The sequence below is a fragment of the Capricornis sumatraensis genome, chromosome 8 (genome assembly GCF_032405125.1).
Source record: "Capricornis sumatraensis isolate serow.1 chromosome 8, serow.2, whole genome shotgun sequence".
Classification (NCBI taxonomy): Eukaryota; Metazoa; Chordata; class Mammalia; order Artiodactyla; family Bovidae; genus Capricornis; species Capricornis sumatraensis.
The window spans coordinates 59,715,655-59,919,653 of NC_091076.1; the positions used below are offsets into that span (position 1 = coordinate 59,715,655).

Here is a 203,999-nt window from a genome sequence, read left to right on the forward strand (position 1 = left end):
ACACCGCGGTTATCCATCCGTGCAAACTCTGGAGGACAGGTCTTGATGAGTGATGCTACCTCCCTGGACCAGGCAGAGGGGCCAAATCCCTTCTCCCTACCCTCTTCCTGGAAGGAGGGGGACCCAGGTGCCGCCCAGGACAGAGGATGGAGAGGAGCCAGACCTCTAAGTTACGGAGGTCCGGAGCGGGGTCCCCAGCTTTTGGGCCAGGGGACGCCTAAGCCCGACGCCCGGTGAGGGTCGCCCGTACCTGGAGCCGGGGAGGACACCTCGCCGCCCCCGGGGAGCCGGGCCGGGTCTGACGGACCGGGCAGGCGCTGAAGGGGGCGTCCCCGCGCTGCGGCTGCGGCGGGAGGCAGCGGCGCGGGCTGGGCCCCGGGCGGCTGCCAGGGCAACCGGGGATTTGCGGCCGGGCCGTACCACTGGCGGACGCGGCAGGGGCGGAAGGGCGGGCCGCCGGCCTCAGGCCTGCGGAGGTGGGGCGCCGAGCCCCCGGGGACGCGCGCGGCGCAGGTACGAGCCCTGAGAGGCTGGGCCGAGGACCGGGCCCGGGCCATGCGCGCGCCGCCACGCCTCGTCGGGGCTCCGAGCGCGGTGCACGGGGATGGGGGCGATCCCGGAGCCGCTCCCACCCCATTCTCCGCACACCTACACACCTGCCCTGGCGTCGGCGCTCACCTCTCCCGGGGCCCCCGGGGCGGGCGCCCCTGCTCTGGCCGGGACAGAGGGGCCCGGGGGCCGGGGCGGCGAGGGCGGCTCCCGCTGGTTGCGCAGGGCGATCTGCCTCTGCAGCCGCAGCACCTCCCGCTGGGACTCGCGCAGCAGCCGGTCGAAGTCCCGCACGTGGAGCCACTGAGGGCCCTCCTGGAGTCGGGGGACCGGGAGCCGAGTCGAGCCTAACCCCGACCCGACCTGCGCCGTCCCCAGCTGAGCCCGCCCTCCGCCGGACTGCAGGGCCCTCGGGCGCGGGCAGGTGCGCACCTTTCCCATGCATCTATGCCCGGTCGCAAATGCATGCCTACACAGCCCCATGCTTCCGCTCGCCCGTATGCAAACACTCCCGGGAGCTCGTTTACTGGACACTCGCGGTGTCCTCGGCACTGTGCTCAATCCCTTGCGAACATCTCTGCACCCCAGTGTGAGGTTATGCGTGAGTTCATACAGCCAAGCCCACTGGCTTGCAGCCCGAAACCTAGAGCCCAGAAACTCCCAGGTCTGGGACTCATGGCTCCACCCCCTTCGGTTCAGGCGCCCGGTCCCCGCTCCCACCTGGGCCGTTGCCAGGGGAACCTACTCCCAGCAGCCTCCACCTGCTCGCTTCATTTGCATCTCATTACCATCTCAGTCTGCATCCCACACTGCCAGGCCGGCAGCCCTAGGTAGGGCTGAGCCCGAAGGGGTGACCAGGGCCTCCTCGCACCTTGCCCGCCAGGGTGAGCCTGGCCTGCAGCTCCCTGCACTCCCGCTGCAAGGCAGCAATCTGCTTGTCCTTGGCCAACAGGGCGCTGGCTGTCTCACTGAGGTCCCGGGCTCGTTGGCGCGCCAGGGCCTTCCGGCACAACTCCAAGCTGGCCCCTGGACTGGGCATGGGAGCACTCACCTGGCCAGGGGAGGGGTAAGGCCAATGGTCATCTGAGGGCTGGGGCATTTCTCCCACTTCTCAGCTCCTCCCAAAGGAGGGGTTAGGATGAACACCTTTGAAATGTGGCCTTCACCTGCTTCCACCCTGAGTCCGGATCTACCCTGGGCCGACCCTCAGCCTCGCTTGACCCCTTCCCTGCAATCCTCAAGCGGGGGTGAAAGGGTTAACTCCACCTTCTAGCTTAGGCCCAAAGGATGCTGCTAATTGAGGGCTGCCAGTGTGATGGGTCTTGTCCCTGCCCCCACCAGCTCTGCACCCAGAGATGAGCGCAGCAGGAGGCGGCCGCTAGCGCCAGCACTGGCAATCCAGAATTCTGCTCTCCCTGCCCGGGACCCCCCCCACCCCCACCCCCCGCCCAGCCCTTCGCTCCCTCCTGTGGTTCCAGAAGCCCCTAGCCCCATAGCCTCGCTGGCATTGGCCCTTCCTACACCTCAGCCGCTGGATTCCTGCGTCCCTGGGTAATGAGTCCACGATGCCCAAGCCCCACTGCCCTGGCACCCCTCTGCCCTGGTCGCCCAGCCTCCATCCAGTGGCCTCCCATCCTCACCACCCTCAGGTTAGTCTCCTGCAGCTTTCGGGCCCTCTCCTCCAGGCGCTTGGCAATGACCGCCAGCTCGGCATTCTTCCGCTTCAGCCTCCGCACCTTCTCCTCCGTCTCTGGGAAGCTGCTCTTCCTCTGACAAGGGGTCAGCCAGAATTGGGGCATGTGGGGAGAAGCCCGGACCCCGCCCCAGACCCAATCATAACAGCCTGGGCCTTGGGCTAGACTCTTGGGCTCACAGGGGGGCTCCTTGGCAACTCTAGGTAGGGGTTCACCCTCTCTGGGTCTTGGGGTCATGTCAGCTCCATGTAGCTCCTGCTTGGAGGGATGTTCATGGGATGAGAAGGATGCTGAAGCAAAGAGCTGGGGTGTCTGAGTCTGCCTCCCCACCAGGACCCAGGACTTGCTTTCCAAGCCTCACCAGCATCTGGTTCTCCTCCTTAAGGATGGCACAGCGCTGCTGCAGCTCCCCCACGGCCCTCAGCAGCTCCAGATTGGGCCTGTCCCCGAAGCCCATTTTCAGCTTGCCCTGGCATGGGAAAGGATGGGGTGCAGCCCCTCAGGAATCACCCTACCTAAGGAAATCAGAGCCCTCTGTATGGACGCATTCCCCCTCCACAGTCCAAGGAGATATGGAGACAAGAAGGTTCTCCCCCATGCCCCAGGCCTTCAGAGTGGAGTACAGAAGGGGCTGCTTAGTAAACTAGCATCCCCCAACCCTGGGACCCTCTCTGCTAGTCCCCAGTTCTCCCCACCTCTGCCCAGAGTCCCCTTTCAGGAAAGGCCAGCCTCAACTCCCACCCCCACTCCTCCAGGCTCCCCCAGGTCCTGAGTCCCCCAAAGTCCAGGTCCCTCCATCGTCTACAGGAGACGGCTCACACCCACCCCAAGACTTATCCTCCCTGGCTTGGCCCAGCACTGAGCCCCCCTCCACTGAGTCGCTTCCTCCAGACTCTGATTCCATCACACACACCCCCACACACTCCCCCAGTATCCCCCAGCCCCCAAAGACAGAGAGGTGCAGAGAAGAGAGACAGACACAGACAGACTGTCAGAGAGAGACTCACAGAGGGAGGGGGAAGGGGTGGGTTCAAGGCAGACAGACAGGCCAAGTCAGAAGGACAGACAGATGGTGAAAAACGGAACCACTGAGATTTCTGCCCAAAGAAGGAGGACAGATGGTCACTGAGATGGACCCCCAGACAGAGATAGGCCCGGAGAAGACAGAGGGCAGTGAAGTCCCTGACCATGCTCAGGCCAGCAGGCAGGGAGAGAGCCCCAGCCTCACAGACCCCGGCCAACCTCAGCTCCCTTACCTTAGAGAAAGCCTCTGCCTCCGGGTCCTCCAGCCTCTGACAGCCGGGTCCGGAGCTCAAGGCTCCCCGCGCAGGGCTGGGCAGCCCAGTTCCTGTTCTTCCAGGCTCCATGCCCCCCACAGGCCCCGGGCTTCGGGCTCCCTCAGGCTCGGAACTCTCCTCAGGCCTCAGTTCTCCAACACGCAGATCTGTGGGGGTACCAGCCATGCTTGGTGATGCGCCTCCAGCATCACCCCCCCGGTCTGGAGTCCAGCTCTGCCAGGCGGGCAGTGCCCACGGCTCCATGTTTCCGGGGTCCCCCAGCGATGGAAGAGATGTCAGTTGCTCCATGGTTCTGCCAAGGGTCCCTAGGACCCAGGCCGGGGGACATCACCCAGCCAGCTGGAGGGGCTGATGAGGGTCATGCCAGGCCAGACCCTCTCCTCTCTGAGCTCTTGGCTTCACTGAAATTCCATCCAAGGTTAGCCGAGTGCTTCCTGCCCCACAAAGGAGGCTGTGGGAGCCAGGGCTGCCGGAGGAGCTGGAGCCAGGGGTGTGCGAGCTCTGTTTGCTCGTGGCTGTGTGCACGAGCCTGTGGAGCAGCAAGGGTGTCCCCGCAGGGGTGGGGAGAGTGTGCTGAGGCCACCAACAGCAGCTCCGGCTGAGGGTGTGCGCGTGTCTGCAGGTCGGCCTGTGCCGGTCAGCACGGCTCTGTGTGTGTGTGCGCGTGTGCGTGTGTGTGCAGGGGGGGGGGAATGGGTGCTCCTACTTGTGTGTGCTGGGGGCTGTGGTTTTGTGTGCCACTGCCTGAGCCTGTCTCAGAGTTGCCAGTTGTTTCTGCGTGTGGGTGTCTACTGCAGGGCTGTGGCGGTGTGTGATGCTGCCACTGGTTGTATCTGAGCGTCTCAGTGCTGTGCTGCTGCGTGCATAGCTGTCATTGTGTGTCCGTTTCGGCATCTGTGAGTCTGACCATCCATCACGATCCCTTAGCCCGGCTAGGGTCCACAGGAGCTGCTGGGGGTGATCCCCAAAGGGCCGCTGGAGTCCTTTATCTCCCGCTCCTCTCTCCGCCGCTGCTGGCCAGCTTGCTGGGCGGTTGGGCTGGTCCTAAGGAGGCCTGGGTCTGTGGGCTGCTTGCCTCATAGTCTCTCTCCCTGCTGGCCTCAGCTCTGGGGACTGAAGGGGTTCCCTGTAGTCCCAGAACCCTGAGATGGTGGGCGCGGAGGAGGGCCGAGCCTCAGAACCAGGGGGGTGAGCGAGGGAGAGCCAGCCCTTCCCTCCCCCTCCCCCTCCCCCTCCCCCTCCCTTCCCGCCCACCAATAGGAAGTCGGCTGCTGGTTTCCATGGGGATGGCGCTGGACTGGTGGGCTGGACCAGCAGGCAGGGTTGGGACAGCGGGAAGAACAGGTTCCTTAGGATGTCGACCCAGTGCCCCCCGTGTGAGCGCCCACCCTTCCCACACACACACCCACGTCTTCCGGGGTACGGAGACAGGGGGGCTGCAGACAGGGGTGCTGTCTCCATAGCTGTCCCAGTCCAAGCCGGTTAGAGACAGAGACAGGGGGTTGGCACGACAGAGATCCAGCCACCGAGAATGGCAGGAACAGAAAAGATGGAATTTAAGATGAAACAAAGAGAGACAGGGAAATCAAGATAATGAAAACAAGAAGAGAGAAACAAGGAGACAGAGGTGGAAATAGGCTGAGATAATTGCTTTTGCTTCCTCCTGGCTGCTGCATTTTGGGGGCAACCTGGCCATCTCGGGCCAGCAGGGAAGGCCACGTGGCTTGTTAGGCTGGCTTAGCCCCAAACTGTCAGGAAGCTCACCTTCTGTCTCGTCCTAAGCCTTTTTGTTATGGTAAAATGGCATTTTGGGGACAAGGATGTGGAACTCCTCCACCCTTAAACCAGCCTCTATGTGGCGGCAGAGACCTAGATGGAGTCCCCAGGGACATGGATGTTGGGAAGGACCTCAGAGAGGCCTCTGGACCGGAGACTCAGTCCCTCCAAACTGAGGCTCAAGTCAGTCTCTTCTAAGGGAGGGGGCCCCCGTGTGGCAGCCCCAGGGGATAGCACCAGCAGTGCTAAGCCACAGAGTCCCTGAGAGTGGGCTCTACCTAGGCCAAGAGCTGAGGGAACTGTTGGTGGCGGGGGAGCATGAAGAAGACACGTCATCCTCACTCCCCTAAATCAGTACACAGATCCATACGTGCAGGGTGTATGCACATGCCATTATGTGCGTGCGTATGTGCAGTGCACATATGTAGGACATAAGTTTGTCTCTGTGTATGTGGGCAGGCATTGTGTCGCTTTATATACATATGCACATGCATGTATGTATGCATGCGTGTACGCTAGTATGTGTCTATGGGCCTCCCTGGGTATACAAGTATGCATGCTTCTGCGTAGGTGCCATCGCATATATGCTTGTCTCATCATCCACATGCTGTGATGTATATGTGAGGCTATGTTGTGTGAGTGTATAAATTATAACATGTAAGTCATCTTAAATGTATATGGATGACTACACCTTATAGCACACTCTCATACAGTCATGGATCTGTAATGACATACGATAACACGGTTTTATTTATATCTATATATGTAGTTATATACATCACCATGTCTCTCCTGTATATTCATTGTATATGAACGTGTCACTATATGTGTATGCATACAGAAGCAATGTGTTTATGTGAATGTCATCATATGTGTATTTGTATGCTCTTCTGTGACACATATTATATGTATTTATATCATTGTGTGTGTGTATACTATTGAATATATTTGTGTCCTGAGTGTGGGTATATCCCTGTGTGTCATTGTGTGACATGCTGCCATGTATATGTACCATTTCAATTGTTTTTTCTTTTGGCTGCACCATACAACTTGTAGAATCTTGGTTTCCCAACCAGGGATCAAACCCTGCCCCACCCCCACAGTGGAAGCTCAGAGTCCTAACCACCAGGGAAATCCCTATACAGTTTGTACTGATAGTTTATGTATGTGGGGCCCTGTGTGTGATTGCACTCATGTGCTGGTGTGTGCTTTGTATATTAGCATCTGTGCCCTTCTCTTATGTATAAGATGCTTTTTGTGTGTGAGCCACAGTGAGTTTGTTCCCAATTCTTAGACTACCAAGGAGCCCCTAGACTTTCTGAGATTACAGCTTAAAGTAGGCAGCCTTCGTCTGCGGGTGTGAAAAGCAGGTGGAGGGCAACAAAAGGCAGGAGCTTGGGTGAAGGGGAGGAGGTCCTCAGAGCCCTGCCCTTGATGTCCTGCCCACTTTCCTCCTTTGCAGGGAGGTCTTCCCCCGGGGATGGCCCTCCGCAGGCCACCAGCCGACCAGGCCCAGAGCTCCCTTCTGGTCTCTTAGGCAGAGCCAAACCCATTTCTCTCAGGAGAGAGTGACTTTCCCTCCGGCCATTCTGCGCATCCATGTGCCTGCTAAGCCCATTCGCCCCACCGCACCCAGCAAGAGAGTCTCAGACAAGAGAGAAGAGGAGTCCACTCTTTATTAGTGTCGGGGTCCCGGGCACCGCTCCCGCCTCCATGGCGTCTCCTCCCCTTTCCCGCCTCTTGCTCATCCGGCATCCGTCCGCCGACGGGCCGGGCCGCTGCGGGGGCGCCTCTCCGGCTGCATTGGGTCCAGACGTCCACCTGCCGGCCCTCGGGGCAGCCGAGGAGCCCAGGCCGCGTTTCGGCGCGGGCCACGGCGGGCAGGGGCGGCCGTTCGGGGGTGCGGGCGGAGTGCGGGGGGTGCCCGCGGGGCTCACCTGTCGCACGCGGTCCTGATGGCGGGGGATGCGGCGGCGGCGGCGGCGGCGTGGTCTCCGAAGCCCACAGTACACTCATCCATAAAGTAGGAAACACTACACCCTCCAGTGCTGTTAGTAGTGCTTTCTACTTTATGGGTGACTGCACTGTCTGTCTGTCCGTCTGCAGAGCTCTTCAGGCCGCCGGCTCTTCCTCCAGGCTCCGGCCCGACGGCCGCCGGCCCTCCCCCTGCGCCCCAGGCCCCGACCCCCTGCCCTCCGGCCTCCGGCACCCTGCGCGCCGGGCCTGTGGGCGGTGACTCAGCATGGCGCCAGACCCGGCCTCCCTCCCCCACTTCCTCTTTGGTTCCCTCTTCCCTTCCCCCCCACCCGGCTCCACCCCGTCGCCCCCACGTTTGGGGGCACTCAGGTGGAGACCGTGGCCACTCAGGAGGCCTCACCCTAGTCCCCCGTTCTGACCCCTGGCCTGATGCCCTCCAGAGCCAGAGCAGAGGCCTGGGACCCCAGCCTCCTCTCCAGCCCAAGGCCGGAATCCCTCACCACCGCCGCTGTGGCTCCCATGTAGGAGCCCAAGGCCGTCTTGACAGGGATGGTGGCCATGTTGGGTGGAGAGAGAGACCCTGAGCACCTCTCCGCCACACCGAGTCCCCCTTTCCAGCCTCCCCTCACCCTCTGCCATCCCCACCCTGTTCTCCCAGCCTCGTCCCTTGAAGCCTTGGACCCCTCTTTCTTCACTGAGGGCCAGGAGCCATTTTCACCCCCTTGTCTAGAGAGAAGTCAAGGATTCTGAGGTGCTGGCCTAACACAGAAGCTGTAGACCTGAGGGGTCTTGCTTCTCTTCGCCCAGCGCTTGGCTTGGAAGCCTTGGCACCAGAGCCTCCCAAGCCCCTCCCCAGCACCTCCACCCAAGGCCTGCGGCCCAAGCCCCTCATCGCCCCTTGAGGCCCAAAGTCCAGGAGCCCCAGTCGGGGCTGAAGTGAAGGTTCAGATCCTTACCTAATGCTGCAGGGCTGAAGGGCGCAAGCCCTGTGCTCCAGACTCCCAAGTGGGGTTCCCTTCAGGGCGGGCAGGGCTTATAACCCCGAGGCCACGTGGGTCAGATCTCAGGGCGCCCAACGGTCTTCGAGCCCGCCCCCACACTGTGGTGCCGATTAGCTGCCCCTCCCCTCCCTGGGGAGGACAGACTGACAGGAAACCAGAGACAAGCCTGGGTATTGGTGGGAGGGGGCTGAAGAGACCATGGCACACACCCTGGCAGGTGGCTTCCGGGACCCCAGGCCTGCCCTTCCCCCCGACACCAGCCGCGGGGGCTAGTTCAGAAGTCCAGGGGCTGCAATGGGAGTGACCCCAGGACGTAAGGGCTGCCTCTCAGGGCCTAAATTCTAGCACAAGAGAAGAACCTTTTCTCTGAGCTCCACCCCCACCGACCCCAGCCCAGAAAACTCCCCTCCCTTTGGGACGGCAGTGGCTCTCAGACCGGGCCATGGCTCCCGTACTTGCTGCCCAAGGAGGCCACTGAGGAACAGGTGTCTGACCGGGGGTCTAGGGCAGCACGTCACGATACCCTCCAGGTTGCCCCCAGCACCCCACAAAGCGCCCCTCCCCCTGCACTGCCTGCGGGAGACCAGACCCCCTCAGCATGCTGTGGGGGTTGCACTGGGCCTGTTGGCCCTAGACTTGGTATCCCCATGCCCCTCAGGGCCTGTCAGGATAAGAGGGCAGGGCAGGGCGGTGATGAGGTCTGGGGTCTCAGGCAGGTCCTGGGCATCACTGGGTTTGGAGGGCTGGAGGGAGAGAGGCTTGTAGAGCAGAGGTTCTAAGCTGCTACCGGATGTGGGCACGGGGCCCGCCCACCTGCATGCCACCCCCGCTTTCCCCATGGGGAAGGCAGGAAGCTGCCCATCCCAGGGCCCCTGGCTGGGGGTTGGGGGAGCGGGAAACGGGGTGTGGGGCTGGGTGGGGGGCTAGGGTGAGTGATTCTTCAAGCCTTTCAGTGGGCTTGGCTCTGGCATCAAGAGGGGTGGATTGGGCCAGGGCCAAGGAGGTGAGGGAGCAGGTAGGATGGACGACAATCACCCAGGGACTCCTTCCCATGGGCATCTTCTCTGGGTCCCCCACTCCAGGCCAGGCACGCACAGACTGCGGGAACTCTCGGGTTCAAAGGCCCAGAAGAGGACTGGCCCGCCAGGGAGGCAGCAGGGGAGAAAACTGTCTTGCATCTTTTCCTTCAGGCTTGGCAACCCTCAACCTGGAAAATCGTTACCCATCTCCAGGCCCATAAATAGGACAGAGAAGGGCAAACTCGGTCCTTCACCTGCAGGCCTGAAGGGACAGTGGTGAGGAGGATGAGCTGGCCAGAAATGGGACAGTGCTCCTTTAACAGACCACCGCAGCAGACCCTGGGTGGAGGGGAAGTGGCTGCCCCAGGCGATAAGAGGATAAGAATATCAGAGTCGTGCAGTAACCTGGGTTCCTGGACTCCCACCCTTCAGGGTTCCTCCTCCATGAGCATCTTGCCGCCCCCCTTCTAGAGTCATCGCCTTGGAGGTGTTTCGTCCTAGCGAGCGAGTCACAGGCTGGAGGCCAGGGGGCCTGGCTTCGGGGCCGAGCTCTGCCGCAGGCTCCCTCAGCATGTGACCTGCGGCAAGTCAGACCTGAGCTTCCTTCTGAGGGACACGCTTGTCCCTCAACAGTCCCCAGCCCCAGCCTAGCCTCTCTCCTGACCAGAGCTGGGTGGGGGGCACCCCTGATGCCTGCCCCTCTGTGACAACAGAGGCCGTTTTCCCTGTCTGTCCTCAAGGCTCTAGGCCAAGGACCACTGATTTTTTTTTTAAGGAGAGAGCTGGAGGCTCAGCCTCTCCAATCACAGAGCTTCTAGGGCTCGGGCGGTTTCTGGACAGGTTGGGCCTTTCCCTAATTCCATCCCAAGGCTGGGGTTGAGGACGAATGGAACTGGTGCAGGGGTGGTCAGGACCTCCATACCGTGGACTTCTCCCCCAGCCCTGCTGGGCCTCAAAGGAAGAGAAGGTGGACACCAGAGACAAAGTCAAAGACAAGGAAGGGTCAGGGTCTGAGATAAGGACACTGAGACAGTAAGAACCGCCCAGGTGAGTCAAACAAGAGTGCTGGGCTGGGAGCCCTGCTCCGTGCTGCACAGCCCGTAGGTGTGGCCTGAGTGAATGACTGAGCAACAAGAGCCTCAGCGCAGGCCTGCACACACGCACGTACACACATGCACATGTACACGCACGGATAGACACATACGTACACACATACATATACAAACACACATGCGTGCGTGCGCACACACACATACACATACATATACAAACACATGCGTGCGTGCACACACATATACACATACATATACAAACACACACACGCATGCACATATACACATACATATACAAATATACACACATGCGTGCACATATACACACAGGGCCTGGAGAGTCCAGCAGGCTCACAGTCCCCAGTCTAGAGAGGCACAGCAAGCCCAGACCCATACAGACACCTTGCAAGTGACACCCCAGCTCAGGCCTACACTCTGAGGAAGGCCCCCTCCACACTCCTGGACATAACCTGCTCCTCCCTAGAAAAACCTGGGGAGGCTCACTCGGGAATCTGAGGCCTGTGCTTGGGAGGGTGACTGGGCGGAGGTGGGGGAGCTTCAGGACACCGGCGGCCTTAAGAGAGGAGCAACTCCCACTCCTGCCTCCAGAGCTCCCCGGGATGAGAGAAAACAGCCTTGCTGATGGCCAGTGGGCTGACTGAGGATGTGGCTGAAACAGAAGGCCTCTCTTTGTGAAGGAGAGAGGAGTTTGAGTCGATTCTTCCAACTCCATCCAGTGGTGGCTGGCAGATCTGGGCTCAGCCAGGCACTCAGTGGGCAGCCTGGGCTCACTGAGACTCTGCTAGAGAGTGTCCTCCATGGTCCTTCCCAGTTCTGACACTCCTGGAACTCGCTCAGAGGCAGCAAGAGGGGAAAAGGAGTCGGGACCAAGCTAAGAAGAAGTAGGGATGGGGCTGCTGACATCAGAAACAAAGTGGGACCAACCTTTCCACCAGGGCAGGGCCCTGAGGCTGTTGGGTCTGGGACTGGCTTCCTGGAAGGCACCAGGCTCACAATCTCCAGCCCCACCTGACCTCGCTGACCTTGGGGACAGCCTGTATTGTGTGCCAGGCTGAGGCTGCGGGCAGGTAAAGGTGACCCCAAGGCGAAAAGGACACAGCCCTGTCTTCAGGACTCCCCAGTCTGAGAGCCAGGACGCATCCACATGCAGGGTGTGGGAGCTTCACATGTCAGTGTGAGCGAGCGGCTTATGCCTGAAGCAGGCGTAAGGCTTCAGGCCTAATGGGGACACAGGACTCTTGCTTGAGCAGGCGCTGAATCTGTGGAGTGAGGGGGGACACACCACCTGCCTTCACACACGCCGACATCTTATAAAACGGTAGCAACAAGGCCATGTCAGTTCTGAATGGGGCTGAGGGGCCCATGGGGCTGGACTGACAGATGCTTAAGTGGCCGGGGCCCGTCAGAGAAGGCTTCCTGGAGGAAGCGAGCACGGATGAAAGAGGATTGGAAGGGGAGGAGACAGAGAAGGGAGCAGTTGACTGGGCAAGGAGAAACAGGGAGCAAACGGCCTTTTGAAGGCGTAACACCTGCAAGGGAAAATGGACCCCCAAGGGTGGGAGAAATTCAAGGGTCTTGTCTGCACAGGAAGGTAGAGAAGAAAACCAAGCCTCCCCTCCAGCTGCACGGGCCCAGGGCCCTCACTCAGCAGGCAGGCAAAGATGGCAGCCCAGATAACCTGCCTGGTGCGGAGACAACGAGAGAGAAGCCACGGGCCCGATGCACAAACAGGAAGTCAGGGGAGAGCGGCCCATCCTCCCTCGGGCGAGGCTGGGGGACGGGCCTGGCCACAAAGGAGGGAGATTGAGCCCCTGGCGCTGCACAGTGGGGCTAAGGGCTATTGGAGTCGGTAGCCCCAAATGTTAGGATGTCACGCTCCCTGAGGCAGGGGGGCTGCCAAGGGAAGCAGGGGCTGAAAGAAGAAAGCCCTTCGACAGGCCAGGTCCCCGTGGATGCTGCAGCACCTCAGAAGGCTGGTGTCTCAGCCCAGAGCCTGGGGGGTCAGGGGAAGGGGCATCAGGAGTGCTGAGTGGCCTCCAGACAAGGAGGGTGGGCACCCTCTGCCCTTGGCCTGGCCTGCACAGCCCAGACATCCTCCAAGTTAAACCTCATGCTCTCCTGTGCTGTTCTGTGAGAGGCAGCTGCGGGAACCCTGGGAAGCCAGCTCCGCTCCTGGAGGAGGTCAGGATCAGGCAGCAAACTGACCTGAGTGAGGAAATGGAGCTGCAAGACCAGAGACAGGCCAAAGGCGGCCTGAGGTCACAAGGCAACATAGGGCCAGGTTCAGGGTTTTGTCCGCATCATCCAGGAAGAGGCAGAGTGGGCTGGGTAGGAAAGGGGTGTGGGTGTGAGAAAGAAGACCACCCTGACCACTGCCGTGGCAGTGCCCATGGAACCAGACACATCCTCCACCGGGATCCCCTAGGGACCCAGGAAGGACAGGGGAGAAAACACCTTCCCGGCTCCCTCTACCCAAAGGTACGAAGGTGCCTGCTTTCACTGCAGATCTGCACCTGCTCCAGTTTTAACTGCTACAAATAAACTCTGTGTGTGTGTGTGTGTGTGTGTGTGTGTGTGTCCCCCAAGAGTGGAGCTGGGCAGCTCATCCCTGCCTGGAGCTCACTATGGTCTCTCATCAGGCCAACTACCTACCCCCAGCATCAGGACCACGAAAGTGAGGGTAACCCTAGGAAGTGGGGGACCAGGAGTCCGGTCCCCACCCCGGGGCTGTTCACAGAGCAACTTTGGACCCATCCCTGAATCTGGCCCCCAACCCCCAGCCTTTGTTTCTTCATCTATAAAATTGAAGAAGAGGTTGACCCAAGGACCTGTGTGTACTCTAGGAAGTCCCCAGGAGCAAGGGGCCCCAAAGCCCTTGGAGGAAGAAACAGCGGGCCTGTGTTCCAGGACCTGCCCGTGGATTTCCCCACTGAGTTCACAGGCAGACCTCCCATAGCTCAGAGACAGCCATGGCTGGGAAGGGAGCTCAAGCTGAATCCACCCCTCCTAGTGGCTGAGAACAGGGGCAGGGGGCTGAGGGTCTCCTCCGCCTATTTGTTCCCTCCTGTGCGCATCCTGCCCTCTGCAGCCGACCTCACATCCCAGGGGCAGCTGGAGAAGCAAAAGGTGAGGGGGTGGAAAGAGCAGAGAGCTTTGTGAGGACTGCTCTGTGAACTGCTCTGGGCTGTTTCTTCGTTCACCTCCACGGTATGCACACTGAGCTGCGGGCAGGGGGCGGAGGGAGGGGGGGAAGGACAGCAGCCAAGAACTTTATAAAACCTCATTTGATCATCATGCTGACCCAGTGATGTAAATGATAGTATCCTCATCTCAAAGATGAGGAACCGGAAACTTAGCGAGGTTAAGTTTCACCTTCCTGAAAACCAGCCAACAGCCGGCAACCCATTTCTGTTTCCCTAAGGAACTCCGTTCAAGTGTCGCCCGGGGGGACCAGGAGGACTTCAGTGTGGACACTCAACAGGACAGTGAGAGGCAGCCTGCCTCCCTCCTCACCAGCCCAGTCGGAGAAGAGGGTTGGAAAAAAAGCAGGGAGAGGAACCCAGGGCAGACTTCCCGGGCCCCAGGCTCGGGAGTGGGAGGAACAGAGGGGTCTAAGTGGGTCCCCAAGTGGTCAACAGTGAGGGCCCACCCCGGCTTCTTCCCTCGGAACCCGTTAAAGTAGTCGGGTGGGGGGCAGTGGCCACCAGGGCTGGGAGCTGCTTCTGCAGCCACCGCCGCGGCAGCTCATGGCCCTGGAGCCGTTAAAAAAGTGACTCAACCAGAAAGTGCGTTTGAAGCGACGCCCGCCAGGGCCCCAGAGCCAAACCTCAAAAAGACGAAGTGAGAGAGACGGCCGGCGGGGGCTGGGCTGGGGGTGGAGGCCGCCTGGAGCAGCCTGGCCAAATAAGGGCAAATGCTCCCAGGCCGGCCAATGGGGCGCAGGCCGCTGTGTCCTGGGGTTGCGGCTGCAGGGAGGGGGAAGGGGTGCTGCAGAGAGTCCTGGGGCCAAACAGGGAGTGGGGACAGGGCTGGGGGCCCAGGCCCTCCAGGAGGGGTCCACGGGCCAGTGAGCCCGGGAGTGAAGAGGACACCTCGTCCCCAAAGACCTTGGTGCTGCAGTTGGCAGACCCGCACCTGCAGATTGGGGCTCAAGGGGGCAAAAGGAAGAACTAGCCCTCACCCCTACCCCAGTTTTGTGCCCAGGTCCCCATCTGCCACGGAGGAACTGAAGAGACGCCATAAAGACAGCTGGGCTGAAAACCACCCCCCCGTACAGCCTTGCCTGGCCACGGACCTTGGGCAAGCCATATTCCCTGAAACTCAGTTTTCTCATTTGTGAAAGGGAGATAATGCCCCACGGGATGGTACTGAGGAGCAAATGCGATCATGCAGGTGGCCAAGTTTTTGAACCAAGTAATTGTCATCCTGACAGAACAAATTATGACTGTGGAAGCTGTAGCCTGAGGGCCGCTTCTCCCTTCTACTCTGCCTCCCAGTGGCTGTGAAGATCCCTGGGCTAGAACACCACGTGGTCCCCAGTTCCGGCCTCTGGTAGGGGGAGGAGAGGTGCGGAGGCTGGGCGGCAGGGTGGGGGTTCTTCCAGTCTGAGCTTAGGTCCCCCCTGCTGCAGGGTGGGGGGGTCTTCCAGTCTGAGCTTAGGTCCTCCTGCTGCAGGGTGGGGGGGTCTTCCAGTCTGAGCTTAGGCCCTCCTGCTGCAGGGTGGGAGGTCTTCCAGTCTGAGCTTAGGCCCTCCTGCTGCAGGGTGGGGGGTCTTCCAGTCTGAGCATAGGCCCCCCCTGCTGCAGGGTGGGGGTCTTCCAGTCTGAGCTTAGGTCCCCCCTGCTGCAGGGTGGGGGGGTCTTCCAGTCTGAGCTTAGGCCCCCTGCTGCAGATGCAGTAGGCGCTCTCCCAGGTTGTCAGCAGGCATGTCAGTGCCCACCTGGACCCCCTCCAGCTCCTCACCGCCTGCCTGGCTCTAGGAGCTCCAGACCCCAACCCTCTCCCCCTGCTCCCCCGGGGTGCAGGGCTGAGGAAGTGAGTCTACTCAGATGCCCAGAGAAAGTGCCTGTCCAGGGTGGGCGGAGGCAGCTGCTGGCTTCTCCAGGGCCTGTGATCAGGGCCCAGGCCCTGCAGGGGGACCACACGCCCAGGAGGAAGGCTGGGCCTCGGCAGCCAGCCTCAACCTCCCTGTGGACTTCTCTCTCCCAAGCATAGATTTGCATTTTCCCCTCTGCCCTCGGCCACTCAAGCCCCCCGGGGACCAGGTGACAGTTAAACCCCTCTTCCGGCTAGTGGCCCAGAGCACCCACTTCCTTTCAGGTATTTTCTGGGCTCGGGGGAGGGGTTGAAAGGGCAGCAGCAGCTGGGTTTGGGGAAGAAGGGATGGGGACTCCATTTTGGAGAGGAGCTGGGGTCTCTCCACCCCGGTGTCAAAAGCTGTTCCTTATCTGCCCCCACCCAGTTCTCTCTGCAGCACTAGACTCAGTGCAGAGGAGGGAGAGGAAGCAAGTCAGGAAGCCGCACAAGGGCTCCAAGCGGCCTTCTAGCTCCCTGACTTCTAACAGGCCTCCCTCTGCTATGGGACGACCCCTCAAGGAAAGCCTGGGCTTCAAGTCCTGTGTCCACGCCCCTGTGAGGCCCGCCCTCCACTCCGGGGTGAGCAGTGCTGAGACTAGGAACGCCCAGGTCTGCAGGGGAGATGGTTTCTATCGTATGCTCAGAGGTTTTGGCATCGAGGTGCCAGCAGCCCGGGGCAGCGTTTTCTCTGCACTCACTTCCTGCTTCCTGAAATCTTAAAGCAAACAAAAACACCAGTATCTATAGGTGAAAGGTGCTGAATCGGGCAGTGGAGGACACATAAAGTTTCATGACCCCTCTTGAGGGCAGGCTGAGCCCTGACTCTGGGGCTCAGTCTCTATGCCCATACAGTGAGGCCTGGCATGACTCTCCCAGCCTGCGCATTCTCTGCATGGCCTGCCTTCACTCTTTCCCCTGCCCCAACGCCCTGGACCTCCACCTCCCAGTGGTGAACGCCTCTGAGCCCCAAGGGCCATGTACTTTCTTCCTCAGTCCAAGTCTTACTGGCTCACACAGCAGCAATTTTTATCAGCGAGGCTATCTGTTCTCCTAGTTCAAACAAGACTGTGGCCTTCCCAAGTGATCCGGTGGTTAAGAATCCACCTCCAATGCAGGAGACATGGGTTCAATCCCTGGTCCAGGAGGATCCTACGTGGTCTGGAGCAACTAAGCCCAAGCACCACAAGTATTGAGCCCACGCTGTAGAGCCCTTGCTCCAGAAAAGATGCCACCATAATGAGAAGCCTGCACCCTTCAGCCAAGAGGAGCCTCTGCTCGCTGCAACTAGACAAAGCCCGCACACAGCAGTGAAGTTCCAGAGCAGCCAATAAATAAATAATAATTTTAAAAAAACTGAAGGGGCCAGCCACTCATGAGCAGCAAAAGTTACATCTGACAGGCTGACATGAATCCAAGAGGTAGAAAACTAATTAGTGCCAGAATCATTTCACCACATGATACAAAAATGGAGGTCTTATAACAAATGATCAAAGCCAAGTAGAGGTTAAATGACATTCACAATCTCAGAGCCAAATAGAAAGGAAGCACATATTTTAAAAAAATACAAAGTAGGTCATAAAAATTGAAAGAACAAAGAGATTAAGATAAAAAGCCATGGTGCTTGAAGGAAAATGTTGCAGTTTTGATATATTTGTGAATGATAGATACACTTGAAGATCTATTGCCCCAGAAGGTTAGAGTGATGACTTTCTTACTTAGAGCTTATCTAGAGGGGGACGACTTTACATGGAAGTCCCATGTATAGGCTTAGTAGTTCACAGATCTCAAATTGCTCTTACTTGAATGCTTATATTTGATTTTCAAAACTATCCTAAGTATTGCCGATTCATCTTTCAGTATTTCGATTATAACTTACAAACAGAAAAGTGAACAAATGCTGAGTGCATAACTTGGGAAATTTCCAGAAAGCGAATCGACCTATGTAACTAGCATCTAGATCAGAACACAGACCACAACCAGCACCTCAGGGGCCCCTGTGCCCTCCCCCAACCCCGCCTTTCACAAGGAACCACTGTCCTGTCACCTAACACCAGGGTTTTGTCAACTGTGTTTTATAAAGAGGAAACTTACTTTTGGAGAAGTCAAGTGACTTAGAAAGGTCAAGGCTAGTGGGCGGTGGAGGCAGCAGGGCTGGGAGGCAGCGACATCGCCCCTGGTTCCAGTGGAGGGTGAAGCTGCCATAACCCAGCGCAGATGCAGGGTGGCAGCTAGCAGAAAAAAGGCAGGGGAGGCTGGAGAGAGTCTGGCAGAGGGCAGCAGATACCTGAGAGCTGATGGACAGAACAGAGGATGCGGCCAGGCGGGAGCTGAAGGCCTGGACCAGTTTCCCAATGCTCTACACGGGGATCCTTCTGTAAACCCCAGGCATCTCCTCCCCCAGCCATTCTCCCCATACTTCCTCCCCCTCCCTGGCCAATTTTAGACTTGAAGACTAGAGATGTAGGTAGTGAGAGTAGGGTGGTTGCGGCGGCTCCACGTGCGGGGACATGTAACTTGCTGGTTCTGTGGAAAAATCACAAAGGGAGCAAAGCTGCTGTGTTTCAGGAGAACCGTGTCAGAACGCAGCCCTAAACTGGGTGTAGGCAGTGCATTTCCTGAGCTAAGGCTCCACTGCTTAATCGTGGCCCAGTCAGTTTACTTCTTAGAGCCTCAGTCTCTTCATCATTCCCTCAGGATGTTAACCATGACACGGGGCTTTGTCAGGGATTAAATAAGATAATGGACGTGAAAGCCCTTTAGTCAACTTGGAAAATGCCCTTTTTTTGTTTTGGGGGGTATTTTGGGAGGACTGGGTACTTTTTTTTTTTTTTGGCTGTTCTTGGTCTTCGTTGCCGTGTGCAAGCTTTCTCTAGTGGTGGTGAGCGGGGGCTACTCTTCGTTGAGGCGCTCAGGCTTCTCACTGTGGTGGCTTCTCTCGTTGCTCCAAGTGCACGGCCTCAGCGGTCCTGGTACACGTGCTTAGTTGCCCCGAGGCCGGTGGGATTTTCTTGGACCAGGGATCAAACCCATGTGCCCTGCATTGGCAGGTGAATTCTTAAGCACTGCCCCAGCAGGGAAGTCCCTAAAAGGCTGTTTAAATGAAAGACTTTACTGATCCTAAATATGAACCTGAGTGCCAGACAGTGTGAGATGTTAAGCTGTTCTTAAACATTTTCTACCTGGCTCTTTTACACACACACACACACACACACACACACACACACACACACACACACAAACCGGATGTCATGGAAGGGACTTGAGGACCGAATGGCAGGTCACGGACAGGCTGGGAATATGAAGGTAATGACCAGGCCAGAGGAGTGAGGTCTCGGTGCCCAAACCTGAAGAGAACGGTTTGAATTTAGGCCCTCACCAGTCCACCCCACTACTCTTAGCGTAACTGCTCCCTCCAAGACCAGAGTCTTCTGACCCTTGTTCTCTCAACTACTTGCCCCTGCTTTGGGCTGGAAGCTGCATGCACTGTCAGTCAACCCCTCCATTTTGGGGAGACCCACTCTTTGCTACCCCATGAACTGTAGCCCGCCAGGCCCCTCTGTCCATGGAATTCTCCAAACAAGAATACTGGAGTGGGTAGCCGTTCCCTTCTCCAGGGGATCTTCCCAATCCAGAGATCAAACCCGGGTCTCCTGCACTGCAGGCAGAGTCTTTACCGTCTGAGCCCGCAGGGAAGCCTAAATCGCCCGCAGTGCAGGAGACCCAGGTTCCATCCCTGGGTCAAGATTCCAGCTTTGTTAGGTTCCTGACAAGGGATGGGCCTCCAGCACCTTCTAGCCTGTCTGGGCTGCTGAGTGGGTTCCAGGACCAGAGAAATCCAGAAGGTGAATTCAGAGGCAGGTCCCAGGAAGAGGCTGCCGGCACCCCAGTCTGTGAAATCCGGTCACGGTGACGGGCCGGCCCTCCCCCACAACCGCCAGCGCCTGTGTCTCTGGCTTCCTGACAGTTAGGGCCCCTCTGGTGTGGGGCTGAGGCAGCGTGAGTGCGGTTATTTGTGCACAGCTCGCCTCGCCGCCCCCCCCAACAACTGTTTCCATTCTCACAGAGCAGCTACGTCCGGGTCAGACACACAGGACGGTGGCCGGGGGATTTCCAAGGGACTTTCTGAGAACGCCAGTGAAAGTGGGGCGTTGGCTGCACGGCCGGGCACTCTTGGTAAAACCCACTTCTTCCCTGCAGGACGCGTCAGCTCCGGCCTGGTGGGGCTGCTTCCCAAGGCTCCTTTCAGACTGAAACTGAAGAACAGAAACCACTACCCCGGAGCTCGGTCAGCTTGCTGGGCTGGGGAAGTCCATGAAAAACTCAGTTGGGATTGGAGTTAAACGGAACATTCCCTGAGCTTGAAGGCATGAGAAAATGGTTCCAGTTTGAAGAGGACCTGGGAGGGATGACGTGAGCAGCTGGGAGGCGGCCAGCTTCCTTCCCTGGGCCTGTGAGAGCGCAAGGGATGCGGAGGGTCACTGGTGAGGCAGCATCTCCCCGCCTTCCCACACATTCCAGGTCACAGGTAAGACACTGACTCACTAGCAACACCAGGTGGCTGAGAGACACACAGCCCCAGTGCAGGCCCCTCAGCTCCTGAGTCAGAGCTCCGCCTGCGTGCCAGTCCTCCCGTAGCACTTCCCCACTATTTGGGTTGACTGTATACAGCTCAGATGGTCAAGGATCCGCCTGCAATGCAGACCTGGGTTCGATCCCTGGGTTGGGAAGATCCGCTGGAGAAGGGAAAGGCTACCCATTCCAGTAATCTTGCCCGGAGAATTCCGTGGACATAGGATCCTGGCAGGCTACAGTCCATGGGGTTGCAGAGTTGACACAACTGAGTGACTTTCACACATGTGGTATATATATTTAAGAGTGGCTAATAAAAGAGTGAATGTTTTACCTTTTATAAAACTGAAGTTACAGAATTTTCACACCACTTTATTTTCAGAATCACAAAAATCCTGAAGTAAATGAAATGTAATCACTTTCGTTCTGAACAGATGGGGAGCAAGAAACTTAGGGAAATAAAAATGAGGACCCTGGGACTCCCCTGGTGGTCCTGTGGCTACGACTTCATGCTCTCAATGCAGTGGGCCTGGGTTCAAACCCAGGTCAGGTAACTAGATCCCACACGTCACAACTAAGACCTGGAGAAGCCAAATAAATGACAACAGTAACAACAAAAATGGGGACACTAACAGGCTTTATTACAGAAATTTAAATAGAAGAGAATTTATGATAAATATTTAATTCTAAAACAAATAATTCACCTTGGCCAGTAGCATGAAGTGACTCAAGAACCCCTACTAGGCCAGAGACAAAGGAGAGGCCCACCTCCCGGGGAGGCCCGAACTAACCAGAGCAGGACCCAACAGTAATCTGAGGGTCTCCAGTTAGAGGGACGTAGGGAAAGTGGGCAGGGTGAGGTCAAGGGTGCCACTGGTAGGCCTGAAGTATAGGAAGAACTGAACAAAGAAGAGAAAAAAGGTATTAAACATGGTCAAGGGCAAATACTACTTGCACAAGTAGTATTTGCCCTCAGAATTTTAAGGGATACCTGCTGTGCCAGGTCTAAAGGGCAGAAGGCGGCAACCACAGACACCAGGACTACGAGGCTGAGATGGTTGCCTAGACTCAGGACGGCAGACCTTCCGAGACCCAAGGAAGCACATTCGAAAGGCTACAACCCTGGAGGCTGAGATGGATCATGAAGAGCAGAAGGGCTCTGCTGCTCTGGGAAGATGCCTACTGGGCAGTGTGTTCTTATTGCACCCAGCTAAGGGAAAGAGGGAAGGAAGGCTTCTGCTGTGGGCTTAAGAACATTTCTAGGGGTTCATGTTTATTGCCATCTGACCCAGAGTCCTGCCTATGAGCAAGGGCGCAGCCCTGGGCTGTAGGTAGGAAAACTAGCATCCTACTCCCCACTGAATTCAGTCTCTACCCACCCCCCACAGTAGTCCAAAGAGGGTAAAAATGGCCCAAGGACACATTGGGCTGATCAGTTGACAGTCGGCTGAGTCTCAGCATCGGAGGGCGGGATGTGTTTGAAGTCCTGCCCATTTAGCTCCACGACAGAAAACAAGCAGTGGCAGAGACGAGGAGGCAAGATGCTGGCAGCCGTGCGCCTTCCTAGGTCTTTATGGCTGTGTCTCTGGACTTGTAGGCCACGCCTCGACTCTTCAGCTCCCGTACGATTCCTGCAGTGGGAAGAGAAACAGCTCTGTGAGGGGAGAAGAGTCAGAAGACAAGAAGGATCCCCTGGCTCCCATGTGGTGAGGGGAGGGGGTGGTACGCTCTAGGCAAACTGGAATTTCTGGACTGCTCATCAGAACTGCGTGGCTGGAGTGTCACCCCCTTGAGGACCCAGGCATGTGCTTGTCAATGACTTAGTAAGAACAGGAAGACAACGGTGGGAGACACACTGTAGCTGTCAAAAGCAAGGGTTCTGGAGCCAGGATGCCTGGGTGGAAATTCTGGCTCCTTACTAACTGCGTGACCTTGGACAAGTTATTTAACCTCTCTGAGGCTCTGGTTCCCTCACAGAGTCGTCCTGAGCACCGGCATTAATTCACAAGAGAAACTTCCATAGAGCCTGGCACAATAAATGAACAAGGGCTATTACTATAATTATTATTACCTTGGGGCAGGCGACCAGTGACGGACACTGCATACACGCCTGGCTTAAAGTTACCTAAAAGAGAAGAAGAGAGACTGCAGTTAAGAGTGAGTTACGACAAAAGACCACACACAACCTTAAGCTAAAAATGAAAGACATGCTGCAACTCTAAGAGAAGAGCAATTGCTTCTTTTGGCTACAAGTTTTAAGTGACAGGGCACAGGACACTTTTCATGGCTTCCCTCTGACCTCATCTTTCTCACTCTGGGGCCACTGACCAGCTGACTGAAGACTCCACCCACCCAGCCCAGACAACACATCTAGGCCAGGATAAAGACGAAGGGAGACACTTACTGACTCGCTGCCACTTGGAGACCCAGCTGTCCTCTGGACTCATCATCGCGATGATTCTAGGAAAGGGAAAGAAACAGTCAGCCGGAGCCGCCTCCACTGGAGAAAGCGAGATTGAGGGCACTGCCCAGCCCACCCCGGGCCCCACGCCCACCTTTACCCCATTCCCAGCTAGCACAGCAGTTCCGGGAGAGGAAACCTCAGGAAAAGACAAGAACTGAGCTTCTACTAGGAAGCAAGGAAAGCTCTGCACAGAGTTCTAGTGCTGGGAAGGGACTGACTCAGCTAGTACTGAGAGTCCTTGGGCTTAAGTCCCTGGCCCCCAGTCACAGGTCAGTCATGACTCGCCCCCCAAAAAGACTGATGCCCCAGGGAGTGGGACAGCTTTCAAGGTAGATGGCTGATTACAACCAGCACGACCACTGAAGGCTGGGGCCCAGGGCAAAGGGGAGGCTGAGTCTAAACAGTGGTCCCCTTAGTAGAAACAAGTTAGATTTAATCAAGCTCTGCCTCTAATGAGCTGTCCAGCTTGACTCGCATATGAAGAGCTCCCTCAGAACTTAAGATGAAATTAAAAGGGTGAGCTAATACATGAAAAAGCCCTAGCACAGAGTAGACGCTAAATAAACATTAGCTCTCCTTACTATCCTAATCATTCCTCCCAGGGTAGCTGTAAACCCAGAGCACAGGCCACAGAAAGGGACAGAAGCCTACTACTGAGCATGACAGGTAAGCTTCAGGTGCTTTCAGAAGCTACAGAGGTCATTTCTGTCACCACCCCCCATTCAATCAGGTATTTACTGACTGCCTCCTGTGATAGACCTGCACTGATGTTTGTTGACTGCCTCCTCAGTATCCACTCCTCCTTCTCTTGCTAACAATCTTGGATTCTTACTTAGGAAGCCTCCCTCCCCATCCAAATCCTATATTCGCAGTCATATGCTTCAAGTGGAACTGACCTCACCTCTAGAGGTGCCGAGTAGGGTAAGGCCCACTCTGGCCTGGCAGACCAATCTGGGGTAGGCATGTACACAGGCTGTTCTCATGACCAAATGTGTATTTTCCTCTGTCCTTCTGTCCTTCAAAATCTATCCTTCCAGCCTCACAGTGCCTGTTCATCCAATCAGATGATTTAATCTAATCAGAATCCCCACCACTCTCCAAACATACCCTGCTTTACCCACTCCATTCTTTTGTTCAAATCAATCCCTTTGTTTACAATGCTTTTTCTTCCTTTTTCTCATCTTGGCCTCCTCAAAAATCCTATACTTCTTTCCTTTATTAAGAGCCTGATTCATATGCTATCGCCTCCACTTCTGGCTGACTTCATCAAGCCCTCCTCTAATCTTCTTTAGCCTTGGATATACTTACTCTTCAAATCTTAATATGCACCAAAATACATAAATAACTCCTATAACTCAATAACAAAAGACCAAAACCCATTTTATCAAAGAAGATATACAAATGGCCAATAAAGATATGAAAAGATGCTCAACCTCACCAATCATTAAGGAAATGCAAATCAAACCCACAATAAGATAACCACATCACACCCAATAGGATACCTATTACCAAAAACAAAACAAAAAACAAAGCAACAAGTGCTGACAAAGATGTGGAGAAACTGGAACCCTTGTACTCTGCTGGTGGCAATGTAAAACTGTGCTGCTACAGAAAACAGCATGGCAGCTTCTCAAAATGTTAAACATAGAATAATCCAGCAATTCTACTTCTGGATATAGATCCCCAAAGAAGTGGAAGGAAGCAGGGACTCAAACAGGTATTTGTAAACCCATATTCATGGCAGCATTAAACAGCCAAAAGGTAGAAGCAATCTAGGTGTCCATCAATAGATGGACAGATAATTAAAATTTGGTATATACATAAAAAGGGATAGCATTACACTTAAAAAGGAAATTCTGACACATGCTACAGCATGGATAAACCTTGAAGACATCATGCTATGTAAAACAAGCGAATCACAAAAGGACAAATGTTGTATGATTCCACTTATATGAGGTATCTAGAGTAATCAAATTCACAGGAAAGGTAAATGGTGGTTGCCAGGGGCTGGGAGGAGGGGAATGAGATGTGCTAACAAGCGAATGAAAGAACTGGAGTATCTGAGCGTGTACATGCATGTCTACACATGTACAAAGTAAAGGTTCCATGAAACATCTTTTCTGCCCAATCCTTTACTCTCCCTTAAAGGAAAACAAAAAAGAATGAAGTGGGCCCACCCTGAAGTAGTTTTAGCAAGCACTGGTTTGGGCCCAGTTCATGTATAAACCCTTCACTGGCCTAGAGCCCAAAAGAAACTTAACAGTACCTCCTTAACCCCCAAACAATACTGCCTCTTGGCTCCTCCCTTGGGGAAAGAAAACTAAGACCCATCCAACTTTAAGTTTTTCTCATTCCCCTGCCCTCACTGGATAATCTCACTAAGTGAAAACTTTTCTCATAGGTCCTCTTAGACATATCTAAAAGTATCAGCTTTGGGGCCAAAATTTACCCTTCAAAAAAGATCCTCCTGCATTTAATAAACATGTATTAAGGCCCTATGCCAGGTTAACGGTGCATGAGACAAATACAATCCCTACCAGAAATTCCCTAATAGTCTAGTGAAGAACTGTCTAGTGGAAATATAATGAAAACCACACAATTCGTTTTTAAAGTTTCTATAGCCATGTTAAAGGAGTAACAACAAAAAGTAAATTAACTTCAGTAATGCTGCTGCTGCTGCTAAGTCACTTCAGTAGTGTCCGATTTTGTGCGACCCCATAGACAGCAGCCCACTAGGCTCCCCCGTCCCTGGGATTCTCCATGCATTTCCTTCTCCAATGCATGAAAGTGAAAAGTGAAAGTGAAGCCACTCAATAGTGTCCGACCCTCAGCGACCCCATGGACTGCAGCCTTCCAGGCTCCTCCGTCCATGGGATTTTCCAGGCAAGAGTACTGGAGTGGGGTGCCATTGACTTCAGTAATATAGTTCCTTTAACCCAGTATGTTCAAAATGTACTGGACAGCACAGCACTAGTGTGTCTCAAAATAACTGAGACCAACTCATATTAAGAGTCTCAACAGTCTGCCCAAATTTACTTTGTGGGGTGGGGGTAATATAAAGAATGAATGTAGCAATCCAAACGGCTTACCCATCAAAAGAAGAGCTGGTGCAGTCATATACCATCTCTCGGTTACCCTTCATCTGAAGGTACGCATCACAATTGTCACAGCCATCATATTCAAACTGGTCTATAGTCTTGGGAGAGGAAAAAAAAAAAAGGAGAAAGCTGAGCCAAAAGAAAAAACACTTTTCCATACTTCTGCCTGCTGAAGCACAAAGCTCCCTATGTCGGCCGTCTCATCACGCCCCCCCACCCACCCACCATTCTTACAGCCCCGTGCCTAAGTTCCACTCTCACACCCCTTTTCTTGTTATAGTTATGCCTCTGCTGAAAGCTGAAGTTGCAAAGGCATGTGAGAGGCCCCTGCCCACAGCTGCACAACCTAGCAGTGTCCCTGCTGAAGTAAACGATGGCCTCCTGCTCCTTCCCACACTCTGCCACCCACCCAGATCCTGGATCTGACTTTCTTTTTCACTGTTCCCCCACATCTATTCCGGCCTCTTTCCCCCAGCTTGGTCTCCCGTCAGCCTGTACAACCAGGTCCCCAACAGACACCTTGACCAGCGAACACAGCAGACACGCCCGCAGATGCCGCAGATCCTTCGGCACCGTCTCCAAAGCCATCCTCTCGCAACGAAGATCAGCGAAGGAATGAGCCACAATAGCCTCTCTGCGGATAAATAGTAAAAATTACCCAGAATGCCTGCACTTCCTCTGCCTCAGACTTCCCCTTCCGGCGCGGCGGCCCCGCCCCGCCCCCCGCCTTTGATATGGTTTCTCCCGCCAGGAGGCGGGGCCGGCCGAGAGGCACCTGGGCCGGCGCGGGGGCGAGACTGCGCAGCCGTCGAGCGTGTGGGCGGGGCCCGAGGGGCGGGGCCCGAGGGGCGGGGCGGCACGGTTGGCGCCTGAGCGGGAGCAAGCCGCGGGCCGGAAGGTCTGACCTGGACCGCTGGTCCCCTGGAGCGTCCCGGCTGACAGCAGAGGGTTTTTTTTTGGTCTTCCTGTCTGAAGAGTGGAGGGCCAGAGAGTCCACTGTCTCCCTCTGGATTATCTCAGCGGAGATGAGAAGTCCAGGGACCGCCCCCCACCTTCCTACCAGCGAGAGCGTGATTGGGTTTCCTAAAGGCCAGAGCGTGATTGGGTTTCCTACCTGCGAGTGATCGAGTTTCCTAACAGCAAGTGATCAGGTTTCCTGCCAGCGAGTGATTGGGTTTCCCTTTGCGTCCACAGGAATGCTGGTTTGTGAGCCGACTTCCGAAAAAAAAATGCGTATTGTTATTTCTAAGAACTCTTTATGTAAGTTTCCTCGTTCCAATTGATAATTTACGCCTCCAGTTCCTCTACTTCAGGTCGTGTCCTTTTTATTTTGCACCCTATAGGAAGATTTACAAATGCCTTGCTGTCTGGTTCAAAACTGGCACCAGACAATCCCCACCTCTACCAAACCTTTCCCGAAGAAGCACGCTTTTTGTGAGAAGAGGATAAGCCCCTGCAGGCTCTATGGAATTCTCCATACCCACGTAGCACCAGCTCCCTTGAGCTTCGCGGTAGTCCCACGAGTAGGCAGAGGACGTTCGTCTGTGTTTATCTAGACTGGAACTGTGGGATATAGATGGTTTCAGGCCCCGCTGTTGTATCTTCGCAACCAGGCCTCCTGAATTGAAACGGAGCTTCTTCAAGGCTGGTCTGTGCTTGGAGCCCGTCCCATGTTGTGTTCAGATGGGCGCTGGGACTGGGGTTAGGATGTTCTTTATCACTGCATACTCTCTAGTTTGAAACACACTTCACCCTGTTTGTCCCAGGGGAGCTCTCCAACAACTCTGAAGTGGGCCCATTTCATGGGTGGAAAAATGAGGCAACAGTGTTTTGCAGGGTCACAGAGAAAGTCCGTGAAGCATTATAGAGTGTGAACTAAACATACAGTAATAGTACAAATGACACACTGAACCACAAGGAGAATCCAGCCACACTTTCTCTCTCCCTGATCTCCCTAAATAATGCTTTTAGGGGCTTACCAGCCAGTTCTTGTTGCCGAGCCCACCACGCTACTCTGTCCTTTCATAAATTAGAGCCTAGCCTCTGATATTAGGAATATTTTTGCCCATGTAGAAGATGAAGTTGTTACCCTGAGTGACAGTGATGACAGAAGAAAACCATGAGACCAGATCAAGTTTATGGATAAATATATTAGCAAATAAATACATTTCTCATCATGGTGCCTGATTCAAGCGTCTTTCTGCCTGTTCAGATATAAATACCCACGTGGGTGCCTAGGTGCTAGTTCCCCACTGACTCTGAGGGAAAAGGATCCCCAGGTGGGTGCTGTGCCCACTCTGTTCCCGCATTCACATTCCAAATGGGATAACGCCTGAGGGGGCCAGCGATGGTCCAGCTGCCCTAGGGCGAATGTCACCCCGAGGAGGCCCCTCAGCTCTTGCCCACTTGGGACCAGCTGCCCCAGGCCAGACTTCCTTCTCTGACCCGACTCCGCACTGTGTGTATCTGACCTGCGTGGCTTATACTGGGAAGCTGGGCCTCTGGGCCATCTAATCTCAAGGGCCCCAAACTGCTTCTCCTTTGTTCTCCCCTGTTCCCTCTCCCTGCTCTGAGAGGAAGCGCCCAGAGAAAAATTCCTTGTTCAGCTGTAATTCAGCCTTTTCTACCTTCATCCCTTCCTCCCTCTTCCTAAATAAAGTCCAGCAGAAATCCTCTTCTTCCACCTCCTTTGGGATTTTCAGCTAAGCGATCTCCAAGGAAGAGTGAGCCCCTTCCCATTACCCCCACTACTCTCCCCCAGAGGGACTGGGGCTGCTGGAATGACAAGGGAGCCTGAAGAACAGAGGCTTCAACCCAGGTTCTTCAGGGTGCTGCACCACCTCAGGGACTGCATACCCTGGCTTCTCCTCTGAATATAGAGGAGCTGACAGTATGGACAAGGAGGGAAAACTCCTTGTGCACCAGGGCAGGCCCTGCCTGGTGAAGCTGCGAAGCCCATCATCTTTTTGCAAAGAAGGAAAACGGTAAGAACCAGGGTTGCTGTTGCAGCAGCCTTACTGAGGGGAAGCCAAAGCTGGTGTGCAAGACTGTCTTCAGGAAGGAGGTGAGCAGGGTTCATTCATTTGGCTGAACCCATCTGCTGGTATGAACATGAGGCCTGGGATGAAGAAGTGCTCAGCCTGGGGAAGGAGCACCACCTTTATCACACCTGTCTACCCATGCCTAGCTTCCTGCTCTCAGAAAAGCACAGCCTGCAAGGGAGCCCACCCACACCAGTGGTAGCTGGTTGCCTGGCTGGACACAGATGGTTCTGCCAAGAAGGTCTGGAGCTGGGAGCAGGAGAGGACACCTGCCACCCACCATCACCACCCTCTGCCAGTGGCTCCAGGAATATGGCCCAAAAAGGGGGGGGTGGCTGTTTTCTGAAGTCCTTTCTTTTCTGAGGAGCAGGACTCTGTGCCAGGTAGGGCCCCAAGTCATCCAGCAAGCTCTCTTGGTTGGAGCCAGGACTGAATATCTCACACGGCCTGTTCACACAGCTCCTCCAGCTCCTCTTCTGTGCCTGCATTTAGAGAGGGGAGGAGAGAGGTCACTGAGGGTCAGGCCAGCCTCTTGCTTGTTCTACCTGTAAGAGAGAGGCAAGAGCAGGGAATGGGTCCAGAAGGAGTGATTAGATTGAAAGCTGAGAGGGACTCCCGTTGGGACAGAGGGGAGAGAAAAACAAATCCAGAGTAAGATACATATATAGCAACCAGTGTGTTACCAACACTTACTATTCATTCATTCATCTAATGAATATGTATTAATCACTAGTGGATCTGGCCTGCAACCTTGTGCCAAATAGAAGACAAAAAGACTAAGCAGGGCCCTGGCAACCTTGTAGGAGAGGTGTGCATTTAGTAAGCTGCAATTATGCCAGTGGGGCCAGACTGGGCTTATAAGAGATGAATCAAGGGAGGAGAGAGACCATGTCTTAAGTGGAGCATCAGGAAGGGCTTCCTGAAAGTGGAGATACATGAGCTGGTCCTGCAGGAATAGAGAAGAATTCCATCTATGGGAATAGGAAGGCAGCAGAATATTCTGGGCTGCAGAAACTGCAGGAAGTGTTTACCTAGTTTGGCTAAAGCTTGGAGCAGGGGAAGGAAAGGTGAAGAGTGGAAAATAAGGTTGGGAAGGCAGATGGGGGCTAGGTGGTACTAGAGCCTTGAAGGTCAAACCAGGTTGGATTTTTCTTTACCCTGAGCAAAACAGAGCACTTGAAGATTTCTGGACAGTTTATTTGAGGAGGACGCTGGCCGCAGAAGGGAGGGGAGATGAGCAGGGTCACTGTACTGCACGGCTCGACAGGACAGGACACTGATGCTCCGTGGCTGTTCTCCATGGCCCTGTGAGAGGGAAGGAAGGACCCAGGAGGTTCCCACCTCGATCTTTAGCCTGCACCTAAGACATGGGCAGGGACCAGCAGTACTGGAAAAGAATATGGTAATGCTGGCAGAGACACAGTTAACAGACCCTGGGGGTGGATTGGATCTGAAGGGCAGGGGAAAGAGAGGCACTGAAACCAGTTTTGAGTTTGGGAGAGAGAGGAGGTGGTGGGTCTGGCAGTGGCAGCAGGGAAAGTATACGTGTGACAGGATCCACATTGGAGCCATCAAACACATGGTCAAAGTCTACGTCACATGGCCCTATGGGAACAATTCTTTTCTATATGATAACAGCTTGCACGCCCATCTCTCCACAGACCTGGGTCTCCTGGTTGACAAGTTCCATGTCCTGAGAGTCTGGGACCTAGCACACAGCATGCGTATAATGCAGAAAGAAAAATGGGGGGAAGAAATGAAAGAATGGATGACAGCAGCTCCCAGGTCCTGCCTGTGGAATTCCTAGACCCTGAAGTCTTACAGTTCAGGACTTTCGGGGCCCCTTTAGGGGCGGAGGCCTCCTCCTAGCAATGGCAAAGAATACTGTCATCCACACAATAGGAAACGATGGAGAAGAACTGGAGTCGGGGACCAGGAAGAGGGAGGGGAGGACTTGAGCAGATAGACACCAAGTTAAAGTTGAGGATCTACAGTCTCACCATTGGCTACAATACAGTAACAGGGATGCATGGAGTCCCCGAGAGAATAATGTTGGTCTTATCAACGAAGGTACACAGAAGGGAAGCCCCAGTTCCTTTAGTTCCTTTAACTCAGGGGAAAGGGAAAAATCACAGGACTGCTGGGAACCACCTGTGATCTCTCTCCACTTTTCCTCCCATCATTCACATAACTCTTCTCATATAGCCCAGAGATATGGCAGGGGTGGGTGTGTGTTAGTCACTCAGTCGTGTCTGACTCTTTGCAACCCCATGGACTAGCCCACCAGCCTCCTCTGTCTATGGAATTCTCCAGGCAAGGGTACTGGAGTGGGTTGTCCTTCCCTTCTCCGGGGGATCTTCCCAACCCAGGGATCGTATCCAGGCCTCCCATAATGCAGGCAGATTCTTTACCATCTGAGCCACCAGGGAAGCCCAGAAATATGGTTATCTCTAGTTATGTCTCCTATAAGATCTCATCTGGCCTGGAATTATGTTTTTCAGTAACTATTTGTCCAGACTCTTGTTGGCTTCCTTGGTATTTACAACTAATATTGAGCTGTATGCATTGTTATAGCTGTACCAATTTTTAAAATATTGAAACACTTGTGTTTGGATTTCCCTCGTGGACTAGCGGTTTAGAACATGGGTTCGGTCCCTGGTCTGGGAATATCCCACATGCCACGGGGCAGCTAAACCGGTGCTCCACAATGAGAGCGGCCTGCACGGCAATGAAGAGCAGCCCCTGCTTGCAGCAAGTCGAGAGAGCCCACATGCAGCAACGGAGTCCCAGGGCAGCCAAAACAGATAAATTATTAAAACAAATGAGCAAAAAGAAACACTTGTGATTGAGTTGCTGCCACAAACCACCCCAAGGGCTTTCTGGTGTCTCAGCCACACTCGGACCTCACCTAGACCTCCCTACAATCTGGCAACTGAAGGATTAACACCTGGCAGAGCTAGACCATTCAAGCCAGCATCCCACCCTATGCCAGTATTTGTCCAATATTTGAAATGTCACCCCGTGGGGCCCTTCTCAGCTTCCATCAGCCCCTTGGATAACTCCATATCCAACTCTAGTCTCCTCTCCCCACCAGACCCACTTCCCCTGAGAACTCACCAGGCTGGGCTGGTAGCACCTGGCAGTGTGGATAAGGGCATGGCCTGCCCTCCAGGGTGCCAGAACTCCATGCGGAAGGCCCCTCCCCAGATGGGTGCGGTCCAAGGGGCTGGCGTGGAGTCAGACACAACCACACTGGCTGGGAACTTGGGTATGTAGGGCCTGGGGCTTCTGGTAGCAGCCTCCTCTCCAGGCCTGGATGTCCGAAGATCAGTGGGTGGGCTTCTGGGGACCAAGGGTGTGCCAGGCTTGGGCCATAATGGGGGAAAATCTGGCAAGCTGGGTGGGCAGTCAAGTCCTGGGATCGAGGGGCTGGGGTGGGCTCCAGGGGTCCCCCTCGCCGTCTCCTCTGTGGGTGTCGGACAGAGAGGCTGGATTTCTGCAAGTGGAAGAGGCTGCTGGCTGCCGGGCTGGGGCTGGCGGCGTCGGGTGGCCCGGGGGCTGGCTCCGTGAGGGCCCGGGGCCGCTGTGGGGCGGGGGGCTGCCCTGAAAGGGCTGTTGGGCTGCATCTGGTCGCGTGCAGATTGGCCGAAGCCAGCTCTGGCTGGAGCTGAGTCCGAGGAGCGGCAGGCCTGGATGGGGGGACTCCAGTTTCGGGGTCAGCCTTCCTGCCGTGCCACTGGAAGCGTCTTCTGTAGTGGTGGTGCCGGTGGCGGTGGTAGTGGATGTGGCTGGAAACCTGCGTTTCCCCCGCGGGCACCACTGAGTCCAGAGACCGCGGCCGGGAGGCCATGCCAGGCTGAGCCGCCTTCCCCGGGGGCTCCCCTTCGGGGCTGCAGTAGACCAGGGGATCGAAGTCACTGCTCAGGGAGCTGCGAAAGGTGGAGCTGCTGCCGTGGATGCCCTGCAGGCTGACGTCCGTGCAGTTGACCACCGAGTCGCTCGAAGAGCCGTGACAGGGCCCCGAACTGGAGTCGCTGGCTGGCCCATCCGCCAGGTAGCCGCTGCGTTCTGTGCGGTAGCTCTCTCCAGATCCGCTGCTGTCGTGGGGCCTGGTCCGGCGAGGGGGCGCGGGGCAGGTGGCAGGGTGCTGGGAGGAGCAGCGGAGGTGGCTCAGCCCCCAGCCCGGCGCGTAGGGGCGGGGGGCCACTGCCAAGCGCTGGGGCTCGCCCGGAGCCCGGGGATGTGTGGTTCTGGGTTGGCGGTGGTACCGCGCGCCCACGACTGGCTCCTGGGAGGGGAGGAAGGGGCCGGGCCGGCTGGGCCGAGCCACCATGCTCCGGGAAGGGCCCAACAGGTAGGCAGCGGGCAAGTGGTAGTGCGCGTGGCCAGGGTGCTGGCGAATGAGGTGGAGCCTCCGGCCCGGTTCCTGGTAGGCTCGAGAGGGTCCCAGGGACTGTGAAAGCGAATCTCCCTCTGGAAGAAAGAACCAAGAGCATAGGTGTTTGACTCCACCGGCTGAAGGAGGGTGCGTTCAGGAAAGTGGGGCTATTGCACACCTTCAGTCTGCAGTCGCCCACAAGCTCCGTCGAGTCTGCAGCACCCAGGATGCTCCTAACCTGCCTGCGCCCCGGGATGCCCTTGCCCCTTCCCATCAGCTGTGCCCTGGGGGATTCTGCTTAGCATGGCTCCTCCCATCAATGGTCCTTTCGGGACTTTCACCCAGGGCTACCACGAGCCCACATTGCACTTTTGGGTGAATTAGAAAAAGGCTCTCTTTCCTCCAGATACTTCCATCTTTTAGAATGTGGTCATAATATCCTGGTTTTGTTAGAATAGGATACTTTATTGCCCGAGAAGTGGAGTAGTAAATATACCCACCGGCCTGATTTAGAATCAACAAAGCTGTCATGAAAATACACAGAAAAGCCCGGCTCAGGGGAGGTACCCTCAACCAGTGCACAACTTCTTTTTTTTTTTTTAATTTTATTAAATGCTGTTGTTCGTTTGGCTGCACTGGATCTTCATTGCAGTGCTTGGGTTTATGTTTCTTAGTTGCCCTGAACTGTGTAGGATCTTAGTTCCCTGACCAGGGATCAAACCCACATCCTCTGCATTACAAGGTAGATTTTTAACTACTGGACCACGATGGAAGTCCCAAGGGCACAGCTTAGAGAACGACTGAGGCAGTCCTGCCTTCTGCTCCACTTCAAGGCAAAACATTTGCCCAGAGGGAAGCCCCTTCTCTACCCATCTGCCTGCACACAGGGAAGCCCTTGGCCCACCTCCTACCTACGATGTTGAACATGCAGAGGGGGCAAGTGCGATGCTGATGCAGCCAGGGGTCCACACAGGTACGATGGAACTCATGGAGGCAGGAAATGACCCGGAGCTCCTGGAGAAAACAAAGGGTCAGAGCCAAAGTGGACGGCAGCTACAGCGGTGGCTAGGAAGCAGGGCCATCCCTGACTCCCTCGGCCCTCCCCTTTTCAAAATTCATTTGTTTATTTTGGGCTGCACTAGGTCTTCGCTGCTGCTTTCGGGCTTTCTCTAGTCGTGGTGAGCAGGGGCTACTCCTGTTGCAGTGCACGGGCTTCTTGCAGTGGCTTCTCTTGTTGCACAGCACGGGCCCTTAGGGCACACAAGCTTTAGAAGCTGTGGAGTGGGATTAGTTGAACCCGTGGCATGTGGAATCTTCCCAGACTAGGGATTGAACCCATGTCCCCTGCATTGGCAGGAGGTTTCTTAGCCACTGGACCACCAGAAAAGTTCTTGGCCTCTCCTTTATTGCCAACACCTGCTTTCAAAGACCTCCTAGCACAACAGAAAACGTATGGGCTTTGGTATCAAGAGAATCTAGACGTTTGCCACTGCATATGACCTTGGGCAAGTTTCTGAACAGTTTTCTGCTGTAAAATGAGGCTAAAAAACTAATCCACCCCCACCCCTCACTGTCAAGAGGGTGACAGATGCCTCTAGAGCGCCCACTGCAGAGCTTGGCATGTGGTACACACTCAACAAACAGAAATTCTCTTTCCCTGGAAAACCAGGAAAATGACCAAACCTCAGGGTTGTCCATGCAGGATACACAGGACCCAGATGCAGACCGGACGCCCACACCAACTTCACCCACCTCCCTCTCCAGCCTGGCCTCACCTGGCCCTCGGAGAACTCCTCCAGGCAGATGGCGCACACCGGGGCGGAGCTGCAGCTGCTCCCGGAGTCTGGCCACTCATTCCGGGCGCCCCGGCAGCCAGCCCGGTAACTCCTGGTGGCCAGCTGGCTGATGGCCCAGGCTGTTCGCTGCTGAAGGGGGTCCTGGGGAGAACGGTGGGCCAGGATGGGGCCAAGGCTCCTCCCCCCACACCCCTGGACCCTGGCCTGTGCTCAGGTCCCCGTCACGCAGTTAGATCACACGACCATCAGACCACCTGGGGAGTCTGTACCCTCGGAGTCCTTCCACAGCCCTGTAAGCATTTCATCCCGTTCCCCCATGCATACTATTACCTTTCCTTCCCTTGACGACCCAGGAGAGGAGCTTTTCTCCCAACTGCCCCACCTTGACATGGCATCTTGAATATCTAATAGGCATATCCAACTTCACAAACCCCACACCCCTAATTCCATGAATCACCTCAACCACACACTTGTCCTTCCCCAGTCCTCCTCCCCTCAGTAAATGGCAATTCTGTTCTTTTAACCGCTCAGGCCAAAAATATCAGTGTCATTCTTAACTAGAATTAACTGATCACTCCATGATCAATCCATTAGAAGACCTGTTGGCCCTGAGGTTCTATAGAAGTGATGGTTCCAGGAGTTAACCTTTTCTCCTAATAATATTTTGCCCATTTAGAACTTTACTGTTAGAGTGGAAGAAAATCCCTATGGAGGAAGATCCATTCATACCATGGAGTAAGGATGCTTTGGGCATGGGTAATAGCTGGTGGTAAGGCTGTGATGGTTTTGATCACTTGTTAAGGAATCCTAACGGGGATCTGGATTAATTGGAATGCTGCCATCTGATGGGCACTTGGGATCTTGTGTTTTTGAAGAGAGTAACTGTGGGTGTGGTCGACCCGTTTTATGGAAATCTATAGAAGGGAAGCCTATGTTGTACACTGTTATGATCCATTAGGGTGGGTGGAGTCTTCCTAATACTGGCACCAAATACACTGAGTTAATCTTTTTATCAAATAGATTCATTAACTACAGTAAGAGTCTCCAATTCTTGAATGGGTTATCAGTTCAGTTCAGTTGCTCAGTCGTGTCTGACTCTTTGCAGCCCCATGAATAGCAGCATGCTAGGCCTCCCTGTCCATCACCAACTCCCAGAGTTTACCCAAACTCATGTCCATTGAGTCGGTGATACCATCCAGCCATCTCATCCTCTGTCGTCCCCTTCTGCTCCTGCCCTCAACCCCTCCCAGCATCAGGGTCTTTTCCAATGAGTCAACTCTTTGCATGAGGTGGCCAAAGTATTGCTGCTTCAGCTTCAGTACCAGTCCTTCCAGTGAACACCCAGGACTGATCTCCTTTAGGATGGACTGGTTGGATCTCCTTCCAGGCCCAGGGACTCTCAAGAGTCTTCTCCAACACCACAGTTCAAAAGCATCAATTCTTTGGGGCTCAGCTTTCTTCACAGTCCAACTCTCACATCCATACATGCCCACTGGAAAAACCATAGCCTTGACTAGATGGACCTTTGTTGGCAAAGTAATGCCTCTGCTTTTTAATATGCTGTCTAGGTTGGTCATAACTTTCCTTCCAAGGTTATAGGTTTTGCATTTTCCCTTTTAGTTTACTAAAGTAGTACTACTAATTCTCTTATTTCAAAAAAAGAAAGAAAAAGAAAACCTGTTGGCTTTGCCTTCGAAGTATAGGGAAAATCTGATTCTCACCGCTTTGACTCCTCCTGAGCCAAGCTACGATTACTGCCTTCTGGAATCCGGTAACAGCCTCTGTGCTGGTCGCTCTGTCTCCAGCCTTGCTGCCCTGTAATCTGGTCTCACCTCAGTGGCATCAGTGATCGTGTTAAAAGTTAAGTCAGATCATGGCTCTAGTTCTGCTCAAAACCATCCCATGGTTCCCATTTCATCCAGAGTGAGAAAAAAGAAAACCTCCTGACAACAGCCTAGACAGTCCAACACCACTGGGCCCCCATGAACTCTCCTCCTGCTCCGCCCTCTTACCCACTGGATTCCACTGCCTGCCTTCGTGCTGATCCTCAGACATACCAGGCACACTTCTGCCTCAAGGGCTTGCAGTGTCCTGATTTCTCACCTCAATCACTTTCTCTCCAGGCATCTGCACGCATCACCCCCTCACCCACTGAGGGTCTTTCCTGTAATGTCATCCTCTCAATGAAGCCTTTCTTGGCCTTGCTTTTAAAAATTAACCCTGCTCCCTTTGCATTCCTTCCCCTTTTTTATTTTTCTCCCTGGACTTACCACCATCTGAAGTATTCTATATTTTACTTATTTTGTTGTCTATTTCCACTAGAATGAAAGTTCCCCGAATGGAGAGAGCTTTTGTCTTTTGCTCACTGCACGAGCTCCAACACCTGGAATGCGCCTGACACATAACAGGAGCTATTTGTTGAATGTTTTGTTGAGTGAATGAACAACCGAGGACACCTGCGCAGAGAGGCTGCTGGAAATTAACGAAGTCATTTGCAAACGGGGAGCGGGGGAGGGGACAGAAGGGGGGTTGGTGTAAACTGTTTCATGGGCATAAGGGCACCTTCTATCCTTACTTTTCCCTTCCTGCTCCCTACCCTCCCCCAACACATGCGCTCGCCCACCTCCACCAGGAAGCCCACCCTGCTCACCGGCCTGCTGTGGCGGGGGCGGCACCGGATACGCAGCACCAAGGCCAGGATGACCACAAAGATGATGCCCACCACCGTCAGGAGGATCCATACATCGTAATCTGGCTGGGGGAGTGAGTAGAGAGAGAAAGGGTCACACCTGCGGAAGGAGCGAGGCCAACTTGGGAGAAACACAGGAGACACATGGAGAACAGGGGGGCCCTTGAGTCTCCAAGAGGGGGTGAGGTTGCAGGTGGGCTTAGGTGGTCCCTTTCTGCCCACAGACACTCACTGGGGAGGCTTCTCCAGACACCAGTTTTGAGAGGTACAATCTCAAGGTCTGTGTGCTTGGAGAAAAGGGGACAGTGACCCCTCTGCAAGGTAGGAGCTTCCCAGTGGGTGGAGAAATACCAGCCAGGTGTCACGGGGCCCAGGGCCCAGGGGTTCATTCTGGCTCTGCTACTGTGTTCCATGAAACCAAGATGCTGAAAAACCACTTCAGAACTCAGCTGGCCCAATCTGTTCATCCTGCAGATGCGGCCCAGAGTGGGGAAGAGACTTGTCCAGAGGAGCGCAGCTGGGGGACAGAGTTGGCCTGGGGGCTTCTAAGGTCTCTTGCACTCCAGGAGCCTGAGGGCTTTCGGTGACAGTCGCACAGGGAAAGGTGGGGGTGACTGCAGGTGCTGGGGCCGGGGCTGGAGACTTGGCCCGCTTACCCACGTCGGGGGCTCCTTCAGCTCAATCCTCACGTGGGCCTTTCGGTTCTTGTACACAAACTCCATCAGCTTCTCGGCATCGTGACCCCAGATCAACACCACGGGCCACGTCAGCCCCAAGGGCTGCTGCAGCTGGAGAGGAAGTGCCCATGAGGGCGGCTGTGTCCTGACTTCTGCTCCCGAAGCACCTCTCTCTTCCTCCCTCCAGCCCCCTCCTCAAGCACCCCTCATCCAGGGTACCTGCTCAGCAGCAGCGCGGTCCTCCGTGATGTCAAAGAGGACGGCGCTGGCGCCTCGCTCCCCCGCCATCCGGGCCTGCAGAGACCAAAAGCAGAGGTCTGGCGGGGGTCAGACACAGCCCGTCCACACCCCAGCCTCACCCCCTCACACATCCACCCCTGCCTAAGGCGCACCCCACACCTCTGCATGTTCACACCTCTAACACATGCAAGGGGTCAGTGGGGTTAGGGTCACCCTGCCCCGCCCTGAGCTCACCCAGGGCCACTGCCTTCAAGGACCACATTCAGTCCTTCCTTTTGTAACGGAGCAAACCCTTAACAGGGATCAGTAGGTGCCAGCGGGTGAACTAGGCTCCAGGCCTGGGGACAAGTAAGATGGCCCTGCCATGGAGGTACCTCTAGTCCGCCTTCACTAGGAAGGGTGAGAACCGAAAGCAGGGAGTGACCACAGTCCCCCAACCTGGGGCGTTGGAGAGTGAACTGTCCCCTGTTCAGAAAGGCGGAGAGCTCCTTCAGAACAGAACTGGGCTTTCCAGGGTCCAGCCTTGCCCGAGAAGAGGAGGGTGCAGGGCATCCCCTCGCCTCCGCCTCCTCTGCAGGCCGATCCAGGAGCCCGGGACGCTGCTCTCCCCCGGCGTCAAGGACAGCCCCAGGCTCAACCCATCTCTGTCCCCCCGCCCCTGTCCAGTTGGCCAACTCCTCCTCGGCTCCAGTTCAGGGCCTTACTGCGGGCCCCCGGCCGGTGCTTTCTGCCCTTCACGCCTCCCTGAGGGGGGCGACAGAGCCTGGGCTGGGGAGGCACCCAAGGGGCTGTTCCCACAAGGACGCCCCACGCGCGCTCGCCAAGCTCCCAGAGTCGAGCCAAGCGGGCGAGCAGACGGCAGAGCCAGAGAGAGAACCAGAAGCGGGGGTCGAAGGGCTCTGGGCGTGCGGGAAGACGCGGGAGCCGAGCGCTGAGGGTGCGGTGGGGGCGCGCGGGCAGACAACGGGCAGACGGAGCGCTGCGCGGCCTCTCTCGGGCGCACACGCCCTCCAGGCCGCCGGCCTGGGGCCTCGGGGGCCCGGGGCCTGCTGGGGGCCTGGGGCCTTCCTGCAGGCGCTGAAGGAGTTAACCGCTCCGCACGCGGTGAGGCAGGAAGCGGAGCCCGCGCCGGGCTTACTCACTCGCTCACACCCCCAGCGCTTTGATCTCGGCTTCCCTTCCCAGGAGAGCCTGTCGGGGCAGGTCTCCGAGCAGCTCTCCCGCCGGGCCGGCCGCAGGGCGCGGCTGCTGCTCCCGCCTCCCTGCTCCCCACTCCCCGGGCAGCCGCAGGGGCCCCTCCGAACAGGCAGGGGCGCCCCGGGAGGCTGGTGGAGACACTCAAGCGGGGCTTTTTGGTCAGGAGGGCAGCTTCCCCTTCCCTTCCTCCGGCCCTGTGGAGCTGAGCCGGGCCCTCCACCAGCGCCCAGGCCCAGGCTCGCCAGGCTGTCCCTGTGTGACTGCTGAAGAGGCAGAGAGCTCACAGCTTTCATCCTTCTCTAGCCTGCTTCTGCGCTGCAAGTGTCCCCTAGGAGACCCCCTAGGCCATCTAAGTGACCCCAGGGGAAAAAAAAAAAAAGTGGTCCAGGGACTTCCCTTGTGGTCCAGTGGTTAAGACTCTGCTCTTTTAATGCAAGGGGCGTGGATTCCATCCCTGGTCAAGGGACTAAGATCCCACATGATGTGAAGGTGGCCAACCAAATTGAAAAAAAAAAGTTGTCCAATCTTCAGAGGCCTCCAAACCAGAGCATGGGAGCTACCCCCAGGGGAATAGAAGGACTCCTTCCTGCTAATCTCCTAGTCCATAAACTGGCCAAGAGGTGGGGCTGGGGGCACCTTAGTAGTCACAGAACTGAGACTCCTGGATCCTCAGTGCCACCAAGGCCTTCTGCTTCTCATCCCCAGGGTGAGGCCTTGAACCCAGCCCGGCCAGGAAGAGCAGGAGGGAAGGGCACAGACTTCCTCCTCTGGAGATGTTCTGACTTCTCCACCCCTCTCTCTTTGAAGGGTTGGGGTAGGAACAGTGGAAAGTAATTACCCTGACGTTCAAACACCCTAGCCGAATACAGCCCATAATTACAAAGTTGTAAAAGTGATCAAAGAGAGAGGGTTGGCCAACAGGGAAAACAAACAGGACTTTCAGGCAGTGGGTGTCCATGTCCAGAGTTCTAGGAATCAAAAAGCAAGATTTAGGGCCAGATGGCTGCCCCCTCGGGGGACTACCCATGCTGCCCTCCTGCACCCAAGCAAGAGGGAGGGAGGAAGAGAAGCATTTCTTCAGAGACGAGAACTTGGGAGAGAGAGGATGGGCAGGCCCTCAAGATAGAAAGATAAACTTTAGAAAGACATCCCAGAGGCCTCTCTGGAGCTGCAGAGGCAGCCGGCCTTCTAAGAGCCGCAAGCAGGCTGCCCACTGCCTAGAGCAGGGAGGCCAGTGTGTCCCAGGACTCGGGCGCCTCTACGCTCCGCACTGCCCCACGCCTTAGATCTTCCTCTTCAGACATGTCACTGTGGATCTCCCCCTCATTGCTGGCTAACTGAGCACCCACTGTGCCCAGGACACCAAGCCGGGGAAGGCCAAGCCCTCCAGAACAACTCATAATCTAGCTGCGGAGACAAGGCATATGTGTAAAATTATAATGCTGATAGCAACACTAGAGTACAAATAAATGAAACAGACCAGTCATTTCCAAACCTTTTTTCACTGCAGAAAACCCTTTCCTCCATCTTCCCCCTCATCTCACACACACACACATGCACACACGCACGCAAGCACACACGCACGCACACGCATGCACACACGCACACACTGACAAATCTTCAACACAAAAGAGATAGAAGCGAGTTGAGGTTGAGGGCGGGACTGGGGGTAAGAAGGACGCTTGGCTTCCCCGCTCCCACCCCAGCCCCTGACAAGGCCCTTCATGAAGCCTGGTTGTGTAAAGCATGCCCAGAGACCCTGCAGCACGCCTGGAGGGAAGGGCTCCTGCCCTCAGTGGCCCAGCTGGGCTGGGTCAGCCAGGACAGATTCAGCAGAAGAGGTGGGCTTCATCTCGGCTTGAAAGTGAGGGTAGGAGGAGGTAGAAGGGATAACACCTTTATTGAGACCCACTCTGCCCAGACTGAATCTGCTATCAGTTATTAGCTGTGAAACTTTGGGCAAGTCATTTAACTGCTCTGTGCCACAGTTTTCCTTTCTATAAACTAGGGGTAATAATTGAACCTACTTCATAGGGTTGTTTTGAGGGCTATATAATTTAATCCATGTAAAGCCTTATAATAAGTGCCTGGCACAGAGTAAGTGTTCCGTAAGTGTTAGTTATTATCATATTAGCTATTATCATGTGCTTTGCGTGAGTGATTTCATTTGCTCCTCACAACAACTCTATAAGACAGTCATCAGCCCCACTTCTGAATTGAGGAAACTGAGGCGCGGAGAGACAGAACAACTTGTCCAGGGCCACACAGCTGATAAGCAGTGGAAGCAGAATTCCCACCCAGGATTTCAGCCTTCTGAGTACCTGGTTACCAGGGGGTGGTCTCTATGGTAATAGAAGCAGGGCTTATATCCATCTTTTTGCCTCCAGAGCCAGCTCCTTCCACCAGGCAAAAGGCCACTGTTCCAGTCCAGGCACAGGGTGGTAAGGGCCTGAGGAATCACAAGGGTGCTAACAGAGAAACAGAGACGGGGACTTCCCTCGTGGTCAGGTAGTTAAGACCCCACACTTCCAGTGCAGGGGGCTCCGAACTGATCCCTGGCTGGGGAACTAAGATCACACATGCTGTGAGTCATGGCCAAAAAAATATTAAATAATAATAAAAAAGAAACCAATCTGGGTGACTGGGCGGGAGGAGGAAGGTGGCGGTGCTGACAAGAATGAAAGAGTCCAGAAGAACTAGTGAGGGTTTCAGAGATGGGGAGAGGACAGTGAGAGAGAGAGAGAGCACCCTTGTTAACTATGGAAGCACAGGATAGAGATGCCGATGACCAGGGCCATGGTGACCGCTGCAATCATTTGTTGGGTGATCGCTGTGTGCTAGGCACAGGGCAAGAGCTTCCATCTGCACTGTCTCTTCCACCCCTCCTAACTACTACATGATGTCAGCCCCATCATTATTTCCCTTTTACAGACGGGGAAACGGAGGCTGAAAAGTTCAAGTCACACTGAGGGCAGTGGAGATGCTGGGCTCTGGGCATGGGGCTGCCTGGCTCCCGAGCCCCAGTTCTGGGGATCGTGACGGCACCTCTGACACTAACTGATACGTCAGCGCAGAGCGGATGGAGGTCAGTGGTTTTCAAATTTCCTCACCAAAGAGCCACCTTTCCTCTATTTCTCCCATGACCCTATTTTTAAATATGTTTACCCAAGCTGCGAAGAAGGCAGTGGCAACCCTCTCCAGTACGCTTGCCTGGAAAATTCTGTGCATGGGGGAGCCTGGTGGGCTGCAGTCCATGGGGTCGCTAAGAGTCAGACATGACTGAGAGACTTCACTTTCACTTTTCACTTTCGTGCGCTGGAGAAGAAAATGGCAACCCACTCCAGTGTTCTTGCCTGGAGAATCCCAGGGACAGGGGAGCCTGGTGGGCTGCCGTCTATGGGGTCGCACACTGCATTTCTTAAGCACAATTCATTTTCCTATGAGAAAACTTGTATTAACACATGGAACTGATAGAATTCCAACCAAAAGCAAAAACAAAAAAAAACAAAAAAAACAACCCACACTGAAGAGTTTAGTTAAGCCTGTGGGATGTCTAAAATATTGGGAGGTCAAGGTGCTTCTCCTGTTGGTTTTGCGTTTGATTTAGCGTAGGCGCTACTTGGCACTTGACAGACATTATTTTCAACCTCACCTTGGTCACCGGGGTAGGAAATCAAAGTCCCATTTTATGGGAGTGGAAACAAAGGCCCAACCAGGTTACTTAAGTACCTCAGAGAGCACTAACCGATGTCCCTGGTGACCCAGCGTCTCTGCACGTGGCTCACGTCTCCTACAGAAACCTATTCCTCTAGGGGCGACAAGAAGTCTCCTGTCTTACGTGGGCGCATCCTGACGGGTTGCTGAGCGTCCACGTGCATGTGAAGTCACTCTCTGCTTCAGAGGGACAGCAGGGCTTCTCAGAACCTGTCCTCCCCATCCGTCCATTCCCCCCCCCAACAACCCACTCACACTCCCCTACCCGACAGCAGGCAGTCATTTATCAAATGAACAATGCGTGACGTTTGCCATACTTTGTCAAGCAATGGAAATGAAATAGCCAGAAGCAGGGCAGCTTCAGCCTAACAAAACGCTGCTGCCAGCAAGGCCCCGCACCAACCTGCACCATCCTGCAGACACACCACACTCTCCAGCGCCTCCTGGCCCCCATTTCCCCCTCCCTGGGAGCCCCTTCGGCATCAGCATAACCAAAGAATATCCTCACCCATCCATGGGCACCACACTTTGCCCACTGATTCCCTTGGGGAATCAGTGAAGAACCCAGGCTCTTCCCTTGAGACTCCTGGCCCAAGAAACAGCCCTCAGGAGGACCACGAAACCCCCGGGAGGGCTTGGGCCTGAGCACAAGGAGCAGGCCCACAGGGTGGGGTTGTCACCCCCCTCTCAGCCCTCCTCGGGAGCAGGACCCCCGCCCCAAAGTCTGCCTGACCCAGCCCCCCACAACCTAGCTACACTCTGGCTTGTGTCAGCATGAGGATCACACCACAGAGGTTCCGTTTTCCCACCCAGAACAGGAGGCAACAGGGCACAGGGATTAAAAGCTCGGGGCTGAGAACTGGACAAGGCTCGGTTCAAATCTCCGCTCCGCCCCTTGCTCCTCTGGCAAGTTACTCAAGTTTTCTGACCCTCACTTGTCTTCTACGTCAAATAGAGGATAACAATGTCTAGTTTTCCTGGTCATTGTGGAACATAAATGAGAATTAATATGCAAGAAGTATCTACGCTGGGTCCCACCCTCATATCAGCACAAAGAAAACAGTAACTGATGTGAAAGCAGGGGTCGTGACTGCAGATGTGTGCGGGTCCGTGAGGTGGCAGGCCGGTGGGCAGCGTGCCAGCCCGAGAGCCCGTGACAGTGGACAGGTGGCAGTGGCTGCCAGCTCCAGCCAGGGGCGCCCCGTGGAAGTGCGGCCCGCCACTCTGCAGTCTCAGAGGAACAGTATTCTAAGGGGTACTGGCTTCTGTTTCTGCTCTCTTTGCATGGTGCTCAGTGAGTATATCTGAAAGATGGAAAAGCCCTCTGGCTGACCCCTTCTTTGCGCTGATGCTGGGCAGGGGGCGGGGTGTTGGAATGTCCACGTGCCAGGGAGAAGGCAGGATGGGGTCCAAACCCTAGGTGACATCAGGAGGTTCTGCTGCTACATGGTTGGTGGGGAAAGGATGGGGGCCTGCATTTCCATGTCTCTCAGACCCGTCATGGGCTATAAAAACCTCAACTGAGCACATCACTCTCGAGAAACAAGTAGACAATGAGCACAGGACCTCTCACAGCCCAGAGCTGGGTGAAGAGTGTGTTGGAGTCAAGGGTGACTCTACCTTGCTGGCCAGTGACAGGCAGGGGCGGGGGGCCCGTTGGGGACTCTCCAGCTTGACGATGCTGATGAACCCAGGCTCCAGATTGTCATCATCGCTGGCGTTGCACAGGTATAGGGGGTGAGACTGCAGAGAGAAGGCGAGAGACAGGTTAGGAGGCTCTAGGGAGCAGAAGGCGCAGCTGGGAGAGCCGGGCACTTCCTCACTGTTCTCACAGGGGCCTGGCAGGCCTCCTGGTGCCACAATAGAAGAGGCTTCCCATCAGATGGTCTCATAGCAAGCTAGGAGCCCCCGGACCAAGGATGCATGGAGGTGGGGGCACACAGGAGTGAGGGCTGTCCAAAACGGGCACCTAAGTGAAGAGCCAGTTGCAAAGCCACTCCAGCAACCCTCAAGTCCTGCTTTTCCAAACTGGTCAGCTGCAAAGGGCTCTCCTGGCCCAGCCTCTCCCACCTCCTAATTCTGCTCCAAGACCCCAGGTGCAGAGCCTCTCTCAGTGCACTCAGAATCTTGCCTTCCTCCCTTGCTCTCCAAGGGCAGTGCTGGGCACTGCTGGTGCCTCCTGTCCCCATGGCAGCTGTTGCCATGGAGATGCCCATCATTCCTGCGGCTTGGGTTTTCTCACTGGATGCTATCTTGTTCCCTTCAACATCCCCCTTTGCCTATCCTGGGAGTAAGCAGGTTACTGATAGGGAGGAGAACTGTTTGGGGATAAGGTTTGGCTAAGAGTTAAGTCTCTTAGCCAAATTCCTAGGAGCACAGTTCCTAGGAGCTCATCCTGTGCCCTGGAAGGGTGGATAGGAGGATGCAGCCTGCTCTGCCCACCTGTTCTGAGGGTATGGCAGGTCCAGCCAAGACCTGGGGCCTCCAGCCTGCCTGGTACGGAGCAGTGACTCAGGGGAAGCAGGCCAACAGGCTGAACAGAGACTGCAGGTCCCTGCGCCAAAGGGATGAGACTGCCCTTCTGCACACTCTCTTCTTCTTCAGGGTGACTTTTTTTTTTTGGCCACACCTCAAGGCATGCAGGGCTTTTGCGGTGGCTCAGCCGCCTGCAATGCAGGAGACGCAGGAGACACAGGTTCAATCCCTGGGTTGGGAAGTTTCCCTGGAGGAGGGCAGGGCAACCCACTCCAGTAGTCTTGCCTGGAGAATCTCACGGACAGAGGAAGCTGACGGGCTACAGTCCATGGGGTCGCAAAGAGTCGGACACGACTGAAGCACTTGAGCACACACATGGCATGCTCGTTGGACCTTAGTTCCTCAGCCAGTGATTGAACCTGCTACCTCTGCCTTGGAAGCGTGAGTCTTAACCAAACCTCCCTGGACTGCCAGGGAAGTCCCTCCTTCAGGGTGATTCTAATACCCACTCAAACCTAATTTTCCCAGAGTACTGTGAGAGCAAAGCATAATTCTCTGGGCCAGGGATTCCCACATGGTAGAAACCCACCGTATGCTGTCAAGAATGGGACTTCCTACTAGGGAGTTGCCCACGATTCCCTGGCTCCTGCTGCTGAAGTCTAAAGGACTTCCAGGAAGAACCAGAGAGAATTTGGTCACAGGAACCAGAGACAATTTTGAATTTATGAAGATGTTTATGAGCATGATAATGCCAATGCTGGATTTAAAAGCACAGTCACTTTTTGAAAGCACTTTTGGGCTATTTCCTCATACCGTGTCACTGCGGCCTCTTGAACATAGCAGGTTCTCAGTTAAGTATGCACTAGCTCCCTTTGAATTATATTCCTGTGAATAAAAATCTCTGAGCAGGGGGTGTTGAGAGAGGAGTGCGTTCCATTCTTGCTGCTAGAAATTAAGGACTATCAGGCCGGTGGTGATCAAGATTTAGTGTGAGAGAAAGTTTCTATATCCCCCAGCCCCCAGAAATGGTGTGGGGCATAAAGTTGGGGGCTGTGGTGAAGTTTTAGCCCCATCTCAACAAGCTCTACTAATCTGTCCATCTGCTCATTCATCTCTTCATTTTACCAACACCAAAGGCCCTCCTGGTGCCAGGCACTTGTTCAGTGATGCAGGAGGAGTCAACAATGAATACGGTAGGCTCTTTGCCTCAGAGAAGCTCAGAATACAAGAGTACTGTGCTCTAGTGACGCAGGTTCCTTCAAGGGCCCCCTGGAGGGCCTGGGGATGGGGACCTACAATCCCACGGGGGAGGGCAGAGTGACTTGTGCTCCTCTGGGGACTTAAATGATGTGTGCTCACCCAGTGGAACCACAACAAGGGGGAGGGTGGCTTCGTGGCGGAGGAAGTAGCCTGTGCTGAGGGTTGGGAGGGACTGCAAACAAGAAACCATGGGCGGAGGAGCCTGGCAGGCTGCAGTCCATGGGGTCGCGAAGGGTTGGACACAACTGAAGCGACTGAGCAAGCACGCAGGGCATGCACGTAGGATCTTACCTACTACGTAGGTGGCACGTATAGTCCAACTTTCTCAAGATAACTCCAAGATGCTTCTCCCTGACCAGAGGGTCAAGGGGGGCAGGAGAAAGTCACTTTGGGGAGGAGCAGTCTTGGAGAAGGATTTGCGAAAATGTAACCACCACACTGCCCCCAGGTCTTCTTGCAGGGGTGGGAACCAACATGCCCTCGCCTACAGTGCTCAACAGAAGGTGCTGAGATGGAGCCGAAATGTGGTGCAATGTCACCAGACCTCCCTGGTCCTGAACTAACAGCTACAGAAGGAGGAGATGGAGGGAATTAACCGTTAGTAAACGCTGTTGGCTTGCCAGAGCCTGCAGATGTTATCTCACTACCAGGTGTGCTCACCCCCACTTAGAGGAAGAAGCTTGAGGTGCAGAGAAATCAAGGTCACACAAGATTAGAACCCAGCTCTGCCTGACTCCACCCTCTGGAGTCATGTAACTCCAAATGAGACACATAATTGGACTTCTGGCTGGTCCAGGCATTAAGAATCCAGGGGACACGGCTTCTATCCCTAGTCCTGGAAGATTCCACATGCTACAGGGCAACTCAGCCTGTGTGCCACAACTCCTGAGTCTGTGCTCTACAACAAGAGAAGCCACAGCAATGAGAAGCCGGCGCACCAGAAGGCTACTACAGAGTAGGCCTGCTTGCCGCAACTAGAGAACGCCGGCCCGCAGCAATGAAGACCCAGCAGAGCCGTAAACAAAGTTAAAAAAAAAAAAAAAGAAAGGAAATACATAGTGACTCTGCCATTGTCCATCCAATGATGAGGATGACGATGAGAGTTCACATGTATTGAGTAAGCACGGGGGACCAGTGTCCTAACCACTTGTGTGTATTCTTTTTATCCTGCTGCTGCTGCTGCTGCTGCTGCTGATGCTGCTGCTAAGTCGCTTCAGTTGTGTCCGATTCTCCGCGACCCCATGGACTACAGCCTACCAGGCTCCTCCGCCCATGGGATTTTCCAGGCAAGAGTACTGGAGTGGGGTGCCATTGCCTTCTCCGTTTTATCCTCCTAACCCTAAAATCATCTCCATTTTAAAAATGAGGAAACGGAAGCACAGAACAGTTAAGGAACATGCCAAGGATTATACAGCTGAGAGCAGACCATTAGAGAGATAGAAAGAAGTAAGATGAAGTTAAAAGCAAAAAGAAGAATCTTCATTTGACTTTGAAAACATGGTACCTTCCCCTAATTCACAACCAAGAAAATCTGCCTTCCTAATTATACATTCCTAAAGCATACGACCCAAACACAAGTCCTTGAAATACTGGTGGTGACTTCCAGGAATATTCCAGGCTCTCTTTTAGTGAAGAGTGCTCCATGGTGTCCCAGGGTGACCCCAGCCAAACCCTTGACTTTGATTTCCACATGAGGTGGTTAATTACATAAGAGTGCAGCCCAGACCTCTCTTTAATTTCCAGACCCTCATGAGGGGCCTGGACATTTCTGCCTGAAGAACCTTAAATGAGACACCTCAAACTCAGCGTTTCACCATTAAACTAATAATTTTATGCCTCAAAACTACCCTTCCAGTGTTCCCTATTTGAGGGACTGGAACCACTATCCACCTATTACTCAAGTTAGATGACTTCCTAGTCTCCTCTGAGCTCCTTCATCTCCCACCACCTCCAACAACCGATCAGCAAATTCTTTTCTTAATACTGACTTATTTGGCTGTGTCTGGACTTAGCTGCAGTGCATTGTCTCTTCACTGGGGCACATGGGCTCCAGAGCTGCTCTGAGGCATGAGGATCTTAGTTCCCGGACCAGGGGCTGAAGCTGTGCCCTGCATTGCAAGGCAGATTCTTAACCTCTGGACCACCAAGGAAGTCCCCAATCATCAAATTCCAGCAATTCTATCTCCTAAACATTTCTATTCTTTGCCCTCTTTCTGCCATTCCCATACTAACTCTAACACAAGCCACCATCCAATTCACTGAAATAACCACTTAACTGCGGTCAACGCACCCCGCTCAGTTCCCTATACTGAAGACAAAGTGGTCTAATGTGGGCATCTCTCTTCCTCTCTGGGCTTCCCTGACACCTCAGTTGGTAAAGAACCCACCTGCAATGCAGAAGACCCTGGTTTGATTCCTGGATCAGGAAGATTCGCTGGAGAAGGGATGGGCTACCCACTCCGGTATTCTTGTGCTTCCTTTGTGGCTGGTAAAGAATCTGCCTGCAATGCGGGAGACCTAGGTTCAGTCCCTGGGTTGGGAAGATCCCCTGGAGAAGGGAAAGGCTATCCACTCCAGTATTCTTGCCTGGAGAATACCAGGGACTGTAGAGGCCATGGGGTTGCAAAGAGTCAGACATGACTGAGCAACTTTCACTTTCACTCACTCTTTCTCTCTAGGAGCTAAAAAGGCTCCTCACAGCTCTTAGAATAAAGTCTGCACTTCTAAGCACAGCTTAAAAGGCTCTGCCCACTCCAGCTAGCCTTCATGCCTCCTCATAGCTTACCACCCCTCCAACACCTCTCCCTATTGGCAGCCCATGCTCCAGAAAGAACTTGTTTCATGTCTCCAAAACCTTTGGTGTTGCTGCTTTGTCAAGGTAGGTTGGAGACCCTTCTCGGGGCCCTTGTGTGTGTGCTAAGTCACTTCAGTGGTGTCCAACTCTTTGCGATCCTACAGACTGCAGCCTGCTAGGCTCCTCTGTCCATAGGCCCTTAAGAGTACTGTAATTCCCCAGGCCTAGACTTACCCTGGCCTGCCAATGCAGGAGATGTGGGTTCTATCCCAGGGTGGGGATGATCCCTTGCAGGAGAGCATGGCAACCCACTCCAGTATTCTTGTCTGGAGAATCCCATGGACAGAGGAGCCTGGCGGGCTACAGTCCATGGGGTCACAGAGAGTCAGACACGACTGAGTAACTAAGCACACACACAGACTTACCCCAGGGTATTTTAGTTACCTACTTACTTCCCTCCCTCCCTCCTGCAGCCTGTGACAGACCTCCACTGCCCCTCCAGTGCCTGCTACATAGGTTTTATTTCTTTTCAAAAAGTATTTATTTGGCTGCGCCGGGTCTTAGTTTCGGCATTCAGGATCTTTTGATTATGGCATGTGGGATCTTGTTCCCTGACCAGGGATCAAACCCAGGTCCCCTGTATTGGGAGTTCAGAGTCTTAGCCACTGGACCAGCAGGGAAGTCCCTGCTACATAGGTTTTAAAATTAAATATTGAATGCCTACAACCAGATAACTGACAGTTACTTATGAAGACAGCACGACGTACCAAAATCCTGATAATCATGGCTTTGGGAGAGGAATTAGAGAGGAGATGGAGAAGAGATTTTGGTGTTTTGCTCTGAGTACTTCAATCATAGGACTATGTGCAAAAGATATTAATTTGAGTTTTATTTTGTGTTGTTGTGGAAGAATAAAAAAGAATGAGAGCTATTTATATACTGTTCCCGTCCTTCCCCTCCTCTCATTCCAAGAAGAGAGCCTTGTGTTCTATTTCCTTGCCTTGGGGGACATTTACCAAAAGCAAAAGTTGCTAAAGGTCTCTCGTCCTGACTTTGGAGAAAGACTGAAGTCACTGAGAACAAGGGAGTGTCCTGAGGGCAGAAAGGAGTCTGTCTGCGGAGCTGGGTGGGGGTAGCAGGTGGTCAGAGTCCCCAGAATCTGGAGGATGGGGAGGGGCCTGGAGAGTGCCACCTGGTGGGAATCTACAGCCTATGCCCCAGAAGGAGGGACCCCCGAGGCTGGACCCTGGCAGAGATGCTGTGCCCACCTGGACTCCAAGGGAACACTGTGCTCGGACAGTGGTCACATTGGTGGCGACCAGTGTGGACAGGTAAAAAGTATTAGTTATCTCAGTTCTGGCTGCTCTGTGAGGGGGATGCTCAGTCGCTTCAGTCGTGTCCGACTCTTTGCGACTCCAAGGACTGAGCCCCCCAAGCTCCTCTGTCCATGGGATTTTCCAGGCAAGGATGCTGGGGAGGGTTGACATACCCATCTCCAGGGGATCTTCCCAACCCAGGGATTGAACCTGGGTCTCCTGCAAAGTGGGATAGGACCTTTAGGTCAGGAATTCCATTTGAGAAAAATAAAGGACCATGGTATTTCTTGCAGAGTCATATCTGCAGCATGAAAATCATGCTGACTGTGCTTATGTATGGAGTCTTTTACAATGAGAGTTTCTCAAGTACACATTCTCAGTTTAAAAACAAAAGCCAAGAAAAGGTCATTCAACTCCCTAGCAAGGCAGGGTTGGTCTTACACCCCGGAGTGTAACACCAGGGCTGTTTTTACCCCCTCCTCCAGGGAATTTTCAGCTGGGAAGAGGGCGCCTGAGAAGAAAGCAGATCTAACTGCATCCACCTCCTTAATGTCTCCTAAAAATGCAGATGTAAACACGATTTCCACATCCCCCCCCCCCCCCCGCCCCGTCTTGTCAGTGATATCAGGAGAGGACCAAGAGAAACGGGCTTGCAGGACCTGGGGACGGTGTGGCTGGGGAGGGCTCCTAGAAACCAAGCCAGCTTAAAGTCTACTTGCATCTTGCTGAAAGGCCAGGAGACCCAATGCCCAATTCTAGACACTGCTACGAGGAGCGGAGCAAATTACAAGAACTTCTTCCATAGGGTCCAGGCCACTCCGGCTGAGGACTCAACTCTGCACACACACTTTAAGCACTGAGGTAAGGGTGTAGGTCTTTGCTGGTGTGCGCTGTATTTCCTGCTCTGGTCTGTATGTTTCTGACCTCCTCCTTCACCTTATTTGGTCTGGTTTTTCCATTCTCTTCCCAGCCTTTAGGTTCATTTTCTGACTCCATCATTTAGCTGTGTGACCTGGGACAGGCTGTCTCTTAGCTTTCTTGAACTTCCCATTCTTCACGTTCAGAATGGAATAAAAACTGCCTCCTGATTATCATGAAGTCTGGAGACAATGGCTCTAAGTGCCTAGCATGGAGCCTCCGGACACTCACTAAGTGCTCATTACTATTTTTTTTTTAATATTTATTTATTTGTATGTATTTATTTATTTGGCTGCACCACATCTTATTTGCAGCCTCTGAGATCTATAGTTGAAGTATACGAACTCTTAGTTGTGGCATGCGGGGTTTAGTTCCCCTGCATTGCAACTACCAAGTCTTAGCCCCTGGATCATCAGGCTTGTCCCAATAAGTGCTCATTAAATGGTTGTTATTTTTATTGACACCGTTGCATCCGTACTAGTAAAATGCCTTCTTATTCTCGGAAGGGACAAAGCCTGTCCTGACAGCTTCTCCCTTGCCGGTCGTCACAGCAGCTCTGAATGCCAGTGTTCCCCTCTGCCCGGTCTGGGACAGCTCGTTATCCACGGTCACTTCCCTCCTGGGCTCAGCCCTCCAACCCCACTGAACAAGCTCTTCCAGTTCTCACCCCGCCTCCTTCCCATGTGATCTCATTACCTCCTCACAAAGGGCATTCCAGGGCTCAAGTGAGCCCCGAACTTGACGCGGGTCTTATTTAATCCACGGCATCTCCTCCTCTCGGGGTGTGTGCTCTTGCAAGCAATTCTCTGCTGTCTCCTGTTCCCCAGCCGCCCTTGTCCCCGCCCAGCTCAGCCGCAATCATCTCTTATTCTCTGAGTCCACTCACAGACCTTCACCCAGGCCTTGGACGGGTAACTTTACTGCCTGCTACAATTTTGCCTTTGTAATCAGGAACATTGGCCGGGCATCAAAGGCACCTTCTCCGCATTTCCTCTTTTCAGATTTTATAATCATCCTCTCCCGTGCAACCTCCATTACCTGAACTTGGAACTACCTGACTTTTATCTCTGGCGACAGGACCAAGGAGCATCGTAAAGTCACGCCCCTGGAGCTGGGCGTTGGGACAAGCAGACTGGCCTGGAGTTGCTGCTGCTGCTGCTGTAGTCTCTGAGGGCCAGTGTGGGCATCTTGCCCGTTATTTAAAGAGGCCGATGCTCGCCGCTACAGGGTAGATCCTAATGGCAACTGTTTAGGATTTGGAAACTTCTAGACTGCATTTCCATCCATCCTTAGACTGCATCTCTGCCTCTTTGGGGTGTCTGAGTTTCCTAATCAGTTAACTCGGGAGGCTGGAGGATTGTCAAGAGGAGTTTCCTTTTATCTATTTGTTAAAATGCTTTTACAAGGAAAATGTATTCCTGCTTGATTGTGATTTTTTTTTTTTAAGGTACGAAAGAAAATAATGTTGGTGGCAGGAGAGAAACAGAAGCATACCCTTGATGGAAAGGGACTAGCAGAGACAGGGGGGATGATAGAGGTCTCCAGTATCTCTTGCTGATCCAGAGAAAACTTCCTGGGGGCAGGGGTGCTGGTGAGTAAGAGGGCTGATAAGAGAAGAAACGAAAGGACCTGCCAGCTTCCAGCAGAAGGCAGGGGCAGTCTGAGGTGAGGAGCTGAGCTCACCGAGGGCCCAGTCTGGGGCTATGCATCTGGTAGCTCTTGGTGGGCTTCCCTGGGGGCTCAGATGGTAAAGAATTCACCTGCAATGCAGGAGACCCGGGTTTGATCCCTGGGTCAGGAAGATCCGCTGAAGAAGAGAATGGTTACCCACTCCAGTATTCTTGCCTGGAGAACTCCATGGACAGAGGAGCCTGGAGGGCACCGAATGAATGGCCATGAGTTTGAACAAACTCCAGGAGATAGTGAAGGACACGGGGGCCTGCAGTCCATGCAAGAGTCGGACATGACTTAGCAACTGAACAGCAAGAAAAACAGGTCCTTCATATTTGGCAAAAGAATGAATAAAACTCAACTGGAATCCAGTTGCCATACAGTTTATAAAAGAGATGTGAATTGCTAACAGTTGAGCCTGATTCAGACCTGTACGGTGCCTTTAAAACTTGCTTTACACAAACAAGGAATGTGAGCCTTATGCTCCAGACGGCCCATGGTTACATAAGGGAGTTAAAGGAGGCTGAAGTCTCCTAAATTCAGCCCCACTTCCCTGAATATTACACCATTCCGCCTCCAGGTCTATGTGTTGGGAAGTATTCTGTGTGGTATAATAAACATCAACTGAGTACTAGAATGCCTGGATGGAAGGCTTCAGGATCTACATTTCTAGAATTTTCCAACTTGAATGATTCTTCACAAGACAGGAGCTGTCTGCTCCTTTTCCCTCTGGGCTCTCTCTGCCCAGCAGTCTCAGCTTTTCTTCTTCCCCTCTAGGGCTTATCTCATCTCTCCTAGCCACAACAAGGCAGTCAGACCCAGACGCTGCTCAGAGATACTTTCCCAATGAATCGTCCATGTTTGTCTAGGATGAGAAAGGTGTGTCCTGAAATTAGAGGTCACACAAGCTCAGACCCAGATAATGGACATTCAGGCAGACTGCCACCTCTCTCACTGTCTCCTCCCACATTACAGTCTTCATTCAAGTAAAAAAAAATTACCTCCCCTTGTCTCAGATCGTGTCCACGCTCCATGATGTGACTGGACTCTTTTACCCTACAACGGTCCTATGGTGGGCCTCTCTCGACCCCACTCTGCCTGGCATCCTCGTGGTGCACAGGGTCACGCATGCTCATGCTCACTCGCTCAGTCGTGTCCCACTTTTGCAGCCCCATGGACTGCAGCCCACCAGGCTCCTCTGTCCATGGAATTTTCCAGTCAAGAACACTGGAGTGGATAGCCATTCCCTTCTCCACATGATCTCCCCAACCCAGGGCTCAAACCTGCATCTCTTGCATGAGCAGGCAGATTCTTTACCACAGCATCACCTGAAAAGCCAAGGTCATCACCATCTATCTGTAATTTCTTTTAATAAAATACATACAAGGAGGAAGTATAATATTAAATATTACTTTATCTTTCTGGTTTGCCTTGGAAACGAACAGAGATCATTCTGTCGTTTTTGAGAGTGCATCCAAGTACTGCATTTCAGACTCTTTTGTTGACCATGATGGCTACTCCATTTCTTCTGAGGGATTCCTGCCCACAGTAGTAGATATAATGGTCATCTGAGTTAAATTCACCCATTCCAGTCCATTTTAGTTCGCTGATTCCTAGAATGTTGACATTCACTCTTGCCATCTCTTGTTTGACCACTTCCAATTTGCCTTGATTCACGGACCTGACATTCCAGGTTCCTATGCAATATTGCTCTTTACAGCATCGGACCTTGCTTCTATCACCAGTCACATCCACAGCTGGGTATTGTTTTTGCTTGGCTCCATCCCTTCATTCTTTTTGGAGTTATTTCTCCACTGACCTCCAGTAGCGTGTTGGGCACCTACTGACGTGGGGAGTTCCTCTTTCACTGTCCTATCATTTTGCCTTTTCATACTGTTCATGGGGTTCTCAATCTCAAAAATGAGAAAATGATCTCTGTTTGTTTCCAAGGCAAACCATTCAATATCACAGTAATCCAAGTCTATGCCCCAACCAGTAATGCTGAAGAAGCTGAAGTTGAACGGTTCTATGAAGACCTACAAGACCTTTTAGAACTAACACCCCCCAAAGATGTCCTTTTCATTATAGGGGACTGGAATGGAAAAGTAGGAAGAAACACCTGGAGTAACAGGCAAATTTGGCCTTGGAATGTGGAATGAAGCAGAGCAAAGACTAATAGAGTTTTGCCAAGAAAATGCACTGGTCATAGCAAACACCTTCTTCCAACAACACAAGAGAAGACTCTACACATGGACATCACCAGATGGTCAACACCGAAATCAGATTGATTATATTCTTTGCAGCCAAAGATGGAGAAGCTCTATGCAGTCAACAAAAACAAGACCAGGAGCTGACTGTGGCTCAGATCATGAACTCCTTATTACCAAATTCAGACTTAAATTGAAAAAAGTATGGAAAACCACTAGACCATTCAGGTATGACCTAAATCAAATCCCTTATGATTATACAGTGGAAGTGAGAAATAGATTTAAGGGCCTAGATCTGATAGATAGAGTGCCTGATGAACTATGGAATGAGGTTCGTGACATTGTACAGGAGACAGGGATCAAGACCATCCCCATGGAAAGGAAATGCAAAAAACCAAAATGGCTGTCTTGGGAGGCCTTACAAATAGCTGTGAAAAGAAGAGAGGTGAAAACCAAAGGAGAAAAGGAAATATATAAGCATCTGAATGCACAGTTCCAAAGAATAGCAAGAAGAGATAAGAAAGCCTTCTTCAGCAATCAATGCAAAGAAATAGAGGAAAAGAACAGGATGGGAAAGACTAGAGATCTCTTCAAGAAAATTAGAGATACCGAGGGAACATTTCATGCAAAGATGGGCTCGATTAAAAAAAAAAAAAAGATGGGCTCGATAAAGGACAGAAATGGTCTGGACCTAACAGAAGCAGAAGATATTAAGAAGAGGTGGTAAGAATACACAGAAGAACTGTACAAAAAAGATCTTCACGACCCAGATAATCACAATGGTGTGATCACTCATCTAGAGCCAGACATCTTGGAATGTGAAGTCAAGTGGGCCTTAGAAAGCATCACTACGAATAAAGCTAGTGGAGGTGATGGAATTCCAGTTGAGCTATTTCAAATCCTGAAAGATGATGCTGTGAAAGTGCTGCACTCAATATGCCAGCAAATTTGGAAAACTCAGCAGTGGCCACAGGACTGGAAAAGGTCAGTTTTCATTCCAATCCTTAAGAAAGGCAATGCCAAAGAATGCTCAAACTACCACACAATTGCACTTATCTCACATGCTAGTAAAGTAATGCTCAAAATTCTCCAAGCCAGGCTTCAGCAATATGTGAACTGTGAACTTCCAGATGTTCAAGCTGGTTTTAGAAAAGGCAGAGGAACCACAGATCAAATTGCCAACATCCGCTGGATCATGGAAAAAGAAAGAAAGTTCCAGAAAAAACATCTATTTCTGCTTTATTGACTATGCCAAAGCTTTTGACTGTGTGGATCACAATAAACTGGAAAATTCTGAAAGAGATGGGAATACCAGACCACCTGACCTGCCTCTTGAGAAATCTGTATGCAGGTCAGGAAGCAACAGTTAGAACTGGACATGGAACAACAGACTGGTTCCAAATAGGAAAAAGAGTACGTCAAGGCTGTATATTGTCACCCTGCTTATTTAACTTCTATGCAGAGTACATCATAAGAAATGCTGGGCTGGATGAAGCACAAGCTGGAATCAAGATTGCCAGGAGAAATATCAATCACCTCAGATATGCAGATGACACCACCCTTATGGCAGAAAGTGAAGAGGAGCTAAAAAGCCTCTTGATGAAAGTGAAAGAGGAGAGTGAAAAAGTTGGCTTAAAGCTCAACATTCAGAAAACGAAGACCACGGCATCTGGTCCCATCACTTCATAGGAAATAGATGGGGAAACAGTGGAAACAGTGTCAGACTTTTTTTTTGGGGGGCTCCAAAATCACTGCAGATGGTGACTGCAGCCATGAAATTAAAAGACGCTTACTCCTTGGGAGAAAAGTTATAACAAACCTAGATAGTATATTCAAAAGCAGAGACATTACTTTGCCGACTAAGGTCCGTCTAGTCAAGGCTATGGTTTTTCCTGTGGTCATGTACGGATGTGAGAGTTGGACTGTGAAGAAAGATGAGCACTGAAGAATGGATGCTTTTGAACTGTGGTGTTGGAGAAGACTCTTGAGAGTCCCTTGGACTGCAAGGAGATCCAACCAGTCCATTCTGAAGGAGATCAGCCCTGGGATTTCTTTAAAAGGAATGATGCTAAAGCTGAAACTCCAGTATTTTGGCCACCTCATGCGAAGAGTTGACTCATTGGAAAAGACTCTGATGCTGGGAGGGATTGGGGGCAGGAGGAGAAGGGGATGACAGAGGACGAGATGGCTGGATGGCATCACCGACTCGATGGACGTGAGTCTGAGTGAACTCCGGGAGTTGGTGATTGACAGGGAGGCCTGGTGTGCTGCGATTCATGGGGTCACAAAGAGTTGGACACGACTGAGCGACTGAACTGAACTATCTTTCTGGAATTTTAAAATGACACGTGCACACATTTTAAAAAGTTACACATATTAAATAGATACAAACTGTAATTTCTTTTTTTTTAATCTATTTATTTATTTTGACTGCACCAAGTCTTAGTTGTGGCATGTGGGACCTAGTTTCCTGATCAGGGATCGAACCCAGGTCCCCTAAATTGGGAGTGCACAGTCTTAGCCACTGGACCACCAGAGAACTCCCCAAACTGTAATTTCTAAAATATATCTTACAAATTAAGAAGGAAGGAAGGGAGAAGAAAGGGTGGAGAAAGGAGAAAGAATTGACTGTCTGAGTTGATTTTGAAATCAGCTGATATCAGAGAAGAAATCTTATTTGGTGGAAATCAGAAAGGAGAAAAATCGCAACCACCATAAGGTAGAGGTTTTTTTAAATTTTTGGCTGCACCCCATGACGTGTGGGGCTTATTTCCCTGACCAGGGATCAAACCCATGCCCCCTGCACCGGAAGGTGGAGTCCTAAGCCCTGGACCAGCAGGGAAGGCCCTCAAGAGGCAGAGTGTTTGTCCATTATATTCCCATAGAGAAACAGGGTTTGTCCTGACTCAGTCCAGAAGGACCTCTAGTTACAGGGGCACCAAAAAGCTATGCATGATGTTAGGAGCAAAGGAGAGGGAGGAGGCCATCAAATATCATTTTAGTTACATCGGTGTGTTTTGGAAGGAAGGCTCGGAAATAGAATACTAAGGCTCTGAGGCCCACAAATGTCAAGACCTTAGAAGACACCTCAGTCATGTGGTTTGGAGTCTCTCCCTCCACCAGGGGACGAATTTACCTGGCCTCAAATGCTAACAATCCTACCAAGAGATCTCACATGTCAGCTGCATTTTGCTGCTCAGCTAGTGACCACTGTCATGGGAGATTTTGATGGCCACACTGACCTCCATCCTGTAGGAGGCACCGAGACCCCTCATTTAGCCAGGTCTTGTTCAGAGTCCCCTGAAAGAAGGCTGAGGTCTGGACACGGATGGCAGCATCACAAGGGTTTAATACCTGCTCCGCATACTTCCAGGATAAGGGTCTAAAGAGGCTTTGGACAGGGCCCTTTCCAGGCCCGGCCTTCACTCTTCCCACACGTGAAAGTTCACTGAACTCTCACACTTAACCCAATGTGCTGTCTGCAAACAGCCTTGACACAGTCTGCTTTATTATTTTGCTTTTCTGTTCTAGCCAAATGCATGCCAGAGATGGTAGGAATTTAGAAACCTGCTGGAAGCAGGCAGTGTTTGTTTTTAAGTAATTATTTAGATTCAGATTTTAACGCTGCAAAGGCCAAAGACTAAAAGCAAACAGTCCCTGGGAGACAGGGGGGAGACCAAAGACATGAAACTTGAGGAAGTCAGGTTATTCACTTAAATATGCCATCGGCGTATCAGCAGGGCTACTCCAGCAGTGCTAAGTTCAGTGACTTCAGTGCAAGTGTGTGAAATGGCTACATAAATCTGGCTGTGCTTTTCTGCTCAGAGGTTGTAGGGATTTCCAGCTGCCCTGCAAACTCTGCTTCACACTGCTGTCTTCCATGACTGGCTTGGAGGCCCTCTGAGGGTGGATATTGTATTCAGTACTATATTGTTCCAATACTTTGGCTACCTGATATAAAGAGCTGACTCGTTGGAAAATGTCCTGATGCTGGGAAAGATTGAGGGCAGGAGGAGAAGGGGACAACAGAGGATGAAATGGTTGGACGACATCATCACCTCAACAGACACGAGTTTGAGCAAACCCCGGGAGATAGTGAAGGACAGGGAGGCCTGGTGTGCTACAGTCCATGGGGTGGCAAATAGTCAGACACAACTGACTGACTCAACAATAAATTGTATTCAAATGGGCCAGGTCAACCAAATCTATGCCCAGGTTGTTTTGTTGTTGTTTTTTTAAGTATTTATTGAATCTGTCACAATACTGCTTCTGTTTTATGTTTCGGTTTTTTGGCCAAGAGGCAGGGGGGAATCCTAGCCCTCAGACCAGGGACTGAACAACCCCTTGCGTTGGAAGGCAATGGGCCACCAGGGAAGTCCCTCTGCCCAGGTTTTAATGGTCATACTGTGAGTGGGGATGAGGTGAAGATAGGGAGTATGCTTTGCTGATCCCAATCCCCAGATCCTGGGCAGTCACAGCCTGTTCCATTTACACTGCGAAGTGGAAAAAAATATGGATCATGGGCCCTGTGCTTCAATAAAGAAACAGCAGAGGAAATACAGGGGTAGCTGCCTTGAGAAATTACATCAGGAGGAGGAGGAGGAGGACACAATGGTTCAGGCCACAGCCAACACAGATGCCCAGAGTCTCTCCTCGAAAGCCACTGGGGTTTGAGATCAGGCCAAAGCAGCTTCTGTTCAGAAGAGGCAGCAGCCAGGGGAGGCTTGTGTTGGAGACAGCCCGAGTGCTCCAGCCTGCCTGCTGACCGTCCTTTGGCCACAGCTCTGAACCCCCATCCACGGGGTGGCCCTGGGGAAGAGGCCTGCTCTGGGGGCACTGTTTAATGATTTGCCAGCAAAGAACAAGGCAAACAGACTGCTGGCAGCTGCCTGGATGCAATGGGAGAGTTCATTTTTATTCCCACCCACAGTGCAGCCTTCTAGGCAGGGGATAAAAGAAAAAGTGAGAGAGGGTATCATGAGAGCCTAGGAGAGACTACCATTTGGGGCTCGTCATTTCACTGGGTCTCTATGGACGGAGCCTGAACATCTTGGCATTGGTGCCAGTTGGTATTTCCATCCTCTGAATACTTAATTCCTAATAGCATCTCTTAAGCTCCTAGGAACTATAAAGATAGCGAAATGACTTCTTGTGGCAGAGTTCTAGACATGAAAGATAATGAGACCAGAAAAACACTGTCTTTGCTTTAAGAAATCTTTTACAGGAAGAGTATAATATGGGAAAGTAGTTTGGGTCGCTAATAAATTCCTTTTACTTTCTCTTCCCGTGAACATTTCGCCTATCTCCTTGGCTCTACAGAAAAACCAAGTGGCGCCTCCTATTCTCCTGTGAGCCAGAGGCTCCGAGATCTAAGTCCTACAGCTCCCCACCCTTTTTATCCTTGACCTTGAAGCCCAGCCCAACTGGACCCTTCTCTAATGCTCACACCAGCCTTCAGTCCCCCCAGTTACTTTCTCCTGTAGAGTCTCCTGGGCTTCCCTGGAGGCTCAGATAGTAAAGAATCTGCCTGCAATGAGGGAGGCCTCGGTTGGGAAGATGCCCTGGAGAAGGGCCTTGCTACCCACTCCAGTGTTCTTCCCTGGAGAGTTCCATGGACAGAGGAGCCTGGTGGGCCATTCAGGGGGTCACAAAGAGCGGGACGTGACTGAGCGACTAACACATATGTGGAGTGTCCTGAAGTGATATATTCAAAATTCTTAAATGGCACTTACCCCTTACAATTAGTTGTATCAGTGTTCCCCTGTGACCCACCCTCTCTCCCATTTCCTCCAGAACACCTGGTCCTTAAGAGATGTTTGACAAAACTACTTCACTTCCTGTAAAGTCGACCCTGAGCTCCTTCAAGTAAGAAGGACTTGTACATGCTAGATGTTAAGAAAAATGCATGTTGAATTATGTTCTAATTACCATATTTGAGATAAATAAGTTTGGTGGTTGCCTTGTCATTTGATCAGGATATGATTATTTTCATATTTCTGCTTTCTGTTTAGAAACCTTCTGTATATTCCCTGTAAGTTTACATTTTAAAGCCAGTTTTATTGTATTTTGACCTCTAAGCAGGGGAGAGTTCTCTTCTTTCCCTTTTATATGATGCTTAAATCTCTATAACCCTGAACAAAATCACTTATTTTAGGAAGAACTTTCTGCTAATAACCCATCCCCAGGTACTCTTATTTATTGTCTTTCTTCAGTATCAATGTGCAGAAATGAGCATAGCCCTTAATGCATTGCCTCACCCCAAAAAAGGGACTAGATCCTGCTCTCAAAAGACTAAAATCCGACAGTAAATCTGTAGCCATGTATACATCCACTTACGTATAAGAATCCCAAGGCCATCTGTGACACTACACAGGGAAAGTAAATTCACAGAGCACAGCACATGCATGCAGCGAGGCCGTGAAATGAGCGCGGAGACTCACTCACTTTCACTATGTCACTTTCGGTGGCCCCCTGTCACTCTGGGTCCTTTGGTCTGTGCCCTAGATCTAATCGGAAGCTCTTCCAGGGCAGGAGCCGTTTAGAGACTATGAAAAACAATTCTATTATTTATCACCCCTACAGAAATGACTCAAAGTTTTGCCTCCCATTGGCTTTAGCCCACGGTGTTGGCTGAGTATCTCTGGTGGCTTTAGTCTCTGCTAAGATTTTATAAGAACTTGGACCAGTGATCTGCATAGAAAATTCAGAGTTGACTTACTCTCAACAGTATTCCATGTTTTTTCTGAGTGGTTTCTTTTATCTTACCTTTAGTGGAATGAGGGATGAATTATATTTCTCTTCTCTATTTTCTTAAAGATTTTTTTTAATGCGGACCATTTTTAAAGTGTTTATTGAATTTGTTACAATACTGCTACTGTTCTATGTTTTTAGTTTTTTGGTCACAAGGCGTGTGGGATCTGAGCTCCCAGACCAGGGACTGAACCTGTGCCGTCTGCTTTGGAAGGTGAAGTCGTAACCACTGGACCACCAGGGAAGTCCCTCTTTTCTTTATACCCTAAAAAGCTGATGTATCTGAAGCCCAAAACGTAAAGACTTTAGTTGAGGGGCCATTTGCTTTGACCCCGCCCTTGCCTTTGTTTCAGGTTCCCGGCCCTGAAGACACGGCATGACGCTGCCTCATGCAAACGTGACTGTGTTCAAATATTCCAACATCCCCTGACTTGCTCTTTGCGAACTCTAAGTTCTTTGTTACCTCATAATTGCCCAAACCTCTGTATTTTTCTTGCTAAGTGCAAATGGTAAGAGATACCAAAAGATAATCACAGTGCTGCTAAACGGAAGAGGAACCCTCTCAGTTATCAAGTTAGCTCTGCTGAACACAAGTTCCTGTTTGCATTTGTCAGGAGACGCGGGGAGGTACCATCATCAGACTGAGAGGGTGAGGGAAGTACTTAGTTAGGGAGGTGAGCCAAATTCCTGGGTTGAGAGTTCATAGGGCAGTAAGGATCAATAGGAGCACTTCTGATCTGTACACTGATTATCAAGGTACAAAGCAACACTACCCTTTGTCCTTTTTATTTTTACTCTGCTAATTGAACCCTTCAACCTAAATTAAGACTATTATTCAGCTTTGATGTTGCATTTTATATTAGCAAAGTGTTTTATAATCCTTCATTAGCTATTTTATTCTCCTTTATTACTACCACCCATTTCAATAAATTAGGTTGAAGACACAACGCAATGCATGTTGGCCTTGCAACCAGGAATCCTGAATTTCAGGCGTGAATTTCATAGATAATGAAAGGAGACTGGATTGACCACAGGAAGAATCACAGAGTAAAAGAACAGAAGCACCAAAATTATAAGAACTTTCTTGGAAACTAAACCTCCAATGATTTAGGGCAAGAGTTGAATTTTTTTACTTTATTTTGGTAGCACGAAAACTGAGAGCTTTCACTAGTGTCAATCAAAACTGTAACTAGCAAACACGTCTTTAACAGACAATTCTCTTGACTGAATGTGGGGTGGCGGGCGCGGACGTGTCTGAGCCAGTGGCGCCAGTTGGTTCCTAAGGAAAGGGACTGAGGCTAGAGGGAGACAGATATCTCTAAATTTCTTCTCATTTGTTGGATACCCATTCTTGGCACCCTCTTCGCTTGCTGTTCGTGACATAACGCTACTCCTGAGGCCCCTCATTTGTTGCCTCTTTTTCTTCTCTTCTTCTGCTTGTTTAAATATAAGGATATATTCTCTGACTTCTATTACAGCTCTATAGCGTTCTTATCATTCCAATATCTTCAGTGATAATTCCCAAATTTGCTTCCAAAGTCAAATTCTCATGCACTTCCAAAGGCCTGTTTGACATTATTTCTTAATCATCTTACTGGTACCTCTACTCCACCCTAAACCAGTAAGCTTAACTTATCCATTTTTGTTAATGGCACCATTATTTTCCTAGAGATCCAGCCTGAGCACCTCAGAGTCCAATCACTCAAACTCATAGTTGGAAACCTACCTTCTCTATGTCTCTGGGGTCTAAACAATTACAATAAACTTCTCACTAGTCTCCAATGTCTCCCTATTCTAAAGCACTATACAATCTCCTAAAGATAGCCCTGATCATATCACTGTCCTGTTGAAATACTATAATGATTCTTCTCTGCCTTCTGAATTAAACTCAAACTCAGCCTACTAAATCAGGGCTCTACATTGGCTTTGGAATCAGACAACTTGGTTTTAGATCTCAACTCTGTCACACACAAGATGTGTGTGACTTTGAAGGGTGGCCTAATCTCTTGAGTCTTGGTTTCCTTGTGGGTGAAAAAAATGTGGGTACCACCACCTACCCAAGATCATTGCAGATTAAATGAAATGAATGTAATTGAAGTACCAACCATTTCTGCACACAGTAGGTACTCAAAAAGTACTAATTCCTTCCTCTTCGCCTCTTCCTTTTCAGCTTTATCTCCACTCCCCTTCTAAACATACTATGCCACTTGTCCAAACCAAATCGTGTTACTCACTCATCTCTTATATCCTCCTGGAATGCTTCTTACTTCTATCCTGTCACTTTCAGACATCCTACTTATCCTTCAAGGACAAGTTTACATGCCACTCTTTCATGAAGACTCTCTTCTTCATCTGAAATGTCCCAATCGACTTGTTTGTATTTATTGAGGCACTTTACATCTTCAGCATAAATTTATTTTCTCATCTACCACATTGAGGTCAGGGGTTTCTTTATATCCCCATATATAACACAGTGCCCTAAGAGGCAATCAATAAATGTGTGCTGAATTAAAACTGAAAGCTTGAGCTTTTGGTCTCCCGAGACTCCATTCATTTGTGATTCATACTTCACACTGAGAACTCTTTAGAAACAATCTCTGGCGGGATATCAGAATTTCAAACAACTATAACAGAGAAGCTGAGTCAGTCTAGGATTAAGTTCAGTCCTAGTTCAGCCAACAGGAATTGTCTGGACCCTGTTCCTGCTTGAGATATCATAATTTGGCAACTTGTGTGAGCCATGGGGGCTCATTTGAATGCATTTATTTATTTTTACTTTTTTGGCCATGCGGCACGTGGGCTCTTAGTTCCCCAACCACGGATTGAATCTGCACCTCCTGCATTGGAAGCACAGAATCTTAACCACTGAATCACCACGGAAATCCCTCATTTGAATATATTTACATGAGAACATGTGTGTACTTAGTAGCTCAGTCATGTCCAACTCTTTGTGACTCCATGAACTGTGTAGCCCACCAGGCTCCTCTGTCCATGGGATTCTCCAGGCAAGAATGCTGGAGTGGGTTGCCATGCCCTCCTCCAGGGGATCTTCCCAACCCAGGACTCCTCCATTGTAGGTGGATTGTTTACCATCTGAGCCACCAGGGAAGCCCATGAACATTGGAGTGGGTAGCCTATCCCTTCTCCAGAGGATTGTCCCAACCCTGGAATCGAACCAGGGTCTCTTACATTGCAGGCAGATTATTCACCAGCTGAGCTACCAGGGAAGCCCCAAATGCGAACATATATTTATCTTCAGAGGCAAGCAAAAATGCACAATACCTCTAAAAATCAGCCATTATTAGGTTGACAGTGACAATCGCTTCACTGGTACAGAAAGGAGTCCTGAAAAGCCATCCAGTTTCATAGGTTCCGAGTGTGGCTCAGCTAAGAGGTAACTATGCCTCACTCTGGCTTTCATCCAGTCCATTTCCTCTTGGCTTGGTTACAAATGGGTAATTATACGACATCAGCCACCATGGGGTGGCGGGAACATAAGGTGGCTTCATGGTGCCATATAATGTGGCACCAAGTTTCTGAATCACCAACCACAGGTGCATCGGCGGCTCTTCCCCGCCACCACACCTCCCCCCATAAAAAAAGCACCTTATCTGATATCGCTGTTGACTCAGTGACTATACTGAGATCTTAAGCACTTTCCTTAGCTTCTTCTTAGTGTTTGTTCGGGTGGGTACCTCTGTGCGGATGCCTATAAATGAGTTCTTACGGTGCAGGAGTCATCAGGCACCCAGGCACCAGCCATGCTTTTGCCTTTAGGTAGGCGTATCTCAGAAAGTGGTAGCATATCTCATTGCTAAGCCCACACCTACCCCAGATGCTTCAGAGGCTGAACTTCCTTCCTACCAAATTCTTAACTCGCAGAGTTGCTGTCACTAAATTTATCCTTAGCCTGGACTTTACCTAGCCTGTTTCTGGAGCCATCTTTCTCCCTAAAATAGCAACTGCTACAATTTCCCCCCAACCCATTTATAACAGGGAAGATAAACAGCTCCCCAGTGTTCCTTGTCAAGATACAGAGTCCCATGATGTTACTATTGAGTAGGATGCTAAATCGGGATGTGTGGAGATTCTCCTCATGGATACTTCAGAAAGGGGCTATAATATGGCCTCTTAGTTGGCAAGTATCTCCCTCTTAAAATTGTGTGAGGTCCTTCCCAGGAGTTACAGTTATATCGGGAGATAACACACAAACTAAATGGTGGTACAAATGATTTATTATCAAGTGACACATGGTATGGTAAGTAAGTTAAGTGTTAGTCGCCCAATCATGCCTGACTCTGCGACCCCATGGATTGTAGCCTGCCAGGCTCCTCTGCCCATGGAATTCTCTGGGCAAGAACATTGGAATGGGTTGCCATTTCCTTCTCCAGGGGATCTTCCCAACCCAGGGACTGAACTCAGGTCTCCTGCCTTGCAGACACGGCACAGGACAGCCAGTAAGTCCTATGAGCTTTATGGAGGAGACAGATCTTAAGCTAACTCTTAAGGTTGACAGGATTTAAACAGGAGAGGAATAGCCGTGTGAGTAATACAAGTGGCACCTGGCCCACAGGCCTCTGTCAGGGACCTCCCTGCAGTCCAGTGGTGAAGACTCTGTTTTCACTGCAGGGAGCATGGGTTCAGTCCCTGGTTGGGAAACTAAGACCCTGCAAGCTGCATGGACGAAAGCAAAGATACACCGACAACAAGAAGGACACTCCCATAGGCCTCTGTCAAATGGATTTGGGAGATTTCCCATTTATGACCTTGAGAGGAAACCACGGCCCAAGTGAGAGGAAAAGTAGGGTTCTTTACCAGTTTTTCTCAGGTCTTCAAGGTACATGATGTGATGACTTGAAACAAAAAGAGGTCTGCAGACACAGTTTGGATAGCTCGCAAAGGCCACGACTGACAAGGCAAGAATTAGACCCTGCTGGCCATCTGTGAAAAAGGAATCATGCTCAGTCCTAAAGCAAGGGGAGCTCACGATCAAAAGAATACCCTATGCGGAACAATTTAGTATCAGAGTGAAAACGGCAGTGGAATGAAAAGAAAACCAGTGGTGGGAAAACCACTAAGACCTGTTCCAGTAACCTATTATTGGCATGGTGAGAGCCTGAACTCTGGTGATAATGGTTAAAAGGCAAAGGGATGAATCACAGAAATTATGACCGAAGTGTTGAAAGCACTTGCTGACAGATTGAACTATAGAGGCGAAGGAGCCTAGAGAACTGGGGCAAAATGTTGCATCAACCAAAAGAGGCATGTTGGGGAAATAAGTTAATTTTGAGCAGGGAAAATTTAATTTGGTCTTGTGAATGACAAATTTGAGATGAACAATCAAACCCTATAGCAATTTGAAATAAAAACTGGAGTCTGAGTGAAAAAGACAGGCCTGGAGCTATTAATACAAACTTGCCAAACACTGTTTGTACCTTCAGATATAGTAGTATTGATGTAACATATTAAATGTTAAATTTAATGCATGAAAACACTTAAGGTTAAAATGACTGCATAAATGAATCCTATTAAAAGTAGAGCTTGTGGCTGTTGGTTCCCTTGAGCAGGTCTACCTACAAAAAATCCAGAAGGGCAGATGCTGTGTAGGCTGCTATGCTACAGTGAAACTTAAATGACTTTTAGCTTCTAAAATGATTGAATGTAAAATCTGCGAGGTTCTGTAGATCAGGGAAGTGGAAAGAAGAAAAACGAGAGTTCCAAAAGGCAAGGCAACCTTGGAATCTTTTCATTGAGGATGACAAAGAAACTAATCAAAAGCATTGGTTTTAACCTACTGTATTAGCACATGAAACTCTGCTCAATGTTATGTGCCAGCCTGGATGGGAGGGGAGCTGGGGGAGAATGGATACATGTATACATATGGCTGAGTCCCTTCACTGTTCATCTGAAACTATCATGACACTGTTCATCAGCTATACCCCAATACAAAATTAAAAGTTATAAAAAATTAAAAAGTGTTATAAAATCCATGGACCTAAAAAAAAGCATAGGTTTTATTCCCCTTATGTCATATTATTAGCTCTGTAGTTCAGCTAGTAGATTTTCCAAAAGCACACTCCTCCCCCCCTGGTATCAGCAACCTGCTGCTTAGAAGAGTTGGTAAGCCATCTGCCTGGTGGTGCCTGCAGGTAAGTGACCCAGCCTTCAGGCCACTCTTAATCTCCGCAAGTAGGACAAAATCTCTCATAACTAAGTGTTCACTTTCAGAGGGTAAAGCCTCAGTCATTTCAACACAAGTTGGATGTTCTGGCCCTGTGAAGATGGTCAATCTCTGTTAAAGTCATCATGGTTATAATAGGCAGTAAACCTGCTCCAGTGTTCTTGCCTGGAGAATCCCAGGGGCAGCAGACTCTGGTGGGCTGCCATCTCTGGGGTCGCACAGAGTCGGACACGACTGAAGCAACTGAGCAGCAGCAGCAGCAGCAACCTCAGCACACTAGATCTCAAAATGCGGTCCCTAAGACCTAGCAACATCAATATCAGCTGGGAATTTGTTCAAAGAGTGCAAATTTTCAGGGCTCACCTCTGACATACTGTATGAGAAACTCAGGGATAGGGCCCGGCCATCTGAGTTTTAGGAAGCTCTCTAAAACTGATTCTGCTACGTATTAAATTTTGTGAATCACTGACCTCAAGGGGCCAAATAACTTGAAGAAGTTTCTTTACTAACAGGTCCAAAGAAAGGAAGGAGGCTGGGGAGTCAGAAATTAAGATCATTTCCCAAAAAACAGGCTCTAGTCAGGTGGAAAGAGCAGGGGCTTCCTATTATTCTCCATCATATTAAACCTGTAAATGACCTCAGAATTCACCAAGGCATGGAACTGAGTGGATCAGATAGTGTGCCTTAACGCTTCCTCATAGAAGTACCTTATAAGTTTTGTATTTCTACAATTCTACTGTACAATGTGATTTAACACACCCTTTCAAATAACCACTGTTTACCATGAACAAATAACAATGCCGAACAAATGGTAAAGAAACTTGATTTTGTTTGCTCTAGTGCCTTTTTTCTTCTAAAGGATTTAATTTCTTTAAGACTGAGCTTCTTTGAAAATACTGTCGACCTAGGTAAAAGAAAGGATTTACTGGAATTCGTCCTCAGCAGGCTGGTGAATCAGAAGCTGAGCCCAGGATGCAGTACAAGCGTGCACATCCTCAAGGCATGCCTTCTCTTTCCTTTCATCCATGCTCTTCTAAAGCTGCATTCAGAATCAAATACTTGGGTGGTAGGACAGAGGCAAACCCCAAGTCCAAAACATGAAAAGGGGATAAGAAGGTGACCCAGAAAGCTGAGCAAAATGGAAAACGAAACAAAGAAAGTAAGAGGCGTGAGATCAGAACTTTCTAACTAACAAATCATGGGGACCCCAGTCAAGTTAATTATATAAGGCCACCCCCTCCACCCCTGAATACCCCTTTTTCTCTGGAAGAATATCTTGGGCTCTATCACTTTCCTTTAGCTGAAGTTAAGCAGGGCAAGTGTTAAGACATTGCTTTGTAGAGGAGAAGAATACAGCTGCTTTATAGTTGGGATTCTGGTGTGAGGGGCATAACCTGGGGCCTTGATGCTCACCCGTGATTATGAGGAGTATAGGGTTTGTTTCACATGTTTACTTAACATCTGTGGCCTAGTCTAAGTTTTGCTCCTATGCTTTGTGGAACATGGGCTTCCCAGGTGGCATTAGTGGTAAAGAACCTGCATGCCAGTGCTGGAGACATAAGAGACTCGGGCTCCATCTCTGGGTCGGGAAGATCCCCGGGAGGGGGGCATGGCAACCCACTCCAGTACTCTTGCCTGGAGAACCCTATGGACAGAGGAGCCCGCCCGCCTATAGGCCACGGGGTCGCAAAGAGTCGGACAGGACTGGAGCAATTGAGCGTGCACATTCTTGATTCATATCTAGAAAGAGAACTGCTAGGCTGGAGAGGATGCACACATGTGGAACAAACTGCTTCAGCAACAGCAACCTCACAACTAATCTGAAAAACTTAAAATACACTCGTCAAGAAAGGTGCCTCTGTAATTAAGATGCTTAGAATACGCTGTGCTTGGTTTTCGGTTTTCCTGCACTGTCTTCTAGTACCAGAATGCTCAGTAGGAAGACAAGTCCGTATTTTCACCTCTGTAAAACTCTACTTATCAGAATAATTCTAAAAGAGGCTTGGTGATTTCATTCACTAAACACCTAGACCACTCAGTGTGTGCCTAGCATAAATCTGGAATGTAATGAAAACGGCAAAAAAGTCAATGGATGAGAAGATGAAGGAAAAGAGGCCAGTTTTTTTTTTAAGCACTGAAAACAGTTTTCTCCCAGAATTGGAAAGGAGTTTTGCGGATCGGCCTTGTACGCACTGCTATGAACACCAGTAGAGACTCGGTGTACACCACACTCAGCACTGATAAATACTCACGGTGGTATTTACCTCTAGTATATGTCTGTTATCATCTTAAAGTCTCAGTCAGTAAGCACCTTGAGGGCAGGAATGCTTATAATTTTCACGCTCCTTCGGGCTCAGCACTGTGGCTTGCACTTGGGATCTAGTAACACCGAATAACTTTAAAACTTCACTGGAGGCATGAGGTACACTGAGGACCAAACTGAAAGTCTGTCTGGAGGGACTTCCTTGGCGGTCCAGTGGCTAAGACTCCACACTCCCAGTGCAGGGGCCCCAGGTTCAATCCCTGGTCAGGGAGATCCTGCAAGCTTCAACTAAGACCCAGTGCAGCCAAATATGTAAATATATATATATTTTTTAAATCAGTTTGGACTAAAGGGGTAATGAAAAGGTCAATGGTTAGTTATAAAGCTTTCAAAACATGAATTGTGGGTAAAAAAATTGAGCTGAAAAATAAATTTCCGATCCCAGATAATATAATTCCTTCCTCACTGTTTTATTCCTGGTGAAGGGTTTTCTGGGGGGTTTTACGCCTCTTTTCTTCTTTTGTCCTTTCAGCATCATTCAGGTACAGTTTCGTTGCTGCTCTAGTGCTAAAAGCTTGAAAGGCGGTCCCTGGAGCAGCCTCCAGTGTCCATCCCCGGGGGCTTCGGCCTCGGTGGCTGTGCAGAGAGTTCAGGGCTCCGGTGCCACCGTAGGGCCAACGCTGGACGCCTGGCTTCTAAGCAAGAGAAATGAAAGGCTTCTTCTAATATAATAACTGACGGCCTCTCGGTGCCGTTTGAACTGTTTACAGACTGAGTTAACGATTACAGGCAATGTGTATCTTGGCCAGGCGCCCGAATTTGTTACCCACCCATCAGATAGTATCAAAAGAGCCCTTGCATGCCTGACTGGAGTCCTTCCAAATCACCTCACAGGGATGCCGGCACAAAAGGAGGAGTGTTCAGAATGTGCTCTCTCTCTCTCTCTCTCTCTCTCTCTCTCTCTCTCTCTCTCGGGGCCAGAGTAAGAAAATCAGAGTACCGAGCATGAAGCAGGCACTGAGGGGCCGAGCTTCAGGATGGTGCGGGGCTGGGGAAGGGTCAAGGTCAGCTCTGGGGTCAGAAGAACCAGATTCTTTTCGAAGCGGTTCAGGAGGTGTAGGCAGGAGTCTTCACGGCTGACAGCTAGAGGATGATGGGGCTGGGCCAACTAGACCTTGAGCTGAAGCAGAAATCTGCACTGCCACATGTACAGAAACCTGGAGGCCGGCAGACCTGCAAGGCTGGGTTTATTATTGTAGGGTAGCAGACGCAGGAGGAGGGACAGTATATTGTTTTTTGTTTTTGTTTTTCTTTTTCCTGAGAGCAATGTACAAGTTGAAAAAGAATATCACCTTGAGAATAAGATAGGATGAGAGACTTCAAAAATGATAGTAAATAAACTTAGGGGAAGTTAAGGGTGACCCTCTTCATTAGGGTAACTCCTAAGAGACTGCCATCTATTTGAACACTGTCAAAATGTTTTTTACACAAACACATTTGAGTTTCAGTATGAGTATTAATCATGACTTGCAATGGGAAACCAGCTAGCTTATGATGGGGAAACAGACCTAGCACCAATAACGCCAGAAACGCTTTCTGGGGTCAGCAAATAGTAAAAGAGTACTCAAGCCAGGGAACATTGAGTCTAATTGCCCTGATTGTACGCTGAATGACAGACTTCAAAGGACGATAGTAGAAACTTTGACTACTTCTTTATTAGGTACCTACTGGCCTCTGAATACATTTGAAAGCAGAGGAAATGGAGACTAAGACCTATAAGTTTGAATATAAGCCAATATGTAAGACAGTTGCATATTTACTCCAAAATTATTATTACTGCAACTCTCTCAAAGGGGAATATCTATATTCAAACTCTAAGGGGTGGTTAGATTTACGGCTTTTTAATTTCCATACATGGTCTGATGTCGAGGGAACAGAGATTGTTTAATATCACAAAATGCTCTCACAAGAAAATCTGGGGACAGTGGATGCAATTTATGCTCTTCTATCCATGTGCGTACGATAATAATGTGTGAGATCATTATTACATGGTGCTTCCTTGAATTCCTTTGCTCCTTCCACTGGCCGTGGTTGTTTTCTTCTCCTGTCCTAACTTGCTGGTGATGCTGCTATTACGGAACAGTGAGTGACCCACACTGTGTAGTGGGAGATGGCCCTTCGTGTTCAAAGACAATTCTTCAGCCTATCTACTTTGAGGTGGAGATGAACTTGACATTCCTATTTTGCTTACAGTGTAAGTCAGGAAACTGACTGATTTTTGAGATTCAGTCTAATGTTTTATATTTTCTGCAACAGAAACGAGCATTTACTCACACCGTGCCTTGAGCAGAAACGCAAGTGGGTGTTGTTGGAGTGTTTCCAGCATTCTCTGGGCTCCTACCTAGTGAGGGCACCCTTTGCTCCTAGGGAAAGATTAGAGTTCATGTTAAGTTTTAAAGCACAAATTTTAATCTTGGTTGCACTGAAACTGTAGGGAGAAAATGAGTCAGAAGGTAAGTTTGAGAAGTAAAACTACAAAAATAAAACCTCCCCATTGATGGTGAATTTTATGAAGAAATTCCAGACAATCCCAAAGAATCTAGCCTCAAACCCTTTGAGAAAAACAGCCTCAAAGAGGAACAGAACGCGTCTCTGATCTTTCCCTATACTGGTGGTGAAAAATAACTTGACATCAGTTAGAATGAAAAAGAGTAATGCACTGGATATTATACAAATGGAGAGAAATCATTCAAAAATTATTAGGGAAACAGAAGAAATCAAGTGAGAAAGAACTTTCCTTCGCAGTTTTTAAATGCAGAAAATGACAGTTGGACAATCCTCCTCACACAGCGTGGCTGAGAGTCTACCTAGAGTGCTTACTATCCCCAGCTTAGGGCACTTACTTTGTAAGGGAGATTAATGCACAAGAAGTTCAAAGCAGGGCTGCAGAAGGATGGAAGAACTTGAGGAAGTGACTCACGGGGAAGGGCAAGGGCCACCGAGATGAACACCTTCGAGGATAACAGCGGAAGACCACGGTGCGACAGGTGCCGTTCCAGTGACTGGGCCGCTGCTGACACACTGGCTCCACAATGCCAGCTGCGTCTTTGAACTTCAGGGCTCTTTATGGAAATGGCACCCGTTCATCTTCCAAATCCTCCCACCTCCAGGGTTTCGAACAATCTGTGGAGGCTCAATGGTTCAGCTCTTTTACAGATATTCTGCCTTATCTAGAGAGCTGAAACTCTGCCATAGGGTTCTCCAAAGTGGGACATGGTGCTGAGTAGGCAAGTATATCAAGAGGAAAACAATGTTCCTTATCAGGTTTCCATATAGTAGGTTTGTTTGGACAGATTGACAATATATGGAAAATAGATAAGAAATACTGATTTCCTTCTTCATGAGAATATTACTACAAGCTCTTTGCCTTGGTACCTAGTAAAACTGGCAAACATTAAACAGGATGTTATGGTAAGTTCCCTAACTTTAAATATACACATGAGTCAATTATTCCAGAGATCTGGACCCATGGCAAGATGCATCCAAACCTACTATCTTAGCAATAGCTATGAAATTATTCCTTATTTTGAGGGACAGTTTACTGCCGTGTACCCTTGAACTCCTATAGTCACAGCTCCCTGATAAGCAAATCAACCATGGCAATGAAATTAGAAAGCCATAAAACACAAAAATCTGAGAAACATTCTTTTGCAAGGAAGATCATGTAACTTAAGTCTTTCACCATAAAGATCAAGTGTTAAACCAAAAAAAAAAAAAAAAAGACTGGTTTTGCAGCTTGAGAAAGAAAAGAAATGTGGTTTCTCTAGCTAAAAGTTTTCTAGATGATGTTGGAACTTCTGCTTAGAAATTACTTTCTAAACAACTGCAAAGGGATGACTGTAAACATTTCCTCAACCCATTATAATAAAACCCTCCAGGAAGCTGCCTTACCAGTAAGGATAGAGAAAACCGCAGATGCTGTGATTTCAGTTATTTTCTCTCATTTTCTGTATTTTGTAATTTTCTCTAAAATCTAAGCTTTCATTCGATAGGGAGGGGAAAAGGGTCCTTTTCTGATGGGAAGGCACAGCTGTCAGCATGCAATCTGGCATGCAGTCGCCTGTTGATGCAGCCTACAGAAAGCAGTCTCCAGGTGAACCACGGCAGCAGCACACCGACGTGTTCAACAAAGTGGTGGGTGTTTGATGACATCCACCAAATACACACAGTGAACCTGCAACACACGACATGGAAGGGAGTGGACCGGCTCATCGGAACACCAACTGAGTAAGACCAACGTAATACGGAGGATACAGAAGTGACAACTTTCCATAGTGAGAAGAGACATTGGATCTGACACTGGGCACAGATCTTCTTTTAGTGGCTATGAGATGCAAATGAGAGAAAGGAAACAGAAGGACCATCATGTGGGTTAAAATTCTTAAGGGGCGAGACAGCCAATGCAACCTGGGTGAGATGAGGGAGCAAGACTTAAGAAACTTAGCTCCCACACACTGAATCTGAGACAAGGCTGAAACAGACAGAAAGACATCAGTTTGTGGAGAGATTAGACCTGATTGTTTGCTGCTAAGTGATATTAACTAAAATCATAAGTGGAAGAAGGGATTTCAGGAAAGAGAACCGGGGTGGGGTGGGGAGAGCGTACTAAATTTATCCATTCAGATGTGACCAACTTCTCAATAGGCAAAATTTCTCAAAGGCCAGGTGATTAATTTGGCTGCAGGGTCTCCAAAGGCTGCTGTTTTCAGACACTGGTCCTAGGTTTGCTTAAAGGAAGGAGTTTTCCCTGTATTTTCCCCGTATTTTCAGTCCTTTGCATGTGTATCATACAAACACGTATATTAGCATAGTAGATTTAGGGTGGTTGTTTTTACATAAAGCTAAAGATGATGTTAATTTCAAATAATGTTCTATTAGTGGTTAACAAACACCGTTCTCATCTTCAATTTCTGTTGCGTTCCTTTGGCTCTGATGGAAATCTCAATTCTTTTTCCGTCTTTACATTTATTTGGTGACACCTAAGCTTAGAAATAAAAAATAACAAAACTGTCTATGCAGAGATGCTGAAATTAGGGTCGGGACTAAAAAAGAAAAAAAACAACTCAACTGCAAAACTAGAGGGGGGAAAACATATGCGTGTATAAGCAAACTTAACTGTAGAATAAGTATTTTAAAAATTATTCATTAACTAATTAACTAGAGTTATGAAGATTGTGTCCACTTTTTTACAAAACATACAAACCCCACAAACCCCCCAAAATAAAAAAGGACTAGCAGCATTTAAAATAAAGAGATAATAATTGATAATTCTACAGTTCTCAAAAAGAACTGTCAGTCAGGGAACAGGATATTCTGACTAGCACAAGTTCTTTTTTTTTTTTTTTTTTTAGCACAAAGTTCTTGAAGATAGAACGCACAAAATAAAAGTTTGTGATTTATTCAACCCTCCAAAGACCTGAAGGAAGTCCTTTTAAATTCAATTCATACTAATGAATCCCTTTCATGTTTTTTTTTTTTAATTTAAATTTTTACAAAATGTATTTCTTTGGGTCTGTGCTGGGTCCTGGTCGCTGCACAGGTTTTTCCAGCTGTGGTGTGGGCTTCGCCCGCAGCGGAGCTCAGCTTCTAGAGCGCGGGGCTCCGTGCTGCAGTTCCCCGGCCCTAGGTGTGAGCGCAGGAGTTGTGGTGCACAGGCTTCCCTGCTCCACGGCATGTGGGTATCTTCCCAGACCAGGGATCGAACCTGTCTCCTGCACTGGCAGGTGGATTCGTTACCGCTTGAGCCACCAGAGAAATCGTGAAACCTTTTCTAAAATGTGTGGGTACTGGGACTTCCCTGGCAGGGCCCAGGTTCAATCCCTGGTTGGGGAACTAAGATCCTTAAGCCATGGTGCAGCCTAAACAAATAAATGAAATGAAATGTACTTTCCCATTTAAGTACATTATACTGAGCATAATTTAGCCTTTATTTAGTATCTTTGATATCTTGTAACACTAGAGAGATATCATTATAGTCATTTTTAGCATGAAATAATTTATATTCTGATGTACAGGAAATTGGAATGTACAGGATCCCTAGAAAGTATTTATATTATTTCCAGAAGTTCTTATAGTATTTGTTTTTTAGATCTTTTATATCTGCTTCATTCTTTTATCTCTAATTCATAAGCAAAGAATAGAAAAAAAAAACCTGGTTAATTTGGTATTTATTCTATTTAATGAAAAATTTCCTTTAAAACTCTGGTTCCAAGGTAAAGAATAGAATTGGAAATTTAAAAAAAAAGACAATCAAAGTATGAGGTATTAAGTTTGCTACCAAGATTGGCAAACTTGAATAACAGGTGTCCAAAATAGAGATCTCTATTGTTCATTTTAAACACATTTTAAAAAATGGAGGCTAGCAGTTCATTCATTCTTAACACACCATATTGCTTAGGATCTCAAGACTTTGTCCAACAGCCTCAATAAATGTATAAAGATATCAAGAGGTAAAGGTCAAGAAAGGAACTAAGAACATCAAACAAGACCGCTGGAACTGACCCAAATCATCACATGCTGGGCTCCCCTTTTTAATGATAATAACAGTGATACTGAGTGTTTATCCATGACTTTATTTCAAAGAGCTTCAAACACTTTGCAGACATCTCTCACTAATCTTTACTAGGCCTTGAGAAGAAAAGTTTTCCCCAAGAAGTACCTTCAGAAAAGGATGCTTCCCAAAACCAATAGAAGAGAAAACATTTGCCTCTTTCCATCATCCCCCAAACACACTAGCCTCCGGACTCCCACTAGGCCACAGTGCCATTGAAAGGGACTATAATACCGTGCAAGTGTTGAAAGGCTAATAATGGTAAGTGAGTTTGTTTCTAAAAGAGTTAGAAGCTACGTGTGTTTAATCACAACAGCGAACAGGCGAGTAGAAAAGATGAGAAAACCCATAATTACGTTTATCCCATTATTTACCTATTTGTGGGGGAGGTTTCAAATTGGTAAAGTTACAGGATAGAATACAGATTTTCCATACTGCATAATATTAGTCCCTGAGATGGCTCAATGATTATCTTTACCTGAAAACAATTTCCAGACCACAAATACTTGATAGGTGCTATGTCTGAAACTGCTTACTCTCATTTTGATCTAATACTTCTCAGATGGGGGGCTGGGAGTCACAGGGACTTGTGGGATAATTTCCAAGCTGGCTATAGAACCTCATCTGCTGAGCTTCAAAGACCTACATGTTGGGACCAGCACAGTGCACGTATAAAGAACTGGGTGAATTGGTTCCCTTGATAATCCTGAACTCTTTTTTTTTCCAGCCCTTGGAAAATTGCTGCAAAGCTGGACAGCTGAACCTTCAGCAATCTGAGCAGCTGTTCCAGGGTAGCAGTCATTAAAACAATACTCTAAAAACTTCAACAATGAAAATGTAAAAGTGATGTATAATACAGTTCTAGGATCCTCTGAGAAGTGAAAACTTAGACAGTAGCTGTTTTACGCTGTGTCAGTGACTATTACCTCACTGACCACGGAAGGAAGGTAATGAATGGGCTTACCAGTGTGCAAAGGTCCAGGAAGGGCACGTGATTCACCACGGCACAAGGAAGGCAGTTACAGAACTTAGGTTCCCACCCTAGAACCTCCACACTATTAGTCACTCTAAGTCACCATGGCTATCTGTTACTATATTATGGTTAATTTAATCAGCTCTTTGGCCCACAAAATTTTTAATCGAAAGCTTAGTCTTCTTCGCTGCATAAAAAACACAAATGGTCGTCCTTAGTTATTTCGGGATAATGCCAATTGAATTCAAACAGGTCAACTGAGCCCAAATCAATAACCCTCAAACTTAATATTTCTTACAGTAATTAGGTGAATAAGACACAGTTCACGTCAAATTACTATTAATAATAGTACCTTACAGTTGCAATTTTCAAAGACAATTCTCATATATTATTTGACTTCAAGTAGGCAGGCTATTTATTACTATTATCCCCACTTTACTCATGAGGACACAGACTCAAAGAGGTTAAGCAAGCTTCCTTAAGGTCACAAAGCTAAGAAGGACCAGAGCTGAGACTGAACACAGGATTACTGAGAGCTCTTCTCACTGTAGGATGCTGCCACTCGTTTTAGAATGGACTTTATGCCTTATTATCACATTATATCATCATATGTGGATACTGTGGCAAAGAGCACTATTTGGTGGGCATAATTATCTTCAATTACCTGATTGGTGATAGAAATTACGCACTTGAGGCCAGAAGGTCTCCAGTTATACATAAAGTTAGAAGATAATGAAGTAACTCTACCCTAAGGGAACCCAAGAAATGCTCTGATAATTCAAAAGGAGAAAAGTCCTCATCAAGGGAGTTCGATTGCTTCCACAACAACTGCCTAATCAGAGAGCATTCAACAGGTGGCCCACAGGGTAATTTACATTTCTGGGAAAAGGAAAAAGCAGCAGGGCCAATGGCAACTCCTCACTCCTGGAAATAGTGCCTGGCGTTCTGACTTCAGAGACACGTTCCTGATGTCTTTCGGCTAGATCATACCTTCCTTCATGCTTACTAGGTGTATAACTGCACAAGGAAACTTACAAATAATAAATTACCAAGTGATTCATCATCATTAATCAACCCTCGCAAAAATCTTGAAAACCAAGTGGACCAGTGGACCTCCCCCATTTGATAAACAGTAATCACTGAATGCTGTGCAAAGACTACCTTAGAAGTCAATGGGAGAACTAGCATTAGTCTTCCTGAACTGGAACATCCAAGTTCCAACTTGGGGTGTATGCACCCGCTGTCCGGGTGTCAGCTACTGTAGTTTCTGGGTAGAGGTTGGCAACAGGAGAAAATCAGAACTTCTGGCAGCATTTACAAGGCAGGTGCAGTCATAAAGAACTTGACTTTTGATTCCATTGTCTCTGCCAGGACAGGTGGTTTGGTAGAAGTATGGAATCCTGCCAGACAGGCTCCAATTCAAACATCCCTTTAGAAAACAAAACAATAAAAATGGACACAAAACGCCAAATCCTGTTCCATACCTTGAAGACTGATACTGCCTGAAAAACGGCATTTTCTATAATAACATTAATTTGGTTCAATCATACAGCAACTCAGGAAGAAATGACATGACGAAAATGAAAGGTCTACTGCAGGTTGGGTGCTTCCCTTATATTTCAAGTTATTCCTGTATATAAGCTAAAGGGACACACATTTCAGTGAATTTTCTCCATATATTCTTAGTGTTTAAAAAACCTCAAACCAAGTGTGAACCCTATATAAACTATGGACTGCAGGTGACACTGATGTGTGGGTTCATCGACTGTGAGAAACGTGCCGCTCTCATGGAGGATACTGATGATGGAGGAGGCACTGGTGCATGGAAAGGGGGGGTATATGGTTGATTGCTATACCTTCCTCTCAGTTTTGCTGTGAACCTAAAACTCCTGGGCTGTGCCATGCCATGCTTAGTTGCTCAGTCATGTCTGACTCTTTGCAACCCCATGGACTGTAGCCCACCAGGCTCTTCTGGAATCATGGAGTGGGTTGTCATGCCCTCCTCCAGGGGATCTTCCCAACCCAGTGACTGAACCCAGGTCTCCTGCATTGTAGATGGATTCTTTACTGTCTGAGCCACCAGAGAAGACCAAACCTAAAACTCCTAATAAAATAAATAAAGTCTTGGGACCTCCCGGGTAGTCCAGTAGCTGGGACCCCACGCTCCCCGTGTGGCAGGTGCCAGAGTTCAATCCCTGGTCGTTCACATACTGCAACTCAAGATCCCATGTGCCGCAGCCAAATACATAAGCATTTAAAAAATAAAGTCATAAAACAATCAAAAATAAGTAAATGAAATAAAACCCCTCAAAATTACAATCTAATATCTCCATAGGAGTAACACAGGCAAGTTAGCACCACTGAGTAGAATAAAAACCTTTGCTAAATCCTGCTTACCCCACCCATTCTGACTGAGTTTCCTAGTACTATAAACTAGTGTACTTAAAATTTTGTGAGAATGGTCAGTTAATGAGTCCATCAAAGAGGCTGTATTTCTCTCTTTAAAAAAAAAAAGAAACTATAGCATGTTAGTTCAGAACAGAGTAAAATATAAAGAATTGTTTCTGATGGCAAGGACAGATAACTGACATTTTTAGCAGGTCTGTCTTCAGGGCAAGCCTTTGTGATTGATGATGTAGGCTCCTAACCACAAGGAGGCCACAAGAAGGCCCCGAGGAGGAATGCCCAGAGAACCCTGTGGGGGCACTGTAGCTGCCACTGCTGAAATTGTGAGCATTTTTGGTGTTCCTGGAATTCTATTTCCAACCACTGCTTTGTGGTTGCAATGAAGGGATAGAAAGAGATTGGAAATCTTCTAGAGCAATACTCTTTTCTGTTCATATTCACAGAGCCAAGAGTAAAATAACAAGAATGTACTTTACCCAGGGCATAATTCTGCCTAAATCTGCTTGATCCATCGCTTTATTTTTCCTAATTCTTGTTTTTGTTGTTGTTAGAAGTTAGATAATCTGCAAATGGGTTCCAGAAAAACTGGAAGAAATTTGTGGATTCGAGAGAAGGATATTTAAGGAGCCATAATCTGAGAACAATGCCCTGTAAATGTCCCTAAGCGCAAGAACCAAAATATCAAGTGAATCATTATCCTTACCCAGAAAATAATTTCTTAAAGTTACAGGCTTAATTTTCCCTAAATGATAAATTCTCCCTAGTCAGGCCCCAGAGATGAGACTGTGAAGCTGGTGCTTAACATGGTCGTGCCTTTTTACGCCTGACTCAACCCAACAGTTTAAGTTCCTCCTTCATTTACCTGCCAAGACCTGAGTTCAGGCCCTGGGGTGCTGAGGGTTTCCTTTGTGGGAGAAAATGACATCATCAACACCTCGGAGGCAGTGGGGGAATGCAGGGAATGCGGCTCCCTAGACTGGTGATATCATCAACCGTCCTGGGAGAAGTTAAGAGTTGAAGTACTGAAGGTTAAAAAAGAGGGGGTTTTGTTTCGAGTTTATCAATAGATTTTGATGTTCCCTAATATTAGATTTTAAAAGGGTAGGTGGAATTTCCCTTTGCTAAGAACGTCAAGAACTAAACATATAGGAGTTAAGTCCTGACAGAGCTGCTCAGCTCATTTGTGTCTTACTGGGGTACCTTACATCCAACCAAGGAAAAACAGAGCCTTGGTTATATTAGGCGCTCTCCCAGTCCTTAAATGAGTATATTCTTTGGGAGACTTGCTAATGTTGCAAGTTTGCATTCAAAATAAACTCTAGGCACTCACATAATCCCCCAGTCTCCTCCAAACTTTCTTTGATGTCCAACAACTAAGGACAAGAATCTTTGATTAGAAAACAATTTCTTTGGTTGGAAGAAAATTCTTTGCAGGGCGTGAACAGCAGGAGAAAGAAAAGATTTTTCTGAAGTGCAAACTAGTTGGAAACCCCCTGGGGAAAGAATCTGATTCCCAGTCTTTGAGAGGAACGGGCCTGCCTGTACAAGCCGCCTCCGCTGCAGGCCTCTGAGAAGGCGCTTTTGTGTCTACTGTAGGGCCCTCAGCAACAGCACGGCAGCCCTTCTCTTTATTTTTGCCAGCGGAAGTTTTCCAACTCTGGGGACACACAATGCAGAAAGTCACGGTTTAATAACAAGGCACAGTTACTAATCAGATGGCCCCACTTCCACTCCTTCCAAATGCCTCCATATGCTCACATACTAAAGCTCTAACCCCCAACTCCACACAGGAACACTCATCAGCTATTCTGAAATTTCATTTCTAGTCTAATATTCAGCTTACTTATAATAATTCAACTTTACAAATTATTTTAGGAACAGGTTCATAATCTTCCTTTTACTACAATGGTTCTGGGCTATCTCTGGCTTTTACAAGCCTTTCCAAAGGTTTGGTCAGATTCACTTAGACATAAGCTCGTCATTGATGTCAGTGTGGTTTGATCACTGGGACAGCCTTGATGAAGGATTTAGAATAAGGGTCCTCAATCTACTACACGTATTTTAAAATATAAAACTCCTCCAAAAAAGTCTTTTCTATGTGTGTTAACTGAATGTAAACACAGTAGAGGACCAAAGGACTAAAGTGCAACTGAGCCTAGAGCTTAGTTTGGCTACTAATTTGTTGTGTGACTTTAAGGAATTTGATCAGAATTTTTTGTGACCAAAAAAATCTGTGACCACCTACCAAATAAATTTTATCTCGAGGGGAAAAAAATAAGCAAATTACATGTCCTTTTGTTTAATAAGTCTATTTCTGAAATAAATATAACCTCTAAATGTCTAGAGCTGGAAAGAAACTTAAAGGGTATTTTACTTATCCCACCAACCCTAACCCAACAGATGAAAGGTTAAATGACTTGCCTTTATCTTTTAAATGCTCACAAGGTACCTGTGAACTTTTCGTATGTCCAAAGGGAAACAACTAAATTTCAAATAATCTCTGACAACAATAAAAATATATGATGTATACAATACAGTTTACTAAGGTCACAGTAGGTAATAACCTAGTGTTTTTGTCATAGCGGACAGGTAAATTATACTAAAACCAAGAGAATGAGAATAACAGTTAATATTGACTAAAGTCAATGATAATAATAAAAGCCTTGGTATTGAAGGCTTTTTCTAAATTTTCTCAATATAGATGATATTCAAATATTTTTCCTCCAATTAAATAAATTAATTTTTAAAATACTTTTCACCTTCTATATAGTCCTAGTGTTTATTTTTTCTTGTATGCAGTTTATGAAGATTTAAAGTGAGCCAATGAGATTATCAATTCAAACAGAACTCCCAATGTGTTGAACTCTGTTTAAAGGTAAAATTTTTTAATTTTACTACAATTTAACAGGAACTTCTCATTTTAGAAAGCCAGTTTGCAATTTGAAAAGAAAGCCATTGTGTTTAGTTATTTGGACCTCTAAAGAAAATGCTACTGATGAGTATTATACATACAGGAATATTTATACAGGCAATATTATAACCTATACTTAACTGATAAAAGTGAAAATTAGAAGGTATGACTGTTTGGGCTGTAACTGTCCTCTAGATTTCAACTACTTGAAGTTGCCTGGGTTAAAATTTTACATTTTTTGTTTATTTTTTCTTCAATCATAGAGGACCTCGAGACAGAATCACCACAGTCATTTGAATGACTCCTGAGAACGTGGAAACTGGCACTGTAATGCACTTACGCCTGCACTTCTTGTTTGGCGTTCATCACGTACTGCTTTCCACTGGTAAAGCTGTATCTCCTCAGTCGGTCTAGGCAAGGGGGCTGTCCTTTGTATTCCCATAGGACCTGCCACAGAGTTTGGAAGGGAAGACCCCACAGTAGAAGACCCCAAGTGTAAGACATGGAGAGACTCCAGAGCAGCCCCCACTCTCAGTTAGGATCTTGGCCTAGAGTTCATAAAGAGCCTCTGTTGCTTTGAAAACGCAATCCAGGACAAAGGCCACCTGGTGCAGTGACTCCACGGCATGGCTTACTGTATGCACAGGCACCGGGTAAAGTAATGCTAAGTTGCAGCAAGGTATTTTTCTGTCTGTTCACTTGCTTTTAAGCATGCCTTCTAGTTGACTAGGGATCAAAGACAAAAGAGACCCTACGGCACTCCATAATATCTTCTTAATGGAATGTTCAGGGAGAAAATCTCTGCCAACATCTGCTTTTTAATCTTCCCACAATGACCCAAAGAAGTTTAAAATACAGAAATAAGGTTTGCTAAAAATGCTGGCCAGTAAGACATGGCAGTAGATTGGCAGTTCTTGTGACTGGCAAAGCACTAATGTGAGTTTATTTCTTCCTCTGTAAAATGAAATGATTGGATTAGGTTTTTTTCTAACTTGAAATCTGATGATTATATTTTACAAATGGGGGCTATTCCTCTGCCCTCCCACCCAAAACTCCCACCCATTACCCCAGGTAATGAATAGGACCTAATTCCAGTAAAAGGCCAATAAAGTCCTTCACAAAATTTAAAAATAAATTTGGCCACAAGAGTTTTAAACTTAGATTAGCCAATATGATTCTAAGTAGAAGATATGACAGTGAAAGAACACAAAACTGGAAGCATGTGAAAGATTTTTCCTTTAAGAATGGATAATTTGTAATACTGTAGAAAGCAGGAGAAAAAAGAATGGAAATCTATGATCACTTTTTCGGAAACAGCAAGATTAGTAGGCATAAAACATAAGGTCTTCAGTCTTATCCAAATTATTCTACAGAAATAACAGCAACAGTGTTTCTCAATTATCATAGTTAGTTATGCACAATAGTACCCTTTTGATATATTAGCATGCACAAAATTGATAGGTAATGATAACTGACTATGCTATTTAAAATTACAGTAATATATGGTTGATTTCCATCTTAATAGAAGTGCTCTAAATTTTTAAAAACAAACAGGGGTCTTAAAGATAGTTATATTGCCATCCTGAAGAAAGATCATTGCTTCAGATTCAGGATTGAAATATCTAAATAATATAATTTCCTAAAAAATGTGAGACTTTGTGTTTACAATTTTAAAAACCCTAATTTAAATCACTTCGATTATTTTGGTGTTTCTGAATTTGAAATTAAATACAAACTCTAATATATTAAAAAATATCAAAAGAAAATGAACTGTAATGTTTAGAACCCAGATAAAAAGAAGAGTATGTAAAGTAGCTTATCTGTTATTTAAAAACAAACACGCAAGAAATAATGAATGTTTTTTAAAGAGATTCAAAGTTTTCTGTTATAGCAAACAGAAACTGAAGGGTCCAAGGCCTCCTACCTTAGGAAAAGCAATGGGGCTTAAAGGACAGAAGATAAACAGATGTGGAAAAGTCTAGCCTCTGTTCTCTGACTTCAGGGACCAAACAGGCACACAGGGCCACAATTGTTCTGCTTCTATCAAAACAAATTAGTAAAATATGTTTTATTCTTACTTGTCTTTGAGTGAAACCACCATGATGAAGGACTGTAAGGAAATGGCACCCCACTCCAGTATTCCTGCCTGGAAAATCCCACGGACCGGGGTGGGGTGGGGAGCCTGGCGGGCTACAGTCCATGGGGTCGCAAAGAGTTGGACATGAATGAAGGGACTTAGTGCACCTGCACACACAGGCGCTTCTTGATGCAGTTTCACTTAATATTGGGAGAGCACAATTCCTTAACTACACATAAGCAGTCTTTGTCAGATACCAATTTTTGTATCTAAGGTCATCTTAGGTCAGGCCAACCTTCTTATAACTGCACTGTTAATACCGTTGTCTGTCTGACTTCTACTAATGTATACAAAGACTTTTCAAATTAAGTAAACTCAAGGTAAGTTAGTCTTGAGACTTTGGTTTCATTTCTGAAATAACTGGGATTATTCTAGGATAACAGCTCTTAATCTAGAATCTTTGCATTCTTACATGTGTCTCAGAGATTCTCTCTACTGGGATTTTATGCAAAATTGTACATTAAGTACATACAGTCAATAACTTCCATCACATTTTCAAAGGGGCCAGTGACCCCCTCTCCAGAAAAAAAGATTGAAAGCCACTGTGTTAGGGTATCTCAGGATCAGAATTGGGATTCACAAGCCCCAAGGACTAAGAAGGTAAGTTCCTTTGGATGCATGCTAATATCTTATAACCGGGTTTCCCAGGTGGTTCAGTGGTAAAGAATCTGCCTGCTAATGCAGAAGACATGGATTCAAGATCCCTGGGTTGGGAAGATGCCCTGGAGGAGGAAATGACAGCCCACTCCAGTATTCTTCTTGCCTGGAAAATTCCATGGACAGAGGAGCCTGGTTGGCTACACCCCAGGGGGGTCGCAAAGAATCAGACATGACTGAGCACAGCACACGTGCACATACCATCTAATCATCACAGATTTTACACCAGTACCCCAAGACATTTTTCTTGGAAAATGAGAATTTCCTAAAAAGCAGGGATTGGGCTAGTTATTAAAACTAAGTAAGTGCTGTGTAAAGGATATTGATTACACCAAACAAATCATTTATAGCCATGTTCACAGTTTGAAAATGACCATCAAGGAGACAGTATAGTGTCAGTGATAGGTCAGAGAGAGAACAGAGTGCAGCATGCTCTATCAAGCCCAAAGCATTCACAATAATTGACTTCAAAAAATGTACTTAAAACATGTGATGAGATAAATAAGTCTGTTTCATCCTAGAGTGATCTCTGACCAATCACAGCCACTCAGCACCACCATAATGCTCCTTATATTCATTCAATAAATATTTATTGAGTACCGCCTATGGGAAGAGCACCAAGTACACTAACACCCTGTTCCCCAAAACACAGCTCTGAACTGGAGAGATGAAAGCCCTGCTTTCACAGAGCTCACAGCCTCCTGAGGGGAGACAGCATAAGTGTGTCACACCGCAGGAAGTTTCTAAAGCAAAGCCAAGCCGGGCGGAGAACAGGAGCCCTGGGGGAACAGGAAGAGCCCCTCAGAAGAGGGCCAGGAAGGCCTCACTGAGAAGGCATATTTCACACTTGGGGCTGACATCTGAGGGACTAAGAGAAGAAAGTGCTTGGGATATAAGTGGGACAAGAAGTGGAAAGGCGCTGAGGTGGGAGCAGGCCTGGCTTAGCTGAAGGACAACAAGGTCACAGCGACTGGAGCAGAGTGAGGGGTGAGGAGGCAAGGGGTGCAGGTGCCAGGCCAGATCCTGCAGGCCCTCAACAGCTCATTGTGAAAACTCTGGCTCCAACTCCAACAATTCTCAACAAAACAATGAATGCAGGTCACAGAGTCAGCTCAGAGGGCTTTTGAGACATAAAGTTGGCACCCTGCTTCATCAATAGCTGAATTACCAAATTGAGCAACATAGGTCCCAATAGAGGATATTGGGACCACATCCCATGTCTCAGCCATTGACAATATTTTAGCTTTCGAGGATTTCCCTGAGAAAAGCACATCCTTGGATATCTTAAAAAGTGGACTATTCATCTATCTCCTGCAAAGTACACAGGGTCCATTTATTTCTGAGTGACTTTGTTCTAAGATAATTAACTTGCTTTCTCTCTCATTAAGTTTCCTTTTCTATAAAATGGAGTATCACCCGTATTTGGTTTGCAAGTATTTGTGAATCATTTTAAGCTCCTTGGAAGAAAATCACTACAGAAATTTGATGGCACATCATCACACACTTCTCTAACAACAATACCCTGCTATCAATTCTGGTTCCTGACAGAATATTTATAGTAGTACATTGCTCATTTATAACATCTTTTCCTCTAGTGTACTTAGTAATTTGAAAGGAGTAAGGGAAGGGGGGAAGCACATAAAATTAAAGACTTCTCAGTGGATAGAATGTAAAGGCTTTTTTAAAAATTGAAAACAAAAACAAAACCTTGAGCCTCAGGGATATCTTTAAAACTGTATAAAAAGTTAACTATGACTAATTTGTAGATAAAGAAAATTACAACACACACACACACAGTTTACCACAAAAACCAAGGAAATGCCTACCCCTGGAATCAGCTCAAAGGACACTAAATAGCCTGATAGGGGCAATAACCAAGGGCACAGCTCATTCATTACTTCCTACAACCAGAGAGATTTATGAATTTGAACTTACAGCAATTCTGCTGGATTTCCACATGAAGTACAGAATGATTATATATACAAATCTGTCTGATGGGTACTTTTACATAAGTGAGATACCTCCTTAACCTGAAAAATTATCAATAAAAATATCTGCAGCTTCCATCTCTCTTCTGGGTGCCACGCTTCGAACAACAAAGCCAAGTCAAGCTGGGATCCCAGGAGGCAAGCACCTCAGCCTGCTTGTGTGCACAGAGGATTTACATCCGATAGTATACTTCTGACTACATTCCAAAGTCAATCATAAATTAACTGAATTTTCTGCACCCCCACGAACATAAATAACTGAGAGTTGACTATACTTCAAATAGGTATACTTCTTTTAAAGGCTGGCCTCAAAGCAAAATTACAAAATCTTTGAAATCTCTGCTTCCAAGAAGCTCTGACTTGAGCAATGACAGTTAGATGCATGCGACTTCAAAGTTTATTATTTCATGTTCCTATGTTAAACAACTTACTGTTATAAAATGAAGAGAAAGGTAATGATAATTGTTACACTAAAACAGATATGCCAAGTAAATAACATTCTGATTTACAAATATCTTTGTGAATGAAGCACAAATGAAGAGAAATGGAAGAAATATATATAGTTTGGATTAACTGCAGAGAACAATACTCATCATTTGCATTCTCTTCTCTTCTGGAAATAAGCTCATCATTTATATAAGGCCTACCCTGGTGTTCATCTGCAGCATTTTTGGTGCACAAAATTCTAGAGGGAGAACAGCATGAGCTCTGGGGTTCAAGCTCCAGCCGTGCCACTTACTTTTAGACTTTGGCAAATAGCTTTGAGACTCACTTTGAGCCTCCATTTCTTTACCTATAATAAGTGAAAATAAAAGTACTGTATGTCTACTGTATGATATCACTTATATGTGGAATCTAAAAAATACAACAACTAGTGAATATAACAGCAACAAAAAAACAAGCAGACTCACAGAGAACGAACTAGTGGCTCTCCCAGTGGGGGGCAGGGAGGAGGAGCGGCAATACAGGGCTGGAAGGGTAGGAGGTACCAATATTACGTATAAAATAAGCTACAAGTATATATTGTACAACACAGGGAATATAGGCAATACTTCATAACTATAAATGGAGTTATACCTTCAATAACTGTGAATCACTATAGTGTCTATTTGTAACATAGGCTGTCCTGTGTGTATTTAGTCATGTCTGACTCTTGCGACCCCATAGACTGTAGCCTGCCAGGCTCCTCTGTTCATCGGATTCTCCAGGCCAGAATGTTGGGGTGGGTTGCCATTTCCTTCTCTAGGGCATCTTCCCGACCCAGGAATCGAACCCGGGTCTCCTGCATTGCAGGTAGACTCTTTACCGACTGAGCTATGAGGGAAGCCCTGTGACTTATATAATATTGTACATTAACTCTACTTCAGTTAAAAACACAATTAAAAAACATCTGCCCTAATCTTAAAAAAAAAAAAAAAAAGGGACTGTCTTTCTCTCTTGAAGGTATAATGGAGATTCAGTGAGCTAATGCATGTAAAGTGCATGGCACAAGTTCAGTTATACAGATGCAAATCTAAAGCCTAGAAAGGTAGAAACTATCTTGTCACCCAACTACTCAGTGGCAGGGTTGGAGCTAAAAGTCAGGTCCCTTAAGTTATAGTTTAATCACTTTGTCAACTGCAGGTTTGCCATACAGCACTGTCTCTCTGGCTTTGGCCAAAACTGAAACTATGAAGCTTTCTCTTCCTCCCCAAAAGGTTCACTTCAGGCCCTGACTACAAATAAAGTGAGAATGCAAAGATAGGATAACTATGTGTTGACTAATAGGTAAATGAAGGGGCAAGCAGAGACACCGAGCAAGGGGGAATTTGTCCAGGAGGTGTTCACTGCTGCTGGCCAAATGCTGCACTACCACAGCTTCCACTGTAGGTCTGAAGCCTCAGGGCAGCACATTCTAATCTTGATCATAACTTTAACCTGGAGTCTAAGAAAATCCAGGACAACCAGCTAAGCAGGAAGAATGTGATGGTTAAAGAATCAGTGACCTCTCTTGCGCTACACTAAGATCCTCTTGGGCTTCTGCTTTGAGGAGAAGGAAAATGAATTTTGGGCTGTCCCTCTAAGTCATGTTTATTAATAAAGAGCAAGAATTGAGAAAGAAAACAGGACTGTAATCATTTTTAGAAGTGGTAGCAACAATATCACTAAGAAATAATATAAACAAACATTGATAAGAGGTTAACAAACCAGAAAGCTGGACAGTGAGACAGCGCATAAGCTCCAGCTCATTTTCCTTCTACAGTTGTATAAACCAGGAGAAAAAAAAAAAAAGTATATTCGAAAGAATGGTCAAAACAATAAGAATAATAGTGTAATCGCTACCAGTGTCTTTATCACACTGCCAAGTAATTAGTTTCCTTGGCATGAATTTGTGTGTGTGTGTCCCCCCCACATTCTGCTTTTTCTTTGAGATATAATTGATATATAACACTGTATTATTTTTAGGTGTATAATATGATTTGACATACATATATATTGTGAAATGATCACCACATTAAGTTTAGTTTACATCCATCATTACTCATAATTATAAAAATTTTGGGGGGATCTGGATTTTTGATGGCTAGTTAGGGAAATACTGAGATAGAAGACTGGTAGAAGGTTATCCTAAATATAAACATTAAATGGGAAACAGATTTAAAAAGGAGCAGGAAATCAGAAAAGAGGGAGAGACAGGATTCTGGCAAATGTAGAGGAAACCTTAGAAGTAGACACTTTAAAGACAATGGCAAACCCGCACAGGGATTTGAAATAATACCGTTGTGCAGAGAAGCGGCTCTTGGGCCAAATAGGAAGGAAAACAATATAATTTGGTCAAGACTAAGATGGGGAGTTTTGAAACGGAAAAGAGACGATTTGAGAAATGAAAGAAATATAACCAAGGCAACACTTCCTCTTTTATTTTGACTTTCTTATAGTACTTAAAAGAGAATATTATAATTTAAGACTCTGAACATATACTGTACAATAGATATAACTCTTGGTAAAGAGAAAACTGAGGAATAAGAATCAGGACAAAAATTCACCAAGACCTGGTCTTGTACATATAGTCATCAGATGAAGCTGAGACAAACAAAATTATTTTAGGAGAAAGTTCTATGGTCTATTTTATTATTAAACAGAATAACAATACTTGGGGCACACTGTCACAGGATGTTTCTCTTTGTTTAAGGAAAATCCAAATTGCAATACAAATGAAAATCCAGTTAATTTGGTCCTTATGAAATAGTACATACGCTGAAATAACTGAACAAAATGTAAAGACATGTCAGATTTTATGAAACTTCTGGAAATTACAGAAACCACAATAACGCAGTCATCATTATTTTTTTTAAATCATTGTCCTCATAACTTCACATTTCCCAATGCATTGCATGCCCAATTTTACAAAGACTTAACTGCATCTTTGAAGATAATCAAGCTTAACAGGCAGCTAGAATAATTCATAGGTAGAAGGATATATAGAATTATCCAAAATTCTGCAACGCCAACAGAGAAAACTGTCTTTGGATTTGTAACACCAGGGGACAGACATCCACCAAGAAAGCTAAAGTGCAGCAAAGCACAGCTCTAGGACATTCAAACAGAACTTGAGCTGAGTGGAAGGCTTGGTTAACCACAGTTGAGTAAACCTGTGTTGCAGTGTAATCTGATAAGGAACAAACAGCATGGATTCTAGAAGTGAACACCATGTGTCCCTAACACGCTAGACTTCTTTGAAAGAGTTAATCAAATAGTGGATAAAAAAGAACTGATGCATCTCATTCAAAAGTTTTTTTTTTTTAAGTCTCTCATAAGAGATTAAGAAAATTTAGTAATTATTGTGGATTAAAACTTGATTAATAGACAATAAACCAGGACCAATACTGAAAATCTCCAGAGATTAATACTAAGCTAGTATACAAATTTAGTACTGACCCTGACATAGAAGAAGCTTGCACGGAGAGAAAAGGTGAAGAAAAGACTGGAAATTGCCAATGACGCAAACTAGCTACTGGAAAGCCTGGAAAGGTCCCGCTGAATAACAGTGAGATGCGCTCTTCACAAAGTGAAGAAGCAATACTTAAAGGACAGTGATAGACTCAAAGTTAATAGGTGGGAAAAAAAGGATTAAGCAACACTTACCAGCATGAGAAAAAGGGCAAAATAGGAGAAGACATGATAAAGATTGACTAAGTAACAAATCGCAAAGAGAATGCCAGCTAATATCTCTTACATACCTTTTCCTTTATGAATATACAGAAACTGTACGTAGAGATGTATTATAATAGAAGACAAAAAAATTAAAATAAAAGAGGACACTATTTAATGCAGCATATAATTAACCCATTGAACATGCTGCCACAGGATATTAATAAGGCACAGAGCTTAGTACAGCTTCCAAGGCCTCAGAGCTACCAGAATACGAATCCATCCTGAAATTACTTAGGGCAAGAAATGAAAATGGAGTACATACCTCACTCATGCTTCAGGGTATTAACCAGGCAAAGTCAGAAAGGAAGTTTCCTTCCTAACTGTTGTATTCAAAATGATTTATGGTTTCAACTTTTAGATATTCCTAAGTCTGTCCTAAAGTTCAAATTAAATAGACCCTTTTCCAAAAATTCTTACACTGTTTTTTCCAGATATATTCTTTTTGCCTGTCTATTTTTCTAAATAGCAGAGTCTTCCTTTTCACCCAATTCTTCTTCCACTTCACTTATCCCAGCTTCAAAATATTGCCTACGAAGTGATTGTGAACAGCCACTAAGATATACATAAAACTGTGTTGGGCAAAAAGAGTTCTATAATTTGTTAAATTTTCTCAGCTTTTTCCTTTGAGTGGACCAAAATTTAAATTAATACAATATTTTGGTTCTGTTCATATCACGCAATAAAAATCTGAGCTTGGATGCTAAGATGAATCATATTTAACAACATTTTCACCTGTGACTGAGAGCTACAGCAAGAAATGTTCTTTGATAAAATGAATTTTAATCAATAAGTAATATAATTTTATAGAGTAAGATACTAGAATGCCACATTAAAAAGAGGGCTCTACCTTTGCAGGCTGGGGGTGGGGGGGGTATGAGCAATTCATCTATGAAATGCTATGGCCTCAGTCAGTTCATAAATTAAACACATATAGAGTAGGCTATGAATGAGTTATAGGCAAATTTCACAACTGCAAAGCCTAAGAAACTGTCTGAAAAACTCTGTGGGTCAATAAAACACAGATGTTACATTTAAAAGTTTTGAAAATAATAAAATTAAGTGTAGACAAGACCAAAGTGATCAGGAGGCAGGTTTACACCTTGTGTCCATTTTGTAATCCAATCCTCTCCATTTTGGGCTTAGCAATAAGGTGCCCCACATGGTATAAAGCCAACCGTAGCATTCAAGCTTGACTGAATTTTAAAAGTGACACAGTGATCAAATATGCTCCAAAGGCATTCTAGAATGTCAGGGTGCTGCTGACCATCAAAATCAACCTTAGTGCTCACCTCAAATCTAAAACAGGATATATGTACACTCTTTGAGTTAATTAAATACAAGCCCATATATTTCATCTATTTAAAAAAAAAAAGTGTCCAGAATATATCACTTGCAAAGAAAGGTCTTATTATGTAATGTAGTGTAATACCAGAGTTAAAAATAGCAGATGATCTTATAAAATACAGCATTTATGTTTCTTCTCGAGTATAAACTCAGAATTTGCTTTAGAATGTCAATAAGTAACATGTTTAACAAGATGGAACAAATAGAAAGCCAGGCAGCAGAGCCCTTCTGTGGAATTCGATCTGGGAGACAAAAGAAGGAAGGTATATTTCAAACAGATGGAAAGTGAAAAATAATAAAGTCATCCTTACCTGCATTAATTTTCCTTCTGCTGGAGTTATTTCAGCAACACCAGCAAACACGCCTTCCAAAGTGAGATTCAGTTTTCCTGTGGGGTCCATTTTCAAGGGGATCACTCTGATAATAGCCTTCTGCTCAGCTGATCTTTCAGACTCCACCGCTGCTGCCAGTACCAGTCCCGTGCGTCCAAAGCCTGCCTGCAGGGTAGCCATCAGCAGCCAGGGCCAGAGGGCAGCCAGCTGTAGCTGGTGGCCACCACTCATGCTACCAGCTGCAGCGATGCACTTCGGCCATACATACCGCTTCCAGTAGCTAAGACCAAACGCAGGTTCTCAAATCCAGACAAATGGCGGAAAAGAAATTTCTGCGTCAGTTTCAGAAAGCCGAGTTGTAGTTTTGGCCCTTCCTTTCTCTAAAGTATATTCCCAAGGACAGGTGGTATTCCTGCTCAAGCAGGGAAGAAGGTTATTGTCAGCCTACTTCTGCTTCAGGTATGTCATTTTCTCCCATCTTCACTATGATTAGTAAAGATATCGCACTTCTCTTGGGAATTCTCAGTGTTGCTTGAGGTTGAATGTCACATCCTGAATTTTTATTATGTCAGATCACCTGGTGCTGGTCTTCCATATGCAACAAGTTCTCGAGCCACTAAACCCAATGTTAATGAACAAAACAAGGCAAAGTAAACGACTAAGGCCATGCATCAAAGGTGAGAGTGAAAAACTCCAGCTCAGAAAATGAAGAGGTGGCCCTTTTAAGTTACAAAACTTGTCAATGGTAAAAAACTAAAGATCACAGAGCTTCTTTTTTAAGGGGAAGGAGAGGGAACAATATTTCAGACCACACCTGAGAGATAGCCAAAGATGCTACATGTATTCATAAAAGTTTCAACATTAAACTGTACTTCAGCGTAGCCAAAGTTCCAGGCCCATTGAACCTATAACACTTTTCATGAACTTAAATATACTGAGTTTTAAATTTTCCACCTAGATTTGCTAGTAAGTTAGGTGCTGATTTATATGTCTTCACATATTCACAGGATAAATCTGAGCATCACAATCTTTTCCAATTTTCATAATTAGAAGAATATTTGAAAAGGTTGGCTTTCCAATTATCTTTTCCAGTTGAAATTCCTATTTCTATCTTTATCTTCCTTTCTATCTTAGGGATTCCTCCTTTTATTCTCCTACTTGAGAATGCCAAGCACTGTGATTTCCCATGAGATGCTTTTGGAAACTACTTTATTATCCAGATCTTATAATCTGTAATTTTCCGGGTTCATATTAAAACAAAGGACTATTCCTAACACGTTTTCAAATTCCTTGAGGAGGTGGGGAATAAAAGACAGGGGGAGTAAGGAGGTGATTAGTCTACAAGCTCTAAGTAGAATGCCCTGAAAAAGTAAAAATAATCCTGAGTAGAGTAGATCTGTGCTATTTCTAGGCACACTTGAGAATCTGGGTCTTTGTACAAACAAAATCTTATTCTAAGATTTCAAAATGTGCACCCTTAAGTAAATATAAATGCACTTCAACCACAAAGCCCACTGTGTTCAGAGGTCAAGTTAAAAAATCTTATTAAGTCTTCAGAATAAGTGCTGAAAAGCCAAGCAATTGAATATGAACCTGTTACATAGATTCTTTTCTTTCGCTGAGGCAGAAGGAGAAAAAAAAAGAATTTCAAAAGAAATCTGCAAACCTGTTGTGCTGTCGGGCCCACTGGAATCCACGGGGGTGAAACAAATTCAATTATGCTTTTATAGATCCTGCTCAAGAAAAGGTTTCAACTGCTTAACCAAGTACAGTTCATTCTTCCACCTTCTTACTCTGCAACCAAACCAAGTGCCCCACACTGCAGGTAGGAGCCGAGAAATTCCGCAGCCTGAAAAAATAATCCATGCAGGTCAAAGGCAGAAACTTACTCCAAGGTTAGAGCTACTGTCCCCAAGAACTCTAAAACCACTGAGAGAGGATCCAAAACCATTTCTGAAATCTCCTTTCTAACAAAAGTCCTTTTTCTCCCCAAACAGCATATAAAAATGATGAGATCTTGAAAGAGCAAAGAAGCAAATACATCAGCAACAATTCACTACCAGGAACACAGACAATCCCAAAGGGAGAAGGCAAGGTCTCTGAATCATGGATAGACTTGGAAAGTTCGGAAGGATTCAAGTGCTTTCCTTCCAGAAAGACAATTCTGGATCAACTCCCTAGAGGAGGAAGCCTGTGGTTTGTAATTGGTGTTCTAGCTCGGACTCCCTCCCCTGGGACTGCAATCACGCTCTCTACCTGCTGACACAGTGAGGGTGGAGCAGCCAGAGGCAGCCGCCCCGTCCCGCCCCCTCCTCCTGGCTGCCTGGGGCACGGTGCGCGCACACTTCACCAGACACGTTCCTGAGCTTGCTCTTCTCTCGGCTCCCCGACTCCCTCTATTGAGCCACGGCCAAACTGCACCCAGTTCAGTCCTCAGTACCTTTCTCTGAGTAAGCAAGCTTCCGCACGTAAATCAAGGCCACGTGAACAGATAGGTAAGCAGATTCTGCAACCCAAGAGACAGATGGCAGGATGAGGAAATAAAGACCAAAAAGAAACCCATAAGATAAAATAATGGACACAACGTTTTGCAAATGTAAGTTCAAAGGGATATCTGCTCTTCTGGGTTTTAGTGTCTATAAAGGCCACAAAGCCAGAATAATGTGATCCTGTGCAGTAGTTCTCACTCACTGATTTATCGTTGTCTTAAGTCAGCTACCCTGGCAAGAATTCTGTCCATGTTATGCAGTTTTTCTTCAGCTTCTGCAAATTTAAATTCAGTAGCTCTTTTCTAAACTGCCTGTACCAAGCTTTTACATTAGGTGATCTCAGAGGGCTGGAATCTGTTATTTTTCTTCCTACATCCCTGGGATGTGAAATAATACTATGGATCAGACCTGGGCCTTCAATGTGAAACTGAAAGTAAGTCTATATCATAAATACAAGTAAAGGGGTAAATATATATATGCTTAATAAGAAGAGTGTAGGCAAAAAGAAAACTGATTTTTGGTTAATTACATTTGTGAAAAATAACCCTTCTAGTAACATTTTCTTTAGAAAGAATGCAAACGTTTCTGATGTATGTCTCTAAAATTTGAATTTTCAAAATGACCAGACTGTATTTGACTGTGACCAGACATTTTATTTTTAACCTGATGCCAATAATCTTTCCAAACTGTACAAATGAACAATGATGTGAATATGATTAACATTATACTTAAAAAAGGTTAAGATTTATGCTACATGCTTATTGTGGTAAAAAGCACATTTTAAGTTGTGGCAAGAAGCACATAAAATTTCAAACAATTTCTAACGTGTACAAAAGAATTGTGAAAACTGACTACTTGTAAAATGTGGAGAATAATAACTGCATTGTAGGTTTGTTGTAAAGATTAAATGAAAAAAAAAAGAAAAAAAAAAAGATTAAATGACATAATGCCTCTGAAGGCAAAAGGTATGAGTGACCTGGTTGCCTTGAGAATTTTATCCCTAAAGAGGGTTTACAGTCTAATTTGAAAAGATACATTTACCCCAATGTTCACAGCAGCACCACTTACAATAGCCAGGACATGGAAGCAGCCTAAATGTCCACCAACAGATACATGGATAAAGAAGATGTGGTGCATTCATACAATGGAACGCTACTCAGCCAATAAAAAAGAGTGAAATAACGCCATCTGCAGCAGCATGGATGGACCCGGAGACGATCATCCCGAGTGAAGCAGGCCGAAGACAGACGTCATATGCGATCCCTTACGTGTGCAATCTACAATATGACACAGTTAACTTATTCGAAAAGCAGGAAGAGACTCACAGACATGGAAAACAAACTTATGGTTACCAAAGGGGAAAGTTGTGGAGGGGAGTAAATTAGGAGTTTGGGCTTAGCAGATACAAACTACTATATATAAAGTAAACAACAGAGACCTATTGTATAGTACAGGGAACGATATTCAGTATCTTGGAATAAACTATAATAGAAAAGAATCTGAAAAAAAAGTGTGTGTGTGTATATATGTATCTGAGTCACTTTGTTGCACACTGAAACTAACACATTGTAATTCAATTATATTTCAATTAAAAATTTAGTAAGTTTTTAAAGAGAGTTTATGGGGACAGTTTTGGCATTTTAGGCCTAATAACACCTAGAGCGGAGAGATAAAGTCTAAAGTAAGTTCTTAATTTAGCACTTTTTATTTATTGGTTGACCGTAAGAACATAATACAAATATAGACCTTTTATAGCTCCTTTCCTAAAGAATAGAAATAGATCTAATTCTTCTGGAGAGAATTTTTTAAAAGTGTGCTATGGTTTTATGTTTTTATGTATTCTATATAAAAGTATAACAAAAAGATTTAAATATACATTATTACATATCTGATATATGCAAAAACATCTTTAAACTTTAAACAAACAGTAACCTACTAAAATGGCAACCCACTCCAGTACCCTTGCCTGGAAAATCCCATGGACGGAGGAGCCTGGTAGGTTGCAGTCCATGGGATCACGAAGAGTCAGACATGACTGAGCGACTTCACTTTCACTTTTCACTTTCATGCATTGGAGAAGGTAATAACAACCCACTCCAGATCTCTTGCCTGGAGAGTCCCAGGGATGGGAGCCTGGTGGGCTGCCGTCTACGGGGTCGCACAGAGTCATACACGACTGAAGTGACTTAGTAGCAGCAGCAGCAACCTACTGATTGATTTTGCCTCGCCTATTCCTGCTTGAAACTTGCAAAGGAATTAAGATACCCAACCTAAGAGGCTTTAAACGGATACTTAGTTGAAAGGAAAAAAAATACAGATGTGGTTGCTCTCTCTCGAGGAAACCCTGAATGACAATAATACGTATCATGAGGCTGGGTACCTCAGGTTACTCACGATCAAACCAAACAGCTCTATAGGGCTTAGTTCACTGATATATTGTGCTTATTTACACAGTATTGACACAAAAAGCCAGCAGAATCGATAAGGAAGAGAAATTATTCTCTGGCTTCAAAGTTTTGGAGTCATCCCTAAGCAATTTTAACTTCCATAAAGATGGCATCACTGCGGTAATGAAGTGCCCACATTGACACCTACTACCAACCTCCCACAGAAAACAGATCACCCTTCAGGATCTATCTTCACATCTGCACTGACTAAAGTTACCAGACTTCGGTTCTTTCCCCAAACCTAGGTTTCTAAAAGCATGTCTAAGAACTGTCCTTACCCTCAATGGCATTTTAACTATTCAATCTCTATTCAAGTGTAAATGAAGAAAACTCAGGACTTTTTAAGTCAGATTCTTTGAAAAACAGAGCACACTTCCTTTTGAACTTTACTAATGTGATTGCTAGTCATAATGAATGAGGTTTCTATTGATCACCAATTCAACAGTAAAAACCAAGCAAGACAACAAGTCTAGTTGAAACGCTCACTTTATTGTTGACTGATTGAAATTTTTTGTTTAAGGTGCTGAAATACTGAGGTGCTAGTCAGGAACCTTGTAAGCATGTTTCAGACCCTACTGACTAATTTACACAAAGATTTTATGTTACCTTTTGCCACTTTTCCAAGACAGTAATGATAGCTTTAGGTGATGGGTAGCAGGCATGTGAGTATAGCAGGAGATCCAGCTCCCCGATCTGTTGTATCAGTATATAAAAAAAGTTTGGAAAGCTGATAAAGGCATTTCATTAATTAAGCCTTAAAACAACTGAAACCAAATCCATGTCAAGGTTCCTGCTTGACACATGTTCCTCAAAAGATATTATCTCTTTCAACTTATATGAAGCCAAGAAAGGCACAGTTAAGGGAAAGAATATCACTTACTTAGTGATATTTTATTTATCAGCTTTTTCAACATGACAGAGAAAAGGCAAAGTTCCTTCATTTAGAAACTGGGTCTCCTCTTCACATCCTCTACCAAAATACAGAATCTGACCAAAAGATGTAGGAGTCTCGATAATCCATTCATCTTTTAAACCTTGCTGATAAAGATGAATAAATGTTCATCACATAGACATGGACTAGTCTAATCAGACAGACCAAAGAGGTCACTTTTCAGGACCTATTTTCATATCTAAACTGAGTCACTGCAGACCAAAACAGAGCTCATCCTTTTCTAAAATACTACTATCTCTGTAATACTTCCAGGGTTTCACATCACTGGGAAGGCACAACGCAATTTAAAAAATGTATTGTTACACCCACCATGGCTGAAAGAGTATTTATGTCACATATCACTATGTGCCTTTCCTTTCTCATTCGTTTCATATTCCTAGGCTTCCCTTTTGTTTCTGCAGTGCTTATAAGGAAAACTGAGGCAGAATCCAATAAGAAAGTTCTAGTCAACTGAAAACTTTAAAATCAGAAAGCTTCTTGCTGTCATTGGATGAGCAAGTGAGGGATCAACTACAGAAACTGGATATCCAAGATACCTCTCCTAAAAACCAGTTCGACAATTCTACTATTCAAATTTAGGATCCTAAACAGGGGATGAGATAAAAATGTTAAGTCTATCCCACTATCCAAACTTCTCTCAGAAGCTTAAACCATACATAAACTGTTAAAGGTATAGCTTCTGTTAGGTAACTACTAATCAGTTAGTCCCAGAATTTGCACACAGTATCTTTTACAGCTGAGAATTTATATTTACTGAATGTAAGTATAAACACTGTGTTAAATCTCTTAATGGTTTTGCTCACACATTGTACATTTCCCTTTAAAAATAAAAATATTACACAGGCATCCTTTATCCTTCTACCCACAATATTAATAAAAATAAAAAGCTTTAAAACTTTAAATCTACCAGCATTTATAAATACAATTAAACAAGTTAAAATACTTTTCTTTAGAAGATATATTAAACAAGTGATACATTAACAAAACCTTACCATTTATGATACTGTATTATTAAAATTAAAGAAAGATATGAAAATAGAAGAATGTTCCCATTAATAGAAAAGAATAAGGGGCTGTTAAGTGTGATGGATGGTCCAAGCCCAGATGCCTTGCTCTTGAAACAGAATGCTGGGTGAGGAAGTCAGAGCATTTCCTGGTTAATCATTTAGAAAATTAACTCTTCCCCAGAGTTTTTCTTCCCTGGAATTCCTGACCCATTTAGACCTGTGATCTTGGTGACCTCACATGCCTCTGCTTCTCACAATCTTCTCTAAAAGGATCACACTGCGATTTGAAACAGATAGACTGAACTCCCCAGTGGAGCTGCACTGACTACTGTTTGAAAGTGGCAAGACGACAGATCAGCACACCCACACACATAGTATTCTCCGGGACCATACACGCAGCTGTTTTTAGCTGCTTCTTGACTGTAACAGAAGGCCAGGACTTTTCATGTGAAAGGGATCTGGGCAGCAAACAAACAAACAAAAGACTGCTAGATGTTTTGTAGTTTGTCAAGGTAAACAATCTGAACTGAACAGCTGTAGGAAATATCAAATTCCAATTCTCAATTAACAAAATTCTCAATTAACAAAACAAAAATATTATTTTTTTTCTCCTTAACAGAACTGAAAAAATCCCAACAGTGTGTCACGTGCAAGGCTAGTCTGCCTCCAGCTACAGCTAGTGCACAATGTCACATTTGTCATCCAATCCTCACTCTTTTAATTCTTCCTCCTTTGGAAAGTGTTCCTGCTTGCAGGCAACATCCACCAGCAGATGAAGATCTAGAAAGAAAAATAAGGCTTGTTTACGCTGTTTCTCAAACTGTAGAGTTCGATAGACAAGTCTTTCAACAAGAAGAACAAGCTGCTATGTTTCACCTGTAGAATAGGCTCTAAAATTACATTATCTCATCAGGTTCTCAATTTTTAGGGCATTTTTGTACCTCTAAAGCACAGATGCAGCTCAGGCATTAACCCAAAGAGACTAACAAAGTTTAAAATGTCTCTCCTTTTAGTGATGTCACTAAGCCTTTTTTCATTTCAACTGACTTTTATTGTTAAGTATAAAATTAAGAAAAAGTGTCAAAAAGATCAAAGTACAATAAACACACATATGAAAATTCATTTCTTCAATGTTATAAAAATAGGTTCCAGGATTATGAAGTAATGCCTTACAAAAAACAATGTTAAATTAAGTAAACACTACCTTTCCAAAGTTGATTGCCTCCATAAAATTTCCACCTATTGACTAATGTAGCTGATTCGCTTATAAAAGTGTCTATCTGAACTGTCTATAAAAAAAAATAAAGTATACCCTTCGAGGAGGTTGAGAGACAAAAAGTAGGTTCATTAAGAATGGGAAGAAGTTAAATAGTGAGCTCTCAGCTCAGGTACTAGGTTCTATAACAAAAAAAAGCTAAGGCCATGTATAGCAACAGAGTTAACTAATGTGGCTTCCGGGCTTCCCAGGCGGCTCAGTGGTAGAAAAGCCGCCTGCCAATGCAGGAGCAGCAGGAGACATAGGTTCCATCCCTGGGTCAGGAAGATCCCTTGAAAAAACGAATAGCGACCCACTCCAGTATTCGTGCCTGGAGAATCCCATGGACAGAGGAGAAACAGTTAGACACAACTAAGCAACTGAACAAACGTGGGTTCTAGATTCAATCTAATTAGTTTACAACTTCTAGAATAGCATGGCTTCCCTTGTGGCTCAGCTGGTAAAGAATCCGCCTGCAATGCGGGAAACCTGGGTTCGATCCCTGGGTTGGGAAGATCCCCAGGAAAAAGGAAAGGCTACCCACTCCAGTTTTCTGACGTGGAGAATTTCATAGACTGTAGTCCATGGAGTTGCAAAGAGTCGGACACAACTGAGTGACTTTCACTCACTGATTCACTCAGAATAACATGACCTGGGAGCCTTTTTAAGGTTGATTTTTAAGCTTACAATCTTGTCCTAGTAGCATTTTGCAGTTAAACTAAACTACACAGAATGAATCCTTAATTTCCTACTAGACATACAGAGACTTCTGTTATGATATTTGTAAAACACAACTTCTATGGGACTGATCAACAGCCTGAGCAGGAGAGATAAGAGACAATAATTCTACCACCACCTTTGAGAAAATCCAGAGGGCATTTGGAACAGTACTTAATTTTTGCCCTCTTCTGTAAAAGGAAGATCAATTACTAAAGAAAAGTACTAGCTCATCTGGTGAACAGGAGTACAACCTATCCATGAAGAACAAGCAATTTCAAAATTCACTGGCAATCTGGTGGTTAAGAGCTCCATGCTTCCACTGCAGGGGGCAGCGGTTCCATCCCTGGTTGGGGAACTAAGATCCTGCATGCTGTGCCTTGAAGCCAAAAAAAAAAAATTAGTAAAAAAAAGAAAGTGTAAGTACAAGTCGTTTGGTTGTGTCCGACTCTTTGCGACCCCATGGACTTTACATTCCATGGAATTCTCCAGGCCAGGATACTGGAGTGGGTAGCCTTTCCTTTCTCCAGGGGATTTTTCCAACCCAGGGATCGAACCCAGGTCTCCTGCATTAAGAACAAGCAATTTATCCAGATAAGCATCTTGCAGAAGAACAGACATCAATTTATCACTTAAAACAGGCTTCTTGTATATCTCTGACCATGGCAGCATTGTTTACAATAGCCAAAAGGTGAAAGTAATCCAGGAGTCCATCCATGGATGAATGGGGAAACAAGTGTGGTAGATATATACTGGAGTATTATTTAGCCTTAAAAAGGAAGCAAATTATGACACACGCTACATGAATGAGTCTTCAACATGAATGATCTACAACATGAAATAGTCACAAAAGGACAAATAGTGTACAGTTCTACTCATATGAAGTAGTCAAATTCATAGAAATAAAAGTAGAATGGTGGTTGCCAGGGGCTGCAGGGAAGGATGTAACGGATATGAAGTGTCAGTTTGGGAAGACGAGAAAAGTTCTGGAGATGGATGGTGGTGGTCGTAGTACATAATGTGAATGTCCTTAATGCCCCTGAATTGTACACTTAAAAACAGTTAAAAAGGTAAATTTTATGTTATATATATTTTACCACAAAAATGGCTTCTTTACAGTCTAAATAACAGGGATAATGATTGCAGTTCTATCTTAATTTATAGAACATCTCTTTTTCAAGTAACTGAAATGCAGTTATATGGTCATCTAATTAATCCTGAGTAATAAAGAGATGACTGAAGGAACCTCGACACTAGATGATTACTAAAGCCAGTGGTTTCTAGATCACGCTGGGGATCTTTAAAAAAAAAAATTGAGATCCAGGGCTTCTACCCCCATATATTCTGATTTAATTGGTACAAAGTGCAATCTAGGCATCAGAATTTTAAAAAGCTGATCAAAGGATACAGAATGAGTAATATGTAAGTATGATCATTCTCTAAACACTTCAACTCTACATCAGAATAAGGAGGACAGGCCATGTAGTAACAGAAAATACTAAAACAAGACTTTGGAATATGAACAGACCTAACTGCAGCCCTCTTTTGAAAGCAGAGTAGGAATTCTTGATAATGACAAACGCTGTTGTTCAGGTGCCAAGTAGTGTCCAACTCTTTGCAACGCCATGGACTGCAGCAGGCCAGGCCTCCCTTTCCCTCACCATCTCCTGGAGTTTGCCCAAGTTCATGTCCACTGAATCGGTGACAAAGGGAAAGACTATAAACAAGGCTTAAGACTATAGAACAACTACAGACCTCTTATGGGGAAGTAGACTGAAGAACAGCAACAAATCCTCTTTTTTTCAGTGGACAACTGTCATTTATTAAAATCTTTATCCTACTGATAGGTTCAAATAATGGACAAGAGCACATCACAGATAGGCATGTTTAAAGTAACAACAGCTCAGTGGATAACCAGCAAGGTCCTACTGTGTAGCCCAGGGAACTGCACTCAATGTTATATGTCAGCCTAGATGGGAGGGGAGTTTGGGGGAGAACGGATACATGTATAGGTATAGGTATGGCCGAGTCCCTTCGTCGCCTACCTGAAACTATCACAACATTGTTAATTGGTGATATCCCAAAATAAGTTTTTAAAAAATAAAGTAACAACAGCCGGTATGGCTCTATAATAGCCTCAGAATGAGTTGTGTAGTGTGAGCAACAAACCCTCTTAGTTTTAATGACTGGGATTTGTTGTTCAATTGCTCAGTCATGTCTGACTCTGCGACCCCATGGACTGCAGCACACCAGGCTTCCCTGTCCTTCACCACCTCCCAGAGCTTGCTCAAACTCATGTCCCTTGAGTCAGTGTTGCTATCCAACCATCTCATCCTCTGTCATCCCCTTCTCCTTCTGCCTTCAATCTTTCCCAGCATCAGGGTCTTTTCTAATGAGTCTGCTCTTTGCATCAGGTGGCCAAAGTATTGGAGCTTCAGCTTGAGCATCAGTCCTTCCAATGAATATTCAGGATTGAATTCCTTTAGGATTGACCAGTTTGATCTCCTTGCAGTCCAAGGGACTCTCACGAGTTTTCTCCAACACCATAGTTCAAAAGTATCAATTCTTCAATGCTCAGCCTTCTTTATGGTCCAACTCTCACATCCATACATGACCATAGCTTTGACTAGACAGACCTTTGTTGTCAAAGAAAGGTCTCTGCTTTTTAATATGCTGTCTAGGTCTGTCATAGCTTTTCCTCCAAGGAGCAAGTATCTTTTAATTTCATGAATGAATCACCATCTGCAGTGATTTTGAAGCTCAAAAAAATAAAGTCTCTCACTGTTTCATTTCCCCATCTTTTTGCCATGAAGTGATGGGACTGGATGCCATGATCTTCGCTTTCTGAATGTTGAGTTTTAAGCCAGTTTTTCACTCTCCTCTTTCACCTTCACCAAGGGCTCTTTAGTTCTTCTTTGCTTTCTCCCGTAAGAGTGGTGTTATCTGCATACCTGAGGTTATTGATACTTCTCCCGGCAGTCTTGATTCCAGCTCTGCTTCATCCAGCCCAGCACTGAGCATGATGTATTCTGCATATAAGTTAAATAAGCAGGGTGACAATATACAGCCTTGATGTACTCCCTTCCCAGTTTGGAACCAGTCCATTGTTCCATGTCCAGTTCTAACTGTTGCTTCTTGACCTGCATACAGGTTTTTCAGGAGGCAGATAAGGTGCTCTGGTATTCCCATCTCTTCAAGAATTTTCCATTGTGGTTGTGATCCGCACAGTCGAAAGCTTTAGTGTAGTCAATGAAGCAGATGTTTTTCTGGAATTCTCTTGCTTTTTTGATGATCCGATGGATGTTGGCAATTTGATCTCTGGTTCCTCTGCTTTTTCTAAATCCAGCTTGAACATCTGGAAGTTTTCAGTCACATACTAATGAAGCCTAGCTTGGATAATGTTGAGCATTACTTTGCTAGCATGTGAAATTAGCGCAATTGTGCAGTAGTCTGAGCATTCTTTGGCCTTGCCTTTCTTTGGGATTGGAATGAAAACTGACCTTTTCCAGTCCTGTGGCCACTGCAGAGTTTTTCAAATTTGCTGGCACACAGTCCCCAGTTTGGGGCTACCAAAGTCCCCAATTTGGCACATAGCTTCTAATAACAAGTATCTAAACCTGATAATTTTATTATTAAAGTGAGCTTCCTTCATTAACAAAGCTGCCAATCAAGGAATTAAGAGCATAGAGACCAATAAAAATGCACAAAGACAGAAATTAGTCTGATGCTACTAGAGGTTTCTAGGACTTTATTCAGGAAGCTTCTAAACTCATCAGAGAAGTAAATATTTGAGAATCAAAGGAGCTGAGTTGATCTGAGAGCTAAAAGGCCTCCAGGGACAGGAGTATTGCATCTACTCATTTGGGAATTTTTTTTGACTGCACCTCACAGGATTTTAGTTCCCCCATCAGGGATGGTACCCAGGCTCTCAGCAATGGAAGCACAAAGCACAGAGTCCTAACCACTGGACTGCCAGGGAATTCCCTGGAAATGCAAATTCCTACTAAGAGCCCTCTCTAGGGTTGGGGGCTATTACCTTAATGAAATCTCATCCAGAATCCTGCAATAGCTGCAGGAAAGTGAGAAGTCCTTTCTTCAGGAATGGACTGAACTTTGCTCTTAAACGTTCAATTTCCCTTAACTATGAAGTAACCTATCAAAACACAAAGACAGTGTTTGGTTTAGGGTAATTTCATTGTTGAAGAAGGAAATGGCACCCCACTCCAGTACTCGTGCCTGGAAAATCCCATGGATGGAGGAGTCTGGAAGGCTGCAGTCCATGGGGTCTTGAAGAGTCCAACAGGACTGAGCGACTTCACTTTCATGCATTGGAGAAGGAAATGGCAACCCACTCCAGTGTTCTTGCCTGGAGAATCCCAAGGACGGGGGAGCCTGGTGGGCTGCCATCTATGGGGTCACACAGAGTCACTATAGAAAATGGAAGAGCATGATTGAGTCTAAGTTTCTGTACTTGATTTTTTTTTTTAATCTGAATGGTATTTTCTTAAGCCAACACGTGTTCAAAAGGCCTACACAAAGCATGGCAATGACTGTCGTTAACAGCCTCCTTCTAACAAAAGGCACATCTACTGAAATCGGTATGATCAGGGTACCTCATCAACTTGAAGTCTGTTACTTGAAAAAAAGAGTCAAAGAAAACTTAAAGTGTGAGAAGATAAATTTTCAAAACAGTTCAGTTACAGAAGGGTCTCAGATTCAGTCTCAGTTCAGTCTCAGATTAAGTTCTGAGATACAGGACGCCACAGTTCAGTGGGCTATTGAGCATAATGACATCCTAACAGTTAATGCTGGCATCACAGAGCTTCAGAATTCGGGGCCAAACAAGTCTTCAGAGATGATTTTAATAAACTCTCTTATTTTTACCTTTAATAATGTGAGAGCTGGAACTTCACTGAGGGAAGATACTCTTAATGATACTGACAGTTGAAATTTAAGTGATACTTTAGAAATTTTACATTTAGTTCCTATCAAAAATACTTTGGAATTTAATATCTATTGAAATACAAAATACTTAGTCATCTATGAGAACTAAATTGAACACTATAGTTCATTTTGAATGTTCCCCACAAGTATCTACTGACTCTTTTTTTTTGGAGGACGCTGAAACCCAGGAACAAACCAAGGACCCCTCTTGATTCTTAAGGGCTTCTCTGGCCATCAGTGATCAGGGCTGTGAAAAAATTAGAAGCTAAGAATTAGGACTTTCTAATGCAGGGTGCAATAGACTGAATGTTTGTATCTCCTCAAAATTCTTGTATTGACATTAAAACCTAACCCCCAATGTGATGGCGTTAGAAAGCAGGACTTTGGGGAGGTGATTAAGTTCTGATGGTGGTGCTCTTATGAATGAGATTAGAGTCCTTTATAAAAGACCCAGAGCTCCTCTGCCCCTTCTGCCACGTGAGGACACAGCAAGAAGGCAGTCTATGAGCCAGGAAGCAGACTCTCAGCAGACACTGAATCTGCTGGCACCCTGATCTTGGACTTCCCAGCCTCTGAGACTGTGAGGAAACACACACACACACACACACACACACACACACACACACAGTTATTTATAAGCCACCTGGTGTGTGTGTGCTCAGTCGTGTCCAACTCTTTGCAACCCCATGGCCTGTAGCCCGCCAGGTTCTTCTGTTCATGGGACTTTCCTGGCAAGAATTCTGGACTCAGCTTCCTTTTCCTACTCCAGGGGGATCTTCCCAATCCAGGGGTTGAACTTGCGTCTCCTGCATCAACAGGTAGATTCTTTTCCACTGAGCCACCTGGGAATCCCTTATAAGCCATCTAGTCTATGGTATTTTTATTATAGCAGCAGAATGGAGTAAGACACAGAGTAGGCTACATGCTTAGCTTGCAGGCCATATAAAAACAAGTAGTGAGCTAGATTTGGCCCACAGGCTAGTTTACTGACTACTGCCCTAACAGCACACACTAGGGCTTTAATCCAGAGAACTTTAACCAAAACAGGAGAATATTTCATTGAATGGAGTATTATTATTCAGTTGTCAAAAATATCTTTTTCTCCAAAGAAGGTCTACAAATGGCCAACAAGCACATGAAAAGATGCTTAACATCATCAATCATGAGGGAAATGGAATTAAAACTACAATAAGATAGATACCATTCCACATCTACTTAGGATGACTATAGTGATGATGAAAAATAACAAGTGTTAGGGAGGATGTGGAGAAATGAGAACTCTGGTACATTGCTACTGGGGATGTAAAATGGTTCAGCCATTATGGAAAATAGTTTGGCAATTCCTCAATAATTAAACATAGAAATACCATCAATTCAGTTCAGTTCAGTCGTTCAGCTGTGTCCGACTTTGTGCCCCCACGGACTGCAACACACCAGGCTTCCCTGTCTATCATCAACTCCCAGAGTTTACTCAAACTCATGTCCATCGAGTTGGAGATGTCATCCAACCATCTCATTCCTCTGTTATCCCCTTCTCCTCCTGCCTTCAATCTTTCCCAGCATCAGGGTCTTTACCAATGAGTCAGTTCTTCGCATCAGGTGGCCAAAGTACTGGAGTTTCAGTTTCAGCATCAGTCCTTCCAGTGTATATTCAGGATTGATTTCCTGTAGGATTGACTGGTTTGATCTCCTTGCAGTCCAAGGGACTCTCAAGAGTCTTCTCCAACACCACAGTTCAAAAGCATCAATTTTTTGGCACTCAGCTTTCCTTATGGTCCAATTCTCACATCCATATACGACTACTGGAAAAATCATAGCTTTGACTAGACGGACCTTTGTTGGCAAATTAAGGTCTCTGCTTTTTAATATGCCGTCTGGGTTGGTCATAGCTTTTCTTCCAAGGAGCAAGCGTCTTTTAATTTCATGGCTGCAGTCACCATCTGCAGTGATTTTGGAGCCCAAGAAAATAAAGTCTGTCACCACTTCCATTGTTTCCCCATCTATTTGCCAAGAAGTGATGGGACCAGATGCCATGATCTTCATTTTTTGAATGTTGAGTTTTAAGCCAGCTCTTTTACTCTCCTCTTTCATCAAGAGGCTCTTTGCTTCTTCTTTGTTTTCTGCCATAAGGGTGCTGTCATCTGCGTATCTGAGGTTACTGATATTTCTCCCGGCAATCTTGATTCCATATGATCATAGAAATACCATATGATCCAGCAATTTCACTCCTAGGTATATCCCCAAAAGGATTGAAAGAAGATGCTCAAATATAGGTACAATGTTTATAGCAGCACTATTCACAATAAGCAAAAAGTAGACAAAGCCCAAATGCCCATCAGGAGATGAATGGATAAAAAACTGTCATATATATACATATACTATATTAATAATATTGTTTAGCCATAAGAAGGAATGAAGTTCTGATACACGTTACCTTGTGGATGAACCTTGAAAACATCATGCTAAGTAAAATAAACTATTAGGTTGGTGCAAAAATAATTGTCGTTTTGCACAGCTGAACTTTGTCTTTTGATATTGGGATACATTCTTAAATAAATGTGGTTATATTACACATCATTTTAATGCACATTTCTCACTTTATGTTTTTTTGCTAATGACATTGCTTGCTGTTTATTTTATATTCATTTTAGATTAGAGAAATGATGTTAGACAAAAAGCAAATTTGAGCAATCTTTTTGTTTTAATCTAAAATGGGTAGTAAAGCAGCAGAGACAACCTGCAATCTCAACAATGCATTTGGCTCAGGAACTGCTAACACACGTACAGTGCAGTGGTGGTTCGAGAAATTCTGCAGAGGAGATGAGTGCCTTGAAGTTGGGGAGCATAGTGGACAAGCCATTGGAAGTTGACAACGACCAACTGAGAGCCTTCATCAAAGCGGATGCTCTTACAATTATATGAGAAGTTGCTGAAGAAATCAGTGTTGACCATTCTATAGTCATCTGGCATTTGAAGCAAATTGGAAAGGTGAAAAAGTTCACTAAGTAGGTGCCTCATAAGCTAACCAAAAATCAAAAATACTGTCGTTGAAGTGTCGTCTTTTATTCTACCCAACAACAGTGAACCATTTTTCAATTGGATTATGACGTGTGATGCAAAGTGGATTTTATACGACAACTAGCAATGATCTGCTCAATGTCTGGACCAAGAAGAAGCTCCAAAGCACTTCCCAAAGCCAAGCTTGCACCAAAAAAAAGGGTCATAGTCACTGTTTGGTGGTCTGCTGCTGCTCTGCTCCACTACAGCTTCCTGAATCCCAGTGAAATCATTACATCTGAGAAGTATGCTCAGCAAATCAATGAGATGCACTGAAAACTGCAACGCCTGCAGCTGGCACTGGTCAACAGAAAGGGCCCAAGTATTCTGCCCGATAATGCCCAACCACACGTTGCACAACCAACACTTCCAAAGTTAAATTAATGGGGCTACAAAGTTTTGCCTCATCCACCATATTCACCTGACCTCTTGCCAGCCAACTACCACTTCAAGCATCTCAACAACATTTCCAGGGATAACGCTTCCACAACCAGCAGGAGGTAGAAAATATTTTCAAACCGTTCGTCAAATTCTGAAGCATGGATTTTTACACTCCAGGAGTAAACAATTTTATTCTTCATTGGCCAAAATGTGTTGATTATAATGGCTCCTGTTTTGATCAACAAAGATGTATCTGAGCCTAGTTATAATGATTTAAAATTCATAGTCCAAAACCGCAATAACTTTTGTACCAACCTAACAGACACAAAAGGTCACATATCCTATGATTTCACTTATAGAAAATATCCAGAATAGGTAAATCCATAGAGACAGAACACAGACTGGTGGTTGCCAAGGGCTTCGGAGAGGAGGGAATGGAGGGTGGCTGCTTAACGCATGGGGTTTTCTTTCGGAGTGATGCAAAGTCTTGGATCCAGACAGACAGTGTACCGACACTGTGGATGTCCCAAATGACACAGAACCTTTCACTTTAAAGTGGTTATTTTATGTTATGTGAATTTCCCCTAAAAATGTATACTTTCCTATCAGTTTGAAATGATGGGACAAAAAGGAGAGGAAAGCAGGAAATGGCTATAAAAAATAACTCATAACCAAACATACCTCAGTTTACACTGTCAGAGCACAATAACAAGATGCAGAATGTTTACCTTTAGTAAGACACGTGCAGTTCTTAGTTCCCGCAGAACAGAACTGCAGAGGACACTACCTTCGTATCCCTAGAGTCCCTAGCACTGTACTGACCCTAGGGAAGTTATTAAAAAGCACTCATTAAAAGCAACCTATGGGGTGACTGACTCCTCAGATGTTCAAAACTTATCTTTCGGTGGCTAATTAAAGACTTTATAGAGACAGAAAGTAAGATAGGTTTTCCAGGTGCTAGCGAGTGAGAAGAAAAACAAGAGTTGTAAGCAGAGTTTTGGTTTTACAAAATGAAAAGCGTTCTGGAGATGGATGGTGGAGATGATGCAGAACAGTATGAATGGACTGAATGCCACTGAACTATACACTTAAAAAATAGTTAAGACGTTGAACTTTGTTTTGTGTATTTTACCAGAATTTTTTTAAAGATCATTTTTTCCCCAGGATCTTTTAAGCGTATGAATAAGATCTAATGGTGCATAAACATTGAGTGCCACAGGCAATCCTGCAGGGGCTGGAGATGAACACAACAAAATTCTTGTCCTCATGGAACTTACCTTCAGGGAGGGAGAGAAAAATAATATAAAATGTCAAGTAGTGATGAGCACTATAGAAGAAAAGCGAAGATAAATAAAGAATAGGGACTGAGGGAGGGCAGGATATGGGGAATAGGGTACCTATTACAGACAGGACAGTCAAGAAGGTTCCTAAGATGAGCTGGCATTTGAGTAGAGACCTCAATGTAATGAAAAAGCCATGTGAATACCTGGGTAAAGAAAAATTTCGGGCAGAGAGAAGACCAAATGGGAAGGCAGGACCATGCTTGGTGTGTTCAGAGAATAGTGAAGAGACTGCTGTGGCTGGAACAGATGAGGGAGATAGAAGGTGGTAGGAGATAAAGTCAGAGCAGTTGCCAAAATCATAGTAAGAATTTTTAGATTTTCCTCTAAATGTGATAGAAAACCACTGGAAAAATTTAAGCAGGGAAATAATTTTAAGAGGATCACTCTGATTGCTGTGTGGAGGAAAAAAAAAACACAAAAAACTGTAGGAGCACACAGTGGAAGAAGAAAGATTAGGCAAGAGGTGTAGCGGCTTGGACCATGGTGACAGCATGTAAAGGTAGTAAGTGGTCAGATTCTGGATCTACACTGAGATAGAGCTGATAGAATTTGCTGATGCATGGGATGTGAGCAGAGAGAGTCAAGGAAGACTTCAAGACTTTTGGTTGACTAGAGGTAGCTAGAAGTACTATTTCTTGAAATAAGTAAAACTGGGGAAAGGAGTTACAATGTATTTGGGACACTACTGGCCATACAAATGAAGAGACAGCATGGGAAAAAAAGGTATGCACCTTTGGAGTTCAGAGAAGACTGAGACTTCAGATATAAATCTAGGAGTCAGCACTATGAAGACAATAAAAGCAATGAGACTTGTTGATATAACCTAGGAATTGACTAGAGAGAGAGGAAAAGAGGTCCAAGAATTGAGCTCTGGGAGTCATCAATATTTAGAAGTGAGGGCAGACAAAGAAGATTTACTAAAATAAACCTCAGAGTGGCCAGTGAAGCTGAAGAAAATCCAGGAAGGGGTGATATTCCAGAAGCCAACTGAAGGTTGAGGTTGTCGGTTCAATGCTGCCGAGGTGCAGGGGACTGAGAACAGACCACTGCATTTGGCAACATGGCAGTAATAGAAAACTTTGATAAGAGCAGTTTCAGCTGAATAGCAGGAATGAAAACCCAATTAGAAAATCTGGTTGAGATAAGGATATGCTTTCAAGGAGCTTCTCTCTAGGGGGAAGAGGAAAAAATGTAGTGGCTGGATGAAAATATGAATGAAGGGAAAGGGACAGGAATTACTTTTAACACAGAACCTATGTGATGGCATGGTTGTATGCTAATGGGAATTATCTAATATAAAAGGTAAAACGTGATTACCGAAGAGTAAGGGGAGGAGAACTGTTCAGGGCTAAGTCTGTGAGTACACAAAAGGGGATTTTGTACACAAATGGAAGGATTGGCCCTTTCCCATTATAAAAGGAAGAAAGGCACAGTGTAGAGTTACACAAGTGGTAGACTGATAGATTTGTTGGTGGAGAGATACGAAAGCTCTCTTCTAGCTGCTTCTATTTTCTCAGTAAAATAAGAAACAAGGTCAAAGCTGAGAATGAAAAGAGAGGAGTTGTGTTGGAAGTTGGAGCAGAGATGATATGATAGAGTGGCTTTGGAAAATGGGGAGTGTACTGACTAGGGAAATATTCCAGGGCTGCCAGGAACACTAAGAGCTCTCATGAATTTAAAATGAGACCATTCATTTTGAAACATATTTGACAGTAATAAACATCAAAATAATAAGTATTATGAAAATAACAATTTTGCTAAAATTCTATTGCTACCATGTATTTTCTATATATTAGGCACCACACTAAGCCAGTTATATGTTTTATATAAACATGTCTTATTATCCTCATTTTACAGATGAAACTGAGACTCAGTAAACAAAATCCGGATTTTAATTTAGTTTTTTCCACTACCAGAAGCTTTCTTCCTGTTGACTGTATTGTACAGCCTCTGCTGCTGCTACTGCTAAGTCACTTCAGTCGTGTCCGACTCTGTGTGACCCCATAGATGGCAGCCCACCAGGTTCCCCCGTCCCTGGAATTCTCCAGGCAAGAACACTGGAGTGGGTTGCCATTTCCTTCTCCAATGCATGAAAGTGAAAAGTGAAAGGGAAGTCGTTCAGTTGTGTCCAACTCTTCGAGACCCCATGGACTGCAGCCTACCAGGCTCCTCTGTCCATGGGATTTGCCAGGCAAGAGTACTAGAGTGGGATGCCATCACCTTCTCAATGTACAGCCTCTAACAGTATGTAAATCTTACACTGAATGTGGTTAAAATCTTTTAATGCCATAGGACCTTATATGTACCAATGTTCTTATAGCCCAATTGTTTGTTAGACTAAGTTCTATCAAGGAAGAATAATTTGCAACTATTTCTCCTTACATTTGCTTTATAAAAGCTAATTCCTGGGAACTTCCCTGGTGGTCCAGCAGCTAAGACTCCATGTTACCAAGGCAGGGGGCCTGGGTTTTACCCCTGGCGAGGGAACTAGGTCCCACGTGCTGCAACTAAAGATCTCACGTGACACAATGAAGACTGAGGGTCCTGCAGGTGGCAACTAAGACCCAACAGCCAATAAAGACATTTTAAAAATAAATATTTTTTAAAAAGTCAACATTTTAGCATGGATGTTCTAGTTTAAGCATAAGTCATTTGCTCCCTGCCCCTAATAACATGAAGGTGTGATTAGATGTTATAATAATGTCAACATTTCACAACTCCTCTGTTTCATGGCAGGAAGCCAAGGTCAATTAAGACTCACCTATCAACACCACTGACCAAAGAATTGGGCTTTACTGGGGAATGGAGGCAGGGTGGGGGTGGAGTGGCGGGGTGAGGGGTGGGGATGTAAGAGTTTAAAAAAATAATATGCTAACTACCCTATCAGTTACACTGACAACCATAGTATGGAGGGAAAGAGAGGAAATTATTATTGTAACAGCAGGCACCAGAGTCCCTCTTGGGGAGGTAACTGTCTGTTGAAGAATATATCTTGACAATATATCCTATTTTCGCTGGGCAAGATGAGGTCTCAAGGCCTCATTAGGAAACAGACACCTAACCTTCTCTGCCTATGACACAGAATTAAGGGCCTACTGACCTCACACACTGGTAAAGTAATGCTCAAAATTCTCCAAGCCAGGCTTCAGCAATATGTGAACAGTGAACTTCCAGATGTTCAAGCTGGTTTTAGAAAAGGCAGAAGAACTAGAGATCAAATTGCCAACATCCGCTGGATCATGGAAAAAGCAAGAGAGTTCCAGAAAAACATCTATTTCTGCTTTATTGACTATGCCAAAGCCTTTGACTGTGTGGATTACAATAAACTGTGGAAAATTCTGAAAGAGATGGGAATACCAGACCACCTGACCTGCCTCTTGAGAAATCTGTATGCAGGTCAGGAAGCAACAGTTAGAACTGGACATGGAACAACAGACTGGTTCCAAATAGGAAAAGGAGTACATCAAGGCTGTATCATTGTCACCCTGCTTATTTAACTTCTATGCAGAATACATCATGAGAAACGCTGGGCTGGAAGAAGCACAAGCTGGAATCAAGATTACTGGGAGAAATATTAATAACCTCAGATATGCAGATGACACCACCCTTATGGCAGAAAGTGAAGAGGAACTCAAAAGCCTCTTGATGAAAGTGAAAGAGGAGAGTGAAAAAGTTGGCTTAAAGCTCAACATTCAGAAAACGAAGAAAAAAAAAAAAGAAAACTAAGATCATGGCATCTGGTCCCATCATTTCATGGGAAATAGATGGGGAAACAGTGGACACAGTGTCAGACTTTATTTTGGGGGGCTCCAAAATCACTGCAGATGGTGATTGCAGCCATGCAATTAAAAGATGCTTATTCCTTGGAAGGAAAGTTATGACCAACCTAGACAGCACATTCAAAAGCAGAGACATTACTTTGCCAACAAAGGTCCGTCTAGTCAAGGCTATGGTTTTTCCTGTGGTCGTGTATAAAGTTGGACTTTGAAGAAGACTGAGCACCGAAGAATTGATGCTTTTGAACTGTAGTGTTAGAGAAGACTCTTGAGAGTCCCTTGGACTGCAAGGAGATCCAACCAGTGTATTCTAAATGAGATCAGCCCTGGGTGTCCTTTGGAAGGACTGATGCTAAAGCTGAAACTCCAATACTTAGGCCACCTCATGCGAAGAGTTGACTCATTGGAAAAGACTCTGATACTGGGAGGGATTGGAGGCAGGAGGAGAAGGGGACGACAGAGGATGAGATGTCTGGATGGCATCACCGACTTGATGGACATGAGTCTGAGTGAACTCTGGGAGTTGGTGATGTACAGGGAGGCCTGGCGTGCTGCAATTCATAGGGTCACAGAGTCAGACACGACTGAGCGACTGAACTGAACTGACAGAACAGGGCAAAAAAAAAAAAAAAGGATATCAGAGAAGAGAAGCTATGGTGCCAGTACAATGAAAGAGGATAACATGGCAGGAGTCCACATCGACTAGTGACAAGCAAAGATGAAAGACTGGTAAAGTAACTGAAGGTCTTTTAAAAAGAATAGTTAGCATTCCATTTTAAATTATTTGCAATATTTTAAATGCAAACCTTTTCTACTCCACCAAATCACAAAAGTGTGCGACACATATGAATACCTTATGTAACTGCGGGGGGTTGTGGGCAGAGCAGTGGTGGGCGGGGTAGCGGGTGGAGCGGGCAATCAAAGCTAAGGGGCTGACTCCACACATGGTCCGGCAAGGAGCAAGCGGTGAGAAACTGATGAACTGAGAATTAAGCAAAAGTAGAAACTCAAAACTAAAAGCCATTGTAAGCCCTAGAAGTTCTCGGAAATCCTGAAAAAGAATTTTTGGTGTGGGATTTGACTCACTGAAAAAGACTCTGATGCTGGGAGGGATTGGGGGCAGAAGAAGGGGACGACAGAGGATGAGATGGATGGATGACATCACCAACTCGATGGACATGGGTTTGCGTGAACTCTGGGAGTTGGTGATGGACAGGGAGGCCTGGCGTGCTGCAATTTATGGGGTCGCAAAGAGTCGGACACGACTGAGCGACTGAACTGAACCGAACTAAGGGTTAGTTTGAGTGAATCATATCTAAATCTCAAAAGTCACATTAATATTTGGCATATAAAATTTTTTTTGCAAAACACTTTTTAAATTGGTCACTTCTATAATTTTGAGGCTTTTATATTCATACTATAAAGTATAAAGAAACTCTTTACAGTATTTAAACTATATTAACTTTTTTCAATTTTAAAAAACTAGAAAAATACAAAAAGAGAGATTTCCCATAATCCCACCATTATGTATACTCATACACAAATTAAAAAGTAAAAAATACCTTTATACACCTCTAATTTTACTTCCTCAGAGGTAACCATTGTTACATGTATCAGTTTTATTCATTTTCAGACTTTTTAATAAAATTTTACAGTATATATATTTCTTTTTCCCTTTCTAGAAAGCAGGTTGTACTAGACATGTTGTAGTGTAACTTGCTTCATTCACTTAACATACTGTGAACACTGTCTTTCCAAGTAAAAACATATCAACCTACTTTATTTTGCTAAATGATTACATAGTATTTCATTACATGAATTTATCACAGTTTGTCTAGTTCTCCATTGTTAGGCATTTATGCTTTTTTCCAAATGTTTGTTACTATAAATAATACACTGTACTGAACTTTGTAAGAAAGATTCCTAGAAGTAGAATCTCTAAGTCAAAGCATATGATCATTTTAGTTATTTACAGACCATACCAAACTGCCCTCCAAAAGGCTCTACAAATTTACATTCCAATTATCAAACAGTGTATCCTACATCTTTGTCAAATCTGGATATTATCAACAGTTCAAGTTTTGTTAATCAGATTGGAAAAAAAAATGTTTTTGGTTGATTTCTCTCATTACTGATTTTGCTGAATTGGTTCAACATCCTTCTATACACTTACTGGTCATTTGTATCTCTTCAACTGAATTACACATTAATATAACTTTATTTCTTTTTATTGGATTGCATTCTTCTATTTGTAGAAGCTTTTATGTATTATGAATACAATGTTTTATATTTTGTGTTGTAAATATTTTCTCAAAGTCCATGAAACAGAGACTTCTGGTTGTCTCCTAATATTTATTCTTCTTTTAAAAAGGCAAATGACCCCCAGCTAAAGATCATATTTCCAAGCTCCCTTGCAGCCTGTTCAACCAGGTAACCAAGTTCTAGTCAAACTGATGTGGCATAGCCATGATTATGCTCATAAAAGAAAGGGATATTTACAGCAATCTGCTGGCTGATGAGGGCAAAGTGATCAGCCATCTTTAACCATGTAACACCTGAGGGCCAGCAGAGAAGTGAAGCTGCCACATCACCTCTGGACAGCTTACTCTCAAGACTGTAACACGAGGAAGAAAATCAACTTCTGAATTGTTTGAGACACTGGTATTTTGCTTTTCACAGTAGCCTAATTCATATGTGGACTAATACAGAATTTGGAATCTATAAGTGAGGTGCTGCTTGTAATTCAAATAAAAATATGTGATTCTAGCTCAGCAGTCAGACGGCAGGCGGTTGAGACACAGTGGGCTAAAATGTTGGTGATCTCTGTAACCCATGTCAAAACATTTGGTAAAATCATTGCCTGTGACACCCTGGAAAGCAGACCACATGCCAATGGGCATGTAAGCAGAAGGGGAAAGGCTGAAAAAATTCACAATGTGTTGGCTGTTTCCTGACACATTCAGCAAAGCCCGGAAAGATAAACTCTAGCTAGAGGTAGCTGGCATGCAAGTAGAGACGCGAGAAAATATTCCTCTGCCTGTGGTTGGTCACCAATTGACTAGAGTTCAGTAACTTGAGGTGTGCTTTAATATCCCAACTTGAAACAGTAGTAAGAGGTACCTCTAAGCTTTTCTCAAGTACTTCTGACTATGACGAAAATCAGATTAAGAGCGTTATCTTTCCAATCAAACCCATCTTTTCAGATATCTCAATATAAAGTGCCATTAGGTTGAGGGAAGAGGATGGGCAAAGTGCAAACAGTAAATCAAACACCAGACTTTCAGGCTTAAAAACTACCTAGATGAGATGTCTAACACACATTTGGAACGACCAAAGAGAAACAAAAGTCTTCCAAGTTCTTTTGAAAGAATTAAAATGCCAGAGAAATAAAAAGCCTGGCCTGTTAAAATGTGTGATTGTTCAGCCTCTGAAGTAATCCTCAGACCCTTTAGGTACACTCTAGCACAAACAGGCAACAAAAACTGGATTGCTTCAAAGACATGCATATTCCCCAGCACCACTTCAACATAATGATTTGTGTGTATCAATAATGTGTTCCTTTTGAGTGCTGAAAAGTATTCTATAGCATGCATATACTATAATTTGTCTATCTGGTCACTTTTTAATGGACATTTGTAGTAGTTTCTAGGGCTCTCTGTGTATGTGTGCTTAGTTGCTCAGGCCTGTCTGACTCTGCAACTCTATGGACTGTAGTCCGCCAGGCTCCTCTGCCCATGGAATTCTCCAGGCAAGAATAGTGCAGTGGGTTGCCATTTCCTTCTCCAGGGGATCCCCAACCCAGGGATTAAACCCAGGTCTCCTGCACTGCAGGCGAATTCTTTACCATCTGAGCCACCAGGGAAGTCCACGGCTGTTTAACTATTACAAATAAGTCATCATGTATATTTGTATAATAGTCTTTCTCCACCCATCATGGCTGGGTTGGGTGGCAGAAATATGTTTAACTTAATTTTTAAGAAACTGCCAAGCTATTTCTAAAAGTGGTACACTATTTTAAATTCCCAGTTCCAGATGCCTCATCAATACCTGGTATGGTCATGTTTTTCAAAAAAACATTAGCTGTTCTAACTGGTGTGCTGTGGTATCTCACTGTAGTTTGTTTTTTTCTTTTTGTAATATTTATTTGACTGCGCCGGGTCTTAGTTGCGGCAAAATGGATCTTCGGTTTTCACTGCGGCATGCTGGATCTTTAGGGGTGGCATTCAAACTCTTAGTTGTGGTATATGAGATCTAGTTCCTTGACCAGGGATCAAACCTGGGCCCCCTGCAGTAGGAGCTTGGAGTCTTAGTCATTAGACTACCAAGGAAGTCTCTCTCATTGTTTTAATCTGACTTCTCTGATGATTAAACATCTATTCATGTGCTTACTGGTCATTTGTGTATCTTCTTTTGAAAAACATCTCCTCCTGTTGTCGCCTCACCTTAAGAGTTCTTTTCACATTCAAGATACTATCTTTGTTTTGATATATGTGTTGTCAATATTTTCCGCTAGTCTTTGGCCTGCCTTTTCATTTTCTGAAAGACATCTTTCAAACAGCAAAAGTTTTAAATCAATTTTTTCTTTATTGATCATATATTTTGTGTCCTAAGAAATTTTTGCCCAAAGGAGTAAAGCTTGTCTTTCTTTTTTCCCAAGAAGTTTTATAGCTTGTTGGTTTTAAATTTAGGTCTGTAAAGCATGTTTCCTTTTTTTGTTCTTTTTTTTTTAAATTTTTGTGTGAGGTGTGAGGTATGTGTCAATGTTAATTTTGTTGGAAACACTTTCCTTTTTCCACTGCATTGCCTTAGCACCTTTGTTGAAAGTCAATTGACCACACAGGTGTGGATCTATTTCTGGACTTTCTATTTTGTTTCATTCATCTGATTGCCTCCCTTTTCACCAATACCAAACTATTTTGATTATTCTAGCTTTATGGTAAGTCCTCAGTTCAGTTCAGTTCAATCACTCAGTTGTGTCCGACCCTTTGCAACCTCATCGACTGCAACACACCAGGTTTCCCTGTTCATCACCAACTTCCAGAGCTTGCCCAAACTCATGTCCATCGAGTCAGAGATGTCATCTCATCCTCTACTGTCCCCTTCTCCTCCTGCCTTCAATCTTTCCCAGCATCAGGGTCTTCTCTAATGAGTCAGTTCTTTGCATCACATGGCCAAAGTATTGGAGTTTCAGCTTCAACATCAGTCCTATCAATGAACACCCAGGACTGATCTCCTTTAGGATGGACTGGTTGGATCTCCTTGCAGTCCAAAGGACTCTCAAGAGTGTTCTCCAACACCACAGTTCAAAAGCATCAATTCTTTGGCACTCAGCTTTATAGTCCAACTCTCACATCCATACCTGACTATTGGAAAAACCATAGCTTTGACTAGATGGACCTTTGTCGGCAAAGTAATGTCTCTGCTTTTTAACATGCTGTCTAGGTTGGCCATAGCTTTTCTTCCAAGGAGTAAGTGTCTTTTAATTTCATGGCTGCAGTCAAAATCTGCAGTGATTTTGGAGTTCAAAAGAATAAAGTCTCTCACTGTTTCCCCATCTACTTGCCATGAAGTGATGGGACCAGATGCCATAATCTTAGTTTTCTGAATGTTGAGTTTTAAGCCAATGTTTTCACTCTCCTCTTGCACTTTCATCAAGAGGCCCTTTAGTTCTTCTTCGCTTTCTGCCATAAGTGTGGTGTCATTTGCGTATCTGAAGTTATTGTTATTTCTTCCGGCAATCTTGATTCCAGCTTGTGCTTCATCCAGCCAGGCATCTCGCATGACATACTTTGCATATAAGTTAAATAATCAGGGTGACAATATACAGCCTAGATGTACTATTTGGAACCCGTCTGTTCTGTGTCCAGTTCTAACTGTTGCTTCTTGACCTGCATACAGATTTCTCATGAGGCAGGTAAGGTGGGCTGGTATTCCCATCTCTTTTAAGAATTTTCCACAGTTTGATGTGATCCACACAGTCAAAGGCTTTGGCATAGTCAATAAAGCAGAAGTAGATGTTTTTCTGGAACTCTCATGCTGTTTTGATCATCTTGATGATTCAGGATGGTAAGTCTGGTAAAGCCTCCTCCAACTTTCTATTTTTAAAACTTGCTTTGGTTAATCTGTGTCCTTAGAATTTTCTTTTAAATTTTAAAATCAGCTTGTCATTAAAGAAAAAATGTCAATTAGAATTCTGATTAGGATTGCATTGAGTTTATAGATCAGTTTGGGGAGAACTGTCACTTTAACAATACTGGGTATTCTTAAATTCATAAACATGGCACATCTTTCTATTTAATTTATTAATTTTTATTAATTCCTTTCGGCAAAATGTGTAGCTTCTAGTGTCGAGGTCTTAGACATCTTTTGTTCAGTTTATACCTAGGTATCTTTTGATTTTGGTCCTATTGTAACTGTTTGATTTTTTTTTAATTTCATTTTCCAATTGTGTGCTAATTTATAAAGAAGGAATTGTATCTGCATATTAACTATATGTCCTGCTGAGCAAGACATACCCTTGCTAATTCATTTATTTGTTCTAGTAGTTTTGCTACATTCCCCAGATTGTTAACATAAGTAACCATATCATCTGCAAATACGGTTCCGCTTCTCCCTCTCCCATCTTTACATCTTTCACTTCTTTTTATTGCCTATTGCAATGGCTGGGTCTATGGGTACAATACTGGACACAGGTGGTAAAAGTGGGCATCCTTGCCTTGTTCCCAATCTCAGAGGTGAACAGCTCAGTCTTTCACTATTGACCATGATCCTTTCTATACATATTTTATAGATGTTTCTCTATCAGTTTGAAAAAGTTTCTGCTACCCCTATGTTGTTGAGAGATTTACTAAAGTGTGCTGAAGTCTGTCAAGTGCTTTCCTTGCATCTACTGAAACATTCATAGTTTTTCTCCTTTCTTCTGTTAATATGATAACACTGTTTAACATTTGAAATACAATCAAGTCTTGCATTCTTGAGACAAATTCTATTTGGTTTGTCCATCATTATTTTTACACATTGTTGGAGTCAATTTACTAATTTTGTTAATTATTTTTGCACATATACTCATGTGGATTATTAGTCTGTAATTTCTTCTTGTGAGGAAAATATTTGGTAACCAACTTCTTTAAAAGATGTAGGGCTATTCATTGGGTCTTCTTGTGTGAATTCTGGCAAGTTGTATTTTTTAAGAAATGTGTCTGTTCCATTTATGTAGCTGTGTTCATTGGCATAAGACTGTCTGTGGTATTCTCTTATTCTCCTTCTACCATTCATAGATGGTGAGGTATCAGTCTCTTTTTCATTCTCAACAGTTACGGTTTGTGTTGCTTGTAATCTCAGGGGATCAGTCTAGCTGGGAGTTTGTCAAAACTGTCGATCTTTTCAAACAGCTAGTTTTACATTTGTTAGTCTTCTCAACTGTCTGTTTTCTGTATCACTGACTTCTACTTTTATTTATTTACTTTTGGCTGTGTTGTGTGGCTTGTGGGATCTTAGTTCTAGGGATCCTGGACTAGGGATCGAACCTACACCCTTGGAGGTAGAAAGCCCAAAGTTCTGAGTACTAACCACTGGACCACCAGGGAATTCCCTCTGCTTTTATTTTTAACATTTACTTTGGGTTTATTTTCCTCTTCTTTTTCTAGTTTCATTTGGTAAAACCTCAGGTCATTGATTTTAGGTCTTACTTATTTTCTATTAGCCTTTAAAGCTGTATGTTTCATTCTAACACTGCTTTAGCTGCATCCCACAAACTCGGATATTGAATTTTGATTGTTAGTCAGTTAAAAATGTTTTCTAATTTTTCTTGTGATTTTGTCTTTGACTCACAAATTATTTAGAAGTATGCTATTTTATTTCCAGATATTTGATCTTTTCCTAATTTCTTTGTTATTGATTTCTAATTTAATCTGTTGTATTCAGAAAATACACTTTGTATGACTTCAGTTCTTTTAAATGTATTGAGACTTGTTTCATGGCCCAGTGAGTGACTTATCTGGTAAATGTACTATATGCACTTGAGGACAATGTATATATTCTGCAAGCACTGGATGCTCAGTGTTCCAAACATGCCAATTAGATCAAGGTGGTTACGTTGTTCATATCTTCTATCTTTAACTGATATTTTGTCTGGTTATTCTACCAACTGCTCATATAAAAGTATTAAAATATCCTAGTACATTGAGGAATTGTCTGTTTCTTTAAATTTTGTTATTTTGTTTCATGTATTTTGAAGCTCTATTATTACACAAAACACATTTATAATTGATGTGTTGTTGTTTTTCAGTCACTTAGTTGAGTCCAACTCTTTGTGACCCCATGGACTGCAGCACACCAGGCTTCTCTGTCCTTCATTATCTCCCAGAGTCTGCTCAAACTCATGTCCATTGAGTCGATGATGCCATCCAACCATCTCATCCTCTGTCATCCCCTTGTCCTCATGCCCTCAATCTTTTCCAGCAGCAGGGTCTTTTCCACTGAGTTGGCTCTTTGCATCAAAGTGTAGGAGTAAGGAGCATCAGTCCTCCCAGTGAATATTCAGGGTTCATTTCCTGGTTTGATCTCCTTGCAGTCCAAGGGACCCTCAAGAGTCTTCTCTGGCACCACAGTTTGAAAACATCAATTCTTCAGCAATCACCCTTCTTTATAGTCCAACGTGCACATCTGTATATGACTACTGGAAAAACTATAGCTTTGACAATACAGACATTTGTCGGCAAAGTGATGCCTCTGCTTTTTAATATACCGTCTAGTTTGTCATAGCTTTTCTCTCAAGGAGCAAGCGTCTTTTAATTTCATGGCTGCAGTCACTGTCCACAGTGATTTTGGAGCCCAAGAAAAGTCTGTCACTGTCTCCATTTTTTCCCCATCTATTTGACATGAGGTGATGGGACCAGATGCCATGATCTTAGTTTTTTGAATGTTGAGTTTTAAGCCAGCTTTTTCACTCTCCTCTTTCACCTTCATCAAGAGGCTCTTTATTTCTTCTTCACTTTCTGCTATTAGATATCATGTGCATATCTAAGGTTACTGATATTTCTCCCAGCAATCTTAATTACAGCTTGGAATGCATCCAGGCTGGCATTTCGCATGATGTACTCTGCGTGTAAGTTAAAAACCCAGGGTGACAATATACAGCCTTGATTTACTCCTTTCCCAATTTGGAACCAATCCAAGTCCAGTTCTAACTACTGCTTCTTGACCTGCATACACGTTTCTCAGGAGGCAGGTCAGGTGGTCTGATATTCCCATCTCTTTAAGTATTTTCCACAGTTGGTTGTGATCCACACAGTCGAAGGCTTTAGCATAGTCAATGAAGATGTTTTTCTGGAATTCTCTTGCTTTTTCTACGATCCAGCGGATGTTGGCAATTTGATCTCTGGTTCCTCTGCCTTTTCTAAATCCAGCTTGAACATCTGGAAGTTCTTCGTTCATGTACTATTGAAGCCTTGGCTTGAAGGATTCGGACCATTACCTTGCTAGCATGTGAAATGAGCGCAAGAATGTGGTAGTTTGAACATTCTTTGTCATACCTCCCTGATAAACTGTTCATCATTATGAAGTGGCCCTCTTTTTAACACTCTAGGTCTTAAGGTCTGTTTTATCTGATATTTAAGAATAATCATACCAGCCACCTCATACTTTCTCTTTGCAAGTTCTTTTTCTATCCACTTACTTTCAATACATGTCTCCTGTAGTCAGCTTACAGTAGGAGTTTCCCCTTTACTCTAGCAACTCTGCCTTTGATATTTTAAGACCATTTACATATATAATAGTTGTTATTGGTTGAATCTGGGTCAACCACTTTATTACTTGTTTTCTCTTTTCCTTATTTTTCATTTCTTTCTTCCTCCTTTCCTGCCTTTTTTTTTGGATTGCTTTATTATGTTGGTGATTATCCTGGAAACTATAATATGTCTCCTTGTTTTCTTCTTCCTGAAGAACACCCTGCAGAACATTCTTTAATGTTTATCTGCTGTGGTGCATGCTCTCGATTTTGTGTTTATCTGAAAATGTCTTCATTTTTGCCATCATCATTGAAGAATGTTTTTCCTGGGTAGAGATTTCCAGGACTCCAGATTTCTTTTAGTATATTGAAAATATGATTCTACTCCTTTCTGGCTTCCATTGCTGTCGTTCAGAAATAAGCTGTTAGTCTAACTCAGGGCTTGGCAAATTACAACCTCTAGGTCAAACTGGGCCCAGCACCTGTTTTTTGTAAACAAAGTTTTACTGAAATATAGCCACAACCATTCACTTATGTATTATCTATGACTGCTTTAGTGCTACAACAGCAGAACTGAATAGTTAAACAGAGATCATATGGTACTGGCATAAATACTGAAAAATAGATCAATGGACTGGAATAGAGACCTGAAATAAATCCTCACACATATGGTCAATCACCTTGAACAAGGATGCCAAAAACACGCAATGGGGAAAGGTCTCTGCAACAAATGTGCTGGGAAAACTGGATGTCCATATGCAAGAGAACCAAGGTGGAACCTTATCTTACATAGTCTACAAATATTAACTCAAAATGGATTAAAGACCTAAATATAAGACCTGAAACTATAAAACATCTGAAAGAAAACACAGTGGAACAACTGTATGATACTGGGCTTGGCAATGGTTTCTTTGGATACGACACCAAAAGCACAGGCAACAAAAGCAAAAACAGACACATGGGACAACGTCAAACTTAAAAACTTCTGTGCATCGAAGGACACAGTCAACAGAAGGACTATGAGCAGAATATTAGCTAAATTAATGTGATCTTGAACAAGTTCCTTATCCTCTCCAAGCTTAAGTTTCCTGATCTTTAAGTAGACAACAATACCACTTTCATCAAGTTTGCAGTATGGCATAAAAATGAGTATGCAGTGAATATTCACTACTGTCCTTTTCTAAATTGCCTTTAAAGTCTATGCCATCTTCAGTGGTAAGAAATCATCATCTCTGATTACAGATTGGATCATATACTCAACTAAAAGCAACTGTATAAGCTAAGTTTACCAAATAAAATGAGTGTTCCAGATAGTTTTTGGTCAGTAGGAAAAGAGAAAATAAGCCAAGATGGTGGTGGTCAGGCTCTCTCTCCTCATGCTCTCTCTCTCTCTCACCCCACGTTTTGTAAATAATGACTGTGTAACAACTGAGATCATTTATAGGGCTTCTCTTGTGGCTCAGATGGTAAAGAATCAGCCTGCAATGTGAGAGACCTGGGTTCGATCTCTGGGTTGGGAAGATCCCCTGGAGAAGGGAAAGGCTATCCACTCCAGTGTTCTGGCCTGGAGAATTACGTGGACTGTACAGTCCACGGGGTCGCAGAGAGTTGGATAACACTGAGCGTGTGTGTCGTGAGGTACTTGCTTGGCCATGGGCTCCTTTTGTTCTGTAAGCATATGTAAGTTCCACCTGGAAAGCCCTTGAGGGAGGTTATGTTATGTCTGCTGCTATGGCTGCTGTACCAGCCAGGAGAGAAGAAATAGCTGCAATTCCTACAGCTTCTTCAGTTTTCTTCCAACCTCTTAGCTCACACCTTGCCTACCCTGCATTCAGCAAACAGTGCATACAGTATGAACAGGGAGACATGGTCTAAATGGCACTTTGCAGAAAGAACCTTGTGAGTCTAAACAATACCTCGATCATATTATTATTAGCTTACTTTTGGGGAAAATTCTCCAAAAGTTCCCAAGATTCTTCCAATTTTTATAGGTTAAAATGACTGACCTGATTGCTTAATTCACTGAATTGCACACCTCTGACATGCATATAATTTAATAATATTCACATTGTCTACTGAAGACTTTGATGACTTGGTTTTGGATCATATCATATAAGAAACATGTTTTATTAGATGTCACTATTTTCTTAAAAAAGATTCTGTCCATACCTCTAGAAAGAGTAACACCAACTGTACTAAAACAATCACCAACTCTGGGCTCCTACAAACCACAAGAAAAATCCCACTGATAGAGAGTCATACTTTATAATATGCTCAGGGTAATATCTTTAATGTCCATCTAATTTTTTCTTGCCACAATTTAAGAACATGCCCTTTTGTACTATACTTTGCTAATAAAAGAACAAGTACTTCTGTAATTATAAAGTCTTTGGCATCTGAAACAGTTATTAAATTGTCTTTCATCCTTGCATTCTCCTAGTTAAGTAATCCAAATTCTTTTGCTTTTACTTATTATGTTCTCCTTTCAAAAGCTCATATTTTTACATGCAATACTGAAATATAATTTGTACTTAACTTTACAGGGATAATTAAGAAAAAACAGTTAAAATTACAGTTATATTAAACAGCAATGTGATAAGTATAATTATGAATAATAAATGAAGACCATTCAGAAATTAATTCCACACTATGATTCTACTGTGAGCATTCCAGGGCACAATCCTTACCAGGGGACTTTCCTTGCTGTGAGTTGCTTCTTCGCTCTCTATATCTGGCTGGAGTCGATAAACTCATGTCTTTACTAGGCTTGCTAGCAGGCCCCATTTCTGAAATAAGGAATCCCATTTGTTCTGAAGGCAAGATATTCTCAGGTGGACTGGTCTGGCATTTTATACTGGCATCCACCTAAAATATTAAACCCACTCATTATTCCAAATTTCCCCCAAATAGCTACTAAAAGTTAAGATACTTTATCAGAGGAGTTCTATTATAGAAAAATGATCCAACAAACATGATCTTTTTAATCCTTATGAATGATACTATCCAATTTTGCTAAGCTAATCTGAATCTTTGGTAGTAAGATGTATATTTCCCCATACAGAAACCACTGAAATGTCTATGGAGCTAAAATATTTACTTAGGACCAGAGGAAGATTCACCATGAAGCTTCATTTTTTAAATGAAATTCACACATACAATTTATAACTAGTTAATACCACTATCTTTTCCCATTCTAACATCTCTTCCATCAGATTTCCCTTCTTGGTGATACTGGAATGGCCATAGGTATGATCCTGTTGGATGATGTCAGAGGGACTGTGAATACTTTATTCTACTAATTTTGTGGGTTTTTTTGTCTTAATAAAGCTCTCAAAATTGTATAAGCTTCAGCCCGTATAAAATCTTGATCTGCCTTGCTTATGATACATAGATTTCTTTCTTGGAGTTCCTATGTTTTCTTCAGAATACCTAATCCCTTTGTCAAGTTGACCAATTTCTGAAATATTCTATTTATTAATGAATTTATTTTAAAATAAAACTATATAATGAAGTAGGGCTAGAAGATCAAAATACAGCTTTCAAGAGCTGCGATATCCAAAATTTTTTTAAAGAAACTGTGTGAATGCAATTTTAAAATATGAAATCTAATATTTTGGATGTGACTATGAAGGAATAAAGACACATTCCATGGTCTTTTCACAGGCATATTTGAAACACAAAGGGCCTATCTTTGGTATACTGAATGTATATTATTATTTTAATACATAGTACTCTGGGTCTCAATGTTTGGGCTCAAAAAGGACAATGAGTTGATAGAAATCTTAAGACATTTGACCCTTAAGTTAGCCAGAAAAGAATGCATTAAAAAAAAACTGCCCAGGGGACTTCACTCACTGTCCAGAGGTTAAGATTCCATGCTCGCACTCCTGAGGGCCCAGGTTCAGTCCCTGGTTAGGGAACTAAAATCCCATGAGCCACATGGTGTGACCAAAATACACACACAACTGCCAAAAAATTATCTTGTGAACCTCTAAAAATGAAGACATACTCAACTCCATTAAAGAAAAAAATCCAAAATGAAAGACGAAAAATAAAAACTTAATCACAAAAGTGATTTTAATTTGGATATACTTTTATTTTTTAGAATGTGAGTTTATTCATTTTCTGGTCATAAGCTAGCAGTGATCAAGGATTAGTCTCTACCTTCAGAATATATCTCTCAAACCAGAGTCAGAATTCTGCTTAAGGAATGAGAATATTAGCAAGGAAATTCGCACACAGTATGCTCTCAAGTCAAATTACAATTCAATAATGTTGTTAAGAAAGTATGAAAATATTTCCAACCATCTCCTTACCTCCATGCTACAAATGGCCAGGAAAGTCCTGATGTTATCTATGAGATAAACCATCCATCTGAGAAGTGGAATTTAATCAGGCAGGCACACCTAGTCCATTCAAATTAAATTTGGAAGCGAAACTCAAAGGATGTTTTTAACATGAAAATATTGATAAGTCTTATACCACAGTGCTCATTCAAACCATAACATAGTGAGAACATGCCTGACAGTTAAGGTTACTTCTTTCTGAAATGCTTTGTGCAGAACCACTGGGACATGATCCTTCTGGCAAGCATAATGAACTCGTACTGAACCCAAATAGAACCAGGACAAAGTCCCCACTACAACAGTCCTTAGCAAGAAGCACCAGGTACCTCTGAACATTACTAGGAATTTTTCTTCGCCTCTTACCTGGTGTGTGCTGAATGGTAGCCCTTCCTGAACAAATACTACTGAAGATGGAGATGGATTATGATTTAGCTGTTCCTTCAGTTTGATGTGAGCTTGCTGGTTGATTGCAGACTCTTGCATTGTAGTATTTTCAACAGGCTGAGCTGGGTGGATGGTATAGATGTACTCAGGTGACTGTGGTAGAGAGCTGGTAATTGCCTGTTCTGTTCCGACCACAAAAGACGTAATATCTGAGCCTACAGGAGTAAGTGGCTCCAGCTGGCTAGCCTGGCTTATGGAAGATGGATTGCTGTTGTTTGAATTAGCTAGGATATGTTGGCCTCTATTAGACTGGGATGTTGAGCACTGATTCTCAACTGGCTCCACCTTGACCATCTCCAATTTAGGGGAGGAATGCAACTCATCTACTATCTGAAAAACAGCCTCTAGGTTTACTTCTGTCTTTTTATTTTCATCAGTAGCACTGCAAGGCCAATTAGAAGGCAGAAATTCAACTGGATAGGAAGACTGCATTGGAGGATTCTGGGGAAAGAGAAAATAGAATTCTTTGAATAGAAAATCAAATATGAGATTAAGGAAGAAAGCAAAAACATTTATGCTGATGAATGCTGAACATAAATTTAACTTGAAGTTCACTAAGAAAACTTGAATGCCAGTCAAGTTTTCGGCAGTGGTTCCTTTAACTCTACTGTTAGCATTAGCACACGAACTATTGTATGTCAACCACTGTGCTAAGTTTTAACATTGGAATGGACCAATAATTCTCAGGGTTAAAGTACACAAAATCAAAAAAAAAGCTACAGTATCCAAATACTTATTTGCTGATAAAATGTCTATGTGAAAAGTCTTTCGGAAAGGCTGACAGACAAAAACATACACTGTTTTAGGAATGTAGTAAGGAAGTAAACACAGGCTGCTCTCAAGTCCACCAATGCTTCAACAGATTCAGGGGGAGATACTGATATTCCGTTCCAAATAATCTGGGGGAAAAATGGATGGAATATCGAATGTCCCTTGTTGAGATTATTTTAATACTAAAACAACTGATTAAAATAGCTGTCACTTTTAGACTGATATCTTTAAGATGTATTCTCTTATACACAGTACTATGCACAATTACATCTGATGAAAAACAACCTCAAGCTATGAACACAGAATTCTGAAGTAACGATTAAACAAAACATGTAATGAGTTGTTGCCAAATGCAGAGCTTTGCACAGAGTAGGTATTCAATAATTGTTTGTTGACTATATCAGGTTATAAACATAAGATACGGAAGAGTTACAATTGAATAAAATAGGTAGTGAGTCAATGTCTCCAAACACACTACAAAGATTCTATCAATAATTCGAAGGCCACTAATGCCAAAATGTAAATTTAAATGGCTTAAACATCAAGCTACTGTACTATAGCTGTACACCATTTATTGAGTTCTTACTATGTGCCAGGCATACACAAAGTGCTTTCTCTACATTATTTCATTTAATCCTCAAAAGAGGTCAATGAAATGTGATAATCTCCATTTCCAAATAGTGGAACTGAAGTTCAGAGAAACTTCATAATTTATTCAAAGTCACAATGAAATAACTAACAGAGCCAGGTTTTAAACCTAGGTTTGCCTGACTCCAGAATTCTTGCTCTTAACCATTATATACAGACCATTCATGCACAGTCACCACATCTACAGTCCAGCAAAACTTAACTGCAGTTATTTCCAGAATGGCATCTGAAATAATTCCCTTTTTTCCATTTAAAAATTTTATGTCAGACTTCCCTGATGATGCAGTAGGTAAGAATCCACCTGCCAATGCAGGGGACACGGGCTCTATCCCTGGTCCAGGAAGACTCCACACGTTGCAGGGCAACTGAAGCCCGCATGGCATGACTACAGAGCCCGAGCACTGCAAGTCCTGAAGGCCAGGAGCCCAGAGCCTGTCGTCTGCAACAGGACAGAGCAGAGCGATGGGCAGCCCTGAGCCATAAGGAAGAGAAGCCCCCGCTCGTCACGGTAGAGGAAGTCAGCACAAAGCAAGCAGTGAGGATGCGGCACACCCCAAATAAACAAACACGTAATTTACAAAAGCTTTTTAAATTAAAAGTTTTATGTCTACTTATCTCTGTTTTCCTACAATCAACATGTATTGCCTTTGCAGTAAGAAAACGTCTTTAAAGATGTTTTAAATGACTTATTTAAAACATAAATATAATCAAAAAACACCAACAGAGTATCTCTAGTATGACCCAGGGGAGAGAATCCCTGAATCTCCAGATAAGATCATCTAATTTGTGAGACAGACATGTCTTTTCAGTGGAAATGAAACAGCTTGACTAACATGCTTGATGATATCTGTCATTAAATATGTCCATCTAAGTCCCCTTGACTGGATTCTGTACTCTCCAAACAACAATCTCATTATAATTTGACTTCCAATATATATTTTCTAAATTAAAAAAAGGAAAAAAGGAATGCTCTTTTGAGTACTGGAATGCCACTAATAAGGTATTTTCTTAACAGTGGAAACTATCATGATTGCATGGTATCAAAGGAAAACAATTCCAATCTCTAAGCAACTGCAACATTAAAATACAAACAGGATTTAATTTTATCCTAAAACTGGTAGTCTACAACATTTAGATCAAAGAAACTGCTTCCTAATAAATAATGAGAAAATGATTGAAGTGTGGTGTTGACAACACAGGGGCTTTCTCATTTTTTACATCATTTTCCCTTTCTCCTTAAAAAAAAGAAAAGTAATTATCTGTGCTATCTTGGAAAGATCTGTCATTTGGTGATTTATATACTTTTAGAGCTTACCTGGAAAAATGAATTATTTTACCACGGTAGTCAGTTTTACCACTGCTGACAGTTAGTTGAACAACACTGTTTCAACTAACTGTCAGCAATGATGAAAATGTTCTGTGTGCTATAAAATTCAGTAGCCCCTAGCCATACAAAACTATTAAGCATCTGAAATGTGGCTAGTGACTGAGGAATGATTTTTAAATTTTATTTAACTTTAATTAATTTCAGTTTAAATATCCTACATGTGGCTAGTGTGCCTAAGAAGAGGCCCAGAAGAGACAGGGTAGGCCTGGAAGAATCCTCAGACATTATTTACATCAACTCTTTTTTTTTCTTTTCCTTAGAATTGAGAAAGACTGAGGCCATAATCCACAGCTTACCTCTGGCTACTCATTAAGATAAAATTACAGGCTGAAACTGTGCGTGGTCAACTGGGCAACTGTACTGTCCCTGATGCAGAGACTGTCCGGGGAGCCCAGCCTCTTACCTGAAAGTAGCTGCAGTGTGCGTAGGAGGCGGCAGGGGGGGCGACACAGCTACTGAGCGCGTCCACGCGGGTGGGAGGAGAGCAGCACTGCAGCACAGCTGCAACAAAGCCAGACAGAGAGCTGTCAACCCACGTACGCCCCCGCGGCCTTCAAGGCGCGCCTCTCTTTCAACCTGGAGCAAAATCTCCCCCAGGTTTTCCTTTGTGGGTGCAATACATTTAGTCCAATGACGTGCCATTATTTGTTGAAAACAAACAGGAATAAAGCAATACTAAAAGTCACTTAAAAGGGTCATTTCTACTTTTATAAATGAATCCTTTAGCATCTAAGTATTTTGCTACATTTCTAATCAAACATGTATTCTTAATGAAAGTAGTAATTTCCTTTTATTGAAAATATCAGAACATATTCAAAATTCTAAAATAATTATTTTAATCATTTTAATAGTAACAAACATTTGGAGGAAGGTGTGTTTTTAAGTATAAAACAAGTATAAAAACTCTCCAAACACTCCTACTGAATGTACAATGCATCCAGTTAAATCTATGGAAAAAACTGTTTTATTCATTTAGCCAAGTGGTTAGGAATTCAGACCTAGAGCTAGACTGTCTGCCTTTGGAGCCTAGCTATATAAACCTGAGGCTTCCCTGGTGACTTCCCTGGTAAAGAACCTGCCTACCAACGCAGGAGATGCAGGTTCAATCCATGGGTCAAGAAGACACCCTGGAGAAAGAAACAGCAACCCACTCCAGTATTCTTGCCTGGGAAATCCCAAGAACAGCGGAGGCTGGCAGGCTACAGTCCATAGGGTTGAAAAAAGAGTCAGACACAACTCAGTGACTAAAGAACAAGAACATAAACTGGAGTAAGGTTAATCCCTTTGGGCTTCCATTTCTGTATCCTATTATTAATAGAACAGGAATAATAACAGTACCTACTAAGAACAACACTGGCATAGAGTAAGCAGTCAGTATACAAAGAGCTAATGATTTTAGCTAAGGAAATACATTTTCCAAACTTCCTCTTTATATAGTTAGGATACCATGAAAAGACTGAATTCTTTGTACTGGTATAGTCTTACTTACAGTGAAGTTAAACTCACTCAGCCGTGTCCGACTCTTTGTGACCCCATGGAATAGTCCACAGAATTCTCCAGGCCAGAATTCTGGAGTGGGTAGCCATTCCCTTCTCCAGGAGATCTTCAGGGATCTTCCCAACTCAGGGATCAAACCCAAGTCTCCCACACTCCAGGAGGATTCTTTACCAGCTGAACCACCAGGGAAGCCCAAGAATACTGGAGTGGGTAGCATATCCCTTCTCCAGCAGATCTTCCCAACTCAGGAATCAAACTGGGGTCTCCTGCATTGCAGGCAATCCCTTTACCAGCTCAGCTACCAGGGAAGTCCCCATACTTACAGATGCAGCCTTAATAATTGGTTGAGTCTCCTCTTTTCCAGAGAGAGAATCTCCAGAACGAATGAGAATCAGTTTTAACATCACACCTTTGGATTAAAGAGAGTATGACATTTACTGAGCACCTAACATATTCCAGGTACAGTCCAAGGTCCTTTACATGTATTGCCTCATTTAATCCAAACAACTGAATGAGATATTAACATTACTTTACAAAAATCAGGAAATTAAAGCTCAGGGATGTTAAAAAATGTGCTGAAAGTTCACAAAGCTGATAGTGACAGAGGCAATCATCAAGCTGCAAAGTACATGCTCTTTAATGTATCATGATATTTCCCTAATCTTTCTTCCTAAAATGTAATACTTTAATTTTACTAGAACTCCACTTGTGGAATATTTTTAAGGTGTCTTATTTACAGGTGGCAACATTTTTGGTCCACATTTCTCATATTCTGAATACGCTAGTAAAATTACTAAATAATCTCATTCTGTAATCTTTGAGGTATATTAGTCTAACAATTGCAAAAATTCATCAAAATGCTTCCTTTTTATCTATTACTGACTGTGGATTTTTAAAATGTCAGAAGTTTATAAAGGTATAAGAGAAATATTTTATTATATCATGTGCATTTTAAGGCATTAAATTTTACACATGGAAATAAAAAATTAAAATGGTTAGAATTCTAGTTCAAATAAGAATATAAGGGTTGATGTTTTCTGAATTACATAATTTTAACAATTCCAGTGGTTAAAAAAGCCAGATATTACTAGGATGGCCACATAAAATTCAAGCAGCTGTCACTTCCCATATCCTTGGAGATTATTCAAATACACAATTAAAATTTTTCATATTGGAATTTTGTTTCCCAGAATATTTAAAAGCATAAATACCCTGGGAAATAAGTTAAATCCAAAAAGCTACGGAGGGGTCTGCGGGGTTTGCTGAAACTGAAAACAACTGGGATCTTTTTCCAGTTTTAACAGCTAAAGAAAACAGCCCCCTGGTGGCAGAAAGGACTCAGTCAGGGGCTGTAGATTTTCACCCATCGCGCACGCGTGTGTGCTCAGTCACGTTGGACTCTTTGTGAACCCATGGACTGCAGATCCTCAGGCTCCTCTGTCCATGGAATTTTCCAGGCAAGAATGCTGGGGTGAGTTGCCATTTCCTCCGCCAAGGGATCTTTCACCCATCAGGGCACCATAAAAGTGTTTTGTTACAAATAAATCAATGAAAGGTATTAGCTTTATTTTTCTGATAGTGCTATAATCAATCTGATGCCACTGTTTACACATTTTGAATAGCTGTTAAAGTGTACCTTAAAATAAATTTATTGAAAAAATAACATAGAATATACAACAATAAAATATAACATGCTAAGTCGCTTCAGTCGTGTCCAACTCTGTGCGAACCCATAGATGGCAGCCCACCAGGCTCTGCTGTCCCTGGGATTCTCCAGGCAAGAGTGCTGGAGTGCATTGCCATTGCCTTCTCCAATGCATGAAAGTGAAAAAAGAAAGTGAAGTCGCTCAGTCGTGTCCTACTCTTAGTGACCCCATGGACCGCAGCCTACCAGGCTCCTCCGTCCATGAGATTTTCCAGGCGAGAGTACTGGAGTGGGGTGCCATTGCCTTCTCCGAAAATATAACATGTAAGTGACTATATTAATAAATAGTTGATAGCTGATTTGGTATCTAAGGAAACAGCAAAATAGAGACTGTCCTTTCAAGTGTCCAGTTACAAATGGAAAGTAGAAAGGTGCCTACATGAAGAAAGGGAGGTGAATAGGTAATCCAAAAAGACTCCTCAATGACTAGTTCCTTACCAGTGCAGTCCTACTTCATACAGTCAACAAAACAGAACAAAGCAAAGTATTAATGAGTTCACTGGATATGAAAATCTAGTATAAAAATACAACTGTGTGCTTCATACATGACAAACTAATCTAGTGTGTATTAGGAAAGCACTGTGAAAGTACTAACACTTCTAAAACTGAGTTTATCACTATGAAGATACGTTCATCTCCATAGAGATCTTCAGTGTCTTTCTGAAGGCAGTGTTCATTTAAGGCACTGAATCGCATGTAGAATAAAAAGCTGGAAATGGTGAACAATTTCTATTTCATATATAAGAGTTGATGACATCTTTTATGGTAAAAATAAATTACTGAAAATTTATCTAAAGGTAAAAATTTTCACATCCACTATAGGTTAGGAAAACAAGTTCATATACTTTATCCAATGTAGGTAATTCATATTTATAATTAAAATGTTCTGGACTTGAAGCTACTCTGAAATAGTAAAGTATCAACAGCGAAGAAATACTCAAAAGGAAAAATATCTTAACAGTAAAGTTAATTTCAAGGTAAGTTACTACAGCAACTAGAACCCCAACATCTCCTCATCTACAGTGAGGTAAGGAAATGGTATTCGAGTCCACAACCAAAAGAAGTGAAAGCAGAACATACAATTGTAGAACCAAGTTCAGAGCACCAATAGCCAAAAGGTGGAAGCAACCCAGTGTCTATCAACAGGTGAACTGACAAATAAAATGTGGTCCATATACATGGAAATTTCAGAAAACTATTCAGCATTTAAAGGAAGGAGATTTTGACTCATGCCACAATATCAATGACTCAGAATAAGTGAAAGATGCCAATCACAAAAGGACAAATACACGACTGCCCTCATATGAGGTTCCTAGAGTTATCAGATTCTTTAAGACAGAAAGTAGGATGGCAGCCGCCACAAGATGGCGAGAGGGGAACGTGAAGTTAGTGTTTACTGGGTACAGAGTTTCAGCTGGGGAAAGACGAAAAAGTTCTAGAAAAGGATGGTGGTGATGCTAGTACAACAATGCGAACGTATTTAATGCCACAGAGCTGTACACTTAAAAATGGCTAAAACGGTCAATCCTATATGTATTTTACCTCAATGAAAAGAAAAGAAAACTGTGCTTTTGCTTAAAAATCCTCCTAGTGTATCTACGTCAAGTCCCTTTCTCCATAAGAACGAAATCAGACCTTTCCAGAGAAACTGACAATACAGGCTCCCAGAGCATCAGAAAGTTCTTATAACTTCATATTCTATGCTTGTTTATGTACATTATATAGAATGAAAAGCCTAAAGATCAAATGTTTAAAATTTAATGTACTTCAAAACAGTAATAATCAACCTTCTTTGCCCAAGAGTCAGTTCAGAAAATTTTTTAAATAATAAAACACATGCACCTTCATGAGAGCGGCATATTCTTTTAAATCACTTCAGTCAGCCTTTAAAGTGTTAGTAGCTAGGCTCATTTGAAATACAGCTTTTAAAATATGTTATCCTTTATATGTAAATATAAAGTTTTTAAGTGTTTTAAATGTTGAAGTCTATTCAAATTCTATACATTAATTCATTTAATCCCAGATCCAAACTATTACTGCCACTTTTTGGAAAGGGAAATTGAAACCGAGTGACATGAAATAATCCACAGAAGGTCACAATGTCCATCAGATGACTAACTGCAAAGCTGAGGCTAGAATTACTTCATTTACTCAATAAATATTTACTGAGAACCCATTATGGCCAAGCACTACACCAGGTGCAGGGGGATACAGAAATGAATCAGACACAGCTGCAGACTGAATGTCCCACTCTAGCAGCTGGATGGAGTCTGTCTCTCTGCTCAAGCAGAGAGAGTCAACAGCCCAGGGTCAGGGCCCTGCCATCGGCAGAACAGAAGGCGAGGTCCCCCTGACCAGCATCTGTCACCTACCCTATCTGGAAGGGACTAACTCTGGGGAAGAGGTATATCAGGAAAGAGTCTCTCAGAAGAAAAACAAAACAAACAAAATGTCCTCTCTGTATTACAAGCAGGCCGGCAGCAGCAAGCAGAACATAACGGCCGAAAGAATGAACTCGAAAGAATCTGCCTAGATTTGTTTCCTAGCCCTGCCTGTGCTGAGCTGTGCTTCGGCTTCTAATCTATGAAACGGGGATAACTACATTCCCTATCTTATAAACTTGTTTTGAGGATTAAATGAATTCATATTTGGAAAGCACTCAGCATAGTACCTGGTCACAGTGACTGCTACACAAATATTTGTTAAATAAAATACAAGACAAAGGGCAGCTACAAATCACCAATCACTGCTTTGAGCTTAAAACTTAACTTGGGAAAAAAGTCAAAGTTAACTTTGACTTTTACAACATGAGTCGAAGGGAAACAATTCCTCAATACAGGATTCTGTATATAAATATGAATATACTACTATTCTTATGCATGTTCAAATACATACAGAATGAGCAAAACAAAAAGGTCTAAAATACAGTCTTTTTATAAAAAAGGGAAATTAAATTATAGTAGCACCCTGAAAACAGCATTAGAGAAGAAAACTGAATTCAAGATAGGGCAAGACTAGAAAGAGCCCTCTAAAGCTGGATCTATAACATTTTGTCTTAGAAGAAGCGGTTAAGAGTGGAAAAAATGTAAACAAGCTGGGCAAAGAAAACAGATGCTTCAAGAGAGGAAGGGCAAATGTAATAACTGAGGTTGAGTCCATTTACGAGTCAGTCTTGAGAGCAGTTTTTTAGTCTCCAAGTTTGGCTTTACTAGAGAAATAATTTATGAAATATTACAAAATACAAATTTTCCTGGTTATACCACATGAAGACCAGATCCAGGTTTATTTTCAATATAACTAATTTTTAAATGAAGTTGAGTATTGTTTTTTTTACTAAAATTTGATCCAAATCTCAAGTCATATAATTCACTTTGAAAGGATTAAAGTATGATCATTATTCCAAAATTAGTTACTTTATTATTAGGATTTGGAAAGCTGGATTGAGAGTGATTATTATCCTGCCTCTGAGAGTAGTATTTTACTTAACTTTGGTAAAGTCATTTGTAAAGCCCTTCACAAACAAGTATTCACTAAATATTGGTTAAACTGCTCACTACGTTTTGCGTCCTTCACCTAAGATTTGGAGGAATTAAGTACTTGTACAGTTATTTCTTTGGCATTTTCTTTCCCTTCCATAGCAGGTCTTTTGTATTGAACAATACAACTTTTTATTTCTATAGTACTTCAGAATGTTCAAAGCAATTTTGCCTACATTATATCATAGAACTACTCTATATATTAGAATTCATCATGAAATCATGAGATTTCTTTTTCTCATAACCTCAGAACCTTCATGGTAATTTCAATCATCCATATCAAAGAAGACAAAACAAAAATTCAGATAACACAAGATTCTATTTCATATGCACTCTATATTATCAAAACATCAGCAGCACTTGTTCTTTTAATGTGCCTCTTTTCTAGTCCTTATCTTGGACTTCTGGAGACAATTTTCAATGTAATTATCAAATTAATAAATTTATTTATAAATTTAAATCCAAGCTAACACAAAATATTTTTAAATGACATAGATCCTAAATTGTAATAATTTAACAAATAGTACTTCTATAATGAATGAATAATATTAACTATTTATAGTATTTTCTAATAACATACAACTAGTTCTCATAAAATTTAGAACTAGGAGTTTCTAAGAGGATTGTTTGGAATTTGGAATACATTTTCCTGTAGAAACATCATCATACAGACTAGTTTGGCTCCTAAGCCAAACTATAACCATCCGTACCTTAATGGCAGCACTAATAGTAATATGGAACCTAACCACCGTATCTAATATGTACATAGGAAAATTTCTCCAAAATCCCAAGTTAGAAGGCCAAGCACATTTCTCTCCCTGTTGTAGTCCTCCTAAATTTCAACTCCCCAGAAGTTTTTGAGTCTTTAGTAGTGTAGAGGAGGGGCATTTAAGGGAGATTAGGAAAAGAAAGAGAGACATTCATTGCTAAAAGGAAGAGAGACAGGGGTGTTGTCCAGTTGATGGGCTATAGAATGTAAAGCGAGTATAGGAAAAACACAGACTGTCTCTCTATATTCTATGCATTTATGGATTGCAGCCAAATTATAATTTAGATAGAAATGCCTAATTTATCAAAATATTGATTAAAAATCCCTCAGGAAAGATCTGACACTATTTGTTGCTATACATAAGATATATAACATAAATGTCATCTTCTAGCTTTCAAGATCACCCAGATATTTTTGTTCTTCAAAGAATTAGCTGAAAGTCCGAAAAAAAGAGACTTAGGCCTCCATTTTTTTTATATATAAGGTTAAAAAAAAGATTTTTAAAATTTCTAATAGGCAAATAATTAAGTGCTATATCATCTTACTCCATATAATTTCTTCCCCTTATCCTTCTCCATCCACCAAAACAGCAGCAGCTCCAAAAATCTATAAAACTCAATCTAATTTAACCTCTGGTTTTATTATTTTAATATTATTAAACTTAAGTGCTTTGAGAAAATAAAGCAATCCCTTTTACTGTCTGTATTTGGGTAGAATGCAATGAGCCAATAATAAATAAATATGGTTGCATATTACCAGCATTATTATAAATGGAACAGTTTCCAAATTTACAGCTTTTAAAAGACAACCAATCATTTAACCTCCTTATCTAATTTACATGCCTCCCACTTATTTTAGTTTTTCATTTCGTCCTGCTTGGGAAAAGTGGTCTAACAAAAATACCTCTGGAGACTGCTTCCAGCTGTACTTAATTAATATGCCTACATTCTTAATTCAAAAGGCAAAGGACTGCCCCCTTTTTTCTCTTCCTGGTCTTTTCTGAAAGCCTTGACCCTTGACTTTTTTCTATTGCCCCATTTCATCACTCTGTGTAAACAATAATGAAAATATATATCACCTCTATGGTGCTTCTGCAAAACAATAAATTGTTTTTAATTAAATGGTAACATTATCATTCTGCAAAAATGTATCCCTAAATGGATGGTCACTATCACATGGGTTCCCAATGAGTGGCCTGAGCTCTACTGCCAGGTCTTCCATGCCCTTGGCTGAGCTCGAGGTCAGCTGTCATTGTCAGCCTCTTCTCTCAGCTACTCCCAGCTGTTCGCTGGCTGAGATTAACCCTGCAGGGATTGCACTGCCAAACCACACCATTACATTTTTATTAAAAGAATATAATTTAGTCTTAAGAGATGGTGAGTAGGCTCTTTTATTAAACTTCATTACTGAGATACTAAGATGATTTCATTATGAGGTAGTCTCACATATATAACTAAAAAATTAATAATATGTAATATAAGTATTTTTTTCTAAAAGAAAAAAACCCACAAAAAACTACTACACCAAGAACAGTGTTATACCAAGATCTGGTGTACTAAGTCTTACCAGAACATATTTTGAGGATACCAAAGTTTCACTAAAAACATACACTTCAATGCTCCAACAATTTTCACAGCCTTTAAGAACATAATGAAATTTCACATATTGCTAAAAAAATGAATACTCATGAGAAATCTTTGACATTTCCTAGGTGCACATTCCTATCTTTGTTCAGGCATACAAAAATGCATTTTAAAAAATGTAAGTTCTCATTATCAAGTACCTTAAAAGAAACCATTGAATTTGAATTTCTCATACCTGTAGGATAGTAGGCTTGGGAGTACTGCGCTGAGGGTGTGTAGTTACTATATTTTTGGGAGGAGCTGACCATTGTTTGAGGACCTTGCTGAACGTGTACAGATGTGGCACTGGGCTGCAGGGTATACGTAACCTCAGCTGGAAACCTCTGTAGTACAGGAAATGGAACCCCTTTATCTGAAAAAGTGGGAGACGTTTCCACTTGTCCTGGGTGCATTCCGAGAGAGTTCTGCCATGTTCTAGGAGGGATCGGGGTCCGATCTAAACCTTTCAGAGGAAAAGTACTGTGGTTGTGGGATGAAGTTGATACGTAGGAATAAGGAGACAAACTATCTCGCCGGAACGACCGGTGAAATTGTCCTACGGCCACTGGTCCTGCATAAAAGAGGAAGAGCACATTTACTAATTTTATATTACACCACCAGACACAGTAAACCAAAAGTCACAAAACATACACTACTCTTCACTTGTGAATATGCTGAGTTTCCAGCCATTCTCAACACAACAGAAATTTATTGGTAAAAACAAGTTCAGAACACACAATATGAAATTACAAATATAATGCTGAAAAAATAATCATACAAATTTTGTTTGGTTGTCAATATGATTGTGATAAGAGACAAAGTGGCCAAACTCTAACATTAAATCAAAGGTTAAACGTCATCTTACCTTTCACTTCAACTGACTGACCCAGATTTTCCCAATCTATAAACTATCAGTACTTCCTAGAAGTTTTAGAAATTCCATTTGGTCTTCTAAATCATTTAGGAATCTTAATAGGTACAAAAATAAGCACTCAACCATATTCATGAAAGATATAAGTATGGAAAAAATAAAAATTATCACACAAAAAGAAATTTCATGTTCTTTGCTCCCTTTCAATTTTTAAACAAATTTTAATAACAATCTTTGCAGAAAAGTCAAGCTTAGAAACTCTGACTTGTTCATTCCTGAATCAAAAATTTTCCATGGTCTCTTTTTCTTCAGAGTATCTCTAGTCCCTTCCTAGATATCAATGGCTCTCAAACATTGATTTACATTTGAACCACCTCAAAAGTCTGTTAAAAATCCACACACTCAGGACAAGAGATTCCTATATTTGCTTTTTCTTATCTTGCAAGGTAGAAAGGAATTAATCAGTGGAGATGAGGAAGAGAGAGAAAGAGCAATACTACATAATGAAGAAAAGGAAAATATAAAAGTTGCAAGCTGAACTTATTTTAAAGACTGTAGTTCTTGACGATAAAGCTAGTCTAATTTATTCCTAGGAAGGATTTTACCAATTATGTGGTTCACAAAGCCTTTTCAATTTGTTTTTGTTGTATTAAGCTATATCTATATAAATAAAATATATATAAAAACTATACCTATAATCTATAAAACAGAAGGCAAGTCTAATTTACGTGCTACTCATCTGCTAAAGATGGCACTTACATACCTACTTTTCCAAATATTTAAATATGTTATACATCTTTTGTTCCAGCATTCCTATAATGTTTGATTTCTTCTAAAGAATGAAGCATTAGGAAGTGCTCATAACCACTTCTGTTCTGGCACTGCCTGATTCAAATTGATTTTGCTCAAATAAACTCTTAAAATTTAAAAAGAATAAATCATTAATGCCAAAAATAAGCAAATACAGGAGTTCGGGGCAGACATGTACACACAAAATGGATAACCAACAAGGACCTATCCTGTAGCACAGGGAACTCTGTTCAATGTTATGTGGCAATCTGGATGTAAAGGGAGTTTAGAGGCGAATGGATACATGTATCCATGGACAACTGAGTCTCTTTGCTGTTCACCTGAAACTGTCACAACATTGGTAATTGGCTATACTCCAGTATAAAGTAAAAAGTTTAAAATAAGAAACAAAAAACAAACAAAAAAAAGTCAAGAGCTAATGGAGAAAAAAATCTAATGGACAAAAAAAGTCTCCTTCAGAAGATTAAATGTATTTAAATTATACACCTCTTAAAAACTACTTTTAAAATACAAAATAGTTTTTATGCTGATTAGCAAACACATGCACACACACTTTGAACTACCACTGACAATTCTTTAAGACTTAAAGAAACATTTTTTGTTTGTGAGGTCCCAAACTGCCCATCACTTTTTTTTTTTTCTTGAATGCTAAAACTTTATATTGCTAGAGTGTGGAATAGCTCACTAACCCTTCTTTACCCTCTTTAAGTTGTTGATGAATTTTCAGATTGTCAATAACAATAGATAATTAAAGAATACTCTACCCTGATTTCTCAAATTCTAATTTAGATCTGAATCAAAATACAATTCTACTTCTACTATGATAAATTCTGAGTGATCCCCAAATATTTAAATATTTTATTTACTGCTAATATAAGGACACTGGACACAAATTAGAAGGACATTTGCTTTTTGTTTTTAATTAAGAACTAACACATGTTCAGCTCTTATTCTTCTGTTAGAGGTTACTTCACAGGGTTCTAGTCTACCAACTTTATAGAACATCACCTACATGTCTCCAGGACATCTAAGATATATATTTGGCAAAGTTTAAATCCAGGATCCTAAAAATGTAAGGTAGGCTGTTGTTCTTTCTATTCCATCTGTAAAAGTGAATCTGAACTAATCAGTCCCCAGGAGAGAACTTGCCTCTTTCCCAAAACTTGGTTCTTGAGAGTTAGTTTAGAAAGCTTTAACAAATACTATGAAATAAACTGACAATAAAAACAAGATAACAATAGTAGAAAAACAGGAAAAACACGTGACCCTCACATTTCTTATCAACTACAGAGGGGTGGCAGAGGATAAGACGGTTGGATGGCATCACCGACTCAATGGACATGAGTTTGAGCAAACTCCGGGAGACAGTGAAGGACAGGGAAGTCTGGCATGTTGCAGTCCATAGAGTCGCAAAGAGTCAGACACGCCTTACCGACTGAACAACATTCTCAGAAGGTGAACAGGACAACTGGCTCAATGGACCTAGGTAAAAGAACCAGGTCCTAACACAGAGGATTCTACTGCAAAAGAGAAGTATTTAAATCAGAAGCTGCAGTAGAACACAGAGCACAAAAAGGAAATGAAGGAGCAATACAGTCAGGCATATAATCAAGAATTAAGCAGAATAAAAATTAGTGAGCCAAAAGAGAGGAACCACGGACCTAGAACATGGAAACAGAGCAATATTCTTAACCTTAGAATTACATTCCACCCAAATCAGTAACACAATTTCCTAGTGAACCAAGTCTATGTGGTGGACAATCCACACCTGACAGATTTTCTATACATACCAACAGGCAGAATGCATGAAATGTATGAAAACTAAGATAATGGAGGTATATATGAACTGATGTATTAGCTATACCAGGAAAGTATGAATTACATTTATGTTTTTCAACAGATAATCTTTAAAATGCTGACCAACCGAACTATAAGTGAGGAAAATCAGATTCTACATAGCCCCTGTGCTTCTTCAACTGAAATGAACTCTATACTTAAACTACAACTAGGTGTAGGATAGGGCAGGGAAAAAAGAAATCAGAGAAGAGGAAAAAGTGACCAAGAATTGGTCTCTGTGTATGCATGTGTGTTTCTTTCTTTGAAGTAGTGATCCTGTTTTTCCCAAGAACACATTTTCAGTCTTTTCTCCTTATGCCCACCAGATACACAATCTGAAAAAACAAGTATCTAAATGAATGCCAAGGTATTGTACCCACTGTCTTTCTCCATTTGATTCCCCACCAAAATCAAAGGACATCACATGGAAGTAAGTGGCTTAATATTCCTTTAGAATTCCTTTAGAACATTCCTATGCCACTGCTACTTTTCCAACTAGTTCCTAGAACTCTAACCTAATCCCTTATCTTCTAAACTCCACAGATACACAACCTAATCCATCTTCTAAATTCCAAATGAAGATTGCTCATTCCTAACCCTGGGGCTTACATTAAACTGAACACAGTGTTACTTTTATTTGTATATTTAACATTTTCCCATAACTGAAAAGTAAGCCAGACACTTTTATGTTAAATCTCTGTTAACACGATGAAAATGTCTCTATTACTCTCCTGGTTGAAGGTAAAGAATGAATTCTCATGATTATATCCTGTTGCTTTCTTGGTATGCTGCTGCACATCACCTACTCTTTGAACAAGGAGAGGGAATATTGCCACCCTCACCTTCCTGGAAGAAGGGGGAGGGTATTAGAAATCAAGTTGAAAATCATTTTAAAAGTCAAAGTAATTTTCTATCACAGAGAGTTTTTGAAGTTTGAGTAAACATAGAGTTGCATGCAAAGATGGGCATAACAAAAGACAGAAATGGTATGGACCCAACAGAGCAGAAGATATTAAGAAGAGGTAACAAACACACACAGAACTATACAAAAAAGATCTTAATGATACAGATAACCATGATGGTATGATCACTCACCTAGAGCCAGACATCCTGGAGTCAAGTGGGCCTTAGGAAATATCACTACAAACAAAGCTAGTGGAGGTGATAGAATTCCAGTTGAGCTGTTTCAAATCCTAAAAGATGATGCTGTGAAAGTGCTGCACTCAATATGCCAGCAAATTTGGAAAACTCAGCAGTGGCCACAGGACCAGAAAAGGTGTTTTCATTCCAATCCCAAAGAAAGGCAGTGCCAGAGAATGTACAAACTACTGCACAGTTGCACTCATCTCACACGCCAGCAAAGTAATGCTCAAAATTCTCCAAGCCAGGCTGCAACACAATACGTAAACTGAGAACTTCTAGATGTTCAAGCTGGATTTAGAAAAGGCAGAGGAACCAAAGATCAAATTGCCAACAACCGCTGGATCATAGAAAAAGCAAGAGAATTTCAGAAAAACATCTACTTCTGCTTCATTGACTATGCTAAAGCCTTCAACTGTGTGGATCACAACAAACTGTGGGAAATTCTTCAAGAGATGGGAATACCAAACCACCTGACCTGCCTCCTGAGACACCTGTATGCAGGTCAAGAAGCAACAGTTAGAACTGGACATGGAACAAACTGGGACCGGTTCCAAACTGGGAAAGGGGTATGTCAAGGCTGTATATTGTCACCCTGCTTATTTAACTGCTATGCAGAGTACATCATGTGAAATGCTGGGATGGATGAAGCACAAGCTGGAATCAAGACTGCTGGGAGAAATATCAATAATTTCAGATATGCAGATGACACCATACTTACGGCAGAAAGTGAAGAGGAACTAAAGGGCGGAATGAAGCTCCAATACTTTGGCCCACCTGATGCAAAGAGCTGACTCATTAGAAAAGACTGATGCTGGGAAAGACTGAAAGCAGGAAAAGAGGATGACAGAGGACAAGATGGCTGGATGTCATCACCGACTCAATGAGCTTGAGCAAGCTCTGGGAGATGGTGAAGAACAGAGAAGCCTGGCGGGCTGCAGTCCATGGGGTTGCGAAGAGTCGGACACGACTGAGCAACTAAACAGCAACAAAATACAGACTTACACGTAGAAACTTTTTCAAAACTTAAAGACTGAAGCCAACAGTGAAAAATTCCAAGGTTGTAAACATGAGCTTTCTAAAATCATTTTTAACTAAAATTAGACAGTTGTACACACACACACACACACGTTTGGTTTTACCTGTGTCTAACCATAACATCTTAAATAAGGATTGGGTCTAATCAGCTACTATGAAAGAACTGTTTAGCCAATTCATTCTACCCATGAGCAATACCTGGTAAAAACAGGAAAATATATTACTATATTTTTGCTTTCAAGTTATATAAACAACGCCTACGGTTCTACACATTACTCCGGAACCTACAATATGATCACTGTGAGAACACTTCTTCCAAGATTTCTTACATGGGTCAATGGGGGTAAGACAGCATGGCTCGTCAAGGACACCCACCCACCCACTCAAAGTACCTTGATCACCACTTTCCCTGGGCTGGCATAACTGTTCTACGTTCTCTCGGCTGTGACTGTTCCTTCCCACCTTGACCTTTGCCATATCCTCACCCTGTATAGGAACTCTGTTCTGCTTCCTATCAGAACGCAGGAGCCAGTTCTATTTCTTCCAGACCCAGGGCTTCAACAAAGGCCTACTTATTTTTAGGTGTTCGCTGTGAAAAGACCGGGTCTCGAGAAGATATATGGCGATAGAGGTTTGGAGCCCACGAGGGTTCCGAGAAGACTCAAGAAAGCCAGCCTAACGCGGAGGTCCCCGTGACCGCCACTGGACACAGAAGGGCCTCATCGTCCATGGGCCCCATCCAGGAGAGGTGCTGGCGGGAAGAGGGGCGATGCCGGTGCCGTGCCGACTTGTCGGCAAGCACGGCCGACAGCGGCTCCCGGGCGCTTCCCTGACACCGCCAAGGAAATGCCCGCGGGCGTGGCGGTTGCCCCCTCGACGGCCGAGCGCCCTGCCGCTGGCCAAGGGCAGAGGAGGAGGGGCAGGACTCACCCTGCGGCTCCGGCCGGGGCCCCGAGGGCGGCGGCGGCTCCTGGTGCTGCAGCGGGGAGGTGGAGGCCGAGGCCGAGGCCGACGTGATGAGGAGCCTCTGGAAGCGGTTGGGCGGGCGGCAGGGCACCTCCAGGCCGGCCGCCAGCTTGGCCTTGTTGGCGCTGGTGAGCCTCTTGAGGTGCACAAGCAGCTGCGGCTGGTCGCGGCGGAAGTGCGGGCTGTGGAAGTGGTGGAGCGGCCCGTCGCCCGCCGGCCCGCCGCCCCCCGGCGCCGGCCCGGGCCCCGCCGCGCCCGGCCCGCCCAGCACCACCTTGCGGAAGCCGTAGAGGTTGAGCTGGCGGATGAAGCTGGTGAAGTTGGTGGTTTTGAAGAGCTCGGGCTCGGCCCCGGCGCCCCCGACGCCGCCGCCCCCGCCGCCGCCGGCGCCCCCGGCCCCACCGCCCCCGGCCCCCGCCCCGGGCGGGCTGAGCAGCTCGGCCTCGAAGAGCGGCTGGTCGATGAGCAGCCCCTCACCGCGACCGTCCCAGCGGATCGAGCGGTACCGGGGGCTGTTCACCAGCCGCCACAGCTTGGCGGGGAAGTTGTTGGGGTTGATGGGGGTGGAGAGCAGCGCCTCCTCCATCACCCCGCCCGGGCCCTGGGCCTCGCCCCGCCGAGCCTGGCTCTCTCACCCCGTTCTCGATCTCCCCCCCACCCTTCGGCGGCCTTCGCTCCGCCCTGCCCCCTCCAACCAGCGCTCCGCCGCCGCCGACCCGGGGACCGTTGGTGCACGAGCCCTCTGCGGCGCCCGCCGGGGCGGCCAATGGGGCCTCGAGTTGCCGCTGCGCGGCCGCACTTGGCGCGAGCCGACCCGCCCCTTGAGCCCGGGCCACGTGCACCACAGAGAAGGCGCGCTCGCTGGGCGGCCTCCTGAGGGAGCCGGAGGCGCTGGGGCCCAGGGTCCGGGGTCCGGGGCCCGCGGGCCGGTGTCGCGTCCTGCAGAGATCCACCGGGGGTATCCGCGGCGGAATGCGGAGACCCGAGTACTGCACCGCATCAGGCAGCGGGGCTGTGGGGGCTTTAGAATTCAGAAAGTGCGAAGTGGGTGTTAACAAATCCGGCCATTCTCAAAAACACATTCTATGCTCTTATTAGTCCTAACAGTTGAATTGCTTGTCTCTCCAAATAAAAATGGCGATGGTGGTATAGTACCCTGAGTGCACAAACTGAAAAGAGTGGCATTTTATCTGTTCTGAAATATACTCTCTTCAGCCAATGCTTTGCTCAAGACCATTTACCCAAGGTGGAATGAAAACAGGAGCCTATGAGGAGGGAACCGGGCAAAGATAAGTATAATCCTGTGTGCCTGATCAACCAGCTGGTGAACTTTTAGACAAAGAGAAATAAAGCTCACATCAGATGGGACCAAATTCAATGGGATCCATAAGGATAACGGCCTGTCTGATCAATAAATGACAATACAGCTGATAAAAAAGAGAGGGCCATTTTAAACATGGAAATAGCTGGGAGACAGAGGAGTAATGTTTCAGTTCTTTCTCAGGGTCAAAAGAAAAAATGAGTGTTTTCTTAGAAGTTAAAAATGAAGAAAAAGACCCAACAAAGCAGCACTAATATAGAGATTTTATTTAAACTGTATTGAGTTTTTACAGCACATTGCATGTTTGTCACAACGCAACTGCACAGTTTTGATTTTTGGCCACATCATGTCACTTACATCCACAAGAGCTCTGAAAGGAGTATTTGATGAATACATCTGAGCCAAGAGCCCAGAGTCTCTCTCCAAGGCCATGCAGTATGTTCACTGATGGGACAGTCCCTCAAAACAGCCATTCAAAGCAGACAGATACAGTCTCCTCAAATGTCACCAATCGAAGTGCAATGAAAGTCGAGTTAATTAAAAAGCCACTCACAACTGGCAGTAAATTGTAATGACTGAGAAAATGCTCATTTTACGTATTGGAGACAAGGAATAGTTTGTTACTTTTTCAATGAATTCAGGAATTTCCCAGACACAAAATCTCCATTATTCAACTCCATTTAAAAGAAAAAAAGTTCTGCTAGACTGACCTAGATACACCAAAACTTTTTAGGTTACATCCATGGCAAGCATAAAAAGCACAGATGCTTCTCTGTAGGGCTGAAGAAAAGGTCAGGACAAATAACAGTTCTTGTTCTAAGTGCAGATCCTAGGTATTTTCAAAGGAAAAAAATCTTTTCCAGGAAGCAACATGAACAAGTAGCAGTTAGACAGCTACCATAGTTTTAAAACAGGCTGAGCCTAAGTGTAATTTACCTTTTCTACACCAATGAATCAAGGAAAACGTATAAGGAAATCCTAGTGGTTTCACTGTAAGTCAAGGAGACTGTATCTGTCCTAAGCACTGTACATGGCTAATATCACTGTATCTTTTGGTTAAGTGCCACTGGTACATATTAAGATGAAAACAAACAAACAAAAACAATGTTTGGTCCAAATGGACACGTTTTCTCTCCCAATTTTGGTATCAAGGCTTTATTCTCTTCTTCTGTTTGGGTTCCATTGTTAAGTGCACAGAAATAGACAGCAGCATTTGTACTGAAACCCTCACATACCAAACAGCGTATTCTAGGAGGTAAAAACCAAACGCTAAATTCTACCCTCAACGTGTCAAGTGTTCAGGATAAGAAGCAGTGTGACCCAGAGGAGGCAGCAGCCAAGGGAAAGACAACATGTGGGAAGTGGGCAATGGAACAAAGACCCCCCCCAAAAAAAACCATTGTTTTATTTTCATGCCAGGAGAGGATCAAGGTGTAGCTCCTGTGTTAGCACCAGGACAACTAGGAAAAGTCAGGCGCAAAGGGTAGGGCACAATCAGCAAATATTTCACAAGGATAATTTCTGCTTTTCCCTTCTCATTCTTCACAGTGCTTACCTCCAGAGCTGCCAATGAGTAACAAAGACTACTGCCTTCACAGCTCCAAATAACTGATGTCTGCCAGGACTGAACATAGCCGAGTTTTCCTCTGCTCCGGAAAAGGTCTGTCTCACTCCCTAAAACTGTCCCCCTAAACTGAATGTTCACTGAAGGTGGCTGATGAGCCAAGTGAAAAATACAGCAAAACCTCCACTAGCTGGACCAGTCTTTAAAACCAAACTCCACAGAAAGACAGAACTAATGCAACTAGAGGGAGTGCCTCTAAAGACTGAGCCTTCATGCACAGACACAGAGCACAGAGGTACAGGGTATAGTTCATTTCAAATAGGATAGGAATTCCTATCTTATATACTATAATCTGCTTTTTTCAAGGTGGAGGAGAGATGGATCTGGTTATCACTTGGAGTTTGGTTATACATATGCCTCTCTATTGCTGTTTAGGGCACACATCACCAGGTAGTATCTATGAAATCATTATCTTGTGACCCCAGGAGAAAGAAACTGGAGTCACCAACTCAACGTTAAGCTTCCAGACTCTGGGTCTGGATCAGGACCATTACCCCCAAGGTGAGGGTCTCACTAGGAGAGGACTCCCGCCAGATTGGAATTCCTCTGCCCCAGTCTCATGGTACCAAGGAGGATTTCTCAAGACTGTATCTTTGAGCTCTGTGATTTCATGAGCCACACCAAGGAACCTTCAAAAACTACACCTGAAGCATATCCTCCCTTCAAACCTGCTAAAACTGGACAGGTCTTCTCCTCTGGCATTCAACTGGAAGCTGTAGCAATGGGTTTCTTCAGATGTTGGCTCATGAGTTCCCTGGCCCGAGATACTTGGATATGTTCGTAACATGAGTTACAGACGAGAACTGGGTCATAGAGTTGTTGATCAGGGATGGGCAACTTCAGGTGACAGCAGCCAGCACAAAATACATTTCCACAATTTCTGCCAAAGCACAAAGAAGGAAGAGTTCATCAGAGACGCCCACATACTGAGAATGAATGATACTCTAAAAGGCCTTACGTGAGTAAATAAAAAGAAAAGTTGGGAAAAAACAAAACTAGTTCCTATAAAGGTATCTCCGTTATCAGATTAACTCAATTTAGTTCATATCTACGTCCCTTTCTATGGCTTTACAAGCCCTACTGAATCACACAAAACATGTTACCTGCAATGGTGTCTGCGTTTGGCCAACCAGAATTCACAGTCACAATTATAGCAATGTGATGCCATGTGGTCTGGAACCCAGCGAGTCACCTAACAGAGGGCAAAAGGAAAAATTCCAGCAACACTGCAGCAAGGAAAGCATCCTGGAAGAAAAGGACAAGGTCTAGGTGGCTACTACTTGCCTACAGAGAGTCAACTCGGGGAGAACATGTCACTTGTCTCTGAAAATTATAAGAACTCCCTACCCTGCAGAAGGACCCGCCATGTGTTTGCCTGGACATACCTCAGTCTCTTTCTTATCAACAGGTTCCCAGCTTGCTTCTGAAAGGCAGTCGTCACTGTGATCAGAGCCAAAATCTTCTGTATCACTGCCATCCGACTCCTTCAAACACGTCTAAAGAAAAAGCCAAGGCATTACCACCATCACCTTCATCATCTCTAACATTTATTGTTCACTATGTGTCTGTCAGGCACTAAGTACATCACATGCAGGAACTTCTTTAATTCCTGACAATCTTATAAATGTATGCTATTATTATCCCCACTTTTACAAATAAGGAAATTAAGCCACAGAGAGAATTAAGAGCTGATAGCTAGTAAATGTGGGATTTGGACCTAGCATTCTGGCTTCAGACCCATGCTCTTAACCAACATGCTGCATCACAGTATAGAAAGAATATTTCGCCTGTTACATTCTAAACCAGGAGTTCGCAAGCTCTGGCCCACAGGCCAAACTGGCCCACTGCCTGCTTCTGTAAGTCAGATTTCTCTGGAAGACAGCCACACTCAATTTATTAACACATGGTCATTATGGCTGCTTCTGCACTTTGACAGAAGAGCCTAGTAGCTGTAAAGAGACAATACGTCTCTCAGGGCCTAAATTATTTACAATCTGGCCCTTTACCGAACAAATCTGCTGACTCCTGTTCTAAACCATCACTCTAAACAGTGAAAAAGAAGTTGCTAGCCCTGACCATCCCACCAGCAGAGAAGTGCACAGCAGACAATTGGGAATGTTCTAGAGCTTCTTCCAAGAAGCTCCCTGAGGATTTCTGTGCCTCGTCATCTCTCACCTGCCTTATTCCAAGAGGTCCTAACCAGCCTCCCTGGTTTTCAACTGCTTCATCCACTTGACACACTGGTGCTAGGGTAGTACTCTTTTTAGCACTCTATTTTTTTATTTTTGGAGGGGGGCAAGCCATGCCCTTAGTTTCCTAACCAGGGATGGAATCCAGGCTCCCTGCACTGGGAACTCAGAATCATAACCACTGGACCGCCAGGGAAGTCCCTCTGGGGCAGTACTCTGATCCTATGATTCACTAGCCAAAACTTTTACTGCCCTGAAGGTAGAATCCACACAAAACGAGCTCTCAAGCTGAGCTTTCTAATCCCTTCCCACTTCCCAATCTCACCTCCCACCACACTACCAACTCCCTTCCTCACAGTCAAGGCACAAGTGTGCACGCATGCACACACATGTGCAAACACACACACCTCTTTATTCAAGCCACACCCCTGGAATACCTCCATGCTTCTGCAAATGGGATTCCTTTTTCACTGTCTGTGTGGCTAAAAGTGACCCATCCTTCAGCACTCGGCTCAAGCACTATCTTCTTAGGAGAGCCTTCCCTGACCTTTGACTCCCCTAGGGCCCCCGATACCTGACGCTTCCGACCATGTCACTTAAGAACAGCGTTCTAATGGTGGGCTTGACTCTCCCAATAGACTGTGAGCTCCCTGAGAGCAGAGCAAGGTCTCTCATCCTACAGCCCACCCCTCTAACTCAGTGGCACACAGCAAGTACCCAGTGAACGGCTATGGGGCGGATGAAAGGCTGGATGCGGGCAGGCCATGAGTACTTACAAAATCGTCCTCATAGTCCATGGGGGGCTCCGCTGGAGGGGCGCAGCAGTGGCGGATATCCAGCCTCATCTGAAGCTCACGCACCTGTCGACGGAGCTGCTCCACTTCCTGCTTGTACCCCGCTTCGATCTGCCGTAACCTGTGCTGGATCACATCCGTGGGGAAGGGGAGTCCGTCGTCGTCCAGGTAGAGAGGAGGCACTGGAGAAGGACAGCTCACGGGGACAGGCTTCATGCTGGGGACCTGCTTTGGGTGACCGGACAGCCACATCCGGTTGTTTTTTCCACCTGGACCAGTACAGTGTCCACTGGAATGACTAGAACAGACCGGCGACTTCACCCCTTCTCTCTGAGCCCACTGGCCCCCAAAGCAGGGCCCCGGTGCCCGCGTCTGCTTACTGCTCGCCTTCTTGCTACAACAGCCATAGGAAAGCAGCCGTCGAGGGGTGGCCTCCCCACTGGGGAGTGAAGTCACCATCCCGTGGAAGCTGTCCCAGTTGGACCCTAAGAAAGAGAACTCACTAATCTGGCTCTGAGAAATTGGCTTTCGGGCCAATTCCAATGGCACTTTTCCCAAGCGGGGGTTCTCCAGCAACTGCCCGTTCCTATGATTCCCTCTCTTGCCTGTGTCTTCCTCCCCGTGAATCGTATCTAGCACAGAACTAGGCGGTTCCTGGTGGGCGACACTTGCTGCAGACCCCGGGGGGTCCTGGTTGAGAACGTCAGCGCTGGGGTCTGGAGGAGTTTGGCAGGTAGCACTCAGTGGGTGGCAGAGGGTGCCCAGACCATGATCTGGGGCACGTCTGGAGGGCATGCCCAGCACAGAGTCCAGCTGGGCCTGCTGAAGGGCACCTGGGAGGGGGTTCTGGGAGGACTCAGGAAAGTCACCGGTTCCTTCACGCTTGTCCAAGATGACTTTAGAGGGCACGTGGATAGCTGCTTTTTCAGGACAGTGTTCAGGTGGCTCCTCTGTGCCATCCAAAGTCCTATCCAGCTCGTCCTGGGCAGGAGGGCCTGGAGCTGGGGCCTGAGTCTCTGCGAGGGCTTTGATCTCAGGCTCAGAAGTGCTGCTCTTCGTTTCCTGGGGCACTGTGGCACCGAGCAGTTTGTAACCTGGAGAACTGTTTCTGTGACTCTTAAAAGGTTTATTGCTCAAGTAATCTTTCTGGCTGCTGGGCAGCGAGGGAGGACCCGCCATCTCCCCTATAGCCTGCTGGGGACCTCCGGCCCCAGACTCCACGAAGGCAGTCTGCGATGCGTCGGGATTGCCATGCCAGGGCTCCAGGCCTGCTCTGGCCTCCTGACAGTGGTTATTCAGGTTGGGGTCACTGGATGTGCGCGTCAGGGGGCTGCTTGTGTCACAGGCAGAAAGAAGATCATCCACAGATCTCGTTTTAGGTAATCTGCAAAGACAACATACCACCTCCAGGTCAGGAACTGAAAGCTACCTCCAACAGACAGAATTGGGTCATCAAAACACTCAAAGCCAGAGTTCACAAGAAATAACATTTACGATTACAAATAACCAATGTTCAAGTTTCCCTGGCAGTCCGGTGGTTAAGAATCTGCCTGTCAAGACAGGTCACAGGTTCGATCCCTCATCCAGGAAGAGCCCACATGCTGCGGGCAGCTAAAGCCCGTGCACAACTACTGAGCCCGTTTGCCCAGAGCCTGTGCTCTGCAACAAGACAAGCCCCTGCAGCAGTAAGAAGCCCCTCCGCAGCCGGAAAAGTAAAATACATAGATAAATCTTTAAAAAAAGATACAAACAGCCAATGCTCACTGCAAAACTCTGTTCTGGGGCTTCCCTGGCAGTGGTTAAGATGCTACACTTCCACTGCCGGAGGTGCAGGTTCGATCCTTGGTCTGGGAAATAAGATTCTGCGTGCCACACAGCATGGCCACAAAAAAGTAAAAAGTCTGCTCTGCAAAAGTGTAGGACTTGAACCCCCTCCTCAGGAACCCAACCCAGGGTCTGTCCTCAGTTTTCGTCAGTCTTTCCTCACAGTCTCCCTTGAATACTCAACCACTCCCATAACCTCAGCTGCCTTATAAGCTGATACCTTCCAATCTACCCTTCCAACCAGGAATACAACTCAGCCTCAAACCTTACATGCAACCGCCCCTATTACACACAGCAAGACAGAAAGATGGTAGGTCCTGGAGTTGGATGATACCGGTTCCGACACTGATTAGATACATGACTACAAGTGAGCTATTTAACCTCTCAGACACTTGGTTTCTCTTCTCTATAAAATGACGATAAATTACCTTGCCGAGATGCTATGAGAATTCAAAGTATAGGCAACCAACCACAAACTTATTAAGGCTTCACTCATGACCTCATTTTTATAACCTTCCTTATTATAAATTATCCCTCCATCACAGCAGGGACCAGCATGGCTTTTTACAACCATTTAGCGGCAGCATACTCCTCTGAGGCCCAAGTCACCATGGAAACTTCCCCAGTATGCAGTTCTAGAGACATTTGTGTACACCAAACAGGCAACCAACATTTTCAAGAATAACTGCCCTCAGCCTGGATGGGAGGGGAGTTTGCAGGAGAATGTATATGTATGGCTGGGTCCCTATGCTGTCTACCTGAAACTATCACAACAGTGTTAATTGGCTATACTCCAATATAAAATAAAACATTGAAGAAAAAAAAAAGAATGACCACCCTCATTTTTAATACAATTCTATAAAGTGTTCAGAGCAACAAAACTGAGGAAAATTTGCCAAGAAACTAGAGAATTTGCTGGACTTTCTTTTTCAGAGGCCTCATGCAGCCAAGCCCACACTGAAAAATCCTTCAAACATAGTTACAATAGAGCTGATTTTTTTTTGTGTTTGGTTTTTTAAAAATTATTAGTACTTCTATAAAAGTACTCGTGTTTGATTTTACTCTGTGATCGATTTTGATTGCTGTGTGTCGGTGTGGTTAACAGATTCCAAGAAGGCAATAACAACATTATGATCATAGCCTCTGGAGTCCCATAGTCCAAGCTTCAATCTCAGCTTGGCAACTTTTTAGCTTTTTTCTTTATTTTTTATTATGAAACTTTCAAACACACAAAACAAGTTGAAAGTATGAAGAATTCCAATGTACTCTTTAGCCAGACTCAACAATAGCAACAGCCTGCTGTCCTCCATAGCTGAGTCCTGTGTGCACCAAAGGTCTAATTAACAATGAGGGGAGCAAGAACGACGTCTGAGGAGTTTGGAACCACGAGAGAACGTATCCAGCGAATGTGGTCGGGGACAGCTAAGTAGAGAGGACAGAATCTGAGCTGGGGATGGAAGAATGTGTTGGACTTTAATGGAAGAAGAGGAAAGAGAGCAGGATGTTTTTGATCTAGGGAAAGGTAGAACCGAAGGTGAGTCAGGTCAGCTGTGAGAGAAACCATTTCCTTTAAAACCCTTATCCATGAAACCCAACTACACCTTGAACTGCCTACAGCACACCTCCTCTTTGTTGTCAAGATATTTCAGTCCCAACCTGCATGTATCTCTTCCATCTCTCCGCACTGACTCATCTTCTCAACTTTACAGTGTCTACGTGCAGGCGTGCTCAGTCACTCAGTCGTGTCCAACTCTTTGTGATCCCATGACTGTAACCCGCCAGGCCCCTCTATCCATGGAATTTTCCAGGCAAAAATACTGGAGTGGGTTGTCATTTCCATCTCCAGAGGATCTTCCTGACCCAGGGATCAAACCTGCATCTCCTGCGTTGCAGGCAGATTCTTTACCAGTGAGCCACCTGGGAAGCCCCTCAAGTTTCTACAGATGGTACTGATATCCTCCTGGTTTCTAAGCTCAGAGATTTGGGACCTGACCTTGGTCTCTTAACTCTTCACTTCCACCTTCCAACATTCAGTCAGCAACACAGACTGCCAATGACTTCTCAACAACATCTGAATTTAATTCTGTCTTTTCCCTTCATATCTGAATTACAACAGTCCTGGCTGGCCTCCGTGCTTCCAACTACCCTGCTCACTGGTTAATTCTTGAAAAATCCCTTTTTCACCAGGTTACAATGACTTACTACTGACACCTGAATCAAAATAAATTCCTCAGTATAAAAGCCCTCAAGGAACTATCCTGTTTATTTCTTTCTATTCTTCAAAATACCCCTTCCCAGGGATTCTCTGCTGGTCCAGTGGTTCAGAATCCACCTTCCAGTGCAGTAAACTCGGGTTCGATCCCTGCTCAGGAAACTAAGATAAGATCGCACATGCCTCGGGGCAACTAGGCCTGTGCACTGCAACTACTGAGCCCACACCTCCACTAGAGAGAAGCCTGTGCGCTGCAACGAAGACCCTCCATGCTGAAACTAAGACCCAACACAGCCAAAGGCAAAGAAATAAATTTTTTTTTTTAAATGCCGCTTTCCAATCCCTGCCAGCTCCAGCTCCAAAGAGGTGGTGCTTCTTTTTAAAAGAAATTCTCTCTCATGTATCCTATTCTTTTGGACCCCTCTCCACTAACCTTGTTACCAAGCTTATAACTTCCTTTATTCCATTCACTTGTTCATTTAAGCATTTACTAAAGCACCTATTACGTTCCAGGCCCTGAGCCAGGTACAAGGGACACTAAAAGGCCATGGTTCCTGGGACTTCCCTGGTGGTCCAGGGTCTAAGTACTGCCAATGCTGGGGCCCTGGGTTCAAATCTGGTCAGGAAACTAGATTCCACATGCTGCAACTAAGACCAGGTATAGGCAAATAAATAAACATAAAAATAAATAAGAAAATAAACTTAAACCAAAAAAAAGCCATGGTTCCTGCTTGGTCTTCCACAAAAACCTCTGCATCAACAGTCACCAAATGACCCGTTTCTTACTTCCCATTTCTCTAATGGCTTTGAACAAGACACATTCTGTTTATTCACTTAGATGCTAACTTAGAATTGTCCTCCAGCTGTCCTACGCCTTATCTCACAGTTTTTAAAAAGTATCTTAAATAGATCAATATCTTCTATGTCTTTCATACAGCCTGTAAAACAGTAGGCAGCTTGTAGGTATTTAAGAAACATTTATTGATTTGAAAAATTAGATATTGATTTAAAGCAATGGTTGTTAAATGGGTCACAGAACGTGCTGAGAATCTGATAAAAAGTTATGGCCCCTCTCCTGCAAAAGGAAACTTATGAACTGGTACCCCAATTCTGCATAGTTCACGGAATAAGAATATCACAGAATTCCTGAAGCCTATCCATAGGCCCTTGACAACTGACTCAGTTCCAAAGATCTAAAATTTATAGCTTAGAAGGTTGGGGGTTTTGTTTTCCTTTATAATATTCAACCAATTATGTTAAGTTATATTTTAATTTTAAAAACTTTCCACCAATAAACAAAGATCAAAATTTGAAATGCACATATCCCTTGAACCCAGTATTTTCATTTCTAAGCATTTATCTGGCAGAAACACTAGCATAAATGCAAGGTATACGGTAACACTACTGTTTAAAAAAATGGTTTAGATGGTAAATATTGTTTGTGTGTGTGCGTGCACATGCGCTCAATCATATCTGATTCTGTGACCCCATGGACTGTGGCCCACCAGGCTCCTCTGTCCATAGAATTTTCCAGGCAAGAATACTGGAGTGGGTTGCCATTTCCTTCTCCAAGGGATCTTCCCCACCCAGGGATCGAACCCACATCTCTTGCATCTCCTGCACTAGCAGGCAGGTTCTTTACTAGCTGAGCCACGGGGGAAGCAAATATTTTATGTATTGTACCAAAAAACTTTTTAAAGATATGTTAACTAAAACACTCCCTATAATGATTAAAAAATGGAAATCACTTAAATGACCAATTGAAAATTGGTTATGTAAATTTCAATACACTCTACTTTTCGACTTATGCAGCCACTAAAAACAATAAAGCAGCTTTATATGTACTATCATGGGTTGACATCCTGATGCACAGTGGAGAAAACAATTTTCAGAACAATGTGAAAAATACGGTCATTGTATTTTTAAAAATGTTTTTATATGAAAGTGTGGATATGTCTGTGTAGAGATAAACATCTAGGAGGCACCAAAGTGGCAACAGTGAACACCTGTGGGGACAAGGAGCCGGGAGGGAGGACTGTCATTTTTGACTTTTATATTGTTTGGCTTAAAAAAAAAACAAACAGATATTACTCTTATAATTTAACCAATCTCCACTCTACTTCCCCCGATAGTCAGCCAGAATGTAATTTTAATTTTTATGTCTCCCTTTAAATTCTGAGGGAGTGATGTGAAGGTCGTTCCCCTTCAGCAGACCCATTTCCCTGAGAGCCAGATGCTGCTGGGAGCTGTGGACACAGCAAAGGTTATTACTGAGATAGCACGCTCTGCAGCTCTTCTATCAGGTGATATAAATCAGGACCATTCCCACAGACCTTCCTGAAACAGTCCTTTCAGTTCTGTTCTCCTCTCCCCTGGGTGTGTCACAAAGGATGATGGCAGCATGGAAAAAAGGTAACCATTCTTATCTTAGGAAAGGGTCTTGAGAACACACAGAGTGCCCTCCAAGCTAGCTACCAGCCCTGAGCCAAGTTTTGCCTTCAAATGACTCGAGAAGTTATTTTAAAGTATTTCATAAAAGGAAGAAAACAGCATGTAGGCAAGGCACAAAGCAGCCAATGCCTTCGTAGAGGAGAGGGGAAAAGGAGCCCCTCTTACCTGTCCAGAGAGCGGCCAGAGAACTCCTGGCTCTGAGCCACTGGGGAGAGGTAGAGGTCCATGCTCTCCTCCCCAAGTGTGCACGGAGATGAGGCCGGCAGATACACAGCTGTCCAGAGGTGCAGCGCCCGGACGTGACACACGGGATGCAGGACCTAGGGAAGCAGCCCCGTACTCAGGTTCTGTGAGATGTCTCGGGTCCCCCTTCCTTCCCAAGACTCTGGGTCCTGGTTCTTCCCGCTGCCTCGGGACAGCGCCCCCCAGGCCCCCAAGACGCACCTGGGGGATAAGGGTCGGGACTCACCATTTCTGAGCCAGGCGTGTAGAGGAAGTTGTGGAAGTTCTTGTTGCCGGCTCGTAGGAGGGCCCACACGGAGCAGGTCCGCTTGTAGATGTTACGCTTCTCCCGCTCACAGGGGTTGTTGGCCAGGAAGGTGCCATAGAGGCAGGAGTACGTGTGCTGTACCAGCTTCACCTAGACAGCGGGACAGTTGACACCAGGCCAGGCCGCCTGCCGCCAGCCCCTGCCCCAGCCTCGGATGCGCCACTTACCAGGAAGGCCTCGTTAAACTCGAACAGGCAGGGAAACTGCTTGAGCAGCTGGTGGACGGAGTCGAGCCACTGCAGGAACACGGGGCACTGCTCGTTCTGGTCCTCTGCGTTCTCCTGGTGGCCGCAGCGGTCTCCAAACTTGTGCCCAAAATCCAGCCAGTCAGATTCCACCAACACCTGGAAACCCTGCAACCAAGACGAGGTTCGAGCAGAGGGCCTCTCTGGGAAGGCCATGGTGCTCCCTGCCAGGGATGCCCAAAGCAGGGGGGCTGGCAGCTTCAGAGAAGAACAGGCCCAAACCTGGAAGAGGACTCTGAGCTACCCATGTCCTCCGGAGAAAGATCCCCAGGCAGACCCAGGGGGCTCAGTACCTCCCCAAACTCCTCTCCTAAAGCTCTTTCCCGCCCAACCCCTTAGTACCTCCAGTGTCCTGTAATAGGGGTCCAGGAGAATCTTGGCCAGCGCAACGATCTGCGGCGTGCGATCCCAGCCGTCCGAGCAGTGCACCAGAACGGGGCGGCCCTCCCGGTCCACGGTGTTCGCCACGAGCACCGCCGCCTTCAGCATCACCGACAGGTGCTGCAGCCACTTGGTGCTCTCCAGAGCTGACAACCAGCTACGCGAGGGTAAAGGTCACATCTGTCACTAAGGGGGCCGAAGCTGCAGCAGTCTCTCTGCCGGCCCCGGGCCCTACACCTTAACTAAGTCCCCTGCGAAAGCTGACACCAAGAGGTCTAGCCCAGGGCCCTCCTGCCAAGAGACATCTAGCGAGATGGTGGGGAAGACAGAACCTATGGCCAGCGAGACACCCTGCCGATCAAGAGGATCTGGGAAGCATCACACGTGCTTCCAGCCACTCTGCCTCCCAGTTCTCTGTGTTCTTAGAGGACAACGAATTCAAACAAAAGGAACCCAGTGTCCTGTAGCCCCGCCAAAGCATTGGCTGCGAAACGGAAGAAGCGTTCTTGGAACTGGCCCACTGCCCCCAGGCCCCGAGTTTCCGGTACCTCACAACTCCCATCTCCCCACCGGATCTTCCCAGCATGAGAAGCACTGGGTAAGGGATGAAGCTGGAGGGCGGATAGAATCAGAGCTGGGCACACCTACTTGCTGGGATCCGGCATCTGGCTACACACAGCACGGAGGTACTGGAAGCTATTCCGGATGGCATGGATGTTGGCCATTCCCATGAACACGACCTCACAGTTGGGGTAGTACTCTGCACACACACAAGGAAAGCAACAGCGTGAGGACATCCTGGAAACAGGCCTCCAGGACAGGAGCGGTCCCAGCGGGTGAAGCTCCCATGGCAGGGCAGGCCGCTCCAGGCTGGAGCTCAGTGTAGCTTGGAAATCTAAATACCCTTTTATCTCTCAAGTGCCATATACTAATAGTGGGAACACCACCACAAATGACAATGATGCCTAAGTACGACTCCTAATGACAAGGGACAGTAAATCCTCAACAAACAGCAGCTGCTCTGTGCCAGGAACTTTATATGTGTAACCTCTAATCGTCCAACAACTTTGTGAGGGATGTTCCATCCCCATTTTGCACATGGAAAAGAAAACTCAGAGATTAAGCAATTTCAGCACAGTCACAGCCAGTGAGCAGAGTCCTGATCCCAAGCCGGGTTTGTTTGGCTCCTTCCATGCACAGGCTGCCCCCGAGGCCTCACACCCAGGCTGGCTGCAGACGCTGGGGTAACGGCAATACCTTCACACTCACAACCGCCACCCTTGGCCCTGTTGGCCACCGCCGCCGTGTAGGATCGGGCATCCAAGATCAGCAGCTTCTGGGGGGCAGCCGTGCTGCTCTCTACTCCGGAGCACGCCGTCAGGGAAGAGTCTGCATACACACAGGGCAAGGGGAAGACCCTGGGTCAGTCAGCGCCCAGGAGCACCCTGCCCGGGCCACTGCCTTTCACAAGACCCCTCACACCACCACCCCTGCCTCCCAAAAGGCAGGAACCCAGATGCCCTCTATGTTGTCTGCTTCCTCTCCCTCTTGCCCTGGGGTCTCCCTGGGAGCTCAGGAGGCCAAGGTAGGGGCCTGCTCCCCAGGGGGCGGCACCAGTCACACCTTACCGAAGTCAGTGTCACAGGCCTCACTGGCCTCACTATTCCCGGTGCTGAGGGAGCCCCCACTGGTCCTTGGCCCTGGGTCCAGGGCACAGGCTTTAGCGATGGATGTGACCAAGTACTCGTCGTCAGCATTGCGCCAGCCCCACCAGCTGATCTCGGGCTGGCTGCAGCGGGCAATGGCAGCCCCGTTGCGTAGGTGTCTGACAAAACAGAAGAAATGATCACGCCCTCGGCGTTCACAGCCCCCAGAGGCCTGCCGCTGAGAGCCCAGGGGGCCAAGCTGAGATCTCCAAAGCCAGCGGGGACCACCCGATCATCCAGGCCACAATAAGAGGAACCAAAAGCCCTTAACATCTCCTGAGGGCTTTACAGTGTACAAAGCAGGGTCACATACATTTCTCGGATGCACTGTGTATTCCCACAGTGATAGACGCATCACGTCTACACAGCCCCTGCTCCAGGTAGAAACCCCAGCAGGAGAGCAAGCCTGAGCCCAGAGCATGAGCAGCTCCAAACCTCCTGGCTGCAACCTGCCTCGCAAATGTTTTCTGGTATAGAACCAGGCAATAAAGTTTCAGTTTTGGGAGTCATAGCCAGTCTCTGTCGTGTATTCTTATGTTTTCTTTTTTAAAATAAAACTTTAAATTTTAAGATAAAAATGTAAAAATCATTCATAGCTCACAGACTAAACATATAATAGGCTATAGGCCGGTTTGGTTCACAGGCCATGGTTTACCAACCCGTTTTAATGCAATATTTCTCTCTCACACACACACACGCGCGCACGTGCGTCCTCAAAAAAAAGCAAAGAAAAAAGACAAGTGAATAAATTTCCCAAAAGCCTCATCCTACGGAGAAAACAACAACTAAGCAGTTTTTCTTATAAAATTATTTCACAGCCACTTCCTGAAGAATGTCAATTCCCAGTTAACCACACTACTGCAGACCTCCACCTCTGACTCTCCTCACTGCACCAAGAATGTCTCACTGATGCCTCAGTGCCCACTGCCTCACCTATACACAACCACAGGGATCCGCTTCCAGGAGCGGAAGGAAGCCACGTTCTCCAGCTCTTTATCTGTGATCCATACGGGAACCAGCAGCTTCTGAGGATAACTGGGACACAACCTGTGGAAAGACCAGAGGGGGTCACGGAGCTTGATTAGAGACCTGTAATCACAAGGTCCCCCGGGACGGCTCTGTGGGGAGAGGGACCAGGAGCTCCCTGCCCTCAGGGAACCAGGAGCTATGCCCACCCTGCTCTACCCACCCAGGGAGGAGGTCTGGGTCCAGAATGGGGTTTGGGTTCCCCGCCCCGCAGCCCTCTCACTTGTAGTTGCTGTTGATGTGTGAGACCCTCCAGACATTCTGCAGGTCAAAACCCATCCTCGCCAGCTCGGCCTCCTGCCGACATCGTACGTGCTCACCTGCAACACAGCCCCGTGCCTATCAGCACTGAGGGCCCGGGGCCGAGAGGGAGGAGGAGCAGGAGGTAAGGAGTGAGTGCCGCTGGCCTCACCTGGCTGACACAGGTGGGTGTGCTGGTCCTCCTCAGTCAGCCCCAGGCACCAGGCATGGTAGGCAAAGGCAAAGAGGTCCTCGGGCTTGGCAGGTCTCGCTGTGGCCCGGCTTAGCCGCGACAGCCACTCTTGGCACTGCTTGAACGTGGAGAAGTGGCACCTGCCAGGCAAGAAGCCATGAAGTGAGGCAAGAAGCGAGCGTGTGCAAGGGCCAGGAGGGCCAAAGACCCAGCCCCGGGAAGGTGTGGGGAGAGGAGACTGCAAAGCGGAAGCTAAGGCCTGAGGACCCCGGGGAGGACCAGGGACACTGGCCAACACCCAAGGGACGCTGTCATAGGGTGATAATTCTCTTCCCAAGAACTCCTGTTTCTGAGACATAAGAATCCCCTCTAGTGGAGCCTGAAGTGAAGTGAAGTCGCTCAGTCATGTCTGACTCTTTGCGACCCGTGGACTGTAGCCCACCAAGCTCCTCCGTCCATGGGATTCTCCAGGCAAGAATACTGGAGTGGGTTGCCATTTCCCTGTTTCTCATATCAAATCCAAATGCTATGAAATCTGGCCCTGGGGAACTTCCCTGCCATCCAATGTAGGAGGTGTGGGTTCGATCCCTGGTCAGAGAGCGAAGATCCCACATGCTTCATGGCCCAAATGCAAAACATAAAAATGAAACCATATTGTAACAAAAATCAGCAAAGACTTTAAAAATAAAAAAAGTTTTAAAACTCTGGCCCTGGATGTCTGCTACCCCTTGTATTATCACCCACAACTCCCCAGCACAAGCCTTCTGTCTCAGGGAGGAAGTCCTGTCTCCTGGTGTTTTCACTCTGCTTAGCGGTCTCCTCTCAGCCTAGCCATGTCCTCCAGATACCCTGAAGACAGCTGCAGGCCCACCTCTTCCTTGAGGCCTTCCCAGCCTAATCCATTCCACAGAGCCCTTCCTCTATTATTCTTAATGTGCTGGGAGTATTAAACAGTAAGTTTTCCCAGAGCCTACTTGAGCTGGAGGGTTTTGCACAAAGGAGTGACATGGTCTGATTATAGAATCACTCTGGCTACTGTATACTGTAGTGAGAGTAGATGGAAGACCCTCTCCCACAGATTGTCTTCCTTCCACAACTAGACTTTAATCTCCCTGAAGGGAAGGGCAATGCGAATTTCTGTTCTGAATGCCAACAGTCCTAAGCGCACAGCAGGCTCTAAACTGGGCGTCCTTTTCTTAAAAAATTAATTTTTACTGGCGTATAATTGATTTACAATGCTGTGTTAGTTTCAGGTGTACAGCAAAGTGAATCAGTTATACACATACCCACTCTTTTTTAGATTCTATTCTCATATAGGTCACTACAGAGTATTTACTAGAGTTCCCTGTGCTGGAGAGTAGGTTCTTATCAGTCTTATTATTCTTTTAATAATCCTCGGAGTCATCCCTCTTTCTCTCATATCCAATCTGTCAGCAAATCCTGTCATCTCTACCTTCAAAATCTGACCACTTCTCACCATTTGTTTGCTACCAACCTGGACCAGCCATCATGACCTCCCACCTGGAGTAACTACAACACATTCTTAATTAGTCTCCCAGCTTATGTCCTAGCTTTCGCCCCCATCCTGCTTCCATCTCCTGTCAATACAGTAGCCAGAGTGATTCCATCATCAGACCACATCATTCCTTTGTGCAAAACCCTCCAGTGGTTTTTCCACTTCCCTCAAGTAAAAGCCAATCATTATGACAGCCTGACACTCTCCCAACCTCTCTGATCTTGTATCCCCCATCCTAACCCACGTGCACTCCACTCCAGCCATGCTAGCCTTCTTGCCATTGTGCCAGGTTCCCGCCCGCCTCAGGGCTTTTGCACGCACTGGTCTTTCTGTCTGGCACACACTTCTCCCAAATACCCACAGGTCACTTTCTTCAGGTCTCAAATATCACCGTTTCATTGCATCCATTCTCTGATCATTTTGTTTAAAGCTACAACCTTCACCCCCAACAGTTCAGTTCAGTCGCTCAGTCGTGTCCAACTCTTTGTGACCCCATGAATCACAGCACGCCAGGCCTCCCTGACCATCACCATCTCCCGGAGTTCACGCAGACTCACGTCCATCATGTCGGTGATGCCATCCAGCCATCTCATCCTCTGTCGTCCCCTTCTCCTCCTGCCCCAATCCCTCCCAGCATCAGAGTCTTTTCCAATGAGTCAACTCTTCACATGAGGTGGCCAAAGTACTGGAGCTTCAGCTTTAGCATCATTCCTTCCAAAGAAATCCCAGGGTTGATCTCCTTCAGAATGGACTGGTTGGATCTCCTTGCAGTCCAAGGGACTCTCAAGAGTCTTCTCCAACACCACAGTTCAAAAGCATCAATTCTTCGGCGCTCAGCTTTCTTCACAGTCCAACTCTCACATCCATACATGACCACAGGAAAAACCATAGCCTTGACTAGATGGACCTTAGTTGGCAAAGTAATGTCTCTGCTTTTGAATATACTATCTAGGTTGGTCATAACTTTTCTTCCAATGAGTAAGCGTCTTTTAATTGCATGGCTGCAATCACCATCTGCAGTGATTTTGGAGCCCCCCAAAATAAAGTCTGACACTGTTTCTACTGTTTCCCCATCTATTTCCCATGAAGTGATGGGACCAGATGCCATGATCTTCATTTTCTGAATGTTGAGTTTTAAGCCAACTTTTTCGCTCTCCTCTTTCACTTTCATCAAGAGGCTTTTTAGCTCCTCTTCACTTTTGTCATAAGGGTGGTGTCATCTGCATATCTGAGGTGATTGATATTTCTCCCGGCAATCTTGATTCCAGCTTGTTTCTTCCAGTCCAGCGTTTCTCATGATGTACTCTGCATAGAAGTTAAATAAACAGGATGACAATATACAGCCTTGACGTACTCTTTTTCCTACTTGGAACCAGTCTGTTGTTCCATGTCCAGTTCGAACTGTTGCTTCCTGACCTGCATACAGATTTCTCAAGAGGCAGGTCAGGTGGTCTGGTATTCCCATCTCTTTCAGAATTTTCCACAGTTTATTGTGATCCACACAGTCAAAGGCTTTGGCATAGGCAATAAAGCAGAAATAGATGTTTTTCTGGAACTCTCTTGCTTTTTCCATGATCCAGCAGATGTTGGCAATTTGATCTCTGGTTCCTCTGCCTTTTCTAAAACCAGCTTGAACATCAGGGAGTTCACGGTTCACATATTGCCGAAGCCTGGATTGGAGAATTTTGAGCATTACTTTACTGGCGTGTGAGATGAGTGCAATTGGGCGGTAGTTTGAGCATTCTTTGGCATTGCCTTTCTTTGGGATTGGAATGAAAACTGACCTTTTCCAGTCCTGTGGCCACTGCTGAGTTTTCCAAATTTGCTGGCATATTGAGTGCAGCACTTTCACAGCATCATCTTTCAGGATTTGAAACAGCTCAACTGGAATTCCATCACCTCCACAAGCTTTGTTCGTAGTGATGCTTTCTAAGGCCCACTTGACTTCACATTCCAGGATGTCTGGCTCTAGATGAGTGATCACATCATCATGATTATCTGGGTCGTGAAGATCTTTTTTGTAGTTCTTCCGTGTATTCTTGCCACCTCTTCCTAATATCTTCTGCTTCTGTTAGGTCCAGACCATTTCTGTCCTTTATGGAGCCCATCTTTGCATGAAATGTTCCCTTGGTATCTCTAATTTTCTTGAAAAGATCTCTAGTCTTTCCCATTCTGTTCTTTTCCTCTATTTCTTTGCATTGACTGCTGAAGAAGGCTTTCTTATCTCTTCTTGCTATTCTTTGGAACTCTGCATTCAGATGCTTTTATTTTTCCTTTTCTCCTTCGCTTTTCGCCTCTCTTCTTTCCAGAGCTATTTGTAAGCCCTCCCCAGACAGCCATTTTGGTTTTGGAGAATTCCATGGACTGTACAGTTCATGGGGTTGCAAAGGGTCAGACACAACTGACTGACTTTCACTACCATTCAATATATTCTGCCACTGCTGCTGTTTAGTCGCTAAGTTGTGTCCAACTCTTTTGCGACTCCATGGACTGTAGCCCAACAGCTTCCTTTGTCCATGGCATTTCCCAGGCAAGAATACTGGAGTGGGTTGCCATTTCCTTCTCCAGGGGATCCTCCCGACCCAGAGATAGGACCCACGTCTCCTTCTTGGCAGGTGGATTCTTTACCACTGAGCCACTTGGGAAGGCAATGTATTTTACTTACTTAATATTTACTGCTCATATCTCCCCATTGGAATACAAGGTCTATGAGGGCAGAAAATTATGTCTATTTGTTCCCTGCTATATCCCTGGAGCTTAGAACAGCCTGGCATAAAGTGCTTAATAAATTCATGTTAAATGGATAAATAAATGAGTCGAGAACAATGTGAGTGCTTTTTTTCTTTTTAAAAAATTATTTATTTGGTCATGCTGGGTCTTAGTTGTGGCATCTGGGATCTAGTTCCCAGACCAGGGATCAAACCCAGGCTTCCTGCATGGAGAGCTCAGAGTCTTAACCACTGGACCACCAGGAAAATCCCAACATGAGAGCTCTGTGCCAGGTAACACCCTAGGTACTCTAGGGTGCGTCATCTCATTTAACCCTTATGAAAACCCTGGCGGCATTATCCCCATTTCTTTAGTCAAGACACTGTGGGTCAGAAAATTGATTCTGCCAACTGAGACAGGGTTTTCACTGTTTCTTCCAAATGGGAAAGGGGAGGCAGTATTTTTCCCTTCTTGCTCCAGAGAAACCCTGTAGCAGGAGGTCTCAACAAGACTAAGGTAAGAGGACCTGAGCGAGACCCCGCCATTCTCACCTCACCACTTTGGAGTCCTTGCAGGCAATATGCAACTGGAACATATCCCGGCTCTCCACGCTGTCAATCATCCGGAGCGGGACCTGCAGAGGCAGGGCAGACTGGTGCTCAGGTCCCCCTGCTCCATGTCACTCCTCACCCACCTCTGCCCAGAGGCTGATGTGGCAACAGAAGGAAGGAAACCGACATTTACAGATGGCCTGCTAAGGGCCTGGTAACTGTGCTGGGTCCTCCACATGTGACCCCAATTAAACATCACCAGAGACCTCAAGGCAGGTGTTTGCACACCGTATTATTAAGGAGGAAACTGCACCTCAGCTGAGTGATTGATCAAGGTCACATAGTTGGTAAGTGGCACTCTTCCAACCAAGTCACTGTGCCCCTAGAAGGGCCAGCAACAGAATCAAGGAAAGAGAGAAGAGGGGGAGGAGAGTGAAAGAGGTAGAAAGACAGACCTTCTGCTAGGAGACAGTAAGAAAAAGAAGGGAACCCCAACTCTTGGGGGATACAACCAAATGGAGCACTGACAGTCCCACCCTGAATTTCACAGGGATTGTGGCTTGGGTGTGCGAGAACAAGACAGGAACTCACGTTGATGACAGAGTCCTTGAACTTGATATGCAGCCGGTAGTTGGAGATGGCAATGAGGGCATCAGCTGCGCGGCCCAGGAACTCCACTCCCTCGCCCTGCAGCACTGTGAAGGGCACCTGCCAGGGGGCAGCGGGACCTCAGTCCAGAAATGAGTCACCCCTTCACTTCCCTCTCCAACCCTTGATTTGTAGGACCCCCTCTGGAAAAGCCAGGCCAAGGCAGGACAAGAGTCTTCTCCATGGTAACAGCACCAGGCAACAGCCATACAGGAAAGCTCTCGCCTTCCCTGGGGCCCAAGGCTCCACAACAGACTCACTCCCCTCCCTCCAGAGACCCAGGAGCAGGAAGCCAGAGCTCCCATACCAGATCCCCTTGGAGATATTTGGAGGTTGGGGAGGAAAGGAAGGGTGTTTCCTGAACCCGGCAGGGAGCTCTACCCACCTCAGGCCCCCAGCTCTTCCTTACCTGCAGATTCTCCTCCTCTTTCACTAGTTCCTTGGGGGGGAACAGATCCTTGGCTTGGATGTACTCCAGGCTGGGGGGCCCCTCCTCACCCTGTGGGGAAGGCCTCAACCCTAAGTCATCAGGCTCCACCTGGCCCATCAGGCCTCATTCTGCTCCCCTCCCCACAATAACCCCACATACACCCCTTAAAAAGGTTCTGGTCTCCAGAGGAGGGAAGAGAGGCCCGGCTTGCTGTGTGAGGAGTGAAGTGGAGGGGGAACTCAAGCCTCTTAAGCCTAAGAGAAGAGCAAGGTCCACAGAGTCACTGGGAATCTGTGCTCCCCAAAGAGGGAATCTCCTGTAGAGCCCAAACTGCCCAAATGAAGGAGAGGAAGCGAAGCAAAAGAAGGGCGAATTGGAAAGGTAGGACAGAAGTGGGAAATGGGAAGTGCTGCCCTGAGGAGTAGGAACCAGGTGTGCAAGCTGGTCACAAAGACAGGAGGGGATGCAGGCTGCCCAGGCCACTCCACTGAGGCTTCAATCTGGTGGGTGAAGGAGACAAAGAGGAGGGAAGCGCGGGATTCAGGCCCATGCCTCTAGAGGGCCTTCACGGATGCTTTCAAAAGGAGGATGTGTTCTGGAGTGGAGCTTCCTTTCAGTTAGGCCCTCACTGCTAATAAGCACCCCCACCTGCCAAGCAACCTGCCCTGCCTGACGATCTGAAGGGAATTCCTGAGGAATCCCAGAGCAAGCAGAAGTAACTCCTTTCCTAGCCACCAGGGAGGGCAGGGAGAGGAGGGGATCAGGCGCCTGGGAGGAACCAGGAGACCCAAGGACACAGAGAAGAAGCCTGGCAATCATGGGGGAGGGGATGGGGGGGGACGATGAGGAGGGGAGGGGTGGGAACATCTGAGCGGACAGATGGGAGAAGCTGGGAAGGAGCATTAAGCCAAAGAGGGAGGAGGGGAGGGCGGGGAATGATGCAGAGGTACGGAGGCCCGCAGAAGCAGAGTGGCAGGGAAGATGGAGAAGAGAGGCTGTCTGGGGGACAGTCAAGGAGAAAAGACTGGCGCGTCAGGTGAGGGGTGGAATGGTGGAAGGGGGAGGGGACCGGAGCCAGGGAGACAGCTCAGACATCCTGTGCTCCCTGACCAGCCCCTGAACATCCCAGAAGGCCTACTGGCCACATCCCACACCTCCAAGCAAGGATGCGGCAGACGGGACCAAGACCGAGAGGCGGAGGTAAAGGAGGTACTCGCGCAGGGCGGGGCCTCAAGCTCTGCAGTCAAGGGCAGCGGCTTCGGGGCCAGGATGGGTCACTGAATTCCCATCCCCGGCCTTCGGCAATTCTCGGCACCCAAAGATGAAAGCAAGTCCCGTAAAGAAAAGGGGTAACATCCCCTCTCCCTGCCAGGCAGGGCCCTTGGGAAGGAGGATGGGCTGAAATTCGGAATCTCGAGGGCCGGCCCTGGGCGCGGCTGCGGGTGCAGCCGGCGTCGGGGTCCAGGCCCCCCCCCCGTCAACCGCGCCCCGCAGGCGGAGCAGGCACTTACGAAGCAGCTGAGCATGGAGCAGGAAACGCGGGCGGTCAGGCTCATGGTCGCGGGCGGTCTGGGCCAGCGCACATGTCCCCGGAGCCGCTGCGCTGCCCGCCGGTCCCGGGCGCCCGCCGCATCCCGGCTGCGGGGCCGGCCAGGTGCAGCCGCGGCGGCCAGGAGGCGAGCGCGGGCGGCGGGGCTCGGCGCGGCTCCCGCGCGCCTCTCCCCTCGGCTCCACAATGGAGCGAGCCCAGCTCCGCCCTCGCTCACGAGCGCGGAAGGGAGGGGAACCCGGTGAGGGGAGCGCCCCGACCGCGCGGGGCGGAGGGCGGGGGCGGGTCGCCCCGGGCCCCGCCCACAGCCAGGGCTCCTCCCTCCCTGCCGCCCCTCCGCGGCCTAGGAGCGCGTCCTGGGGTGGGTGGGGGGCCGCTTCTGGGGTCTCTCAGGACCTGGGGCTGAGCGAGTGCGCCCCCAGCTCCCAAGCGGCGTGGAAGGGGACGGCGAGACCGCCTACATCTTTTCATTCCTCTTTTTCCCAAGTGAGCCACCCCACACCCCTCTTTCACACGTCCGTCCCCACGCCCTCCCAGTCCCCCCAAATCCTGCTGTGAGTCCCAAGATGGATCTCACCTCCCTCCATCGCGAGCCCTTTCCAGTTTCTAGGCTTCCTTCCTTTCCCTCCAAAACCACCACTCACCATTCCCCTGTCCATCGGTGTCTTCCAATCCCTGGACCTCACTAATCCCACTCCCCTTTTGCCCCTTAGAATGGACACAGGTCTAATGACAGTTGGGTCACTGCACACTCCTGAAAGGGAAATTCTCGGGGTTTTTTATTCTAAGGCCCCTGCCCAGCTCTAGTCCTTAAGCTCCACCTCTCCCCTTGTTTCACATCCTCTGTCTTAAGGGTAAGAAAGTCCTAAGAAATTTCTTAGGCTAGAAAAGAGAGGAGCTGAAACTATGAACCACAGAAACTATGCAAACACAAAACTCAAAACCTAAGGGTGGGGGAATGGAGGGAGTTGCGTAGAGGGCCAGAGAATAAGGGCAGTGATAAGACGCTTGAAATGTCACCGAGAGTCACAGGAGGAACTGTTTGAAACCCTACACTCCCAGTGCCTGGTAGCTTTCAGAAACCAGGGCTTTTGTTTGGGTTTTAGTCTTGGGGGAAGGGAGAATAGGAGAAACCTGACACTTTATTAAGCATCTACTATGAGCCAGACATGTTTCAAACATTATCTGGCTAAAACCATTCAACTCTGAAAGAATTTCGTGAGATTTGAGCCTTATAGAGAAAGTCAGTTCACCTAAAGTATTTTAAGTGGTGGTGCTAGGATTCAAAATTAGATCAGGCTGACTCCTTTCATGGTATCACAGAGAAAAAAAGGACAAGGGCTATCGGTGGGGGCCAGGACCAGCAGGCTTTCTGAGAAGAGACCAGAACAATACTATACACACCACACACCCACATGTCTATGGAAGGAAAAGAGCAAGTCTTCTCATCACCTGAATGCTTTGACCTGTCCTTAAGCACTGGGGACACGTGAAAGAACTAAAGAGATACAGCCAGAATCAGGGCCTGGTCTGAACCCAGCCCTGCAGCTCTCCACTCCCTTCTCATCTCACTACTTCCTCCTCCTCCCAGCTCTCAGGAATTCAGGGGTTTCTTGTATCTGAGGTGAAAAAATGGCAGGTACTGTTAGTAGAAAATGTATGGGATCATTATAACACACACACAGCCCCCAGTGAAATTCTGGGTACCTTGAGGGTACTTCGGTCAGCTAGAGCAGCACTCTGGAGCTAGAGAAGCCCCACAGTTTTAGAGGGGTCACTCCTGATGTAGCACCCACAATACTTCAGGGACTCAGTAGGAACTACAAGGGTCTTGATATAAAGGAGGTCTAATTTTTCAGACCAAAGCAGAGTGCTTCACCCAAGGACCAGAAGGAGCAAGACAAGGGCCAATATGAAGAACTAAGGGAGACAGTGGTGGTGTGGGGAAAGCATGTCAGAGTACGTGCAGAAAAAGATTTCCAGAGGCCTCCACTCCCAGTGCTGTGTATCAGCTGATGTTTTGCAACCTAAGAAGCCCTAATTTATCTCCAGGGCAGATGAACCTGTTTAGTTGCTGAACAGAGTTGCCTGGAGCTCAAGGTCCAGGAGGGGCGGGCAGCTTCATGGAAAAAGACACCAGGATTACAGAAAACACCGCAGTGTGAGCAAAGAGTACTCACCATTCTATCGTGGTGAGGGTCCTGGCTGCCTGCTTCTCACTGTAAGGAGACAGAGAAACATATGAGTCAAGAGTACGGAGCATCACCACAGTATCAACAAATGCCACAGAACTACTCCCGAACTTCCCCACAACTCTTATCTGCCTCCCTCACAGAGAACCCAGCCTCTCCACAAGTCAGCATGCCAGACAGAGGCAATGGGAGCTACATGCGGAGAAAGCAACAAGTGACTCTGCAGGGCATGAAGGCAGCCACAAAGTCCTGCAGCAGGACTCAAGAGTCCTGATTCCCAATCCCAGAAAGAGAATTAGAATGCTCCGAACCCCGTTCTTTGTGGGAAAGCAAAAGATCCGCCAGCTCTGTAGAGATAGAGGATGCCCAACCAGGGCTCACTTCTGGTCCTGGTGGAAACATGAATCCACAAGAGCACTCTGCCAGCCTCTGAGTCTGGGAGCAGCACCCACCTGACCTGTTTACTGGGGGCAGAGTCCAGAGCAGAGGCCAAGAGGGAGGGGACCACAACCTGTGATCAGAAGGCAGCAGGGCTGGACGTGTCCCTCTGAGGGCACTTGACACCAAATGAGGAGCAGGTTAGTGGGAGGAGGCCACACAACAGGGACAGAATCAGGCAAGTGCAGGCCTCAGAGTCAGTACCTGTCAAGTGGGCCCAAGCAACAGGAATGTCAGGATGGGCCTCCTTGGCCCACCTAGGCAGCCACTGAGGTAACCAGGCCCAGGTTTCACTGACAGTTTTCTTCATGCCTGCTATGCGAGCTCAGGGGGCAGTCCAGCAGTACCCCGAAGAAGGCTGTGTGGATATGTCTCCATCCGTGGCCCTCCCCGCCTCCATGGTCACAGCCCACCCTTCCTCATGGAGGCGGCAAGTCCGGGGTTGCTGCCTCACCGCCCACTGGCAAGCAGCCTCAGAGAAAGCGAGGGAGAGCGAGAAAAGGACAGGCCTGGGGAGGCCCACGGTGTCCGGACCTCGGGAATCTGGTCACGGGGTGGGGGGGCGGGTCAGGCTGACAGGGGAGCCCAGGTGCCCAGGTTTTAGGGGCGGAGCCTAAAGATTTGGAGGCGGAGCCCCGAATGACAGAAGGCGGGGCTCACGAAAGCCGGTGGGGCCGGGGCGGGGCCGGGCAAGACGCGGTGGTTGCGGTTCGCAGACCGGGAGTGCACGGGGCACGGTGACTCACCCAGCCGGCGTCCACCCGACCCTCCGGAGGCCGCGCTCTCGCCACTTCCGTCTCCCGCAGCCGCGGAGGCCACGCAGCTCCGACCCACCGCGGCGCCCCTCGGCCCAACCAATCCTACCTTCGGCCCGTGCCCGCCCTGGCCAATAGCCACGCCGAGTCCCGCCCTGCCCCCACCACGCAGCCGCCGCCCTCTCTCTTCGCGCCGCTCGTTGGTCCAGTGGGGCAGACGCCCTCCCAGCTTTTAGCCTATCGGCTTCCGGGAAACGGGGCTGCGCCTGGAGGGAGGAGGTGCGGCGCCGGGGTAGAGACGCAACCAATGGGAAATCACAGCGCGTCCCTGCGGTAGCCAATGGGAGAGCAGAAAAGGGGGGCTGCAGGCGAAGGCTCCAGGGACCGGAAGTGGGGGCGGCCCGTGGCCTCCCGGTAGCGCAGTGGAGGGCGGAGCCTCGTAGGGGCCCGGGCTTTACAGCCACTTCCGGTAACCAGCCCGCCTTAGGGGTACTTCTCAGAGAAGTCCCGGGAGGCACCTAAGCCTTATCCAGTTCTCCGTTTGGTTTCTCTGCGGTCCGTGCGGCGCAAAGCCAGAAGGGAAAGAAAGATTCTGAATGCTGAGAGAGAAGGGGGACGATCTGGGCCTGAGGCTCCGTCTCGGTCTTCGACTGGTGGGGGTGAAGAGTCTCCTTTTCCGCACTCTGACGTCTTCCTCCAACCCTCCCTTTGCGTCGGTGAGCCCGCCCTGTTCGTGACCTGAATGAATGGTGCTTTCCGTTTTGAGAAGCTTTCTCACCTGAGAGATGGGGCTGAGACTGCCACGAGCTAGTTGCGACCCTCTGGTCTGTAAAGGGTGTGGGGAGTCGGACTCCCCTGACAATCCAGCTCTTGGCGCCTCCCTTCCTCTCTGCTCAGGGGAGCCAGAGCGGGCAGCAGGGCGGAGGATGGCCGCTGGAGGTCGCCCTGGCCCCGAGATACTACCAACCCGACAGAAATGGAGAACAGTTGGTTCAGATTCTCAACCGACAGCTTACGTTAGAGTGGACCTGAATGCTTTAATATCAGGTCCCGGGGCCAAAATGTCTTCACTTCTCTTTTGCAAAGGACATTGGAGCTTTTACTCCGTATTTAGTAAATCCCAGGAGAACTGGAACCTTACCTGTGTTCACTGTTAGCTCCCAAGGTTTAAAATAGAGTCTGCAACCTAGCAGATACTTAATAAATATTTGTTAAATGAATATTTAATTCTTACAGGACGACGATTGTACTTTTTCCATTCCCAGCACTTTCTATAGTGTTTGGTGATTACAGGGGTTTCAACTTGTGTTCAGTACTCTATCACAGGCTTCCTAGAGTGCAGAGTTTAATTCTGCATATCCCTTTCCCCAAAACAGAGGAAATATGAAGTTGGGAGGCTGCATGCAATTAATACCATGTTTTCTTGAGGGCAGATATCAATTCTAAAACGTCTATGGGAGTCTTAGTACTATATGTGGGAAAGATGATGGGCTCCAGATAACAGAGGCAGGACAGATACCGACAGGAAGACAGACTGCCCAGGCTGGATTCTGGGCAGGGACTGAACTCTTGTCATGGGAGGGGAAAGTTTCTCCCATTCTCCTGCCCCTACCAGAAGCCAGAAACCAGCATCTTCCTCCAGCAACCTTTCAAAACTGGGTCCTAGGGTCTTGGTTTCCATGAAATGGGAAAGATACAGACAGTGACACCGGAAGCCACCTACAGATTTGTTAAACTTTATTTCCTCTGAGTCTCTGGGGAGGCAGCAGGGATGTAAGGCGAAGTGGCAGTAGCTGCAGGGGCCTGAGCAGAGCTGGTGCTGGGAGGGGCCGACATAGGCAGGACGAAGAGGCGGCGTTTAAATATTCAGGGCTGAAAGTCAGCTAATGGGTCTCCTTCATCTGTCTCTGGATTTTGTGCAGCATCTCCTGCATCCGCCGCAGCTGGAACAGGCACACGCGTCAGAGTGGGGCCTCTCAAGAGTCCTACAGATTTAGGAAGTGCCCTCCCCAGTCCCTTCAGTCAGGCCCTTGGTAGCCCTGGGGTGTGATGGGGTCCCTGGGTAGAACCACTAATCCACCAATCCAGGGTCCAGATGTGTCCCAGGGCCAGGGATATTCCTATTCCCAAACCAAGAGAGACTGAGGTTTATGATTAAATAGGGGTCCTCTCAGGCTGGCAACCCCTACCACCCCATACTACCCTCACCTCCTCATCTTTCTCTCGGATCAGCCTCTCAGTTTCTGGATCTGTCCCTGGTGGGACGGCAGGAAGGGGGAAGTCGGTACCACTCTCTAGAGTCAGTTTGCTGTAGGGAAGGGGGAAAGGAGGTTGGTAAGGCTAGGGGAACCCCAGTACCTGCTTGGACTGAGCCCAGAGCCTGCAGAACAAAGGAACGGCTTGGTCTCAACCGCAGAGGCGCTTGGGACCCCACCCCTGCCAGCTCCGTCCTGGCCTTTGGCCATACTTGCGATTCCGTTCTTTCACCACCAGGCGGGTCATGCTCTGGATGCACTGTGCCCGGTAGTTCTCATAATGTGTCTCCCGCGTCACGTCTTTCAGGTCCTGCATGTGAGTACGCACCAGCATTGTCCTCAGCTTCACAAAGTCGCAGTGCCCTGGGTTTTCCACTGCACAGCAAGGCTAGGGGTCAGCCAGGGGCATGGGTAGAGGAGACCCATTGAGGGCAAGGAGATACCCTGGTCACAAGCTCAGAGCTTTACCTTCCACGATGCCCCAGGGGTAGAGCCGGCCCCGAACTCGACGCCCTCTGGCCTCTACCACAGTGTTGCTGCCAATGACAGCAAATGGGATGCTTTCCTGGAAGAAGTTAGGGGTGTCTCTCAACACCCCCATTCTCACCTGCTCCTTTGCGCCTGTATCTTCATCTTCCTCTGCTTCGTTCTAGGAAACCAGGGTCCTCTTCCACCCCAAGAGCCCCTCCCCGTTACATAGAATTCTATTCCCTCTTCCACCCAGAAGAAACAAGCTGGGAAAGGGATCCCTGGGGTGGCCCCACCTTTAGGGCCAGGTCCTGTGATTTGAAGTCCTCATCCTCATCAGAGTCACAGTCTGGGAACTGGTAGACCTTGATTCCAAAGTGCTCAATCTCCTCCCGGATCTGGCAAACACACGAGGGGCTCATGGTTCTGGGGGGACTCCAACTTTTCCAGAAGCCCACCTGCTCCCCTGCCCCACCAGCTCCCCTCACTTTGCGTTTCTTGCGCTCCACTTCAGGAGGTGTCAGTGTGTCCGCCTTGGCCAAGATAGGCACGATGTTGACCCGCTGATGCAGGGCCTTCATAAATTCAACATCCAATGGCCGGAGCCTGAGGAACGGGAACCTGTGACCACCTGCTAGTGGCAGCCCTGCCCCGGGTGCTCCTGGCCTGTCCCCTTGGCAGCACCTGGTGGGGCCAGGAGCCCCAGGCTCAGACCATACCCGTGGCCGAAGGGCGAGATGAAGTACAGGCAGCAGTGCACCCTGTTGTCTTGAATGTTCTTGCGGTTCAGGCCACTCTCGTCTCGGAAATACTGCTCAAACTGCTGGTCGATGTATTCGGCCACAGGCTTCCAGCTGGGGCAGGGAACACAAGCAGAGAAACTGTGAGAGTGAGGGCTGCCTAGGGAGCTCTGGGGCTACAAGGAGCCCACGCCCTGGGCAGTCTTTTCAAGACTTTGCTCTTCCCTGACTTGCTTTACCGCATCTTCAGGGAGGTACCTGGGTGGGTCACGGTACATCTCAAACATCCTAATAGAAAATCAGACTAGGCACATGGGCAGAGGTCATTAAACCCTTAGTGTGATGAGAGGAAGGGAGCCCAGGTGACCAAACAAAGCAGTAAGACTAGCAAGATGCGGTGAAAACCAACTGGAGGCCAGGGCAGCCCTAAGTCAGGTTCACAGTTCAGCCTCAGGGCCTTTATTCGGGTGGGTCCAGCCTCTCCTCCACCTCTCCAAGCCCACTCCGTCCTTCAAAGCCATGTCCAAGAACCATCTCTTCCACAAAGGTTCCTGTGACTACACCCAGGCACACTGCTTTCCCTTCCCTTCACCACACATGAAGGTCATATACATATATGGTATATATCATCCATACGTATATTCAGTATATATGTTCAAGAACCTCAGTTGTCAAGTCTCTTGCTCTGCTGTTACTGAGTTTTGTCCTGATAGATGCCCTGATAGGTAGACATTATATGTATCATTGTTCTCATCTTATACATGAAGAAGTTAAATCCAGAGCAGCTAAGAGAATGCAGATCATTTCAGCCAGCAAATTCTCTACCCATCCAAGTGCCTGGGCTCTGACTCCCAGTTCAATGTGTTTGCCACTACACTAACCCATTTACTAACCTGAGTTTTTGCCTGATTGACACACATGTCAGAGACCTGCCCCCTCTCCTCCCCCACTCCCACTGCCACTAGACTGTAAGCTTCCCAGTGACAAGGATTATTCATACTTGTTCTGTATCCCTTAAAATGTCCAGCATGGGCTGGACACCTAATCTGTGCTCAGTAAATTCCTGCTGGCTGACTAAATGGGCACATGTGCAGGTACACCGTAAACTGGGAGGTGCCAGACGAGGGGAATTATTACTGCAGTATGGAATGTCAGAGGAAGTAAGTAGACTGATTGAAGGAGGAAGCGATACTTGCTAAAGCAGGAAACAGGCGTTGGTTGGGGCTAGAATTTCAAGGCAAGCCCAGTTGGCTGAGACATAGTCCTAGATTAGGAAGGGTGATGACATGGAGGCCACCTTAGTCCAGCAGGAGTATGTACGGAGACCATGCACTACGTACTAGCCCAGCACTATGGCAAGAACGTACGAAGTGGCCCTCCCCTCACGAAGCTGAAGATGAACCAGCGTGCTGAGCCAAGGTCTCATGTTGTAATTATAAAGCATGTAAGGCGGGATCAGAGCACAGAAGGATCTGTAAGATCCTGATCAGTCTGGGAGGCAACCATCCAGGGTCAGCTTCCTGGGCGTGTGACCTGTGCAGTCACAAGCGGGCTCTGCGCCCAGAGGGCCCATACCTGGTTTACTCTCTGCTGTAGCCATCTTGAAATTCTTTATCATTTTGAACAAGGGACCCCACACTTTTTTTTTGCACTGATCCTGCAATTATCGTCTTTAAATTCATGAGTGTAGTATACACAGCCCTTTACAGTTTTTAATGCACATTTACATGCATCTTTCTGGGATGATTTGTAGATCAACTGGTAAAGCCAGCATTTTTCAGCTGAAGAAATGGGAATGCAGTTATTTGCTCAAGATTACGCAGTTACTAAATGCCAAATCAGGATCTGAATTCTCAGTTCAGAAGTCTCAACGCCACCCTACCTAATGTTCTTAACAAAGGCACCACCACCTTTTCCCCTGTTTCTATCCCCGTTCTCCTCTCATCTACTCCCTTAGGTCTGACCACTATCTAAGCATCTTTCTAGTTCATGAAAAAAAAAAAAATGTCAGGGATGACTGGGGAGGTGGGGAGGTGTTGTTTAGTCACTAAGTCGTGTCCAACTGTTTTGAGAACCCATAGACTTAGCCCGCCAGGCTCCTCTGTCCATGGGATTTCCCAGGCAAGAATACTGGAGTGGGTTGCCATCCCTACCCAGGGATCGAACCCGCATCTCCTGAACTGGCAGGTAGATTCTTTACCACTGAGACACACCAGGGAAGCTTGATGGAGGGGTGGGGAGTGGCGAGTAGCCACTTTTCTTTTGGCAGGTAGCCCAGAGGGTGCTTGGAGTTTACCCGCAGTTCCACCCACACTTTCCCTTTGCCTCTTCTTTCTCACCTTCCCCCACCCCTCCAGGCACTCCCACCCCTTTAATAACTTGCTTGTAGCACCTAAAACGTTGCTGGTGAAAGGAGTAGATGGAGGGAGGGGGGCCGTTATTGAGCACCTGCTCTATGTCAGGTCCTTTGCTACATGTTTTCACATGTTTGCTTCTTGAGGCTCCTCCCTCAAAAGAGGGGGTGCCCTCACCCCTATTCTAGAACTGTAGGTCAGAGTCAAAGGAACACTAGAAGTCATCTATACCAAGGCTGTCCCTCTCACTTGACAGAGGAGACAGCTGTCCAGTAAGGGGCAGGGGCATGCTCAAGGGCACACAGCCCTGCGTCCTGACATCGGGGGTGTGTCTGCACCTCTGTGTGCGTGCGTAGGGAATGGGCGGGCTGGGCGCAGGGTCTGTGCTTGGTCAGACCTACCACTCTGTGTTGTTGACGGCGTCCCCAAAACCTGGTGTGTCCACAATGGTGAGCCGCAGCTTCACGCCCTTCTCTTCTATGTCCACAGCGTGCTTAGTGATCTCCACCGTCTGCATGATACGCTCTGGAGAAGGGGGAAACTGAGGCCAGGGCCAGGGCAAGGACCTGCCCACTGGGAGGACATGGCCCATCCCAACCAGCCCTGCTGCCCAGGCTGCCTCACCCTCCCTGCCCCCTCCCCGCCCCCTGGGGCTGCCGGGGGCCTGTCTGTTCTCTGGGAACCAGCGAAGAGCACATTTCCCAACACAGGAAATGCCGGTGGCTGTTGGCTCCGGCCCCAGCCTCTTCTCTGCTCCGGCCTCTTTTCTCAGATTCCTGGAATCCTCTGGGGGGTCAGAGAGGATTCTGGCCCCTGCCCTGCTTCAGCACCCAAGTCTTTAGGGAGCTGGCTGGTAGGCTGCCAGCCTGGACAGCCCTCCGGAGAGACGTGGCAGGCTCTCTAGGAAGCCACAGCTTCCTGCATCCCCCAGACCCCGAGTGAGCTCCATTTCTCAGGTCAGCTCTGCCTGCTTGTCCTTACGCTCCTCCCCTCACCTTCTGCGCTGAGGAGCTTCCGGTCCTGGTACAGATCCGTGAGGAAGAGGCTGTTGACCAGCGTGGACTTCCCCAGGCCCGACTCTCCTGACGGGGGAGATAGGACAGAGGCACCAAGTCACAGCGGTCACCAAGAGGCCACCCCACTGGGCAGAGTGTGTGGGGGACCTTCTTGCTTATCTCATTGGGAAGAGACTAACCCAAACACAGCACAACTGGAAGCAAGCAGAGATGAGAGCTCATCTAGCCAGTGAGGCCCAGAGAGGATAAGAGATTCCTCAGGGTCACACAGCAAAAAGCAAATGTTAGGAACCTGAGGGTTAAGGGTTCTCTGGACCTTGTCACTGACCCCTCCCCCACAACACATAGGATAAGGACTTTGGATAGGATACAGATTTGGGGCCACCTACAGCTTCTGGCTCTTCTACAAAAAGGCGCAGCCACTTGCTGCTTTCTCCTGCCCTGGCCATCCCCCAGTGGCTCAGACAGTAAAAAGCCACCTGCAATGCAGGAGACCTAGGTTCCATCCCTGGGTCAGGAAGATCCCCTGGAGAAGGAAATGGCAACCCATTCCAATGTTCTTGCCCAGAGAATCCCACGGACAGAGAAGCCTAGCGAGTTACAGTCCATTGGGTCACAAAGAGTCAGACACGACTGAGCAACTAACACCCATACCCCCCAACACACAGACCATCCCCACCTGAAACGCCCCTTGCCCAGCTCTGCCCGGCCCCTGCTCTACCTGCCACCATGAGGGTAAAGTCAAAGCCTTTCTTCACAGACTTCCGGTGGACTTGATTGGGGAGGGTCGCAAAGCCCACGTACTCCTTGTCATCCTAGAGAATGATGAGAAAGCAGAGTGCATTACGGCAGAGGCAGAAGGACCCCAGGACCCAGCGCCAGCCTTCTCCCCGCCTCTTGGGTCTTTGCCCAGCCTTCCAGGATCACTGCCACACTCCTCTGAGGCCCCAGGTGGGGCCACCAGCTGGGCTCCTGTCCCTGCTGACACTGTCGGGTTCCAATGCATGGGGGGTGCGGGGGTGACCCCACAGAGCTGGGGCCAACACAGGACAGAGCACGTCTCCAGCCACGTGTGGATGCACGCACGCGCGCACACACACACACACACACACACACACACACACACACACACTTCTGGGGCTCCCTCAGCTCCCTCCCCAGGTCCTCCTGCATCAGCACAGACGGGGCTGGAGGCTCTACCTCGGAGGAGTCATAGGGATCGAGCTTGCCCCACGGGCTGCGGGGCCGGGCTGAGGGGCTGAGGGGGGCTGAGGCAGAGAAGTACTGCTGGCTGTCAGAGGGCTGGGGCCACGAGGGGGATTTGAACTCCAGGTCATCCTGGCAGAGGTCTGAAGCCTGGGGCCTCGGCTCCCGGATTTGGGGCCTGGGCACCAAGGTCTTGGCCTCTGGTGGGTGGTAGGTCTCGCTTCCTGGGAAATCCGTCACGAACTTGTTCAGTTCTGCGTCATCCGCGTCCTCCAGAAAGCGCTTGATCTGAGGGGCAGGGGCGGGGTGGGGTAGGCGGGTCGGTGGCAGGAAGGGAAGAAGGAAGGAGCAAGACAGGAGAAGGCGAGAGGGAGAGAGGAAAGCACGTGTGGTTAGAAGGGAAAGGAGCTGCACAGGCGGCCAAGCCAGAGGAAGCGCTCGCCACCCTCCCCTGCTCACAGGCCTCCCGGCCCAAGGGTCCGCGACAGCAGGAGAGACCCCAGGGAGGCAGCGGCAGCCCCCGGCGCCCCAGCAGCCGCTCTGGGGACCCAGCAGCTCCAGTCTCCTTGCTTCCTCGCTACAGGGTGCTGGTCGAGGCTGCCCCTCCACGCCAGGGCCAGGGACTGCCCTAGAGGCCAGGAAGCCAGGCCGAATGAGCGGAGCAGACAGAGGCATTAGAGCGGAGAGGAGAACGTGGCTCAGGACGGAAGGAGAGGGCAGACCGTCAGGACGGGTAGGGGCGGGAGGCGGGAGGGAGCCAGGGCGGGGAGAAAGGAGCCTCCAGCCCCGGGCGACTCAGGAGCCAGCAGGGGGCTCCTCACCTCCGGCCGCTGCAGCTCTGAGCTCCGGGACCGGGAGCCGACTCTCCCGGAGGTGTTCACTCCGGGAGCGCAGAGCAGCTGACCTGAGCCCCCTGATTCCACACCCTGAGCCTGGGTTCCAGGGGCGAAGGGGAAACGTGCCAGGGATGCTCGCGAGGGACCGAGTGAGGGAGGGTGGGAGGACACTGCAGAAAGCCCCCAGCTGTGAGGGTTGTAGAGGCGGAGGCACCCCGGCTGCCCCCTGCCCCGAGCTAGGCTTCAGCTGGCAGTACCGGAAGGGGTCTGGCTTCAACAGTGAAGCACACGGAGGGTGGGCAGACGGTGGCTGGCTCCTCTGCGGAGACCTGTTCCCCCACCATCTCCAGCTGGGAAGACAGGCCACGTCCCCCTTACTCTGACCCTCAGTTCTAGACCCTGAAGCTTCCTCTCTCCTTTGGGGGCCGGCCCCCTTCGTGGAGTGCCTGGCGGTGCTGGGCTCAGCTCTGCCTTACAATACCCACGTGCCACCCCCAGACAATGGACAAGGGCTGGCTTCACAGGCTGACTCACCCCCTGGGAATCGGCCAAGCTAGTGGGGGCTACCCCAGACCACTGTGGAGTCCCAGACAGGGAAGATAAGACAGCCACCGTCTTCAGCAGGTTCCCGGCTACAGCGGGAAGAACGGAGGAATGCAGTCCTATGCATTGCCAGCTTTCTGCAGAGGGAAGGGACTAGAAGGGGGCTAGAGGGGAAAGCCGCCTAAGAGCTACTTCTGGGCTATAGCCTCTCAAGTGCCCCTGCCAGCTTAGAGCCACAGTCTCCAGGGCTTGCCTGGACAGGAAACGGGGTGCTTAGCCTGAAACTGGAACCAGTGTGTGGGGGCCAAGTGGACAGAAGAGGCTGTCCTGAGGCAGGCCTGACCCAGCTGGCCTTTTCTCACCCACAGTATCTTTGGGGGCCAGTGGGGTGACCATTCATTCCGATTTATGTTTGCTGTTCTAGCAGAATTGCCCCTTTCTACTCTTAAAAGTGTCCCAGCTCAGACGATTAATTATACAGCAATGGGGAAGGGATGGGGGTGGGAGGTGGGTGGAGTGTGTGTGACAGGTCTTGTTTTCTGGCAGCCCAGGAGTCTGGGGAATTTGGGGAAATCCTGTCCCTCTGCACAACCCCACAAGAACCCAGAAGTCCGTCTGGGGGGCAGACTGAGGGTGGGAGAGAGGGGACATTCTCCGCCTGGTTTCACCAGGAGCACTGAGCCAGAGGGGCAGCAGCGAAGGGAGGAGGGAAGGCCCTGATGGAGACCCCCAGCCTCCTGCAAACCTTCCAGGAGAGCCGCCAGCACCACTCTTCCTCCAGCGGGCACGGGAGGGACCCACAGGAGCTCCAACCAAGGGGTCAGGACCCCAGGGACCTCATCGGCCCCCAGCTCTGCCACGGAGCCAATCCTTCTCTGCCTTTGAGCCCCGATCCAGCCAACAGAAGGGAGAAGACAAGGCAGGTCCACCCTTTCCCAGAGCAGCCTTACCCCAGCTTCAGCCCTCTCCTCGGGGACAGAACTGCCTTGCCATCCCAGGACACGGTCCATGTCCCACGCTTCAGACTCCCTGTCAGCAAGCTCTAGGTCTAATTTTATCTGCCAGGCAAAGTTCCTCACGCACAGAAACAGCCTGGTCTTGATGCTCTTGTAACCCGGCGTCCTGACTTGCTCCTCTCCCTTTCTCTCTGACCCCCCTGTCTCTGTCAGGGGCCAAAAAAGCCTGTGGAATGTGCTTCCCCACCCCCTCCCCCCTCCCTTCCCTTGGCTCCCACCCTCCAAGGACAGCTCAGCTGCAGCGGGACCGCTGCTTTCCTCTGCAGTCCCATCCTCCTCTGATTGGCTCCCCGGTGATGCCTGCCCACTGCCTGCCCTGGTGGGCACAGCACCAGCTTCCCAAGTCCATCTGCAGGCTCCTGATCCACTTGCCTTCTCTTGTTAACCCCCAAGGATGCCGAGGCCTGTCGGGGGGTTGAGCCCTGTCCCCAAGGTGACCTGGTCCAGGAGACTTCATCCCCAAAGGATTCTGACCTCTCTCTTTCATCTTAACTTCAAGCAGTACTGAAGTAGGGTGGGGTGTCCTACAGCCCCCTGTGTGTAGGTTCTTATGGGAATGGACCCACTTTTCTTCCCAGTGTCGCTGTGCGTTCCTCCCAGCAGAGAACTGCACTACCTTCAGAGATTTCCCTGTGGAGGGCCCCAGGTGCAGCGGGGCCTTTGCCACACAGACGCCTTCCATCCTGGGATACCTGCCCTCTCAACTCAGCCAAATCCCTTCCATCCCCCCATCAGTCTCAGGGAGTCAGCTGCTAACACTTGGTCTCTGTGGGGCATGACCTCGGGTGAAGGAGAGGCTGGCATCCCAGAGGCTTCCAAGTTACCGATCAGGCGAGAGACGTGTAGAGAGGGACCTGGCTGGGAGTGAGCACATGGAGCACCTGACTGGCATACAGCAGGCCAGTGTTTCTGGTTTGGCTAGAACCACCCTTTGTGATTCTGAACAGTGTCTTAATTTCAGGGCCTTAATGTCCAAATGTGAGTGGCCCTTCCCTGTCCCAGGAAGGCTGAGGAAAGCAAGCACTCCCAGAGGACAGGTACACCTCAAGCTGCTTTGAACCTGGAGAGAGGAGGGACAGCTCAGGTCACAGGATGATTATTAACATGAGCCGGTCATTCTTTCTGTATGCCAATTAAGCCCTGCTGGGGGGCTCCCCACTGATCTCCCAAGCACCTGGGTCCCTCATCTCCTTTCACAAAGAGACCCTCACAGACAAGTTTGGCTTGTCACGAACCTGTCAGCCTAAGGACCGGGCTGGCTTGAGGCCAGGGGCCTGAGGCCAAGGACTCTGGTCGTGACACGGTGTCTTTAATTACAGAGGAACAGGCCAATTACAACTCGGCCAAGTTGAAGCCCCAAGACCTCAGTTGAACTGAACTTAATGTGTGGCAGAAAAAGCCTTCCTCAGCCCCTGCCCTAGGGACACTTGGCACTACAAACAATCAGAGCTCCCCTCGGCTCCCATCCCGGTACCATCAGTTGTCTGTCCCCACGTGGGGAGAAGGATGCGGGCAGAGATAAAGGCAGGCACCACTTGGTCTCTCCCAGGAACCCCCCGTGGGGAAGGTCACAGTGTCACCCAGACTTCCTGGCCAAGACTTGGGCCTCAGCCTGGACACAGCTTGACAGAGGAGAGACCAAAAGGTTGGCCTGTCTAGACCTGGAAGCTCCTGATTCCACAGGGCCCGAGGAGCTCCTTTCTGGAGGCTGCCCACAGCCAACATCCTGCCCCACAGGCTGGCAACAGATCCCCTGCTCCTGTAAACAGCCTGTGCCTCCCACGCAGAGGCCAAAGGCGAGGGGGCTTCCAGACCAGGAGCAGAAGCTGGCACAAGGCCCGAAGGCCCTGACACCCAGCACAGCGTGTTTGTGGCAGGCTCTGGCCTTGAGGGCAGGACAAGAGCTGGCACCCTCACAGTCAAACTTCAACACTTCCTACCTGGGGGGTCTCCGGAGAGGTGGGCTGCTTCTCCACCCATGGCAGGCAGGTGGCAGGAATGAGTTCCCTCCACCCCTCATCACTGCAGAGGGACCTGGTTTGGGGAGGGGGGTGGGGGGGACAGGTAGGATGCTGCAAGAGGAAGATTCCCTAGGGTCCCTGTCTCAGGAGCAGAGGGATGTGGGGTGCTGGGTGGCCGCTCTCTCTCAGAGGTCCCTGGGCAGAGGGTGCTGTTTGAAGGGCCTAGGAGCAGCCCCTTGCCAGGCGGTGGGGAGGAGGGCCCAAGCGTCTCACCAGCCCTCTCGGGGAGACAGGCAGTGTTTGTGAGCCTCCTGTGTATTTTCCAAAGGAAGTTGCTGCTGGTTCCTGAGCCCTGGCTAGGTGGGGGTGAGGAAGGGTCACCCAGGTAACAGCTGACCCAGGCAAGGGCGGGGACCCTCAACTCCGCCCCTGCCGGACTCGCTCGCCCCAGCCCACCTGCGCGTCTCGACCGGCGCCTTCTCCCCACCCTGCACGAACCCATCCCTTCGTCCAAGAACCGGGCAGCACCCCAGGGCCGGGGCCCACTCCGTGTCTGCTCGGATCAGGAGAAACTTGGGAGCAGCGACGCAGTGTCGTCCGCCACCCGCGCCTGCCCGTGCCCGCCGCGGGCGACAGCGCCTCCAGCCCCGCGCAGCCGGGGCTGCAGCGCCGCGGGTCTCGGCAAAGCCGCCCGGGAGCGGCGGGCCCTGCGCGCCCGGCCCTGCCCCGCACCCGCCAGCCTTACCATGGCTGCAGCCCGGGCCGGGCCGGCTCCGCCTGGACAGCGCCCGAGCGACCCGCGGCCGGAGCTGCGCGCCGACCTCGCCGCACCGCCAGCCCCCTCCCGCCACCCCGAGAGCGGACAGTCTGGGGGCGGGGCCCGCGGCGGGGGCGGGGCGGGGCGGCCCCGGGGCGGGGCCTGCACCTTCGCGGCGCGCGGGCCGGCGCGGGCTGAGCCGGGGGCCGCCGGCCTGAGTGTGGGCCTTGCAGCTCGCGACCCCCGGAGGCAGGGTATGGAGAGGCGATCAGGCAGGGCTTCGCTGGTCATCTGGCTCTCCCTGAGCCCCTCAAGAGTGGCCTGCCCAGGCGGCGCGGCACTGCGGGGGCTTGAGCCGGTCCCCAAAGAAAAAGGAAGAGCCCACCTGGCACCGCCTAGAGAAGCCTTTGGAAGGAGAGGGGAATTTGCCCCATGGGTTGGAGAGAAACAGTTACCCCGGAGAGTCCACAAGGTTTGTGGGAATTGTACAGATCGTCCATACCCTTTGTATACCTCCTAAAGTGGACGTCAGAGACTCCCCACCTCCAGCCAAGCTGTGAAGGAGAGGCAGGAGGTTCCCTTCGTGCAGGACCCTAGATTAAAGATTAAAGAGGATTTGCTGCATAAACTATCCTGGGATCATCTGCTGGAAGAGTGGAAGGGAGAGGCCGAATGGCCTTTCTGGGCAGTGAAGCCTTGCCTGGGGCTGTGGAAGGTGCAGGGGGCCTCAGGAGAGGCCAGGCTGGGCAAGCAGGTGAGATGCTGTGGAAACAGATGCCCCAGTAGAAGCATTAGTGGCGCAGGAGGGTGAGCAGCAGCTCAGAGAAAGTAGATGCTTGGGGCGGGGAGTTGGTGGGGATTTCCTGAGCTAATCCGGGTCTGAGCTGGTCAGGCTTCTGTAGAAGTTTCCAGAAGCATGCCCCTCTGTGACATCTAAGAGTCCTACTCCAGGACAGACTGAGAGGCCCCAGTACATTCTGGACAAAACTAAGGTCATGGCATCCCATTCCAGTACTCTTGCCTAGAAAATCCCATGGACAGAGGAGCCTGGTAGGCTGCAGTCCATGGGGTCACAAAGAGTCGGACATGACTGAGCGACTTCACTTTCACTTTTCACATGCATTGGAGAAGGAAATGGCAACCCACTCCAGTGATCTTGCCTGGAGAATTCCAGGGATGGGGGAGCCTGGTGGGCTGCCGTCTCTGGGGTCACACAGGGTTGGACAAGACTGAAGTGACTTAGCAGCAGCAGCAGCAAGGCCACACATGGCCCCCTCTATTGGTAGGAGTGCCAGAGGCCTGCCTACACTCTGGATCTGATCCACGGCCTGGTGGTCTTGGTTGGGATCCGTCAAACTCAGTTGGGTACCCCGGGTGAGATCAGATTCAGAAAACATGGGGCTGCCATTAAATATCTGGCAGCGGTGGAAGGGAGGAAAGAAGGGGTGTCATTCCTTAAAGAAGTCAGGGCATTCAGTAGCCAGCAAGTCAAAGAGAAAACTTTTTATCTGGGTAACCTCACTTCACCTCTCTAGGCTCACTTCCCATACCTCAAAACGGGGGAATTAAACTAAGCTAGAGACCAGCAGATTGGCTCCAATGAGAGGCAACCTCTGACAATATAGGAGGTTCCTGGAAAAGGTCCAGGGTAGATCAGGAGATATGAAGCTCTACTCAGGAAAACAAACACATAAAGGAGTTCCTTTCGAGAGAAACCAGTGTCTATTGGAAGTCTGCAGAAACAGCAGCACTTGCTGCCGTTGGACCCAAATGTCAAATTCGGGCTGCACAAAGCCTCTCTGTTGGGATCTAGCTGCAGCCACTAGTTCTCATGTCCACACTCCTCATAGGAAACCTCTTGGGTATTTCAGCCCTCGAGGCCTGGGCTGGGGGTGCTGGGGCCAAAGGAGAAAGCCTACATCAAGGGGGACAGGCCCCGTCACAGAGCCTTGTTTTTCACAATCATAATGTGCCTCCTGCCCGCGGTTCTGGCTGCTGTCCAAGCACAGGCACAACTCAGCTAGCAGCTCATCCTCTGCTGCAGCTGGAACCCCAGGCTTTGCTCTGGCACTGGCTGCCCAGACCCCAAAGAGCCCTGTTTCATGAGACATGTTGGTGCCCGCTTGCTTGGAGGGAAGAGAAGCCCCAAGAGAGACTGGGGACCATGAAACTCATCTCTAAGCCAAGAATCTTGGGGACTTGATGGTCACAGGCCCAGCATGAGGCATGGGCTGGACAAAAATAAAAGTCTAAGACAGACTTTGGGTCACTCTACCTACACAACTCCACACGCTCGTGCTGCTGAAATTCAGGAGTCTCCATGAGAACTTGGCCTGGGAATAAGTCCCTGAGATAATTGCCAAAATTATCTCAATGTCTGCAATTCCCTTCCCTTCCCTGTGTTTCTGAAAGAGAGGACTGTTCTACCCTCAACACCAACTCTCATGTTCTATGTCGGGACAGGTGGAGTTGGACACTTGGAAGCAGGGCTGAGATACAGGAGCCCTCACACGAGTCACTGACCACTGAGCGCTCGGCACCACCCCCAGCCAGCAGGTAGCCTGGCCAACCTTGCCTCAGTACCCTCAGCTCCTGGGGCTCTGGCTCTCTCTCCCTCTTGAAATTCAACATCCCGGGAGTTCCCTGGCGGCCTAGTGGTTCGGATTCCATGCTTTCACTGCTGGGGCCTGGGTTCAACCCCTGTTGGGGAACTGAGATCCCGCAAGCCATGCAGGCAGGAAAAAAGAAAAAGAAATCCAATATCCCACCAGGCATTGACGTCCTTGACTAGAGTAACATTTCTTGGATACTGCTGGAGTGAGGTATTCAAACCAAGTGTCTGAAGATTAGACACTTGTCTTGCACAGGGGGTAACTCTTCTGGGAAACTTGTATCCACAAAAACAGCCCCAGCCTGCTGTCCTGGGCTCCTTCCACTTAGGCCAGGCCAACGTGGTCTGTATGGAAACCTCCTAGCTCCGCCTCCACTGGATCTTTGCTGCCCAACCCTGGGTGAAGGGTGTACAGCCCAGAGATGTCAAACAGGGATGCTGTACTTGGGCCAAGGCAGGGCCCAGGTTCAAAGCCAAGATTAAAGAGTAATTACCACCAGAAATCAGGATTTCAGATCTGCCTGACTAGCAAAGACCACTTTAGTCTCTCGGTAGCAGTTTCCTTTAAGCGGTGCAAGAGCTAATAGTACCCGTGCCCCAGAGGTGCTGAGTCAGTGATAATTTAAGTCAGCGAGCCCTGGCGGAGCCGAAGGTCTATCTATCTCTGGGTTGTATCTTTCAAGGAAACCTTAGCCAGTCTGTACATCAAGGTCTGCACAGAGAGTCAAGAAGCAAAATACCCTGAGCCCCACTCCTCCTCTCATTGTTCCCCAGTGTTTCATGATCCTGGGACAGGCGTGAGATGTAGGTGGCAAGGTCAGGGAACATGGTGTTTCCTGGCACCTGCTGAATGGCTGCAGCAAGGGACAGGAGCCAGCCAGAGAGCCCTTCCAACATTCTCTGTGCAGCAGGGCAGGGCATAGGAGGCCCAGGGGTGGAAGGGACCTACACGCCTCCTAATGCTGCTACCCACTGTGTGTCTGACACCCTCTAAGGCCCCCTTCCCTTGACCTTCCAGCCTCTGCTTAAATATCTTCCCTGGTCAAACCCTCACTGACTCTTAACAACTGCCCTTCAATCTTTGGGTGGTGAATTACCAAGGTCTTCATTACCGAGCCAAAATCTGCCTCCTCCTGGTCGTTCCCCTCCAAGTGCCTCCGTGCTAGAAGCTTTGCTGACTCATTGCCCTGGACTTTGTCCTTTGATATTCAGTTCCTTTCAAGAGACCCATCTGTATGCTTTTCTCTCCAGGTCAACCACAAGCCCCTCAAGGACGGGAGAATGTTTTCTATTTTAACCTCTACTCATTTCCACTCAGCATATATGTCATGTGATGTTTGTCTAGGTGACCAGGCCTCTGCCCCCAAGAGATGTCTGATCAATATGGATGGACTGAGAGGATCCACTGATTAGTTTCCACTCTGATTTTGGAGACAGACAGGCCCCAAGGCTCTGGGCTTTGCTGACCCATAGCCTGCCCTTTAATCTGGCAGTTTCCCAGCTCACATCCACCTCCCAGCCTCTCGGTTCAAAAGCAGAGACACAGATCTTACCCCTACTACAACCTTTGCTCTCACAGTTCTTGATATCTAAAGGTGCTGCTGAAATATCACCAGTTATCTTCCAGGAATACAGAAAAAGGGTTTATATACCACATAACCCTTGAGGCAAGATGCTCCCCAGAGACTGAGCAAGCTCTGAGCTTTGGTGTCCTCATCTCTGAAACAGGGAGAGAAAGTCTACCTAAGTTTGCTATGAAGAGTTACTAAGACAACACACGTAGTGTTGGGAGAATCACTAAAATGAATGGTGGCTACTATCTCAGCTAACACCAAAATTATCAACACCACACCAGCAACTGTCAACTGTGACTATTTCAAATGCCTTCCCTCCAAAGAATTAGGCACGTGCTTGTGTAATGGGTGTAGAGGGATGGGAGAAAAGCCTTCAAGTGACACTGGAATGACCACACTGCCACCAACTGCAGAGTCAGCTTCTCCAGTTAGCCAACACTCTATCTCTAGAGAACAGGTCTTGGTTTCAGACTTACTGAACTGAGTTCCCCAAAACAGCCACTGCTGAGATCCTGGGAGTGAGATGATTTTGCCAGCGGTAGGTGTGCCGAAGAAAGGGCTTTGGTTGGCCCAGCGCCCCCACCCAGGGTAGGAGTCGGCATGCCCCTCAAGAACTGCCTCCATCCTGTCCCCCTCCTCTAGGCTGCCCTCAGCCCCCAAGGGGCAGCTGTCTCTTGCTTCTCCCCCACTGACAGCAGCTGGGCCAAAGGCAGCTGAGCAGAGGCGGGGAAGGGGCATGGTCATTTCTGCCACTCAGGGCAGCCTTCCTCTGGCTGAACAGCTGTCAGATGGCTTCTGCATTACTGACTTGCTTCTGCATCCAAGTGGGCATCTGAAGCGAAGCTCCCTAGTCGGCTGGGGTCCACTGCCTCTCATCTTCCTTGAAAAACCCACCATTTCAAACACCACCAAAACACTCCAAGAGAAATGTGTGATGTTGGAGACGGGTTCCAGGCAGGGAACCAAGTAGCTCTGGAAAGGCACTAGCAAGTCCAAAACGGATGTGACAGATTCTTCCCTATGTGTGCTCATTCAGGGCGGAACTATAAAAATGAAAGGACTTTGCCATCAAGCTGGGGAAGAAGGCAGAGCATCTTCCTGCCCTCACTTTGTAAGCAGAGGAAGTGATCTGCTTGCGTCTCCCACAGGAGGTAGAGCACCACCCCCCTGCCCTGTGCTGCCAGAGGCGCTTACTGAGGTGCCACACCACCTGTCCTAGGGCGACCCACTGTCCAGGTTTGCTCAGCACTCAGGGACCTCCCAGGATGCAGCACTTTCAGTGTGAAAGTCAGGAACGGCCAGGGCAAACCCTGCGAGTTGGTCAACCTAGCCTGTCCCCAGAATAGTGAGTCTGGGCCGGAGGTCACCACCCTCCCACCCTGCTCTCGATTTGGCTGCCTGTGGTAGCTGCAATGAACAGGGTAACATCTGACAGGAAAAGCAGCGGGGTGGTGAGGGTCAGGCTGCCATAAAAAGCCTCCCAAGGTGTCCTGCCCCATTTTCAGCAGCTCTGCTCTATCTTCTCAACAACTCCCTTTCCTCTCAACTCTGAGCCTCTGTACCCAGCAAGAGAAAATGAGGCGAGCAAAAAGATGGTTCTGGGGCTCCTTCCAGAGGATTCCGCTAACGCCCCCGGGAACACAGAGCCTCCTGTGCCGCTCTACCTGAGCAAAGCTTCCTTGCAGCTCCGGAGCCAATGGGAGGCTAGCCATCCCATCCCCAAGGCCAAATGACACGGCTCCCTAAAGATACTGAAGTCTACCGTAGGGAACCCTGAAACAGCCTCCTCTGGTTCCTGGCCTGTTTTCCAGAGTTGATTCCTCGCCTGACTGATGGATGTGGCAGGGAGTGAACCCCATTATCCCCTGACAGCCTGAGAAGGGACATCCAAGGGCAAGTCAGTTAGCTGCCTCAAGGACACAGGCTCTTGGGACCAGGGCAGCCTCTCCCAACAAGAACTGCTTTATTCCAGGGAATTCCCCCAGGGTTGTGTGAGAAGACAGCCCCCACTGACCCCAGAGGCACCCTCAGGACCTTCCTGTTGAGCTGGTGCTAGTGCTGATACAAAAAAAAAAAAAGAAACCCTCAGGAATGTTTCTCTTAGTCCAGCATAACCTCCTCCAGGAAGAAAAGTCTCTATCCCTAAAGTCCCGATCCAAGGATGAGAAGCATCTGTCTGTCCTGCTCCTTAGATAAAAGCTTTGAGGGACTGCCTGGGAGGAGACTGACATGGAGAGACAGAGATAGGCGGAATCACGCTCTGTCCCCAGCTATGGACCCTGGAGGGTTCACGAAGCTCAACAACAGGCTGCCGTCCACGAGCCTGGCACCGTGGTGGGGCCACCAGAGACTTCCTGCCGGGAGTGGAATCTGGAACAGACTCCACAGTCCGCCCGGCTTCTGAAGGAGAGGGGCCGGAGGACACCAGCTCCCCAGAGTCTCCACCCCGGGACCACGCCGCTGGGGGACAGTCCGAGGCCGGCCTCGGTCGTGTGTGTCCTGCGAGGAGAGTATCAGGCCCACCTCCGTGTCACCCTCTTCCAGAGTCTGGAGAAGACCGGCAGGCCCTGATGCCGGCCGGAAAGCCTTCTCTTGCTGGCTTCTGGGGACAGCTCTGCTGCTGAGCAGGGCTGTAGAGCTGCAATTATGGAGACAGGATAAGAGCTATTTTGGGAAGGAGCCATCGTGCTGCCAAGGCTTTTGACTTCCTAAACTAAAACAAGATGCACAAAGAAGAGGGTGAGGGTGGAGACCGACAGGGAGGGACTTGCTCTGTCAGAAGCATCCTATCCAGAATAAGGGGAAATATAACCCCTTCCCAGAGGTTTAGATTTGCATCAAGGAGGGATCAAGAGGCTGGCTGTTAAGCTCTCTGAGCCCTGGCTATGGGAAAGAGTGGGTAACCTGACCACCTCCCCCCCAAATTCCCTGCTGACTCCCTCTCACCTAAGACCCCCCAAGAGCACTTCCTCAGGCTGTTGCATTTCTTTGGACATTTGAGCACAGATGATTTTGTATCGTTGTTGAAATATTTCCTGTCCATGTCTCATCTCCCCATCCAGACAGTCAGCCAAAGAACGTGTGTGTTGTGTGGCTTCGACGGTTTCCCCAACAGTGCCTAGCAGAGTGCTAAGCTTCTGATAAAAATTGCTGATGGAAGGAAGGAAGGGAGAAAGGTAGGAGAGAGAGGAGTACTGTCTTGCATGGAGATAATCTAAAAGAAGCCGCTCCCACCCAGAGCTGAGCTCAGGGTAGAGGGCCAGATAAGCAGCATGGCAGAGGGGGTGGCAGCCCCATTCCTGGCACCTCCCCTGCAGCCGTGCCGTTATCGGAGTTCAGGCTGTTCTGCCCCGCAATTTAATATACACACACATCTCATTTGTTTTCCATCTGCAGTCAACTGTCCATCCTGGCCTAGTCCACGAACGGGATCCATTACAGGCCATGCTGGGCTTTGGATAAGGGAGAGATAAGGCAAGAGAAAGAATAAAGGCAAGAGAGCTTGGACTATCTTATTAAACATGGGTCTAGAAGGATGAAAGTACTTAGAGGAACAACACGGCTGTGAAATCAGGACACTCTTTGCCAAATTCAGGACACGGGGCTGCCGAGAGCAGAGATCACCTTGTCCCTTTCCAAGTTAAGGACTCAAATAGTGTGTAACCCAGAAAAGCAGCCCCTTTGTGGAGAGGCCTAGGCCAGAGAGGGGACAGCCAAGTGGGGATGGATCCAACCTATGGCTCCCCAGTCTTCCCACAAAGAACGTGGTAGGATTTGTCATTTGCCAAAAGGTCTCTACTCTTTCTCTCCAGGGTTGCAGCAAGCTCTGGTGCTTTCGTGTGAATGTCTCTCTGGAGATGCCACCCCATAGGTGCCCAGGTTGGCAAGTGGAACACAAGCTGGATTTCAGCCCCTGCCTCTCTGCCAGGTACCCACGTGCAGAGCACAACCTGCCCAACCACAGGGAGCACCTCTGTCTGTCTCCTTTCATATCTGCTTCCATGAAAGGGTGAGAGGGGGGACTTGGGTCAGGGGGAGCACAGGAAGACTGGAAGTAACTTCCCAGGGGCGTTCTTACCTCCTCATCTGTCATAATGGAGAGAGTAGAAGCCAGGCATTCCCAGGGGGCAGCAAATGGAATTCAGAGAGTGCCAACAGGAGGGGAAAAAGAGAATTTTACTAAAGACGTCCAGTGGACTTGGGCATAACCTGGCGCAAATTCCTTCCTAGTCCAAAGTGGCCCAAATAAAAACAGCTAGCATGTGTTTCCAGGCACAGTGAGCACTATGCTTTACATGTAATAGCTTAGCAAGTCCTTGCAAGAACCTTCAAAGGAAGCCAATAATAGATGGGGGAACTAATGACTGGAAAGGTAAAATGACTTACCCAAGGTCACAGTCAGAAAATAGAGAGACCAGGGCTCACACCCAGTAATATAGCTCAAGTCCTTATTCTAAAAAGCTCTCCTTTGTGGAGCTTTGCTCCCTCTGAGGGGCAGAGCTGCTGTTGGGGACTGGGACTGCATCCCAGGGCTCTCCCCTCTCTAGAAATGTCTTCATCCAGAGCCCTGGCCTCCCTCACCCTCACAGGCTGGAGTCTGTTGTCCACAACACTTGAAGCACGAATTCCTTGGCACTAAGACACTCTGTATTAAGATTGACCCCGGCCTTCCCTCCCACCAGAGAGGTCAAGAGCACAAAGTGAATAGGGGGTGGGTTCAGCTCCTGGGGGTTCTCCAGTTGGCTGAAGACCCACTGACGTTCTTAAAGGCTTTCGCCTAGACATCCCTGGAGATCCTGCTTCGCCCACAGCCAGTAAGTACTTCCCCGGTCCTGGGGTGGGGGTCTTGAGGAGGGTTCTGAGGAAGCAGAGATGCACACGAGGAGACCCCTCAGGCTGCATTAGTTTGGAGTTAGTCCTGAGTAAGACTGTGATCAGGCAGTTTCTGTTAGTGGGGCTTTTGACATTTGCTTTTTAATCACACGATAGGTTAAGACCAGCTTGTCTGAAAGGCCATGGGCTTACATTATTCTCCATTCCCAATGTGACTACTTCCTATCAAAAGGAGACTCTTGAAAATGAAAAGAGATTCCAAGTCCCAAAGGAATGACTCTAACGGTAGGATTTTAGGCAAGGTGAGGAGCTCCTCTGCCTCTGGGGTCAGAGCCCTGGCAGGCAGGCACCGTGCTCACAGACCTAGCTCTGGGATTCAGAGGCCGCCCTCCCACCTGTCCTCCTGCCCCCCAGCCCCCCAGAGCGGACCCATGGGAGGGAAAAGCACAGACCTTTTAGCCACCAGAAGACACGATTGTACATTTCCTCAGAGACATCTGAAAGTAACAGAGATTGTTGCTTTTTTCTCTCTCTGTGGGATGCGTCCCCCGCCCCTCACTACTTCACGGCTCCCTCCCTAGCTCTACTTTTCTCCATCCAAAGCTGCCCTCAGCCCTTGGCACTCTCCCCAAGAAGCTCCTCTGACCTAAGACCAAATGCCATGTTCCCGCTCTGTTGCCCCCCATTCTCCCCACCCTCCCTCGTGCCCCCTCTCGGAAGCCTAAGTCCCAGCTCACTTACACCCCACCTTCTCCACTTGGTTGCCAGAATATTTACCTGAGGACCTTTATTCTCTACCAGCCCTCACCCAGCTCAGTTCGTCTCTGTCCCTGGGAATTAACTTCCCACCCTGCAGACCACTCTCTACTACCTTCCATTGAAAGGTTAAGCAGCGTTGCCTGGAAGAGCCAATGCCTGACGCCGGCCCAAGCATCGTCATCAGCATCATTAGCTTGGAGCTCAGAGAAGCTGGTGGGGAAGGAAGGGAGCAATGGGCTCAAGGATGGGTTTAGTTTTGGCACTGGCGGGAGGGCAGCTCTGAGGCCCAGAAAGAGGAGGGGGGACGTTCTCCCACCCCAGCGTCCCACCTCACTAAATCAGGGCTGCACCTGGACAGTCTGCTTCTGAACATACCCATGAAGAAAACACTAAACCTTTGAGTGGGATGTCTGGAGGTGTGCTTGGGGGCCTGTGGCACTTCCCTCAATGGTAACCGGCTCGGAGACTCCTTTGGTGATGATAGTGGTGATGGACTTGCCTTCTCTCTCTGGAACATCAGATCCTCACAGAAAGGGCTGGTTTCCATTTCAAAAAAAGGCAGTGAAGGGTCTGGGGGAGGAGGGGACTTGGGCTCGAAATCAGGTGTTGTCAGCTGCCTGTTGGGCATTTCACCTTCAGGGCTGAGTAAGGCCCACCATGTGGAGTCTGGCCCATATCTTGGTAAGCACCGAGGGGGCAAGGGCCGAGGGGTCAGTTCCAGCTCTACGTGGTCAGAGTGCTTTCTAGAAGAGGGCTCTGGAGGCCTAAGTGTGGGTCGTGGGAACTCGTAGATACTGTCTGAGGGTTTTGCGGTATATTGCTTATATTCGGACTCCGGAGTGACAAAGACAGAGGATTTGCAGGGGCTCTCAGACGTTCTGCGGGAAGCTGACTGTGCCCCACGGGAGATGGTGACCCTGCGGCCACCCTCACTCTCTCCACGTGTTGAGGGCTTCATGCTGGGCTCCACTTCTGATGGTATTAAAACCTTTGGGGAGATCTTGATTTCATTGTACACAGAGGGCCTGTGGCCAGGCTCAGGCTCAGGGCGCATAGAAGCCTTGTGTCCACTGTTCAAATCTTTAAGGCCAGAGAGTGTGAGGGATGATTCCAAGTTCACACTTCTACGCAAGGCCTTAGGTTCTGCATAAATTGAGTTCTGACGGCCCATTTCAGATTCTGGCCCAGGAATTCTTCTCTGGGTTGACCGAGAGTCTGGATAGATGCGGTTGCCGCCACGTTCTGGGCTAGGGGGTCTCCTTGGAGATCTGATATCCCCAGCAGTCACACTCTTTAGGATGGGCTCAGTTTGGACTGCTTCATCCTTTGGGCAAATCAAAGGCCTCCGGGGAACTCTGACCCCTTGTGGGTATTGGACCTTGGAGGGTGGCTCGTCTTCTATGAGTAAGAAGTCATCCTTCTGGTCGACAAAACTCAACCGGCGAGAAGATTTGGTCTCTGGAATTAACGAGAAACGATTACTGATGTCACGCCCTGGCCTGATCTCAACCCCTCTTCTAGTTGCTTCCTCTCTGGACGGACTGACATTCCGCTGCATCTGACCGGTGCAGAGCGTCGACTCGCCCTGAGTCAGCTTTCGAGGAGGAGAGGCCCGGCGGGATGCATCAGTTCTGGGTTGGGTCTCGGTTCGAGGGTTGGGTGCTCCAGAGTGGCCGGGCCCTGACTGAGGGGAGCTAGAGCGAAAGTAGTCCGATGATAAATGGACAGCAGTGGTGTGCCCAGCTTCTGATCTTCGATGGCCTATCGGGATCGTGGAGCCTGGGCCACTCCGCTGGTTTGAGGAGACAAGGTACCCCTGTCCCCGCTGAGGGGTCATGCTAGCAACCTCGGCCCCTTTCTGTGTTGAAACTGCTACCCTGGACCCAGTTTTATTTGTCTTGACCACATGATATGTTGTGCCTCTTTGGGTAGAGCCCATATTTTACTGGCTGGCTTGTATTCAGGGTCCTAACAAAGCCTGAATATTTATCCTCAGTTTTAAAAGCTGCTGTTCTTGCACTCCCACAAAAGTGGCTGTTGTTCTCCAGGTGTCTCTACTAGTCCCCTTAGCTACCTGCCTGGTGATGTCATAAAGGAAGGAGCCTCCTATTAAATATTCTGGCATACAGACACAGTTCTTCAGACTATCAAGCAGTAACAGCAACTGTGGATTGTCTTTCGTGTTGACACCACCAAAGCTTTGACCAAGTTCTTAGCAAAACCAGGATTTCCTGGTGTAGAAGGAAGGCTCTAGATCCTCCCTTACTCTCCCCAGGTTCTAGGAACTCTCAGAGACTCGTCCAGAGAGAAGGAACCAGTTTGAATATCCTACTAAGGCAGGGCTCCTCAAATCAATCCTACTGTGTTAGCCCCAATTTTAATAAGATGCAAGGTACAAAACTGTCCCAATTTGGTTTGGAGCTGCACTGAATATAAGTCACAAAACAGAATCCCACCTTCCTACAGATTTTGTGGGTGGTTTGGTTGGCCATGGGGTGAAAATCCAGGTTGCTCAAATCATAACTTCTCACACATTCTTGGCCCAGGAGTGCACGTCGTAGGATTGTAGAAGGAGTCAGTCATTGGTTTCAATCACAAATGGCTATTTGTGTACCTTGGACAAGTTACTAGACTCGCCTGAGACTTGCCTTCTTCATCTGGAAACCACTGCTTGGTAGATGCATGTCACACAATAAATGGTACTCCTTTCTCACAAGCCCCTCCTCTCAGCTATCCTGATCAGCTAGACTCCAGTCCTTTCTTCATTTGAAGAAGGACTTTCCACCTTGGATGACCATTTATTCATTCATACTTATTTCTGGTGGCCCTGAGCCTTCGCTGCTACCTGTGGGCTTTCTCTAGCTGCAGCAACTTGTGGCTATGCTCACTGTGGTGGCTTCTCTTGTTGGGGAGCGCAGTCTTCAGTAGTTGCGGTGTGTGGGCTCAGCTGCTCCACGGCATGTGGGACCTTCCTGGAACAGGGCTCAGACTCGTGTCCCCTCCACTGGCAGGTGGATTCTTAGTCACCAGGGAAGTCCTTGGATGATCATTTTGGATAAGAGAGAAACACAGTCATCTTTCTCTCCCTTTCACATCCTGGTTCTCTCTCTCCCTCTCTGAGACAGACCCCATGGTATCCAGCATTCCACTGTTGACTCTGAAGGGTCATGACAATTATTGGATGTTTAGGATCACAGTTTCTGGATCTTTATATTCAGAAATGATTAGAGACATAAACTCAAAATTAAAAAAAAATTTTTTTTTTCCCCCACACTGTGGGTCTTGCAGGATCTCAGTTCCCTGACCAGGGATTGAACCCAGGCAGTGGCATT

At 47.1% G+C, this 203,999-nt stretch overlaps 7 protein-coding genes across 13 annotated transcripts in view; all 7 read right to left on the bottom strand.

Annotated features, from left to right (window-relative positions):
• TSPOAP1 (TSPO associated protein 1) overlaps positions 1-3,829 on the bottom strand; it is a 22,709-nt gene extending 18,880 nt beyond the window's left edge. For 2 of the 3 annotated variants that reach the window (XM_068976617.1, XM_068976616.1), the window contains exons 1-5: positions 3,500-3,829; positions 2,605-2,712; positions 2,190-2,318; positions 1,421-1,600; positions 679-864 (exon numbers count right to left, since the gene is read on the bottom strand). In XM_068976617.1, the coding sequence (XP_068832718.1) occupies positions 679-864; positions 1,421-1,600; positions 2,190-2,318; positions 2,605-2,712; positions 3,500-3,829 (933 nt within the window). The remainder of the gene's footprint in view (positions 1-678; positions 865-1,420; positions 1,601-2,189; positions 2,319-2,604; positions 2,713-3,499) is intronic. The other variant, XM_068976618.1, reaches the window with a different exon arrangement.
• A 16,838-nt stretch (positions 3,830-20,667) lies between these two features.
• On the bottom strand, positions 20,668-26,596 carry SUPT4H1 (SPT4 homolog, DSIF elongation factor subunit). Its single transcript, XM_068978015.1, has 6 exons — positions 26,500-26,596; positions 26,114-26,228; positions 25,586-25,692; positions 22,437-22,492; positions 22,104-22,157; positions 20,668-21,663 (listed from the first exon to the last, which is right to left on the bottom strand). The coding sequence occupies exons 2-6, from the start codon at positions 26,180-26,182 to the stop codon at positions 21,596-21,598; spliced, it is 354 nt and encodes a 117-aa protein (XP_068834116.1). The 5' UTR covers positions 26,183-26,228; positions 26,500-26,596; the 3' UTR covers positions 20,668-21,595.
• Positions 26,597-28,986: 2,390 nt separating this feature from the next.
• Positions 28,987-94,944, bottom strand: RNF43 (ring finger protein 43). Its single transcript, XM_068978862.1, has 9 exons — positions 94,693-94,944; positions 44,947-45,069; positions 38,395-38,469; positions 38,155-38,286; positions 37,460-37,564; positions 34,789-34,950; positions 33,925-34,027; positions 31,753-33,108; positions 28,987-29,117 (listed from the first exon to the last, which is right to left on the bottom strand). The coding sequence occupies exons 1-9, from the start codon at positions 94,942-94,944 to the stop codon at positions 29,074-29,076; spliced, it is 2,352 nt and encodes a 783-aa protein (XP_068834963.1). The 3' UTR covers positions 28,987-29,073.
• A 7,373-nt stretch (positions 94,945-102,317) lies between these two features.
• HSF5 (heat shock transcription factor 5) lies at positions 102,318-150,780 on the bottom strand. The gene is made up of 6 exons (XM_068979012.1): positions 150,159-150,780; positions 143,730-144,104; positions 134,808-134,905; positions 131,518-132,039; positions 129,496-129,673; positions 102,318-102,388 (listed from the first exon to the last, which is right to left on the bottom strand). Exons 1-6 carry the CDS (start codon positions 150,778-150,780, stop codon positions 102,318-102,320), a joined length of 1,866 nt encoding a protein of 621 aa, XP_068835113.1.
• A 1,072-nt stretch (positions 150,781-151,852) lies between these two features.
• On the bottom strand, positions 151,853-175,012 carry MTMR4 (myotubularin related protein 4). Of its 2 annotated transcripts, none has more exons than XM_068976033.1 (18): positions 174,998-175,012; positions 172,784-172,873; positions 172,318-172,434; positions 171,727-171,809; positions 166,930-167,090; positions 166,741-166,837; positions 166,425-166,538; positions 165,414-165,610; positions 165,043-165,174; positions 164,434-164,545; positions 163,747-163,942; positions 163,327-163,512; positions 163,079-163,249; positions 162,775-162,929; positions 156,105-157,506; positions 154,525-154,635; positions 154,243-154,331; positions 151,853-154,019 (listed from the first exon to the last, which is right to left on the bottom strand). In XM_068976033.1, exons 1-18 carry the CDS (start codon positions 175,010-175,012, stop codon positions 153,842-153,844), a joined length of 3,606 nt encoding a protein of 1,201 aa, XP_068832134.1. In that variant the 3' UTR covers positions 151,853-153,841. The 2 variants fall into 2 exon arrangements, with proteins under 2 accessions (XP_068832134.1, XP_068832133.1); XM_068976032.1 differs by lacking the exon at positions 174,998-175,012 and adding an exon at positions 174,316-174,360.
• A 4,493-nt stretch (positions 175,013-179,505) lies between these two features.
• Positions 179,506-190,944, bottom strand: LOC138084348 (septin-4). 4 transcript variants are annotated; one of them, XM_068978585.1, is made up of 12 exons: positions 190,879-190,944; positions 185,772-186,065; positions 185,293-185,386; positions 184,551-184,637; positions 183,957-184,080; positions 181,181-181,315; positions 180,950-181,067; positions 180,758-180,859; positions 180,462-180,558; positions 180,206-180,368; positions 179,947-180,046; positions 179,506-179,681 (listed from the first exon to the last, which is right to left on the bottom strand). In XM_068978585.1, exons 1-12 carry the CDS (start codon positions 190,879-190,881, stop codon positions 179,622-179,624), a joined length of 1,377 nt encoding a protein of 458 aa, XP_068834686.1. In that variant the 5' UTR covers positions 190,882-190,944; the 3' UTR covers positions 179,506-179,621. The 4 variants fall into 4 exon arrangements, with proteins under 4 accessions (XP_068834686.1, XP_068834685.1, XP_068834688.1 ...); XM_068978584.1 differs by lacking the exon at positions 190,879-190,944 and adding an exon at positions 188,107-188,250; XM_068978587.1 differs by lacking the exon at positions 185,772-186,065 and having other exon boundaries at positions 190,879-190,943.
• A 585-nt stretch (positions 190,945-191,529) lies between these two features.
• Positions 191,530-202,606, bottom strand: LOC138083567 (serine/arginine repetitive matrix protein 2-like). The gene is made up of 5 exons (XM_068977406.1): positions 201,043-202,606; positions 200,304-200,405; positions 199,154-199,161; positions 192,198-192,305; positions 191,530-191,652 (listed from the first exon to the last, which is right to left on the bottom strand). The coding sequence occupies exons 1-5, from the start codon at positions 202,604-202,606 to the stop codon at positions 191,530-191,532; spliced, it is 1,905 nt and encodes a 634-aa protein (XP_068833507.1).
• Between the last annotated feature and the right edge of the window lie 1,393 nt (positions 202,607-203,999).

Coding starts and splice junctions, on each gene's coding strand:
- RNF43 (XM_068978862.1), bottom strand. CDS start 94,944: ATGAGTGGTGGCCACCAGCTACAGCTGGCTGCCCTCTGGCCCTGGCTG. Junction 38,470..44,946: donor GCCTGTCACTGGCCAGCAAG/GTAGAGTCACCC, acceptor TGGTCTCTGCAG/GCCCGGATGGCGGGGGAGCG. Junction 34,028..34,788: donor AGGAGTTCTCCGAGGGCCAG/GTGAGGCCAGGC, acceptor TGTTTTCTCCAG/GAGCTCCGGGTCATTTCCTG.
- MTMR4 (XM_068976032.1), bottom strand. CDS start 174,360: ATGAGCCTGACCGCCCGCGTTTCCTGCTCCATGCTCAGCTGCTTC. Junction 172,874..174,315: donor GCTCCATGCTCAGCTGCTTC/GTAAGTGCCTGC, acceptor CCTTCCCCACAG/GGTGAGGAGGGGCCCCCCAG. Junction 167,091..171,726: donor AAGGACTCCAAAGTGGTGAG/GTGAGAATGGCG, acceptor CTTGCCTGGCAG/GTGCCACTTCTCCACGTTCA.
- SUPT4H1 (XM_068978015.1), bottom strand. CDS start 26,182: ATGGCTTTGGAGACGGTGCCGAAGGATCTGCGGCATCTGCGGGCGTGT. Junction 25,693..26,113: donor TGCTGTGTTCGCTGGTCAAG/GTGTCTGTTGGG, acceptor TCCTCTCCCAAG/ACTATAGACCAGTTTGAATA. Junction 22,493..25,585: donor ACCAGCTCTTCTTTTGATGG/GTAAGCCGTTTG, acceptor TCCCTTTCCTAG/AATCATCGCGATGATGAGTC.
- HSF5 (XM_068979012.1), bottom strand. CDS start 150,780: ATGGAGGAGGCGCTGCTCTCCACCCCCATCAACCCCAACAACTTCCCC. Junction 134,906..143,729: donor CCAAGCCTACTATCCTACAG/GTATGAGAAATT, acceptor GCTTTGTTGCAG/CTGTGCTGCAGTGCTGCTCT. Junction 102,389..129,495: donor ACAGCAAGGAAAGTCCCCTG/GTAAGGATTGTG, acceptor TTTTCTTTCTAG/ATCTTCATCTGCTGGTGGAT.
- LOC138084348 (XM_068978584.1), bottom strand. CDS start 188,166: ATGGACCGTGTCCTGGGATGGCAAGGCAGTTCTGTCCCCGAGGAGAGG. Junction 186,066..188,106: donor AGGAGAGGGCTGAAGCTGGG/GTAAGGCTGCTC, acceptor CCTGCCCCTCAG/ATCAAGCGCTTTCTGGAGGA. Junction 180,860..180,949: donor TGGAGCGCAAGAAACGCAAA/GTGAGGGGAGCT, acceptor TGTGTTTGCCAG/ATCCGGGAGGAGATTGAGCA.
- LOC138083567 (XM_068977406.1), bottom strand. CDS start 202,606: ATGGGCTCTACCCAAAGAGGCACAACATATCATGTGGTCAAGACAAAT. Junction 200,406..201,042: donor GTTTAGTGTTTTCTTCATGG/GTATGTTCAGAA, acceptor TGTTACTTTCAG/ATGTCTCTGAGGAAATGTAC. Junction 191,653..192,197: donor CCGTGGATCAGATCCAGAGT/GTAGGCAGGCCT, acceptor CTGTTTCCACAG/CATCTCACCTGCTTGCCCAG.